Here is a 288358-nt window from a genome sequence, read left to right as displayed (position 1 = left end):
ACTAATGTTTCTCAAAAGTTGTTATCTTTGTCATACTAAAATAAAGAAATGAATAGTATGCAGAAGGTATGCCTCCTTCTGTAATCCTTATTCATATGTTAATGCTGATATTATTACCACGACTTACTCTAAACTCACTATGTTATCATATTATATGTGAAAATTGCAAAAATGTGTTAGTTCTTATATTAAAATTGAAAAGTGGGATACAATGTATAAGTAATAATTATAATTTACGTACTACAAATACGTATAATAATTTCACATTGCAATGTTTGATGCAACTAGCGCCATCTAGTTTTTAGCGTCAAAATTAAATTCTATGGAAGCTTTCATAGAAGCGCTTAAAAGTTTATTGCGTGCTGTCTGTAGGAAATGAAAATGTTTTATTTTATACTGTTGAATTTATGTTAACCAGTTTGTTTATGTTTTCTTTATTTCTACAATTTTTATTCTTTCTAAATAAATTGTTGTTGTACCTAAACATGTGTTAATTTTAGTTAAAAAAAATTTCACTTTTTGTTAATCAGACTCAGAATAAGAAGATTTGTGTGTTAGTTTATTTATTTTATCAGCCCTTAAAAGCCGAATGGGTATGAATGTTTACTTATTACATTGATAGAAACCTGTCTTGATTAATAGTTTGCGATTTCCAATAAAACAATATTTCTTAATTTCACATTATGGTTAGGGAGCCAGGTGCAAATTTGGTTAACTATTTCCTCTCAAGAGATAATTCGTCAGACGCATGAGAGTATAGTATTATAAAGCCTCGTGAACGTCAGCTGGCGCTCGGTTGGGGGGGTGAGCGGTTGTAGCCTCCCACGCACATAGGAAAAAAAAATACATTCATTCATTCATTTCCTCTCAGCTAAAAATTTGTCAAATTGTAGCTAACCCAATATCTCAACGAAAAAAAATAGTCAGCTGGTTACAACATGGTGTATTATACGTCAGCTGGTGTCTCGAACATGAAAGTTAAATTTAAAGAAAAATTTATTTTCCGTTATTTCCTCTCAAACAAAAATTTACCTGATGATAGCTTATATGTAACTGTGGATAAATATATATGTCAGCTGGCTGTATCTTGGTGGAAAAACCGTCAGCTGATACGGGAGGCTACAACCGCTCTTCCCCCCAACCGAGCTCCAGCTGACGTTCACGAGGCTTCATAATACTATACTTTGATGCATTTTACTAATTACCGCTTGAGAGGAACTTGGTCATAAAATCTGCTGCTGGCTCCCGGACCATTATTACAATTGAATATGTACCATAAATGTAATAATATCCGTACTATAAATATATTTATACACAAGTACTGAAGGTAATGGAGAAAAAGATAAGCCCAAATTAGCACTGCTTAAATTTTTCAGTGACTTTCCTCATCACTTACTCTACACAGAGCTACTACGCCAGTAGTTGGCTAGACTATAGAACAATCCATAAAGCTGAAATTCATCTAATTCCTCCAGGGAGCCGTTGAACAAGATTCGCGGCTAGTGAGTGAACTCGAGGTTATGCCTCGTTTAGTTAGTTTTGGTTTGTTTAGGTTACTAGCGCTAGTAACTGGCTTGTAGTTGGGATGGTGAAGGAATTATCTAAAGATTATTATAAATTACAAATAATGAAGAATCATTCAAATACTTATATCCAAAAAAGGTGTTATATTGTCGTAAAAAAATGACTGTCTTTTAATTGATTACCGGGATACATATTTTATCTCTATACATATATAAAAATGAATCCCTATTTCCCTTGGTCACGGCATCACGCGTGAACGGGTGGGCCGATTTCGATAATTCTTTTTTTATAATATTCCTAGAAGTACGAGGAGTTCTTATATGGAGAGAAAACGTAAACATATACCACGGGCGAGGCCGGGGCGGACCGCTAGTAAATAATAATTATGAAGTTGTGTGGAGATTAAATTACATTGATGTATCAAATAGGTACACTACTTATTATAATAATTAAACAGACAGGAAAGTAAATCTTGCAAACGCAGCACAGACATAATATTAAGTTATTATAATAACTTTACCAAATATAAGTGTGTCCAGCCTTTATTAATATAAGAAAGCGTAAGTTTTGTGATGGTTTTCTTTATTGAACTATCACAAATTAGAAGTTTCATTATTTACGTAGAGTCATAAACAGCGTTATTATTTTGTAGACCGTGTATATTTTGCTTTTAATAGATAATGCTTAATGGCATTTTTTTTTTCGTTGAGTTCTGCGTAGTAGGCCAGTACTCAAGTCAATCCAATTTAGAATCGGCATTGAAAATTATAAAGCAAGTAGAATAAAGTGTAGGAACTTAATACTTATATCATCTATGCCTTTCTGTCACTATATTATGTATCGAGCAATCAATCACCCTCAAACTATATACTGATAATTTCATTCTAATAAAATCCAATATATTCCAAATAGGTATATTATTAAGTTGTGTATGTCATCATTATCGTATAACACGCACACATCGATAATTTCCATGATTTTCAAGTAACTCTAATTAAAATGGGAGTTAATTATACAAAGTAACTGTTTTATAATAATGTATAATTAATTTATTACTTTAACACGAAAACCACAGCTTCGTAACTTAAGTATAAGTTTGATATTCAAAGGTAGGTCTCTGGATGCTTCGAATTTTGTATATCTAGGCGAAGCCCTTAAGTGATACCTTTGAAATTCATCTTTATGAAGATTTTAACTAGGGCTGTCACTCCGTACTTTATGAATATTTTAAAGATATAGTATTTATAGTTATAATTTTGTATTATATCCGCCTACCTTATTGATATGTTAAAAATGAAGTGAGCAATAACATAGTCACTTTACTTTTAACAATCTCAAAATAATTAAGACGTACCTACGAACTTTTTTCACAATCTTAAAAACTTGCATAGTTTTTTTTTGTTATCCTTTATTAGGTACTTCGCTTAAACAAATCAATTCCTCAATTAAATTATTTAACGTCATAATAATTCAAACACACAATTATTAGGATTTGGTTGCAGTTAAAGTCGCAAATGTATATTATATTTTGTGGCAACCCTATTATTCCTAAGTCCTAACTATACTTTAATAGTCTATTCAAAAACTTTGAAAGAGTTATTTGACGTAAATAAGATAATCTGTTTAAACCAAGTTTAAACTCATCTGAAATATGAAATAAGCCTTTTCAAACTAGTTTTCTGTCGAAAGTAAAAAGTTCCTTCAATAAAGTTAATAAATTCTTATACTGTCAAAAGTAATAAACATCAATTAATGAAATAAGATGAACAGTACCAAAAAAACGAAATGATCAAAACTATTTTTTTTTCATACATAAAATACGCATTTCAAATACGTACGTACGTGTCGTACATAAACGTACATCCCTGAACAAATACTTAAATTAAACATTATCTATCGATCGAGTCACAATATAATCTTGGTGGAATCTCTTGTATAATCGAGGTCTTACACGCGCACGTGTTCAGAATAGGGACCACCATTACCGATCCGCTGGAACAGGGCCTATCGTTCAATGACAAATCGCTTGAATCGCTTTAATTTGTTCGCTGATGTGAATGGTTAACTAGCGCGTTCTGATGGAATGTTCGAGAATTATTTCGAATGTGGACATGATGTTGTAACGTTTAGTCGTTTTCTAAAAGCGCTTTGGTATACATATAGAACTGTTGAGCTAATTATTTGCTGAAGATTTTTCCAACTTGCACCGCTGCTATACATGACATATTAAGTTCAATGATAAATCGCTTGATTCACTTTAATTTGTTAGCTCATTTGAATGGTGCAAGCTACGGGCTTCTGGAATACTATTTCGAATGTGGAATAGGAACTCGATTCGTGTCATTACATATCTTTGTGATAATTAGTTTCTCTTCTATACGCTTTGGGGGAAATGTGAGCTAATTATTTTCTGAAGATTTCTCCTACTTGCGTAGTTGTTATACATGACATAAGTTCAATGGTACATCATATAAATGTACTTATAAAGCAACGCGCGTCTTATGGAATATTCGAGAATTATTCCGAATGTTCCATGGAGATGCTACGCGTCGCTTCTCTCGTCACTTGTTGATAAAGTTCAGTTCATGCTATAAACTTGTTTGCTAACGGCGAGCTAGTTACTGGCTGGAGATTTCTTCTTACCCGTATACCTGTCGTGCATATAATTATAAGCATATTACAGTTCTACTGTTTTTACCATTACCTCATTATACTGGCGTGATTTAGGCAATTTTCTCACATATAATTAAGATCACACAGTAACTTATTTGCGATAATGTTTCGTACGATAACCGAAAATTAATATAATTTAGAATTTCGCTAGAACCTTGCTAGAACTAATTAGTGATAAGGCGGCGTCGGTAATCTTTAAATGAACCGTCTGATATTTGCAATACACCATAAATTTACCAAAATATGAGAACTTTAGTACAAGAAACAAAAACAACTCTATAACAATCCATTCTCCCATACTCAAAGGATGTCCTTTTCTTATTAAACGTTATATTGCCTAGGCTTTGCAGTCACCGGCAGTCACGTAGCCCGAAGGCTTTATAGGGTGCAGATATTATACCATTTTATGTCATCGCATTATGGTACGCACTCTTATTAATATTAATATAGAAGGTTTCCCGAAGATTCGATCGGATGATTGTATTGAACGCAATCACTATAATGGTTTCCAAGATTGTCATTGTGTGGAATTGTACTTAAAATACGTCGTTGTAATTTAATTGTTAAGTATGTGCCTTCCGTGAATTTTGTAATAATTATTATTGATGATGTTCCGAGATTTAATATTTTGGTGGTGTTGTTCATCCTGATTACTTATAACATTGAAGTAATTGGATACTACCCTCCTAAGAGGCCCGTATCCCAGCAGTGGGAACATATATGGGCTTATGACGATGATGATTATGAATTGGATACTACAAGGAATCTTATTTCTGCTTTTGATAATGATATCCTCATTATAAGCAATAATAATATATACATTGCGCTTGCTCACCTTTGAAACTGCAAAACCATCTTGCTTGCTACTTCTCTATAATTTTTATTATATTCTCTAACATTTCTGTAATAGACATTTACCCACTTTTCTTTCTTCCTGAATCTAGTGCCCCAGAATCGGTTTGAAAAGACATTCAAGGACGATTTATAGAAAACATACTTACTATTTGTCCACAAATAGGTCATGACCTAAATGAATGATTTTTCCTTTGAAACGGTTATGATTTTGTACGTTAGACGTCAACCTTTGATCCCGGCTGATCGCGTGACATAGATTAAGCTTAGATTACATTGTTGGGCCACACGCATTTCCTAATTTGAAAATAAAATGTAACGACACATTAAAAGGACCTGGGAACTAGGTAATTGTGGAGTAATGGTGCTGTTAATTTGAACGAATAATCGATACTCTTAAGGGTGTTTTTCGAGTGGTTTTTGCACGTTTTAAGCGTGAAGAATGTAATATTAAAGTGTCGATTTTGGCACTTTCTAAAATATTGCGATGTAAAGAAGACATTTTAGATCACTTTTATAATCAAATTCTTAACATGTTAACATGAGCAATAGTTGGTACCTTTAAAATGTACGGTTTTACAGTCGCAACAAAACACACAATATTTATAGAAAATATTTATCCTAAATGACGAGCATCAAGAAAATGATCATTTTCCCTCGAAATACCAATTATATCACTACGACACAGATACATTACTCATAGACTTAGGAATTAAAAAAGTTTTCTTGAATTAATTCGGCAATGGACACGACCTTTTGGGAAGTTTTCGCAATACCTTCATAGAGACTGTGCCAATCAGATTTGTTATTTCGTAAGTAGGTACCTACGTTTGGAATATAAAAACCTACTTCTTTTCATGAATTGAATGATTTGATAAAAAATGTTTGAATTCAATGGGAGTAGCTTCATAGGTACCAACCATTTTGTATTCATTGGTCTAATTTTCTTTCTTTTATGTATGTATGTTTTAGGTACATACCTAATCCCAAAGGGGTTTGAAACTTTTTGTATGGACGCTGGCATATCGACCCGCCGCCATTTTAATTTTTTTTCAAAATCGCGGCGCACGATTAAAGTGGTATGTATGGATAGAGGACACATAGACGAACAAAAAATGTCTCATAACATAGTACCCTAAAGCGTCACATTACCGAGATATTTGCAGGTAAATATTCACTTATGAGTACAACGACAAACACTAAAAATAGACTTATTACGTGTCTATATGCATAATATTATCTCCAAATAATCACTCCTAGGTAGATTATTATTATTACAGGAAGAAAGTAGGTATTCATTACATTACTTACATTTTTATGTAATGTATGTATGTTTTTATGTAATGAATCTACCTACTTTCTTCCAATAAACTGTTAATAATAATAATCTACCTGGGAGTGATTATTTGGAGATAATATTATGCATATAGACACGTAATAAGTCTATTTTTAGTGTTTGTCGTACTCATAAGTGAATATTTACCTCCAAATATCTCGGTAATGTGACGCTTTAGGGTACTATGTTATTAGACATTTTTTGTTTGTCTATGTATCCTCTATCCATACATACCACTTTAATCGTGCGCCGCGATTTTGAAAAAAAATCAAAATGGCGGCGGGTTTGATATGCCAGAAAGTTTCAATGCCCTTTCTATCCTAAACTTTTATTCCAATTTGTTTTATATTTAAGTGGATCGTCAGTCTTTGAAAAGTATTAAATGTGTCGCATAAAATCGTAACAATGAACACACACTTATTGGAAACGCGAATACAACGCTATTCACGAATGATATATTCAAGTGACCTCTCTCTGGTCTTTTGCAAAGAGAATACAAATACAAATACTACGTGTCTTTTGTTGTGGACCATTTATAAATACTGTCATATTATTACGACGCTCGTAATAGTTACACCAACGCCATCTATAGAATATGAAGATTGATAGACTTGTGTATATAACAGAAACTGTTTCTACTAGCGCCATCTACTAGCTGATTGTAGAAATAAAAAGCATTAAAAATTCAGTAATATAAATAATTCGAAGATACTTTTTCCCTTACCAAAATCAAACGGATTACTTAGGTTGTATTAATATTTGCAAATGTATGGTTAAAACTGAGTAATGTAAACATTTTTGGTCGTGTTTTAAGCATTCAAATCACAGTACGTTGATGGATTGCTACGTCTAAACAATTAGGGAGCGTGTACACTGGGCCTTTCAAAAGGGTTAAAAATATTAAGAAAAAATATTTTGAATATTTGACGATTATTTTTAAGGTACTAACAATATAGTATGCTATTTTTGCAGAACTTTTGTTTTATTGTGAGTTTTGCATAATGTTATTAGTTACTTATTTTTTTATTTTTACTGTATTCTTAGGTTTTACACTGCAGATATTATGATAGTCTTTCATTGCGTAAATTTTCATCAAACGGTTTTCGCTGAGTGCAAAATATAAAAGAATGAGTATAAGATTTGCCGACCACAAATTAATGGGAGTAAGGCAAGGAAGATGATGATGTTTTTCGATAAGTAATACGATAACATAACACTACAAAATTCCCTTCTATCACATTTTTTAAGTCTTCTCTAAGGTCAAATGTAATATCAATCAAATAACAGCCTGTTGTACCACCACCCTGCCTGTTTGGCGGTATGAATTAATCAAGGTGCGAGTACCGCTCGCAGGACGCGTGTTAACATAATTCCTAATGTTTTATTCACAACTACCCGACTTCGGCTGAAATGAAAAGTAAATAAAGAGCCCAGGATGCTGGTATGGGATAGTTTCTCCTTTTTCAGTTATCAATCCCGTGAATGTTATCTTAGAGATATTGTAATGTTCTTGTGACGGTCGTTACAAAGGTCCAATCCGTATAAAGTTTAAAATATTTCTTATAGCGATCAAATAAATAATCAAGTAAAATATGGATTGCAATTTTGTATTTAAATTTTAGGTGTGCAAGTCTAATAAAAGTCATTAATGGTTGGTCGAATACGAAGGATAATTGGTGCCAAATAAACTTTAGTAAATCAATTTGTGTATAACTGGGATGATTTTTATTACGAATTTAGTTTACAATAAGCACTATTATCATCTTTAATCTTTAATAATATTATAAAGCTGAAGAGTTTGTTTGTTTGAACGCGCTAATCTCAGGAACTACTGGTCCGATTTGAAAAATTCTTTCGGTGTTAGATAGCCCATTTATCGAGGAAGGCTATAGGATATATATATATATATATATCATCACGCTAAGACCAACAGGAGCGGAGCCAAGCGGGTGAAACCGCGAAGCGCAGCTAGTATTAGGTAAACAAATTTATCGGCCGAATTAACGGTTAATATCAGTCCTAGTAATTAATAACACCATAATAATGCAATCTACTAAAACAGATTCGCAGCGGATTTTCATAAACTTGACCCAGATTGAAGTCTAGTTGAGTTTAGCTCGATCGATTGAGAGAACTGACTGAATACTAAAATTATCGTATTCAACAAAGATCTAATTAATATCGCGTCTGTATAATCTATATAGTAACCTCCTGACTTGGCAATTTTATACAAACGCTTGAATTTTAATTTTTCTGCTCACCGCTTTGTTAATTGAGACGAGAAGAAAAAGATTACGTTTATAAAGTATGTATGTATTGCTTTCAACAAATTAATTAAAGATTTTTCTACTAAATTATTGTATTATTAATTAATGACTCTAATTATGAAAGACATTGAAGAACTATAGGGTTAATCGTACATTGATATTATTAATATTCCATTTATTCGTATCATAAATGTGACGATACAATTTGATACCGATCAAGACATTATCGGGTAGTGATATTATGTGTAGAAATAAAGTAGACATAACATTGGTATGTATTTGGTAATAACATATTTGTTGTAAATTGGTATTTTAATAAACAAGTTGGTAGATGCTGTTTGGCAGTCGTAATACAAATATAAATTTATAAATAATAGAAAAAATTCGACCATGAGGCGGGACTCGAACCCGCATCCTTTCGCGCCATTCAGGGGCGGATGCCTGACCAACTCAGCCACTCGTGACCCGCCAGAGCAATCGAATTTATGTCTGAAGGGACACACCGCGCGCCATCTATTGAGATGATTAACAACCATTTCAACCAATATGGGTTCGAGTCCCACCTCGTGATCGAATTTTTTCTATTCTTTATAAATTTATATTTATAAAGCATTTGAATGCCATAAAACAAAAAATATAAATTCAACAGTCGTAATACGTTAACTATGTCAGTGTAGTTTCAATTTACACATCTATACTGTAACATTATAAAGCTGAAAAGTTTGTTTGTTTGAACGCGCTAATCTCAGGAACTACTATTCTGATTTGAAAAATTCTTACGGTGTTAGATAGCCCATTTATCGAGGAAGGCTATAGGCTATGTATCATCACGCTAAGACCAACAGGAGCGGAGCAATGCGGGTAAAACCGCGGGGAACAGCTAGTTGAAAACGAAAATACTGATTCTTTTATTTTTTAATATAGTCGAATACACGAGTTCAATCAACAACGAGCCAAACTAAATCAAAACTTGGTCACTTCGTCACGTAATCACTGACACGGCTCAAAGAAAATTGGGAATCTTCGGCCACTTAATTCAAAATCTAATTCAGTGATTCGATAATGAAAGCCGTAAGCCAATTAGTTAGGCGAATTAATCTGTTTCCCAGAAAGTAATTTGTCCGGTTTGTTTAACATTGTAAAGATCTTTGACTTTGGAAATATGGTATTAAGATTTGTTCGAATTTATTAAATACATGCAGTTCGCCCCGGCTTCACCCGAGATATCTACGTATATTCCACTACACATACTACGTCTACATAATATAATAATTATAGCCTATAGCATCACGTAAAAATCCAACAGGGAAAGAATTTTTGATCCGCCTATTAGTTGCTGAGATTAGCGTGTTCAAGCAAACTCTTCTGCTTTATTTAATGAACATAAAATAAATATATCATAGTGTAGTATATAGTTTAAGTAAGTCAAGTTGTGGATAACCTATGTGGTTAAAGATTTTAGGTCCTTGGATTAATTACCTTAAATGTTAGAACGCTTGTAATTCATACAAGTTAGGTATATAACCAGGCTTTTCTATTAGGATCACTATAACACAGAGAACCTTTTGAATCCGGGTTAAGACCAACGTACGTAATATAATCCTACTAATATTATAAATGCGAAAGTTTGTGAGTATGTATGCTTGTTACTCTTTCACGAAAAAACGTGCACAGATTTTGATGAAACTTAATAATATAGGTTATACATCAGAATAACACGTGAGATATAGAAATACTTGATTTTGCCTGCGGCTTCGTCCGCGCCGCAGAGCTAGACCACAGATAAAATAATACTGTAACTATAATATAAATTCAATTTATAACTGTTTTTTTTTGTAATTGTTAAAGTAATGAAGCATTTAAAACACTTTCTAGAAATCAATTCCAAGATAATGTTACCAATTACCATTAAGCTTTAAGCTCTTTAAAGGAGCCTAGCCTAATGTAGTACGTGGTAGTACTTAGTAAAGTCTACGCATGACCCCAGAGATAACCTAGAGTCTAGACAGACAAACGTACGCTTATTTAACTTATCTTCCTTGAGTTTATTATTAGTCTGTACGTGATTTTAATAATTAAGTTTTTGAATTAAGACGTTTTAAGAGAAGGCTAATTTTTTATACAAATAATTTAATCACTAAATCGTAAATTTAAATTGGACCAATCGGCATAAACTAGCTTTCAGATAAATAAATAAGTAAATATTTCAGGACAATTTTCACACATGGTACGATGTGATCCCATACTAAGCTTTCGCTTGTGTTATGGAAACCAAAAGGCTGTTAAATATACATATATAATTTTAAATAAATACTTATATATAGATAATTAACACCCAGACCCAGAGCCACCACAGAGCAAACATCTGTGTTCATCACACAAATATTTGCCCCGGGTGGGAATTGAACTCACGACCTCTGGCTTGGAAGGCAGGGACACTACTAACCAAGCCAACCGGTCAGTCAATAAAAAGAGAATAATCAAAATCGGTTTACCCAGATGAAAGTTCTGGGGTAACAAACGCAAAATATTCGAATTGAGAGCATCCTTCTTTTTTTAACTCGGTTGAAAAGCGTATGCTATATTTGGTCGAATTCATGTGAAGGAATATTCCTGTAGGACTAAAAAACTAGTCTTTGGATATAGCCAGAAAAATCTTTTCTGTTATTGGAAAATTGATATCGAACGTTCGAAAACCTCACTTTGACGACGAGGTTTTGTTTTGTTATATTTCTATTTCCATCTCGCTCCAATAACAGGCTTTTTTATTCTTTTTAAATATTCCAAATACTTTTTTGATACGTAGGTAAATAATATGTAATAGAAAAATCAAACTGTTTCTTCTTCAAAAACATTTTGAATTTCTAAAAAAACGAATAAGTTTGTTATATTTATACATTGGCTATTTACTAAAATGCTTTTCAAATTTCAAATTTTCTGTATTAGAAAATAATTATCAATGCAAAATAACAGATGTAAAAAAATATTTATGTACAACCGGTTGACTGGAAGAGATCGCTTTTTAGCGATAAGGCTACCGTTTGTTACAATGAATGCTAGTCTCAATTTGTAATTTATTCAGAGCAATAAAGCATAAATAAATATGCCTTATTATTGTACAGTATATATTCCAGCAAATCAAATACCACGCAAACAAATTAATTTAATTTGAAACTTATCCAAAGTTAATAAAGTACATTTCGGAAAAACTCCAACACATAAAAACATTTTTCCGCTCACAATCTCCGAAACACAAAACTTCAAAACAAAGTTATCAATCATTCCATTATGACTTATAGCAAACATTAATACATTCGCATTTACATATAATAATATGTATACAGTATTTATGTTACTGTAAAAGTTTGAACTTCTGAAAATGTAAGATTTTCCGAGAAATACCTACATTTACTTATTCTGAATGTCAAAGTTTCTATGATCATTGTTCAATTCGATCTTTAAACACAATAAAATAATATACACGGAACAGTTTAACAAAATAAATTATGAAGAAAGATCATTGTTTTATTTCCCAAAATCAACATTTACCACTAACGTTGGTGAAATTAAAAAAAAAATGTTCTGACGATTCAAAAGTGCTTCTAGAAAAAGTCTAATTGAATAAATAAATGTTTGATTTTGTATATCGATAAAATCGTCTTCATAAGTCATTATAATTACCAACTCAATTCGATAAATCTTAGAATAACTGGTAAAACGTAAGATTGACCAATAAACTAGCTTTTACAGTAACATATACCTACATAACTTTTTGGAACCCCAACGTTTGTACGTCTAATGAAGAAGTGAAACTTTGGAACACGAAACCGTAGTTAGGCATTATGTAGAAAGTTTGGTTCACTATTTGTATAAACTAGCTTTTATCCGCTACTTCGTCCGTGGTAACAGAACTTTATTGATTCCGGCAGTTTGAGGGGATGTTTGTGTATTTACATAAAATGATTTATGAATGTTAATTTCAGTTTGTAAATTGGTCATAAATTTTGTAAGTAATATGCTTGGATCGTGCACTCGTGGGGTAATTCACTCGTTGAGGTAATTAAAACTAAATTTAAGTTTTTTTTTTTCAGGGTGGACTGCAGTATTAACTTTTTTCACTCTATCTATTGTATATTCTATTTTTTTTCGGATTCTTAATTTGGCGACGTTATCCAATTTGATTATAGATAGTAATCGTAGATTATAGAAATCCGTTTTTCTTGGTCACGGCATCACGCGTGAACGGGTGGACCGATTTCGATAATTCATTTTTTATTATATTCCTTGAAGTACGAGGATGATTGTTATGTAGAGAAAACGTAAATATATACCACGAAAGAAGCCGGGGCGGACCGCTAGTATTTTATAGAAATTAAAATGTCAAAGAGAATGAATCCAGGAAAAACAAGCAAATTATATAGAGCTAAACGGTTAATTAGAAAGAAAATACATATTATCAGTGCTTTGTTTTACCTTAACGTAAGTTGAGAGCTTCTTGTTATAAGGAGGCAATTTTCTTCGCTTCGCTCCGGTTCGCGTTCGCTAAAAGAATTTAATGCACATTAAGGTAACGAAGTATAATATTATGGCTCATTGTATGAATGTTAATAATAATTAGGTGTTAATAATTTCGTATAAATGGCATTGGTGATCTGCGGTTGTTAACTTTGAACCCATTGATTAATATAATAATTATATCGTACAGAGCGATATAGACTTACAACGAAATGGAGTTCACATGAACATTAACAATATCATTACTAAATTTAATAAAAATTAGCAAAAAAATTGTGTTTTTCTTTTAATAATTGTATTACAAAATTGAAAATTTCATTGACAATAATAAACGAAGTCTCTCAATTACCAAACATAACCATAAAAACAAACGTTAACACTCCATTCACTAAACGCCTAAACAATTAAAAAAGCTCACCCGATTCTAAACCTTAGCAAACGAGTAATAAAATCGAGTACCCGTTACACAAAATATAATCCGGCATGTTTATGTAACATAGAATTTTCGTCTGAATATCAGGTTTTCAGGAATGTAAATTGTGTGTACAGGTGCCTTTCTTCTCAGCCGTGTTATATCTACATCTAGTACATAGTAGGTACATATCATATCAACATCAGGCCGTCACCCGGATAAATATCTCAAGAGTGGAGCCTTACGTGCCTACATAGCTTTACTGCAGTAGGGTGACGTCCACAGGGACTATTTTAAAATTAGAATACGCGTTCCGTATAATTTGTTTTTTTTTTCAGAAAAAAAAAATGTGTTCCAATTTTGAAAAGCGCGCGTTCAGTTCAGAATGTTAAGAAAATTGTTTCTAATGTAATTACTGGACTGTTTGAAAACTTATGTGGGATATATTATTACAGATAATAAAATGAGATTAAATATTTTGAAAATATTGCGGGAAACGAAACAATCAAACTTTTATTACAGACTTCAGCTATAAAGTTCTCATGACAGATACGAAGAATGAAAAATATTTAGTACGCAAAATAGTGCAATATTAAACTGACGAAAACATAATATCCTGTGAATTCTCGTGCAAAACACCAAAATATTGCCTGACATTTAGTATCAAAGTGATAAAAACAATTCATCATTCCACAATTGTGTCAGGCCATAAAAACATCGCGTAAACGGTATCGCAGGAAGAGGATAACCGCGGCTTAACAATGTACGCATACGGCAGTGTTCAGTGCGCATGCCCGCGTTTCACTCATTCCGGACTATTTGTTTTGTCGTTACACTATCAAAAAGCTTTGGATTGCTCGCAAAGTAGCATCTTCTTTCCATATTTATCGTGTGTACGAACGCACCTCGAACCTTGCGTTGGGTTAAAAAAAAAAACTCGACGCAGGCACGCGGTTGGTCGGAATCAATCAGTGATCTGTCAAGTGTTCGCGCCAATTGTTGACATTTAGCCGCGTCTCGAAGTTCTATTCGGTGTTTGAATTTGGAATAACGTTCTCGCTTTGGAGGGAAATGTAAAAGGATAATACCATTGGGCGTAGATTTACAGGCGAGTTATCTGCAATACGGCAGAGCTACCGCAGAATCATTCGCGCGACAAATCTTAGTAGCGGAGGGTTCACGTACCTACGTAGGTGTATATAAAGAAATATAGTGAACTGTGGGAACTGGGTCTGAACTCTACGTGTGAACTTTTAATTACTGCGTGTGTGTCCGGCAAGATGAATATAACAACTACAGACGGTATGTACTATGTATGCAATATTTTATTATGTTTCCATTGATCAATACATAATGCAGATTGTGTGAAACGATGTCGAAGCTCAAGTTCTAAGAATCGATATTTTATCTCGCACGATAAAGTTTTTAATTACCGACTCTATTAATTAGCAGATAGAGCTCATATTTAAAGGGTGTAAGCGTTTTAGGTTACATGTTACATCTATTTTTGGTGATTTAAAAATAATATGAGGGGTTTTTCTCGAAAATACAAAATGTAATAATTTGTGTAACGCTCATATTTATTCTTTAAATTATAATATTTTCGTTAATTTTTGGATAATTAATTATTGAAGAACTCTAATACTCTAAATCAATTATAACGAGTTTAAATTTATTGTATTATTAAACGAAGTATCCTAAACATTGTAAATTAAACTATTTTAGAAAAAAGTAGAAAAATATATCGAAAAGATAAAAGACGTACTTCTGGTACATTCTCCCTAGTGCCCTCTTGGTCTCAATAACTATATTATTTAACGAAATTGTTTCAGGCAGTCTTATATTACTGAAGTGAGGTCAATAAATGTCAACAAATTTTCGGGACGCGTCACTTAAGAGCAAATTTATTTATTTTGCTTATAGGTGACGCAGTAAACGATGGCCTTTAAGTATTGACATCTCCAATAACTCAAACTCGAACTCAAACTCAAGCATTTATTCATTCAATTAGACTTCTACTAGAAGCACTTTTCAGTTTTCATAACGTAGTTTTAACAATTTCCACCGATTCCGAAAGCAGTCTCTACGAAGAACTTGATCTTGAGAACATTGGATCTTGGTACTTACCTATAAAAAATTTTCATACATTACTATTATAGGAACACAAAAATTGGTAAAGAAAAAGCTTAAATTTTAAAGAACTAAACCGCCTTCAAATTGTGAGACTGAAACAAAATTAAAAGCTTTTTCAGCATTCAAATAAAAAAGAATCATCAAAAACGGTTCACCCAGTCGAAAGTAGGTAACAAATCCAGAGAAAAATCAGATATTTCCTCAGAAAACTGCCGCTTGCAGAGAAGGAATTACTTTGGCATATAAAAAACATACCAATTTGCCTTCAGTACCTCGAAATATTCACAAATAAAGAATACGCCATTACCCTCTATCTCATGGGAAAGGGTTGAGAAATACGGCAACACAGGAAAACATAGACAACGGCGTTTATTACTTATTTATCTGTGTATTGTTTATATGTTGTAAAAGTACCCTCCAAATTTATAAAATTTCTTAAATAAAATATATGTTCTTAGAATTTGATATTAACAATATTAATATTGATAATCCATACTAATATTATAAATGCGAAAGTAACTCTGTCTGTCTGTCTGTTACTCAATCACGCCTTAACTACTGAACCAATTTGCATGAAATTTGGTATAGAAATATTTTGATACCCGAGAAAGGACATAGGATAGGTTTTATCCCGGAAATCTTACGGGAACGGGTTTTTCTTTGAAAACGCGGGCGAAGCCGCGGGCGGAAAGCTAGTAGTAAATAAGCTTATAATTTTGATCTCTTAGTTCTGACAATAAATTCTTATTCTTAGAATATTGAGGCATAATGTAATAGAAAGGTATAGGAAACTACGAAAATACTTCAGCACTTAGTGTGCCTTCCGCCCTTTGCAGGAGCCCTACTTTCCACCTTCTATATATTTTTCATGAACCCATTATCACACAATTCTTTTACTACATAGAACATACATAAGAACCAAAATAGGTTAAAAGCTACCTATTTTTCCATTTTGAAACCTATCCTTACAAGAAAATATAATTATTCACCCACCAATCACCGAAAGAGTTTTGTTTATAAACTAAACGGCCGCATCTAATTATACTAAAACATCTGGAAATTTCGATTAAATTAAAACACCACTTGGATTATAGAGACGAAATTGAATGCAATGCGTATTTCGTTCGCCGCATTTCATCTGCAGAGCGTACGGAATCAGCAATGTACTTCGCAAAATTAAATCGTCGCTGCTAACGTTATTATGTAAACGCTTGTAATTAGATTGTTTCGACCGGGTAATCGAGTTACCTGTGCGTTGATAATATAGCAATTATTTAGCTTTGTTCCTTTTTCCCGGTTGATTTTATTTGCATTTGGTAGTGTTGTAGTAATCTTGTTTTGTATTAATGCTATTTATTTAAGTATCGGACATGGCTAATGTTAAGTCATTTTTTAAATTTGTAATAGTTGTATCTCTTTATCAATCTATACTAATATTATAAAGCTGAAGAGTGTGTGTGTGAAGTTGTTTGCTGCAACGTGATAATATCAGGAACCGCGAGTCCGATTTGATAAAATATTTCAGTGTAAGCTATTCCTTTTAGGCTATATATCATCACACTAAAACCAATAGGAGAGGAGCAATGCGGATAAAACTAAGAGGCACAGCTAGTCATACATACAATGATACAGTTTTCTTTATTGAAGTGTTTTAAAACTATCCATAATGCAAAATACAGACCTTAATTAATTAATGTGGGTCAATATTCAAATATTTGTTAAAAAAACAATAAAGCCAATTCCCAATTAACAATAAGCTAGTGTTTGATTTTACGCGAGTATTATACATTTAGAAATTAAGTAATGGTCACGGTCACGGTCAGTCTCCCCGTGACCGTGACCACGCTCGCTGTAAAGTGTTCGAAACGTCGGGAAAATAATATTAAGGCGTTACCCGGCAATTCCCGGCAATTTCGACTATGTTCAACCTCTATAAAGTCTGGTACAACATAAAGCACAATACCGAAAAAAATATATAAAATAGGATGGTCTTTGATCTTTAATTGCTCGCGAGGACTTTTTTCCAAAGTTAATAGATTTCTAGAAAAAAAATGTGCCGTGGTCATCGATTTTTCCGCAAATACTCTATACCTAAACTTCGTAACCTGCTGACTTAGATCTCTGAAAATTTTATGTTTAATAAATTATCAGTTACACAACAGTCCCTGACGAGGATTTTTTGTTTCACTGATCGTATCTTTTTAAATACAAAATGCGAGGAAAAAAGAAGGTGCAGGGGGAGAGGTTTGAGATCCGTCCATATGCTCAAGGTTATTAGCGCATGTAAAAGCCTTAATATAATGAATAAATCGCGTTTAAAATCCATTATAAAGTCTTTAATTTCTAACAATAAGCTTTTAAAATATAGAGTTAATAGGTAGAGTGGTTGGTTTTATCATCATTTTGTTCTATACATTTTACCTAAAACTATAAAAGAAAACCAGACCAAATTAGCAATTTTCATAGTATTTTCTAGTGTTTCATTATACGCGAGTATTATATTATTACATTTTGAAATTTCAGCTCATTTTATCCCTTCAGAAAACAGGTCCAGGAATGTTAGTGACATTTTCAAAGGAAGCAATATCAGAATATAGTCTGCACGTAATCAAAAGGAGCCTCCGATGCGGTTTCCCTAAGATTTGATAGCCGTGGTCCCTTCGAAGGTTCTGGAACATAAAATGGTCGTAAAATAGAATTGGATTAACAAAGACGTGGGTGTTTTTTGGTTACGTTACGTGTGGTTGATGGGTATTGTTTAGCATATGCGATAACGATATAATAATATGTAGATATAATAAAATCCAATTATAGGTGAAGATAATAATCAATGTTAGAGGATCATAAGCAGCTAACGTCCTTCATGTGTCGTATGAATTCGTTTTCTTTAGAGATAGTTAAGTGTGAAATTGCTTCAAAATCAAAATAATTAAATCTAACCATCTCGGATGTAGTACAAGAGCCTACTTTTTTAATTTTTACTGGAAATGAACATGATCGTCAGATCTTGTCAGTGCTCAAGAAATGATACGAAGGTGATCATTTTATATTTATTGCAGTCAACAAAATGATGTATGATAAAAAAATTTATAAAAAGCAAGGAATTAGATCCCCACATAAGATAATTGATCCAATATATTAGTGTGAGGTCCTTTTATGATTTACTAACATAACTAAAATTACATTATAATGACCCATCTTCATTCGCTTTCGATCGAATTTCACTCGACACAAATTCACCCAGTTACGAAGCATTTAATTATTCTACTATTAAAACGCAATATCAAAAATTCAATGTACAAAAAACGACGTCGCTAAGCAAGAATTACCGTCATTTTTCAAGTGTCCCAACTCTGGTTATGACGTAACGTAAACAAGGGGCTAAGAATCAAATATTGATACTCACGAAATAGGTCAGCTATTCTTCCACCTCATACTGTTTGAGTCGTTTCCTTTCTTCAAGTACCCTCCATAATCACTTTATATTGTTCACAATTATTTTATACAGGTAGAAATTACATGTAAAATTTACCTTATCCCATAAACATACAATAATTTTCGTTTTAATTTTGAATATTGTAGGATGTGTATTTGATTTTTAATTTCGACTATTCTCATTAGATTTATTGAGTTTAATTATGAAAACTATGGTTAGGTAGCCAGGTGCAAATTTGGTTAACTATTTCCTCTCAAGAGATAATTCGTCAGACGCATGAGAGTATAGTATTATAAAGCCTCGTGAACGTCAGCTGGCGCTCGGTTGGGGGGGTGCCTCCCACGCACATAGGAAAAAAATACATTCATTCATTCATTTCCTCTCAGCTAAAAATTTGTCAAATTATAGCTAACCCAATATCTCAACGAAAAAAAATAGTCAGCTGGTTACAACATGGTGTATTATACGTCAGCTGGTGTCTCGAACATGAAAGTTAAATTTAAAGAAAAATTTATTTTCCGTTATTTCCTCTCAAACAAAAATTTACCTGATGATACCTTATATGTAACTGTGGATAAATATATATGTCAGCTGGCTGTATCTTGGTGGAAAAACCGTCAGCTGATACGGGAGGCTACAACCGCTCTTCCCCCCAACCGAGCTCCAGCTGACGTTCACGAGGCTTCATAATACTATACTTTGATGCATTTTACTAATTACCGCTTGAGAGGAACTTGGTCATAAAATCTGCTGCTGGCTCCCGGACCACTACTTCTAATATAACAAGGAATGTCAAAGTATTTACTGCTTCATTTGTCCATGCGACGTGTAGTCTATGTCTAATTACTATAGAAATAATACTTCTGCTAAAATTATAAACCTCTGTGTATCTTATTTTATATTTAGCTTCCAAATTGTCTTTATAAAGATATGGAGATAGTTTATTATTGTTTAAATCTAGTATTTTAGTATTAAATTATATTTGGTTTCAATTTAAAATCATTTAATTAATGTTAACTTCAGAAAATACATTTAATGATAAACCGTTATCTCAAAGCGCCTCAATCATTCTGGATCAATAAACATACATGTCTCTTTTGGGCATAAAGTAAAATAATTTGGAAAATCCAAAAGTGCACGCCTCATAATTTTTTTTTAATAAATATTTATTAATTATTATTTTTGTTTATTTTATAACAATTAAACCACATCGAATCAGACCCTGAAAAATGAAAGGGTTCTATTCCTGAGCATACTCAAGCGTAAGAGAAAAAAAAAGACTCGATTAGTAAAGTATTTCGGTCGCTATCGTGTTAACAAGAAAAAGGATCCGCACATACAGACACACGGACGTCCAAGACAGAACTTTTTTAAACTGTTTTTTAACTAGTTTAAATAACAAAAATGACATCAAAAATATCATGAACGTTAAAAATAGTGTTTTTTCTTAATATGTGTGTGTATGTATTATCTTACAAGTGCAATGTATGATACATAAAGACATTTTAAGTTTGAAAAATCAGATGTTTTGCGCGAAGTGACAGTAGTACCCACCTCAACGCTTCGCTTATGAGGCGTGCAAAACAAAAGTCTTCAAAGTAGACGCATTAGGGATAAACAATCCGACTCCTTAACATTATATATTTACCCACTCATTGATGGGTACGCATACAATATTCACGACAATAAATCCCCACGTTATATAATATTTAAGCTGACAACTTTGCAATTAGGAAGACGTAACAGGGCCCTTCGCAAACCACTCAAGTACCTTGAAACTTATCTAGTTTCGACAGCTGAAGGAAATATTTTGCACGAAAATAACTCGCAAACATTGACATACCTGCGCCATTTTTATTGGAGATTAATTTGTATTGTACATACTAAATGATCTGATGAATTTTGTTCGAATTATTTCATTGTATTGTGTCTATTAATAGTGTGCTTTTGTAAACCAAAATAGGAAAGAATGTTCAAATCATTGTCTTGCTTTTAGAAACTAACGAACATCGCGGTATTGAAATGCATACAAAAAACATATACGTATACAACTACGCATTTATATTGTGTATGAAAAATAGGATTAGTTAGTATAATATTAAGTTCATAGACATAGACATACTATTTTTATTTGACACCAAACAGTGTAAAAAAAAGTTAATATGAGTGCATCCATAAATGCTCAATAAATAAATAACCATCCTGTGTGTGACCTGAATCTGCATACATGTTAAATTGTAAAAAAATATTATACATTAGGTTCAATAGTTTTTACTTCACGCACTCAAGTAGGTACACAAGGATGAACATTTAATGGTCCTTCGAACCGGATTTACATGACCTAGCAAAATTACTAATAATTAACCCATATAATATTATGTTCCCATGGATTTTCTATGAGGGTTCGGGCCATAATCCACCACGATGGCCAAATGCAGGTTGGCACGTGTCGTCGAACTTTTGATTCTTCGACAGATCGTTTTCCTCGCGATGTCTGTCTTTTCCGCTTCGTTTACTAATTAGAATAATGAATTTCAATTCCATCTTAACAACTTATATCCAAGTACAGTATGAGTGACACTGGTATTTCGAGACATAGCATTTTGAACAAAAGCTTTGTAAGCTCTCACGCGTTAAATGTTACACTCTGAGATAATTTACCTTAATCACGTTAATACTTAAGGAAACTTCAAAATCTGATTAGCGGTTCCGAAGCTATGAATATATTTACTTAAGCCTTTATTAAGCATAAGTTATAAGAAACACGCAGTAAATTAAGATCTTAGTACAGTATTTTTTGCTAATATTTAATATCATAGTAATATTTTTACACATTCAAACTCTATTATGTAAAAATATAATTGTTTCTATCACTTCTACATAATATAATATACTTATCGCCTATTGTGCAATTTATTTGTATTTTATTTTATGTTATTTATTTCCTTTGGTGTGTGCAATAAAGCTTTTATTCATTCAACATATCAAATAACACAGAGGAATTATAGAAATTATTTTAAAAGTTAAAATATGAATGTTTTTACGATCATCAATGCTCTGTTTCCCCAAACGATCGTTATGATTCTCTTTTTAATTGTTCCCAATGGAGTTATGTTTGAAGTCGATATTTCTACCAACTAAATGTATTGAATAACAATTATCTATATTGAAATAATATGACAAAGGAAATGATTTGACTCCACGTTTTTTTAGAACTAATTCCCCTGGCTATAAAAAAGTAAACATGACATCATCAACATTGAATCGTAAACAATGGACTATTGTTAATTATTTAAAATAATAATTTAAAAAATATATTCATGAGTTTTCAATCTATAGTGGTTTAAAGCTAACTCAAAAATGGAGCATTTTCGTAAATTTTCTAAAAAATCTTAGAGAAAGTGTAAAAAATGTTATAGTATGCTATATATTCGTGATCTACTCAATAAGCTCTTTCATTTGATACCCCACACGGCATGTTTTGGAAATTTTTATTTTTTTCTTTGTATGCCATATTTAATTACCGGGGTGCGGGGAAGGGGACCACAAAACTGGTTGGCAACATCTGTCTATAGGATGTCTGGGATCTATACAATATATATCAGAAGTCAGATTTAGGTCCGCTATTTCTGCAAACGAACATCTCCTTGGAGCCTGCTCTAATACAGCAGGTAAATATTTACGATAGAAGAAAATTTAATTATCCTATTCATCAATATTTATTGTTTTAAATCCACACATTTTTCATTCAAGATGAATAAACATTATCCAAGTTAAAATTAAAAGAAAAGAACATTAAATGGAAGCACAATAAATACTAAATTCCTGTAATAGAATTTTTAAATTATGAAAAATTATAGACAGTTAAAGTCAACTAAGCAATGCTATAGCCAAATTGATACACTATAGCCACAGAATACATAATAGTAGCTAAACGCTACAGAACGGACACTCTCCTCCTCCCGCCAAAATTAAACTTACCTCACCCCCGCGCGATCAGACATAAATTGGGCCATATTTTTCTGCAAGGACGATACGCAACGAAGATTGACAACATTAATCAAATTGACTTAAAGTAATTTTATTATTTTGGATTTGTGATCATCGTTTTTCGTAGAAAATGGTTAGATATTGTGCTGTTTACGGATGTATTTCATCAGAAAAACGCGAATTTTTTTTTACGCTAGTCACAAATGTGCCAACCATAAAGCGTTATCACACACATTTGCAGTCTCTACAGTATGACTGTCAAAACGATCATTTTGTATGGAGTGTCCGGGGTGTGCTATAGCTACAATTATGTGCTATTATAAACTTTCTTAATGAATCTACATTAATTTTATTCGTTGATTGTTTGTTTATGAAAATTAGTGACGTCACACAAGCTATTTATTTACATATTACTCTTTAATTAGACAGAGTTACTTTCGCATTTATAACTAATATTATAAATGCGAAAGTAACTCTGTCTGTCTGTCTGTTACTCAATCACGCCTTAACTACTGAACCAATTTGGATGAAATTTGGTATAGAGATATTTTGATACCCGAGAAAGGACATAGGCCACTTTTTATTGCAAAATATATGTACAATAATATCAAGTAGTAGTTAATAATAATATCAAATCTTTTTTATTTCTTACTTTTCCGTTTTTGAAGTCGGTTGTTTTTAACGCAGTTATTTTTATTTATTACTTTTTAGTGTATTTTTCAACACGAATCAAACGAGCCCAAACTCGATAAAGTTGAGTCAATATATTACTGAGTTCCTATGGCCACCTTCCGATTCCATCATCAAATCAGCTTCATGTATGATAATGTTTCATCGCTATCAAATTTACATACGTATACAAAATTTCAGCTCAATCTGTTACCGGGAAGTGAATCAAAGTAACTTGCTACATATCAACTTAGTCATCGAGTACAGACAAAAATGCTCATAAAATAAAAACTACTAGGCCTATCCGAAAAAAAAATTATGGGACCAATTCGACACCATCCCGCATCGAACAAAAAAATAATCACGTAAATCGGTTCAGAAACCTCGGAGTAATCGGTGTACATACATAAAAAAAAATATACCGGCCGAATTGATAACCGCATAAAATCGCATGGAGAGCTTAATTTTCACAAAAAAACTCTAATCGCACGGAGAGCTTAATTTTCACAAAAAACTCTCATCGCACCGAGAGCTTAATTTTCACAAAAAGCTCTATTCGCACGGAGAACTTAATTTTCACAAAAAAGCTCTAATCGCACGGAGAGCTTAATTTTCACAAAAAGCTCTTATCGCACAGAAAGCTTAATTTTCACAAAAAGCTCTAATCGCACGGAGAGCTTAATTTTCATTAAAGGCTCTAATCGCTCGGAGCTTAATTTTCACAAAAAGCTCTAATCGCACGGAGAGCTTAATTTTCACAAAAAGCTTTAATCTCATGGAGAGCTTAATTTTCACAAAAAACTATCGCACGGAGAGCTTAATTTTCACAAAAAGCTCTCATAGCACGGAGAGCTTAATTTTCACAAAAAACTAATCGCACGGAAAGCTTAATTTTCACAAAAAACTAATCGCAAGGAAAGATTAATTTTCACAAAAAGCTCTAATCGTATGGAGAACTTAATTTTCACAAAAAGCTCTAATCGCACGGAGAGCTTCATTTTCACAAAAAGCTCTAATCGCATGGAGAGCTTAATTTTCACAAAAAGCTCTAATCGCACGGAGCCTTAATTTTCAAAAAAGCTATAATCGCACGGAGAGCTTAATTTTCATTAAAAGCTCTAATCGAACGGAAAGATTAATTTTCACAAAAAGCTCTAATCGCACGGAGAGCTTAATTTTCACAAAAATCTCTAATCGCACGGAGAGCTTAATTTTCACAAGAAGCTCTAATCACACGGAGAGCTTAATTTTCATAAAAAGCTCTAATCGCACGGAAAGCTTAATATTCACTAATAAAAATAACTACGTTAAAAACAACCGACTTCAAAAACGGAAAAGTAAGAAATAAAAAAGATTTGACATTATTATTTACTACATATTATTTATATGTGCTATTTATTAAAAAGGTTTGATGTCGGAGTACGGGCTTAATACTAAGTGCTTAATGTTCGGCACCAACTTCAAACCTATTTAATAAATAGCACATCCATACTAATATTATAAATGCGAAAGTAACTCTGTCTGTCTGTTACTCAATCACGCCTTAACTACTGAACCAATTTGCATGAAATTTGGTATAGAGATATTTTGATACCCGAGAAAGGACATAGGCCACTTTTTATTGCGAAATATGTACCACGGGCGAAGCCGGGGCGGACCGCTAGTAAAACTATATGTGAAACTTATTACTAATGATTACAAAGCAAAATACAGTATAGTTTATTAGGCGGCCTTATCACTTAGTAGTGATCTCTTCCAGGCAACTGGGGCAAAAGGCAAGCTTACTAAAAATTACATTACATTACAAGTTATTTTTTGAGACAAAGAATACAAAGAGGTACAGTTTAAAGCTTAAAATAAACATAAAGGTAAATAGGGTAAATTACATAAAGGTTTTATTTTTGAAATCCCACTCTTACATACCTCTACAGCAATGTCTACAGCGAACAATCTTCCGTAGAATGTCGTAACTTTTGATTGCTCCTATCTCTTAGCTGAGTGTAGCTGTTGATAGAATGTATTGTAGATGGTAATTCGTTTTGGAAGTATTTTTCTAAATTTCGCTTTGTACACGCTTTATAAATTGATATGTGAACGTGAAAATATATCTGTTTATGTCAGTTATATCACGTTATATTAAGTGATAAACATTAGTCAATATAATAACTACAGGTGAGCTTTTAAAGCGTCTTCCCTTGTTAGGTATAACTAACTAGCTGTAACACATAGGTACCTACATTTATTTACAACTAGCGGTCCGCCCCGGCTTCGCCCGTGGTACATATTTATGTTTTCTCTACATAAGAACCATCCTGGTACTTCAAGAAATATAATAAAAAAAAGAATTATCGAAATCGGTCCACCCGTTCTCGAGCTATGCGCTTACCAACACATTTTGCGATTCATTTTTATATATAAGAAGACTAGCTGTTCCTTTGTCTACATATAAGTTCTCTTTCCTTTCTAAAACCGCACAAAAATCGATTGCGTATAGTAAAAGACGTTCAATATGAAAAAATATGTAATATCACTTACATAATTTTAATATTCATTTATAAAATGTATTTTTTTCATTTCAGGTAAGGCCCGAAATTGGTCGAAAAGGACACCAGTTAATAATAACAATATACATTTAACTAAATATAATATCTCAAGTGGGTAAGTAATAATATACATGCGCAATATTATAAACTAAATCGAGCTTTTAATTCGTGGCAAAATATAGACCTATTTATATGCAACACACTTTGATTGTACAATAAAGAAACTCTATTGACCTTTCCCTTTCACCTTTGGCTTTTAAAGTGCATTTTGAATTATTGCGATTAAAAGTATAATGTTTCTGTGAAAGCTATTTTAACATCATCAACCTAGCAAATAAAAAGTTGGTCGATTCGCACGAAACAATCAAGAGTTCCTAGTCATTTTATGTTTATAGTGAAATTACATGGAAACTAAACATCCTACTAATATTAAAAACGCGAAAGTTTGTGAGGATGGATGTTTGTCACTCTTTCACGCAAATACAGGGTGTCCAGTGGCAGATTTCAATGTTTGAGGGCTTGTAAAAAAAGAAGTATTATTTCTAAACAAAATATTTTTATTAAAGTCAAAAGAAGACGAGTGCGGATTTTATCTCCTGAAAATTACATTTTCCAAATGCCGCCCTTCTACTCTCACACACTCCTCAATCTATTCCGCATGTTGAGAAAAACTTGTTTGCAAAGGGAACTGGGAATTCTGTTTATTTCAGCCCGGATATTTTCCTTCAGTTGTCTTATGGTTGTTGGATTTGATTGGTTAACCACAGTTTTTAGATAGCCCTACAAGAAAAAGTCACATGGACTTAGGTCTGGTGACCTGGGTGGCCACGGGATGGTGCCGTTTCGGGATATGTGCTTTTCAGGAAATAACTGCCGCACTGAATTCATTGACACATTAGCAGTATGAGCCGTAGCAAATCTTGAATAATCTGAATTTAGTATGGATGGAGCTTAACCTTTTTTCACATAATGACCTGAAAAACGATTTAGGAATTCCCAATATCGACGAACGTGTGCGAAGTGATAAACGAGGATTTTCAATTACAGAATTCATAACAAGTTTAATGTTTTCTATCGTGGATACTGATGGTACTGGTCCCGGCCTAGGGTTATTAATGACTGAACCTGTAGCCCTAAACCTTGCTGGCCACGACTGTATCAAATTTATCGAAGGTCCATCTCTTAAACGATGAATTTGATAATGGTTATTAAACCGACGGCGTGTTTTTGCCAGCGAAATCACCCGAAAAGTATGCCTCAATAGCATAAGCGCGATGCTCTCCGCTCCACTGCTCCATGGCGACTAAAAAATCCGCAGAACTCACGCGCTGAATGACACCCCCCGCGTCCCCCTCGCACGTCGCGTTTTAAAACTAGAAGCGTTCAAACATTGAAATCTGCTGCTGGACACCCTGTACTAGTGAACCGATTACAATGAAATTTGGTAGCTGAGACCCAGAATAAGACATAGGCTACTTTTTATCCCGGACCCACAGGAACGAGAACTATGAGAGTATTTCTTTGAAAACGCAGGCGAAGCCAGGGTGGTAATGAAGTTCTAGATAATTTTTCATGGAGTTTTGTTGATAAAAATATACCTTCCCTTATATGTATAACTATTGTCTTTATATAGCGTGTCGTGATTTGTGTTGTATTTCTTATTGAACTATGTGTTAAAAACTGAATATGTATTTGAAATATTATTACTATTTTTACAATTAAAGTTTTACATATTTTTGGTGAGCATAATATTAATTTTATTTCCTTCAGTTTAGATTGGCATTTCCATCGTATATTTTGATTTCAGAAAAATCAAGCCAGTATTACAATGTCAAGATACCATATATTTTATTCTACTTAACATTCCCAAACAAAAATTGCCAAACGGAGGGTATATTACGACATCGTGCGACAAATTTGAGCCATGTAGATCCCCATAGCTCGTTAGTATGCGTAGTGCAGCCGACGCGAGTAGACGTCCGACATCCACTTGATATTTTTCCCCGATATCCTGATTTATCGCCGGGAGTAACATTAATCAAACTATCCTTGAAGAAATATTGTCGACGTTCACTTAATAGCGCCATAAGTTCCAATTTAAACGTTCATTTCTTTCGCATTTGCGGTTGATCAGGATAGGGTGATGCGTATTTTCTTTGGAAATAATAACGTACACCGATATTTAAGAACATTTTCTGAATGTGCATTGCATGAATGTGTTCTTAAACATTTTTTTATTATGATTTTAAAAGTATTATCTACGGCTTGACATTTCTCAATAAACATATCATTGTATGAAGACCTTTTAAAACGTTCTTTATAAATAAAGGTTTTCTCATTTACTTCTTGACGAAATACTAGAATACTGTAAGCTATTATTATATAGTACATTCTGTACATTCTAACATTTATATGTACTACTACATTAAGAAACAAAACACACCCACAAAATTAGACTAGTTGCGTGCTGTGGCCAGAACATAATCATATTAAATTTCGGTCTCCACGCCTTGTAATCCTCTTAAACTATAAATCTACAGAGCTTATACCGCATAATATGATATCCAAATTATTAGGCAAACCCAGGAATTTGACTGGATAATCTGCTTTGAAAACAACTTTAACACGAATACATTAAAATAATTTATATAAAAACGTTATTTTGTTTATTAGATTAACGATACATATGTACTTATTTAACGTTATACTTACCTTGTTTACAATATATGGAATATATGGAATTATTCAACACCAATTATTTCTCGTTCTGATTATTATCTACTAGAGGTATAACAGGCCCAAATATAATAAGTTATTTATTATAATAATGTGACGAACAAAACAATGTTATTTTGATGTAATTATTATTATTACTTAGTATTCTTTATTGGTCTTACCACAAAACAATTTAAACACAGTATTACCTGTGGTATTACTTTAAACCAGGGATGTGTCACTTTAATAGTTGTCTATGTGAAATACGACAAAACGTGTGTAATTTAAATCATAGTCTGTCCGTTTTTTATGGCTGAATCATGAATTGGAATGTATTTTTATACATATTATGCGTTCGATAATATGCTGGACTGTTGATTGATTCTCCCATACACAAGGTATGCAATTGCGGAAAAGAACACATATAAATGAGAGATCATTGAAATGCCTGACTATAATTTTCATAATAAGTACTCTACATAACTAAATCATAATATAATGAAAAATTTACACATAGGTACATAATTATTAATAACCACATGAGTAGATGAACTAATGCTACATGTACAATTACTAACATGCTAATACTTATTTTACTCAAAGATAATGTGTTAATTCCTTGATTGCGTTAGCGCTAGCGTGATTGTGTGTGTGTGTGTGTGTATAATATGTGTAATATCTATTTATTAACTAGCGGTCCGCCCCGGCTTCGCCCGTGGTACATATTTACGTTTTCTCTACATAAAAACCATCCTCGTACTTCAAGGAATATAATAAAAAAAGAATTATCGAAATCGGTTCAGCCGTTCTCGAGTTATGCGCTTACCAACACATTTTGCGATTCATTTTTATATATAAGAAGAAGATAAGTATGGATTTCTTATCCTTCATATATTTTACAAAGAATCTAGCATCTTGAACAAGAAAACAGCTTCATGAAAGCGTGTTGAACTAATTTACCTCTAATTAGCGTACATTAATTATACGTTTCTTGGAAGTATGTGATACCTTCAATAATGTTAGTTCAACAAACAATGCTTTGCATTGAATATGCATACAGTATTGATGTAACTTTTACATAGATGTAAGCATAATATTATATTGGCTGAATATATCAATGAATATCTTATTGAAAATTAGTTGGATATAAGTTTGACTAGATTTCAGCCTTTATTACTATGTGTTATACGATCCTTGTTTTCAAACAAAGTATGGAAACTTTCTACACTCTATCTTAAAGCGTATGAATTTTAACGTTAAAACTTACGTACTAATTTATAAAATACAAGCACAAAGAAACAAAAAATATAGCAATATTTTGTCTACTTATGTTTATTCAAAACACGAAAGTAACTACTTAACAAAACGCTATTGTAAAATCTTAAGTAGGGATCGAAAATAAGCTGAACATTATACAATTTTACATATCTAACATTTTCAAACCCTTTCCCCTACCATGATCTTGACATATTTCACTCGATCGAGAAAGGTATGCTTTGCATGTTAAACGAATTCACAACAGAATAGATATTCTCAACTCGAAGCATTCATTCATCATATTATTTACTTCTTTATTATATTTTTTAATTATGTGCTTTGTATATTTTTATGTCCTATCATTGAGATCTAATTTTGTTTTGGGTATTTTGTTTAGGATGATGCACATTTTGATATACCAAATAAAGAATCAGTCACCAAATAGTAGTCGCCTTATGCGAGTAAATGCTAGAAAATAAAAGTATTTACCTAATTAATAAATAAGGGTGTACTCTCCACAGGTACTCAATAATTTAAAAATCTTTTTTTTTTATACTAAAACCTATCAGCTGACAATAGCATCCAGATTTATTTCACTAAAATACAGCGCATTTCTTATCGTCATTTTTATTAAGTCTGAACAAAAACATTTGACGTTTATAAAAACGACCCGTAAATAACTTTTCCTTACCTAAGACCTCAAACAAAATAAAACGCACACTCAACTCGAACGTATTTCGCTCGAGAACCCCTAGTAGTAGCTTCAGTTTCTCCTGCGCAGAACAGAAACTGTTATTTATTGAAAGTCATGAATACAAAGCAGAGTCGACTCGTACTTTTTACTTTCCTTTTTGTTTTATTGTTTGTTTGTTTACGCTTTGCAAGGGGAAAAGAATTTCTTTATTGAATACGAAAGTTACAAAGCCGCGAACATAATTTTGAGAAGAAAATGTACGTTTATGTATAAATTGATTGTTGCCTGTATTTTTACGTTGTTATTCTAATGTATTGGTTTATTATAAAATACCTGAATAACAAGTTTCGGAATCTACAATATTTGACTATGTATAAAAGTACGAGATATTTTTTAAAAAGAAATGAGTGTTTGTTCGTATTGCATTACGGTATGGATAAATTCATATTTTTGTTTGTTTTGCTATTGATTAGTTTGATGGTTGGTATTATTTTATTATAGCAATATAAAATAGCTTATTCGATAGCTTTTCCTTATGTTGAATGTACTAAACGGTAATATTTTTTTCTAGCTTTGTCTCCTCACTGAAATCTTCAAAAACGCAAACTTTTTACATTTTCCCACCGAAAAGGCGTTAGTTTCTTATAATTTTCGTTACGACCGAGAGAATTGGCAACTGCAAACTGGCTCCACATCTCACGGCTCTAACTGATTTATCTCCTTTCTTATTGCCTCCAATATACGCAATCTAGTTATTTCAGAACATCGCTATATATTTGATCTTCATTTGTAGTTTAATCGAATTTTGTTAAGGTGGTGTTACCGTTATTAAACCGGAGAGGATATTTTATGATAGATAATGATTATGGAATTGTTCAGGAATCTCTATCTAAAATCTATATTACTTTTAAATATAAATTATTATGGACTGTAAGGTATAAAAATTTAGTAATTAAATTATTTTTCACAATGCAGTCTTATCTAGTAAATTTGTGAGAATAGGTTGATGGATGTTTGTTACCCTATCACGCCATAAAAAACTGAATCGAATACTTGGCAGCAGTTATTTAGGTACCTAATAGAATAACTACAGCTATAAAAAAATCTTTTAGCGCTTTTAATCGTAGTTTAATTCGCACAACCGCGCGGTTTCAATTAAAAATCAAATAAATCCCCTCTAATGACGTTAAAATCTTCATTAAACAGATTATTATCATCGTAATTCAGTAAATAACATTTTCCAATATTTTATTCAGATCCGGACCTTGACCCTTGCCGAGTTACTGATAAATTATGTAAAGCGATGAACGGTCGGAAGCAAAAATTGTAATAGATTTTCACTCAAATGTTTTATGCCGAAATTCGTAAATTTTTTGTACAATTTAGCGAAAACAAAATGTTCAAATTATTTTACGAATTAAAAGGTTAATAACGAAGGAATAACGATGCGACAATGTTTAGATTATCTTTAATAGATTTCACAGAAATGAAGAAATTACTATATGTACCTATAGGTGTGTATGAGGCATTTTCAGTTCCCTTTTTCAAGAAATCATAATAGATACTTAGATTACAAAATAAAAGGCAGATGGAGCGTTGCCGAACTAAACCGAATGATTTATCGTCATTTCCATAAAGATATGTGTGCTGGTACACGGTGCTTCTGTGTGCATGTTATGTTACCAGATATTGAAAATTTTCCCAAAATTTTGCACTTGCATGGCACTTGCATGGCATGTGTGGATGCGCCATTAGGTGTGCCAGGGATTTCATCCAAGCCAGCGCCGTCCATGAGGAAATCACGTTGAATAGATTCAATATTTTATTTGCTGAATGTATGCATAGCGCATTGAAGGCACTGAGGTAGATACACGGTTACAAGCCATCTTCTTGAATTTATGTACGTGAACAATATAAGAGAGTAACAATATAGTGAACACTTTTATCAACCAGATCCACTTTTAGTGCGATTATAGGGAGATATTATTTCCGGTATTAAATCTTTATCTCCGGTATTTATCTCCAGTATAGGCATCTACTGCTGCTTCTCTGCATCTTCTTCTTTACTATCTGAACTTGACTAGTCGCCATTAAGATCATCACGAAAATGGTCTTCAGCCAACCAAGCCTCGATCAGTCTCTTTCGTCTGTTGTCCATAATTATCAAGATAACTTTGTTTTTACCTGCAAATATAAATAAATACATTATAAAATTAACAATTTATAAGTCTGTAACATAATTTTTAAAATCATAATAATTTGTAAAAAATAAATGAAACACTCACAACAAAAAACATACGTAGTTGGTCGCGTGGCATACGTACTTAGGCCGCGAATTTTGCGGAGCTCCTGTTGCACAACCACGCGCACCCAACTCTCCGCGCCGCACAGAGTACATGCGGAAATTATTCAAATTAGAGTACACGAAGGATGAAATAACTGGAGCTATTAGATTTTTAGAAATTTGCAATTTTGTATCACTGGATTACACGTGTAGACCACGCGACTACTGTAGGGTTAATAACAATATTATAACAGTTTGAATCGAGATTTTCCCACTATATTCGAGGAGCTTCGATAAAATGGGACTTAACAAGATCAAACGAACTGAGGCACTTCCATCGAACGGTCACCGTGAATTTGAAGATTCTTTGTGTATTTTATATCATCTCTATGTGAGATAATGTTATTTACTTGGCTACGATTTCGTAGAACGCTTTGGCGCATTTTTCACAATTTCGAAGAGTTGGACTCCATAAGTACCTCATATATGTCAACAATATGCGTTCTTTTTTACAAAAAATTACAATTAAAAAAAACTTAATAGGTGCTTAAAGTAAAAACTATATCGACTTAATGTAACGCTGAAAAGTGTGTTCGCTTGAACGCGCTAATCTCGAGAACTACTGTTTCGATTTGAAAAACTCTTTTCGTATTAGATAGCCCATATTTTATCGAATAAGGCTATTAGCTATGTATGTATCATTAAACTAATGCAAATGAGCAATGCGTGTAAAACCGTGTGGCACAGCTAGTGATGTCACAAAACTAAAAATATTGCCAATCCACATTTTATAATCCTTAGCATAATTAGTTAGTTCTGCCATTTCTGTAAAGATAAAGAATTAAACAGTTTTTCTCGACGCAACTTAAATAATACTTAGCTAGATAATTTGCTTTAAAATATCTCCTTTCTGCCTTATTATTTTCCGAGCGTACATTTTCCAAGATTTATCTCGAGTATAGTTAAAGGATATAAAAGAAATTTTCTTTGCTTAGTTTCAACCCTTTGTCTTATTTGTTTGAAATTATCTTCTTTATTTATTATCCTTTTACTGCAGTCTGAAACACTATGTTTTCTTTTGAATCTGTAGATTTTACTGTCACTGGTTTTACCATGATATATTGAAATTATCTGTGGAAATTATTATAATATATTGAAATTATTGTAATTTAGCCGTCCGTTACAATTAAATATCTGTTTAACACTGTTCATAAGACCACATCTATCATACGAGTTCAAGTAAAAAATAACTGAATTTTAATTTAAAGAAAAATATATTTGTTAAGTCAAAATTATTCGATTTTACTTTTCCTTTAATACTCAAATCTAATATTAAAAAAAAAAATATATAGCCATATATTTTATATGTATAATTTAAAAACATCTTTATATTAGGTATAATACCATTTAGGTATTACATTTGACCTAAATCCAACCCGTGACTATAACCGACCCTAAATTATGATAACCTAATAAGTCGTTGTCTCTGCTACTGCAGAAGTCGGCTACTGCCTGAAAGCCTAACTCCCAAAGCTATGGACAAGTTAGTTTAACTTGGATGGGTAATTAAGACAGGAATACTGTAATAATGAAGATCGGCGTAGCGATTTATATCTGAGGAAATAAAATTAATTGCGTGCAGAATTGCAGTTTTTCGATTGATAAAATTATGTACTATTATTAAGGTCTCTTGTTCGACATAAATTATAGTATGTAAATTATTTTGAATCTGTCACGACTTTGGAAAGCAAATAACCACAGCAAATAACTAAAATATGACTTATATATTTTAATTTTTTCATTATCTCTATTGAAACTGATTGAAATCTTGACCAAATATCAAGCCCTATTACGAAAAAAACGTATTTATATTTTATACATCCCTTTGAAACTCATTAAACTTAAAAAGCGAAACGACTTAAAATTTTGGAAGAGCCTTTTAAAGACTTCCTACGTGACTAGAGATAAGGGCGTCTACAAACGTTTGTAGAATAAATAACGAACGTGGTTATTTTATAAAAGAATACAGAGCTGGATCGATCCAGTTAGTATTTGTTAGCTTTTATTCTATTATTTATACATTTTTATATAATTATATAGCTTCTATATTATTGTACTCTAATCTCGGTGTCAAACTGTAACGAACATCATATTTTTATCAAAGAAAGATCTTTTGTTAGGAATGTAAGTATAACACGTAGGTATGTTTTAAAATATGTGGTGTATTTTTTTACATTATAATGAAAAACACGATATAAACGACGTAAAATACGAAGTTCCAATTAAATTTGCCCTCTAGCAAAATAACAAAAACAAACGTAATATAGCTTTCGTTACCAGGAGAGCAGAAAGTTAAAGAGCCAAGATAAATGATGTTCGTACGTATCGCTATCAGTGAATGAATCTCCAGAACTTGTCCGATACTCGTAAATCTAAAACTTCCAATCGCACAGTACCGTAACAGAAGTTTACAGGTTACTTACGTTCTTACATTTTTATATCTTCCAAGTTAACCCGCTTCATAGTGTTACCCTTTTTCCTTAACTGGTTGTAAAAGAGAATATTTGGTGCACTTTTACAGATGTGAATATGGGTCACAGCTCATATAGTGTTACTTGTCACATCTGGATAAAATATTATAAAAATCACTGTTAGAACCGGAATAAGGTATGCATTTGTTATAATTAAGCAGGAATTCTTAATAAATATATGTATAAAACAATCAAAGCAAAGGGAATATTAAATAATTATTTATTTTCACACAAGACTCATTACTGTATTTAAAAGAAAACTGTACCAAATTCAAGATATAAGATGGTTTCAAACACCTCTCGAAAAATAAAACTTTTAAATACTATTCAAACGAAATAATTGAATCAAATAATAGCATAGAATCAAAAACACAAATTCGCTTGCAAACACAAGTTTAGCACTACAAAAGTTATCGAGTATAAAGGGGAACTTATTTGAGCAAAAAGTAAGAAAATTCGGAAATCCAGTCGGTTTCAAACGCGAAAAACATAAATCGTCTCAAGTCCGCTAATAGGGTTTCGCGCTTATCCATATAAATCCGGAATTTATGCGGACTTGGGGGCAGGGGGGTGAAGTAAGAGGGGAGGGGGAGTTCCGAGATTTGTCTTCAAATGAAAAGATGTTAATGCGAATAGTTCTACGAAAAGCACGAAGTTTTATCGCAGCCAGTAAACATGATTCCTATGTTTGCAGTTTATGCAAATTTGAGCTTTGTGTTCATACGTGTGTGGTTCTTATTAATGGTTGACAATAAACTTGGTACTACAGTACGTATTTGGTATATGATCTCCATCCTGAAAGTTTAAATATTTCGTTGAAACTACAACCAGAATAAAGACAATACAATTTTAAATTGGTAAGCTCAACATAGAATATAAAGTTGAATAATCCTTCTGAAAGAAAATTCACATAAAATTTTTATAACATTATAGGTAAGTACAGCTTTTCAAAAATGATTTAACGAATATTATTCAAGCGTAATCTTGATAAGCCTCAGCAGTACATGGTTATGCTCACTGCTCCAACTAAAGCTCTTTACCAACTTCGCCAATATATAAACATGTATTGGAAACAGGGCATGCACTGTGGTTATGACGTCACAGTGACCCAGTTCAGAACACGGCCACAATCGTGTATGCGCGATCGGTTACAAGCCTGTATTAATTATATTTTTGTATCAAGATACTTAACTTTATTTACATGTGTATATAATTTTGAGGATGAAAATATAGCACTAATTTGCTTTTTTTATAAAGTATTGATTTGTTTATTTAACTCATCAATATGCACTGGTGCAACTAAGGGTGCTTTTACACCAATAATGTGCGAGGATGTGCAGCGACTAGCGAGGAATATGTTTGTAAAACCAATCATATCGCTTCACTAGCTGCTCCGCGCGGTTTCGCTCCCTCGGCTCCACTCCTGTTGGTCGTAGAGTGATGATATATACCCTATAGCCTTCCTCGATAAATGAGCTATCTAACACCGAAAGAATTTTTTAAATCGGACCAGTAGTTCCAAGGATTAGCGCGTTGAAACAAACAAACTCTTCAGCTTTATAATATTAGCATAGATTTAGTTTGAATTGCGTTTAGCGTTTGAATCGATAATATTCTAATTTAATAACGTTATCTAAAAAAAATGATTTATTTATGTTGTATGACTATATAATATGAATCTCTAGAATTTCTTCACTTTCTTAAAATAAGAAAACAGAAATTTTTATATACAAACTGGAATGAACTCACTCTCATCAATTTTTCCTCACATTTCATCTTATTTACATCCGTTTGATGCTACGAAAATATCCCTATAAATTATAATATCAAGAAAATTATGATAAAAATCTTAATAAAAATATTTAACATAAATATAAATTATCTTTGTATGAAATGCAGTCGTTATATATCAAATTTATCATAATTCGAATCAAGATAATTCGAGCGTATATATCTGAACTGTAATTTCAGAAGGCCCTTATTACTTCTTACAATGTACGAATAATATAAAACTCATGAAAGAACAATTAACGAAATAGAAGTTCACAAGAAATCTATCTATTATTTATCCTCCTTTTGTAGGAGTTTTCCTTAATAAATCAGACATATTAGTCTCTCCTACAAACACTAATACTGTTGTACCTTTAACGAAATATTTAGAGCATTGTTTTACTTACAATCACTACTCATTTTAATACTAATTTTTACAAAAAAAGGAAGCGCAACTCTAAACTAACCGAGTTACGTCTTTCGTTAAGCCGGTCGAAAAGTATGAAGTAACAAAGCCAAAAAAATACATCCAAATCAATAACCTCCTTTTTTGAGCAAGAGAAACAAGAAAACTATACAAACATCTATATATGCTTATCTTTAAAACTACGCAACGCATTTTGATGCGGTTTTTTAATAGGTAGAGTGATTCTCAAGGAAGGTTTTATATTAGTATAATTTATTAGGTGTTAGAAAAAGCGGGTGAAGCTGCGGGTGGAAAGCTACTGTGAAATAAAACGAACTTATAAGTTATACAGAAAGCAGTAAATGTCATATGTTTGCAAATAGCTCAACTGCCACTTTAGCACGTAGCCAGTACTTGGTCTAATGCAGTAATTCGTGCGGACAGACCGCAAGACACGCATATGTATTGAACTTCGTTATTATGTAAGATTTGGACTGGCTTTTGTTTGCGGATCTGTCTGTATTTGAATAGTAGGTACATTTAATTTTTGGAGAATCCGTTATGTAAGAAGTCAAATCTAACAAAAAGATAGTTATGGAGTTATATCTATACTAATATTATAAAGAGGAAAGTGTAGTGTATGTCCTTCCCTATTATCGGCTCTTAGACGCACACGACCTCTCACTCCGACCGCCTGCAGCCAACTGAGCTGTGTGAGCGGTGTCACCGTTGCACGTGCGCAAGAGATGACATAATACTTCCCTCTCTTTCACTCACATACACTACATCCCTCCTTTATTTTAGAAATTTTTAATTTTTTCAATTAATTTTATTAAATAAAATATTATGTTCTAGTATGTATAGTATTCGAGTATGTTATATGTATGCTTCTATTCTAGTCTATACCTAAGCACCAGTATCAGTCAATGACCTATTATACTAGTAGACGCGGCATACGCCAACATCATTGCACTAAAAAAACAGCGTAATTAATACATACCTACTTACTAACGCATTATCACCAATACAGTTGTTCTCTTTTTCACTCTCACGCACGAGACATAATACATGTCTCACTCCTGTACTTCGTAATAACAACTGCCGATTAAAATATAAAAGAACGTCCAGCCACGACGCTGAATGGTGCGTGATTAAGTGAAACTCGGGCACTTAGCTGAGTTTTTTCTTGCCAAAATAGAGAGCGGGTAACGTATCTAGCTGTTTTATATATCATAGGTATCAGTTAGTAAACACAGCTCGGGGACACGTCCGCTCCATACCAGCGATAGAGTAGAATGTGTCACCTGGCCTAGTAATATAATTCTATCTATATGCAACATCTCTCCTTTTCATTTTTTTTTCTTTTTTTTTCCATTAAGTATATGTATATTCAAAATTATAATAATTTTTACAATATATGTATTCAAATCGATATTAATTAATAATTTTTTCAAACTCAAACCTTCATTCATCAACCATACCTCGTCCAGAAACGTTAAAACGTTTCGTCAGTATAAGGACAAAATATGAATTTACCACTGGTTCGGAAAGCCGCCTCAACAGAGAAGAGCCGGCAAGAATATATAGGCATGTAGTCGCTCCTTCAAAATCATAGAAATGTAACATCTTACATAGGTATTTATAATAACAATAATGACAATTTATTTAAGTATACGACAATCTATCATGAATAAGTTGTATACTTATATTTAAGTTTATTAAGTCATTATTTATTTATTAACCAATGGGACGAAATCGTTTTCAGTAACTTAATGTTCCTTCTGTAACTTAACTATACTTTTGACTAACTGTACCTGTACTGTACCTGTACTGTACCTGCACTGTACTGTACCTGTTCTGTACCTGTACTGTACTTAACCTGTTTTATTTTTTCCTTACATGATTATTGCACTACCTTGTTGATATGTTTCACTCACTATTTATCATGACCTGCACTCCAGGTCATTTAGAAGAGGTGAATGCTGCTTCTTCTGTCTAATTTAATTCACTTTACCTGCACCGGCATCTGCACCATCTAAGTAACCACCGTTTTCCCACATATTAAAATTATTAATAAACGATAGCTGCAAACCGAATTATTACCACGTGAAATGCCTATAGACTGGGTACATACTTAAATGCTCGGTTATTATTTAATATCTATATTCTGTATATGTACTTCGTTACTAAAACAATATATGTTCCGATTTTAATTCAATATACCTAATAAAATCGGAATGTAATATAATATGTATATATCTGTACCCTAAATAATATAATACATATTATACGGCAAAATTGTAACCAAACATTAATTGGTTCATTATTTATTCTTATTTAAGCAACAACAACTTATCATATGATCCTTAGGCACAAGGAAGATTTGTTTATTTATTCGTTTGTCCGTCTCTCTTTCATATCGCAATAAAGCGATTTATGATATATTTTTGGGTGATAGTTTAGAGGCTAGAAAGTGGCAGCCTTTTTTATAGCGCATTAAATATATTTAATTCATACAGATACATAGTTACAACGTTAAGGTTCATAATTATCAATTATTTAAATACCAACTTTTGGGTATAAACCACTCTGACAGAATTATAGTCTTAGTGGAGCTTGCTCTGCAACAGTACAATATCATTACTATACTGTGCCATTGACTTCTATTGAACCGCTTTTAGCTTCACCTGTATGTTCGTATGACTGTATGCAACCGAATCTTTTCGATTCGCTTATGACCTACCCAAACCGTACAGATTTAACTTCAGTGACAATATTACAACAATTTATTGACAATACAATAATGAATATTTAGTAAAGCGTGATTAATAATGAATTACTTTTTTTTATACTTCTTATTGTAACCTCAACACACACGCGGTGTTGTTCATTGTATGATTACTACATTAATAACACATAGGTATTTAAAATTCAATTAATGTAACGAACCTAAAACGAATCAAAATGTATCATTTCGTTGATGACTTTTTTTATTTGTTACTTATGATAACATTTGTATTTGTATTGCTGACAACTTAATAGCCACTTGAAAAAGAAAAAGAATATAACTTAATGACAATAATAATGGCTAGACATTAATCACACATTAATGGTCTGAAAATAAGTAGTTGGATACATATTTTTTTAACTGTACAATGTTAACTGTTACAATCAGTAATACAAATTTAACTGTAACAATCAGTAATACAAATTTAACTGTAACAATCAGTAATACAAATTTAACTGTAACAATCAATAAAACTTGAATTTACAATATTCAATTTTGCATTTCGAAATCAATACCACTATACCACCTCAATATTGTAGAGATTAATACTTGGAATTTATATTCTGACTAAGGCACGAATGGTGGCCTTTTCGCGATAATACATTTTTTTTTTTTTTTTTGCTTTGACAAGAAATCTTTACCGTATTTCTTAATTGATAATCTTTTATTCAATCTAGTACGATATCCATTATTTTTTCGCAGCGGTGTTAATGCATTAGGTGCGATATTTAATGTTCAAAAGATGAGCTCTTAAAAGATGTATTACGTAAGTACCTACTTTATGAATATGAAATCAGACCAGTCTTACAAACCACCATTAAAACTTGGATTTTATATGAATTACTACGTTGTAAATCTTATTAAATTCTTAATAACTTTTTAAACTTGTAAATAAAATTATTAGTGTATTGACTTTTATAATACTATTCACGGTGATGTTTGTGTTGCTGATTTTCTCGTCTATTAGAAAATTGGTGTTTTTTAATTAAAAACAGTCGTTATTAATATAGTAATAACTAGATGCACATGGTGTATGATTTTACCATGGTTCTTACATATACCTTGCATATACCAATATTTGCGGTATGATGTGGTTATGATCCATTTTTTATTTTACATTAAATGTTCGTCTTGAAATTGACCTTTATTATCTATCTAAAAATTTTAAGTGTATATTTGACAGGTTGTTTGTCACTATACACTATCTATCAAAGTAATCTTCTACTATATAAAAATAAGTCTGGTTTTCCTTCCTGACGCTACAACTCCAGAAAGCTTCTACATACCCGCAACGTTCCCGCGCAGGGAATTGTCGCGTCCTTGCCACGTTCCGATAAGGAACCTCATACGCTCCTACATACCGCTTAAGACCCATCTTCAGTAGTACTACCACATTGCTACGATTGCCGCTGAGGAAATCCTTCTACGTCTTGCTTGCTTCGGCTCCTTAATTCCTGTTGAAGGAATTCAGCGACCAACCCTAAAGACACCCTACCGCCTAGCCTTCGCAACGAGACGCGCACTCCATCTTACGTCCACCTATATCAGTAAGAGCCCTACCAGAGGGTTTGGACCTAGGCACACCACGAACCTTATTGTTACTGATATTTGTATTTTATTTTATTAAATAACTAAATTAATTGCCAACTGTATGGTGAGTATCTAGTTCTTATTATTTTTTTTTTTTGTTTCCACCTCACCTACAACGCCACATAGTATATACATACAATAAAAATGAATAGCCAAATATGTTACTAAGTGTAAAACTCAAACCTCGGCACGCAGCGTTATCGGCACGACCAATTCGGATAATATTCATGTTCCAATTCGTTTAACGAACCGATAAAAGGCGAAAGAGCATTACAACGTCTGCCAGGTGGGTAGTTTGAAATAATGAATATTGAGACTACTCTGTATGTCTCTCATTCCATTTATTTTTGTTTTCGAATATTCATTGTTTTATTACCTTACCCTGTTTATCATTATTATATTATCACTTAACCTGTCTAACTTTATAGTTGTCGGTTAAATGTGCAATACCTATCGCAGATATTTTAGGTATTGTTATCATTATGATTATTATTTCGTTGTTTAACAAAATCTGCTATGTAATTATGAAAATATTAAGTCACTTTTAGATAAGAATAATAAAATCTACTGTAAATATTTTAGTATTTACTGTATGCTCTTAAAAATTGTATTATTCCATTTTTTATTGGGATATCAATACTAACCGTAAGTAATTTCGAAGATACAATCTATCTTACGAACAATACTTCACTGTGAAATGGTGACGAACTATCACTTTTTTTTTTAAGATCGCGTATTTAAGTGCATGAATTCGCAATATGGGCATCACCCAAAATATAAACATTTTATACGAGCATCACCCGAATCACATCACTACAGGCATCACCTGTATTGTAATTATATTACGACTACCAGGCATCATTTGGTATAAAATTACAAAGTACACACGGGCGTCACCCGATTTTTGTTTTTGCACTACCAGGCATCATCATCATCTGGTATAACATTACAAAATACACACGGGCGTCACCCGATTTTTGTTTTTGTACCACCAGGCATCATCTGGTACAACATTATAAAATACACACGGGCGTCACCCGATTTTTCTTGACCACCAGGCATTATCTGGTAACACAGTACAAATTACGTACACGGGCGTTACCCTTTTTAAAGTGAAACTTTTATTACATCGTCTCAAACTTTTTGGTCTGTGTAGCGCATGTCGCGTGACGGTCAGCTGCCGAGTAGGTATAAAGCAGTGTTTGGAACCGTTCGAACAGTTTCACTTTTACCGTGGTTTCATAAAACCACACAACATTTTTTTTGTCATCAACTTACATGAACTTCCATAATGTTACTACATAATATATTAGCCTGTCCAGGAAAATTACGTTCCTTGCATGATAACCATTAATTAATTCTTTATGCAATAATGAATAATCTTAAATAATACTCATGCAACTTCACATCGAGTAATTAAATAAGATATAAGTGGGTATTTGGTATAATTATATTTTTGTAACCAGACAAATCTATTCTGAGCTGATAGGGAATCGAACCTTCTTAGCTCATTTAATCATGTTTAACCAATCCTTTAAGCAGGTTTTTACATATCAGTATCAATAAATTTATATGTAAACAAATGTCCCAAAATAATAATCTACAGCCTCGACTAAACAAAATATCACATTTAGTCTCGCATAACGCAGTTACAGTCCTATGCATGACTACGTGAGTACATATACTGGACGACGCTAGCTGTATACCCGTACACTGTACAGTGTATTTATCAAACAGGCACCATACACTCGAGCAATAAAGACAGCCCGCGTATGCATTGGTATAAGTGTAGTTATGTATACGAGAAACAATTGACAACACCTACTTTATCCTTCTGGCTACATTTATTTAAGAGGTTTTGCTAAATCTTTATGTAAACGAAACCTTCGTTTTCTACGGCGCGGAGGCCGGAGGCCTCTCGAAAGGCACGCACATGTTATTTATCTACTTTGTGCGGATATTTTTTTTTTATGTAAGCGGCACAAAATATCATAATGAAAATAGGTATGTGTGTATATTATTATTAACTTTAATATTCCCTTCGATGTAACTCGACTGTGGATATAATTAGTTCAATAGTTATCACAGCACACCTATTTCCTCCCTTTTTTTGTTTTGTAATTTTTTTTTATTATCAAAAAAAATTACTTACATTTATTCCCGATTTACCTCGTCGCCAAAAATGTAGTGTATGTCCTTCCCTATTATCGGCTCTTAGACGCACACGACCTCTCACTCCGACCGCCTGCAGCCAACTGAGCTGTGTGAGCGGTGTCACCGTTGCACGTGCGCAAGAGATGACATAATACTTCCCTCTCTTTCACTCACATACACTACAGAAAGGTTTGTATGTATGTATGTATGGTTTTTACGCATAAACTACTGGACCGATTTTGATGAAATTTGGCACAGATAATCTTTAGACCCTGAAAAAGAACATAGGCTACCTTTTATTGCGAAATATGTACCACGGGCGAAGCCCGGGCGGACCGCTAGTAATATATATTAGGGGAAAAACTCAAATTCAATTTACCATTTCATATACATTAATATTTGCGTACATATTTTTAGAATCAAGCTCTGTTTTCCTTTTTTAACGTCCCGAATATTTTTAATATAAAATTTTCGGCATTGGAGTGGATAATGCCGAAAAAATTTTTAGTGTTATTTACTTTCTAAAGGAAATATCAAAATATTTCTGTGTCTAGTGTGTTAAAATAAAAAAAAAAGTGTGCGTGTACTAGTGTACCTACACACGTAAGAAGTGAAACTTCTTTATGACCTTATTTTACAAAAAATAATTTACTATATGCAACTTTACAGAAATACGTCGAATTACGCGTGGTAGGGATAAGAAAAAGATGGCGCGTAACGGAAAAATGTCACCTTTAACGAAAAAATGTTACACAAAATTTTTTTCCAACCCCGATAAAGAAGTTTCACTTCAAAAAACACATTCCCATATAAATTTTGCAAAAACATAACAGAGGTTAACATAACTAACCTTTCGTTGCCAAGCGGAATTCATCTAATGAAATATAAACTTTTAGGCGCTGACTATTCACTATTAGGATATTATTGTTAGGTAAAGAACCCTGTACTAACATTTGTTAGGTTAATTACAACTGGCATATTGATCCTGTTTTTTGTGTACATAGAAACAGTAATATTCTTATTGAAATAGAAATTTTAATCAATAAATATTTTGCATGTCACATAGCTTTCTTTGAAGATACATAAAATTAAAATAAACTTGCTGATTAAGATATTGCTCATGAGAAAAAAACATTAGATACTTATTAAAATGAAAATACATTATTATCAAAAATTTCCATTACCCGTTTATTTTTTCACATATCTTAGTATATTTGATCATTATGTCCATCCAGATTTTCAATGCATTTTAACATCAAAACGTTAAACGTACAAATAGTTGTGCCATAAAGAATTCTCCAAAATCGAGATGTCCTCAGAAAACAGGGGCGCAGGTGTTACCCTGACATATCGTCGCATTTTCAACTTTTATTCGAACCTGAATATATTACTATTCCCCGATTTTAAAGCTGGAATACTCTTAGAATATATCTAGAATTGTTTGCAAACATACTATGTGTATAGAAATAAAATATATCGTCTTTAGCTTTGAATTTAAATATCGTATTGTACACGATTTATCGAAAGCACGGTTGTAGATTTGGGCTGATTTTTCAATCCTTGGTTAAAACTTATTCGTCGAATAATGTATAAAACTACCATTTTAAAAACGTATTTTAATTGCCCGTATTTGACAGTTTACGTGACATTTTAATATTATCGTGTAATATTTTATTGGACGGATAAATTTTATCCAAGCATTGAAAAATCGGCCCTTAGCCACATGCTGCCGAATTTAAGAAGCAGTGGTGGCTCAGAGACCTCGGACATCAAATCGATAAGTCAGGAAACCGACATAACGAAGAATCAAAAAGTTCGACGACATGTGACATCTGCCAACCTGCACTTGGCCAGCGTGATGGATTATGACCTGTGCCCTCATAGGAGACCCGAGCCCCAGCAGTGGGAACATTGGGCTGAAGATGATGATGCCGAATTATTATGCATGATATAAGAGCTAGGAGAATTATGTTTAAAGGTCTTTTTTAACACTTAACGTCATCTATGTGCCATACGCAACGCCTGGAAAGGATAATTCATCATATTATTGATAAAGCCGGCCTCTGCTTTCATTATATTTGTTTATATCCGCACAATAAGATATTAAACGCAAATAAATATACAAAGCATCTTACTTCTCGCTATGGATTCTTGTGGTTATTGCACGGTTATTGCATCTTTGCATCAGGAAACTTTCAATAACCTATCAAAGTTTGAAGTTTGACAATTATCTCGTCCCTATCAGACCTTATATGAGAAATATAACTATACTAATATTATGTGGTGCTCTTTGGCCATCATGGTTATAGCAGTATTTAATATCTATATCACAACTCTTCTGAAGTATGGTGTTATGAAATGTTAGTAGTTAGTATAGTTATGTTAGTTACTCCACTTATAACTCAAGAACAGCTGAATCGATTTAGCTGATAATTGGCAGGGAGGTAGTTTAGAGCCAGGAGAAGGACATAGGATACTAAATATGTACCACGGGCGAAGCCGGGGCGGACCACTAGTATTGAAATAAATACTTTACACGCACATTTAGTCATCAATTAAATAACTATGAGTAACGATAGAATCGGACTGCTTTTCATAACGTTCACATGATATTATTGTGTTGATATTTTGATATTTTCGTCAGTAATGACTAGTCTAACTTTGATTTATTACCTGATATGAATCATGGTTCAATACACGCTTGATGGTTCGAAATTATGCTTTAATTATTTGATTTTTTAAATGTATGTTAACACTTAGAACGGGAACATGACGGGAATTTAATTTAGAAGTGAAACTTTAGGCGCGTTGAGAATAAAATTTAAAGGTCGCGTCTTGGCAATACCGTCGCGTCATGGAGTAAGGCAACGATTTTGGTATCGTTGAATCTTGTCAAAGAAGTTTCAGTTCTGACACACGCTCTTTTTTATATTATTTTGTGTTTGGATCTTCATTTAATTTCTCCTTCTTCATTTAATCTTAAAACATTATAAATTTTGGAATCTTAAAACTTATCATGCAAGATGATCGTCAAAGCTCCCAGTTTATATGCATCGAAATACAATTAAAATATTATCAGCAACGCGTGCACAATTCTAGCCATAATTCACATGACCATTACGATTATAATCGCTTAATCAAATCCCATCGTGTGCAAACACCCTAACGTCCCAACCACGTCACGGAATCGTGCGTGACCTGACCTTTTTGTTTTTTGAGGACTTAGAGAATAATGTATTTATTTACTTCGTATTAAGAAGGGCTTAAGGGTTATTATCGCTTAAATAAAGTTAACCGCAATGCGGGGCTATTACGAACTATGAGTGAGTGAGAAGCCAAAAATCAAGTCGACTAATAATCCTGAAACGATTAGAAAAAAGGTATTAGTGTATAATTTGAATCGAATATACCTGCGGCAGTTTGTTGTGACGTAAGACTTATTTTTATACATAACGTTACTCGTGTTACGAATAAAGTTTAAGACATCAATTATTCAAATTGCTATTTTCATATAGGTACATATAGGGAATAAATTAATTCATAACTACAACGCAAGTAACTATAACTAACTATGTACCTACTGTTCTATTAAGCTTGTTACTTTTTGCCCCGCTTGTCTGGAATCTATACAATATTATTATTTGTATAGGTATATATACTATAATATATAAAGACATAATATATATCGTGTTCGAATCAGTTTACAGACACTTGCACCAAACCCAACTCTTATTTACTACTATGTAACTATTTTTGAGTCGTGCCGATTGAACCATAATATACCTACCTATATGGTGTCAACCTGATAATATAGTTAAAAAAATTTTTACAGAAATATATTGATACTCATGCTCATTATAGTACATATGAATTTTCTAGGTTAAAGTCAATTATTGAAAAAAATTTATACGTCTTGAATTTTCGCGATTTTCCTACAATATCATAAACAATTTGTGCTTCCAATAAAAACACTGAAGAAATATTTATTCCTCATATTTATTTAAGTTAAACAGCAATATATTTTCTATGCATTTTAATATCTCCGCACGCGAAAATTTGGTTAAAAAAATATGTGCCAATATTTAAACGAAGTTATTTTTATGGTTTGCGTGGTAGTGTCAAATTTAAAACAAGGGCTGAAATAAATGGGTAGATATTTACGGTTATAGTTAGAAAGATCTAAGAATTCCCGTTATTTAAAAAATTAAATCAATTAATTAAAATGTGTCGAAAGTGCTGTATTAGAACAGTTTCACTTAATAATGTTTTAGCCATATTAAAATGGCTACCTATAAGTTTCTTCTTTCAAAATCTACAAAATGTAGGAATGCTTTGTTAATAGTGAGTCTATTTACATTTTCTTTCTTAAATACATTTGATGTTTTGTTTATTTAATGTTAAAGTTACATCATTTCTTTGTATACTTTCAATCTTCAGTGAAAACATTTAAGATTTCAAGACACGTTTAATCTTATATATAAAAATGAATCGCAAAATATGTTAGTAAGCGCATAACTCGAGAACGGCTGAACCGATTTCGATACTTCTTTTTTTATTATATTCCTTGAAGTACGAGGATGGTTCTTATGTAGAGAAAACGTAATCATGTACCACGGGCGAAGCCGGGGTGGACCGCTAGTTTTTAATATTTTAGTGATTGATTGCCTTTGGTGTAACGAACGATTTTAAAATATATTTAACAAAACTACTGAGATGTGGTGAATTATATTATCTTATGGTTAATTTGGAAAGTTTGAACTTTTTTTTAGCACTATGTTACGTCCATTCTTTTATAAGTATTTATAATTTTGTAGCTGTATCCGTAAAACCTAAATAGAATGTATTTATTATAACAAAGTTAAACAAAATTCCGGCAAACATTAATCTGATTCGGACCCTTACACCAAATACTTGTAAATGGTTGGATTAAAAATTAATCATCACTGTTTATTAACACAGTATCAGCTTTCGCGGTGTATTTGGGATATTTTCTATTATAAAATTGTATTAAAGGATACGTGGTATAAAATCCCGATTTTTTATAGCTTTGTGTATTACGGAAATTTAAAAAGAGTAGGTACTTACGATATCGTGTGTGAATCGTATCATTCATAATTTGTAAAAGATATTACGTAAATATTCTACTGTTTAATTTGAATTAATGATCATAGATTGTATTATCCTTAGTATAAAGTTTTAATGCTTTGTGTATGATACGTTTAAAATATATTGAGATTTTATGTGTAAAACGATTTGCTACAATTACTAAAATGTCTGTTTATGGAAATAATTTAGGGAAATAATATGTAGAGTTCTTATAAGTATTCATTTAAATTACAAAAGGACCAAATAACAGTTAATTCTACTGGTTTATATTCTCAAAATTAAAACCATATAATAAAGAAACTAAAGATGCACGTATATTTAGTTAAATCGTGTCGTCGTTCCATAGAATAATAATTTATATAGGAAGCTCCAGACAACCGGTGTAAGCTTTGCTTTGTAAGATTATCATACTCGTGTTTAAACTATTCTTTATAAGTCAAAAACATGAAATATAATTAAATAAAATATTTGTTTTAATTATCTATATATTTAATTATTATAAAAAATATAGATAATATAGTACTAAAACACTTTTTCATAAATTACTAGCTGCGTTGCTCGTTTTCAGCTGCGGACGAACCCGCGGGAATTTCAAGTATATAAATATATATATATATATATATATATATCATGAGTTATTCTTGTACATAAGCTAGGTCACTGCTACGTATTATCAAAATCCGTTCAGTGGCTTTCCCGTGAAAATGTAACAAACATCCACAAACTTTCGCATTTATAATATTAGTCGAATTTTTGCCTACAACAGTATTAAAGCATATTTTGTTATTATTATCTTCACAAATTTCCTTCAATAAGAAATATATAATCGATTCGCATATTGATTAAAATAACAACCTGAAAAACTCGCTCTCAAAGTAAACAGAAATCAATTTCTCGACCTGTAACTTTATCGAAACATGTTTGTAAACAATCGTTAACTCGAACACACAATAGTTATGTAAATACACGTTATTTGAATAAATAAATGTATTCCTCTCTATGTTTTGGAATATTTTCAAGGATAATAATGTTGGAAGAATTTTGTTTTTAAACATATTCACAAAAATTTGGAAAATCCAAAAGTGCACGCCTCATAATTTTTTTTTAATAAATATTTATTAATTACTAGCGGTCCGCCCCGGCTTCGCCCGTGGTACATGTTTACGTTTTCTCTACATAAGAACCATCCTCGTACTTCAAGGAATATAATAAAAAAAGAATTATCGAAATCGGTTCAGCCGTTCTCGAGTTATGCGCTTACCAACACATTTTGCGATTCATTTTTATATATAAGATTATTTTTGTTTATTTAATAACAATTAAACCACATCGAATCAGACCCTGAAAAATGAAAGGGTTCTATTCCTGAGCATACTCAAGCGTAAGAGAAAAAAAAAGACTCGATTAGTAAAGTATTTCGGTCGCTATCGTGTTAACAAGAAAAAGGATCCGCACATACAGACACACGGACGTCCAAGACAGAACTTTTTTAAACTGTTTTTTAACTAGTTTAAATAACAAAAATGACATCAAAAATATCATGAACGTTAAAAATAGTGTTTTTTCTTAATATGTGTGTGTATGTATTATCTTACAAGTGCAATGTATGATACATAAAGACATTTTAAGTTTGAAAAATCAGATGTTTTGCGCGAAGTGACAGTAGTACCCACCTCAACGCTTCGCTTATGAGGCGTGCAATAAAGGCTATTTATTTATTGTTTTGAGGATGAGTTAGAGAAATAACTTCGTAACTAAGCGAAAGCATTTAAATAAATAAAATAAATATTTATTCGTATAATATGCATATTTGGATGATATTTTATTTTTGACGTGAAACTTCTTAAGGAGTGTTCAGAGGAAAATTTCAAGGTCGCGTCACGGCAATACCGTAACGACATGGAGTAAGGCGACGATTTTGGTATCTTTGATACTTGCCAAAGAATTTTCTCTTCTGACACGTCTGCTGGGCACCCACGCTTTTTTTATTAAACTGTTTTTTTTATTTTTTATTTACATACAATCTCAACGACTCACATAACTTTTGCTATAGCGTTCTATTTTCTATCCTTTATATTTAAAAAAATTATTCTATGACGTCGATACAAATGATCAAGACATCGATTGAATTAATAATGCAAGCCTTAATTACGTCGCCTGTTGGTTAATTTCGGTTAGGTAATAACACAAAACGTCTAAACGTCGTTCTAATCAATTATTCAAGTAGTATCATTAAGGGCTTTTACGTTAGAGTCAATTAAAATAATCAGTCATTTTAAACAATAACTTTAATGTCTCAAATGGTAAATGTATTTACAATTCAAAGTGGATAGAAAATTAAATTAAAAGAATGCGTAAACGATTCTATATTTTTAATTTAATATAAAATATAATATATTTTTAAAAACTAAACTTTAGAGTGTGCCTAGTTTTAAGTCTCTGTGAGAAATGTTTACTTAGTTTTATTGAAGGTTTTATTACCGTTCCAATACTACAGATTATTAACGATTACTTAAACAAAAATAAATGATGTCTCATTAAGAAATAAATAAAAAGCGCTTTTCACCAGTTTACTGAAGAATCTTAGAAATTTCAGGTAATAAACTAGGTACTAAGATACGATTACCAGTTCAAAGCGAAACTTTAATAAAACCGAGATTTGTTTTTATTTCACGGCATCATTTCACAGAGTATTTCTTGGAAAAACGATTTATTTACGCAAGCCAATAAAATACAATTTGACGAGATGAGCTTACTACTTCTTAGTTTACAAAACGATCATGTTTTTACCAATTTCTTTTAAAGCTGGTTTAATCTTATAATAAAATATATATGTATAAAACTCAAAGGTGACTGATATAGTGATCTATCAACGCACAGCCCAAACCACTGGACGTATCGGGCTGAAATTTGGTATGCAAGTAGATGTTAGGACGTAGGCATCCGCTAAGAAAGGATTTCCCGCAATTCTTGCGGGAACGGGGAAAAACGGGGATGCACGTACAAAGTCGTGGGTGGAAGCTAGTCTTATAATAAAATAAAAGGAGAGTCTATCCGAGATTTTTGCTAATGGGAATAAACTCTACCTTTTGTATACTTGAAGTACATTTTAAGCCATTTGTAAATAAGTTATACTATGTGTTATCTGTTTTTACAGAAACTGCTGTTTTCAATTTTACAATAAGTAATAAGAAGAATAAACCCTATTCAGTAGAGAATAAAAACCATCCTTTGATTTCAATGTTCCTAATGAAACGTACCTAATTTCCCTAAGTATCAAAACAATACAATAAAAAATTAAAACCCCTCACGTAATCAAAAAGCATTTATAAAAACATTATCCATCAAAACGTTCAAATTAATGCGATCGTATCTCAATAATGGTGGAATCCATACTGTATTCCAACTCGATACCAACGATACAGGTTTTGGCAGCAGTGCGAATGCATTAGATTAATTAATTCGATAAGAGGCTCGTTCGTTATTCCTCTCCCATGTGACTCGTATTGGAATATCCTTTCTAATATGTGTAAAAGTGAAAAAAATGAATGAATCTAAACCAAATTGTTGATTTGTTTGACAGTATCGTGTGTTATATTATAACTAGCTTTCCGCCCGCGGCTTCGCCCGCTATGTCTAAAACATAATAAATTATATATTAAAACCTTCCTCTTGAATCACTCTATCTATTTAAAAAACCGCATCAAAATCCGTTGCGTAGTTTTAAAGATTTAAGCATACATAGGGACAGAGAAAGCGACTTTGTTTTATACAATGTAGTGATAGTAATTAAAAGCATCAGGATAGATGTGAAATCAAACTGTTTAGTATAAAAGTAAAATACTGAATACATAATATTATATTCGAAAGTATGAAATTAAGTGGACATAATATGAATAACAGTTCAATCCAATCGCTATGAACAGACCACAACCTTTATTCACTTATATAATATACCAAAATCAATTAGAATTGACAGTTGAGCTCTTCATACGTAACTGCGTTGTCATGCTCTACATAATTGAAGTCCCCTGTCTCATTCGGAGGCTTGAGGATGTCGTATTTCCTGTTCAACTTATTGATTTGTCGTTACAAGAATGTAATCCAGTTAATGTGGATTGGGAGTACGTTTTTGCTAATAGATATTAACTTTTTGTTACGTTTTATTTGTAGTAATCAAGTGTGCAGTAGCAGTTGTGCTACCAAAATAATGAGAATTTGTGAAGCTTTGTAGTTGTCTGAAGAGATTTTTATTTAATACTAGCGGTCCGCCCCGGCTTCGCCCGTGGTACATATTTACGTTTTCTCTACATAAAAACCATCCTCGTACTTCAAGGAATATAATAAAAAAAGAATTATCGAAATCGGTTCAGCCGTTCTCGAGTTATGCGCTTACCAACACATTTTGCGATTCATTTTTATATATAAGACTAGCGGTCCGCCCCGGCTTCGCCCGTGGTACATGTTTACGTTTTCTCTACATAAGAACCATCCTCGTACTTCAAGGAATAAAATAAAAAAAGAATTATCGAAATCGGTTCAGCCGTTCTCGAGTTATGCGCTTACCAACACATTTTGCGATTCATTTTTATATATAAGAAGATATTTTTCGTATAGAGGCAGATAGTTAGATTTTCATATACGAAGGATAGAGTTAGCCATACATACATTTTATATTTTCTTCATATCTAAATGCCTATACTATGTCCTTAATAGCTACATAAGATTACTATCCGTTATTAGGCTTATCTTCTAACTAATGCACCAATATAGCAGTAATAATAGAACTTAAATACTCGACAATCCTGAATATCCGATATAAAACCTCTACAAAACACTAAATAAATACAAAAACTTTAAAACGAGTATTTGTTCAAATCACTAGAAGTTATAAAAAAGTTTTACTGCAGGGTCCTAACGTAGTATAAATGTCAGAGTGAATGAGATAAACATACGGCTTTATAATAAGTTGGTAAGGAAAAGAGATCATTTACACATCAGACGCTTTGCGAGATCCGTCTACTTTAAACTTGCCCTCTCAGCTAATTGCAGATTTATTAAGAGTTGTTACGTTTTTAGAATGGCTTTTTTTAAATAAAAAAAATAGTGTTTTATTTCTATAAAGCTTTCAGTTTTACTTCATGCTACTAAGTTATGTGAACTGAAATTAAAAATATACATCTAGATATTTTCTCTCTTTTGCTGTAACATATATAATATTCAAATACATACACTAATTACATTTTAAAACAATTTCACAACAATATGAAATTGATTTCCTCATATAAAATTGAGTTTATTCACAATATCCAAAATTAAACATTAATTTACATATACAAAAAAGTAGCACACAAGAGTAATAACAGCTCTATATAATTAGCCAAAAACTTTTTCCTCTTATCTCTTGGACACTCATACAATATTCAAAGCCAGCTCCATTACCCATTAAGTAATTAGGGAAACAGTTCACACGTACTGAAAAGGGTTGATTTATTATTAAAAAGAAATGGAAGAAAGATATTAAAATCATCTTAACACAAGGGACAGGAATATTTTGTATTTGTTAACTTTCTCGTACAACAAAATATATAATTGGTTTCTGCCACAACAAGTATACAATTATGTATCTATCTCTTAATCCTTTTATATTCTACTATTTAGTTCATGTACTTATTGGTCTTAGCTAGATGATAATTAGCCTATAGCTTTCCTCGATAAATGGGCTATCTAACACAGAAATAATTTTTCAAATCGGACGAGTAGTTCCTGAGATTAGCGCGTTCAAACAAACAAACTCTTCAGCTTTATAATATAAGTATAGATGAGCTTGTGTCATAATTTGATTTGTTTATATTCAGCTATTAATAATTATATACCCTGAATTTGACTGCAGGTATACTTGTAGCTATTGCCTTAATAGTAAATCGATTCAAATTATAATTATGAATAGGTTTGTTTTGTCCTAACAAGGCGCAAAGGTTTTATCCTGTGGTTTTATCAATCATCATATCTTCGGATCGGTTCAAAAACAATCAATCAAGAAATATATAATCAACTTAAAAGGGACATCAAATATCACTTTTAATTAAATTCAAATATTTGTAATATAGCTAATCCTTCACTCTATTATCACATAAAAAACCGGCCAAGTGCGAGTACTATGGGGACCCCCCTTAATATATACTTTTTTAATTTTTAGTATTTCTTGTTATAGCGGCAACAGAAATTCATCATTTGTGAAAATTTCTAGCTATCACGGCTTATGAGATACAGCCTGGAGGCTTAGTAATAGGGTCCCGTTTTATACTTTGGGCACGGAACCTTAAAATAGTGATCGAAACAATTCATTTGCGCAAACATAAAGTAACGATACGTATGAATAATAACTAACCAGTTAAAATTGTTACATCCATACGTTTGCAAATTGCCAATCACTAGTCGATATTAACAAATCAGTCCAAATTTGGTTCGCCAAAATACTGATTGGAGCTCACCGTTTATCGCCAGAATGCACATGCAAACGATAGAAATGTGCTACGAATTTCAGGTGGTCAATTTTCTTTAGGCCTTAAAAAGTAAAAACTTACGCTGATAAATAACTACAAATATAAGATATTAATTTGTAAAACATTTTGCACGCTATTTATTTTATTTATTTAATTTATTTTATTTATTTATTGGTTTACCAACGTTTGTTTACATTTTTACATTTTTACAAAAGTTTAGATACACAAAATAAACAAACATGATTAATGTAACAAACACTTACTGGCAAACACAGCATGCAAAAACGTTAAACCAGTTTATTTTTTAAGTACATAAAAAAAAGAAAATTAATAAAAACAGAAAAAAAAAATATGCATATACAGTTAAACATCATCCATTAAAAGAAAAATCTTGAAAAATTTTACGGAGTTTGCTGGGGGAGTCCGAAAAAATGTCGAAAAGCTCACAGTGTTTATTAATAGTATTACAAAATCTTGGAACTGGAGAATTACGGCCCGAGACAGTTCTGCGAAGAGGAGGACAGAGTGGTAGCAAAACCTTACGTGGGTACCTAGAAGGCACTCTTATGTTGAGTCTTTGCAGTATTTGAGGACAATCGATTTTATTATTAAACAATTTTGATACAAAAAGGACGTCTAGCATAACTCTACGATTATCCAAAGAAGTCATTTTAAAAAAAGAAAGTTGTTTTTTATAAGACGGTAGCTGTTTCTTTGATTTACCACTTATAAAGACTAGGTGCAATAAAAATCTTCTTTGGATCCTTTCCACACGTAAGGAATGACACGCATAGTGTGGTCTCCAGACCACGGAGCCATATTCCAAAATGCTACGGACTAGGCTGTTAAATAAAGATATCTTTGATGTAGCGTTTTGTAGACCTTTCATGTTGCGAATCAAAAAGCCCAAAATTTTGGCCGCACGTGTAACAATATGGTGTATATGTGGGACGAAAGTTAATTTATTATCGAAAATGATACCTAAGTCTCTTATTTGCTCTTGCTCTTGGACAATCTCAGATTTTATAAGATAATTGTGGCGTATCAGATTTATCTTGCGTGAAAATCTTACTAAGAAGCATTTTTTTAGGATTAAGGTCCATTTTATTACAGTTGCACCAATCAACAAGCTTGTCTATGTCACTTTGTAGTTTGTAACAATCATCGATTGAGTTGATTGTTCTGCAAAACTTAAGATCGTCAGCGTACATAAAACTTACTGAGAAAGATAACAGGTCAGGTATATCGTTAACGAAGGTGTTAAATAATATTGGGCCTAAATTCGATCCTTGAGGAACCCCAGAATTAATATTGTGTATTGTAGAGCGAAAGCCATTGACAACTACATAAAAACTCCGCTTGGACAAGTAAGAATTAAACCATTGTAAGAACTGACCTGAGATTCCATATATGTGTAACTTTTTCAATAATAGTATGTGTGAAACCTTGTCAAAAGCTTTACTAAAATCGGTATAAATAACATCGACTTGCCCATTGTGATCTAGGGAACTAGACAGACTTTCACAAAAATCCACTAAGTTAGTCGTAGTGGACCGAGATGGCAAGAATCCGTGTTGACTAAAACTAAAGAATTGCTTGAGATGGTTCTGCAATAATGGGCAAATTAAGCATTCCAATATTTTACCGAAGTATGACAATATGGATATGGGTCTGTAGTTCTTGATTAATTCGGAAGAACCAGTTTTATGTATTGGAACGACTTTAGCAAACTTCCATTTAGTTGGAAATACACCTGAAGACAGTGATTTGTTGTATATTTTTAAGACGGGCCATGCCAACTGCTCCGCACACTCCACAATGAACACTGGAGGTATTCCGTCGGGACCTGCTCCCTTCCGTTTATCTAGACTCTTCAATTTTCTTAGAACCGTCCGATAATTCAGAGTGGGGATATTTAGATGTAAATTATTACAATGCAATATGTAAAAATATTGTACCTAACACCCTACTAACTATACACGAGCAAATAAATATATTTGATAACACTATATACTGCAAGAATTTTATATTATTAATATTATAACAGAAGTTTACTGATTATTATATTTAAATAGGCAATTCATAAATAGATGATAATTCTATACGAAAACTCAAGAAGCGAAAACTTCACCAATTACTAAACACATAAAGTAAAAACTTATTTCGTACACAAAAAGTTTTCATACTCAAATTGGCAGGTTGCTCCGAAAAGGAATATGTTTTAAATTTTAAATTGCTTCGAATTCGATATGAAAAGTTTCGAATAGAGGCATTTGTTTTGTCTATCTGTCTAGTTGGTCTTGAAGTTTGATTTCAGTCGGGTTTTTCAAAGAAAGATTATTTAAGTTTTAATAATAAATTACATAAGATGAGGGAAATCGTACATATACAAGCAGGACAATGTGGAAATCAGATTGGTGCAAAGGTAAATATAAAAACCTAATTTACGTAACGAATTTTACACGTAAATAAAATAACATAACAGTTAGCAGTAAATCAACCATGTACAACTCGTAATTGGCATAAACGTAATAATTAGAAGTCAATTATATCCTAAGCTGTGAATTTTCCATAAATAAATCTGTCGAAACATACCGCCCTGTTGTTTATTACTTGTAAAGCAAAAATAGATCGCACCATATTTATGAACTATATCTAGTTCTTGTATTACCGTGCAGTAACATAAATCGTTCGCTTGCAGTTCTGGGAGGTTATATCAGACGAGCATGGCATCGATCCAACTGGCACATACCACGGCGATTCCGACCTTCAACTGGAGCGTATTAATGTGTACTATAACGAGGCGACCGGAGGTAAATATGTGCCGCGGGCGATTCTGGTCGATCTCGAACCGGGTACGATGGACTCTGTCCGGTCAGGACCTTTCGGACAGATTTTCCGCCCAGATAACTTCGTCTTTGGTCAGTCAGGAGCTGGTAACAACTGGGCGAAAGGACACTATACAGAAGGTGCAGAATTAGTTGATTCAGTACTAGATGTCGTAAGGAAAGAAGCTGAAGGTTGCGACTGCCTACAGGGATTCCAATTGACGCACTCGCTTGGAGGTGGTACCGGCGCTGGTTTAGGAACATTGCTTATATCAAAAATACGAGAAGAATACCCAGATCGTATAATGAACACATTTAGCGTAGTGCCTTCGCCCAAAGTGTCAGACACAGTCGTCGAACCGTACAATGCCACGCTATCTGTGCACCAGCTGGTAGAAAACACTGATGAATCGTACTGCATTGATAATGAAGCTCTGTACGACATTTGCTTCAGAACCTTGAAGTTGACTACACCAACATACGGTGACTTGAACCATTTAGTATCTGCGACTATGTCTGGTGTTACAACTTGTCTCAGATTTCCAGGTCAATTGAACGCAGACTTAAGGAAATTGGCTGTTAACATGGTACCTTTCCCTCGTCTTCATTTCTTTATACCAGGTTTTGCTCCTCTAACATCTCGAGGCAGTCAGCAGTATAGAGCATTAACAGTACCAGAGCTGACGCAGCAAATGTTTGATGCTAAGAATATGATGGCTGCGTGTGATCCTCGTCATGGCCGTTATTTGACAGTTGCTGCTGTTTTCCGAGGACGCATGTCAATGAAGGAAGTGGACGAGCAAATGATGAATATTCAGAACAAGAATTCGTCGTACTTCGTAGAGTGGATTCCGAATAATGTGAAAACAGCTGTGTGTGATATTCCACCGCGTGGTTTGAAAATGTCTGCTACGTTTATTGGAAATTCGACGGCTATTCAGGAGTTGTTTAAGCGGATTTCGGAGCAGTTTACGGCCATGTTCAGACGCAAGGCATTCTTGCATTGGTACACGGGTGAGGGTATGGATGAGATGGAGTTCACTGAAGCGGAGAGCAATATGAACGACCTGGTGTCTGAATACCAGCAGTATCAAGATGCAACTGCCGAAGAGGAAGGCGAGTTTGATGAGGAGGAAGAAGGTGGCGATGAAGGAGACTAGACGAGTTTTAAGAATTGTTGTATTATTCATTATTTTATTTTATTAAATTTTAATTTTAATTTTGTCGTTTTATTTAATGATCATGTTGTAATAGGCAGTATTTCGTATACAAATGAATCTATTCATGAAATTCTGCCACGTTCATGATAACTTTACAAATATTTTTTTAAATTATAGAATCTTACCTTTACTTATGTATAACTTTCCTTCCATTAAAAGTGAATTCGAGCATCCTTTTTTAAATTAATATTATAGGCCAGTATAGCACCAAAATTACCAGACTAATATAGATTCAAAAGAAAATGAGAGGTTTTTAAGAAAATCGTGGTATGCAGCACAAGTCTACACGATTTCTTTTTTAGGGCTTCCGTCCCCACGGGGTCTTTTGTTCGGGCCCCTTTGGGTGAGTGCAAATCGCGCTCAAGGCTCATTTTAAACGTTTGCAATTGTTAACATATTCATGCTTTGACCAAGTTTCTTGACCGTACGATTTTTTCTTTAACTAATTTTATATACCTTTAAGGGCCGATTTTTCAATGCCCAGATAAACAGCTAGATAGACTTTATTCTTCAGTTAACAAAATATTCAATTTTTCAATAGACGAATAGGACTTATCTATCGAATAACTACGATATTTGAGGAATAAATCTATTTGCCGCTCCAACGGCCAGATAGCGCGCTATTCGACGGTTAGGCGTTTGAGTTGACAACTGACGCGTCAAATTTGGGATATTTTCGTATGTCATAACATAGAGCGTAGAATTATTAACAATTAAACCTCTTTCTATATAATTATTATCAATTAAAATCATATTGAAATTGATGTTTTTGATAGTACTGATGACCATGCCATTGAAAATTTGCCGAACGCTGCCTTTAAATGTATCTACAGACGCTCCGATTTGGTTGGTGCCAACCATCCGACCACGACCAAATCGGAAAGTGTAGAGAGCGGTCGGTCCGACATAATTATTATTAATATTGGTTTGACGTGGTCGGATGCGCCGGCGGTACCGACCAAACCAACTTCCTATCCGATCCAACCAAATTGGAACGTCTGGAAGCTTTGTTCCGACCAAATCGGCTCATTCCATAGAGTAATATAGGTAATTGGCTCATTCACATTCGCAACGCCGCCGGTGTAGGACGTCAACATGAACGCCGAGGGAGTTACGGTCACCGAACGTGACATATTAATAAAATTGCTGGAACTATATAAAGACTTTCCCTGTTTGTGGGACTTAAGTAACAAAGATTACGCAAATAGAGATGCCAGAAATCAAGCGTATTTTATTATGTTAGAAGTATTAAAAAAAATTGACAGTGCGGCTACATTAAAAACCTTAAAAAATAAGTTGTAAGAGCCGCATATGACTGTAATTTTCTCTATTTCTATAGTAGAATTTAGCCCATTCTCTTCATACTATGGTCAACTGACATATTACTCTATGGTCAACTGACAGCTGGAAGGCCAACCGTCGGACAATCTGTAGCAATGTTGGAATGGTTGCCTTGTCGGTTCCGATATGGTTGGCACCAACCAAATCGGAGCGTCTGTAGATGCTTTAAGTATGTCGTTTCCATCGTAAAATATATAAATTGAAACACAAATTTAACCAAACTCTTTACTCGAATCAAAACAACAATAAACAATCATAGAAGACAAGTGCACTCCTGACGTGAGTCATAATGACGGTTGTTGGCAAATTGCAAGAGTTGACTCTATCCCGCTCTAACCTGACTAATTTAATATGTTTGTTTCGCCACTCCGAGAGCAGAGCTGCCAATATGGAAATATTTGGTCAGATAGTTATTCATCAAATAAATCACGATTGAAAAATAGGCGAGCCGTTATGAGTTAGATAAATAATTGAATAAATCTATTCGAGGGGTACTTATTAGACTGTTTATCTCGGGATTGAAAAATCGGCCCTAAATATAATTTCAAAATGTCCTAATTATCTATTTCTTTTTATATATAAGAAAATATTTATCTTACTTATAATATTATGTCATAGCAAATAATAACTGAGCAAATGTTTGTACCTTCACTACTAACCTTTCTATTGCTGAAATTGCTATTTATTTCTATGTATTCTATGTTAAAAAGTGTTGTCTCACGACTAATCTTAATCTATACACATAATTAGTGGATCTTAAAATACCTAAGCTAGGCAATCTATCAGATTATTAATGGTTCAGTCAACGCAGACTGGCCCAATTTTCAATAACAGCATCATCACGGCTGAGTAGGATTTAAAATTACATCGTGATGTAGCGTCATTAAAATTTTAGTTTTATTTTCACTTCTTGCCTATATTTAGCTGGTTTAATACAAAGATTAGAAATAATTATATTTCGACTAGCGGTCCGCCCCGGCTTTGCCCGTGGTACATGTTTACGTTTTCTCTTCATAAAAACCATCCTCGTACTTCAAGGGATATTATAAAAAAAGAATTAACAAATTTGGTTCAGCCGTTCTCGAGTTTTGCGCTTACATTTGGCGATTCATTTAAATAATATGTATAGGATTTTGTTTTTGAAAGTACAGTAGAGGAGGAAGCTCCTTTTTTTTAAAGTCGATTGAAAATAACAGAGTGTAGGCACATGAGTAAATGTAGTGTAGGACGTAGGTGTGTCCTTACCCTTTGTTGACTATATTATTATAACTACTTAATGTAATATCAAATTTAGTTCGTATAATTGGTTACATTACTTGGTTCTATTGTGAATACTTACACAATATTGTTGTGCCTCATAAATTTATAATTTTGTATAACAAGCATTTTCTTTATTTATCTGTTAATGTTATAATAGTTTTCGCCTACAAGGAACATATTACAAGTTTCATGTCCTCTTTATATCATTACTTAAAACATGTGAATTTTAGAATTATTAATAACTAGCGGTCCGCCCCGGCTTCGCCCGTGGTACATGTTTACGTTTTCTCTACATAAGAACCATCCTCGTACTTCAAGGAATATAATAAAAAAAGAATTATCGAAATCGGTTCAGCCGTTCTCGAGTTATGCGCTTACCAACACATTTTGCGATTCATTTTTATATATAAGAAGAATTATCTGGTTTCTACTACAGATAATAATAAAATACTATTGGTTTCTACAATAACGTACCTCTGTTCATTAATTCAATATCAGAACCAACTAGCTTAAGTAGGTTAACGAATCTATGAAAATAGTATTCCGAAAATACATTGAAAGGTACTCTTAAATGCAATTCTTATTTAAAGTACATTGCTTTATGTCAAGCGAATGTAACTACAGACTACATTCAAAAGCGTGCTCCAGCCAGCGATCGATAACGAATCTGGAAATTCTATTTTGATAACAGATATTTCAAGTGACCTGAATTACTTTATTGGAAACACTAATTTACTTACTGTGATTTGACTTGGAGTTTATTTTGGGAAGTGCATTAGGACATGGGTCTGGATTATCATTTGGTGATAAGATTAGTTAAAGATTTTGAGATCTTGTTTGAGGAATTAGTGGAAATTATTCCTTTTGTTAAACATAGGTATATGAAATAGACAATAAGATCCATTGATTATAATAAATACGGTCATTACTTGATGATTTACAATCTTGCACGTTTAAGAAAGATAAGTGAAAATTTAGTTGTGTTTATATGCATGTTAACTGCAAGACAACAACAAAATCAATGTGCCCTTAACGCACAATCTTCACTATTACTACAAATAGGAAAGGATTCAACCTCCTAATAACTTAAGTACAGAAATAAAGATCATGAAAAACATACCTAGATTAGCAAGTTAAACATTACATAAAAATATCTACGTTAAAAACAACCGACTTCAAAAACGGAAAAGTAAAAAAATAGATTTGATATAATTAATTACTGCATATTATTTAGATTTATTTATTTATTTATTAATGATGTGTCTTAAATAGGTTTGATGTCGGTGCACGGGCTTAATACTAAGTGCTTAGTGCTTGCTTGTAAATCGGATCAGAAACCTCGGAGTAATCCGTGTACATACATAAAAAAAATATACCGGCCGAATTGATAACCTCCTCCTTTTTTTGAAGTCGGTTAAAAAGTACATCTTATACAACTTAAAACGTTTACATTACATTCAGCAAACCTTAAATAGAGCCTTTATTTCAGTGGATTGGAAAACTGCCCATGCTCCTGGCAGTTAAACACGGGTAAACGATACCGCTTTTGACATTTGAAATTTGAGATAGGGCTTAAAGGCCCCTAAACGGACTTCGTGTGCGTTTTATTTATTGTGAGCGTTTTTGTATGTATTTTTTTGAGATAAGATGGTAAATTAATAACCACGGTAAATGGTAAATCTATGTAATGATGAGTTAAAAGTGCTTCCAAAATAAGTGGTATTTATAAATACATGTTTGAGTTTGAGTTAAAGTTTTTTATAGTAGTTGTGTGTTCGAAGTGTTACAATTAGTTTTAGAGAGAGTTTATTTATCTAATATCTAATATATATTATAAAGGCGAAAGTTTGTAAGGATGTATGGATGTATGGATGTTTGTTACTCTTTTACGTAAAAACTACTGAACCGATTACAATGAAATTTAGCACACATATAGAGGGTAACTTGGATTAACACATAGGATAGTTTTTATCCCGGAAATCCCACGGGAACGGGAACTATGCGGCTTTTCCTTTGCAAACGCGGGCGAAGCTGCGGGCGGAAATCTAGTAGAGAATAAAGAAATATCTAGGGTATTATTTGGAAAATGTTTAATGTAGAGCGCTTAAAAGTTGTATTAATCATTTTAATTAGTTGTGGAAATAACATATTTAAAAAATACCACACGTCATTATATCAATTAAGAAAACTAGCTATATAACAGCTATATTTAAACTTTTTTAATAATCCATACTAATATTATAAATGCGAAAGTAACTCTGTCTGTCTGTCTGTTACTCAATCACGCCTTAACTACTGAACCAATTTGCATGAAATTTGGTGTAGAGATATTTTGATACCCGAGAAAGGACATAGGATAGGTTTTATCCCGGAAATCCTACGGGAACAGGTTTTTCTTTGAAAACGCGGGCAAAGCCGCGGGCGGAAAGCTAGTATCCAATAACGCTAACCCTAAAATATTATAATTAACTCAATAATTAACATTCTCAGACCAAATGCAATTACCCATAATGCAATAAGGTGAATATGAAAACTGTTTACAGGTCAATGGTAATTTCATAATAATGATTCAATTACGCGGCAGGTAATTAGATTTTATGGACCATTGTCCATGTGGAATTCAAACGCTGTATCAACCGGTTAATACCGGTTTTGTTTTTTAAAATTACGGTTTATATTGGACAATGGGAAAGTTATTAATAAGTCGAGCTTGGAGACTTATTTTATTATAGTTGTTGATTATATATTTTTACTGAATTCTCATAAAATACTTACGTAATGTTTGGAAAACAAATTTTTTCACGTGAACATAATATTAACCTTCAATTTATTATAATCTATAGGTAAATGCAGTAGACATTGGTGTCATAAGCTATGAGTATACATGATTTTTGCTTTCCCTGCATTCAATACTTCGACACTGGTTAATACACAAATAATAAGCAATAATCAAGTCATAACAACTACACAGAACACCACCTGCATATAAAATTTGTAAAAATCCTCTTAATAAAATTTGAATATAATTTCTATAATATTTATACCTGTCTTTCACACTCATAATGTTGCGTTCAAATCTCATCAGTCAGGACACAGCCTAAGCCCTGACCGCTGTGTGGGATTACGGCCTTAACATGGCTCAAGTTGGAATACGATTACATACCTATAGTACCTATTTATTGTGCCTATAGCTATCACATATATGTGACCACCATTGATTTGCGTTGAAAATTGGGTCCTTACCTCATTTTAATTAAATCTTTGACGTGGAGAATTGTCTTTCTCTAGTCTGATAGAAAATATAAAAATGAACTTTACTCAAGTAATTTTTATGGGACAATTGAGGTTTTAATTGCTTCTTAATAAATAAAAGTTATTTTCAAATTAAAACATGTTGGTGTCATTATAGTCAGGAACTCATTATGATACCAGAAAATAACATATTTACTTGCAACTGAAAGATTTATTATTTGCTTAATAAATCAAGATCTCACAGTCATAGTCATACTCATTGAATTTGAAATTACATAACAAAATACATAGGTATAAGTTAATAAAAATTAACAATATAAAAATTAAATAAAAAGCATTCCCATAAAGAAAGTTAAGCTAAAAAGTTAAGCTTCAGCTTGTAATTACAAACAATTCGTTATTCCAAACATAAACAATCTTTTTGAAAGTTAAATATTAAATCGAATTACAGACGATTGAGAATATTAAACGTAATTTCTTAGAACCGTTTAGCCGGAAATGTTAATTTGGTTTCGCTTTCCAATATTAGATGTTTAGGGAATCATGTGTGACGTTTGATTTCTCGGAATCATGTTATAAGTAATTGATTAGATAACCCACGCAACTTCGTTTGCTCTTAAAAAGGAATATCATAAGCTATTTTTGCAAAAAAAATCATTAATATATTGCTCGTATAGATGCAATAGAGATCGATAAAAAATCCAACACAAAAATTATGTTTAAATTCGAATCAATAGTTCCTGAGATTGGCGAGTTCAACAAAATGTAGGATCATCAAGGTGTTCATTTAATTATTTGTGAGATACCTATATCTTATTTAATCAACGATTGCATAATTTAAAAAGGTACACTAACCTAATGACTGACCGGCTTGGTTGGTAGTGACCTTGCCTTCCAAGTTCCAAGCCAGAGGTCGTGGGTTCGATTCCCACCCCGGGCAAATATTTGTGTAATGAAATTCGTGTGTGAAAATTGTCCTGAAACATTTATTATTAATTATAAAATATGTACTTATACACCAGTCATTAAAATATCTTCGTAGAACGATTTTTCAAATCCATACTTGTATTTCAAACACGTAACTTCAATGTGATTTATATGCAGCTATAAGAATAGTAATACTCATAATACTTTCAAGCCCTCGTATGTCATATTGTACTGCAATCGATTCATAATGGCCATGTTCGATTGTTCACGGGAAATTCCTATATTGTTCACGTATCTTCAAAGGCTTTGCTTCTCGTATTCTTCAACAAGACTCGTTAGGGATACTTAAGCAGAGACTAGATTTGCGACGAGTAATCTTTTAAAGTGGTCTTTGTATTGAATGTATTCATTGCTCTCTGTCGTTAGTATTATAATTTATCTGTTTTTTGGATCAATTCATCATTATAATTTATAAATATGATATTTTTTTACATAATAATGACATAATATATGTAAGTATATTATTTATTTATATATTAAGATAAGCTATTTTTACAACACTACATTTTCGAACTGCAAGTAAGATTTTATACATTATTATTCAAGTCCTGTTAAATACCAGTGATAACTTATTTTTATATGGTAGGACTATAAATTATAGGCGACAAGTATGTATAGTCACTACATAGTATAAAACAAAGTCGCTTCCTCTGTCCCTATGTTCCTTTGTCCCTTTGTATGCTAAAAACTTTAAAACTACGCAACGGATTTTGATGCGGTTTATTTTAATAGATAGAGTGATTCAAGAGGAAGGTTTTAGTATATAATTTATTAGGTTTTAGACAAAGCGGGCGAAGCCGCGGGCGGTAATCTAGTATTATATTAAAACAGGAATAAAGAAATGCCAATTTACTGCTCTTGACTGCTGATTTAAAGAGAATGAACATGCATTATTTATGTTTCTTATAGACTTTTTGCAAAATAATCAATTGGCACTAGTGCAGTTGTAACATGACTACCGTATCTCAAAATCGTATTTCATCAATACCGATGTTTCTAATACTGTACACACTGGGTCAGCGGAGGCCGATGGACGACACTCGATATCTTAGTTATATCATTTATGTCTTATGTTGCTCATAAAGTTAATAGTTATTTTTCCAATTACTAATAAATAATAATCTATGCTGTAACATATAATAAACGTAACTCATAATCCGGTCAATTTAAACAATTAAATTAACATAAACCAAATCTTTGTAGAGACCAACTTTTTTAATCACTGTTTATACTTATGTCTAATTTGACTAGAATAATTTATAATAATTTATTTTTTTAATAATTTATATTTCTAATAGTATTTTGTTTCATTTCTACAATTACAAAATTAAAATTTAAAATTAAGTTGACTTTAGAATCTCACTGAATTACAACGTTATTCTCATTTAGTTTTATAATGAAATTGCAGGAAAAAGATTTCAGATACGTTTCATATCGTAAGCTTTCATTTGTATTGAATAAAACTGTTATGACATTACGAATACTGTAACGTGTACGGTGTAAATAGGATACATACACAAAGAAAAAACCTTTGATAAGAAATCTATACCTTTAGACTATACTTAATTGCTTAAAATAATTAAATCGTATATAAACTTTAAGCTCTAACAATCTTAATACATATATATATATAAATCTCGTGTCACAATGTTTGTCCTCAATGGACTCCTAAACCACTTAACCGATTATAATAAAATTCGCACACCATGTGCAGTTCGATCTAACTTGAGAGATAGGATAGTTTAAACATGTAGGTAGGTACCACGGGCGAAGCCGGGGCGGACCGCTAGTACTAATATAAATACTTTTTAAATAGCTTTCATTGCTATCCTTTACACCTATGTATAACTGTACCTATGTATACTAGTGTGTAATCTACATTAACAGCATTAGGTCATGTGGCAGACCATAGAGATGCATTGTAAATGAACCGATTGCTATAAGATACATGAGTTAATTGTTTATGGATTGCCTTTGGATCGTTATGTTCATTCTATGTTTCTACAATTGGCTATTGTTGGATTGCATTTGACTAAAGACAGTTAACAGAGTGTACCGAGTATCTCTTTCAAAATTAAGTTTTTCCAAATCTGATTGGACTGGAGATAGAAAAAAGCATGATGTCATTTTTGTGTTTTAAAAGTTATCTAGTGTAAAATCATGAAGAAAAATAGCAATAATAATTTTGTACGATTCTATTACATTGTAACTTCCATATGGGAACACAATATTATTACGTCCTGAAATAATTTTATTTATTATTAATGAAATAATAAAATGAAATAATATTATTTATTATTTAATCAACAATTATTTGGCTAATTTACTGCTTTATTCATCCAAAGTTCATCATTTTGTCCAATCTAAATAGGGAAGCATCCGTATAACAATATGTTTTATAGTTGAGTTTCTTGATTCAAATATTGTGACACGCTGTAGGTACTTATTAAACAGATCTAACCCCTAAAATAACCCTTCAAAATTAACTACTGAGCACAATGATACTTCTATTATAATTCTACGATAACTATCTACTATATTTATATTATTTAAACATGTATTCATTGCTTTTGTTCCAGGGCCTGGTATAAAAGGCACCATGGCCATCCTGAACTGCCTGCTGGCTCGACAACTTTGCTTCGAAGACGCCTCCTGTTCCGCCATCTTGGAAATTATACCGCGTGTCTGTGGATCTGAACTTGGTTAGTAAATTTGAAGTATTTAATATTTTACATATTTATATTATAAATTAGCTTATCGCCCCGACTTCGCATGGCTAAACGTTTCCTTGTAAGCTGTTAAATTTTTCAAAGTATTTATCATGAAAATACAACGTTACGTTAAGTCGTTCTTATGTTATAGGTAAGGAATGGTACATAAGACATTGAACAGGAAATTCGATCGTAATAGATACATTGAGATAATATTACTACGTATGGAGGAGACACCACGAACAAAATCTGTGTGCCATTTTTTTGCTCTAATTAAGTTTTAAAAATTATTATCTAGTTAGGTACTTACCGATAAAAGTTATTCCTTTGCACTTTTCCGTATTATTTGTTTGTGTTATTGTTCGTAACACACACGAAGGCATATTTGATGCGTTTCACTTTAAAACAAATAAAAAATGAGCGCGCAGTTACGCCATATGGCATATGTTGAGCGGAACATAAGTGATGTAGGAAGTGTCGTCTCCATATGTATATCTCAATGAATAGATATGAGCTTTTTTAGGTATATAGAGTTATATGAAAGAGCTGTAAATAAAATGAATTAACAAATAGAATGTGTTCATATACCCTTGTATGTAATTTTAAACATATAGCAACAGCTTTTAAAATAGGTCAATCCGGGCGAAGCCAGGGCCAGCGGCTAGTATTTTCAATACGAAATATTCCACCTTCAACATTCAGGGACAATAAAGCAACTAAATCTGTGAGATATATCCGTTATAGATTCCATATAACAATTATATTGTTTGATCTCGGAGATATTCACAATACAGGGATTTCTAGCACTGTCCTTTGTATGAACGCTTTTCATACTATCACCATATCTGTATAGATTTTGAGTTTAAAATATATTTATTGTTACAATGTTATGAAAGTTATCCTATCCTGATAATAAAATAAGCGTGAAAATTTAGACAGAAGAAAGAAAAGATAATTTAATTGATGAATTTGTTACTGTTTAACGCGAAAACCACAGAACGGAATATGATGCGACTTAAAAGTGATGTAGCTTATGTTACACATAGCCATTGATATGCTTACTTTTGCCGCGAGTTCGTCCACGAATAAAACCGCGCAACACAGCTAGTATTTTTATGAAACGATTAAACTAGCAGCAATCCAACCTTATTTTATTATCTACTCATACTTTTTCTAGTTAACCATATATCTTTTTTCTATTCTTTATAAATTTACAACCATATATCAACCATTTTATGCATGTTTATAATGTAACGCAAACAATCACATCACCGTTCTGCATAAAGATTTCTCGACGGACATAGTACGGAGATTCTGGAATCTTCCAAGGGCTTAGTTCTAATCCCTTTATCCTGTTGACTTGTTATATCCGTCAGATGTCACTTGGCTGATGGCCCAATTGTTCTAGCGAATTGTGATCTATCGCTGTTACATTGTAATGTCCTAAATTATTGTAACGATTAGCTTGTGATAAATCTTTGGAGTAGACGCGTTTTGAAGTTTTAAAGTTATCAAAGAATAATTATGCGTTCAATACGTATAAAGTTGAAATAGATTTTAATGGTGTAGAGCAATTCATATCAAAAATTATAAAGTTCTTACAATATTATATTGTATAACAACACAATAATCTGGTGCAAAAATATGTTTTGTGTTCATTTTCTTTACAAAAACCTGACAGCAATAATCTAAACTAAAACCAAATGAAAACCGCCAAAACTCTGCACCGCAAAATATTTTAAAAATCTTGTATCGTGTTTGCGAGATGAAGCCTTTGTGAAGCCGAAACTATTATGCATGAACCGACATTCAGGATTCCCTTACAAATAGTTTGGTACACTGTCACGTAACTTCCACGATAATACTGTGTTTGGAATGTTTTAGCCGACTTCGAGAATTGAGGATTTCAACAAGCGTATGTTTAGTGTTGGAACTGTAGATTAATTACATATGGCAATGGAATATAGTAATAACTAACTGTATGTTACTAACTAATCTATATTAATATTAAAATAAGCTGAAGAGTTTGTTTGTTTGAACACACTAATCTCAGGAACTTCCGGTCCAATTTGAAAAATTCTTTCGGTGTTAGATAGCTCATTTATCGAGAAAGGATAGGCTATATATCATAACGCTAAAACTAACAGGAGCGAAGCAATGCAGGTGAAACCGTGGGGCACAGCTAGTTATTTATATGTTCACGCAGTTCTCAGAATTAAAAGGTTTAAAAGCTATAACTTATTATTTATATAGTTTAAAAAATGTTATCTACATACAGATGAAGCTATAAAAGCGTGTTAAAAATGGTGGAAAACGGTAAAACTATGTTATGAAGATTCAAAGGGCTTCCATAAGAATTCTAATTGAATAAATAAATATTTGAATTTGCGTTTGACTCCATTTCTTCTCTAGCCATTAAACAAAACTGGGAAACAGTGTCAACTATATAAAAATCGGTTTAATAATAATAATAACACAAAGATTTTTATCTGGTTCAAGGTTTATGTTTTGCGGATACAACGATGAAAGTTTTAAATAATTGTTTCGTGCAATTTACCTCTCGGTTAATTGTATTGTTTTAATGACGTCATAACCGCTTACCGCAGATTGTGTAGCTGTATTAAATAGAGTTTAATGTAATAATAAATATCATTAACTTTATTGACTATTTAGACTTAAATAGAAATAGATTTACAGAAATTACAATCCTTTAAATTAATATCCTTTAAATTTTGAAATATGCAAAGGTCTACATGGGTACATTTTTATTTAGTTGTATAGAATTCACACTCACACATATCTTATCTTATAGGTATATAAAAATGAATCGCAAAATGTGTTGGTAAGCGCATAACTCGAGAACGGCTGAACCGATTTCGATAATTTTTTTTTTATTATATTCTAGTACTTTAAGGTACGAGGATGGTTCTTATGTAGAGAAAACGTAAACATGTACCACGGGCGAAGCCGGGGCGGACCGCTAGTGAAAAATAAAAATTTCATGGGTATATGAGTGTGAATTTTCATACAAGTAAATATAAATGCATCTTTGTATGTTTGTCTCATGAAATAGTCAAACGTGAATTCACGGAACAAAAAAGACGTAAGATTCAATTTTGAACCACATCGAAATTAAATATACAATGATAAGTTTGTCTGTTTATACATCTGTCAAACACAACATTGTTACAAATTGGTAAAGAACCAGTTCGTAAAACCGACTCACACTTGGTAGGTTTTATCTAATTTAAATTTCAAAATCCTTATTAACTTTTCTTTCCATCAACGAGGCTATAAACTGATATCTGTATCAATTAGCTTGAAGGTTTAATTAATATACTTTATCGCTAAAATTCACGTCATAAAAAACCGGTGTTATTGATTCGTTTGGTTTTGAATTTGGGTGACTAAGCTTGCCCTCATGACCTCCTTAGAGCCTATTGTTATCTGCGCTTTCTTATACCTTATTCCATCGTAATAAGGTCGAAAAAAAAAACTCTACCGCCATTGTTAAATTGCTTTTGTTATACGTAGCTGTGTTAATATTTTCACACCTGTATTGTTCTCCGGAAAATGGTGGAAAATATGAAAACTCATTCAGTGTTTTCTGGTTTGCTTGAATACTAGTTATACGTATGGGAACAATGTTATGTTTTAAACGAAGTTATCTCGGTTTATTATGTTAAAAATCTTTGTATTTCACAAACTAACAATATTTTTTTAGTATGGAGATTTGTGACATTAATAATAATTTTAAATAAATATATATTATATTTCTATCGACACACGATTGAATCCGTAATTACATACATACAGTAAATGAAAAGCTATTCTTTGCATACATTCAAAATACAAAGAAACGAACAAAAGTTACCACCAACAGCAATATATCTTTCAATATCATACAAAGAAACAAATAAAACCTACAATCAACAATAAAATGTCTTTCAAATGCGAACTAATTGCCACATATTATTTGAAGCTCAAAGCTTGGAAATCATGAGAAAAAAATATAAATCCTACATTCTAATATATATCCAGATCACAACCTCTAAATATCTTGTCCCTTTCAATACATTTAGACAATGCGTAGGCCGAAAACATTTCTATCCTTTAGTACCTATCCTGTTTAGGTTATAAAAATGCCGAAAACGTAAAGCTAGAGACATCAGACGATTTTATTAAGACTACACAAGGCTTTATTGTACAGACAAATCGTTAAGAGCTTATGCGTTGTTTTATTTATTTTTTATGTTCCTGTTTTCAACTGAATAAGGATTTTAATTTATGTCTATAAAATTGATAGGTTTAAGAAAATTTTCCTAAATTTCTAAATTGAATGTTATGACTGATTATTTAAATAATTCATATTAATAATTCATGTATTAATCTGGAATTTTAGAGTATTAAAAAAACAACCTTTTTATTGAGCAACTCATGGAGAATAAATTAAAAAAAACATGATTCTATACAATATTATCAATCTAAAAAGTCTCTTTTGCAGCCATACATCAAGCTTATCATTCGTCACAATTATATTGTTGTATTAATGAAAATGTATTGCGAGTTGAAAGAAAACAATATTGTTTGAATATTCGAATAAATACAAATAATTTGGAAAATCCAAAAGTGCACGCCTCATAATTTTTTTTTTAATAAATATTTATTAATTATTATTTTTGTTTATTTAATAACAATAAAACCACATCGAATCAGACCCTGAAAAATGAAAGGGTTCTATTCCTGAGCATACTCAAGCGTAAGAGAAAAAAAAAGACTCGATTAGTAAAGTATTTCGGTCGCTATCGTGTTAACAAGAAAAAGGATCCGCACATACAGACACACGGACGTCCAAGACAGAACTTTTTTAAACTGTTTTTTAACTAGTTTAAATAACAAAAATGACATCAAAAATATCATGAACGTTAAAAATAGTGTTTTTTCTTAATATGTGTGTGTATGTATTATCTTACAAGTGCAATGTATGATACATAAAGACATTTTAAGTTTGAAAAATCAGATGTTTTGCGCGAAGTGACAGTAGTACCCACCTCAACGCTTCGCTTATGAGGCGTGCAATAAGATAAATTCATGAAATTATTCTATTGACACCGAATCTTGTTAAGTGCGTATAATTTTGAATTAAATCTCTACGTTAGAAATGTATCAAAATCGTGTGTAAAGACAAACATACACATATTCAGGTGAAGCTAATAAAAGCGTATTAAAAAGAAAATCAATGTTGCACTGACTGCATTCTAAAAAAAATGAAGAAGGTTAGGGCAAAGGAAGGGATGTTGAAATAACCTTATTTTCGCGTCTTCAAAAATACTATACACTCTGGCATGTACCTATAAAATTGCAATAACTTTGAATACCTATGAATATTATTAGAAGGAAGAAATAAGTAAACACGTGTAAGTCGTATTTACAGAATTTAATAGACGGTCTAGAAACCGAAACATCGTAATTATACATACTTTGTGGCAATTACAAAGTTTCACCTATTGCGAGTATTAAGATACAGTTCCTTTAACAAATACAACATATTTTTTATTACAGTTAATGTTTTTATCCTATTAAGTATTTTATTAATCACTGCGTAGTATAAAACACGGTCACTTTCGGATATTTAAAACTGCGCAATTTATTTGATGCGGTTCTTTAAATAAACAGACTGGTTGAAGAGGAAGATTATAATAAATTATTTATTAAGTTACTTATTAATATTGTACAGAAAAGACATGATATAAAAGTTAAAATACAATTTTAAACCCTAACATTGCCGTAAATTTATCTTTTTTAAAACATTTACAAAATCATTCAGCAGCTTATAATTCAGTTAGAAAAAGAAAAAATACCCTCATTTAATCATCAAAAGCTAAACGCTAATAGCTTCATTAGTTCAATCTACGTCGTAGCCAGTCGTAGCAGCTATCGTAGGTACGCCGAAGCGATTTCGTAGCGCCTAATGTGTTTAGTTTTAGTATTAAAGGTGTTCACATGTTTACAAGATTTGTTGGTTTTTATTTGTTTTTAGTTTTCAGTTACTCATACAACAAATTAAATTCTAAAAAAAATGATTTACTTCTATTTTAAAACGTCAAAATGCAGTTTTAAAAATAAAAGCTTCTTGTATAATAACGCTACCGTTATATGAAGTAGTAAGATCTATGTCCCCCAATATTCTCGTAAATAAATGAGTAAATGTTAATTAAAAACTATCACCTCCTTAGCACATAAAGAAGTAACAGAAACCCCAACAATGAAAATACAAATAAGACCTAACACCGTGCAAATTGTCACTGAATAATTATTTAATATAAAAAGTAGATCCTCAATTGATAACTAAAAGGATATTTGAGAAAAGTCGCGATGGAAATCTTTCCCCTTGTTATATTTCGCTACAATTAAGAAAAAAGAAAAATTCCCCCGAGAAATAAGATTAATTAACGCTGTACAGGCACTTTGTTCCAAATCCCTGATTTTGGAACTTAATGATGCCTTCGTTTGATTTTATTATAAATATTTTATTATTTCTATATAAAATTAACTAACTATGCCTCGCGGTTTCACCCACATGACTCAGTATATATAGCCTATGTGCCTTCCTCGATAAATAGGCTATCTAACACTGAAATAATTTTTCAAATTGGACCAATAGTTCCTGAGATTAGCTCGTTCAAACAAACAAACTCTTCAGCTTTATAATATTAAGTATAGATTATTATTATTGATGATTAATTATAAAGGAAAGATAACAGAAAATACCACTATCTATTTTTTGATTATCTTCATTTATAATTGAAATTTTTTTATCGGGGTTGGAAAAAAATTTAGTGTAACATTTTTTCGTTACGCGTGACATTTTTCCGTTACGCGTCATCTTCTTTTTATCCCTACCACACGTGATTCGACGTATTTCTGTAAAGTTGCATATAGTAAATTTTTTTTTTTTTTAAATAAGGTCATAAAGAAGTTTCACTTCTTACGTTGTACGTGTACACAACACTAGTACACGGACACATTTTTTTTACTTATTTATAAAATATCAGTAATTATTTACAAGTTGAGATTTTGATGTAAAAGTTTTATTGTTGCTAACTCAATAAGGCTTAATATTTAATGGAATGTAAAATGCCTTTTTGCTATAAGTTCATATGTAAATAATTACATATAGAATGTGTTATTAATTTTAAATTAATTATTACAATCCTGTGTTCGTATTTGACAGGTCCAAAATATATTTCATAACATGTAATAAAAGAGTAATTGTTTTATATGAAGGATGGGTATTTTTATGATTTTTGTTCTTCTAATTGTATTTATATGCAAATATAAACCATTTTATTAGCGAAAAGCTCCCGTTCGTATTCGCGTTTGATATTTTTCTTTGTTTAGAAATTATAAGCTTTAAATTGAATTTACCGTTATTTATTATTTTTTGAACATTTTATGAGCATGGACAAGACAAAAATAGTTAATTTAATTAGTTAGGTTTCTTCTCATGGCTTCTCTCGCCTTCATTTTACGATATTACGTGGATGTCTCTTTAAATACAATATACCATTCCGTACTACATATTTTTGGGGCTAGTTTTTAGAAATTAATGCATAAACCTTTATCTTTCCTATTCCAAATAATTTCGTAAATATATAACTGTTTTTCAGTTAAATCTGAGCACTAAACAAACACTATTGTTTGTAAAATGTCACCCTACGAACCTATACCAGACCCTAAACTGTTTACTCGCTTAAAGTAAATCTAAAAAGCGTAAGTTCTAGTTTCCCTACAATATAAACTCGTACAATACAAGCATAATAAGTTGGAATTCAAATAGTTTCGAGAGTCAGACCTCAGTCCTCACAATGGGCTTTTGTTCCCACATTGTTAGTAAGTTCATGGCCGCTGTTATACATTTGTGGGAATATCTGAAAAATTACCTACAAATCCATTATTCGCCTAATTGGAGCTCTTGTGGAATTAATGTTGATTTCTAGAATACTGAGAGATGTTTTTCTGTTAGGTTATAATGTGGTCGAAAATGAATATGATTAATTGTAGTTATGAATTTGTAAATTGGATGATTAACATATATACGATAATTATACGATGTGGCTAGGAGATATAAGTACTTTTAGTTTTAAGCTATTGCATAGCTTTTATCTCAGACTTTGAGCGCGGCGACCGAATGTAAAAATTCCGTAACGAAAAACCTAACACCCCCACTCCAACCGGCATAGCGATGCGATGCTATGCAATAGCTTTACCGCGGCAGTCCTCGAGTGCCACACTTTTTTTTTATAAACACAAGCAAAATTGGTAAGCTTACAGCTTTGTTGGTGCTTTGACAATTACATGAACTTATATTTTTCTGCTTCCGCTATTTATAAATATGAATCTATTATAGAAATAAAACATTTTTTATTATTAAATTCCATATCAAAAGGTATTAAATACTTAATTGAGTTGTGGATCAGTTCCATTTACAAGAATAGCTGTACAAATTCAAGGAAAAAATATAAAATTGCTTCCACCGTTTTCATTTAATTCCTTTGTATACTAAACATATAAACTCATTCATTAAAAACATTTATGATAACCACAAAAATTCCTCCGCACGAATATAGGCCAATTACATGACAAAAAGTAATTAATATAATGTTATGAATTAAAATAACAAAGCTCCCTTGAGAATGGTGTATTGCATAAAATAGTACACCAATGAAAGGTTTTTATTATTACATATGTATTTAATATAAGTGCCTTTTATTATTTAATAATTAGACTTTATAATGAAATGGACATAAAAAAACATATAACATTAACATTGAAATCAGTATTTATTAAGCTATTGCATAGCTTCTATCGCGGGCCTTGAGTATGGAGACCAAATCCAGAAATTCCATAACGAAAATAACCCCCCATTCCGACCAGCACAGCGGTGATAATTGTTATGCTATGCAATAGCTTTACCGCGCAGCCTTCGAGTGCCACGTCTTTTTTTAACAAACACAAACACAAACACAGACACAGACACAGACACACAGACATCAAGCTTTGTTACTATAAGCACAGACTAATAATAATATACTACGTAACTATAAGGGTATCAAGTCGTATGAATATTCAATTCTAATTCATGATGAAATACGAATTACAGTAGGTACCACCACGCCATGTTATTAGTATTCCATCAAAATTCCTTTTTTTCTTGTAATTGTGTTTTTTTATTAAAATCGGTATTTAAAAGCAATACCTATGTCGCTTTTTATGACACGTCGACTCACATCTTACTATATCATAAGAACAAGACATGTAAATGCCCTCACATTCAAGTGAAAATGTAATATCGTGATATTATGTTTACAAAGTGATTTCATAACACAATAACCCATTAAGGGCCGGCGCCCACTGCCGGCACGGCACGGCATGGCACGGCAGAGCATCCCGCGGCGTGCAATGGCATCCCGCGGCATGCCGTGGCATCCTGCTAAAAGCCCCACTAATGCTGCATAAGTTTCAACCTTATTTCAACTAGCTAGCAATCATAATTCCTCGACCCCAAAGCAAGACACGTCATGCCGCCGCATCCTGCGGCGTGCCGCGTCATGCTGCAGCATCCTGCGATACGTCGCGGCATCGTGGCATCGAAATAAAGTAACTTGAATTCTAAACTGATTGAAATAAGATTCAAAATAACTTCATTAGTAATAAAATCCTCTGCCCTGCCATGCCACGCCGTGCCGGCAGTGGGCGCCGGCCCTAAGGACAATATTCATACCACAGGCGACAGTGATCCACGTATATTTTAATAAATTTATGATTACGAATCCATGTCATATAAAAATAGAAGACGTTGACAAAATTATATTGTTTCGGCTGATTTTCATTTGATTAAATAAAATCCTGATGAATAAAAAAAGTAATTTGCAATTTGAAAACAATATTGGCAATTCAGTTAAAAGATATAATTATTTAATAAAAATACGTTTAGCATAAATACTATAATAATAACGTCTCCATCATGGTCATGGTTACCTGTGCAAAAGTTAGCCTGGTACAAATGGTTGATTTGTTTTTTTTTTTAATCAACACATTCGCGTCGGTATGGCGGGCTGTAAGTCACACCGGAAAAGTGTGGCATGACACTACCACCTACTTCTTTTTTATGGGCTATCGGTAAATTCTAAAATTTGTGTGTTACAAATCGTTTGACTTTCGCTATATTTCCGACGAGTTCGACTAACGCCCACGCGACTAAGCTGCCGGTACCAGCGTTCACACCATCATTTTTCTTTTTGTCATTGCGTACCAAGACCCCTGTAGAACCGCCATCCTGTTACAAATGACTCGAAATTTTGTGTCAATATCTCCCGGTCTATGAGGATTTTTATTGTTACAATCTTTCGTTGTTTGTTTTCGTTCTACTTAATATTAAAGCTGAAGAGTTTGTTTGTTTGTTAGTTTGAACGCGCTAATCTCAGGAACTACTGGACCGGTTTGAAAAATTCTTTACGTGTTAGATAGCCCATTCATCGAGGAAAGCTATAGGTTATATATCATCACGCTAAGACCAACAGGAGCGGAGCCACGCGGGTCAAACCGCGGAGCGCAGCTAGTATAATACAAATAATATTCATACACTTTGTGATGATTAAATTAATATATTATTCATGACCAATTTATTTCTTATATTTTCATTCAAATAACATTGATGAAAATTACTGAAATATTTGCGAACCCGATTTCCCTAACAACCCTTTTTTTCGCGGCAAAATCAACAAAAATTACTCTAAATACATTACCGTCACGTCACCCGTTATCGAATTAAATTGTACGGTTCGTAATCGAATAAAAATACCTCCCGATATTTAGCAAGCAAAGCGGGGAATTAGGGTTGTTCAGGGAACGTTTTTGAGAATTAACGTCGATAATGCAAGACCCTTGTCAGAATGACAAGAGGACACCACTATATAAGTCATTGGAGGCTTACGAAGAATAGGCTGTACTTGCCTATTTTTAAAGCACTTTGACTCTATTTAAATTATGTAATAGGTAAAAGGTTATTCGGAATTCTAGACTCTGAAAGTGGCCTTCTCTAATAATAGCTACTGTAAGGGTTTTATCAAAGCGTTTTTCGACAAAAATTATTAATAGAATGTAAAGACATCATGTATAAAGGAATTTATTGTACAAACGAATAAAAGTAACAAAAGGTACAATTTTGTTTTGTCATTTTTCAAAAGGGAAAACAATTCATATTTTATAAACGTGGGTAGAATAAATAAAACATGACATTAGGTAATTGTAAGATAAAATAAAATGTATTAAATTAAAATTAAATGAACAAATCAGTATCTATCTAAGAAGCGATTATTTTCCCTGAGGTGGGACGAATATAAATAAACAATAATTTTCTGATTATACTGATACTAATTTACTGAATGGAGTGGAAAAAGATAAAATCACCAGACCAAGCAAGTAAAATAGGCTACCTTAAATCTGGATTATTTTTGGCAGAAAATAAATTTTTTGATCTTCTTGATTTGAAATCAACCAAAAAATATAACATACTAGCTTTCCGCCCGCGGCTTCGCCCGCGTTTTCTAAGAAAAACCCGTTCCCGTAGGATTTCCGGGATAAAACCTATCCTATGTCCTTTCTCGGGTATCAAAATATCTCTATACCAAATTTCATGCAAATTGGTTCAGTAGTTAAGGCGTGATTGAGTAACAGACAGACAGACAGACAGAGTTACTTTCGCATTTATAATATTAGTATGGATAATTTCCCTTGTACACTGTACAGGACAGATGCATTTTCCATCATTTCCTCTATAGATATTGAGCTTTTTAAAGCTTCACAGGCAATAAAAATACTCTCAGTTAAAACGCTGTCCAATGTAGGTCCGCTTTTTACATATGAGCCTTTTAGTTTTATATTATTTGTGTTATATAATAAAGGAGAAATAAATTTAACTCTATCGTATCTATCATAATGGGGTGGAGCTGCAAAAACGCGTCTAATATGTCTCGAAAGAGCTCAGCGTATGCTCTTAAAAATTATTACTTTCAAACCTTTTCTGTTCCCTACCTTCGACCTATATCAAGATTTTAAAGTTCTCACAGTGCGACAACTATTCTTTCATAGCCTTATTTTAAAACAGCATAGTTTCCCTAGAGATAATAGTGACTTAACCCTGGCTTCAAAGCGTAAAAAGAATAAAGTTTTTATTATTCCTAGAACTAATCTTAAAAAAAGCAGAAATCATATAAATTTCTTGGGCCCCGCCTTATATAATTTTGCTAATAAGGAGTTTAAAATATCTAATCTATCTAATTACAAACTTCGAACAGTAGCACACGACTGGTTTCAAGGATTAAGCTATGATGACACTGAAAAAGTTTTGTATGATATCCTCTAAAAATCACACAAACACACACATACATACGCACACACACGTACACCCAAGCGCATACACACTCACTCACACACACAGACACACATACTCACATAATTAGATAACTTGTAAGAAACCATTTTATAATGAATATCTTTATATATATTATATGTATATTAATCTTATTTATTTATATATTTTTTTTAAAGCTAAGTTTGAAGATTGTACCTACACAAAAATTTCTGTCTCTAAATATGTACTGTTAAAATCATATTGTTAAAAATATTATGCTAAGCCGACGGAGGTCACTGGTTGACCCCGCACAGGTTTTACCTAGTGGGTTAACCAGGGATTTACTACAATTTATATGAGTTGTAAAAATTGTGAAACAAATAAATAAATTTGAAATTTGAATTTATTTTATTTGTTACTGTGACCTTAAAAAGTTACGCTTATTGTACTATATACGTTTCTACAAGGTTTCTACACACGTGTATCCGTTTTCGCGTTTTCGAAACTCGACGTAAAATAACGCCAAGATAACTGTCATTCACAATAAAGGAATGATCACATAAACGTAAATAAGAAGCGACAAGAAAGGTCTAACATGGGTTTTTACGTAATTTGAGTAAAAAGAAATTGTAAGAGATAACAATAAATAAACGTGAGTCGTAGATTTTTGGGGTTTTTTTTTCAGGATTCCTTGTATCGACCCTTTTGAGATCGAAAATGGCTGTGCTGTTTATTTTGTAGTACTTACTTACTTACTTACTTACTAGAGTGGCGCAGGTACCCAAAGTGAGTCTTGGCCTCCGACAATAAGAGCCTCCATTTGACTCTATCCTGCGCCATCTCTTGCCAGTTTTCAATCTGGAGGCTGCGCAGGTCTTTGGCAATTTCGTCTTTCCAGCGGTACCTGGGACGTCCAACCGGACGGCGTCCAGATGGCTGTCCCAGGTACGCTCGTTTCGCTGCTCGATCTTCCCCCATTCTTTCCACATGGCCGAGCCATCGGAGTCTTTGGGCTTTAATCTCACCTATGACGTTTGGCTCGGCCATTAGATCTTGAAGTTCTAGGTTTTTCCTCCTCCTCCAAACCCCTTCTTCTGTCAACACTGGCCCAAACATCTTTCTTAGGATCTTTCTTTCAGTAACTAGGAGCTTGTCTTCTTCTTTTTGTGTCAGTGTCCAAGTCTCGCAGCCATACATTAAGATAGGTCTTATTATAGTTTTATAGATAAGGATTTTTGTGCGCCTGCTGAGGATCTTCGACACCAGTACTTTGTGTAAGGCTGCACTGCAACGGAGGGTATTTTGTATCCTTATTTCGATTTCTTCTTCCCTAGTGTACGTATCGGTCACAGTGCATCCCAAGTATTTAAATTTGTCCACACCTTTATAGGTAGTGGCTCCTGCTACAAGATCGATCCTGGGTATTCTGCTGTTTTTGTATCGGCGCATGTGCATATATTCGCTTTTGCCGTGATTGATACGTAAGCCTACTTTATTTGATTCCCTCTCCAGAGTCAATGCGGCACACACAATCTCTTCTTTTCTACCTCCTAGTAACGCAAGATCGTCGGCGTACCCTATCACCTTATGCTGTCCATTCAATTGCACTCCACCATCGAGTGTGATAATGTGTCTGATAACGTGTTCAAGTGCTAAATTGAACAGCATGGGCGACAGCGCATCTCCTTGCTTAAGACCAGTGAGCACCTCAAATGAGTTGGTGACTTCCGAGCCTACTTTTACCACAGCCCTGCTCTCATTGGTGGCGACTTGTATCATCCTGATCATTTTCGCAGGTATTTTGAAATTATTGAGGATTGTGAAAACAGAGCTGCGGTCCACGCTATCATACGCTTTAGCGAAGTCGACAAACAGCATATGAATGTCTTGTGCATATTCCCACCTTTTCTCCATGAGTTGTTTGAGGAGGAAGAGTTGATCGACTGTACTACGGTTGCGTCTGAACCCACACTGGTAATCGCCTATTATGGCCTCAGCGTAAGGTTCCAACCTCTTGAGCAACACGTAGGATAGGATCTTAAAGGCAGTGGGGAGTAGCGCTATTCCTCGGTAGTTTGTGCACCTCTTTCTAGAGCCTTTTTTGTGGATCGGACATATAACTGCTACATTCCATTCTTTTGGTATTTTTTCTTTGTTCCATATGGTCTGCAGTAGGTCAAAGTATTTTGATTGGATTACACTTCCTCCGTATTTCCACAACTCGCCAGGTAGGTTGTCAATTCCTGGTGCTTTATTGTTTCTCTCTTCTTGTCGGTTTCGTAACGTGATAGTTTTTTACGCAGGAGGGGTGTTAACCCTCCGCACAACCCCCGAAAAGCTGGAGGACCACATCCTACTTTGGTCGGCGAGTCCATCGGACTTAGCCGGTAGCGTAGCTAGGCTGTACTACCGACCGCTCCCCCATCCGCCACCCGGGGGACGCCCCCCTACGCCGTGAGGCCCAGCGCGGGGTTTATTTTGTAGTACATTGACTTATTTTATTAAAAGTTACTTTATCAAATCGGAATTTAAAAGTGCTGGTTAAAGTTATTTGTTCATATAAGTTACTCGACTCTACCACTAGATTAATATTGTTCGATAAATGTTACATTTTTGTTATTACTTCAATATAAAAAAAATATATTCCCAGTGACCTTTTACAATTCTTTTCTATAATATTCACTATCCGGTCTGAAATAACCACCACCAATGCCAAACTAATACCTAGTTTAAGTTCTCTCTACTACATTTACTTATAACTTAGAACTTTCTCTGTACAATCGACGGACATTTTATTCACATTACATAAGACTTCCAATAAACGAGTCCCATTCAGTACACGTAAGAAAACCAACAAGAATATCCAACGGAATTCAGCCAATCAAAGGATACGATGAATTGCTGGAAAAAATCGTCATCAGACATTCACTAATGACATACAAAAACCATGTAATTTTGTAGTTAATCTCGTTACATGGGTAATTCGGGAAATACTCAGTTATGTAGACTTTCTAGTATTAAATGTGTGGTTGTATACTTGTATAGAGTAGAATATGGTTGATTGTAGTTTTGTACTACTAATTGATGGTAATAATAAAGTACTTTATGGTATTAATTTATCTATACTAATATTATTTTATTATAATATTATAAAGCTGAAGAGTTTGTTTGAACGCGTTAATCTCAGGAAACTGGTCCAATTTGAAAAATTGTTTCGGTGTTGGATAGCCCATTAATCGAAGAAAGCTATATTATATCATCACGCTAAGACCAACAGAAGCTGAGCACTGCGGGTAAAACCGCGGAGAACAGCTAGTCCAAAACCAAAGTCAAAGTTCTTATAGTAAAGAAATTAAAGATACAAATACAAAATAAAATAGATCAAAATATACAATAGAATAATAACACTTGAACTCGTTATTACTATACGAGAAATATCGAAAAGTTGTACACAAAACCCTTGCCATATTCAAAAGAATAGCGATAACAAACAAATAGTTGGACAAACTAAGGGAAACTCAATAAAATGAACAAAATCCTACGAGTCCTTCAGGTTGGCGATCTCGTTAGGGCGGGGTAGGCCCTTTCGACATGTATGATATGTATAGCCTTTGTTAGCCCTTACAGTGCATTTACATTAAACGAGCGAATCCTCATTCTAACCCCACTATAGGCCGATATTTCAATGCTTGGATAAAACTTATCCGTCCAATAAAGTACCTATTACACGATAATATTAAAATGTCACGTAAACTGTCAAATACGGGCAATTAGAATACGTTTTTAAAATGGTAGTTTTATACATTATTCGACGAATAAGTTTTATCCAAGGATTGAAAAATCAGCCCTATGTCAAATTCTTTTAGTGTAGGCGTAGAGCATTAAAATTCTTAGTGTAAACAGGCATTTCGTTGTTCTTAGTTCGTTCGAAAAGATTCTATGCAATTTTCTAATACTGAACAACACTGAATAGGAGTTTTCGTTTACACTAAAAGATCACGAAAGAATGGTCTTGCTCTAGCTCTAGCTCTATGTTCGTTTGATGTAAAAGCACCGTTACTGGAAGGACATACACATTCGGCTACCAATAAATAAGAACGATTGTTGGATTGGTCAAAGGGAATACGTTTTTTTAGAAAGACACGGAAAAAGAATAAGAGAAAATATAAGTTCGTATGACTCTAGATAAAGTGTCAATGTATAAAAATGTTGTGTGGTTTTATGAAACCACGGTAAAATTGAAACTGTTAGAACGGTTCCGAACACTGCTCTGACGGTCGGCTGCCGAGTAGGTATACCTACTCGGCAGCCGCGATACACGCGACATGCGCTACACAGACCAAAAAGTTTGAGACGATGTAATAAAAGTTTCACTTTAAAATGTGTAATTGTTAAAGAAACTGGTTTAATTTACTCTATATAATTATAATGCGTAATAATATTCGATTTAACGTATTATAAATTCCTTATATTAAGGTAATTCGCTAACAAAATGAAGCAGTAATATTTATTATTATTACTTTTCCAAAAGAAATGTTATTAAACAGATAATGTTAAACAACAAAGTTTTTTTCTAATTGTTAATAATTGGTCCATATGTAGCAAAAACATATTTATCTCATAGAAATAATCACAAAAATATACCAATAGAATCCCAAGGAAGAAGGAAGGAAAACAAAATTTCCACGCAGTTACCTAGATCTTAGATACACACTTGACACAAGGGGATTGAATTCCATCCATTAGTGTTATTATATTTACTATCCTACTCGATAGCCCTTATCAGATTGCAGATATTACCTTTAGAATATATATATTATATAGCTAATATTTACTTAATATTCTAGAAATTGCTATCTAATAGTAATTATGTAATATTGCTGAAATATATTTGAATAGAAATTAATCTACAATCTAGATATGATTTTAAGATTTTGCATTCCCTATATTGTATTATTACTTCTATATTATCACGATTTGTTTATTCACTTATGGAAATAATTTTTTATTTTGAATCACATTGAAGACATACTACTTATGTACTTATTTATGTCTTTGACCACGCTCATAATAGGCTGGTCGAAATTTCTCGAAAGCTCTAGTTTTTTAAAATTAATAATTATTAACAAATTATTCGTTGTCTTTATAAATCGCGTCATCAAATAAAATCAAGCTCTTCAGCGTTACCACCGATCATTTGTAAACGTACTTTAATTTTATATAAAATACTTTCAAAACGATTTTCTACCAAAGTTTTTATTGATTTCTGTTATTACGGGTTATATTATTATAATTACGGGTAACCGAGAGGGTAGGCGTTGCAACGGTATGGCGAAAAACGCAGGTTCGAATCCTGCCACTTATTCAATTTTTTTCTATCCTTTAAAAATTTATCTTCAATTATTTATCCAGTTGCCTGCTCAACGGTGACTGTGACGAAATGCCAAGCTGCCCTGCGGACCCTGCAAGCGTTCCCGTTCTTCAAGCCGACCTGCCTCTGTCGAGAACCGAACGTCGATCCTGAGTGTAACTCGTTCCGCGACTTTCTGTTCGACCATCCGTGCGTGTTTGTTATGAAGAAGGGTATGTTTTTTTTGTAATTTTTTGATTATTTAGTAGTATACTTTGAATAGAGTTTAATATCTGTACATATTATGAGTAATAATTATTTGGCTGGTACTAACAATAATAAACTGATTATTATTATATTAGATAGAAATTTATTTCTAGAAAATGTTTTACGTAGCTTTGGATTGGAATATTATCAATTTAATCATTTCTTCTTAACTGGAGTGTGAGCTTTCGAAGATTTTACAGTGATATAAAGCCACAACATTATCTCTAGTATTTATATTATTTTATGTCAATAGGTATGTGTTTTATATATTTTTTTCTGTTTGAACAGAAAAAGACCCGTACCCAGTGGAGACTCTACCAACCTGTACCTACGCTCTAAGTGTCTGTCACAACGAAAAAGCCTGCTCCGTACTTTTCGACCGCTTCAAGAACGCATGCAAAGCCAGGGACGGAGAATGTCGTATGGAGGATAGGTAACCACATATTTATAAGCTAACTAGCTTTCCGTCGGCGCCTTGGCCCGCTTTTATGTAAAACCTAATAAATTTAAACTAAAAACTTCCTGGGGAACTACTTACCTATTAAAATTAACCCCATTGAAATGAGATGCGTAATTTTACAGATCTAAGCACACAGACGCACGGTGGAAAGCGACTTTGTACTTTTATATGGTGGGTTCAGACGCTTGCGTTCAAAGTGGCATTCTACGAGCACAAGCACGGGCACAAGCATGTAAACATGTGGTTTGTGCATGCGCCCGTGTTTGTTTGTTTGTACCGTAAGCGCACGAGCTGCTTGCCAGACTGCTTGCCACGCATCTGAACGTAGCAATATATGTATTGATCGACACAATCTTTTGATTATAATCAATATAATAACGGTTACATTTGTCGACTAATTAAGCATTTGTCATAAAGCATTTGAATAGTATGAAACTAAAAATCAAACAAAACATTAGTTTTCTTTAAAAATGAAAAACATTTTTTTTAAATTTCCGGAATAAATTCTGAATTTATTGTGTAAATTAAATGAAACGCATTTTACCTATTTGTAAATTGTCAAAAGTCCTCCCACATTATTCGTCTTAAACCACGCAATAATACTGAAATTTTGTAGGCCGATATCTATCAATCAAATTAAAGAAACAATTTAATAACATTTTGGCAAGCATAACAGAATTATGGACGCTCTACGAAACTTTGAGAGGTTACTTCGAGTTTCACAAAATTTATGAGACTGTTATTTTTTGGCTTAATTTTTTTTTTTTAATTTTATTATTTCTATAAGTATTTTTAATGTTTCTCGAATTATAGTTTTTTTTGCATATATACATTCTACATAATATCTATTATTTTTGTTTGTTCAAAATAATGTAATCAAGTTTTGAACAGTGGTTTATCCAGTTCCTATGGAACACTAACGTATTTTTATTGTACATCTATCATAGGCAAAGGAGAATGCGAGTAACTTTTAAAACTGTTAAAAACTAACTCCAACTGTATTCATTCAATTATTCATAATCTTCAAAATAAATACCTGTAGTAGTAGCTTAGCAATAACAAACATTAAGTATTTAGCATATTTTCATTCATAATATTTGAGTATGCAATAAAACAGATAATTTCGTGAAAGATCTTTTTATAATCAAACCTAATAACGTATTCTGGGGCAGTTTTAAAATATCCTAATCGGCCACTGACCTCTATTGGAGTCAGCTTCTCACTGAATTATTTTTAATTTTACTTTATAAATCGGGAAACAGTTAAATTAAGAAATAAACGTACTTAAACTGGTATCTTTAATGCATAGAATTTTACATGATATACCATTACATAGGAGCGGTAGATCGTTATTTTACATCATTACCTTAGAATAGTACGTGTATGCAGTTTTACTTTTTTATGTACGAAACTTCTCAATAGATAATAACGAATAACATTTAGAAATAATTTTAAAAGAGCTCTAATATTTGAAACTTAAAGGAATAGACAAGAAATCCTAAATAATTAGAACACTGTAATAAAGACTAAAATTATCTCTATAATTTTGCGAGAGAATTAAAGGAAAGATATTATACATTTTTATTTTTAAGCTAATACTGGCAAGCTTTTTAAAAAACTGTATTCAACAAAGCCGTGCTATATATTTTTATAGTATCCACAATTACGTTTAGTATTTTTACTATTAATTAAAGCCTGCAGCAACACTTACGGTCTTACTTATAAAATGTTACCCATTCGCTATACAATGGATTAGTTATTGCAATAACCTGTCTTGTTTTTATGATTGACGTTTCATGTGAGCAAGAGCAGGACAAAGCTATAGTAGAAAATGGTAGACATTTATCCATTGTTTAACTTTTTATAAGTAAGGCCGTAAATGCGTAGACAAAAATTTACAAATTTTAAAACGTATTTCATCAAAAGACCTTGTACCTGTTATAACGTCAAGTATGCATATTTTTTGTACACTTGAAACGTGTTGAGACGAAGTCAACGAATTTTCAGTCTGACCTCTACTTTTTCAGTGAAAGATATTTGTCTGCGACATCACAGTTTAAAATTCTCAAAACTAGTTTATTTATTTGTATTAATTTATTCGTCTCAATTTCTTCTAATCTTTCTTGTTAATGAATTCGATATCAAGTTATCAAATTAAAGTATAAATGTCTTAAATTATAGCAATATAGATACTAACAAGGACAGCTACAATGTCAAGTAAATTTATAAAATGAAATGTATTCAAGTATTACCAATTTCTTTTCAAAATTATTCTTAAAGTTTTGCTTTATGTATCTAAATATTTTGAACGCTGTAATTTCCTATAATTAAAGGTGCAGAAGACCATGTACTTAAATAATTAGATGTAACAAATGTAATCTGTATCCTCTGTTGGAAATTCTAAATAAATAAATAAATAAATTTAATGTAAAAATAGCGCAGATGATCTTTATAAGGTTTGTTTTAAGTCATTACTAATTCATAAAACGTGGTCTTTAAATAACGTAATCAAACTTATTCGTAGCCTTAACATTTGAAACTAAACTCCCTACATTATAACGTAAAGTATATGAATTAATATTGGCCTATATTTTCTAACACATCAATTTTCAGTAATAAAACTATTACACCATAAAGTTGCCGTCGCGTTTAGACTCTCCATAAATTGTTATTACGCATTTTTATTGCTCCAAGTGCTGGCCACTATTATGGCAAGGTTCTTTAATCTTTTAATAAATTTATAAGTTTCAGCTGGATTCTGGTATCAAATGTCGTTTATAAATTTGTAAGGGTTTTTAAATTGTTAGGGATATAAGTAAATAATGTGTAACGTTTTGGAATTTTCAAATAGATTATTGACTGCTGTGTATAAATATTTTAATTAGTTTGAAAGTTCTTATTTTTGGCGTAGTAAATGTTTAAAACAATAAAATATAACTCTTGACCCGATAAATTTTTAATAACGCATATATTTTAACACAAAACTCATAATTCTTCGTTATGACTAAGTAAATTATAACTCAACGATTTTGCTAAACACAGTTTCAATTGTTTTAATTTCCTTTTATATTTTATAACTACTTTTCATATCATAAAAGGGAAAGGGCTAGGTCATCTATATATAAATATAAATCTTTTACCTTGCCTAGCGTTTGTCTTTGTCTGGCTTTTCAAAAACGGGGGAAATTCAGGAAAACACTGGGAATAATGAAGAAAATGATACGGAAAAAATCTGGGAAGGGAGATAAAAACCTTCGGCTGTATAAACACAGTAACACACGCATACACAATCACAAATATCTATCAAATAAATTATTGTATTGTCACCTTTCCTTGATAAGTGTACAAAGTTTTAATTAAATAGTTGGTAAAAATTGTGTCTACAGGAGTCGGTTATACGGTTGAAGCTAATGAAAACATGTTAAAAAGGTCAGTTATAAAGCTATGTCCACACTGCAGGGAGGCATGTCGCGAAGCCTGGGCCGGTCTGCGTCTCTCTCCGCTCTTCGGATGCATTTGCCCCAACACCCACATGAAGAAACGATGCGACAGAATCTTTGCGGTTGTTAACCATAACCCCTGCGTTGGTGAGTACGCACCCTTAGCTTGCTTTATGTCTGTGTTTTGAGTGAGATAATATGTTTAAATAAATATAATAACACACTACTTTTGCAACATAATATAGAGAAATATGTAGGTAGAAACTATTGTAATTTACGATACTCTATGTGGTTTTTAAAGATAACAATTGCCTGTATGAGAAAATAAGTATTCTTAGATATAATGTCAAGTGTTTGTTGTTTACACGTTGCATTTTTTACGCAATGTCAAAGTGAATTAACAATTCAATAATATCCCATGTTAAAATCTAAAATTATTAATTTTCCCAATTATAGGTAATACAGGTTCATAATTTAACTTTAAAATGACATCATATAATTTGAACCTTTGCAACTTGTGTGTAACAGATTTATTAATATTAATATTATACATATTGAATAGTGTTCCCTCGCTCTGAATATGTATATAATTAACGATGGAGAAATTCATAGAGCGATCAATTGATTACCTTGTTCATAACGTGTTGTTTTGGATTTGAATTAATATTTATTTCATAAAGTACTATTACTTAAATAACGTGAACAACATTGAACTAATAAATAATTTTATAAGTATACATAACAGGCTCAATAACAAAAACTTCCAACAGTAAACAGAATCACAACGATCGCAAAAAGATTATAGAGAGTAAATATATTTTGTATTTCCGAACGAAACTTTCAATATTGTTATTCGGAAAGTTTCTCAATCTAAGCAGAGAATTACAACTTAAATAGAAGTGGTATCGTAATCATATCGCATCCAATAAAGTTAGCTTCGATATACTTGTGTTTATAACCTTTGATCCGCATCGCAACTCTTATGTGATATTTGCTAGGGCTGTCACTAATGAACAATTATAATTTGTATTAATACAAACATATTTAACAACTTTGCTAACCCTGAAATTTTATCCTAAGTTTTATGTATAAGGAAATCGAATATTTATGCATGATTGGACTCTGTTTTACCATGTAATCAATCAAAAATACGAATACATGAATTTAAAATTTTATTTCAGAGCAAAAATATAGTTCCTAAATATAGCAATATACGTCAGGCCATAATAATAAAAAAAACTTTTTAACAACTCAAATTTTCAATATCCCGATACGACGCTATCATAAACATAATAAGGCAATACATTTACATTTAACGTAAATTCTGTTTCAAAAGCCTTTAAAAATCAATCTACAAAATTATACTGCATGCTCCCCTCTGCCGTGAAGAATATAGGGCCAATTAAAATGGTTTTTGTTGCGTGACAACGAGACATTTCCAAGTTAGCATGTAAGCTAGCATGCTACATTGGTCAGTACTAAATGCCTTAAGAATTATTAAAACTATGTTTTTCGATCATTGCGCGACGCCCAAGGAATTGATAAAAAATTTCGTTCGAATTTTAATTACGCGTTGACATGGAAATCTGACGTCAAACTGACGTAAGCAAGAAATTAAAAGATTTGAACTTATTAGTACGTAACATATAAAATTATAAGGTAGATAAAAATCTATTTTTCAAATTAATTAAATGCAAAGCCCTTAGTTTTATTACTCGTAGATAATAAAAACATTTAAATACCTTATTGTGTGCGCAAATCGTTACTTAATGTATGATTTCTTGTATATTAATGCAGGATTTAGAAACAACTCTACTTACATATATTTAAATACAAATCAGCCATAAAGAAACCTTTAAAATTGCATAATTAATGAATCCATTTACCAAAATCACCAGAAATAGAGTCCAGCCTAAGACCTTGATAAATTTAAACCTACACATTACTCACATACGAACAATGTTTATATTTAGGATTACGTTAAATAATTTATCAGTTATATCGGTTTTAGTTCCATAGTTTAGTAATTATAATATGGCTCTACCTGTTGTTATTTTTAACTACAAACTGTTGTAGGTACAAAATGAAAAGCAATTTCTAAAGGTAAATTTAATCCATGCTTATTTTACATGCTGTTTAAACTACCAAATTATTACTTTTTGTATACTAGATATTCCAAATGAACGGGCATATATTAGGTAAATTATGACATCTTCAAGTATGGCAACAGTTGTGACAACTTTCTACAAATTGTATGCAACGAAATAGAATTTAGGTATTTATTTAAATGTACATTATTTTCCGTGTATCTTGTGTATCATGTTAAATTGTATATTAAAATAGTTACACATTACAATAAACCTATAAACTTATTTAAGAGTTTGATAGAATTATATTTTTAGGTATAAATTAACACGAACATTTTTTGTAAAACCGCTGGAATTGACCAACACATATCATTACAATTTCTCATCCCTTGTTCCTAATATCTCTATAGTCCTAAAACAGAAAATGTAACTAAAAACTGCCAACCCTATCTCAGCCCTAGGGTAGTATTAATCCTCTAGCGGTCGATTTCTTGCCGCCAGCTTCAACTTTCAATCTAGACTGAGCCATTTAATTCCATAAATCGATGGCTTTCCTTTGTTTGTGCTATTGGAAATTAAATTGAATTCCTTTGGAATGAGACCTCACTTTCCTTTAATGTAACCGCAAAATGTATGGAAGCGTAGTTGTTAACATTAAAGGAGTGTTATCCGTTTTTAGTTAAGGTATTAGATTCAAATGAGACCTTGAATGTTTTAAATCTAACTCTTAATTATAATAATGTGCCCTAGACTTAATATACTTAAGTTACCTATTAGAAAGTCGTATTAAAAACTAAAGTGCATTCATTTTGTTTCCAATTATAATATCAATGTCTCATATAGAGTTTGCTTCATAAATCACAGTTCAATAATTTAATCTATCAAAGCTCTAACATAAACAGTCACGTCTTAATATCTCTTCTTTACTATACCAAATAAGGAGCGAGACGAAACGTAGTTCTTTAATAAAATCCTTCACAAACATCTCTGTTTTCAATTTTAAAGATTACAGCGAGGATTTAAATGACGGTTCCTATTTATATTTGTTGAAACCAGCTAATCTCTGGCTTGAAATCCAAAGTTGCTCAAGTAACGGTTGGATTTTGCCTGCTTGAGTAAAATTACTTCGCGCAGAACATTTATTTTGAAGATTGAAATTATGTAATTTGGGATTACTCGTGTCTTATGAGATGTGGATACAAACATTGCCTTCTAGTGAGTTATATACATATATTGTAATGATAAAAGAATGGATTCTCGCTCCGGTTTTTATAGGTATCTAGCAGGCCGCCCCGGCTTCACACGTGGTACATGTTTACATTCTTTCTCCATAAGAATCATCACCAACCATCAACTTCAAGAAATATTATAAAAAATAATTAACGAAATCGGTTCAGCCGTTCTCGAGATTTGCGCTAAGCAACAAATTTAGCGTTTCATTTTTATATTATAGAAATAAATCAAAGTACTGAATAACAAAGGTCATTTAAAACCGACCAAACAAAAAATTCACAATGTTATTTTCACAAAATCTCACAATAATTCGTAAATGTTTTGTTTGTTCTTTCAGCTCCTGACACTTTAAATCTGTAAACTACCCCGTCTGCTTATTTAGGATGTGTTTAAACAAAATTTCTACAACTTTTGTTTTTCGTAACAGAGGTCGACACAAACAATACCACTAAAACAAAGCATTATTGTGCGGTTTGAATTACATTTAAGCAGTAAATTAAGATATCAAGTACATAGATTTAGTTTTATTAGACTTAAATTGATAGATTATGAAGTAAGCCTATAAACCATATAAAAATTTAGTAGGTACAACACATATTTAAAGTGTTGTGTAAAATATTTTGTGCTAAACTCCTTTCAATTCAGATTTCCATGGGTCGTCTTAATTCAAAATAATTTTAGTTTTAAATACTTCATCATGTGTGTAGCTAAAATGATTAAAATATTCTTCTAAAAGTACCTACCACTTAGTCGAAAGAATAATATTAAACTGTAATATTTGTACTATATTCTCAATCATCTCAATTCTAAGTTTTGAACGATTCTAATGAACATAATATTATTTGCACAGTCATCTTTCACCGCACGATAAAGTAGCATTCACACCTAAACAAAATATACGAAACTCCAGTCACCCTTCGCGCCAATAACATCAATTGAATAATAATCTAAAAATCAAGAAGGCATACAAAAGAAACAATGGGAAGGAAATCCATTCACTTTGCCGCCTTTGTGCGAAGGGTACTTTGAGGTCGGTCTACAGAAGTAAACCTTTTGAACAATTCTTTGACACCGATTTTCCGTCCTATTTTGTGATTGAGGTGTTCGGGATTGCGTAGAAAAGTAAAATCGGTTTAAACAATGTTTTGGGGCTAATTGAAGTGTGTTATTACTGTCATGATTAATGGATGTACTAAGCATGAATTGGTATAATTCTTTCGTAGCGTAAATTTTACGCAGCATAAAAATTAATTATAAAACAATATTATGTTCGTAAGATTTTGATTAGGATAATTTTTAAAGTTAACAGAATATTATAACGAATAGGAGAACCTTGGTTGTTACAAAATATCTACGAATAAATTGCATAATATATCTACGAATACTCTATTTACAATGTACAAATGACAACACAACAGTTAAAAACAATTTCCAGGTTCCAAGAACCAAAACAATTATTTAGATTTCTATGAAAAAAGTATACCATTTAAAAGAATAGTTCTGTTAAAATACCTACTGTTATTTATGTTTCAATATTAAACGCATAAGTAAATTAATTATTAAATAAATATACAGTTATAATTCGAAATGTTATGCTTAAAAAGACTATTTACATTCTGCAGGATAAAAACTTAATTAAAAAGAGCAACTATGGAGTTTCTTGCCGATTCTTCTCCGTAGATACTGCTTTCCGAATCGGTGGTAAATGTTAAAAATATGTACTTAATGACGTTTCAAAAGTGCTTCTAGAAGAAGTCTAATTGAATAAATAAATGTTTGAGTTTGAGTTTGAAAAAATTATGTAAACTTACCTTTCCGTAATGAGTTACGTATGTTGATAACATGGAAGCGTGTATACGGCAAAATATTCTTAAATGAAACGATTACTTCATACAGAACCGTATATAGGTATATCATTCATCTAATATATAAAATTATCGTGTCGTGGAGTTGGAAGCTAAACTCCTACGGAACGGCTTTACCGATTCTGATGAAATTTTGTGTGCATATCGGGTTGTTCTGAGAATCGAACATTTATTTTTCACACCCTTAAATAATGAGAGTAAGGCAGAAAAACATTTGCCGGAACGGCTAAGTTTATATTAGTTAGAGTCTCTAAAATCAATATGAAAACGGGTCAGAATGATAAATGACATGAAAATTTCTGAACTGAATCAAGATTTGAGATCTAATGGCACTTTTACAAATTCCTAAAATCATAGCGAGAATATATTTTATCAATTGAAATTCGTTTCTGAGCTGCTAAAATTTATGTTAGTTCATACTTGGCAAGGACTGCATTGTGTCAAGCTTTTCTTAGTGAACATGGACATTTTAAATTCATTTTTGCACTCTTCATTAGCGACTCTACAAGCTTACATATTTCTTATTTCTATTAAGTTCCATAGTTCGGCCTGGATTAAAGAATCCCCTTTCGATAGAATAAAAATGTTATGTTTTATGTTCTCTGTGCCAAATTTAATACAGTAAGGGCCGATTTTTCAATGCTTGGATAAAACTTATCCGTGCAATAAAGTATTACACAATAATATTAAAATGTCACGCAAACTGTCAAATACTGGCAATTAGAATACGTTTTAAAAATGATAGTTTTATACATTATTCGACGAATAAGTTTTAACCAAGGATTGAAAAATCAGCCCTAAAATTGTTAAGCATAGTTGTTTTACTTTTCTCATTTTTATTTCAAGTTCCAATGCAATAAATTTATAGATATGAAAACCCATTTTTCGTCGCATTATGACAAAATTCTCACACTTTAATTACAATTTCTTATTACAAGAACCACTATCATTTTATTATCGAACGTTTTGTTAACTTAATTTGGGACAGAGAACAGTCAGTTTTACTGTAACGGGTTACTTTGACCTGTGCCTATAAAACATCGACGACAATAAGTTTGCCCCGGACCGTTTTATACGTGGGAACATATACAACTGTTGGAAATTACTTCTGTTACTTGCCCGGGGAAATATCCGAGGCTCAGTGAAAAATATTTATTTATTTATTTATGCTTTATTGTACATACATACCAGGGCAAACAAACTTAGACTATAATTTTATACAATAATAACACACGGGCACATATGCACGAAAAGGCGGCCTTATTGCTCAAGAGCAATCTCTTCCAGGCAACCCTGATTGTAAGGAATGTTGAACGAGTACGCGTTGGCGCAAATTCAATGTCTAAATTGATACATTCTACAAATAACTAATTTGTATACAATACAAAAACTATAAAATATAATAGAAAAAAATAAATAAAAATAATATATATATATATATATATATATATATATATATATATATAAAGTATTATATTTAAAAATAAATATATACAGATAACATAAGACATATAATAAATATATATAAATACATATACTAAATATACCAAATAACACACAAAATATTATAATATAAGTAATAAATGATGTCTCATACAAAATATGATATCAAGAGATAAAATTAAATATAGCAACACAATATTATAATGATAAGAAATGGTTTTTAACCAGAGCTTTAAAACTACTAATATTTTTCGCCCGCCTGATGGATTCAGGCAGAGCGTTCCAAAGATGTATAGCACGAACAGTAAATGAGGAGCCGTAGAAATTTGAGCGATGAACCGGTGTAGAGAGAGTTAGAAGATAAAAATAGTGGTGGACTGGAAAATTGTGAAGTGACATTCTAATAAATGTGTGATATTTTAATAGTTTTGTTTAATAATTATGATTTATTTCAATTTGATACCTACATAAGCCTACATTTATCTTACCTAATATAATATGATGTATAACATATTTATGTATTTCTTTTTTTACTTGTATTTACATGGTGCTGAATAAAGTGTATTTATTATTATTTATTATTATGTAATACATCAATATTGGGTGCAATACACAAATATGTTATTATTTTATAATCTACCATCTAATATAAAAATTGTATTACAATACTTTGTGTGCTTGACGGCTGTGTTGGCTGTGACATTCCTTTATTTTACATATAACATATTTTTATTAATGTTATACAGCCTCTATGAAATATATTCAATCACGATAGTAAACAGCAAACCTAGTAATATTTACACTTCATAAAAATGATAAAGCTAAAAAATATTTTTGTCGAACAAATATTTGTTGAAAATCTGTGAATTGCATGTCATCGCGCTGAATTCGTGTTATGATAGGTTCTTTTCAATAACAGGGTTTACGAAGCTTTGCTCGATTTCTCTCTGAAAATATTATCTCACTCAATACAAATGTATAAGATACTTATAGCTTTAAGTGTTAAATATAATGGCAATGCTTAGGAACACCAGTGACTTAATGTGACACTACCCGTCATTTCAATAACTAATAATTAACAATTGCATATCTTATGAATAATATGTGTATAAGTACAGCGCCTTGTGGGACCCCCGAAGTTACTCCTACACATTGTAAACAACACGTCATATTATTTTACCGATGTGCATTATTGTGTGCCTTCATTTCATGTATTGAAAACAAAACACCAAAAAGATAAATAACTAATTTTATATTTTATAACAAATATGAACCACAAACATAAACACTTCACCTAAAAGCTTCAAGAGTTCTAGACTCAAACAAAATAGTTGTCAACGTGTTATATTAGTTTTGTTTCGTACCTTTTTATTTTCGTTCATCTTTTCGTTTCGTTACCTGCCTATTAATTTCTACACTGTTAGATGCCTAGGCCTTAGGAGAAAGTTAGATCACTAATTTACTACACAAGGCTGTATACCTTTATGTTTCACGGACACTGAGCTTCTTTTTAGTGTACTCCTGACCTCACACACCGTACATGCCCGCAGTTACCTCAACTCTTGGCTTCACACCTTCGGCCTTCGGTGATGGTCTGCGCCTGCTACTGATAGCGCATTGTCGGGGCGGCGTACAATATCCTTACTCTTATGTCTACCTTTCACGGGAGTACTCTTAAGGGAGGCGTCGATTTGCCAGCGGAGCAAAGTCGATGGTCCGTTAAGTGTATTCCGAGTGCGGTTCGGCTCGGGGGCGGTCAGTGGTTGTTGGTAACGTGGTTATGGGGCAGCGGCGGCCTGGGGCGAATGTCCGCCGGCGGTGCGAGCGCTGTTCGAGCCGAGGAAACCGGCCGCGCGCGCGCCGCCGCTCACCAGATACGCGGCCCCGGACGGTACCATCCTGCTGCTCACGGAGAACGGGACCCGCCTGATGACCCGCGCCGCCGCCGCAAGCCTGCTTCGCGCCGCCCTCCTCTCCCCGCGCCCCTCTCGGCCCCGTCACGGTAACCGCCGCCGCACCTCTCTCTCTCTCTATGTGTCTATCGGATTCCGTCGCCTCTTGCACTGCACGCTTCGCTATCGCTTCGTAAGGTAGGAGCGCGTGAGTGACCGGCCCGTTTGGCTGAATTATGAATGAATTCACTTTGCAATACGCTTTCATTGGGTATATGTTGGTGATCTTGCAAATTTTGTTCAGGAGAAATAGTATTTAATGGAGGATTGAAAGTATTCTAAAGTTGTGAACGTTTCGTCTTATAACATTTTAAAACACGACATTGTCTCATCCTTCATTATCATTAGATGTTATGAGCACTTGAAAAGGTTAAAGGTGGGAATAAAACGGACTTCGAATGTGATACTAGAATCTGAATCTTAGTATCAATAGAAACAATAACTCGTTTCCGCTGCAACCGACTCTTAACTGTAGTTTGGCTTTGAAAGAAATGAAACCATTAATTCGCTCCTACTTTATGCCCGCATGCTTTCAGTACTGCTACTTTCCTTTATTCCTTAAATTTAAAACCACTTTAGACTTTCAACGGAAGGGAATGAGCCAATTAATCCAATTAACGCGTTCGCTTTGAAGGTCTAAATTGTGTTCAATGTCTATAATATAAGCATGCTGCATGCTGCATCTCCTATTTCTACGATTTCTATGGTTACTGCGCGGCATAGATTTTGCTTAACGACAGTTCTATAACGTCGTAAAGAGCTTTGCTAAGAATAAATAATCAGTATCCAAAATTAACGTACGTGGTTTTTAATTTTTGTCCTTTGTATCATACGTTTTTGGATATCGTTGTTTGTTTGTCGTTTTTTATTTAGTAGGGTTATGTATGTATGTGAGACCGGCCCTGCGCGATCGCCTTAGTAATTAGAGTCCGTTCGCGCTACGGCCCGGTCGTCGCTTGCCTCAGCTAAGCGATACGGATTCAATTCCAGTAAAGCTGATGTCGGACGGACGAAATGCAAATCGGAACACGACAGGCGTGACGTCATGGATTGGCGGTATGTCGATAACGCAGGACGGCAACCTAATCGCCCCGGACAAAATAATGAGTCACGTCCATCGCTATGCGAGCCCGCACTACAAACCCCACGGCCATCATTACCACCGCTGGAACCATGAGCCCGGGGGGAGCGAAGACCCGCTTTACGCGACCAAGACCGTCTACGGACCGGGATATATCGATGAAAACCGTATGTATTATTACGTTCACTAATCTCTAGAAACTAGACTAGTCTTAAAGAGATTAGTCGACGATTAAGATTAAAGTGTTACGATAAATATCAGGTACACTAACCAAATATTTAACCATAGATATCGTAATGACACGTTTAGCTTCGGATCTGTACAGGTAGAAGAACACCGTCATCAAACACGGATTTGTTTCAGGCACTACCAGGACTCATGTCATTACCATCCACTTTAGCCCCTAACCAAGAGATAGAGAGTTTAGTCCCGTAGATTTAAGGAGGGTTTTTACCGGTAGATAAAAAAGTAAAGCTTTGCGTAGTGAAAGTAATGAATAAGCATCTAGAGCTTACATTAACCTTGCTTTCTTAATTCATACAAGCAAGAGGAGATTTAAAAGCGGTTTAGACAGCTTTGACACATCTTCGCGAAGCTTTGCGATTCAGATTTATGCGAGACCAATTTTGTGTGTCGATTTAACTACTTTTTTACTTGACTTTAAAGTTTATATTTAGGTGGTAAGTTACGGAATAAGATTCGGATAAAATTATATTTTTACAGTTATACACAATATTAGCATGGTATATCGAGTTTTGCTTGCAATCAAAAAGTTTTTCTCACGTAATATAAATTTATCATGATCAACTCATACTGTACACGAGTTCCATGATTTCACAAATTATTTAATTATTTTATAAGTATTTCCTATTTACGCATGTAGTAATGTATTATTACCACTTTAACACTATTTTATTATATTACATTATTTATCCATTTTTAAGTTATATTTTTGGTTTAATATTTACATATTATTTTCATGACACGTTTTATGTGATATTTATTTTACCAGTATATTTATTTATTCCTATAATATCAACATGTATATGGCACAGCACACAGACGAGATATTTTATTATTCACACTGACAAATTCAACTTAGTTTAAATTCGGTTAGCAATAGGTCGAACGTTCGAGGCGTCAAAGCGATAGAAACGTATATACTAATATTAGACGACCTGCACGTTTCGCACAAGAGGGGCGCATGCTAACATAATATAACATACACCTACAGAGAGGATTGGGAAGGAAAACGGTAAAGCAGGTGACGACAAGGCGGCGCTGCAGTCGACGTGCCACGTGGCGCTGGACACTTGCATCAAGGACAGTGAATGTGTGGGGTCCCTGACGCCGGTGCTGCAAAAGTGCCATGCGACGGACTGCGACCGTGAGGGGTGCATGGCGGCTCTGCGGAACTTTTATAGGAAGCCTGGCGTTCATTGGAACACGGAAATCGCGTTTTGTTTGTGCAAGTAAGTATACTAAGTATGAATTATGCGGAAATGGTATAGATTTGATGTTAATTTGTTGATAATTTTAAATTAAATTCTCACGTATAGAGAAAAATAAGTCTAAGCTACACTTGATATGATTTGTAGCTCTTCGAAAAAATGAAGTTGGATAAAAGATATTATTAAATTAACTATTTTAAATGTAAAAAATTAAAACTAACGACTTATAAGAAAGCTCTACATGATTAATCAAGTTTAAAATCCACATATACATAAAAAAACATTCTTCTTTCGTACAGTCGGATAAAATCTCTCCCCTACTGGACATCAAACATTAAAACTGTACACTGTGTACTAAGCCCGTGATTTACTTAACAACTTCGGAACCAATTAAAACAAAACTTCTTACCTTCTGTTACTAAGAACTTATATTGGGATTCTGGGAAAGCTCGTGCAGTGGAAGCGAGATTCTTAATTTGAGATCCATTAAACTAATGTATTAGGGCAAAGAAAACAATTTATATACCCTTAAAGCGAAGTACTGTACTGAGCAACCCCTCTTTTCATGTAGTATGTATATAACACATTTCATATTAATATCTATACTTTTAGGGCGAAGCATCCAAGACACAGTATTTAATTAGTTCAGGAGGTTCAGGTTATATCTATACATACTAATATTATAAAGCTGAAGAGTTTGTTTGTTTGATTGATTGTTTGTTTGTTTGTTTGTTTGTTTGTTTGAACGCGCTAATCTCGGGAACTACTGGTCCGATTTAAAAAATTCTTTCGGTGTTAGAAAGCTCATTTATCGAGGAAGGTTATAGGCTACATATCATCACGCTACGACCAACAGGAGCGGAGCCACGGGGGTGAAACCGCGGGGAGCAGCTAGTATACCTATAATATTACTATGCCAATAAAGATTTTTATTAAATATCATATTTTGAGAAATTATTTTCGCACAGTAATTTCTTGAACTAATATATTATGCGATTTGCAAAAGCTCAGCTCTTAGAATTTATCGAACAAGTTTCAAGAAGCTGTTACATGAATAAATAGTATAAATAATTCTCAATATATTATACAGTTTAAATAGTAATAAAACTTATTATATTTCTTTGCAAGTACGAAAACTTGATACTTTCAGGAATACCATTATGCTAGTACCAAATTCTCGATACTCATAAATAGTTTCTGTTATACAAATCTCGATAATGGTTTGTAATAAAAATCTCCATTATTAAATAATAATTAATACCGTATTATAATAGTCACTCACTTTGTAGATTATTTGTTTGTACATCTTAACCCCTCTTATGTGTAATGACATTTTCCGGATTTTCCCTTTCGGCGCAACCGGGAGCCGGTTGGTCAACAGACAGCGAAATTTTGAGATAGACTTTTACTGTAACTCGATTTTCTCCGTATCTAGTACGAATCAAGTTAATTCAAGTTATAAATCTTATTGTCAATTGAATAATCTTTATTCACTTTCAACCATTTCTATATAAATACTCAATCAAAGCTAACATAGAACTTTCAACATAGGGTACTGTGATATTTAGATAAGTTTCGGTTATAATTTGAATTAAAACAACATTTGGAAGTAATTAAGACATTTTATTTACAACTTATCACATTAGGTTTAAAATAAAACACAAAATTCAAGTGCCACCATACAAATTTTTTACACAACACACGATCTTAATATCGTCACAAAAAACCGCCACTTGAACGAGTCATCAAAAGTGGGTATCGTATTTCAACCTTATTTTAAATGACGCATGCCGATATGGACACGATGTTTTGTTTATTAGAAACTTAAGCTTATAAACTATGTATTACGAAAGCATCGCAGCACTATATTATATATATCTTGAGTAGGAGTTAAACAAAAATGGCTCAAAAATTTGGGTCAAAAATTACGTACATTTAAAAACATAGTTTTTGGAAAAAATATTGCAACTAACGGAACTTTAAGACATTTTCTAAGATTTAGATAGATTCAAGCATCAAAACAAATCAACAAAACAGTATAGTTCTAGGAAATATTTCAAGATATAAGTTGTTAAAAGTAGCAAAAAATTTTTCATTTTGGTACCTGGAGGCTATAAAAGTATGGATACGACTTTTCGTAAAACATAATATTTTCAAGGTATGACTCTTATTAGATGTGTTTGTTTTTTACTATCATACATTCAAAACATCTATTCTGGTCATATTTCGGTAATGTCGCAGTCAGCAATAAATTAAAATTTTAATGCATACAAAAATATTCCTGAGGCATATCCATACTTAGGTAGCATCCTAAAAATACGCAATCTGTTGACGCACCGGCTCCCGGTGGATACAACGTAGTATCGTATTTCACTACATATTTTCATGTTTTTGAAACAAATATAATGCTACCCTATGAAATATATCAAAACTAAGTAGTTTTACGTTTTAGATTTAACATCAACTTGCCTTTTTATCCATTTCTGGCTGAAATATAACGATAATAAAATCGCTATCACGCGTTCGACCTTGCACATGCTGATAGTTACAGACCGATTTTTAGTGAAAATTAACAGAACTATTATATAATTAGTATAAATAATCAATATTTAATAACCCATCCATCGTTGCTTTTAATATTCAGCGAATCACTTTAAGATTAGTACAAGTTTTCACCAAAACAAAAATACGTAGTCACCACGTGCGATGACGGAGTTTTGAATGACGCTAGTTTAAATTTTTTTCACTAGCGCTGCGCAAGTTTTGGCGTCACTAGCCGGCCTGTTTCTTCTTTAAGCATTTGTAATGTGTTAGAAAGGATAGGTTGATATACAATGACGTTGTTTATAGTAAAAACAAAACACTCGAACCCTCACCGGCCCCCGGTTGTTCAACATACACGGCTAAAATGTGACACCGCCGGGAGCCGGTGGTTCAACATACGAGGGGTTAATGGACATCTTATCTATTATATACTGATAATATTAAAAATGCGAAAGTTTGTGGGGACGGATTTGGATAAACTTTACATTAATATACGATAATTCAGAATAACACATAACGTATAGAAACAGCTTTTGGTCCGCGACATCACGCAGCACAACTAGTTACCAATAAATATTTCTTACTTTAACCAGGAAAACGGATAACAAGGAGGATTCATGTATGAACGCACAAGAGAGACTCCACCCGTCGTGTGCCCAGCGTCCTCCCGTCGGTTCACCGCTACCAGCTTGTCATACTTTGGCGCATACCTGCCGAGAGGATCCGGAGTGCAGGTAAATATAACAATGTATAAAAAGAAAAGATGATTGACTGTTCTATCAACGCATAGCTCGAACTACTGGACAAAATCCGATGATAAAGGTTATGAAAGTGTGTACAATGAAAATTTAGTTGACCATGCTGGCAAAGGGCATAAGCTAGTTACCATATATAAAACTAACATATTGAACAATATATAAGTAACATTAATATTTATAGTGCTACAGAAGATAGATTTGTTTGCTGTCTATCAACTTAAAAACTATACAACCAATTTTATAAATTGTTTTAATACTAAAAATCTGATTATCACAATTGATATTAATATCCACAAGTGCACAAGGGCGGATCCAGCAATTGGGCAATTTTCAAAAGCTATATTTTGGTAATTTAATTGATACGTAGATTTAAAAAAAAATTGGTCAAGTGCGAGTCGGATTCGCGAACCAAGAGTTCCGAACAAACATTTTTATATGTTTTAATATTAAATTTATGCTTTTTGCAATTTTTCCTTTATCTGTGCTATAAGACGTAAGTTTCTATTAAATAAAGATTAAATATCAAGATTCTGTGTTCACGGGAAGTACCCTGTAGGTTTTGATTCCTGGCAACACTTGCGAATGTTGATAAGCATGAAATGTATGTTTTAGCAATTTTTCCTCCATCTGTGCTGACACAAGTAGCACAATACCTATAGATTTTGATTCCCTTGCGATAATGTCGAAATTTGCGATAATTTACAACATAAACGGCTGTATCTTTTGATTGCGTTGGCTTATAAGTTTGATTTTTTCACAGCTTTAAGGAACCCAGGGGCGTAGCTACCGCCGTATCTGCCGTATCAATTATACGGGGCCCCCGCGCCAAGGGGGCCCCCAACGTGCGCTTTTGTGAGAAATCTTTACCCTTCCTAAGGGCCCCCAAACAAATTTTTATACAGGGCCCCGCCAAGGCAAGCTACGCTTCTGAAGGAACCATAGATTTGAGTATTCGCTATGAATTTCAGATTGATACCTCCACGCGTTCCTGAGAAAAAGGGTCTTGACAGGCAGACAAACTTGAAAAATATATATTTTTTGCAATTATTCCTGTAAATGTACTATAAGATTTTGCTTTGTACCGAATTTCACGATTCTGAGTTTACGGAAAGTACCCTGTAGGTTTTGAGTTTTGATTCCCTTGCGAATGTCGAAATTTGCGAAATTTTTCGGCATTTACGGCTGTATCTTCTGATTCGTTGACATAGAAGTTTGATTTTATTATAGCGTAAAGGTATTATAGACTTGAGTTTTTGGTATGAATATCAAGTTAATACATGTCAGTTAATACAGCGTTCATGAGTAACAGGGTTGTACCTAAGTTAAAAAAATTTAAAAATATTTTTTTATATTATAATCTAAGGAAAAATTCATGCTTTTCGCAATTAGTAAACAAAGTCGTTGTCTCTGTGCCTATGTCCCTATGTATGATTAAATCTTTAAAACTACGCAACGAATTTCGATGCAGTTTTTTTTATCCCTTTACTCATGAACGTCTACATGTATTTAATTGATATTCACATCAGAACTCAGGTCTATAATAACTTAAATCTGTTATTTAATTCAAATTCTATGTCAACGCAATCTGAAGAAAAAGCAATTAGAGCCGCATATTCTGTAATTCGCAACTACTTGCAAGGGAATCATCAATCAAAACCTACAAGGTACTTCCCGTGAACACAGTCTTGAAATTTGGTTACAAGCAACGACTTAAGCACTTACAAGCACAGATAAAGAAAAAATCCTTTAAACAAAATTGTAAGATACAATATAATGAAAAAATATGTTTGCTCGGAGTCCTCGGTGCGCGAATCCGACGCGCATTTGGCCGATTTTTGGTTATAATAATTAGACTGTATTTTCTATTGTTCATTTAAAAAAAATTTTGCTATTTTATGTCTTATTCATGAACTGGGATATTTCGATATTTGAGGTTTTGTGTGAAAAGTGTAACAGCAAAAGTTGTAGAAAAAAATTTTAATTACATACTTTACCATTACACTTTATTCCGCAGTTATAGATTTTTTCAAAAATCGAAATACCTGTTTTTTGTCCTTAAATTACGACCACAGGTCGACCCTAATAAACTTTTTCTATAATTTTTGTTATATTCTCTTCCGTTACCGTTGTAATTGATTTCATTGTTCTATATTACTTTTATGTCTCAAAATTCAATAAAAACATCATGTTGAACAGTATTAATTTGTTAATTTAAAAAAGTTAATATTAATTTAGTGGTCCGCTTAAGTCGTGGACCTAGCCCAGGGGGGGGTCATGACCCCGTGACCCCCCCCCTGGATCCGCGCTTGCAAGTGCAGTTTTCTACAGGAAGATTTTATTTCTTTACACACGTAGCATTTACTCAGAACGAGTCGTTCTATTCAATAAACGATGTAGCGTAGCCAATTACAAGAAATATCAATACGCCTTAGAAACTTTTATACCGATACTATTCGTTAATCAAAAACTACAAATCCTCCGATAAAATAATTCCTGAACCCGGCTAATTACCGTTTGTATGCCGGCAAAGCGTCCAATATTGGCACATTTCATTTGCTAGAAAACAGCGTGACAGCAATGCAATCACCACGGTAATAGGATATATTCTGAAAGCTATATCCAATAGACATGTTAACCCATTCGATTGATGCGAGAACGCCCCCAAATTGAATAGAAAGGACATGGAACGGCATCACTGTAGAGTTGGAACGTCACTGTGATATATCACAAGTTGTTACGAGTAACTGTTATTTCTTGGTAACGGAGTGCCTGATAGCGCTATTTTTACTTCAAATTCTATTGATATTTATACTCTTTTGTCAAGAATTCATCGTTGTGGTTCAATTTTCTATAATTTTCTAAAAAAGAATACCTATTCTTATAATAGGAATAGGAAAATAAAGGAATAGGTGACTAATATATATAATTATTTATTGATGTATTAATTAGTATATAATTAAATAATGCAGCGAAAATGGATTCAACGCCCTAGTAGCTTTAAAATGCAAATAGACATGACAGATATAAGCAGGAATGTTTTACATAGTGCGTATAGACACGAATGTAATTAAAGTTGTATACTAAATAACGATATGTTTCAATGTATGGTGTTAGATATCCTGTTTCAACAAAGTCAGAATAATACTGTGATTTAAAATAAAGATATTGGGGTACTTTTTCAAGTCTATACCTACCGTTCAAACAATTGTGAAGAATTTTGATCAGGAGATAGAGCCAACATAAAACTTGAACCAACATGTAGGTATTACAAAATATAACGAAGTGTGGAAGGCATTGGAGATTGGATTATAACACACGTCATTTAATATTATTTATTTCAACGTTCTTATAATATACTAGTGGTCCGCCCCGGCTTCGCCCGTGGTACCTACATGTTTAAACTATCCTATCTCTCAAGTTGGATCGAACTGCACATGGTGTGCGAATTTTATTATAATCGGTTAAGTGGTTTAGGAGTCCATTGAGGACAAACATTGTGACACGAGATTTATATACATATATTAAGATAAAAAAGATATTAAAACAAATTTCGTACATACTTGAAGTATATAATTTTCACAGTGATTTTCTGATACCGAAACGTTTTCCCATCCCTAACTCATCGATACAGCAAACTAAAAATAGTCAACTTTGCAGATGCTGAATTTGTGAATACGTTTTTAAGGCAATTCGATATTGCATTAGGGTCGCTTTTCACAATTTGCTTATGAATAAATCTAATAGTCCTTTAGCGGATTACGAGAACCGTTTAGGAATTTTAATGGCTGGACTTTTATAAATGCGCTATATTCACCAGACATATTTTACTTCTTTTTCGAATGAGAAATATCGTCTCTTTTTAAATTGATGTTTCGAAGTAAGTACGAACTTATTTAAGTAACCACTTGGATCATGATTTAAAACAATTAACACGTGAAAATAAATCTATACTGCACACATTTTAAAACAGTCTCAGTCTTTCGCTTATGTACGAAATAAAGTGAACGTCGGGAATTATCGATCCAAATATTCCACAGAGAAATATTATAAAATATATTTTTCCTCTAAATTTAAACAGTACAATGATATTCGAATAATTGGCAAAGTTCAAATGAATTATAAATCAGTTATTGTAAGTATAGAGCTGCCTACACAGTACGTAGGTTGAGGAAATATTATTTCAAATGCCTACTCAATTTCTACACAGTTTAACATTTTGTTGTAAAATTTGTATGAATATAATTTGATATTATAGCAAGCGTGGGCGAGGAATCAAATGTCAGTTGGTTTAGCTTGAATTTATTTGTCTTATTATTCTGTACTAGCTTTCCGCCCGCGGCTTCGCCCGCGTTTTTAAAGAAAAACCCGTTCCCGTAGGATTTCCGGGATAAAACCTATCCTTTGTCCTTTCTCGGGTATCAAAATATGTCTATACCAAATTTCATGCAAATTGGTTCAGTAGTTCAGGCGTGATTGAGTAACAGACAGACAGACAGAGTTACTTTCGCATTTATAATATTAGTATGGATTATTCCCTATATAAAACATTTGTTGAACTTGATATTGCAGTAGTTATTTTTTATTCAAAGAAAAGACCTTTGGATAATAAATTAACTTTTTATTAGAATGAATTTTATGTATGATAGCTAACTGTTATAAGTCATAGTATATTTTTCGAAAAATAAAGTTACGTTGCAGACCTATGAATACTATATAATATGTTTAATAATAATACGTTTTTATAATACATAAAAATAATTATATTTTACATATTTAGTCTATTCATGACTTAAACCTATTACGGAAAAATACCCAACCACACTTTCTTATAACAATGAAGTCTGTTCACAAACTACATAAAAGGGCTTAAATTCTTTGCGATGAGATTGCAAAAGTTCTCAAACAAAAAACTACAGTCTTTAAATAAACAAAAGTTGTAAACATAAGTAGAAAAGACGTGAAAAGCCTGTTCAGACTTAAGTGAGGATAAAAGGTTGGCGATAAGGCATTATTTCGACATTTGTCTGGATTTTCTCAGCTACACCCAAATTGCCGATTCATAACTAAGAGATCTTAAGGGAATCGCTTCAAACTCCTTTTAATACTGAGGTCTATAATTATATATATAGATATTTCTTTAAACCATAAGAACTAGTTTAAAGGAAACGATGATATTTTTAGAAATACATATTATAGTGTTTTATACATGTACGCTTATTGATTTAGTTAGACTGGCTTGTGTTTTCATGTTCCTGAACCCTAACATAACTTGTTTTGTGTGTACTTTAATTTTTATAAACACAATAATAAACACAATTTTTGTAATTACGTATATTTTCAAACCTTTCATAAACATTCGTGCTTATTTCGTATTATATTTAGAAACGTTAACATGAAAATTGTGAGCACCTGAAATACCAAAAACAGGAAAAAGGTCAAGCCCGCTTTACGAATACACTTTCTTTTATTATTTCCTTCTAAAATTCGTACTTCTTTTACTTCAAATACACGGTGCATAATTTTGGTTTCAATTGTACTTAAAATTGTATTATTTCGATTAATTTAATTTTGATGTTGATATCATTAAACATGCTTCGTAATGAACATGAATCTGGAAATTATTTATGTTCAATATACAATCTGTGTCATTTATAACAAGTTGCTTGTATAGTAAAATTCGTGTTTGAAATTTCATTTGATAATGCTCTCTGTTTAAATGGAAACAATAGGTGTATTTTACTCTATGATGATCTTGAAAGTCAAAGAAAATTTTTGAGTTTAATATGGCTCATTGATGCAGTATGATTTTGAGAACGAAATCTATGAAATAGGCTATATTTTTCCCAGCCAAATATAATAATTATATAATTTACGAATGTAGTTCTATGCTTCTGTTGCATCATTTGAACTAGTCTGATTTACTAATTGCCAAACTTCTAGAAATTAAATTTATTTTGTAGAAAGTTCTAGAAATCGTATAAACCAAAAATTTTCGTCCCTAGAATCCGCCTAGAGAACTACGAGCAATGGTGCGCGGTGGACGCAGTGACGCAAGGCTGCGCGGGCTCGCCGGCTGCGTGCCGTGCAGCTGTGGTGGCCGTGCTGGGGACGCAGCTACGGGCTGCGTGTGCGTGCCGGGGAACGGACTTTGCACAACTGTATGACTGTCTCGGCTGGCAGAGGCTGTTGTGGCTGAATCCTTGTGTTGGTGAGTTAGCTAATGTTAGTTCATTTGGTGTTAGTATTATTTTTTGTAGGGAGAGGAAAAGTGATGTAGCAGATGATTCAAGTGGAATGTAATATCGATTTTCTTTTGATAAGAGATAGAGTAGTAAGCTGTTTAGTAAAAGATGTTTAGTCTTAATATATATAAATCTCGTGTCACAATGTTTGTCCTCAATGGACTCCGAAACAACTTAACCGATTATAATAAAATTCACACACCATGTGCAGTTCGATCCAACTTGAGAGATAGGATAGTTTAAACATGTAGGTACCGCGGGCGAAGCCGGGGCGGACCGCTAGTAAAAGATAAATTTGATGGATATTCATAGGATACAGTTGCAGGGATACTGGTAATTAAAAGGCGAGCTTTTAGATGGAGTTATAAGATATATCCTCGAGTGTCCTAAAGCAATCGTAAATCCAATTACTACCGATGATTAGGTGTTAATGAGCCCAGTTAATCATACCGTAGCTACTTTAATTTCAAGTAATCACTATAATAAGATTCAAGGACAAGCAAATAGCTTAATAAGTTTCCTCAAGTTTCATTTAGGGAAATCCATATTAACTAACCATAAATATATTGAATTACACACCTTCTCAAGTCGTTCGTTTTCTGTAGTTAGGTTTAGACAATCTATCTATACATTCATACATTTCAAGTTTATTTTATCACAATATCAAAATTTTCAGTGGAATCCCAAAGCGACTACCACGTGAAGACCTACGGGCCGCTGCTCACCACCACTCCCTTCGACAACGGCATTCGTTACATCACCGTGGCGCCCGAACCCGCGACCCATCACCGCACCACCACCCACCATAGACACACCACACAGCATGTGACGTTGGACTTGCCGAAGGCGGAGGTTCGACAGGTGAGAGAATATACCATTTTAGATAATCTACTAAACACAATACACTGTTTTTGACCCCAGGTTTGACTAAGAAGGTGGTTCGCCAGTTAATATATAAAAATATTCTAGGTAAGTCAGGTAAGATAAGCGAAAATATATCATTAAAGTAGGCAGTCTTGAAACTTCCATTTAATGATAGAAGATTTCAATGGAAATTATTAGAATTGTGGCCTAAAATCTAAATGGAAAAATGGGAGGTTCGGAGATAATAAATATTTAATGCTGAGTTATTATTACGTTAATAATTAATTATCACATTAATCTGCGTTATCCGAATATTATAGTAATTTAAACATAAATTGATTAATAAGTTAAGGTAATATTTTGTTGTATAAATATTACTGCAATTAAAGTATTTATTGCGTGTGTTCAATCACGTCTTATTAAATGTATCTCCAATAATTATAATTTTACAAAATTAATTTAAACGGGCATGTTCTAAAAACCAGGAAAAGACAGGACCTTTTTTATTTTGTGCAGTATTCACCGAGCTGCCTTGATAAAAACAAAGGGGACGAAATTGATTGATTAAATTGAGACAAAAGAGCCACGAAGACAAAGAACGGAACCTCTTGACTAAAAACAAAGGGCGATACGCGTCTTCACTGACTTGACAGCTTAAAAACCCAACCCATATTCAGGATATATACGAATATATATTGATTTTTAAGCCGTTAAAACCATTTCATTGATAATTATTGTTATTTTCCAGGAAACTCGCGAAGAGCTAAGCCCCATAACTACTATGTCCGAGCAAACAGTGGGTCCCAATGAGATTGCACAAATCTCTGAGCCAGTGATAGTCACGACCACGGAGACGACGTCCACGTCCACGAGCACTACAACGACGACCACGACCACGACAACGACCACGCCGAAACCAACCACTTTGGAGCCTGCGAAGTACTGCGTTGTGAAGAAACCGGAGAGCGATGATAAGGAACAGATTATCAGGATGGGAGAAACTAGACGGGTAAGTTTTTTCAAATAATAAATTTTAACAAGCACTTGATTACCTGTAAATTTGCATTTTGTGAATTATATTTTTGAAAGAAAAGTAAAAATTGTATCTAAGTATTCTCTAGCGTCTAGGGCATGGGTAACTTATTTCTAAATAAATAAATAAATAAAATTATATACTTTGCTATCAATGATTACAGAACTAGAAAATGTCACTCAATTTCGTTCATTAAACAAATATAATTATCTAGGCACTTTCCATTAAGTTGTTTTTGGTGACATATCTGATATCACATACCTAAAAAATACACATTCTCTGTTACAACATTTTCTGTTAAATCAGTTACTATAGAATTAAAGGTCTAGTTCAGAAACTCATTGTTCCATACCTCCAGAATGGAAAGCAAACCATTGTTTTTAATAAATAATGATTTTACGGTGCACATTCTAGCATTGGTGTTCCACAGGGATCAGTTTTAGGTCCATTCTTATTTCTGCTATATACTCATACTAGCTTTCCGCCCGCGGCTTCGCCCGATTTGTCTAAAACATAATAAATTATATACCTACCTTCCTCTTGAATCACTCTATCTATTAAAAAAACTGCATCAAAATACGTTGCGTAGTTTTAAAGATTAAAGCATACATAGGGACATAGGGACAGAGAAAGCGACTTTGTTTTATACTATGTAGTGATCATTCGATCCTCAGCTATACCGCTCAGCGGAGCTCGCGGAGTGCACGGACCTGTGCGTGTGCGAGGCGTCGCTGCAGGTGTCGTGCAAGGTGGCGTGCGTGCCGCGCGCGCCGTGCTCCAGCCGCCTGGCGCACTACTCGCACGCCGCGCCCGCCTACCAGGCGTACCGCGGCCGCTGCTACTGCTACTCCGGGTCTTTTATCTGCATGCGGCCTAACCCGGGTGAGTGCACTATACGTTTATGTAGTGAAATATAAGAAGCCCTGCAAATAAACACTGAAGAGTTTATAAATTTATAAAGAATAGAAAAAATTCGATCACGAGGCGGGACTCGAACCCGCATCCTTCGCGCCATTCCGGGGCGGATGCCTAACCAACTCAGCCACTCGTGACCCGCCAGAGCAATCGAATTTATTCTATTCTTTCAGTTTTATGTGTCTGAAAGAATAGAATAAATTCGATTGCTCTGGCGGGTCACGAGTGGTTGAGTTGGTTAGGCATCCGCGCCCCGGAATGGCGCGAAGGATGCGGGTTCGAGTCCCGCCTCGTGATCGAATTTTTTCTATTCTTTATAAATTTATATTTATAAAGCATTTAAATGCCATAAAACCAAAAATATAATTTCAACACTGAAGAGTTGTTTTTATTAACACGTTCACTGCGGCACCTAAAATGCCAAACTTACCGTTGTTGCGGCATGTCTTCCATACTTCACATCGGCAAGTTCACCACTGTGCGTCATGAGCCATTTTTATCACATCCCACCTTCTGACTTTGAAGGTTAATAATTTCATGAAATTTCAAGATATTTCAAAAAATTTTTTTTCAGATAATAGTATATATAGTCTAGCATATACCGCATGAATAGCTTTTAGTTTGACCGAATAGTTTAAAAGATATGAGGGAAAATGTAAACCCCTGATTTTGTGAAAAATTATTTGCCATCCCGCACTGCGTTGATACGGCATGTTTACAGTAATAGCGATGGGAAACACTGTAAAATAAAACATCGATATCGATATAAATCAATTTTGTATATTTCAGTCTGTTTGTTAACAGATAACGAGATCGTCGATACAAAAAAAAAAACATATAAAACAAGGTACTTGATAGAGTACTATCAGGAAATTGTTCAGTAACTTTTGTTTTAATTTGTTCAGTAACTTTTGTTTTAATGTTTTATATTATTTTCACAACTGTCATCACATTTTTGCATTTATGATACGAAATAAAAGAAAGTAAAAAAACTAAAGCCTTTAAGGTATCATTGTCATTTAAAAAAACTCAAAAGAAAAGTGCTTCGGTCCTGGTGCATCACTATGCGAGACTGACACGCGGCGCGCTCGCAGTACAGTGCGGCATGAGGTGCTTGTCCATGGCAAAATATTTGACATGCCGCACACAAAAGAAACGGTTTCTTTTCTATGCGTTGGTCCAATATTTTGCCATACGATTTTTAAACGAAATTGAGTCCTACTTCAAACTGTGATCACAAAAATATATTTGTCTCTTTTCTAGTCATTGATTAACATCTAAAAAACCTCGCCGCACCACGCTGAAAACTGCGATTTTGGGCGCCGCACTGTGGTGTAGTCGCTGATGGCCCGATACTGGACATGCCGCAGTGAACGTGTTAATAGAGAGATACAATTTTTTTATTGTTGAAATGCAAGTAGTCAATTAATTACAAAAACGATTTTAGACTTTTCATATTGTATAAGTTTCAATATAATTGCTGTATTGAATGTAATTAACATAAAACAAAAACCGAGGCAATATAAACGATTTAGGAATGAATAAAAATTCTTAAAATATTGGAACCATCAAAATAGATGCTGTGGTCATATCGTAGATTTGCTTCGATGACGTCCGGCTGGACTCTGGCGGCACTGACGTGGTGCGCGCGAGTCGCATTTTACGTATTATATTTTATATAGAAAAAAATAAGGGCTAAATTATAAATCTATCCAAAAATTTCCCTGTAAAACCTGATTAGTAAATGAAATGTAAAATTTTCATAAACATAGCGTTCCCCTAATTCTCATAAAACTGATTATGCTTTCAAAATCGATGTTACTTCTGATTTTTTTTTGATCGAGTTAAATGTTTAATATTGTGTTTTTATCCAAAAAAGTCACTAGATCAAACGTTTATCTGTGCTATATATTTTTTTAGGATTTTAAATATGATGATTTCTATCCAAAAACCATGATTTAGAAACATACATTTTGAACAAGGGCGCCTTAATGAAATGCTCGAGCAAATCTACGCATAGACATACTTTCATAATGTCAACCACTTATTGGATTAGGTAAGTAGCTAGAGCTACTTTCAATAAGTCCTTACACACACTTGCAGGCGAGTACCGCCTCCCGGAGGGCGTGTACCTGCTGCTGGGGTTCAGCGCGGTGGACGAGGCGCTGCTGCGGCCGCACACCGGGCTCGGCGCGGAGGACGCCGTGCGCCTGCTGCAGCACTACATGCACCATCTTACACGCGATCAGGTATTGGATAGTTTAGTTTAGTAGCAATTTAGATGACTTAAGTTATTTTTATGAATGATTGGAAACTTTATTTTGCATTTGTTTTGTTAGAAATACTTATAATCTGTACCAGAGAACGTTACATTTTTGGATTGTTGGACAATTTAATACTGTAAGAATAACAAATTTAAAATAAATGGATTAGATATATGAAATTTTAACTAAGAAGTACTTTTGATCCCGATTGAGTGCACAGATCTGGCAATGTAATCAAATATAATCAAAAGATTGGAAATAACATATAAATCACACATACCTCTCAAAAGGGCTCGATATTCCATCTTAAATTTTCTTAATTTACAAATAACGTTTTCGAGAACTATGTTAATTTATTTCATCAATTTAATAACCCTGCTTCATATCAATTTTCAGACAAACTGCACGTTAACCCTGTTCAACATTAGCAATGAAAATGTGATCATATCAGCCAGCATCCCTCCCAAAGAGCAAGAAATACTTAAAGAAGCTGGGGACGATCTCTTGGACAAGGAAAAGGTAACAAAACTGAATCTGTATTTTATTTGTCAGTCTATTAATCTTTATGAATGTCGTGATCGAATTGGTATTTTAATTAAATTCCCTTTTTAAAATTTCTACATTCTACAAAGTACGTAAATTTGCTAGTTGGTTTAGCATTAAAAATAATCAAAATAGAACCAATCTTAGAAAAATATTTTCAATGTTCTCAGGAGGCATGCATCGATGTACTGAAGATCGTGAAATCGCGTATCAACTCCCAGCACGAGGACATCTCCTCCCACTTGCTCCTCTCCATTTTCAAAATCGCCGAAGTTGACGTCGTTTACCCCACACCCCCCAGCTCCAATGTCTCTCACATCACCCCAAATAAAATATTATATATCTTTATTATCTTCATCACTATCATCTATCATTTTAATTTTACCCTCACTAACCTTTTCAAAAATATCGTCAATTGTTTCTCGAATTTACACGACTCTAGGATTAGTAAATCGGAACGAAACTCTTCACAAGTCGTTCCTTTCTCAAAGAGTTATATTATAAAAGATTTTTTATCTATTTTGAAATGTTACGATGAATTTATTGATATTAGTGACGTAGTCGTTGTGAATTATGGAGATATCTCGCACGATGCACTCGCTTTAGATAAAGCACGAACACATATCACAAATTATATAGACGTAAGAGATATAGATGTATATAACGTTAAGGAAACGAAACATATCGTAAAAGCTGTGAGTATTACAATATATACTTTTAATGAACTCGTTGCTGATGCAATTATACCTAAATATTTTTCTAGAGATTATATTGGATGTACTATTGTTTCGGAGATGCTTTTCGGTGAGTTCTTTTTTGAAAAAATCGCGTCCTTTTCTTATGGGATTGTGAAATCCGTTAGCTTAGGACTAACTCTAGTAGTAGTATGAAGACTGAGATGAACTAAACATATCATTAGTTAAGTGTATTTCGTTTATTTTCGACTTAGAACTGGTGCTTGTAGGAGGATCTTAAGGCTGGGTTTTGTAAATAAATATACTACGCCTTTTACACTATTAGAATTCTGTTCCAGCTCTGATAGTACTCGATGATTTTTTATGCAAACGAGTGTTTTTTATCTGTGAAATTTGAATACTAATTTAGACTCTAACGTACTGCTCTGAGGAAAAAAATACGCTGAAAATTAAACTTAGTCAATACAACCCATGTTTTCCTTTCCATGGAACGTCCATTATATTTCATTACAGAAATCTCCAAACTATCAATGATTGGATCAAAATTGTATGATTTCCTTCCAAAACTAATCTAAGTATACATTTTCAGGTCGATTTAAGATACTTAAAAGGTTACGACGAAAAAATAAATACTTCTGAAGTTCTAAAAACCAAAGAGAAATTAAATAAAATCTGACCGGATTTAATAATTAACACTCGTTTGTATTAAATTCGTCGATCTCGTTAGATAGGGGTAGAACGTGTTATAGTGTTACATGCGCCTTTCTGTTAGGGTAGGGGTTATCGGTGTATGCACAATAGACGCGCACTCTGCAACTTTCAAACCTCGCCGTTACTTCTCAAGCACCGAAAATAATATAATCTATATGTAAAACTTATCAAATACTAGTCTATCAAATGTGATTCTTATTATAAATGAAATAATTATTAAATTCTGGTAACAAAAACAGAAAAGATTCTTGGCTAGATTGTCAAAACGGTTAATATGAGGTAGGAAATTTAAAAGATGGATGTCTATGTAAAAACGTTGCAAGAAATATTTGCTAAGAACAAATTGGAAGGGTAACATTTTTCTTCATGACTTATTCTCTTGGTTGAATCTTGTTTTGTTCTATGACTCCTAGTCCTAAGCTTGTAAAAATATGATGAGTTTGAAAATTGCCTTCTTTATCTTAAAAAAAGAAAGTTGCCGAGTTGCGCACTAGAATAAAATAGATATCACTTAGATAAATGTACTTCGGGGCATTGTAAAATGTAAAATGGTAAAGAAGGAAGCTTTAATTTGAAGTAGACATAGATTCTTGTGTTCTGGAGATTTTTAACGGACGGTTTGGTAGACAAATGTGAATCTATTCTATGTGATGTACCATTAAGGAAATCGCTTGAACTGTCTGCGTTTTTCTTTCTTGCGTAGGTAGTTGGGGTCTTGAACTAAAAAAATATTCTGCTCTTTTGTTATTGTGTTACCGTTCTTGAAACTTTACCGCCCTTTCTTTTCTATGGAAAACTTGCATATCAATTTATTTTATTTATTTGGCAAGTAAAGGGTGTGTAAATTGCTTAGTATGAGTGTAATAAATATTATTACCAGATTTATAATGCAATGTTAAACTGTTTTGAGAATGTCTTGAAAATTCTAACATCTTAACGCTTTGTCTTTTTTCAAGCACAAATGTTATATAAGTATACATCATACTTATGGTTAGATACTGTTATTTATAGTTATTTTATATACTTATGTTTTGTTTAATGAATTTTAAGAAATGATCGAAGTATGTATTTCTCTTGTATTTTCTTTATTGTTGTAAATGGTGTAGCTCATCTAAAACAAACTTTACAAATGCTGTTAAAACGTTAATATTGATAAGTCGAAGTTATGTTACATAGATAAAATTTATACAATCTGAAAGTTTAAATCTTTATAAAGAACTACAGGTAACAGCTACGCCACTGATAATTTATAAAAACAGTATTTCGTATTATTTATAATATTTACATATCTACAATAAAACACGTTTTGTAACATATATATACATCAAGGGTACTTATTGGAGAACGAAATTATAAATTAACCGCCAAAACGGCGGGATCGAAACATATCAACAAAGCTCAATTTTATAGTTATTATTCTAGCATAGTTTATGAAACTGAGGCATATCATGTAGTTTAGATTATAGGTAAATTAGATATAAATATATAAGTATTTAAATGTGAAAATTATTTTCCGCTTTTTCATAAGCGACCGCGAGATTTGACCATTTTCATTGAAAATTTGTTTGTATTGACATTTTTCATGATTTATACTTTTTGTATTGTATTGAATCATTAGTTTTAGTTATTGTGTTTTAGTCTGAAAAAGAAAATTTTATTTTATTTTAATAATATGTTATTGAATTATCTGAACACAACGGCATTTAAAATTGTAAGTAAATAGAGTTATTGTTATGCACCTTATTACGTACATGAATGAATATTTATTTATTAACAGTGGTCATTCCTCGCGGAAACTATCAAAATATATTTTAAATTAAGCATAATATTGATACATTTGTTTGTATTTAAAATTTAAATGGTTATGGTTATAATTTATTATATTAACTAGCGACCCGCCCCAGCTTCGCACGGGTGCAATGCTGATACTAAATATACACTACAGAAAAACTGTGAACGTTGTACATCTTATATATAAAATTCTCGTGTCACAATGTTAGTCTGCATACTCCTCCGAAACGGGTAGACCGATTCTCATGAAATTTTCTGTGCATATCGGGTAAGTCTGAGAATCGGCCAACATCTATTTTTCATATGTACCACGGGCGAAGCCGGGGAAGACCGCTAGTCTTATTATATAGGTATAAATCTCGTGTCACAATGTTTGTCCTCAATGAACTCCTAAACCACTTAACCGATTATAATAAAATTCGCACACCATGTGCAGTTCGATCCAACTTGAGAGATAGGATAGTTTAAACATGTAGGTACCACGGGCGAAGCCGGGGCGGACCGCTAGTAATATATAAAAACAGCCCGCTCCGGCTTCGCACGGGTATAAAATATATAGCCGGCCGGCCGGTACCGCCGCAAACGCTACGTCCCGCAATTTTTAAATCTGTAATATCTTTGAAAATATTCACTTAAATCATACGGTGTAAAGGGCCATATAGATCTATATTAAATGAACAATGTATTCAAGGTATTTAATTGGTTAAGGATTAATGCTGTATTGGTTAAAATCGCTTCGAAAATTAGCCATTATTTGTCGTAAAAAGTAAATGACAAAAAAAAAGTTATTGTGGGTTATCCATAAGAGATAGACATATACCATCGCGAACTTTTCTGTAGACCTTTTCAATGTGTATAAATACTTAGTACATTATTTTGATAAAACTCGTAGGGTTCAGCCTGCGTTTGCAATGTAAGCGGAATAAATGTAATTTTTTACGACATCACATTAGAAAACTCAAAAATAACAGTACTTTTCCACTATTTAATGGATGTTATTATACATATAAACCTTCCTCTTGAATCACTCTATCTATTAAAAAAAACCGCATCAAAATCCGTTGCGTAGTTTCAAAAATTTAAGCGTACAAAGGGACATAGGGACATAGGGACAGGGAAAGCGACTTTGTTTTATACTATGTAGTGATGTTGTAATAAATATAATTGAAGCACGCATCATGCCTTCCATATGTAAAGAATATACAAATAGCAATATTTTACACTTAAATATTTCCTAAAATGTTAATTTTCATGAGATACTTATTTACAAAGCACTGCACCGTCGCATAATAAATAAGATTAAAAAGTATTAAAAATGATTTATATAAATACACATTAAATTTAATATAATCGATTTAACAATTTATCGATTTTTACAAGAAAATTTTAATTCCTTTGTAGATAAGTAAATGTTTTTATAATCATTGATCATTATTATTGTTATATACATACATATTTTAAAATATAATACATTAAACATTTTTATTCAAAGTAAAAATCACACAAATATATGCCGCGAAATATGGTCACCGCATACACAAACGTTGTTTAAAAATTCAGTACATAAACTCAAATACTTATTAAAACTATGTAAGTATTATTGAAAAATCCCATATATTATACTTTCATACTTTCATATGATATAAAGTTAATTGCTTACAACTACAGTGAACATTGATTAATCTAAAGTAGGTACACAAAATCAAATCCATTGAAATTTTAATTCAAATAATGTATATGTACAACAACATTTGATATTATAATGAATTTGATATCTAAAATTAAACTGCTAACAATTACGTACCTATATTGTCAATTATAGTATGACAGAATAAATACGTACAAACTCAGCGTACAAACGCACTACATTACAAAAAAGTATTTGCGCATTACGCCTCTAAAAACAAAAATATATTTCATTGAATAGGGCTTTTCATCAGGTATTCATTACTTTTAATCGATGTATGAAATATGAATGTATGATGATACAATGTTTCCTTTTGAATTACTTATATACTTTCTTTTATATTCGATTGGTATATAAATTTCTCTAGTGTGTATTAAAAGGGTTAACTTTTATTTTATTTATATAATACTTTTTTAATGGAATGAAGATGTCTTTGGCCCAATTTGTTTCCTTATCTTTAAACTTGTTGTGTGTTAGACATAAATGTTAACTGCGACTAGTTGTTCAATGTATAGTTCAATATATTTTTAATGTATTGTAGACAATTTAATATCGGTTTGGGATAGTTAACTCTTCCTCTATCAACGTGCTTTTAAAATTCTTCCTCTATCAACGTCCTTTTAAAATTTAATTTTGTAATAAAAAAAATACGTACGTCAATGTCTTTTGTCAAATCATTTGGCGGGAATTTTTTTTTTTAAGTTAAAAATGGTTAAGGATAAGAATGGCCACTTTTGTGTTGATTTATTTTGTACATATGTATTTGAACTCTATATTTTATTCCAAACCGATATTATTAATTCATTGTGGATACAGAGCACTGTAGTGATATGCGTAACTGAGCTTCTAATAAATAAATTGTTTTGTATGTACACTATTACATATATTATTTACCCACTCAGCCCCATGGGGATTCTGTCGTTTTGTTGTAGCTAAATAAAGTGATTCGTATAAGAGCGTGTTTTATTTACTCACCCTTCTCTGAAATCTGCATTTTGTAATATTGTACGATAGGTATAAAAAGTGGATTGTTTATTTCATATCCAGTTAAAAGGAACTAAATGCACATATTTAGGTCCTTTTATTAACCCACCAGCCATCGCCCATCTACATATATAGTGAAATCCTAAGGTGAAATCATAACAATAGGTATATCATTTCAAACGAAGTACCTATTAAGAATTGTTTTGTTATATTTATCGTTATCATTAATTATTATACACATATCAATAAAATATTTAAATATAAGATGATTATTGGACTCTTGAATGTAGATAGGAAAACAAAAAATAAAGCTTCTAGAAAATACCATACCTATGTACCTATAACATATTTTTCAGTTATTTTTAAAGCCAATTAAGTAGCAAAGGGGTATTAAATGAAACCAAACATTAGGAACTTAAAATTATATTTAATTCAGTCTTAAACAATACTTTAAAAACGAATCTTATGAACTAAATTCACTGTGGTTTTTCATTGGTGCCTTCGCTTTGGTCTTTTATTTCCTTCCGTACCGGTCCAGTTTGGGCTATTGGTACTTTCCTCTCTCCTTTAATGGCTTCTGGAACATTCCTTGGAGCTGTGATCGTTAACACGCCGTCTGAAGACAACCTCGATTCCACGGTCTCGGGCTGCGTGCCTTCAGGTAACGCGTACCTCCTCACAAATTGACGAGAAATGAAACCATGCTCATCTTTCTTCTCCTCATGTTTGCCTTCAATAATGATGTAGCCATCAGCAGTTTTCACGGATATTTCCTCTGGCGCGAAGTGCTGAACGTCCAGGTTGATTTGGAACTTGTCGGAGTCCGCTTTGATGGTAGAACCGACGTCTCTCGCAGCGGCTGCCAGGTGACGCCATGGGCGGTAATACTCTCTGCTGATGAGCGGTCCAGCAGCAACAGACAGAAGGTCGTTAGGAGTCAAACCCAAGCCGAAGTGCTGGTCCATCAACCGACGAGGACGGCTATAACCCCAGTCGTCGAAAAGGTATGGTAGAAGAGACATTTTGAATGTCGCAAATCTCTGTGATCGCACTGAACAATTAGCAGTTCGAAATTCAAACTTAAACTGAACAGTTGCCGCGCGATTGCCAATATTTATATCGAAAAGCGACATCTAGCGTCGAGTAGAAGATTCTAGTATGATTCAACATTTACACATGACAGAGATTGTACACCTTTTCTACATTTTTCTTACACTTTTTATTCATATTTTTGCAATTCGAATTTAAACATTTTCTAAACATATTTAATTTTTATTAATTGTCTAATTAATTCATTTGTTGCTTAAATGTATAGCACTTTAACTAAAGGACAATATGTAACTTTTCTTTGAAATAGTCGGATCTAAAAAACGATGAAAATTAAATTCTTAACGCATATTCCTGTAATCTTTTACAATATTATATAGGAATAGATTATTATAGCTAATAGGATAACAAATAAAATAATGGGCTTTAATTTATCCTTATTTTATAGCTGGTTTGAAGAAATATAATCTACTGCACAAAATCATAACACTTTCTGAAACATTATTCTATTTAATATTAGAGAAATTATTATATTAATATAAGAAAATATTAAAAACGTATAAATGATGTAAACGAAATGCTCCAGCAACTCTAGGGAACAAAATTTCTTATTTAGTTTAGTATAAAATAACACTCACTTTTGCTATTGGGAATAATATTATATTTCGTCTATGTTATTCAACTTTTTCTCTCAACTTGAATTCAACAAGAATTCAACTATTAAAAAAAATATTTTACAATTTCGGACCGAGTGTTGCGCAGCCCTGCGTCTATTCAAGGATACGTCACTGACCGAAAGTCTGGAACGCTATAGATGCGTCTGGGTCGAACGTCGAATGATTTTATCGCGATCCTTCGAGTACTTTCTAGATTCTACATTGTTATATTGGGAAAGGTCAGCGTTAACGCTATTGTAAACTAATGTAAACATCTGTAAACATGTTAATAAGGAATTACGCATGCACATTTTTATTTTCAAGTACCTATTTTGTTTGTGAAATGCTATCAAGCACTTTTAGATAATCGGAATACGTTTTTCCAGAAAGGCAAGTAAAGTGACAGGGGATTTATAAAAAAATACCTAGTGTTATTGTTATTTTGATTTTTAAATCCATAATTTATATTTTAATAATTTTAAAATAAACTACAATATGTGTATTTTGTTTTTTATTTTATTTTTATAAGTATCTATGATACCTATACCTTGTGACCTATCTACATAATGAGATACTAATTAGTTAAGAAGTAAACCTATTCAGAAAATGACACAAATTTTCTTAAATTTTAATTTTAACTAGGTAACTAGGTACCTAACTACTGAACCGATGTTGATAAAATTTAATTATAACAATGTTATAACTGGTTATAACATTGATTCTGTGACTTTATACGAAAAACGCCAAAGAAATTAGAGTTAGAGGCCCAAAGTCTCCCGTACCCTTATCAATCACTCCTTATCAATTTAACATTAGGTACATACCTACTTAATTAATAAATATTTTGCATAGCATTTTAGATTTCACAAGCAATATTCTTGGTTTAGTATAAATGAGATTGACAGTTAAAATGTAAGTAATTGTATCTCGATTGATACTATTAACTAATTATTAACTTTAATTAACAACAGTAACGACATTCTGGAAAAATCGAGACTATAGCATAGTACATTCTATCTCGATGGACTATAGGGCTAAAGGCGCATATTAAACATTATTCTTTACAAAGAAATGAAAATGTATCTCTAATGCTTCTATACTTACCGTTTTTTTATAACGAATAAATCATGGACGTATAAAAAAAGACGGACGGTATATCGCCTAAACATTGAGTGAAGCCTAGTAATGGCGGCGAAACATCCATGTGTGTGTGCCATGTTGCCATGGCAACAGCTGTCCTGTTGACAATGGCGGCTGTATTTTTTTCTATAAATTTTGCCGTAATAATTTTGTCATTAAAACATAAAAGAAATAACTTGCTTCCCTGTGGAATGTAATCCCTTGTGTTTTGTTATTTAAAATTGTACTGTTGCGACACCATTTAACCACGCAAGACGGCATTTTAAATATTTTTTGTGAAACAGTGACGCAGTTAATCAGTCGGTAGTTCACGACGTAATGGCGGCCGACTAGCTTACTATGGTGAGAGTGTGTGCGTGTTTATTGTCTTTACACGATCGCTAGCTTACTATGGTGGCTTCACGTTGTTTGTTCGTAATATGGCGTCCGTCTTTTTTTATACGTCCATGGAATAAATTTTATACAGATTATTCTTGTCGAATCACGAATGGTACAGACTATACAAAAATATTAGTTACAAAAACTGGCGACTACAAACTTTTTCTATTACATATTTTGTTGGAGAAAAAAATATAACGATACTAGATTTCCGCCCGCGGCTTCGCCCGTGTTTTCAAAGGAAAACCCGCATAGTTCCCGTTCCCGTGGGATTTCCGGGATAAAACCTATCCTATGTGTTAATCCAATATGTGTGCTAAATTTCATTGTAATCGGTTCAGTAGTTTTTACGTGTCCCTTCGTCCAGCATACTCACCACAACTCACCATGGAATCCTGATATTTCATGAATGTCAAAAAACTGTTCTGAAATAGTGCTAAATAGTGCCCAAAGGAAAAAAATAGTGCTCTTGTACTTGCGAAGTTATAGCCATAGTTCGATGAGTATGCTGGACGAAGGTTTCGCCCAGCATACTCACCTCCGTCCGGAGAATCTGTATACGCTTCAAACATAATTCATACTTCAAAAAATAGTTCCCAAATAGTGCCAAACGGTGCCCAAAAAGAAAAAACAGTGCTCGAATAACTTCGGAGTTATAGGCTTCGTTCAGTGAGTATGCTGGGCGTAGGTTCTACGCCCAGCATACTCACCTCAGTGCGCGAATATCGAACGAGCTATAGGTATAATTTACGTCTCAAAAAATTGTGCTTGAAATAGTGCCCAATATCAGTCCAATTTTTGCTTGACTTTTGACTTAGAAAACCATTAAATTTGATTGTAAACTTCTACATACTAACGTAAAATGGGGTACAGTCGTCGACACATGTTTTTGGACAAAAATATTAAACTTTCTAATTGTAGACTTCATGTTATTGGAAATAATTATGGTATTTTCTCACATGTCAAAAACTTTCGATTAAATGCATTATTATATATTTTATAAATAATAATAAATGAATGAAACTTTAAGCGTAAATGAAGTCTATTACTTCATTGCATTGTGTGTTTTGTAAAAAACAACTCGCTTGCTACCTAGTTTTACAGTGCAATTAATGAATGAGTGTAAAATCAATTTAGTTAAATGCCACTACATATTATAAATTGAAATATACTTACTGATTTGGGTGCAGCTCCTATATTGATTACGTACTAGATACACAATTTTATATAAGTAAATAATGACATCACCAACACATTGTTTGGTTTTGCAACCCACTATGTAGTCAAACTCAAAAGCCGGCGTTATTATAATGATGTGCGACGAAGTAAACAAACAAAGAAACTGAGAAGCGCTTGTTCGTTTCGATTGCTTTGTGACACAAAATGGACCCTTATCACCTTCAAAATACAGATCAGTCTTGTCTAATAATCGTAAGATGTTAGGGCAGCGCCATCTAGTATTTAAACATAAACATATTCATTTGCGTCGCGGGCGCCGCGCGTCGTAAGCCCCATACCTATTGACCGTACGTGCATCCATTACTGCCACACTATATTGAACTTTATCACATGAGGAATACAGGTCAATTCCGTAAACGTTGTGGTACCGTCCTTGATCCGGAAAATGATTATTTTGAATAATTTTGTCAGTTGTAATGTAAGCATTAATAACAGCAACTTTATTTTTCATGCATGATTTACTTCATTTGATATCTTAATCCTTCAAGCGCCGTGATCTAGACAAAATATATAAAATCATTGTTCCTAGCTACCGGGGTCCCATGCGACGCGCGAAGGCTTAATCATATTATTATAAAGTATTATTAAAATAATGTGTAATTAATAATATTGCGATACTAAAGTAAATACTCCCTTACATAGACAATTAATAATTTACACAAGACAAAAATTGTTAGAAAGAAAGTTAATAATATTGTATTCGACTGTACTCAATGTAATGTATGTAGAAGTTTACAATCAAATTTAATGGTTTTCTAGGTCAAAAGTCAAGCAAAAATTGGACTGATATTGGGCACTATTTCAAGCACAATTTTTTGAGACGTAAATTGTACCTATAGCTCGTTCGATATTCGCGCACTGAGGTGAGTATGCTGGGCGTAGAACCTACGCCCAGCATACTCACTGAACGAAGCCTGTAACTCCGAAGTTATTCGAGCACTGTTTTTTCTTTTTGGGCACCGTTTGGCACTATTTGGGAACTATTTTTTGAAGTATGAATTATGTTTGAAGCGTATACAGATTCTCCGGACGGAGGTGAGTATGCTGGGCGAAACCTTCGTCCAGCATACTCATCGAACTATGGCTATAACTTCGCAAGTACAAGAGCACTATTTTTTTCCTTTGGGCACTATTTAGCACTATTTCAGAACAGTTTTTTGACATTCATGAAATATCAGGATTCCATGGTGAGTTGTGGTGAGTATGCTGGACGAAGGGACACGTTTTTACGTGAAAGAGAAACAAACATCCATACATCCATACATCCATATGATCCATACTTACAAACTTTCGCCTGTATAATAGTATTAAGATAGAGCAATTTATTCATAATAAATGAGACCTTTTCTTTTCTTCCACAAAAATTTCTAAGTGTCCTACATTAATTTATGAAAATCGTTGAGCCGTTTTCAAATAACTGTACAGAATAGCACTAACAATGTTTAATATTTCCATTGGTTAAGACATACTAACAATATAAGAAAACACTAGATATAGACAAAAACAAGCTATACTTAATAAAATTATTATAAGTGTATAAACCTGCAACTATCATCTAGTAACTAGTTTATACCTAATAAAACTTACATCAATTCCTTTCTCATGAAATTTTATACTCTCACCTTACCGCAAAGCGATCGTATGAAAGATATATCCATACTAATATTATAAATGTGAAAGTAACTCTGTCTGTCTGTCTGTTACTCAATCACGCCTAAACTACTGAACCAATTTGCATGAAATTTGGTATGGATATATTTTGATACCCGAGGCTACCTTTTATTGCGAAATATGTACACGGGCGAAGCCGGGGCGGACCACTAGTAGTTTATATTACAAATACCAATCATATTTTAGGAAGATATCTATGCTAATAATATCTACATATTATTGTAAATAAATAATTTAATATCCTTTTTCTTAGATTAAAACTTCAATATTCATAAAAATAACACCTTATTTCATTACTAAATTTAATGGCAGAGAATATTATTAGTATTTTTTCAATAAATTATTAGTACTTATTACTTGATACTGATAATTAATAAATAATTAAAACTAGCGTGGTGGTTAAATATAAAATGACCTGATAAAAAATATCTACCTAAGTTTTATCAGAATCAGTAATTTTGACCTTTGACTTGCTTGAGTTTAATATTCAACTTTTACATGTAATAATTATAAATTTTTAACCAAATTAAGCTTAGTACATCCTATTAATCCTATTAATTATTAATTATTAATTATTAATTATTAATCTAATCTAATACATATTATAAAGGCGAAAGTTTGTAAGGATGTATGGATGTATGGATGTATGGATGTATGGATGTATGGATGTTTGTTACTCTTTCACGTAAAAACTACTGAACCGATTACAATGAAATTTAGCACACATATAGAGGGTAACTTGGATTAACACATAGGATAGGTTTTATCCCGGAAATCCCACGGGAACGGGAACTATGCGGGTTTTCCTTTGAAAATGCGGGCGAAGCCGCGGGCGGAAATCTAGTCTAGTCTAGTCTAGTCTAGTCTAGTCTAGTCTAGTCTAGTCTTCTAGTATATTATAAATGTGAAAGTTTGTATGGATGTATGGATGTATGGATGTGTGGATGTATGGATGTATGGATGTTTGTTACTCTTTCACGTAAAAACTACTGAACCGATTACAATGAAATTTAGCACACATATAGAGGGTAAATTGGATTAACACATAGGATAGGTTTTATCCCGGAAATCCCACGGGAACGGGAACTATGCGGGTTTATCTTTGAAAATGCGGGCGAAGCCGCGGGCGGAAAGCTAGTTGCTTCATATGTTTGTCTGTCATAACACATAAATTTAATATTTGCATTTCAAGTTTAAAAATGGTAGGGTTGGTGTTTCTTTAAAATATTATATGCAATAATAAAATTAATAAGCAATCTTGCCATACGACTCTTAAAAGGATTTTGGAGATAAAATAAGTTATTACAATCGCCTCTACGTGCATGTAGCCTGTAGGTACTTATTATATAACTAGCGGTCCGCCCCGGCTTCGCCCGTGGTACATAATATTTACGTTTTCTCTACATAAGAACCATCCTCGTACTTCAAGGAATATATTAAAAAAAGAATTATCGAAATCGGTTCAGCCGTTCTCGAGTTATGCGCTTACCAACACATTTTGCGATTCATTTTTATATATAAGATTTTGCATGCACTTGGTAATAAGCAAACCATAAAAGATAGTAATAAAAATTTACTAAACAAATGTACTTTTGTCCGATGTAACAGGAGGGTGAACGATCTGGAAGTCCTTGATAACTTTGCAGACTGATACAGGAATTTAAAATAAATTTATATAATTCACATAGACATAAGAAGGACATAAGTCAAAGCAATTAAGTGGGTTGAATACTTAATTCATACCTACCTATATAATATTGTAGTACTGTGCTTTAATTAATAGTTAATTTTTTTACGATTAAGAGTGTGTTTTACAAAATATTCCCTAAATTATTTTCTTAAAATAAACAGTACGTATTTAAAAAAAAAAGGCATAAACACAAACATACATTGTTTACAAATAAAACGCCGCCGCCCATCGTCTCGAATTCAAGAATTTTCGCGTTGTTGCTACGCGTCACAGTGTCATCGACCAGCCGGCTTCCCTGACCTACTGTGTGCGAAAGAGACAAACATATTCCGCCGGAAGAAATTTCTCGAATTTTCTACTCAACGCTAGATGGCGTTGAATAGTATTTAAGCGGCAGGCGAGCGCGGCAAATCAAGTAAATTCAAACAAGCGATCGAAGTGCGAAGTTCACTGCGCTCGGAGTTTTAACTCTGCGATTTTCAGTGTTTTTATTCAATTGTATTTGTAAAGTCGATTTTTAAACTATGTCTCTAATTCCATACGTATTCGCTGACTGGCCCTACCGTCCAAGCCGTCTTCTGGATCAGGACTTTGGTTTGGCGCTGACTCCTGACGATATGTTAACCGCTGTCGCCGCTCCATTGGTTTCGAGAGACTACTTCCGTCCTTGGAGACAGCTGGCCGCAGCAGCAAGGGACATTGGATCTAGCATTAAAGCGGACAAAGACAAATTCCAAGTGAACTTAGACGTTCAGCATTTCTCCCCCGAAGAAATTTCCGTGAAGACCACCGACGGCTACATCATAGTTGAAGGCAAACATGAGGAGAAGAAAGATGAACATGGCTACATTTCCAGGCAGTTTGTACGGAGATACGCTTTGCCTGATGGCTGCAAGGCGGATGCTGTTGAATCTCGTTTATCTTCTGACGGTGTTCTGACTGTGACTGCTCCTCGTCAGCCGACTATCTCCAAGAATGAAAGATCTGTCCCCATCCAACACACTGGACCTGTGAAAAAGGAAATCAAGGATGCGAATCAACAAGAAATCAAGGAAAAGTAAACTCAATTAGTTTTTAATTCGATTATGTGAGACTGATAGCTTTATTTTATTTGTACGTTTTATTTAATAAATATTAATTTTTAATTATTTGTTTGTTTTTTTTATGACTTGACCTACCTCACTAAGAAATAAAACTTAGATACTTACCTATTTCAATTTTATTTCAATTATAAACAGCCACACAATTTCTAACTAGTTTAACATGCTATCCATGTTATCCTTTACAATAAATAACTACAATGTTTGTTTGTGATCTATTTCTGCTAAAATAGTTTCTAAAATTACAATCAAAAGATTATATCTGAAATAATAACACAAACATTTTAAAAAGTCACACCAATAAAAAATCGATAGAAAAAAAGTTTTAATATTATTATATATGTTTAAAGCTTCGGTCATAATCTGAATCATAAGTTTATTATGAATCCAAAATAACATAGTTATTTTTCTCTAAGTCCTAAGACATCTAGGCGTAAAAATAAAGTAAGTATATTTATTTATAAGACTACTTCTAGGCACTAATATGTTCAATTAAAAAAAGAATAGTTGAAGTTACGATATAATTCCATACAGGAAAGATTTGATTTGTTTTTGTGTATTTAACAAACAATAACTAAACGTATTTGAAAATTAATCAGTATATCAAAAACATAGAATTCTAAATAACAAGACACCAAAAGCTACCTATTTTAAATTTTCATTGTACAGGAAAATTGGTTCTTATTTTATTTTCTTAATAATTAATATAAAACTTTATGAGGCTGATAAAAAGGCTTTATAGTAAAACTAGCTTCTCCCCGCGGTTTCACCCGCATTGCTCCGCTCCTGTTGGTCTTAGCGTGATGATATACAGGGTGTAATCGTTAAGTGTGCACAGGCGATTATTCCGTAACTAATATCGAAAAACTTTAAACTGATATCGAAAGTACTTAACCTAATGAGTAAAATGGCCATAATAAATTTTTAAAAATAATACGAGAAATATCTAAAAAATTAACTTTAAACCCTCCCATACATTTAGTATGAGATATGAATATCCCTTGTACATGGGTTGATCCAAAAGTAATGATAATCAATATTAAACAAGGTCATTACAGTTAAAATAATTATGTATTTCTCTAGATAGTCTTCTAACTAGATAATATACTTCGATATTTTTTTTCCTTAACTTAGAAAAAAAAAACTTTGACTTCATCTACAAAAACCCCTCAAAATCGGCCATCACTTCGCTGTCGTCTTAAAATTTCTTGTATCGACGGTGTTTCTTGTGCCGAGTATGGGAGCGTTTAATGTAACATTTTTGGTTATTTCTCGTTTTATTTTTAAAAATTTATTATGGCCATTTTACTCATTAGGTTAAGTACTTTCGATATCAGTTTAAAGTTTTTTGATATCTGCAATAGTTACGGAATAATCGCTTGTGCACACTTAACGATTACACCCTGTATATTATATAACCTACTAGCTTTCCACCCGCGGCTTCGCAAGCGCAGTCAAAAAAAAAATTTTAAAATTATTTAATAAAAAATTTTTCAAATCGGACCTGCAGTAGTCCCTGAGATTAGCGCGTTCAAACAAACAAACAAACTTTTCAGCTTTATAATATTAGTAAAGATAACAAGCGACTAGAGCACTAGCTGCCCCGGCAGACGTTGTTCTGTCATATTGCAACTTTTTCGTGTTTTCTCTTCAAGAATTCTCCTTGAGCCTTATCAAAAACGAAGAAATAGCCGTGTTGGAAGAGCCGTTCTCGAGTTTTACTTGGGGATTAATCTATTAAAATTTTATATTTTCATTGCTGTATGTTTAATTGCATCATACGAGTCTAGCATTTTATTAAGGACATATAATAAGGCGTGTGAAAATTAGCAAATCAACTTATATATTATCTTAATCTTAGAACTCGTTTGAATACAGAGTGAAATTTACGTTAAATTTATAAAGTATTAAAAATGATTCATCTCTTTGCCAAGAATACTAGAAAACCGAAACTGAAAAATCTTATAGCGACAGATTCAATTCAAAACTGTCCTGACTAACATTAGAAGGAATAACAAAATTACGAGGTTTTAGAATCTAAACTAGATTATATTCGTGATTTGTGATTTTTTTACTCATACTCAACTTTATTCATTCAGTCGAATGGGAACATGTCAATGACCTATAAGTATGTACTTCAAATAATCTCATTATCAGCCTGGTAATGTTTATACTGTAAGTACTCAGACGTATTTATATAAAAACTAGCTGTCCGCCCCGGCTTCGCCCGTGGTACATATGAAAAATAGATGTTGGCCGATTCTCAGACTTACCCGATATGCACAGAAAATTTCATGAGAATCGGTCCACCCGTTTCGGATTAGTATGCAGACTAACATTGTGACACGAGAATTTTATATATAAGATGTAAACTCTCTAGAGACAAGACAATCCACCTAGCGGGTTAATAGATGTCGTTCGACCTCACATATTGTGACTGTTATGTTTTTGGACCTATATATATTTTTACGTAGGTAGTTCATATTATTATACTATCAATTTAGGATAAATGTAATCCAGAATAGTAATTTAGATTCGTTTTAGTTGTGCGTTTGTCATAGGATGGTCGCTGGTGTGGTCACAGTTATAGGTCTACCCACAGGTCTACCAGAATCTGATGGCATATTTATATGTATTTATAAAATACAAGATTTTCATGTGGCAACTTTATTTGACAACAGCTATCAAATTGGTTGTCAAATTATTTGTCTTTTTCGCAGTTGATGAATAATTTTTAGGATTTTGTCTAAAAAATCTTCGAATATATCGAAAAAGCGGCTGCGATCACAATTCACAAGCAAGAGGTGTTGTTTACAATGTGTATACAAAAATATTCGATGAAGAAGGGTCAGAAACATAACAATTTTCAATTTTGAAGATTTGATTGGTAAATTTGACTTACCCGTTTTGATACTTTTAATTAAAAATATTATAATATAATTTTATGAAAACTTATTACAGGAGTTTCCAATACGGCTATTCGTCAAGTCTAGGCTGTCCAAGTCAACTTTATAATGTGTGTATCTGATAATACTTACGAAAATAAACATATTATATAGTTTTATTTTATTTTTGTTTTATTTTATAAAAAATTATAAGCAATCAAGTTTTGATCTGCATTATCATTATATCCATATTTTGACATGACATGATAATGATTTAAACAAATATAGGTATGTGTAGGTAAATAATAATATTTCTAATATACATATAAAACTAATATGTATATATTATACATGTAAGTATGTACCTACATAATATTAGTGGATATCTCATTATTAAGTACAGTATTGTCCACTTATGTAATGTGACTAATGATATTGAGGACAAAATAAAAAATAAGAAGTATCAAGATCGTTCAGTCCATTTTTTCTAGGGTTGCACACTCAAAATTTTGATTTCCCTAATTGCCATCAGATTCTGGTTTACCTATAGTTTGAAATTGCTTTTTTTGGTGACAAACTTTCAATTAAAATTTCATTTTATATCCGCCTTTAAAAAAAAATGAAATGTAATTACCTACATAAAACGATACTTTTCCTTTTCTTTAACCTGTTGTCTACTGAAATGTTTTGCTCACGCAGTTAAAAGACATCCTCATTTATTATTAAACAAACTTTGTTTCGAAGTTGTTCTCTATGGTTACCATGGATGGTCTGTCTATCTTGCTGTCTATAATAAAAAAAGTAAAAAAGACACACATGCATCATCCTGAAACCAATGTCCTGTCAAATTGAATAGTTATATAACAAACAATCATGACCAAATAGATACCTTTTCATAAAAAATACAATCTCAACTATGGAAATATTAGATAATTCCTAACTTACGAGTTACGATATGATTTTAAGACCACTGCGGTTATTTAACTCCCGACCACAACTTTATTCATGGATGAACCAATCTAGAAACGTTAGACCAACCATAAAAATAGGTAAAGATAAATTTCAACTATTCCTGGATGTACACCAATTCAACAAAGATGAAATTCGTGTGAAAGTACGACCAGAGTATGTAATTATTGAAGGAAAACAGGAGAGACAAACCAGAGATGGTTTCGTTATTAGAAAGTTTTTTAGGAAGTTTAAACTGCCGGATGGTTGTGATCCTCAACGTGTAAGATCTGAACTGTCTCATGATGGCTGTCTCACAATCACAGCACCGAGACAAACTTGTGAAACGACATACCCTTGTGAAACTGTCATACCAATAACCCAAACAACAGAAGAGAAGCAATGTTCAGAACCATTCTTACAGGACGTTACAATCGAAAAAAAACCCAAAGATAAAAAATAACAAAACAAAAATAGCTGTTTAAAAATAAATAATGACTGTTAAGTGGGCGAAGGACCAAAATAACCGTGATAATTGTTGCATGTTAGTAATTCTTATACGTTCGCTAATGAATCGGTTATATAATTATAGTAACGTGTGTCGTAAACTAAAAATACATGTCACTGAGACATATTTATGTTTGTTTACCGTTCTATTATCAGTCAGATGTGTAACGATACAAATGAATCATTGACATGGAACTTTGGTTTGCAAGTCTATTTGCAGCGAGAACTTTCGAGTCTCCGCGGCTACGTAGTGCAAACGTACCTAGATATACGTCACAAGGAATATATAAAGAGGATCGCGGCTCATTCCTTCATACTGAAATCGAACGCGCTAAGAGTCAAAGCTAATACAAAATGTCGCTCTCTCCTTACTTCTTCGACTACGACGTGCCAAGATGGCCTCGCCGTCTTCTGGAACAAAACTTCGGCCTCACACTGTCGCCAGACGATCTCTTCACCGCTACGAGCCCAATTATTCCACGGTACAACAAATTCTGGTGGCCACGCGACTCTAGTTCATCCATCAAGGTCGATAAAGACAAATGGTCTATCAACATAGATGTCCAGCACTTCGCACCAGATGAAATTACAGTTAAAACTGCAGATGGATTCATCGTTGTTGAGGGCAAACATGAAGAAAAGCAAGATGAACATGGCTTCGTGTCAAGGCAATTTGTGAGACGATTTAAACTGCCCCAGGAAATCAACGCAGACGCGATAGAATCCCGCCTTTCTTCAGATGGAGTTTTATCAGTTTTGGCGCCAAAGAAATCGGAAACACAGAAGGGTGAGAGGAATGTACCAATCACACAAACGGGACCAGTGAGGAAGGAAATCAAAGATGACGCAGGTCAGGTCCAGGAACAGGAGAAGAAAGAAAGTGAAAAGTGAATTTGATCTGTAATGTTGTGCCATGGAGTTCAAAATTGACTGATTATTTAAGAGACTGTCGATTTAATAATTTTTTTCTAATAAATTATTTTTTATTTTGTACGTCTGTATTTACATTATAAACACCCATTCACGTATTTTTGTTTCCTTTTTCATTAAATTTTTGTTCTGATTTGCGCCATATACGTAAAATCTAACATTAGATAATATTTTTTGTTGTAAGTTAGTGAAAATTGATTTAAGCTAAAGAATTACTATAGTAAAATAATGTGCGTTAAAAATACGCTAATATTAAAGTTACAAATAAGAGTTTTAACCAAAGGTTTTAACAATTAATTTATTTTATATCCAAAAAAATAGGCTTGTGGTTACGTTTCTGTAACCCAATGTAAAGTTTCGCAGGTATTTTTGATATTTTAAATATTATGTATTTATAAGAATCTAAAATGTGAATGAAATATATTATGTTAATGCAATAGGTACTAGTCAAAATTGTTTTTAGTGTGCTTAGTACACACATCCCTAGCACATTATAAAAATACAACTATTTTTATCACGACTTCAAAAATATTAGGCTGGTGGTTATCGAATCTACTGGTATTTTATAGCGCGTATATGTATTGCACAGTGTAAATAATTATTTGTTGCGTATTATTTATAAAATAACTAGCGGTCCGCCCCGGCTTCGCCCGTGGTACATGTTTACGTTTTCTCTACATAAGAACCATCCTCGTACTTCAAGAAATATAATAAAAAAAGAATTATCGAAATCGGTTCAGCCGTTCTCCAGTTATGCGCTTACCAACACATTTTGCGATTCATTTTTATATATAAGATATAGACTAGCGGTCCGCCCCGACTTCGCCCGTGGTACATATGAAAAATAGATGTTGGCCGATTCTCAGACTTACCCGATATGCACAGAAAATTTCATGAGAATCGGTCCACCCGTTTCGGAGGAGTATGCAGACTAACATTGTGACACGAGAATTTTATATACCTATAAGAAGACTAGCGGTCCGCCCCGGCTTCGCCCGTGGTACATATAAAAAATAGATGTTGGCCGATTCTCAGACTTACCCGATATGCACAGAAAATTTCATGAGAATCGGTCCACCCGTTTCGGAGGAGTATGCAGACTAACATTGTGACACGAGAATTTTATATATAAGATTTTCATGTTTATTTTTATTTCATAAGATATTAGTACAAGTACGCATACCAAACTGTAACAGTTGTGTCGTGCGGTTTCAACCGCCTACCTAAAATATATTATAGTACCTAATGAAATTCTAAATCTAAATAACTACGCACGGTATAAGACGGTATCATCAAAATCGGAGTAACAAACATAATTTTTACAGTATAAATATTCGCATTTACAACATTAGATACTTATCTTTATCTGCACGATTTATCAATCCTTGGTTTAAACAAAGGTTTAAACTTATTCTTCAAGTCTGTTTCAGTAATGACCCGTCTATTCATTTTACGGGTGTTATTTTCATAATGATTATTGTGTAATAGGTACATACCTACTTTATGTACTTTTTTACTATTACAATTTACAACTGAACGAATTTCTGGTTTTCTGTACCTATATTCCTTATACCTACACTTTGTTTGTTCTTATTAGCTATGTAAAAGACAATCTGAAAAGCAGCAAAATAAAATGTAATGCAGCCTAGGTCCTAGTAGCTATAGTTTATTAGATACTAGATAGGTAACGTCCGATGCGATCAATAACATTAGTGAGTCTTTTAGAGTCTAGACGGCGTGCTAGACGCCCTCTGTATCTACAAAAACAGCTCAGAGTGCAACATCAATACTAGCCGTGCACTCGACCTCGTTCGCGCGTGCGTAGATTTAAAATCAAGGGTAACTAGGACTATGCTATAGAACAAAAAAGTTTGATCAAACTCCGTCCAGCAGTTTTTGCGTGAAACCCGGACAACCACATAAGTCTGTACCTAGTTCGAACGAGAAAATATGTATGCAATAAGCATCTCACAGCCAGCGCTAAGCATGATAATTACGTGAAAGGATCATTGAATTAATAATTTAATATTTTCTACGTACATAACCTTAGTACCTCAATAGAAAGGATATTAAATTTTTGGTAAACCTAAAATTATACTAAAGGACGGACCGTAATGCTGTGATCAGTTATACGTATTAACGTATACCCTAGTTGAGGTTGAAATTTATTATAGTCCTTTCCACCTAAGATGATTTCTGTGACACATCGATTTTTGACACGTGTAGAGATGTCGGTTACTGAAATCGTATCAATTGTTTCCGATAATCGATAATATTCTATATGGAAATGAAATCGATTTGAATAAAGTACCAAAATTAGTTTTTTCGGCATTTCGCCAACAATTAACTAAGGAAACTTAGCAAACAACAGCAACAAAAAGTCAACAATAACAATTAGTAACAATAACAGAATACCACGTAAAGTATCAATATAAAAATGCAATTTGTATACAAGGCTGACGCACTCGTACAGACGATTGACTCGATTGACAAATGATCACAAGATGGGCGCCGCGGCCGATTATATGATTTTCCAACCCTATGATTTTTCAACGATCCATTTCATGTACACGAATTGCGTAGGTATTATATTTTTGTGTTATTTTATTTTATTTTTCATTATATTAAACTAAACAATACTGTTTTTGATTTATAAGCTTAAGATGTTTCATTTTTATATTTTTGGTAATAATGCCGCCATAATATAAAAATAATTTGGAAAATCCAAAAGTGCACGCCTCATAATTTTTTTTTAATAAATATTTATTAATTATTATTTTTGTTTATTTAATAACAATTAAACCACATCGAATCAGACCCTGAAAAATGAAAGGGTTCTATTCCTGAGCATACTCAAGCGTAAGAGAAAAAAAAAGACTCGATTAGTAAAGTATTTCGGTCGCTATCGTGTTAACAAGAAAAAGGATCCGCACATACAGACACACGGACGTCCAAGACAGAACTTTTTTAAACTGTTTTTTAACTAGTTTAAATAACAAAAATGACATCAAAAAGATCATGAACGTTAAAAATAGTGTTTTTTCTTAATATGTGTGTGTATGTATTATCTTACAAGTGCAATGTATGGTACATAAAGACATTTTAAGTTTGAAAAATCAGATGTTTTGCGCGAAGTGACAGTAGTACCCACCTCAACGCTTCGCTTATGAGGCGTGCAATATTATGCACATTATTTTGACTTTTTAAACATAAAATTCGTAATTCGGAACACGATGAAGTGTCACAGGAATCATCATAGGTGAAAAGGACTATAAATGTTTGCCTCTACCGTCTTTTTAGATTTTGGTTTACAAGTTTTTCCATCTTTTTTAAAGGATAATTTAATAAATGAATACGTAAAATTGAGCAAATAATCAAATTAGCTTCATTCGATTGAAAAATTGTTTTAAAAATTTATAGAAGACGTACAAATGGGTATTTACTATTTACAAATTATACTATCTAGAATAACAGTTTCAGTTTATGGGACCAATAAAACAATTAAGTACTTAGATAATTGAAAAAATTTATTAACGAAATTAAAAACTAAATCAGTCTTACAACAAAAGAGAAAAGTGGAATGACTTAAATAACTTATTCAGCCTTGTCTCCGTTCGACTGGTCCTTTACTTCCTTCCGAACTGGGCCGGTTTGTGCGATGGGCACACTGCGTTCCCCTTGCACTGCAGGGGGCACTTTCCTTGGGGCAATCACAGTCAGCACACCGTCTGAAGACAGCCTCGACTCCACCGTCTCAGGGGTACAACCCTCCGGCAGCGCATACCGCCTGGTAAACTGCCGCGAAATGAAACCGTGCTGGTCTTTCTTCTCCTCGTGCTTGCCTTCCACCACGATGTAGCCGTCAGCGGTCTTGACGCTTATTTCTTCCGGTGCGAAGTGCTGAACGTCGAGGTTCACTTGGAATTTGTCTTTGTCACTCTTGATGCTGGAGCCCAAATCGCGAGTAGCGGCGGCCAAGTGGCGCCAGGGTCTGTAGTACTCCCGGCTTACCATGGGACCGGCAACCACGCTCAGCAGATCGTCCGGCGTCAGCCCCAACCCGAAATGCTGGTCCACCAACCGGCGGGGGCGCTCAAGCTCATAATCCAACAAGAATGGTAGGAGAGCCATTTCTTCTTCTTTTAGATAAATTACTAGTTATAAAACTTGTGAGATAGCAATGCAAATTGTGTGAATCGCAGAGAAACTCGCTAGTCGCTAGTGACTATCGCAATCGTTTGTTTTCAACTGACGCTTGCCGGCTCTGACGCGCCGTATTTAAACGGCCGGTGTTCCAGACAGAGGTAGAAAATTCGCGAAGTAAGCGCTTTGCAACCTTTGGTGTAAATTTTATTTTATACTTAATCTGATTTATATTTTTGTACAATTCAATTGAAGAAAATAAATTAAATCGTTGCAGATATTAAGTAAATGCCCGAATTTGCAAGAAAAATAAAATTTTAGTAAATGTAGGTACTCAATTGTTTCTCACAAAGTAAGTATGTACTTACCTTCTGCAGTAATTGTTTTATGATAGAAGTTTAATAATGAAAAAATCAAATGTGATTTTCTTTTTTTTGTATTATTGGTGGAAACATTCACTTTCAACTTATTGTTAATAAATACATTGAATGTTATTTCTAATAAATTACGAACCTACAATAAATTAAGAAAATATGTACATATTTAATGTACACTGTAGTATTTTTTTTAATACCTTGTTTTTTTTTTTCGTCTTACCTTCATAAATTGTAATATTAAATAATTAAAACCTAAAACATATTATTTTTATTTTTATATATGTATAACACAGTAACTATACTTACAATATTTCGATGTTTACTATTTAATTCTAATTATTACTTTAATGTTTTCACTCAATTATACAACACGTCTACAATTTGTTTACCTTTGTTGTGTACTATATAATGTAATAAATTTTGATAATCCAATAGGTTTAAAAGCCCAGATTATATCTTCCCGAAGTAAAATATGTTCATTCTCGAATTTTCTAGATAGAAATAATAGTACATACTGACATCTAGTGTCGAGTAGCTGAACTTTTTAATAATTGTACAAAGCGTGATAATAGATGGCGTTTTTTTTGTTGTATTACAGCGCCATCTATATTTCTTAAGTTTTTGGCACATATATCTAAAAATAATTAACGATTACAATTAATATTTAGGTAACAATAAATTAAATAGGTAAACATACTATTAAAATAAAATAAATACTTGCGTTTACTATACGTTTACTACACATGATAAATTATTTTAGTCTGGCAAGTTCTTTTAAAATAAAATTAGAAATTCCAGAGCAATTTTTTTTATAATTTTATAATTAAGTAATAAAATATAATATTACTTTAGTACGATAGATTGTGGCCAAATCTCGTTCATATAATTTATAATATCCATAGAACGGTATGTTAATTAATTTCAATTTTGCATCCTGCGAAGTGGCAACACCGACGTATTGTCCTCGATGACTCGTTCCGTCGTTGAACTCGCCCTCAAACTCGCTGAGTTGATTTGCTTTCGTAGGACGTAGTATTCGCGTATTGCGTTTATTACTTACGTGTATTGTGGTATTTCATTAGTGGTAATTTTTGTGCCTATCCTTCAATTAACTCGGTGAACGGAGCTGTGATTTTAGTTTCATTTTGAATTTTTTACATTAGTGATAAGTGTAAAGTGATTCGCAAATATATTTAATTGCACTTTAACATCGTTCGCGTTGTCGTCGATGTGCTGATTTTTATTGTGATAAAACTTGATTGACAATGGCAGATAATTCGAAATTGACCGACGAAGAGAGGGCAGAAATTAGGGAGCAATTCGCCCAGGTAAGTTTGCAATAATTTCTTATAGGTACCGGCTTTAAAACATTGACATAGTTTTACTATGCCGGATTATTATCGTATTTAAAGACGGTAATTTTATTGAATTATAACACGCTGTTTTTGTAGCAATACGGTTTTTGTATGCCGTTTAAGGATTTGTGTACCAAAGTTTTTTGTACTTGAAAGTATTCGATTCTTGAATAGCGTTGCGTGTGGTCGTATAGTTAAATATACATATACGTAACAATACTTATTTTTAAAACTAGGTAGCTTTAGTTTCATACATTATCCATTATCAATAAGACTGCATTAAAATTGATATCATTATGAATGATAATATCAATGACGTCAATAAGTAGCCTGATATATTTTTAAGAGGTTTTATAAAAAACATGGCCATTACCAAATTTAAAATAATAGTAATTAAAAAACAAACAACAAGCCAGAACTAACTAAGAAGTCATGAATATTTTTATAAATTAATTTTGTTTGTATTATAATATATACTAGCGGTCCGCCCCTGCTTCGCCCGTGGTACATATTTGCGTTTTCTGTACCTAAGAACCATCCTCGTACTTCAAGGAATATAATAAAAAAAGAATTATCGAAGTCGGTTCAGCCATTCACACGTGACGCGAAATGGGTTTAAGTATATAATATATAGATCAAAATTATCTCAAAATCGCTTCAGCTCAGTTCGTTGAACAAGTAACAAAGTAGACTTTACAAAATTAAGTTCATTAGAACTTAACAGTATAATTTTCTGTAATACAAAAACATTTCTCCTAACGTTTATTGATTATTTATCCAAAAATTAGAATTCAATACAAAAATATCTTGCGTAACTTTACTTATAGAAATACATTACTCAATTACCACATAGGGGTTTTTAAAACATGTGTATTGAAAAGTATGGTAACACAATAGCATGTCAAGGCAACAGATGTGGTCTGAATACTAAACGTTAAGGCAATTCCAAATCGCCTCTTGTGTAACCGATGACACATTCTTGGAGAATTCACGGTTAAATAAAATGACTAAGTCTCAAATGTATAGGGATATAGTGGGTAAATTTCTCTTTGGTAGGTATTTATAAGGTATAAATTTTGTCTGACGCAGGCTCGAAAATATATGTTTATATATATGTTTATTTATATATGTTAAACGCTTAAATTTAACTAAGTAACTAGGTATTAAAGTTTTGCATTGTAAATTATATAATTTGTAGTATAAAAACAGGATGTTATTTGCTGATAAATAATCAATACAAAGAACATAGAATTATCTTACACAACTGAGATTATTGTTGTTTTATTTTTGAGAGTTTTTTTTAAGACAAAATTTATTAAATTCTTTAAATTACTACTTAAAACCTATTTGCATAAAAATTGTCTAAATAAATAATATTAACTACCTAGGTAGTTATATCTTTTTCTGAAATCTGAAAGTTTGTATTCAAAAATAATCAAGTTTAATCCATTGAAAGGTCTTCCAACTTTCGAATTTCATTTTCCAATAAAAATAATTCCATTAAAAGTCTCATTATTTTTACATACACATTATTAGGGAATCCAATCCCGCAAACGCGGGATCCCGCTAATGCGGGATCCCGCACCTTTTTTGCGGGATCAAAAATGCGGGATTACTCATGCGGGATCCCGCACGTTCGCGGGATTGAAAAAAAGTAAGAAAAATAGGCTCAGACGATGATCGTAACTATTATCGGACGGAACGGAACGTAATCAATGTCAGTTCCAGTACTCTATGACTGGGGATTCCCCTACGGCGCACGGGGATTTAACTTTGCGCGTACTGAATGGGTGGCAGAGTCTAGAGCTGCTGTGCGTGTACCCACTCGAGATAATTCAACTGATTTGATATTGACACTTTTTGAATGTGGAGGGAATAGGGGGAAGTATTTGGAAGCTGTTTATACTTATGTAAAGTCAATTCCGCCTACAAGTGTGGAAGCCGCGCGTGCTTTTTCCGCCGCTGGCTATTTATGCAACAAGATAAGATCAAATCTAAAAGATGAAACGTTAGATACTTTATCATTTCTTCGAAAGTATTTTCAACAAAAAAAAATAAGCTGACTTTAAATGCCTCTAAAACCAATGAATAGGTATGTTCTATTTCAAATAAAAATCTAAATATGAAACGTGAAATATTGTGAATATTGTATTGTCTTAAACATCATTATATTTAATTTATAATATAAGTGATAACTTTGCTTCATGTTGATAAGAATAATTAAAAATATTTGTGTGTATTTTCTTTCTTTAAATTACATGAAACAAAAATAATAATAATTAAAATCAATCCCGCAAATCCCGCGGGATCCGCGGGATTGATGATCTTAATCCCGCAGACTTGCGGGATCGCGATTTTGATGCGGGATTGGATTCTCTACACATTATATTATATAGGTATTTATCCCATTAGGTAAAAATGTTTCTTTCTTATTATTTATCACAACACAACAACTCAACATACAATATTAAATAGGAAGGTACATATATTATTATAGCCATGAATTTCGAGCATTACCATGACCCAGAAACACTTCCTTATACATTTTCAAGATTTAGTATAAAATGTAAATGACTTGGCGCTCTAGTGAGTCAGCGGAAGAGGCTTGACCTCGAAAAATATTGAACCTTTCGATAAATATATTTAAATCTTTGCCTTCAAGTGAAATTAATACGGCACATTCGACCATTATACCTTATAAGGGTTTACGTTTTATATTTACTAGTTTTAACGCGTGGTTTCGTTCGCCGAAACTTATATGTATATCTTTTTAAACTTAGATTCGATTTGTTTTAGATTATTTCGGTAAATTAATTTTATTTAAATAATGTTACTAATGCCACTGGATATTTTTAAGAAATTCCATGTGATATCATTTAATTATGATTAGATTAAATTTAATCGATTTATTTTAGCATTATCTAAACGCTATAGATTAATTTATTTTGTTTTTATTACGTGTGATATTATCAAATTGAAACATACTTAGGAAATTGTGTTAATTAATAAAAATTATTACTTACCTACCTACCTATTTTGTTGATAATGAAGAATGTTACTAGGTATGCCAAATCCCTTGAAATTGTGTCTCAGTAAAGCCTGTATGTATACAAATACACTAGTTTTTGTCGTAGTCAAAAATACCAAGTAGTTTTGATTTTATACGCATTCAAAGTTTCGAAAAATATCGAGTCCCGCTAATAGTCACGTGACCGCTTGTGACGTCACGTCACAACGCACCGCGCGGCCGCGTCCCCGCGCGGTGTGTATAAAGCAAAATTACCAATCTTCTATTGGATGATACGTGTAATATTCAAGACCAAATCTAAAAAATAAAATATATATCAAACTAGATGATATGTTCAACGATTCTGTTTAATCAAAAACATAAAATATTAAAATTTACTCGATAAAAAAAAATTACCAAGTTAGCTCTAATTTCCACACTTTTACGTTTTCTACTTGACATGGTAATACTAATTATGATTTTTTTTTCATAAACAATTATATTAAAACATTTGCAAGATATTTGTCAGATCATTTTGTGTAATTACTTTTAGTTTTGGTTTTATTTTTGGCGCTCTTTTTTTCTCGAGATAAACGTTTGGTTTTGTCACGATAAAAGTGGTTTATCGCAGATAAAACCAAAACTAAAAGTAATTACTCAAAATGCTCTGACAAATATCTTGCAAATTTTTTAATATAATTGTTTATGAAAAAAAAATCATAATAAGTATTACCATGTCAAGTAGAAAACGTAAAAGTGTGAAAATTAAAGCTAACTTGGTGATTTTTTTTTATCGAGTCAATTTTAATATTTTATGTTTTTGATTGAACAGAATCGTTGAACATATCATCTAGTTTGTTATATATTTTATTTTTTAGATTTGGTCTTGAATATTACACGTATCATCTAATAGAAGATTGGTAATTTTGCTTTATACGCACCCTAGTATCAAGTCGGCAGCGCTGTAGTAGGTGTTATAGCTTGCGCAGTATTTTGATGGGTTTTCGTCCGCGAATTTCGTTAATAGTCCAATAATAGTAATTATTATTCGTTTAATAAAATAACAGTTATGCCAAAGTTTCATCTTTATTTAATAGTTTCTCAAAATATTCTATACGATTGCGTTTTTGCACTGCTGATCTCTGAGGTTTATCTTCATTTTCCTGTTGACATTTGAATTTGTGTGGAACTATACCCTGTTTTTGTTTAATTCTTCCCCCGACCAACTTATATTTTAGTATAGTTCTCCATATCATTCTCAACTTAAAACAAGAAAAAATCTTACTAGCCATCTACCTATACTTAGCCCATACGAGCAGAGCAGAAGCACAGTCTAGTATAGATTAAAACTTGTATAGAAAACAAAGGATAACGCAAAACAGCTGCAATGTTCTCAAAATATTATAATATGTAGCTTACTTCCTTTGCAACTATAAAAAACAACTTATCCGGCGAATTGGTAGTTGTATTTTTACATTTAGGAACAACACATGATTTTCTGGTATTTGGATTGGACATTTTTAAAAGTATTTAATTATAATTTCGACGGCGCGGGCGCGCGATCGCTAGCGGACTGAGTGAGCCAGATTGAGCGTGTTGTGGTGTGACGTCACACCATCACCGGGCGTTTACAACTTGTTTTACTTCTAAATCGGAAAATAATTGACGTATCGAAGTAATTTTTTCACTAGTATTATTTATTTTTGACAGAGAATATGGAGTGCTAATAATCAAAATTAGTGAACATTCTCCATTATTAATTATAACTAATAATGATGAATTTTATGTATTTATTTAATAATAAGTAATTATTTAATTTGTTCATGAAAGCGTGAAGATTAATTAAACGTTTTTGAGAATTGATTACTTACTTAGGTACCTACGACCGTACGAGTCGGTAGAAGTGACCCTTCATTCGGCCATGAATACACTCACTGTTGTTTTCGAAACGGAAAAATAATAAATTTTACCCGTAGTGTCGCTATATTTTTTTATGGATAAGCTAACTTCAAGATTATTGTATCTGTACAAGAGAAAAATAAATAATTTAATAGCCAGTAAAATCAATGACGCTTACCGTAATTTTTCGACCAAAACCTTTGTCAAAATACTTTTAATCCCACTTCAAGTAACAAAAGAAACAAACAACAATAAATATTGTTATTACAAAGTTATTCCATAGAAATTCTCAATATAAATAATAAAATCTCACTCCGTTACGCTTTACGCGGTATCTAATAAACTGTGAAAGTGGACGCACAATTCAATACAATGTTTTTGCTTTCCATTATGGAATGAATATTAAAACAACTTGTTGTACGGGTTTTTTGTTGTCTATGTCCTATCGGTATCGTAATTTCTTCTCATGTCTGGATATTGTTTTATGGTGGGTATTATAAGCGGAGTTTCTTGCATAAAATAATTGCATAGCAGATATAGGTGTGTTAAGGTTAAGTGTCTTATAGAGATCGACAATCTTAAGTCTAAAAATCTATTAGGTACTATTTACTACTAATACTACTGCTACCTACTAAATGACATTAACAAAGTTTAAATTACCAAAGAAGTAAAAGAAACAGTTTTGCAATTTCTCAACATTCGAAACGTTTCATATAAAACTAGCTTCCGCCCGCGGCTTCGCCCGCGTGGTGTTTTGATAAAAGGTAGCCTACCTATGTTCTTTCTCAGGATCTAAAGATTGTATGTGCCAAATTTCATCAAAATCGGTTGATAGGTTTAAGGTTGATGTTCCGACCGTCCCTCCATACATTTTTGATTACCTCTAAACACTTAACACAGACACTATTTCTTTAAAACTAATCATTTTATCACTTCTCTATAATGAAATGTGTGCGCGTTCGACCTTTTTAATCAATAATTTACAATATTTACTTAGAAAAACAACAGTAAAATACCGGAAAAATTTGACACTTCTACAGTAGTGTGCGTGACTTTTGCCAAGCGAAACACGACATAAAGCACGACATCTAGCGCATAGACTATATACTTATTACAGATCTAGCGCGTCAATGTCTAAACGAAAGGCGATGTTTAGACATTGACGCGCTAGATGTCGTGCATTCGCGTTCGTTATCTTATGCATAATGAGCATAATTCTAATAAATCAAAGTTCTGTGTAAAAATTGATAATTTCATTTCCAATCGTTCAAAGAAAATAACAATAAAATAAAATAAAACTAATGACCTTAGAAACTATGTTTTTTTTTATTTATTACTCATTATTGTTCGTCCGTCGTAGGTCTGTAAACTGTATTGTACACTGAAGGTAAATGGTACTGTAGGTACTTTAGTTCGGCGTCGTCGCTCGATATAAAATTACATTCTTGATTTCATTGACACGCGCTATGATTTGCGCGCGGAATTTCTTGTGTTGTGAATTTATTTTTGTATGCTATGCATTTTAATTGATTCAAATTGCAATGTTTCTCTAGTATGCATTTGAGACTATATTGTAAATTGTAATAATTGATCGTGGGTATAGTAATTAATTATTCTAATAACGCAATTAGTAATATATGTATTTTCGGTGGGATTCAAAACAAAAAATTGGCCCGTGATTTTTATGAAATTTCACCACATTGCAAATCACATCAATCATAGTTCATACACATGTATGACGAAAGTGATTAGTATTGTGGCTAACATTGACTCATCAGTTCATCACTGAACCCAGTGATAAATCAGTACCTATATCATATTGTGTTTGAATATTTTTAAACAATGATATAAGTATACAATTATTATAAATCGGTAAACTATCAAAGTAATCACAAACTTGCAAACATTGGTAAAATGTCCAGTAGTTTATGAGCCTATTCATTACAATCAAACAAACAAACAAAGTTTTCCTCTTTATAATATTAGTGTAGACAAACACTATGAATACGATCACGAATGCAAATTCGGGGATTTTCTAATTATTGCTAAATAATAATTGAATTCGTTTTGAAATACTCTATAATTTTTAGTGTATAAATAGACATTTATAATGTGGTGCTCATTTTTTTTGTACTGCTAACGCTATTGTAGGTACCTATTTTCGTTGTTTTATTTCAAGTGAACACGGCCATACAATTTTGTCACGAGCCGCCTATGATTGTAGGTACTTTTGTTAGGCTCCTTCGTCGTCCGCGTCGGCTCGAAAGTTCTTGATTTCATTGTCACGCGCTATGATTTGCGCGCGGATTTTCTTGTGTTGTGAATTTATTTTTGTATTATTATTATTTTTTATTTATTTTTTTATTTTATTGATTCAAATAAAATATTTCACTAGTATGCATTTGAGACTATATTGTATTATGTATAATTTATCGTAGGTATAGTTATTCTTATAACGCAGTTATATTTTCGGTGGGACAATTTGACCCGTGATTTTTCTGAAATATCACCACGTTGCAAATCACATCAATCATACACACGTATGACGAAAGTATAGTGGCTATAATTGACTCATCAGTTCATCACTGAAACCAGTGATAAATCAGTACATATATCATATTTTATTGTGTTTGAATATTTTTTAAACAACGATATATACAATATTATTATAAATCGGTAAACTACCAAAGTACTTCCGAATTTTCAGACAGACAAACAAGTAGTTTGAACACGCAGTTTTCTTATACTAGTAGCAAAAATCAAAACCATAATATTATGTTTCCCTACTATATTTTACTAAAAGTCGAGTGCGTCGAAATCGTAAATAATAATATGTTTTTCACCTTCCTGGTTATTTTCCCATAGTAAATAGTGTTTTAGGTTTGTTGTTGTAGGTAGGAATAATAATAATTATTCTTACATGTTGGTTATGAAATGTATATTGAAATAATTTACTTTTACAAATCATTAGTGATATAAGTTTTGAGTGAAAATGCTTGGATCAGCATAATATTATATGGTACTTCAAATACATGTTTTGATAAAAAAAACAATAGTGTAATAAAATAAAACTGCGTTTTATTGTAATCAATGTTGACAATTTTAAATTCCAAAATTATTGATCAATAAAATAGTTTACACCAACAAATATAACTTTTATTTTTATAACAATCGTTCATAATATAAACCGTAGCAGGTGGCGTTTTGAAGTTCTGTCTACTCATACAGAAAAATGGAAACTTGTTTTTTTTGTAAACAATTTATTACTCATGTTGTTTGGCAACTCGAAGCGTGGTCGTCCGTCGTAGGTACTTTTGTTCGGCGTCGCGTCGTCGTCCGCGTCGGCTTGATATAAAACATTCTTGATTTCATTGACACGCGCTATGATTTGCGCGCGGAATTTCTTGTGTTGTGAATTTATTTTTGTATGCTATGCATTTTAATTGAATCAAATTGCAATATTTCTCTAGTATGCATTTGAGACTATATTGTAATAATTGATCGTGGGTAGGTATAGTAATTAATTATTCTAATAACGCAATTATATTTTCGGTGGGATTCAAAACAAAAAATTGGCCCGTGATTTTTATGAAATTTCACCACATTGCAAATTATATATTATACAATTACAATTACAATTATTATAAATCGGTAAACTATCAAAGTAATTACAAACTTGCAAAATATGCTTTTCCGAATTTTCAGACAGACACACAATTTTATTAGTTTGTTTTAGCAAAGTAGGTACCTATACCTATACGCTTACGTCGCGCGTCGCGTCGTCGAAAACGGTGCGCCCAGAAACAAACATACCTAATTCAGTTACAATCCTTTTTTTGTTCCGTAATTTATTGTATTTATTCTAATACGATTTTTTTTATTCGTCGGCCAGTTCTACTAGGTATAAAAAGATAAAATTGAAATATAATTATTGTAGCGACAGCCATATTATGTTACTATGTTTTCGTAAATATGTTTTTCACCTTCCTGGTTATTTTCACATAATCTTATCTTATATATAAAAATGAATCGCAAAATGTGTTGGTAAGCGCATAACTCGAGAACGGCTGAACCGATTTCGATCATTCTTTTTTTATTATATTCCTTGAAGTACGAGGATGGTTTTTATGTAGAGAAAACGTAAATATTATGTACCACGGGCGAAGCCGGGGCGGACCGCTAGTATATATATATAAATGAATCGCAAAATGTGTTGGTAAGCGCATAACTCGAGAACGGCTGAACCGATTTCGATAATTCTTTTTTTATTATATTCCTTGAAGTACGAGGATGGTTCTTATGTAGAGAAAACGTAAACATGTACCACGGGCGAAGCCGGGGCGGACCGCTAGTCTTATATATAAAAATGAATCGCAAAATGTGTTGGTAAGCGCATAACTCGAGAACGGCTGAACCGATTTCGATAATTCTTTTTTTATTATATCCCTTGAAGTACGAGGATGGTTCTTATAGCTAGAGAGCTAGTTAGTTTAGTTTTAGTGCAGTGGCAGTGTAAATGTTGTTGTTGAGGTTATGTAAATTTAACACTTTAGTTAACTACCAAGATATAAAGAAATGAGGATAGGACACAATAACTATTGGTTGAGGTATTTATAAACTCATAATATACTTTTAAAAAAATCACGTTTTAATAAATTTCTAGAATTAAATTAGAACAGCTGATTCAAAATAGCCTAAAAAATCTTAATAATAATAATTACGCTTCACAGCAAGAAGAAATGTACCATATGTACCCGCACAAAGTCGATATTGTGTTGCCTACCGTTCGACTCAATGGCTAGGGTTGTAACTACCTTTAATAATTATTACCAAACTAATAAACCGAGTGATGCGAAATAACCATAATTCTTTTAGAGTTTGATAAAATGATCAGGCAGGTATTTTCTTTAATCCTCTGAATTCTCGGTTACTAAATTGTATCGTTGAAATTATTCTTAATCGCGTAAATTTAATAAATAATCATATGGAAAACACTTTTCATTTGTTTTTTTACTTTCACGCCCAACTACTATACAATAATTACGTTGTTTCGGTATTTTGACGAGAAAACGCAGGAAACATCCGTTGTATCATTTTAGATAGATTGTATATTTTGTATCTGTAGAATTGAAATCAAAGCTATGTATATGTTGTCTCCATTCTTTTCTTATCGGATTGTTGATCCCAATGCGAATGCGTCACTTAAATTTTATAAAAGACAATTAAGAACATCAAAAATAAAGTGATACGTAAATATTTCACAGTGCAATATATTATGTAATTAATAATAATTATATATTTATGAAAAAATAATTACATCAGATTTAATAATAGCAATTGTTTTGAATGCACATAATATGAATAAATGATTACATCATAATAGTAATAATCACAATTGTTTTATTTCCCATTTGTTGCAACCCTAGCATATTTTCATGTAGCAGCAGAAGTACCTACACTGGCGGCGCGGCGGCATCGTGCGACATCAAAGGCATTGCCTTACTAGGTAAGTTTATAATGACTCATTTCTTTTATTATATAATTTACGTTTTACTTTTACAGAATCCGATTCAATGGATTATGCAGACGAGTCACACAACGCCATACGATAGTGATGATGAATGAACATTTCAATAAATGCATGCGTGTTTTTTTATGTTGTTTTGTAATTGTTAATTGTTTCTTAAATAAAGAAATAAACTAAATATTTAAATGATGATTTGTTATTTGCAACACAACTTTATATTTGAGATTCTTTACAAATGTATATTTAGTTTTGTATCATCAAATTTATAAATTTTATTCCATAGTTTTCAAAATTAAATGTAAATGACCATAAAAACATTAATAAAGTAAATCATTGATGTAAGGTCAGGGAACGTAATACATACATATATACATCTGACCATGTAGAAGCTAAGTCTTGTTGACTGCTGAAGTCTGTAAAGTTTTGTTGTCTGCTGAAGTCTGTACGCAATGAAAATGTCTGCCGTTTCGAAAATAAGTTTTTAAGACCCTAATAAATAAAATATATGAATGGCAGATCTGGTCAAATACTTTCAAAATTGTATTTTTTTCAGCACTTTCATAAGTGTCTGCCAGAATGTTATCCGCGTGATAATGGTCTGCCATTGTTATTTTCCGATAGTAATAATAATCTATTTTCAAATATCAAAATGGCAGACGTGGTCAAATGGTTTCAAAGTTCGCCAAAAATTTCCACCTGTCTTACCTAAGCGCGCGCCCCGTCCACCACTCTGGGCTTAGTGACTCCTCATCTCATGTATAGTAGGTATAGGGGAATCAACACACAAAAATCCAGGTCTGGTCAAATACATACAGGTAGCTTTGCGCTAGCTCTCTAGCTATTACTTCTTATGGAGAGAAAACGTAAACATGTACCACGGGCGAAGCCGGGGCGGACCGCTAGTAAATAATAAAATAATAAATAGTGTATTAGATTTGTTATTGTATCTTGTATACCTACGAATAATTATTCTTACGTCTTGTTGGGAAATGTTCAAATACCTACCTATTGTGTGTTATTAGTTTTGAGTGAATAGGCATGGATCAGAAATTCAGAATATAATATGCTACTAACTACTCAAATACATACATGTTTACACAACAAACACCACTGACCTCTATAACTATAAGTTATAGAGGTCAGTGACCGTCAGTGACAAACACTATGGATACCTACGCTCGCGAATGCAAATTCGGTGATTTACTAATTATTGATACCTAGTCATTGAATTCGTTTTGAAATAGCCTGTACTTTGTAATTTTTAGTGTTATAGACATTTATAAAATGTGGTGCTCATTTTTTTGTAATAAATCATCCCGAACGCTATTGTATTTTCGTTGTTTTATTTCAAGTGAACACCTATACAATTTTGTCACGAGCCGCCTCTGGCCTCTGGGTGAAATAAACAAGTCAAATGATTTTTGTTCTAATTGTATTTTGGTAGTAGTTTGTTTAGAATTTACATTACCATTGTTTAATTTTTATTTTGTATTTGCAGTAAAATAAAAAGATGAAAAACTTCATTAGGTATATTGTACGACACCTCACTCTGAATCGCGCTAGCGAAATTTTTTCGTTACAGAGCACATATACAACTTTCGGACAATCTTCATTGAGGCCGGCCGGCAAATCGAGTATGTCGAGAAACTTCACTTATTCGATGGAGGTATTCTACCTTCCTTCCTCCACAGTTGTGGGACCCCGACGTGCATTGAACACGCAGCTTTCTGATACTAGTAGCTAAAATCAAAACCACAGATATGTCTGTAATCAAAACCATAATAATATTTTTACCTATTATTTTACTAAAAGTCGAGTGCATCGAAATCGTAAATATGTTTTTCACCTTCCTGGTTTTTTTTCCATAGTAAATAGTGTTTTTGATTTGTTGTTGTATGAATAATTATTCTTACTTGTTGGTTATGAAATGTATTTTGAAATAATTTACTTTTACAAATCATTAGTGATATTAGTTTTGAGTGAAAATGCTTGGATCAGCATAATATCATATTTGCTACTTCAAATACATGTTTTGATAAAAAAAAAACAATAGTGTAATGTAGGTAATAAAATAAAACTGCGTTTTATTGTAGGTAATCAATTTCGACATTATTTATTTCCCAAAATTACAATAAAATAGTTTACGCCAACAAATATAACTTTTATTTTTATAACAATCCTATTTCCTACTAATGCGAAAGTTCATACATGTTTCAAAAGAAAAACTTTTACTTTTACTATTATTTCAATTTATCCGGTTTAATTAAGACTTAATATTGATACATATGATCATTATAAATACAAATAGGAATTAACAATATAACGAATACGTGGCACAACTAAAATTTTACCGATACCACCCGTGGTCATTCTCCTTTGTGGGTCATTTGTAACAGGATGGCGGTTCTACAGCGAAAAAAGAAAAATGATGGTCAGAACGCTGATACCGGATACCTTAAGATACTGTAATATAAAATATTACTAGATTAGATAAAATATTATAGGTAGTATCTTCACCGTGTGTGACGCGCTTTACATTCACGCCATCTAGAGTTAAATCTTTATCATTTTTGTATACGTCTGTGTGTGTAAACGACCCTGTATGCAATGACAGATGTTAAAACGCATAATTTTACCGAATTGGGTGGATTTCAAGGCAATGATATAACATATTTCAATAAAATATAATATTCAGTAACCGCCATGACTATTCCTAGGTTTGATGACTATTCCAATTACGCAAAAACTCAAATAAACTAGAAATGTAGAATTCAGCGCCATCTAGCGGGATATTGGCTGGGAACAGATCGTTGCAATCACCTTAAGCGGGAAAGCGTATCAGACAGACAGACAGAGTTAACTTTAGCATTTATAATATTAGTAGGGATAAGAGAAAAGCAAAAGCTACAAACTTTTAAGAAGTCATAAAGCTTAGACTGCAAAGTTTCAATTGTAACGATAGAAACTATAAAAGGCGTTCTCTACAAACATTGTTCAACACGATTATAGTACTTCAAAGAGTGAAAAGTAAACAAGTTGTGCACTCGTTGACAAGTAAAGGGCCCCGGTTTTGTTTACGATAAATGCCTGCATACTTTCACGTTTCGTTAAAGCAAGTCTACCGACCGCTGTTATAATTAATATGAGGTACATTTGTATTGTCTGCTGCGAAATACATTAAACGGTTGTAAAATTGAGCGATTGTTACGGAAATTACATGAAAATAGTATTTAAATAAAGTTAGGTATGCAGTTTAAAACACAGTGAGCTTTTTAAAAAGTTTTATGTGTAAATGTTCAGAAATGTTTTATCTGGGACAACAATACGGGCACACCTTACAACTCGAAACCATGCGCCTGTTTTGCGTGAATGTTGATTGCAATATTTCAACTACCTACTATACCTGTTGTCCAAAATCAATAAACTACTAAGATTCAGCTACTAATAAAACATACGATATCATTATATCATACGTAAATCCATGCAGTACTTTTGGAGATTAGCCCGGACATACATACAGACAAACAGACAAAAATTGTAAAAAATGTATTTTTGGCTTCGGTATCTATTGCAGATCACGCCCCAAGTATTATTTAAAAAAATATTCAATGTACAATTTTCATTTTCCTACGATTTTATTACATACTAGCAGTCCGCCCCGGCTGCGCCCGTGGTACATATTGACGTTTTCTCTACGTAAGAACCATCCTCGTACTTCAAGGAATATAATAAAAAAAGAATTATCGAAATCGGTTCAGCCGTTCTCGAGTTATGCGCTTACCAACACATTTTGCGATTCATTTTTATATATAAGAAGATATGTATAGATTAGAGTATTTTAGAGTCATTTATATGTATGGTTCAACATTTGACCTTACCTTTGATACAGTAAATCAATAATACTGGAAAGTTTTAATTGACAGATTATACGATGTTCGCTAGCTGGATGCATCGACCTTGGCGAGGAATGTGGTCGTGTCTTTGTCCCGCCTCATGACGTAAGGCATTATGTACTTACCTACTTGGTCTTATATAGAAGCTTGCTCTATGTACTATAGTCTATAATCTATATCAGGGAAAGAGATAATAGATAATATGTTATTGGAAACAAAGAGATGGCGAGATCTTTGTCCATCCAAGTTTGTGATGTTTTGAGAAAATTTTAATTGATAATTCGAATGTTTTTATTCTAGGATAGTTACTTATATGTAGTAGTATTAGTTACTCTACCTCCCTCTTTAATTCTACGAAAAAAATCATGTGCTTTAATTCAAATTCATACCTAATACCTATATCTATACCTATGGACATAAATCATAAGATTTAGTTACTGCATACTTGTGAAATACAAATTATAATTAACTTATTAAAAACAATTCGATTCGTAGTAAGCACAAAGGAGTAAGGACACGCATAATAGTCCGTAGTAATTTTATGCATATTTGGGAACGTACTAAGAATAACAATAGTGCGTACCCTGAGGACCAATAATACAAATTTATTAATTATTATTACTCTTAGAAGTTATAAATCAATCTTATATTTTTAATACATATAAACGTTGGTATAGCGTGTTGCGTGATATTGTATAAATAAATCTTATTTTCACTTTTGTATAAAAATGATGGACAGCGGCCAAGTGTAAGCAGAATGAATATCTATTAATGTTTTAATTGTAGTTGTAGTGTAATCCATTACATTTGTTTTTAAACAACTTAAAACACGACTCATTTAGATTTTACATAACTACATAATGTCACAGTACAAACAAAGGCTGGGAAGTGTGAAAAGCTGTAAAGATTAGAATTTAACTCGCGATCGACAAAGTCAACAACTTCTTCACTAAATATGTACATATTTTAAGATGACAATATCTTAAATATTATAAAAATGAATCGCTAAATGTATTGGTAAGCGCAAAGCTCGAGAACGGCTGAACCGATTTCGTTAATTCTTTTTTATAATATTCTTTGAAGTAAGAGGATACTTATGGAGAGAAAACGTTAACATGTATCACAAGTGAAGCCGGGGCGGACCGCTAGTAAATAAATAAGTAGTAAACGTGTACCGTTATAAGTCACATTAATCATCATACATTATATGAGTACATACTTCCCTCTTTGGCCTCGATACACAGTTATTTGTAATTATCACTGGAAACCTCATTATCGTCATGTTTGGTTATGATGTTTATTACGTTGTTCAAGAAAATGTCATATGAAGAAACCCTGGAAAACATTAGATGATACCTGGATAGCAGTATACCTAACTGTTGCTTGCAACTTGCTTAAAAATTGTCTCTGATTAAAAGTTGTTAAGAATAATATTTATGGAGAATACAAGGTGGAATAAGGCAGTTATGAAACTACGTATATTCAAGGTACAGATAAGAAAGTGATGAGTCAATAATGCACTATATTAGGATTTATTACGTATCAATGTAGGTCATTTGCGTCAATAGCCAATGCGGTAAATTGATGCTATTAGTAGAATTACTAATATGCATATAGTAGGCATTCCTAGAAATCAGATGATGCTGATGCATAGAACATTTTAGATGGAAATTTTTATATTTGGTTCCGCAGATAACTGCAGAAATACCTACCTTTCTGCAGTTGGTACAATTTCTTATTGCTTTGTTTGTTTCGAATAATTTATCACATAACAACCAGCTGGTAGTAAATAATGACCACCTTTTGGTTGTTAATAAGACAGCCTCGTAGATAATTATTTAGGATGTTATGGTTTTTCATATTGACATATTTATGGAAAAGCATAACAATAGTGAATACATAATTCAAGTATTGCTTTCACATTCGTATTTATACTTTTACTAGATTTCCGCCCGCGGCTTCGCCCGCGTTTGCAAAGGAAAACCCGCATAGTTCCCGTTCCCGTGGGATTTCCGGGATAAAAACTATCCTATGTGTTAATCCAAGTTACCCTCTATATGTGTGCTAAATTACATTGTAATCGGTTCAGTAGTTTTTACGTGAAAGAGTAACAAACATCCATACATCCATACATCCATACAAACTTTCGCATTTATAATATTAGTAGGATTATAGTTATGTAGCCAATCGATCGAAACGAAACTATAACTAAAGAATAAAGAGCAATTAACTATCCGACTTTGACCTGAACAAGAACCACTGATATTAAGATCAAAGGTTTGTCTCGCGTCTAATAAATACTTCGCGTATACTAGAACTATTACTACTAAGTAGTGATTTATCGAGAATATAATTCCTAAGTTATGGCTGCATTGTAGCTAGGTTAGTACAGTACAAAATTAGCATAAATAGGATATTTAACAGCCAGTGTTCGAGTGAGTCAGCCAAGTTATGATTTCGCTAACATATTCAATTGGTGACGAAGTGATTAGGTTCATGTGTATTCTTGGAACAATTGGCTGATAAAATTATTTGTTCCAGTGTATGGAGATGAGGAGGTTTATGGATATAGGATGTTCGTAAATAAAAAATGCAGTTGGTGCATGTGGTGATCAATGATGTAATGAAAAAGCTCTTTCTTTGAAATACAATTAAAATAGTAGAGCAAATTAGCACTTATAGGATTTTAATGCGCTTCAATTTTTACATTGTGTAGATTTTAATGTACACACATTTTCTGCTTCAATAATCTTCAATCAGGCAGCCTTTTACATAGTTAAGATAAATTAAACTGCCCAACACCGGTTTGTCAATAAAGAGAAATTACAATCAAGCAAAATGCAGCCCAACAAAGAGCTAAATTACGTAGGGACTAGGGTCCGTTCAAATTATACTTTTTGCAAAATGCAAATGCCCACTGTCCATTTGTAGTTAATTCAGTTACATTGCTCATAGAAAAGGGGTAAGAAATCAATATTCAATGCGAAAGGGTTGTCCCCTTTTAAACTGACGTGTATGCAAACTATGTTTCAAATGAAGTATTGATCTCACCCAGATTCCAGATAGCTTATGAATGTACAATTTTTTGGTTCTTTTATTTCAATGTGAAATGTTAAATATAGCCCATAACACGGTTGCTTAACATAACGAAGGTATTTACGTTTTTGAGTTTATGCTTTCATCTTTTTTCATCATTTTTACTAGTTTGTGAATAATATTACAAAATATTAATGTAGGTATGTATTATGTATGTAGTATGCATGTCCTTTCCATATTTACTACTTCTGCATAGCTTTTCTTTAAAGAGATTTCCTCCTATAAATACAGCCAAAGTACCAGGGTCGCATAGAGCTAGACGAGTAGACAGTATTCCAAACACAAACACACAAGTCACCCTGTCTGCACGCAGCACGCACACAAACAGCGTTTTGTTCGTTTTACGTTCACGTGGGTCAACAGTCGGTGACTCAGTATTGGTGGAAAGGTGAGCTCGAGAGGATACATAATACGTCTTTCATAAATGATAGTAATTGGTTTGTCAGGCCTCTTTGTTCTCGAGTGTTTCTAGAAATAGATTTAATGGCAAGGGGACAGATTTGTTAATTAGAATGTGTCTGTTTATATGTATTAAGTATGTCTCGGGTTGCACGAAGCAGAGAGGAAAGCAAGTGAAATTAAGACGAAGCAATAGACAAAGGCACCCAAGGCACTAGTTACTAGCCAATACATCATATTAATTAAGTAAGATTTTCCGAAGTGTAGCTATACACTTCGGAAAATCTGTTCCAAAAGAAAATGACTAAAATCATCATCGATGGTTGACCGATAATAGCCTAAATCCTTGGGATATTTTAAATTAATTGTAGGAATATATCCACAAATTTTAAAGCGTTAATTGTTCAACAGTAATTACAATTTATCCGTAGGATATCTTCGTTCAGATTGACAAACCGTATCTATTTAAGGACCTAAGGTTTCTTTCCGCAAGTTAAACTTATAATTATGTATAAATACTTTGCGGATGGACTGTCGGAATGGGTAATTAATTTGGCAATAATTAATCATGTAAAAAACCATATACATAATACAATTTAACAATGTATAATGAGTTTACAAAATAATACTTTGAAATTTTTGTAAATATGTAGAGAACTAGAGACGATATTAGTAGGTACTTCAATAAAATCTATTTGAGAATACTATGTACATAAAAATGTTAAGTGTTTTAATTATTTTTACAGTTAGGTTATGAATAGTGGGAACTGTGAGTCACCAGCACCCGCTGGGGCCTCATATGTAAACATGTTAAGTAAATACTTTATCTTGTCTTCTTCTTCTTTCTTATATATAAAAATGAATCGCAAAATGTGTTGGTAAGCGCATAACTCGAGAACGGCTGAACCGATTTCGATAATTCTTTTTTTATTATATTCCTTGAAGTACGAGGATGGTTTTTATGTAGAGAAAACGTAAACATGTACCACGGGCGAAGCCGGGGCGGACCGCTAGTACTTTAATATTACTAACATTCCCATCACTTAAAACAAACCTCAATAAAAATTTAATGGTTCGTAAGTTTAGCGGATTGTAGCCTGAAATAATTGCAGAGCATACATTTTTGAAACTTTAACTTGTGTGAATTTACTTAAATCCCCGCACTATCTGCATCGTGCTTCGTATACTCTATAAAAATCATTTGAAATAAATTTCGTTAAATTTTCGCTAACCTGAATATTAAATTATACTCTCAGACGTACAATAAATTAAATATAAACTTTCTGAAACCGAGAATGCGGTTGGTCCCACTTAATCAAGCATCAGCTACGTGACGTGGCTTCCGTATAAAAAGGCCTGGAAGATATGGAGAATAGGTAGCTAGATACAAACCACAATAGATTGCCTCCCGGCCAGACTCGTTTTGTAATCTGACCATAAATCTCACCCACACAGCGTCATTTACATCTACTATGTACTAATACTATGTACTAATATTATAAAGCTGAATAGTTTGTTTGCTGATCTCAGGAACTCCTAAAAATTATTTCGGTGTTAGATAGCCCATTTATCGAGGAAGGCTATAAGCCTTATATCATCACGCTAAGACTAACAGGAACGGAACAATGCGGGTGAAACCGCGGAGCACAGCTAGTATAAGATAAAGTGGTGGAATCGTATGCAATTGTGTGCGGAAGCAGCGCACGTGCGCCCGCGCAGCTCTTGCTCCGCAAATAGCCTGCGGTAATACTAAAGCCATACTAGTTTGTTTATTGCGTTTGCGCTTTGGTATGTAACGGATTGGCTTTCCAGGCAGTTTATAGGATATTGATCGATTGTTTGAACCTTTGTGATGTGGTGATTTCACTATTAATATTGTGTGTAGTTACTTGGCTCGTATAGTTTTTCATTGTTGGAAAATAACTTGTTATTTATTATTTATTTACTTATTTAAACTAGTTTCATTAATGGTTCAACAAACTTCTTCATTCGTTCATACTTTTTTTACTATATTTCTTCTTTTGTAGTGGATGAATAGCCCCAGCATAAAACGGGTTACGTTTATTGTACTTTTTTCGTAGGTTGCGATTAAAAAGCGTCCCATTGTAAACAAACATTTACACTGATAAAGTAGGTACATAATTTATTTCAATGAGAATCTATATTGTTGTCCCCTATTAATTCATATTAAGTACCTACTGCTCTCGTTTTTATAGGATCATAAATGCTCAAATATCATAAGATGTATTCCAATTAGTAAATCAATGGATAAAGGATTATCAGCATCTGGTTATCATTGGAAGGATCAATCCGTCTGGAAAGTTCTCGACGGATTGCACGGATTAGTTCACGTGGATGCAATTTGTTAAACGAGCTTTAATTGCATCTCTTATAAAATTAATAGGTGTTCCGTTTTTATGAGTATAATATTCGATGATCCGAGTCGAGAATTCGTCATATTTTTGTAAATAAATTGATCGATTTAATTGTAAATTTAAGACGAAATCAGTAAAGTTAGTTTAGGTATAGCATTACATTTCTTGATTGGTCATCGGGATGAATTATGTATTCCTTCTTATATTTTTCTCATTTATAAAAATGTGTGTGACTACTCTTTTTAAAACTACACTTTATAAAATAAAACTATGAGTTTGTATCTACGTATTATGCATTTACTGCAACTTTACAGATGGTAAGGCGCTCTACATTTCTATTTTAGGTCTAAACTATACAAATTACTGTATTCAGTATCTATTCTGGGTAAAATAGTCCAGGAGGAATCGGCGCATGAGTACCGAAAACTATTCCACCTCAATTTTTTTACGTGATCCTCTTCAAATTGCCCTACTGATGATATAAATGCATGTTGCCATGGGGCAACCCGGTGCCATATTGTTTAAACCGAAATTGTTTAAACAATTGCAAGGAATTGTTATTTTTCAACCGGACAAATTTTTTTTATATTTTTTATCGAAATACCAATAAAAAAGGTCCAATTACTTTTCACGATAAAGTTAATATTTTCAAAGATATGAATTTTTTAAGGTTTGAAAAATCTCAAATTTGGGTACTTTCGACCCATGAAAAATATATTTAAAAAAAAAATAATATATAAGTAATATTTTTTTTTCAATTCTCTATACAATAGTTAATAATATTGTTAATAGAGATTTAAGAAAATTTCATTGTTTATATCTGTTTTTTAATTGTTAACTTCGCGCGCTCACAAGTACGCGCCGCTTACCTTTAAGTATCGCCGTCTCTCTCTTACTCATGCGCTGCATCGGCCTCTGTGTCTTGAATCATTATTTATCATTTATCTTAAAAACTATCAACTTTATCAAGATTTCTAAAGAGAGCAATCTTATTAATAATTAAATTGTCTACAATTTGTTTCTTATATATTTTTTTCTGAAATCAATTTTTTTAAAGTTATTTAAGCATAAATTGAAACATGTAATTAAAATTACTTTTTTGTCAGTTTATATTACTTTTTTGTTATTGAAACAGAAAGTAAGGTAAAAGACCCAGTTATTGACACTGGCCTAGTTGTTTGACACTCGCAATTTGATTTTAATTAAAAGAATGAAATGTTCTCAAAAAACCAAAGATCTTAAAATTTTTAATTCAAAAATTATATTTATTAATTTATTAGAATTGATTTGTTTTTTTTTTAACTAAAATAAAATTTAAAGTGTCAATAACTAGGTCTTTTACCTTATTAATTACATTGAATAACTTCTTCAAACGAAAGTTATAGATGGAGAAGTATGAAATAATAAAACAAGATTTAAAAATAAGTATTTATTTATTATCAATATTATTTTTATATATTATATTCTTACAGTCTTCTGAATCACAACCACATAGAAGTATGCAACTTATATTATTTTTTTTACAATAACAAGCTTTGGTTTTACAGGCTTTCTTACAATTACACGGTTTTTTAAGATTAGTTGGGAATGGGCTTTTATTCATAAATAAAGGTAGCAAAGTACCATTCTCTAATTTGTAGCCGAAATTCGTAAAATCTAATGTTTTATATAGGGGATAATTAAAGTTAAGCGCGCGAAGTTAACAATTAAAAAACAGATATAAACAATGAAATTTTCTTAAATCTCTATTAACAATATTATTAACTATTGTATAGAGAATTGAAAAAAAAATATTACTTATATATTATTTTTTTTTTAAATATATTTTTCATGGGTCGAAAGTACCCAAATTTGAGATTTTTCAAACCTTAAAAAATTCATATCTTTGAAAATATTAACTTTATCGTGAAAAGTAATTGGACCTTTTTTATTGGTATTTCGATAAAAAATATAAAAAAAATTTGTCCGGTTGAAAAATAACAATTCCTTGCAATTGTTTAAACAATTTCGGTTTAAACAATATGGCACCGGGTTGCCCCATGGCAACATGCATTTATATCATCAGTAGGGCAATTTGAAGAGGATCACGTAAAAAAATTGAGGTGGAATAGTTTTCGGTACTCATGCGCCGATTCCTCCTGGACTAAAATGACTTATCATTATTTCACACACAGCTTCCGTTGTAAGCGTGAAATAATTGTTTAGTACAATAAAATATTATTGGCGTTCAATAAGTAAAGGGAAATACCCTATAAAATGAAATCATTTTAGGTTTCTAGTTGTTCTGAGAAAGTAGACTGAGTACCTAGGTTGGTAATGCAAGAAATAGGCGTAGCAGTACCTGTTTTTATTTAAGTCCCTCATAATAAAGACTTGACTATTATAGTCTGGATACAAACTAAATTTAGCATCAATATTAAGAACTTCCTGCAAACAAAAGGAGCCAATGACAAAAATCGACCCAAGATAAAATCCTGAAAACCTAGCCCTATAATAATTTTTCCTAAGTCTACAGCTCTACAACATTTAATATCTCAATCGTACCTAAAATGCTACAAAAAGCTTCATAGCGTTAAAAAAGGAGCAATTCATTTCGATATAATTAAATCTCGACAGTGGTTTCGCAACGCCTCCATGCCGGGCGCGGCGCATTGTTTTGCTCTGCGACTTCCCTGTGCAGTATACATGGTATACCGTTGGACAGTTATGCTATTGATTTTGTTTTTAACGAGCTGTGGATTTGATGTAGTGTTCTTTTAAAGGATTTTCAGGTCGAAAAATATTTTTTTTGAGAGATTTATAGGTTGAAGGTTTAATAATGTGTTGGTGAGAGATTTATGGATTAATACGGTTTGTTTCAAATAAATCCCGTTCTGATAAAACAAGGGCATACGTAGCTTTCAATCCTGTATATAGTTTAGGTTTATCTTAATACTCCAATGGAATAAAATCAGCATGTAATTTGTCATCAATGTCCATTGTCCATATAAAAATATTTGTAAAAAACCATAAGTTAATACTCCAATGGAATAAAATCAGCATTCAGCATGCTATTTGACATTAATGTCCATATAAAAATATTTGTAAAAAAACCATAAGTTAACATAACAATTTATAAACGTCGATGATATAACTCGGCCATAACAAGGTTTACCATTTTGGTGCTCTCGGAAACAAACAGACAGTTATCAGTCATCTCTCACGCTGGGAATTCTGCGCATACGTTGACCTTATATGGTAACACCAACTATAGCTTATATATAGTGGAATATACGTGGAATGTTCAATATTGCCTTTGTCGCATATTATAGTATATCTAGAGGCGAGTACTCATTTCTTTGTCTTGAACTTTATGTGTATCTTTGTATATTTTTATTCTTCCATGTCTTTGTTAACCAATATCTATCTATCCAATTATCTGCATAGATTAATCGAATGCCATTACTAAAACTCCACTGATACTGCGACTAAAATATAAAATCAATAACATCGCAGTCAGCACATAGCCATGACTTTTCGCACTTCCACGGGACTCGCATAATATCATCTATAGTATTTCTATACTAATATTATAAAGCTGAAGAGTTTGTTTGTTTGAACGCGATAATCTCGGGAACTACTGGTCCGATTTGAAAAATTCTTTCGGTGTTAGATAGCCCATTTATCGAGAAAGGCTATAGGCTATACATCATCTCGAAGACTAACAGGAGCGGAGCACTGCGGGTAAAACCGCGGAGCACAGCTAGCACGTATATAAAATAAATAAATAATTTTCACTCGTTCACTTGGGATCAGAGTGCAATCACACCGTATGGGAAACGGAGCATGGGAACCGAGCGGTACTCTAACGTGTTATAGCTTGGAGTACAGCCGTTCGCACGCTATTTACATCTCTGATTGAAGATGCGCTTTTGCCCTTTGATGTTCACTTGCTAATGAAATTGGCATGAAGCAGACGTGCTTAAGGGCCGAGTGGCCGTAATCCTTTCATGTTAAATCCACATAGACGAACACGTACAGACCTGGCATGCGTGCGGTTTTTTGCTTTTAGTAACTGTTAGAGTTTGATCCAATTTGTTTTTACTGGGGTTGTTGATGATTTTCATACGTCTTCTTGTTCCAAGGTTCACTGTAGTAGGTATACCATTTAACTTCAAGAGCCTTTAAATATAATTTTAATACTAATAAATTGCCACACGTAGTTAGCGGCAAGTGAAAATGTCACACAAATTATTTTAAATGCGCTTTATTTTTTTATCTAGGTCATTCCGTACATGGAAATGTCAATTAATTATCCTATTAATACTGGTTTATTCGAGATATTCGATGTATTGGAAACTTTTTAATTGGCATAAAATATATTTTATTATTATTGTATAGGTGCGAAGTGCTTACATAAATATGTAACAGTGTGTTATATTTTCTTGTGTAATTCAATATGCCAATTGGGTAAACAGAAATTTGTGCTATGTAAACGATTTTAGCAAAAAGCAGTGACTGTCTCATTTTGTTCCTACATACGATATATTATTACTACAAGCATTGCGCCTCGCGGTTTTGCTCTCTTTATGAATTTGAAGATGTTGACAGAATCGTAAAATGGGGCTCTTTGCAAATAGGACATGTACGAGTATATTAATTATATTACCTTATTACCGCTTTATAACCTTCACTGCTCCATTTATATAAAAAATTACGATCCTACATAACGTTACACACGTTGTCTTTATAACAACAACATGTTTTACCACGCCGTAAATAATAAGTGTATAAACATAATGAGATGGAGTAGCTGGTAATACAGTTTACTTATCGAGTATACAAACATGAAGTAAATAATTCATCACCAAAGCTGGCACCACTGTATCATCATTAGGTATGGCAGGGGTTCAGATCTCCCAATGATAGTTTAGGCCTTAGGCTAAAATTCATTTAATGTAACTTGTAAGTATGTCATATTATTCTCTCGAAAGTTCAGGCTTAGGATTTTCCTGCTATTATACCTATTTCCTTTGACAATTCGAGTAGGTAGGTAGTAGTGATTCGCAGAATATAATTTTAAGACCGAAACCAGAACAAATCAATTGCGATTCCTGTCGAGCTATGAAGTTATACAAACCATTGTATTTAAACTTCATACTCAAACTGTCGGAGGAAATATAATAGCAGGAAAATCCTAAGCCTGAGCCTCAGTGCATTACTAGAGGCAAGTGTATTTTATAATTACGGTAAAGGATATGAATAATAGTCACGAATGTGGATCCAGCACTTAGGGACGTCCGGTTGTAACTGTGTCACGCTAACCTTTGACCGGCGTGAATTTATCAATAATACTCAATTGAATGTCTTATTTTGTACTAGACCAGTATCTTAAAGGATCATACAATCCTTGAGATTGGACATTTGTATTTTAGAAGGTTACATACCCTTAGTTTAAGAGTTGGCTAGTTTGATTGGGCAATGATTCGCTCTCTATTAGGAGTACTTCAAATTTTAACATAATAAGCAATATAACATTAGTGTACATATATGTATATTAAATGCATTGAATATGTAAGGCAATATTATTATGTTTCATAGGCATTATCATTTATCATTCATCGACGTAAAATCTTATCGTATTTGATATTTGGTCACTATTGAAAACGTATCTTATCTCCTTTACCCTATATCATATAATAGCCCATTTACACGTATTCGTGCTAAATAATTTGTTTGTCTTGTATAATTACGTAATTACGCCTTGAATAGGAAAAATGTAGAAGGATCTTATTTCAGGAAAATGATAAGGTCGTATATCAATAAGATTAAGTAATAAGACCATTCGGAAACTTTAAATCATTCAAAATGATACAGTTTTGAAGTACAATCATTCATATCTATATTCAAATATTATTTTATTGAACGTTTACCTTCATAAAAGAAACAATATTTTCCATTAAAGTCTATCAGAACTATAAATAACCTACATACTTTACAAACGATCGTATTAAGCGTAAAATAATGAGTTATGTAAATTCCTAATGCGCTGATTACACCTAACGAGTACAGTGGCGAGTCAGTAAATACGCTCTCGGCCGAGACAGTTGCCGAACCGAGTGGGTGTTTACACGTATTTCACTAGTGGCGAGTCAGTTCAGTTTTGATCACGACGCGGACGTCTGCAATGGATCGAAAAAAAAAAAAGAATTTAAACGGGTTTTAAATCGGCTGTTACCAGATATTATTAACGAATTGTGGGATTTATTAGAAATAATAAATAAAAATAATAATTCTTTGAAAAAATACAATGACGAAACGAACGAGTGGCGAGTGGCCGAGTGACGCGACGAGTGCGTGTTTATACCTGCCGAGCGGGATAGCGAGTGGGTACTCGGCCGAGTAAACAAATTGGGATTCTAGTGACTGTCTCGCCACTCTTCTCGGCCGAGTACTCGGCCGAACACTCGTTGAAGTGTTTATACCAACCGAGCACTCGGCCGAGGACACTGACTCGCCACTGTACTCGTTAGGTGTAATCGCCGCATAAGCCTATGGAAAGAAGCGAATAGGCATTTTATCGCTGCACGGTTGGCGGATATTGTGGCATTTCATTAATATTACTTATTCAATAATTCTGTACGTGTTTGATTATGAATGAGTATGAGTTTCTATATTGTTTGTACGGTGCATTTGTGGCATTAGGTATGTGTATTGTGTCGCATCAGCGAGATATGTAGGGCAAGATGTTGATATGTTAGTTATTATATTTTTTAGTAAGCAATATATTCGTTTCGATAGGAGAGTATTCAAATTGTTGTAAGGTGTATGAAACTGTATTTTTATTATTGTAACATGAACAATGCAAAATCGGTAGAAACACCTAATGCCCTCATAAAAATTAATAATGTTCAATCTTGTTCAATCGTCTTCAATGTTCAAGCTAACTTCTATACTTTAAATATCACTACTGACCAGTTCACAAAAATATCAATGTTTCAATTTCAGATCGATAGCTTTGAGTGCTGCATTTTCAGTTTTCATAGCTTCCGACTGATTGAGCATGTATCACTGATTACTAAATACCTAGTTACTAAGTAAATTGTACGCTCAACGTAAGAAATTTAAGTTTATCCAAAGCTTGTTAATCACATAGAAGACAATACACGCCTGGCACACGCGGACGTTGAATATCTATATTCTATACTAATGCTAATATTATAAAGAGGAACGGAATGTATGTACCTATGTATGTAATTGGTTTTCACGCATAAACTACTGGACTGATTTTGATGAAATTTGGCACAGATAATCTTTAGACCCTAAGAAAGAACATAGGCTACCTATTATTGCGAAATATGTACCACGGGCGAAGCCGGGGCGGACCGCTAGTCATCTTATAATGAGAGTAACAATTGAATCACCTCGCGGTCACGACTCACGACCAAGGTTAAAGGAAAAATTCTATAATTCTCTACAATTCCCAAAATCACACGTCAATACAGTACCATCTCCAGTGATTTGTTTTCAATATAACATTATTCATACATACGGTGCGTAAATAATACCGCAAGCTCGTTAATATTCAGCCATTGTATGGTTTCCTAGTATTCCCCTAGACAACACGATACGGACGCAAAGGGGGTGTGACTCACGGGATTTGCGTATAATAGAGGGTAGTGTTAATATTGTATAATGTAGTGTCTAGGTGCTCTTTTAATGTTTTAGTTTTTGTATAATGTAGTGTCTGGGTTGATGCTCTTTTTAATTTGATCGTTTTGTGGGTGTTGATAGAGTCGTTTTAAGACTGGTGAAGTAAGGTAAAATGAAGCATTGTTTGTTTCTCATCATTATAAAATATTGTAGGTAACGTTTTATTTTAAAAACAGGATGTTTGATATATCGAGGTTTTTTAACAAGCGTAAAGTTATAAGTTTACGTTTCAAAGTAGAAAAAGTGTGTGGGTTAAACATGTATGAACATAATATATGTACCTAGTAGAGTATTGAAAGAACAATTCCAACTGGTATTATATTTTATATAAGAACAAAACTATTGATGTATATTTATTTATTACGTGGTATTTGCACAATTGGTACAAGTAGTGTATAACTAAATGTAAATTATAATAACAGGTTATGTCATATTTACAAAACTTCTTATTTCATTCCTTAAAATATAATATTTCAAGAGAGAATGTAATATTTCAGTCACAGATTTCAGTGCTTTTATCCCAACCTTCAACCGTAATTCCGTATCCATACTAATATTATAAATGCGAAAGTAACTCTGTCTGTCTGTCTGTCTGTTACTCAATCACGCCTTAACTACTGAACCAATTTGCATGAAATTTGGTATAGAGATATTTTTATACCCGAGAAAGGACATAGGATAGGTTTTATCCCGGAAATCCTACGGGAACGGGTTTTTCTATGAAAACGCGGGCGAAGCCGCGGGCGGAAAGCTAGTATCTAATAAATAAATATAATATCATAATTCACAATAATAGGTATATAGTATATATGACCTGACTCATATCGGTAGGTACACCTCATAAATTAAGTTTACGATAATTATTCAATTACATCTAATCGCTCACATATTTCAAGACACATTAGCATTAAAATATATCACATGAGTCATCAAATTAATTTAAAATAACATTGTAAATTTGCTAACAATACATATCACACAAGCTCTAAATCAAATCGACCAATGTTCTGGGTCAATGGTCCCCTAATCGCATCATCAGAGGTCCTTGACCCCTCTGTACAGTTAAGGCAAGTAATACTCGAGAAGAATAATAAAAAATTGCAACTCTGTACGCTTATTTGGCAAGTTTGATGTCCAAATTGTACCATCTGGTGGATATCGATTGTGTGATTGCTTTGGATTAGGTAGTCCAAGTGTCGTAAAAGTCTGTTCGATATAATTTAATTCAGTACCATATTAAGAATAATAGAAGAATAAGATGTTTCATACCGAGTGTCGTAAAAAGTTGGTCTATTCTTGGTTCGGTATAATTTAATTCAGTACTATAGTATAAATATAAATTCTCCTTGAAATTGATCGTAAAAATTAAGTAAGATAATATTCTTTTCACTTTTGAATTAAGAGGCTAATGTTTAACATTTTTGAATCCACCTACTTATCGTATATTTGCAGAAAATTAAATAATTGTTTTATATAAGTGTTGGAAATACACTACTGTCCGTGTTTTAAAACTATTTCTACGCACTTATAACTAACAAGATACAATAACTAACAGCTTAAATAAAGTGGATTACAAGACAAATTATTGTATTACTTCGTGTTAATATTTTCATTTCGTGTTCAAATTAATAAACAACACTCAATGAAAACGGAGAGAGATCATGTATTTATTTTTATGTAACGCTTTTATTAGCTTCATCTGTATGTTTGTATGTGATCGATTTGTATGTCATTGTATTTGTATGTCGGAAATACTACTTAAGAACTCGATAATTTCACCAACTCTAAACGGACAGCTTTCATCCAACTTTTCTACACTTATCAAGAATCGGTGACAATACAATTATTTCATCAGTTTAGCGTGTTTTTTTTAACTATTTTAATTATTATTAGTCTATTATAGTTTTAAATAATTACATACTGATACTTCGCATCACTATTTTTCAGAATACAGTCTTAATTAATTTCGTTGAAATTGGAGCAAGGGCTTTGCGGTCGGAGTGGCGAGTTATCAATCTTTCGAGTGTAAAAACGCTTCAAGATAGTTGTATTAAATTTTAATTAATGTGATTTATCTTCTTGTTGTATGACCGCCTCCTTGGCTCAGTGGAAATCGAGTCATCAATCAATACATCGACTTTGTGTTCGAAAATAAAATCGATTGTGAAAATTGTAGTTAAATATCGCGTGAATCGTAGTTAAATAGACGATTAATAATTCGATTGATTTTGTTTCACGTGGGAAATCGTATTATCTTTCTTCCTTGATTATAAGATTAGTTATTAATTGAAATGAGGAGGAAGAAGCCTCCTACAAACAATAAACTGTCTAGTTTTTTAGGACTTCAAAACAAAAAAAAATCCAGCTCAAACTTTTACTGATCCAACTAAGTATAATGTTTTTAAAAGCACTTCATATGTGGCACTCGGGTACCATATTTTAGTGTAAATAGGTGATTAAATATGACACTTTCACTGGGTGTACCCATTCTCATAGGGGTTCGCATTCATAATATAAACTAGGGTAATAGGATTGATATAGCTTTATGAAATTAAGGCTGATTACCTCCAACCCATAACATTCTGATATAGGTACTTTGTTATTAGGTCGCTTCATAATAACATCGATATATTATAAGTAGGTATTGTGTAATACTTACTACCTTAATGGGATTCGTAAAGGGTAAGGCCCTTCGCTCATGGAGCTACTCAAAAATGACTGAACTAATCAGTAATTACGATTACAAACCAGTTACAAATTGTATCTCGCATACAACGCTACTCAAGTTATAAGGTTTCAGTCACTTGTCAATGTTTGCTCGTTCATTTTTATAATAAAAAACAAAGAAACTCGGGAAACCAGTAGCGTGGAGACCGACACGACGCGTCGCGCGTGATTTGTTGCTAACGCGTTACTCACCAGTTAGTAACTAGTCGCGTCGTGTGCGAATCTCCATAGAACATGTATGGGCTGTGACACTCAGGCAACTCGTTAGTAATTTGAGTTTGTGACTAGTTCTTTTTGAGTAGCTCCATGAGAGAAGGGCCTTAGCTAACAGGCATCTACGTGTCATGTTATGTGGATGATAAATTATAATGAATATCTTTGTTGTTAAAAAAAGATAATTTTATCAATACAAGTTGCAGGTCGAAATAACATTATACGAAATAACATGTAAATGATTTGCAGATATTCTACTTTCACAGTCAATAGAGACATTAACTCTACAACGTCACGGTCACAGGTCACCCTGTATGCAATGAATAAAATCCAATCAATCTCGTGGGAAATGCCTGTTTAAAAGCAATAGACACATAACACGGTAGATGTATCAATTGACAGATGATGTATCGAGTCCCACGAGAAACTGGCCGATAAATCCAAAGTTACGGTGGTTGAACTTGTTCTGTCTAGAGATAGAAAAGCTATCGATCGTTAATTAGATGGGACGTTGACGGTTTTAATTTAAAAAGACTAATTAATGATATAAGAATTAAGATGAACACATTAGTACGGTGCGGTGCGAAGGAACTATGAATGTGAACGGTATAATATTATGATTGATGCGTAATACGATATACGGTATACATGGAGTTCATTCATGGAGTTTCTTGCCGGTTCTTCTCCATAGATTCTGCTTTCCGAATCGGTGGTAAATGTTAAAATATGTTATGACGTTTCAAAAGTGCTACTAGAAATAGTCTAATTGAATAGATAAATGTTTGAGTGTGATGTATGTTGTTGTATATCTATTTGACTATCGTTTGATTTAAAATATAATGCGTTGAATGTGTAGTTCATATTGTATTAAAGTTTTACAACATTTTTTTGGTCACTTAATTCATCTTCGTCATTGAAATATAATTATCATTTTTGATAAACCATTACCGAATTACAGTAATTAATTGACAGTAATTATCAATTATGACTAATTACTCGTTAACAAGTTAAATTTGTTATGTTAAATATTGAATAGATACCTAGGCGTAGTATTATATAATATTCTATTATTTTTTTCCAATTTAATATGATGGCAACAAATATTACGCTTATTTTAATGCAATAAAAATAATAACCATTAAATTAGCGTTAACTATTTAATAAATAGTGAAGTTATGTATACAAGCGTGTAGGTGTTTCGCGCTATGCTAACTTATTGTTAAAGAAAAAATATTCATAATACGTAAAGTACATAACACTGTGTTATGTAAACACGACAATAAGATAATGACTCATACGTGAGTCACTAAGAACCTTAACGAAATATAGGAAAAACAGAGAGGAATTGTAAATAACTAATGATCCCAGTAGTCAAATTAAATCTATGACGTATTTTGTTTGTGTTATTTTTTGTTTTCATTCATATGTATATAAGTTGGAAATATACAAATTGTTGTGCCCTATTTGTGTTAATATTTTTAAAGTAAATCATTCGTTTCGTTGCGGTTTTTTGCTGCGGCATGTGTCGTTAGTGCATGTAAAAAAATACTTGCACAGCAATAAGTAAATCCTCTTATTCCCTCATATTTTATAACCGACTTTTTCCGATTTTTATTTATAGTAAAAATTATGAGAGATAAATACCATGCACTAGGGATGTATAAACTATGAATGCACTACAATCATTTGCCAATACAATCAATAAACATAAAAATACATGCATATCCGAAAGTGAAATATGTAGTGAAATGAATAAATGAATTTTTAAATAATTGATGTAACAAGTTCCGTTAATGGAGGCAAGGTCAATTGTAACGATTAATTAATACGAATGTTCTACATAGCACTGTAGCGTGAAGAAATGGGCAGTATTATTCTTTAGCAGTATTATTTCCAGTGTGGGAAAGTGATGGCGCTATACGACCTATATAGCGCTGTCACTTTTCCACACTGGACGCAATACTGCTTTTAGACTTACTAAGTACAGTTCTAAATATCAAGTGGTGTACGCTTGCTTGGCTATGGGACTGTTATTGAGGGAATTTAATAGAGGTAAAGTTTGTTGCGGCAAAGTGGGGAGAAAGCTTGGTATTTGAGCTTCTAGGACGTAGTATATCGTCTTGGATGAATTTGATATGAGCCTTATAATTATTATGGAAATCGTTCTGGTAATTTGATTCTTAATAGTATTATCGATTTGTGAATATGAATTTAATAACAATAATCAATTTGAATGAATTAATGAATTAAATTACAATTAAGAAATTAAATTGATGTTAAAAGCAATTACACGTTGTCGTCTGCCTTTATAGCAATGTAATTGAAAGAAAATTTTCGAATGCGTAATAAATTATAACCTACTATTGTCTATTACAAAATATAATATGTATTAACTTACCGTGTAGGTATGTGTACTGTTAATAATGAAAATCTAAGATGCCAGACGTCTTTAGGGATGTAGGCTGCTGCATCTTGTTTAAAAATCAATAAATAAAATATACAACGTCTGCGCCAGCCCGGGAAAAAAACGTTCGGTTTACGACATTCTATCCATCTCTGACCCTAAACGTAATAAATTTCACTTTATTTTGGTGACCTTTATGATTCTTTAAGCATGGACCTCTAGTTATATATATAACTAGCTGCTCCGCGCGGTTTCACCCCCGTGGCTCCACTCCTGTTGCCCGTAGCGTGATGAAATATAGCCGATAACCTTCCTCAATAAATGGGCTATCTAACACCGAAAGAATTTTTCAAATCGGACCAGTAGTTCCCGAGATTAGTGCGTTCAAACAAACAAACAAACTCTTCAGCTTTATAATATTAGTATAGATGTAGAGAGCACGTAAAGAGCTTTATTAATAAAAAAAAAATGATATTGAAAAGTTGTTATTGCAAGTTAGCAGCTGGTGGCTATAGTCAGTTATTCAAAAAATGCTTTTCTTGAGTTACAGTTACTTAAAATCAATTTTGCTTGTAGTTTGTACTACCTACCTACTATTATTTTTTTTTAGAATTGATTCTATACAATTTGTTGATTGCTTGGTGATAAGTACATGATACTAAGTAGTCTAAAATATAATCGACTTTTAATCGTAATAATTGAATAAGCTTTATTACGAAAGATTACGAGTTATCAGATTAATTTTTGTTTAGTGGAAATTATCCAAATTATTTTCTCATACAAGACTGTTATTAAATGGTTTTTTGTTGTGAATATTGAATGAGATAGACTCTTTCATTGATCCAAAAAGAATCAAAACTACTTTGCAATTGGCTAGCTTTACGCACGCGACTTCGCTCTGTACCAAAGTTCTTGAAAATAATTTCAGTGGTTGAGGCGTGAAGAAGTTATGATGTAACAAAACTTATACAGTGGGTCCGGAGTCCGGACATGACATACCGATATTTGAAGGGGCTAATCTCCAGGTATTTTTATCGACAATTCAACCCCTCTACAGTCCCCTACCTCACCCCCCTCAAAATGGCCAACCTATCAATTCGGATAGTGAATTTATGAAAATTGTAATAACTTCGAAAGTGAGTGTCACAAAATACTAAATTTGGTTTTATTTGAACAATAACAAGTTATTCTAGGGACCACTAAACAAATTTAATTGATAAGAGTGATGAAACATACTTTAAAAAATTCGAAAACCATTTTGAGGGGGGTGAGGTAGGGGACTGTAGAGGGGTTGAGTTGTCGATAAAAATACCTGGAGAGTAGCCCCTTCAAATATCGGTATGTCATGTCCGGACACACTGTATAATCCACAAATTGTACATTCCAATCAATAAAATCGATATTAAATTACGCATAATAATGACTTAATATTACATTATTGTTTTACAACTTGCGATAACAACGCGGACGTTTCGGTATTAGGTAAATACTAAATATGTATTGTTCATGCGGTATTGTTGTTTGAACATTCAAACATACACTTTATTGTTTGATCAAACGATTTGGATTGTACGGTTTGTAGTGCTTGTGTTTTAATTTTAAGGATAATAATTGTAAGAAAGGGTGGAAAATGTCTTGGAATTCACTGAACAATTTTATTTATTAGTATAGGTATTATTTAGTAGAAATATCAAATAATGATATATCATAGATTGTTTCTACTATTTAAGTTATAGCCTACCTATATAAATATATCGCATTGCATAAATATTAAATTTCTATACTGCTGCCTGTTGTATAATAAACCGGTGTAATGCATTTTACAACACACTGTCTAAATTTAAATATTGAGTTTCCGTATAACTTAAATTAGAAATATATTATTTCGGAACAAGCGAACGAAATTCATCACATTATTTCAGCTAGTAAATATGTGACTATACACTAAATACTGTCTCGACGATACAAGTTGTACCACTTTCAATTTTATCCAATTAGTTCTGTGATTTATGATACTGTATACGTCACTATTGCTGTCATGTCCCAGATATGTCTATTGTTCATTTGAGTTACATAATGGTCATAAATATATGATTAGTTATTACGTATATTTTAACAGTAAAACAATGTAAACAAAAACTTACACATGTACCAACAACTTTTATATAGATATTTTCTACCAAGCCCTACTATGTATATACTATATATATATATATATATATAGATATCTCCATGGGCACTATGTTGATCAAACGTGCCATATAGTTAGTAATTATTTGATCCGTTTTCACTTGTTGATCCGGTTGGTATTTGTTGATCCATTGCCACACCACCGTCCGTATGTGGATCCGAACGGAGCCACAAGTGTCACCATCAGTAATAATAATAATTACGTGCTTTTTATACAAATCCACCTTTTTTGCGTTTTAGCTCTTGTTGATCCGATTCAAATGAGCCAATCAGAGCCCACCGAGCTCAGCCATTGGTCTAATTGTTTTTTGAATACAATGAATGAGTTTACAATTTTCAATTTGCTTGGCAATCCGTTAAAGAAACGTGCTCCCTCGTATGTTGCCGTTCGCCTTCCATAATTTGTTCAGATCTTCGGGAGGGCAAGATAGCTAGCTCGTCTATTAGGATAGTGGCGATTTGATGTTGAGAATATAATATTAATTGTATTTATGTTTTTATGTAGCGCTTTGCGGATGAACATACACGTTTTATAAAAGTATAATTGTTTTAAATTCATTATTTTAGTGTCGTCGTAGATTTTATTTGTAGAAGTTAAAAAAGGATAGTAATTAAAGATAGTTTTAATGATTTTATTTTGTAAAATTTGGAGTGGCGCTAATTTATTTTTGTAAGCACTCCCCCATACTTCTATTAAATACATTAGGTGCGGCTTTACTAACGTGTTGTAGATGGTGTGTCGTAATTTATGAGAAATGCAAAAGTGATATTACGCAGATATCTAAGAAGTGCTGATAATTTATTTTTTAGGTGGTCGATGTGATAATTCCATTTTAGAGAGCTGTCGATTCGCAAACCTAGGTATCTCGTGGGTTTTCTGTTCTAATACAACACCGTTAATTTTAAGTGGAGCGTGTGGTGGAATAATTTTGTTATGAGCTTTGAATTTTTTGAGTTTGAGTTGTATTTAGATATCCTCTCCTCTGAGTTATAAGATGTCGATTCTGGGAAACCAGCAAAAATTACATTTTTTTCGCGGCTCTTTCTGTCCCGTAGTTCCTTGATTAAGTGTTCATTTATATGAAGTTGATTTTTAGACGTAAAACCCGATGGATTGGCTGACTGATTTATTGATTGAAGATTTAATTCCATTGATTTTATTTTACTCTCACCCTGGTTGATCTGGGATTCTAATTGAGAAATAGTACTCTTCAATATGTTTTGTTCAGTAATTATCATACATGCTGATGACTTAATTTCATTGATTTGATTCGTATTTTGGCGAATTAAATTCAAGGATTGTTCGTTGGACGATTTAATTTCGGTAATTTGTGTTTTTACCTCAGAAATGTTTTCATGAATTTTGTTTACTATTTGTTCATTTGAGCATACAAATTTTTCAAGTAATGTACTAATACGGCTCAACTCTGACCGAATATCCTTCATATTATCACTTCATCTGCAATCTTGTTCTAGCGGTTGTTTCCGTTTTCTGTAAGTAATTTGAGTATCAGTTGGCGTAGAACTCGTAGAAAACGAACTTAGCTTCGATAGATAGCGATGCGATCCACCAGCAGTACCCACTGCACCACTGCTGGTTAGACGTGTTGGCGATCTGCGTACACTCATATTTACTCCGCAATGGATAATTTGTGCAGGAATATGAGTCGTCATTTGTTTGACCTAAATCTAACATTTTAATTATTTTATCAGATTGATATCATTCAAGAGGTAGGTTGTTATTTGTTAGACTAGAGTAGATAATTTTTGAAACAAAAAAAAATCGCAGTCGGATGAAACCCATTAGAAAAGGAGGGGAATATGATGAAAATAAAAAAAAAAAATTACGGTCAATCTGAGTTCGGGAAGTGGGAGGGGGGAGCTTTAAAGAGAAAAAAATGGTTTCTCTCGATATCCGACAAAACTACAAGTCCTACGGAAAAACGTTCAATTGCAAAGTTGTAGGTAATAAAAAGATCTACAACTTTTGTATTCACAATTTTTTCACATAACCTCAAAATTTAGGTGAAAAAATTAAAAAACCATGTTTATGGTTTTTTATTTTTATCAACTTCAAAATTTATTTATTTTCTACGAAATTTGGTGGAAACTTACTTTATTATGTCTCAAATACACTGTATTTTTTTTTAATGAAAATATTCATTATTGCGCCTTATTTTAAATTAATACCAAAAATACAACCTAATTTTCAATCGAAAAGTCACCCGTCAAAATATCAGCTTTTTTCAAAAACTTGGGGAGTCTTTTGTTCATTGAAATCTCTACTTAAATATTGTGTAAAAAAAATAAACATTACTATAGTAAATGTTCTCAGGAAATGCATACAAACAGTGTGATAATGAGCTTTTACTAAATCAGGCACACTTCTCAAACTACCTGAAATGTTTTTATCGACATCATTTTGCTTTTGAATATGCTGTAAAATATTATACTTAGAACAGATTATTTTTTTTCTTTTGAAATATTACCGAAAAGCCGATACAAGAGAAGATATAGAGTTCGAGAAGTGTGCCTGATTTAGTAAAAGCTCATTATCACACTGTTTGTATGCATTTCCTGAGAACATTTACTATGGTAATGTTTATTTTTTTTTACAAAATATGAAAGTAGAGATTTCAATGAACAAAAGGCTCCCCAAGTTTTGAAAAAAGCTGATATTTTGACTGGTGACTTTTCGATTGAAAATTAGGTTGTTTTTTTTGGTATTAATTCAAAATAATTTTCAATCAAAAAATTACAGTGTATTTGAGACATAATAAAGTAAGTTTCCACCAAATTTCGTAGAAAATAAATAAATTTTGAAGTTGATAAAAATAAAAAACAAAAAACATGGTTTTTTGAATTTTTCACCTAAATTTTGAGGTTATGTGAAAAAATTGTTTTTACAAAAGTTGTAGATCTTTTTATTACCTACAACTTTGCCATTGAACGTTTTTCCGTAGGACTAGTAGTTTTGTTGGAAATCGAGAGAAACCATTTTTTTCTCTTAAAAGCTCCCCCCTCCCACTTCCCGAACTCGGATTGACCGTAATTTATTTTTCCTTTTATTTTCATCATATTGCCCTCCTTTTCTAATGGGTTTCTTTTTCTCTTTTTATTATTTTTAAAGGCTTCTACCCCAGTCTATGTAGGATGCATACTACTTGAGAATTATCACCGTCACTGTATGACGAAAGGTTCGTCCAAATATCTATCTTTTTAGGGTTCCGTATTTTTAGTTTCACAACGTTTTCTATAAGTTTCAATTGAATTACGGTCGACTTCTTCAACTTCCATAAAACTCAGGAGATTTTTTGCTAGCCCTAATTTCATATCCCCATGTCAATGTCATGCAAGTGCATATAAATGGAACAGATCAACATACGACTTATGATTTGGTATATAAAACGGAGTCAAGAAGTGTTTGAGCATTTCAAAATTTGAACCGTTACGGAGTCGAGTTCGTCTAGTCTAGGTGGATTTAGCAATGTATGGAACATTACCTAACTATAATATGTTTGTGTACGGAGCCAACAAATACTGTAGTGTTTACGAAAAATTAATCTACGTTACTTAATATACAGTTTCGTTTTGTCGGATCAAATAAAGCTGTAATTTTGATAATATATATGGATCTGATCAACATACGTCTTTGGATTTGGTATATAAAACGGAGCCAACAAGTGTTTATGGGTTTCTGAATTTCGGCCGTTACGGAGTCGATTTAGTTCGAGATCTTAGCAATAAAAATGTTGAGTACATCAATTTCTCCATGAATACGTTTGGCAACATCGCTCAAATATTTGCGCCGTTGCCACTCCGGGCAAGATCTATGCAACCGGAGTCGAGTAATATGGGGGAAAAGGTGGAGTCAGGAATGCACGGCAGTCGGGCTGGATCAACTTAGTGCCCAGGTTGGTATTTATATATATATATATATATATATATATATATATATATATATATATATATATATATTTATTTATTATAATATATAAAGCTACACTACCACTGACTCACTCACTGACATCGCTTTTCTCGGAAACTACGCGGAAAGTGGGGGGGATAACGACGTGATCGTGTAGAGGTGCGCCGAGTGACCACCGGAAAAATATTGACATCTCCAACACCCTGGACAAGAGAGTGGACCCCTGGAGGTGCGCAAAAACGGTGACACCTGGAGGGGGGGTGTCGGAACAAAAAATGCTCAGAACTGGTGGCGATTACCAGGGGGGGTGGAAAAATGGGGATTTTCGCGAAAACAAGATGGCCGCCGTACTTTGCCAAAATCGCCGTTTATGAATCCTTACGTCTCAAATTTGGCACACGTGCTCTGTTCGAGCCGGCGAATCGATCGGTACCCCGTTCGAGTGGCTCCGGGCCCCCGTTTCCGACTTCCATACAACGTAAAATCCAACGGCCCGCGGAAACGGTGCGAGTTGGGGGGGGGGTCCGGGAACTAAAAATGATCACCACCCTGGGACGCTACCAGGGAGCCATAGTGGGTCGCTCGATTTTGGAATTTTTACATTTTTGGCGCAAACATAAAAAGGTGCCTATAGCCGAGGTGGTGCAATGGAGAAACACACCAATGACGCATTCATACTCGCCCAACTCCCAGGATATCCAGAAAAATATGAAACCCTGAACTTTCTCACAGCCCGCGAAGACGGTCAACGGCCCGCGCAAACGGTAGCAGCTACATCTGGTGTGCTCGAACTAAACTTGGAGTAGACCTCGAGCAATTACCACAGATAGTGAAAAAAATTCAAAATGGCGGAAAAAATGGCCGCCGCCATACAATTTCTAAAACGGCCATTTCTGGGCCGATCGCGCTGAAACTTGGCACAGGGGCTTTAATCGAGCCGCACATTAAGGTGTTATACTCATAATCGAGTTTCCACCGCTGGTTTCCGAGTTTCATACAACGCAAAATTCGACGGCTCTCCAAAACGGCGCCAGATAGCCGGGGGGTGTAGAACTAAAAAATGATCAGGAAGATGGGGCGCTACCAGGGCAATGGAGAAATTTTGTAATTGAACGCAATTTTTTTTTTTCAAAAATGGCCGATTTTTCAAAGCAAGATGGTGGCGCCGGTTATTTCACGATCGGTCTGAAAATTGACTTTTGTGCTCTTATCGGCCATATTTACAAAACTGCATACTCAGAATTTCTCTCCGACCCCTGGTTTCCATTTTCCATACATCACGAAATTCAACGGCTCTCTGAACCGGTGGCAGGTAGGTCGGGGTCGCCGAAGTAAAAAATGCTTCAAAACCTGGTCCGCTTCCAGGGATGTAAAAAGTTTTGGTAAAATGCGAAATTTTTTTTTTCGAAAATTTTGTATGGAAATTTCCATAGTAGGAAGGATGATTGAATAGCAACGGCAAAAGATGGCGCAAGGCGCAACCGCGAAGGTCGACAGCCTCCCGGAGTAGAAAATATTTGAATAAGTAATTTATAAGCAGTTTCAACTGACTGGAGAATCGCTGTTAGCAGAAACTTAATAACAAATGGATAGGGAATTGTAATGCATTTTCAAATGACTGAAGATTACTGCCCTGGGACGCGCCGCGGGCTGCTTGCTGCCCGCGCACCACGCAACTTCGGTGGAAGATGGCCTCCCGGAGTAGAACAAAAAACTTGAATAGGGAATTTATAAGCATTTCGGACTGACTGTGGAATCGCTTTTAGCAGATAGTAACAAAATATGAACAGGAAATTCTAATGCATTTTCAAATGACTGAAGATTTGTAGATAGGCATTTAAGCCAATAAGTAGTTAGATATCTACAAAGGCTATTCAAATTCAATACGATACAGACACAATTCCAAATTTTGAACCAATTCGACCTTGGGAAATTATAATCCGACTTCCTAAAAAAAAATTTGCCAATTAGGAAATTTCTTAGTTAATTTTTGATGATGATGATATCAATATAGACCTGCCTACCTACATATATTGCTACTTACATCAAAAGTTTTAATGAAACTTGAAAAAACTATATATTTTTGTACCTATATATTTTTCTACTAGCTCTCCGCGCGCCAGCGTAGTTGAAGAATCCGCATAGTTGTGAATAATAATATAATAATATAGGTAACGAACCGAGATGAGTAATTTCTATTGATGTTATTAAAACAAATTGTAAAAAATCGAGGTTAACACGTTGACTGCGGCACAGATATATCTGTACTTTCCATTACTGCGTTACGGGTCGTTTTAAACCTTGTCCTATACCAGACATTGTGGCGGCACGAGGCATATTAAACCCCACCGCCCGTAGGAGATCAAAATCCTTCTTTTGGCGCCAAATATGACAAAGTGTGCGGCTTTTGTCGTGATTATTATTAACAATGAGTTGATTAACCTAAATCTACCGTCGCCCGTGGTTAGATTAGTTAGTTTAGATTCTATGGGTAAAATAAAATGTGGGGTCTGATGTACCCCATACCGCACTGAACGATAGCAGTTTTTCATATAATTTAGTGATGGGAAAAGAAATATCGACTTTATTTAATTGTATTTATTTATCAAACTTATGGATGTTTTTCATTAAAACAGGCCAAGCAATAATATTTTTTCAGATTTCAGATTTTAGAGTTTCACCACCCGGTTTTTCTTCATCTTCCTCCTTGATTAACTTTTTTCGGCAACGTTTCGACATAATCGGCAGCAGTCGTAATTCGTCGCGTGCTCAGTCTCGAATGTGTTGCACAACACTAACCGCGTGAAGCTAGCTTAGGGTGCGGTACGAGGTTCGCGGGGTACGAGGTTTTCGCAACCTCGTTCCGCACTGTGTTAGAATTTTTATTAGTTCAGTGCGGCACGAGGTCTAAGAAACCCGGTATTAAGGTCGGTATACCATTGAACTAGGAATCAATAGCACATCTCAGATATATAGATATCACTTTCCTACACTGAACCAGATGGAAGTTATGCCTCCCGCACGACAGAGAAGTTTAAGTTTTTTCCTACCGCTATAACGACGAGACACGGACAGGGTGTTTCAAGCCCTGTTTCGCAGCGAACGTGTTAAACAACCATATTTTTATACAGATTCTCTACGGACGGTTCTCACACAACACTAAGGTTTCCGTATAAGTATGAAACTTCAATATAAGACCTTGCCAAGATTGCTAATTTAAGGTTTTTATTATTTTTGTTGTTGAAGCGACATCGACATCATGATCTCTGAAATTTTCAAATGTAGGTATCAAGGTTCATGAGATACAGCTGCCTGGTGGCAGATGGACAAACAGTCAGCCAGTCAGTAATAGGGTCCCCTTTTTACCTTTTGGGTACAGATTCTTAAGAATAGAACAATTTTAATTTTAATTATAAATTTTTAAATCATTAATATTCAAGATCTGTAGAATAAGTGTGGAACCTATACTATCACATTAAACATTAGGGTGGAGTGATATTGTATGAAATATTTTTTTTTTGTTTTTTTCAAATGGCATAGCGACAGAAAGGTGCCTTTTAATGAGTGAATTCAGCATACAAAATATTGTTTACGTGTCTTGATGTTTTGAGGTGCCCCAACCCAATTGAAAATTAGAAAAATATGATTTTTTAGCAAACTTTGATTTATTTTTTAATCACAGTATTTTTATGGCCTTCAAGTCTATTATATAACAAACTTATTTGAGATACATTAAATAATAGCCTGATAAGTTGTTTTAACGTTTTTCATCAATGAAAATTATATTATAGAGGAATGAAAATATCAGAAATAATTAATTATTTAGTTTCACCCGCGTGGCTCAGCTCCTGTTAATCTTAGCATAATGATATATAGCCTTTAGCCTTCCTCGATAAATGGGCTATCTAACACCGAAAGAACTTTTGAAATCGGACCAGTAGTTTTTGACATTAGCGCGTTCAAACAAACAAACTCTTCAGCTTTATAATATTAGTATAAATTATAATATTAGCATAGATAAGGATGGTTTTTTTTCAAAACTAGGCATTGGCAGTCGTGATACTGATACTCTTGCCATTATAAAACCATTTTGTTTACTTTCTCAACAAACTGCACTTGAAGCTTCTGTCACCAATTTGATAATATGCATTACGGCCTGGGTAAGGCAAAGAAAATCTTTGATATACTGAAACATGTAGTCAAACCGCTATTCACGTTGTCTTTTAAGATTTATTCATATAAATTAGAAGTCAGAGGCTCAGTGTTCTTACATTCTTGCCACATAGTTAAGTCGGTATAATCTTTTGAGCAAGTACAAGAGAGTTAAAAAAAATGCATTTGCAACTTCAAATATCAAAATATAACCTTTGGTACCGAGTGACAAAATACTTCAGTTATCTTTTCTTGTTCTTTTTTGTTCGTTTGTCGGTCTTGATAAGGTTTTAATAAGCGTCTATATTAATTTGTCATGGTGTGTCGAATAAGTTGTAGTACTCTGTTAAAGCTAATAGTGGGAAGCGATGCTTTTCGCCACACATCAAACATTTCCGTAGCTAATCTTTCGGATAAATCATGAATTTTGTTATTTTATCAGGTTTAATTCATATCTAACAAATAAGTAATAAATTCTTAGCATCAGTATAAGTTGGTAATTGAGACACTGGGTACTTCTCTGGCAAACAAAATGCAGGACAACATGTCGTTTGTCTTATTTTGACTTGCAACATTTTACTGTAACAAAGCGAAATTATAGATAGAACTCACATCAAAAATATTAAATTATGATCTTAATTGTATTTACGTGTAAAATTTAATTTAGAAATATTACTAACATTAGTGTTATTTCCTTAACGGCACTGTTTAAAATCAATGTTTCCTACAATAAGAGTAAGCGCAAACGGGCCACCGACCAGAGCCTCTGGTAGCCAGCGATAGCCACTTTTTTATATAATGAAATATTGTGTATTCTGTGTCTTCTCGTTGGCAACCAATGAGATAACACAGAATCTGATTTAGCGTCAATTTGTCAAAATTAAACTTTAATGATTTTCGAAACGAAACGAAATTTTTTGAATTTCATAAAGTTCATGATGTTGGGGGAACCTCTAATGTATCATCTGCAAAGTATAATTTTGCATGCGTATGTATGAGCAATAATGACATCTTTTTACAGGTATGCCGAAACGAAAATGAAAAAAAATATTATTCACTCCACCCTATTAAACATGTATAGTAAGTAGTTAATAAGTATTTATATATTAATAATTATTTATACTGATTTTTTATTTCATTTAGCTTTCACCAATGTTGTGATAAAAATTCAGTGTGAATAAAATGTACCTACCCACCCTCTTCAAATATTTAAGTATAGGTATGATTTCAAATCAAATTGGAATAATAAAAATTCATAATCAACAAGCATTCAATGAGAATTTTATAAATCAATACAGTTTACTTTAACATACTTACATGCTATATGCAAAATTATCTAACATTAAAATAAAGGTATTTTAAAAAATTATATGAAAGCAATTTAAATTATTTTTTTCTACTTTATGAATATTATTACTAAGAGACACTAGATTAATAAGAAAATGAAACACATTAAAAAGTTTTCATTATAATATATTTACACTGAAAACATAATATCCAAACCATATGATAACTATTTATTTAATTTTAATGATAAACATGACTTGGTGTAGGTATAGGTACTATGTTTAAATTAATATTTTAATGATACAGTAACTTTTATTTCATATTTTTGTCAAGACTTCTGCAGGGATCCCGAGTTACATTGTTCTTGAAAGATATTTTTTGGTTAAATAATATATTAAATTTATGATGTTTGGTGAATTAAAATTGATAAAGAGTATGGCCAAATTAATATACTCGGTTCCTTTTTTCTTATAGCAAACAATGTTGTTTAAAATGTAGACGGCTTTCACTTATTAGGTATATTCTGTACATATTATAGTAAGAAGTATAAAATGTACAGTAGCAATAGCTATCAAGTTTTCAGAGATATCATGGATAATCAAATTGAAATTTATACACTTTATTACTATTTTTCATCTATAATATAATACCATCAATGGGTCAATCAGTCTGAGTTATTCAATATTAATAATACTAATAACTTTCTGGAATCTTAGACAGACACCTCAAATAAATGAAATTCGGGATCACGTTTCAAAAATTTAACCAATATTTGAATAACTAAGTAATTTATAAGCATTTTCGACTGACTGTAGAATCGCTGTTATACGTAGGTTAAAAACTATTAAAACTACGTTAAAAAAACCGACTTTAAAAACGGAAAAGTAGGTTCTTATTTTTAGTGCCGAAAGCATAATGAATTTGATTTTAAACGAAGCTACTAAAAAGACTGAAGTTTTCAATACGTAATAATATACACATCTTCACACATTTGTTGAGTGAATGAGCCAATCGTTCACGCTTTATAAGCGTAGGACTTACACCAAGAGTGTAGTTTTTGTATCAAAAATAGCCAATTTTTTGTATTGCGAATAATTTAATTGAATTGCAAGTACATAGGTAGTTCTTGTATCAAAAAATAGCGTAGTTTAATAAGTGCTTAGTGCTTGGCACCGACTTCAAACCTATGTAGTGAATAACACTAACAATAATATGTAGTAATTAATTATTTTTTACTTTTCCGTTTTTGAAGTCGGTTTTTTTAAAGTAGTTATTTTGATAGTGTAACGATATCTTAATCGATACACCCTTTGACAGTAGTCCTATGGTTTTCACTTAGATATTTTTAGTGACGAAAGCATAATGAATTTGATTTTAAACGACGCTACTAAAAAGACTTGAAGTTTTCAATATGTTTTATACATCTTCACACATTTATTGACTTGAACAGTTTATTATGAAAAGTCACCGCTATTGATTAGACACCTCAAATAAATGAAATTCGGGATCACGTTTCAAAAATTTAACCAATATTTGAATAATGTAATTTATAAGCAGTTTCGACTGACTGTAGAATCGCTGTTAGCAGATGTAACAAATGGACAGGAAATTCGAATGCATTTTCAAATGACTGAAGATTTCTGCCCTGGGATGAGCTGCGAGCTGCTTGCAGCTCGCGCACCACGCACCCTCGAAGGTGGACAGCCCTCCGGAATAGAAAATATTTGAATGGGAAATTTATAAGCACTTCCGATTGACTGCGGAATCGCTGTTAGCAGATAATAACAAATTGACGGGGAATTTTAATGCATTTTCAAATGACTGAAGATATCTGCCCTGGGATGCTTCCGCACCACGCTCCCTCGAAGGTGGACGGCCTCCCGAAGTGGAAAATACTTGAATGGGGAATTTATAAGCATTACCGACTGACTGTAGAATCGCTGTTAGCAGATGTAAGAAATGGACAGAAAATTCGAATGCATTTTCAAATGACTGCCCTATTGCTTCAACCCAGGGGCAAAAGGGGCTCGCGGGCTGCTTGCAGCCCGCGCACAACGCTCCCTCGAAGGTCGACAGCAATCCAGAATAGAAAATTTATGAATTGGGAATTTATAAGCACTTCCGATTGACTGTGGAATCGCAGTTAGCAGAAAATTATAAATGGACTTGGAATTCTGACACATTTTCTAATGACTGCCCTATTGCTTCAACCCAGGGGCAAAAGGGGCTCGCGGGCTGCTTGCAGCCCGCGCACAACGCACCAGCTAGTTATTTATTATATATATATTATTGTAGTTTGTGTAGTGTATAATACAAGTATATTTATATAACTATGTGGTATCTATGTACAGTATATGTAGTTTATGTAGTATGTAGGCATTTTTTTAATATATTCTTTCTTTTATTTCTTTTTTGCGCTATCCTTATTCTTCTTACATTTCCTTTCCTACCAGGTTGCCTGGCAGAGATTGCTGTGTAGCAATAAGGCCGCCTATTGTGCAAAATTTTTGTACCTCATTAATTTGTATCTACCACATTTCCTATATTGTTTTGTACAATGAAGTGTTATAAATAAATAAAAATAAAAAAAATAAATATGTAAACGTAAAACAATGTGAAAAATGTAAAAACCCATGAAAAACTTTTAAAACCATATTTTTCCTTACAAGTTTTATTGTACATTTATTATAATATGAACTAAATCAGTTCCGCGTATGGTTTATTCATTTATTACAGTAATAAATTTAATTAATTATTCGGCTAAAACAATTTACGTTATCGTAATGGGCATAAAATTAGTTACCGATAAAATTTTAATTATAGCGAACTATGTGATTCATACTTCTCATTGATAATGAGTATTTGATGAATCATAATTTTATATTTAAAATACATTATTTTATAGATAGTATTTATTTTAAATAGTAGGTACATTCTAATATATTTTTTTATATCATATTAGTCTTCAATATGATAATACTAGATTTCCGCCCGCGGCTTCGCCTGCGTTTTCATAGGAAAACCCGCATAGTTCCCGTTCCCGTGGGGTTTTTGGGATAAAACCTATCCTATGTGTTAATCCAACTTACCCTCTATATGTATGGTAAAATTCATTGTAATCGGTTCAGTTATCAGTAGTATTTGCGTGAAAGAGTAACAAACAAACACACACACACATCCTCAAAACTTTCGCATTTATAATATTAGTAGGATAATGGTCTTCTTTCTGACTCGTAAAATAGTTGGTCATAATATTATTATCGAAGTAGTTAGAAGCGATAAAGTTTATCAATTCCGATAAGGCAATTAGACGTTATAGTTCTCTTGATTCACAGCACCAATTAACCCAAGGGCAAAGGTTGTTACAGTTTAAATCAATTACATAATTATTATAAGTTACCTATAAATATTAGTTGCTACATGTTCTGTTTTGATGCAGCATTTAAGTAAACAAATGAAATCAACTCACGCTCATATGTGTTAGAAAAAGAGGACGAATGTAAAGTTATTTTTAACGAACGAATGTAAAGTTATTTTTAATATTATTTTATTTAGTTTATCAGATGTACTTTTGCAACAAATTTGTATTTGATAGATAATAGATTAGGGAGTAGTCCTATCAAATTCGTTAAAAAGTAAACGAAAGAAATGTGTCGATTAAGGTGCGATGCATTTGCTTAACACGATAATAGATTTAACAGTGTAGGGATTATAAAGTTACTTTGAGTCAACTAATGTTTATCGATAATTATTCTTTATAAAGAGCCATTGTTTAAATTGATTATTTCTTGTTGCAGTTGGACACAAGTGGAAATGGATTACTCGACTTAAAGGAACTGAAGGAAGCTTTGGACTCAGTTGGATACAAAATACCACAATGGAAGGTTCGTAACGAAAACTTACTTAAAATATTCTTAATAGTTTCATCTTTCAAGCAACAACATAGCTATCTTGCTACATCACGAGCGAAGCCGGGGCAAGCAGTTAGTTACTTGGAATTAGTTTATTTATGCGACAACACGCCCGACAAACATCACAACATGAAATATGTTAACTCTCCTTTGGTATACTTAGATAAAATAAATATTAAAATACACTTCTAGAAAATTTCCACCCTGTGTATTTTGCGTTCAATGAAAAACACTAGAGAATATTAAAATACCCGCATATTCTACATAATGTATGTTATCTGTGGAATGTACTAGATCTTGATAATATCTGCAGCTATTTATATTCGCTTGTAAGCCTTAAATCGATTCGATGCATGTAGGGCGTACATTGTACACGGAAAGTAGCGTAATATAAGAAGGGTAAAGCCTATGATCGGATTAATATGTATGTGCCTCGCTTGCGGGATTAACTTCATTTTTGTAACAACCACGTACTTTGTTTTGAAATGGATAGTGAATTTTGAAAGCTTTGGGTGGGTTTAATTTTAGTTTAATAAGAGATAGAGCCCGTAGTGGCACAGATTAGATACTAGGTAGTGGTTTGTCTTCATTAAGACATTTGGTAGACCTCTCATTTTCATATTTTCAATGCGATCCTATTACATATAAGATGGTATAATATACTATGGACCTAATTTCATTCGCCTGACGATCCATGTATCTATATTTTTCACCTGTATCATAGAGCGATTGATTGTTTGTATTTAAACTTTAAAGACTCGGGAGATCGGCTTTTTTGTGGGAAAATAAAAGACATGTTACGGGCGACGTGATTAACTGGGCTTTATGAATATGGACCGGCCATTATTAATAAGGCCCAAGATAGAAGGGCAAAAAGATTAATTTATCACTTTGACCAGCCATTGCTGCAATTGTGATCAAAATAGCATGTGCTATTTTGATCACATAGCGCAATAGTGTAGGGTATTATGAATACAGACCGGCCATTATTAATAGTGCCCGGACTTATCAAATTTCCCGCAACATATACATAACAGCCATGTACCATTGCGCGGGTTTGGTTGGAATTCGTCCGTGACATAAGAAGCTCTATACCTACGCAAATTGGCGTGCCTAAAAACTGTCTAGACACAATACAATCAATAAAAACTTAAATTCCAGGTGCGCTGCATGATAGAAGAATACTACGACAGCGGCTCGAAGCACGGCCGGGGCGTCAACGGGAACGTGAACGGAGACGCAAGGAAAAATGGCATGACACTCACGGAGTTTGAGGAGCTTTGCGCTAATCTTAAGGCACAACAGGTATGAATATAGTTACATTGAATTTTTAGCTAAAGGGCTGTTCAATCCGCTGGAGGATAGTTAGTAGATTGAAGTAAATTTTCATAGATTTTTTAACATTTTAACTGACAGATAAGCTTAACACAACATCCGTAGGGGACATTTGGCACTAATTGATGAAGAAACTGCCTACGGTGTCCGTTTCTCCATTAACTTTGTGTTTTTCATTTTATCGAGATTCTAAACAAAACAAATACATAGTCACATGTACGATTTTTTTGGAAATGGCATTGCAAATGAATTGAGTGTTATTGTTCGTTTATGAAAACTTCAATTTTCTCCAAGTATTTCACACTCTTTCTCATTAAGGCTTATACATGCGCTAATAACCTTGACCATACTTGACGGATCTCAAACCTCTCCCGCTGCACCTTCTTTTTTCCTCGCATTTTGTATTTAAAAAGATACCAATCAGTGAAACAAAAAATCCTCGTCAGGGACTGTTGTGTAACTGATAATTTATTAAACACTAGCATTCCGCCTGCGGCTTCGCCCGCGTTTTAAAAAAAAAACCCGCATAGTTCCCGTTCCCGTGGGATTTCCGGGATAAAACCTAGCCTATGTCACTCAGAAATGATGTAGCTTTCCAACAGTGAAAGAATTTTTCAAATCTGCCAAGTAGTTTCGGAGCCTATTCAATTCATACAAACAAACAAACAAAAAATCAAACCTTTCCTCTTTATAATATTTGTATAGATAAAATTTTCAGAGCTCTAAGTCAGCAGGTTACGAATTTTATAGAGTATTTGCGGAAAAATCGATGACCACGGCACATTTTTTTTCTAGAAATCTATTAACTTTGGAAAAAATTCCTCGCGAGCAATTAAAGATCAAAGACCATCCTATTTTATATATTTTTTTCGGTATTGTGCTTTATGTTGTACCAGACTTTATAGAGGTTGAACATAGTCGAAATTGCCGGGTAACGCCTTAAGTGCACTCACGAGCGCAGGAAAACATAACAACGCATTTGACCTTGCCGCATCGTGTCTAAGGGTCCTTGGCGGGCTTATTTTTATGGCAAGCACGATAAAGACTACGAATTATCTTATACATCTTGTAATATACTATGGGTATATGTATAGAGAAGTAGATAATCCTTTATAATTGTATTCTATTCTAAAAAAAAGTTCTGGGAAGGGAGGATACCACTCCCGATTTTAAAACTGGACCATATTAAAACAATTTCCTATCAAAAACAAAAAGAATCACGTGTCAGAAGTGAACTTCTTTGGTAAGATTCAAAGATACCAAAATCGTCGCCTTACTACATGACGTGATGGTATTGCCGAGACGCGACCTTGAAATTTTACTCTCAACGCGCTTAAAATAGTTTCTCTTCCAAAGAAAATGTGATTCGATATATTTTTATGACCTTAATAGATGGTTCGTTCAATAATTCCATCGTGTTAACATAAGTAATTGATGATATTTAAGCCGCTAACTCTTGTTAAGTAGTCTAATGCATTTTATTGATGCTGTGTCAATAAGAAGCCTGTAAAGTCAATATTATTGTATTATGTAAAGTTCATTATAGGTCAAAGTAATGAATTGATGGAAAATTTTAATTATCAAAGTGTTTCAATATTTTTCATATCGTGCAAAAAATTATCTAGAGTAGGTCATTGGTTTGAATACAGTATTATGCTTATAATGTGGGTAATATAAATAAATATAGTTATTCAGAGTTATTTTTAAAGATGGATTTTAACTTTTTATATTTTCAAAACTAGGGTTGTAACACCCAAATCTAGTGTTACTTAAATAGCTATTATAAAAGTATTTTTTTTTTAAATATTATTTTAGTTGTTTAGAAAGAATTAATCTCTAAAAGCTCTATTAAAGTCAGTAATCACTTTTATCTACATCCGTTCATTTCAATACATGACGATAAAAATAAAGCTAAAACCGTCCCCGTGGATCGCAATAACGTATCATTATTATATACAAGTTTTTTAAAAGGTACTTTCATAAAATTAACTACTCAAGATGCAGATTAGAGCGTACAACGTGTGTACAAGCAGTTAAAATGATTACTGCACGCAAGCTCATTGTAAACTGTTGAAGATTACTGTTAATTCTACTTTACATGGCTTTTAGTGAGTCTAATCCGATTTATACAAAGTAGCCTATAAATAATAAATATGTAGTTAAAAAACTTAAAAACAACCTTAAACTCATGAAATTATTGTATTGTCACCGATCCTTGATAAGTTTGAATTAAATCTGTTCCTATAAAGCTGGTCAAAATCAGTAAGTCTGTTACATACAAATATACCGAAGCTAATAGAAGCGTTTTATGAGAATTCAGACAGTATTTTCGTAAAAGAGAAATGGACAAAACAGCTTGTGTTCAAAGGTGTTTTAATGTTGCACGTATAGCGTGGGACGCAATTTTGTATCTTTTAAACGCCAAACAGCCGTAAGCTAAATTTTGAACAAAAGCTCACTATAGTTACCTTGGTCCAACACTCGTTGGGATTTTGATGGTCTCTACGCTTTAAAATGAAATGTTTTGTCGTTTAAAAATGATGGAACGGTTAAATTTTAGTACCTACTTATACAATGAATAGTTTTATTTATAGAGGATGAATTTTAAATATCCAGTAGGTTTATACAAGAAATATATTGTTCTCAGGTCTCGAGCACATTCAAACAGGCAGTCAGCAAAAAGGAGAATTTGGAGCATTTGGGCGGCATGAGCGAAGCGTCTAGTGATGGTATGTTAATATTTAGTATTTTAGTGTAAACTTGGATTAAATTAATATACCCTTAAAGTAGAATTCAAGCACTGGTTAATTACATTGAAAAGAAAGTATGGAATATGTACAATATTTAAATTAATGAATTACATACATATGCTAACTGCTATTTTTTATAAGTATAAATATTTTTTATGACTTAGTAGTATTATATTCAAGGAATATGAGAAATACCTAATGCACAAGTAGATTGGAAGATAGCTACTGAATTTTTTTTTAAATAAATTATGCCTTTTTAAACTTCCCATTTTTTCTCGATCAACGGAAAGTTAGTGGTCGATATCAAATCATATTATATTAAAAATTGCCATATTAAATGATAACTTGACAAAATTCCAGGCACAACCCACTCAGTGCGACTCGAGGAACAAATGGCCTTCTCTGGCTGGATTAACAGTAATCTCGAACACGATCCGGACCTCAAGCATCTGCTGCCGATCGACCCTGAGGGCAAGCAACTGTATGAAAAGCTTAAGGATGGATTAATTTTATGGTTAGTAGATTTAATGAAATAAAATTGAAATGCCAGTTTGCCGGTTAGCTAAAGTTAAAAATTCATTTATGGGTCAAGGTATACTCTTTACAACAGAATTCCTCATAGTATTAAAGAGTTTAGTAGTGCTAAATTTAAAAATTATGTAAAAAAAGTATTAGTTCAGAGAGCCTATTACAGCATTAAGGAATTATATGGAAGATAAATTAAAAATAATTTGGAAAATCCAAAAGTGCACGCCTCATAATTTTTTTTTAATAAATATTTATTAATTATTATTTTTGTTTATTTAATAACAATTAAACCACATCGAATCAGACCCTGAAAAATGAAAGGGTTCTATTCCTGAGCATACTCAAGCGTAAGAGAAAAAAAAAGACTCGATTAGTAAAGTATTTCGGTCGCTATCGTGTTAACAAGAAAAAGGATCCGCACATACAGACACACGGACGTCCAAGACAGAACTTTTTTAAACTGTTTTTTAACTAGTTTAAATAACAAAAATGACATCAAAAATATCATGAACGTTAAAAATAGTGTTTTTTCTTAATATGTGTGTGTATGTATTATGTTACAAGTGCAATGTATGATAGATACATAAAGACATTTTAAGTTTGAAAAATCAGATGTTTTGCGCGAAGTGACAGTAGTACCCACCTCAACGCTTCGCTTATGAGGCGTGCAAAAAAATGATTTAAAAGAGCAATTATGGAGTTTCTTGCCGGTTCTTCTCCATAGATACTGCTTTCCGAATCGGTGGTAAATGTTAAAAATATGTATTGACGTTTCAAAAGTGCTTCTCGCAGAAGTCTAATTGAATAAATAAATGTTTGAGTTTGAGTTTAATCAGTAAGCAGTACTAAAGTTGTAAAGTAATAGTAGCCCGTAACTGCAGTTCGTTGTTAAAATAAATTCCCAAGGGAATGAAATGTTTCAATGCTATAAAATATGGAGCATATAATATACTAGCTGCTCCGCGCGGTTTCACCCCCGTGGCTCCTCTCCTGTTGATCGTAGCGTGATGATATATAGCCTATAGCCATCCTCGATAAATGAGCTATCTAACACCGAAATAATTTTTCAAATCGGATCAGTAGTTCCCGATATAAGCGCGTTCAAACAAACAAACAAACAAAATCTTCAGCTTTATAATATTAGTATAGATTATGTTACTCCATCTAAAGACGCAAATATCATGCCATAAATGAGTTTTGTTGCGACTTGAAAGACAGACGAACAAACAAACACAAGCATTTATAATATTAGTAGGGTAGTAAGAATATAAGGATAATGTAGAATGCGTATGTAAAATCATGACACTCTTGTATTCTATACAAATATGCAACTTAGTAACCATTGATTATTTTATAATAACGAATGAATAAGCAATAACAATAAATATTGGAATAATAATCTTAAGGAAAATACTCTGTCTTGTACCATTTAGTGTGTCAGGGATACATAATAACATACCAAATTATTGTCACTTTATTTATCTATACTAATATTATAAATCTGAAATATCTGTTTAATTGTTCATGCAAAGTAGAAAATCTCAGGAACTAATAGCTAGAATCATTGTTATCGTTAGTTTTGAGAAGCTTAGCATGACAAATGTTTGCATTTACAACTTTTTGTTTCACACTAACTGAACATACAAAAGACACATGTCATTTTAAGAATTGTTTACATTAATCGAGCTAATAATTTAATTGTATTTTCTCTAACTTATTATTCCATTCAATTTCTAGCAAAGTAATAAACCACTCGTGCCCAGACACGATCGACGAGCGTGCTATAAACAAGAAGAATCTGACGCTATACACCAAGCACGAGAACCTCACGCTGGCGTTAGTGTCCTCGCAGGCTATTGGCTGCAATATCGTTAATATCGACGCACACGATCTGGCCAAAGGTAAGTAACTATCTATGTGGAACTAAGTGATCCATAGCATATTATTTAGAGCGATAAACAGAAGAATCTGACGCTTTACACCAAGCACGAGAACCTCACGCTGGCGCTAGTGTCCTCGCAGGCTATTGGCTGCAATATCGAAATCGAAATTATATAAAGATTTTAATTATATTGGGGTATGTTTTTAGATAAATCATAAAAAGGTGTTTTAAAATAAAAATCATGTCATTTTCAAAAGAATTGTACGCATAGTAAATTCGCATAAAAAGTATCAAACTTCAGATTTTATAATGTAGTCCAATTTACTATTAATTGTATTTTTCAGGCAAACCCCACTTGGTGCTTGGTCTCTTGTGGCAGATCATCCGCATCGGTCTGTTCAACCAGATCACGCTTGAACACTGTCCCGGTCTCACGGAACTGCTCAATGATCAGGTGAGATAACGTCAATATTTTTATTATTATTTATAATATGGGTAGTTATGAGGAAACTTTAGTTAAATGTAACATGTAACAGCTTTTTAGTATGTCATATTATATATAAAGTATGATATAATTTAGGCAGTGGAAAATATTTTTATACTGCACTACTACAATAACACAATAATATGCTCAGTAATATGAAGTTATAACCTAGTTTTTTCTATTAATTTTGCAACATGCTTTCAATTTCTACAATCAAGTTAAATATAAATCAGATATATATAATGTCAAATCCAAATTCTAAAACATGAACAATTCCAGGAACGCATCGAAGACCTGCTGGCCCTATCTCCAGAAGCGATCCTGCTCCGCTGGGTGAACCACCAGCTGCAGTGTGCCGGCATCACTCGCCGCTGCACCAACTTCCAGCAGGACGTGGCTGACTCCGAGATCTACTCGTACCTGCTGAAGCAGATCGCGCCTGATGATGCGGGAGTCACTTTGGACGCTCTACGGGTAAGGTTTGAGCAGTTTTAGTGAAATGGTCACTTCGATCTTACTCCCTGGCTGATCTACCATCTGCCGTGTGCTGTTGTTCGCCGCTGCAAAAATTACCAGTAGGATGTATGTAGGTCGTCAGCTGCAATTCACTGGTATCATAATTTGAAAACTTCGTCGTAATAGTAATAAGTAATCTATATAATCATTAAAAGTTGATAAGTTCCGTATTTGATTAAAGTTTTGTGAATAAGAATGTCACTCTAGAAGGGAAACTTGTTTTGGGATTTGATTCTTATGTTTAACCAACATTATGAAACGATAATAATAATCTGACATACGCAGCGGAAGACTTTTTATATAATTCTTTCAGTTTACTATGTCTAAGGGACACACCGCGCGCCATCTATTGAGATAATTAACAACCATCTTAACCAATACGAAACATTTTTCAATGAATACGATATTGTAACGACCTTTTTGTTGAATATTCTACTTTTTATATAATATTATGTATAGTGATAGAGATTAAGCATGTATTAAATCGTTCCACAAATATATTTTTTTGCTATATTAACAGGAAACTGACCTCCTCCGTCGTGCAGAAGTGATGCTCCAACAAGCGGCCAAGCTCCGTTGCCGCGCGTTCGTAGCACCCGCGGACGTTGTTAACGGAGTGTACAAGCTTAACTTGGCGTTTGTGGCCAATCTGTTCAATCAGCACCCTGGCCTGCAGAGGAATGACACGGATTCTGACGCGTATCACCAGCTAGATGAGACCAGGGAAGAGAAAAGTGAGTATATATTATGCTTTTTAAAGTGAAACTTTTATTACATCGTCTCAAACTTTTTGGTCTGTGTAGCGCATGTCGCGTGACGGTCGAAACGTACGATAATTATCGTACAAATACGATAATTTTGTGCCTAAGTTTCACTTTTACCGTGGTTTCATAAAACCACACAACATTTATTTATTTATTTATTAAGCCAAACCAACAGTAAATACATACAAATCTTGCGAGCTTAAATCTAGAAATATATAAATGTTAAGGATGTATCCACCAATTATAGGTAAGGACAAATTAATTTTTATATCTTAAACTTACTTAAATAGTACCAACTAAATCAACACAACGCTTACGTTAATTTGCGCTATGTCACTCATATCATATCTTTGTAAATTTATACTAATATTATAAAGCGTTTGTTTGTTTGATCGCGCTAATCACAGAAACTACTTGTTCGATTTAGAAAATCGTCTTTTTTTTTTTTTTTTTTTTTTTTTTTTTTTCGCGGGTAGATGTGTAAAACACAACACGTTGTTATTTCGCTCCTTATAAATATTTTGATTTTAATTTATTTTCTTGCTTTTTCAACAAATTACAATGTTCTAAATCTTACCTGTGTCTACCAGCACAAAGTCCTTTATAATTTTATTCTATATTAACTCTCTAACAACAAGTATACATAACAAGTGTGAAGTGAACATGGACTCACTCAAACAATCTATAGAGAAGATGACAAGTGATTTTAACAACAGGATGGCTGAATTCCAAAAGGATTTACACAACACTGCCTCCTCACATCCAGCTTCTGTAAGTCCTACTTCTAGATTGGCAAGTGAATTTGATGCTTTCCGCACGCTGGTTTTATCATCATTAGAAAGCTTACAATGTCAGGTCCAAGTGCTCACTAAACTATATGAACATCAAGAGTTGCGTAGTAGAAGGAAAATCCTATTAATTCATGGTGTGCCGAAAACCCAAAAAGAAAATGTAACTACAACTATGGTCGATGTTATATCCAAAAAGCTAGATGTTCCTGGTTTGGACGCTGATGCCTTATCCCGCTGTCACAGACTCGGTAAAGTAATAAATGATAAACCAAGACCAATTGTTGCTAAGTTCCGGAATATGTCACTCAGAGATAATATTTGGTTCTCCAAGAGTGGCCTAAAGGGCTCTGGTGTGACCATCTCAGAATTTTTAACACCAAGCAGACATGAAACATTCCAAGCAGCCCGCTCTAAGTTTGGAGTCTCAAACTGCTGGACGAGGAACGGCTATGTTTTTGTTCTTGCTCTGGATGGTAAACGTCATCGTGTGGAGTCTCTTTCTGAATTGAATGCCATATCTTCTGCGACTGAATCTGCTTCTACTATTACTAATGTTCAAAGCAACAAGGATCCCAAGTTAACATGTAGAACTAAAAGGATTCCTAAAGCCAAGTAACATATTTTTGTTGTTTTTTAGCACTAGTTTATAAATATAATATTGTGTATCCTTTGCTAGTATATAGTGAATATAACATCTTTCACACTTTATGATTGCTTTTGGTGTTTTTAGATCTTCAATGTTATATTTACATGTTTTTAAATCAGTTAAGTAACTACTTATTTTTATTGTTTAACGGTTACTTTTACCTATAATAAACGTGATATCTTTAGTAGTATATAGTGAATATAACATCTTTCACACTTATATGATAGTTTTTAGTTCTTAAGTCTTATATTTACATGTTTTTAAATCTGAGTTAAGTAACTACTTTTATTGTACAACGGTTACTTTACCTATAATAAATGTAATATTGTAGTAGTATACAAATAGTGAATATAACATCTTTCACATTCATATATTTATTGTGGTGTTTTTAGATCTTAAATCTTATTTTTACTTGTTTTTAAATCAATTAACTACTTATTTTTATTGTAAATTGGTTACTTTACCTATTATAAATGTGATATTTTTAGTAATTTACCCTTTTTTTCGTCTATAATTTGAAACTTTTATTTCGTTTCACGAAGTTTATCTAAATATCAATTTTACATTGTTCATATTTTGATTGTTTGCTTATCCATAGATCCGTTGTGTAGACTGTAGTTATTATAGCTTAAAATATTATCAATATTATGTACTTGTTGATACTTTGTTTACTTGACATCTGTCACTTGTCGTACATACTTGACAGCTTATTAATATTTTTTTTTCTTTAAACATGAGTAAGTTTAGTATGTAATAGATGCCATTCTTTTGGGTACAGTTCTTTGTAAGTTGGAGTAATATAGTTTTAATTTTGTATTTTTCTCTCTCCACAGCTGGTGGTCCAGGTATTATGGAATTACATTTTATTTTGATAATAGTTTTTATTATTTATCTTTTTTATTTTTTATTTTTTTGGTTTTAAAGTACTAGTTTATATATACATATATAAAAATATTTATTTATTTATTACCCCTACTATCGTCATAATTATATACAAACTTATAGCTATTTATTTATTGGTTCATTTCTATAATCTCTTCATATAACGCTCAAAGTTGCTTCTCAATCTATCGACTTAATTTTAACTCTGATAATGTCCGACTCTAATGACTCATTAACTGATAACAGCTTTTTATCATGCAATTCCAGTAATAACAGTTTCGTTAGCACGGATTACACTCCTCTCCCCGTTTCCTTATCCTCTCATTTCTCTGATTCCTCCAATAAGTTCAACGTGGTCCATATAAATGCCCAGAGCATTCCGGCTCACTATCCCGACCTCCTTGCATCCTTTGATTCGAAAACCGTCCATGCCATCCTTATATCTGAGTCCTGGCTAAAACCCTGCCTCCCCTCATCTTCCTTCTCGCTTCCCGGATTCCACCTGCTTCGTAACGATCGAACTGGTAAAGGGGGTGGTGGTGTGGCTATTTATCTACGCGCTCATATTCCTTTCTCCATTGTAAGTTCCTCTTCCCAGCCCCCACCATGTAATGAAGCAGAGCATCTCCTTCTTGAAGTCACTCTCTCCCATACCAAAATCCTGTTAGGTGTTTTTTATAGTCTAGCGTCGACTTCTTTCCCTCCTTTGATGAAATCCTTGACCGTGTCTCGCCACTATATGACCATGTCATCATAATGGGGGATTTCAATACATGTTTGTTAAAAAATGATCATAGAGCTAATAAGTTAACTTCAATTATTGACTCCTACAATCTATCCTTACTTCCTCTTGGTCCTACGCACTTCTTTCCTGATTGCACTCCTTCGCTCCTTGATCTGATCCTAGTTTCCTCTCTAAATCATGTACATAAACACGGCCAATGCTCGGCAGACGCCTTTTCGTATCATGATTTAATTTTCCTCTCCTATAAAATCCGTCCTCCTAAAATTAAACCTAAAGTCATCATGCAACGCAATTTTAGTGGAATAGATACAGATCGTCTACTACACGATGCAGCTAATATAGATTGGTCTTCACTCTCAACTGCTGAATCGATTGAAGATAAGGTAAATTTATTCAATTCATTCATTATACAATATGACAAACACGCACCTTTGCGTCCCATTAAGCTGAAGCATCTTCCAGCGCCTTGGCTAACTGATAGCCTTAGGGAAATTATGAACTGCAAGGCGAAAGCTAAAAGCAAACTAAAACAAAAAAATTGTGATCAGCATCGTGAAGAATTCAAGAAAATACGTAATCGCTGCAACACTATGTGCAGAGACGCTCAAAAACGGTACATACACGAATCTGTACAGAACGGAGATTCGGCCAGAGTCTGGAAATTTCTGAAGTCCCTTGGAGTTGGTAAATCTTCCTGTAAAACCGAAATTCCCAATGGCATTTCTATTAATGACCTTAATAAACACTTCTCCTCACCTTCCCTTGTATTTGATCCTGTCTGTAAACGTAACACACTTGATTCTTTGTCATCTAAATCAACTCCCTCCTTTTCCCCTTTCACTTTTAGCCAATTCTCTGTCGCCGATGTTAAGAAGAACATTTTGTCCATCTCTTCTAAGGCTGTAGGTGTTGATTGCATTGGTCGTAATATGATCATTCCCATCCTCGACCTGATTACTCCTGTTATAACTGATATCCTCAATTTTTCCATATCTTCATGTACTTTTCCACACTCGTGGAAAAGTGCAAATATTATCCCTCTCCCTAAGTCCAAGTGCCCTTCTACTCTCTCCGATTTTCGTCCTATATCCATATTACCTTTCCTTTCAAAAGTCTTTGAGCGATTAGTGCAGCAGCAACTCTCAAGATTCCTCAATAAAAACAACCTTCTCAACCCCTTCCAGTCCGGTTTCCGTCCAGGTCATAGTACGGCCACTGCGTTAGTCAAGATCACAGACGATATTAGATTGAGTATGGACAAACGGCAGCTCACAATACTTACACTACTTGATTTTAGTAACGCATTTAACACAGTTGATCACGATGTGTTGTTGAGCTTGCTACGCGTTTCTTTCAACATGTCTCCGGCAGTGATTAATTGGTTTAGCAGCTATCTCGAGGGCCGCCGGCAGCGCATTCTACTGGACGAGTGTTACTCATCCTGGTCTGATGTTACTTCTGGCGTTCCTCAGGGTAGTGTGCTCTCTCCTCTCCTGTTCTCCTTATTTATCAACTCCATCACTTCGGGTATATCCAGTCTCTACCATATGTACGCGGACGATTTGCAAATTTATTGCCATTCATCACTTGAGGACCTAAGTAGGAAAGTTGCACTCACGAATGATGATTTACGGACTATTAGTAATTGGAGCCGCGACCATGGTCTATGTATTAATCCGAAGAAATCGCAGGTAATTATTATTGGAAGTCAGTCGCTTATTTCTAAAATTGATAGGTCCTCTTTACCTAATGTTTGCATAAATAACACCGACATTCCTTACAGTTCCACTGTTAAGAGTCTTGGTGTTTTTATCGATGAAACATTATCGTGGACAAATCAGCTTAAAGAACTTAGGAAAAAAGTGTTTGCAGCAGCTGGTTCTCTCAGACGACTTAGGAACTTTCTGCCTATTCCCACTAAAATTGTTCTTGCTCAGTCCCTTCTCCTATCCCTCTTTGATTATGCAGATGTTTCCTATCCTGACCTCCTTGAATTCCAACTTGATAGTCTTGAGCGTCTCCAGAACTTCTGTGTGAGATTTGTTTTTGGTCTGCGCAAATATGATCACATTAGTGAATACCGCACAAGGCTCAAGTGGCTCCCTATCAGACTCCGCCGGAATGCTCATATCCTAAACCTATTGTACTGCATCCTTTTCTGTCCAAATACGCCTTCCTACCTTAAAAGTAATTTCCAGTTCCTGAACTCCACCACCCGTTCCCCGCGATCCTGTAATAAACTCCTACTACATGTTCCTATTCATAGATCTAATTTCTATGACTGTTCCTTTACGGTCCGTGCTATCAGGCTGTGGAACAGTTTGCCCGATAAGATCAGAAGGGCAGGGTCATTGAATGAGTTTAAAAAGCAACTAAATATTTACTTTTTATCTTTATAATATCCGTATGTATGTATATGTATACTATGTTTATTTATTTATTTATTTAATGTTTTTTGTGTTCTGCACCATCAACCTCATCATAAAACGTAATTCTCATGATCCTCGACTAAAGGTTGCCTGGAAGAGATCGCTGCTTTAGCGATAAGGCCGCCTTTTTGTACGTGTTTGTTTGTATGTGTTTTTTCGTATTGTTTTCCTTGCTTTTGGTGCAAATAAAGTATTTTCATTCATTCATTCATTCATTTATTCATTCATTCATTCAAATCTTTCGGTGTTAGAAAGCCCATATCGAGGAAGGCTAAATATAATTACGCTAAGACCAACAGGAGCGGAGCCACGCGGGTGAAATCGCGAAGCGCAGCTAGTTCAAAAAATATATGAAAATACACCATGTGTGATGTGACGTTAAGATATTTATTTTTGTTTAACTTTAAGATGAGATAACTCAATATTATGAAACTATAGTATTCTGATATATATAAACAGAATACTAAAGATGGCCTTTTTATGGTATACACCTCTAACATGTGCATACTGTATAGGCGCAACTGCGTGGGGAGAGGAGTGTCGCTGCTTGTCGATATTTGAAATATTATTACACACAATTTGACTTAAAACCAAAATATATTTAAATACATTTACACAATTATCTTCTTTTTCCAGCATACCGTAACTGGATGAACTCAATGGGCGTGGCACCGCACGTGAACTGGCTGTACTCAGACCTTACAGATGGACTTGTTATCTTCCAACTATATGATATTATTAAACCCGGCATTGTTAATTGGAAGAAGGTACGAATATATTCATGATATATGGTAAAATAAGCTTGCTTGCGACATTTTTTAAAACTATACGACAGAATTCTATTTATTTATATTTTATCGAAGTGAAAACTTCTTAGCGGCGTTGAGCACTTTTTCTGTAATGGGTATAAAATCTTAAACTCGCGTCAGGACACGTGACCTGATCGAAAAAGCGTAAGACGGATACCATTCCAAAATATCAAACATGCTCAACGTTAATAATCAAGTTTTCACTTCTGCCGGCACTCCCGGAGTGCAACCCGTCTTTTTTCTGTGTAAATAACCCAAATATGCCCTATTGCAGGTACACCGTCAGTTCTCGAAGCTGCGCAAGTTCATGGAGCGGCTGGAGAACTGCAACTACGCGGTGGAGCTCGGGCGGGCGCTCGGCTTCTCGCTCGTCGGCATCGCCGGCGCTGACATCAACGAGGGGAACGCTACGCTCACACTCGGTAAGCGGGAGTCATGTGTCCGGGATGCTCCGTGGGGGAACATGTATACGGGATGTTCCGTTGGGGAACATGTATACGGGATGTTCCGTTGGGGAACATGTATACGGGATGTTCCGTTGGGGAACATGTATACGGGATGTTCCGTTGGGGAACATGTATACGGGATGTTCCGTTGGGGAACATGTATACGGGATGTTCCGTTGGGGAACATGTATACGGGATGTTCCGTTGGGGAACATGTATACGGGATGTTCCGTTGGGGAACATGTATACAGGCTGTTCCCTTGGGGAACATGTATACTGGATGTTCCGTTGGGGAACATGTATACGGGATGTTCCGTTGGGGAACATGTATACGGGATGTTCCGTTGGGGAACATGTATACGGGATGTTCCGTTGGGGAACATGTATACGGGATGTTCCGTTGGGGAACATGTATACGGGATGTTCCGTTGGGGAACATGTATACAGGCTGTTCCCTTGGGGAACATGTATACTGGATGTTCCGTTGGGGAATATGTATACAAGCTGTTAGATATATTATGCTATACATTTGGCAGCCGCAAACACGCTTACGTTACATTTAGCGGACTGGTATATGCCGACCCCGCTAGAGATGTAAAAATACAATTTTTACGTCATTTTATTACCGATTTGATTTATACTGATTGTATTGTTTTTCTAATAAAAACTATAAGTTCCATTGAACATGTATACCGATGGTGAGACACCTTGTACAGGCGTTTCATAAACTGATACACATTTAGTTTCAAACTGAAGTATATTGGAGACGTGATTCGTTAGCGCCTTCAAATACCTCATTTATACCACCAAAACCCTAGTTTCGATTAACTGAAAAAGTTTAACCAATCATAAACCAAAGTTTTACCATTATTTTACAACTTTTCAGCTTTAATCTGGCAACTAATGCGAGCATACACGCTCTCCGTGCTAACGCGACTCGCAAACACTGGCAACCCCATCATTGAGAAGGAGATTGTACAATGGGTCAATAATAAACTGCAATCTGCTGGCAAGACGTCGAGTATAAAGAGCTTCCAAGTATGTAATTATAATAAATATATTTTATTTAACGTCTAATTTAATATAAATTCATTGGTAAATCAAAAGGATTTCAACAAATCAAAGCTTTAGTAGAGAAATTTAGTTATAATTAATTGGGTTTAAATCTCGGATAAAGTCGCTCGTTTCTAAATGTACATGTTTATTTTGTAAACTCAATATTTCACTGATCAATTTGCTTTAAGATCTGGTAAACTTTCTGTTTCCTTCTAGAGTCTAGAACCCGATTTTTTTATTAGAAAAAAATATATAATGAACTTCTCCTTGTTGTTGTAGTATAAAAACACATAAGATTTCAAGAAAACATTTAATATGCATTTGCAATGATTTCAGGACGAAGTATTAGCGGACGGCAAAGTGGTTATCGACTTGATCGACGCGATAAAGCCCGGCTCAATCAACTACGACCTGGTTCTGCCGGGAGGCAATGAAGAGGTATGGTATATTTGTGTAATCGTCACTACATAGTATAAAACAAAGTCGCTTTCTCTGTCCCTATGTCCCTTTGTATGCTTAAATCTTTGAAACTACGCAACGGATTTTGATGCGGTTTTTTTTAATAGATAGAGTGATTCAAGAGGAAGGTTTTAGTATATAATTTATTAGGTTTTAGACAAAGCGGGCGAAGCCGCGGGCGTAAAGCTTACATTTATAAGATATATTACGTTCATGTGTCAACATTGTATGCACGGACGCATTTGTCGTGATATCATTTGTCTAGAATGAAGACAGTTAATACTTACGTATTTTGTATTGAAAACTAATTACTGTTAATAGTTTCAAAATTATTAATAAGTATGTATTTGGTGAAAACTTTCCCCCAAACAAAATAACGGCAATCGCCCGACTATAATTAATTAGTATAGAAAACCAAACATATTTACTCTGATTAATGGGAATCGATTGCCGAGAAATCTATTTCAGTTATTAATTTACATTATGAATTTTATTAAAAACATTATTATTGGTTACTGGTCAAAATTGGGGTAAAAAATCAACCGCTTGCCTCAGTGACTTGCGATACTAATGCCCTATAACAATTATAGATTTTTATTCTGTTATTGGCGTGACAACGTCTTATAATTCGATAGAGCCGCCTGCAAGCAGGAAAAAACATGACTCATGCGGCGTTACCTCGCTCTGAGGCGTTCCGTGTAAGGCTTGAAGTGCGAGCGAGAGTGCGGAACGAACGACAAAGAAGCACAATCGGACGTTCATCGTCAGTAAACCGACTTTACAGACAACCAATTTTTTATATTTAACTTTTCTCTTCACAGGAGAAGCTAGCAAACGCAAAATACGCAATATCAATGGCCCGTCGTTGCGGCGCACGTGTTTACGCATTACCAGAAGACATCACCGAACGCAAGCCCAAGATGATAATGACCGTATTCGCCTGTCTCATGGCGCTCGACTACATACCCAGCGCACAGCCCGCGCAGTGAGTGACATACATACATACAAACATACAGTAATACGTGATACACGCAAGCATACAAAGATACGAAACAAAACACTAAATACACACAAAAATACATGATACACGCAAAGACACATGCTTAAAAATATAGGAAATTAATTGACGCAATACACACAGTAATAAATTATACACATTATATATAAACACACACATAAGCACACGTAGAAACATACGCAACTAAACACATGCACTCGCAAACTCACAATACATGATACATACAATAGTAAACACGCAAACACTCGCGAGTGCACACAATTATACACTTAGGTGTATGTGCTTATAGTTTACACACATAAAGACACTTCATTCACAAATACACACATACACGCACACCCAACATACACATACAAACACACATGCCAATACATTTAACACATATATACATAATACACGAGGATACACCTTGGTCCTGGGCGCACGCTCGTGCAGGTTGAGGTCATTAATTTGTAATATATTTTATAACACTAATAATTCTGGCCCAAGGCATCAAAAACCATGTTTGATAGTGAGTCTGTGTGGTTTTATTTCATTTTAAATATCTAGATGTCAGTTTTTTACTTAAAAATCAAACTTTATTTTTTACACATACATTGAAAAAATATTTTTAGATGTTTTAACAGATTAGTTTTAGATTTTAACATGAAAAGGTGAAAAATACAAAGTACAAAATATTTTGCATCATATCATACAGACTTACTACAATAAACAATATTAAAATACATATAAAAAACATGTTTCGTCCTTAGTTTTGTGTTTAAATGGGAAATATTGCAGTAGTGAAAATGGCCATATTAGGAATGTAACTGTAAATCGCTTATTCCAATGTTTTTGGGGTTTTTGGTTTGAGCTTCATGTCTTAGTGTAAATCACTATTTTATATTTAAGTGATGAAAATGTATACAGCTCGATTGTTTTTACAAGATTTCTTATATAACTCATATTGTTTTTATTTTTATTTTACACTATAACTACTTATGTATTTTTTATTTTTGTAATCAAAATCTTGATAAACATTCGGACTCAAAAGCGAGATTTGCTTGCATTTGATTTTTACATAAATCAATACATTTTTCTCGAAACTCAAACGCAAGCATTTTGAGTTGTATTTAATTGTGTTTGTACAGAGGGATTGTTTTGGATAAAATCGATTTTTATCGATATACACCCACCTACAGGTACAAGGAATATAATATAAGCAAAAAAATCAATATTGTAGGCACACTATTTTTTTTAATAAAATATAGTGCGTCTATACACATTCCGCAAAATTTCTGTATATTGTAATATAAGGTGATGGTCACAGTATAAATAGCACAGTTTCATTTTTCAAATCTTCTAAAAATCTATCGTTTCTGCCTAAACCTTTTTAATTTAAGATTGTAAATTTGGGTTTTTATGAAATGCGAAATTATTGTGAAATTAAATTATTAGGTATTTTTAAACAGGCAGCGTTTGTATGATAATTATTTTTGATCTCTTTTTTGTATTTATACATTATGGTTTTTCCTCTGTTGCTGTTAATACTGTCGACAGGTGATGGAATTGTACTGTCCTGTGTTGAGTGTCGCCGGGTGGGATAACTAGTTAAGTTTGTAATATTCGTGACGTAATAAACATATAACTTATTTTAGGGCCTAAATCTAGGTAACATAGGCTTTTAGATTAAGGGAATCAATTACCTATTATTATTACATTAGTAATGGCTTACGATTTTCGTACTTATTATAATAAGATGATGTTTTTTATACATTTTTACAACGAAATTGGTGTCGTATTTTGATATGAATATCGCTTATTATATTGTTTTATCATGACATTAATTAGATTTCTTATAATTTTCATTTCGGGTCCAACATGACTATTCATTCTTGATTTGATTTTAAAGGTTGTGGGAATTGTCAATATCGTGCGTCATACTCGGTGTGTATATTAAATATCGTTTGTCTGTTTTGTAATTATATACATTCCCCGCAAAATTGATTCTGCATTCCCTTTGCATTTCTTTTGATATAAAACTTTATCATATAAAGTGTGTATTCTATAAGTTTTACGTGAGAGTATTTTTTAGAGATTTTTTAAAATAATTACATTCCTATGGGATACAACGATTTATTTTGATTATAATTTTAATAATTATTGTAACTATATTATTTTTTATTTTGTTAGACGTTTTATTGAATATTTTTATTAAGTTTATTTTAACGATTATCTGATGATTAATTTTATCGTGGTATTTTATAAATGTACCCGTACATTGTATTTAGCTATTCGCTAGCAATTATTAACATAATACATGTAAGCCTTTCAATAAAAACATCGGAATTGAATTGTTTCTTTTATTTTACTCACCTTGCTAAACATAATGTATTCCATACTTGGAATCATACTAGGAACATAATTGGGTACAATTTTGGGAATGTAAATAACTGTCGGGTGTTTGTGTTGGATGTACTAAGTTGTGCTTTTATTAATCAATGGGAACAATTGGGACAATGGAGGTAAGATATATTAATAAAAAGCTTAGTATTTGTTTTGGGAAAATTTATTTTGTAAAATATTCAAACACATTAATTAAGTCACTGTGCACAGCTGGGTTACATTCAAAAAAAAATATAGGTATTATAGATGCATTTTGATGGGTATAAACTCTATGGCATGTGTGCAATGTACAAAGATTTTCTACACCAGACGAATGGTCCTTACACCTGCTGCACAACACGCATGTTAAGGGCGCTTTCAATTTATGCGTTTCGTTTTGTATGAAAAAAGAGGATCGTCCGTGCGCCGCTTCGGCACCGCAGCCGTCAACTACTACACTAAACGCACAAATTGAAAGCGCCCTAAACTGGCATATAAAACAACCTAATAAAGTAAATGCTAATTTAGTGCCAGAATAAAAAAAATATAATTAAAACAATGCTCGCATTGATCACGAAAATCGATATTTTGCGTAATGTAAGGAAAGGATAAAGATACATACTAAACTTATTATTGTTGTCCGTATGGCAATGGTGTACACTGCTAATAGTCCGGGATACATCGCCCATTTTTGCAAGTGATTACTATCAAGTTAATTTTTCGTGAGTAGCTTTATTTTGATGAGATGCCCAATAATTTCATGTACGAAACTCTCGATTCTGGTAGCTTACAGAGGTAACAAGGATAAAAAATTTTGATTTGACGGTTCTCAAATATTTATTACGCAATTTGTAGGACAATATGTCTGTTGAATTATATAAGTATTAAATAAGTGAAAATAAAAAAATCAGCTGGTTAGTAATCATTTATGATGACTTCGTTATCGATACACATTGGAAAGGGGGACTCTTTGATCAAACCATAGATTTTGTAGGACAAATATTTTTTCGAATAATTTAGATAATAATCTTGAGATTGAACAAAAAAAAACATTCAGTTAGTAATTAATATTTGAGAACCATCAAATCAAAATATTTTATCCTTGTTTCGAGAGTTTCGTACATGAAATTATTGGGCATCTCATCAAAATAAAGCTACTCACGAAAAATTAGCTTGATAGTAATCACTTGCAAAAATGGGCGATGTATCCCGGACTATAACTTTGAATGTACAAATTTCGCAAGCCAATGTTCGCCCAGATTTGACGTTCATTGACTCGCGACACAATTTCGTGCACCTTCACGCTAGCAATATTTTAAAATTTGGCACTAAATTTACCTTTCGTTCACATTTTATACTGAATAGAATATAAGCTTTAAAAGAACCTGGAGTTTTCAAGAGGCTAATAGTGCCATAGAAATGTCTTGTGTGTCCAATTAAATGAAAGCATGCATTCACTTACTAGTAATCAGAATGGGAATGGTAATTAGTTAATGGTCAATACTTTTAGCATTTATGATAATATTATACATACTTGCATTGGTCGCATGATGGGTTCTAACTTCTATGTAAAAATGGGTATGAATTTTAATTGATCTTATTTACTTATTTGTCTTTGATGATCATTTTTTTTAACTTATTTTTGAAATTCCAAACACAGGCCCGAACCAACATTAGCTGTGCCTCTATCAGAAGAAGCCGAAGGTTTGAACGACTCTGTGGATAGTACGGTAGAAATAATAGATCAAGCTGAGGAATTTAACGACTCTGGTCTCGGGCCACAAACACCGGAAAAACCAGAGCTACCTCCGAAACCTGATAACCTAATACCTCGTTCACTTTCCGTGAATTCAGAGAAAGAAGAATAATTGAGATTCTTATGTGTGATAGATTATTGTAATAAGTCATTTGGATGTTATCAGGGTGACTACGGTATTATGTAAGGGCAATTTTACAGCAACACATTGTGTTAGTCAACCAAATGTTTGAGTTAATTTTAAGCGAAAAGTGTTAACACAGCGATGTTAGATTTTACGAATTATCTTTCTTATTATATTCTTTTTCTATTCACTAATCATATAAAATCGTGTTCTAGTATGAAGATGTAATTACTTGTGGATATTTGAGTAATAATTTATTGCATTTTATTGATTTCAACTCTTGTTAAACATATTATGTGGCCATTTTATAGATTCTTCTTAATATTTTAAAATTCAATAAAATATCAGAGTTTTTCTGAAGTAAATATTATGCAGACTGTATTGTTACTTTTAAGTGTTTTTATATTTTAATAAAATATTTTTTACGACTAACACTGGTGTTTTAATTATCTTTACCCATAAATATTGTCAAATTAAATAAAAGGGATACGAAATAAAACGAAAGAAATAAAATTGTGATGATTTTATTCAATCCATAGTTGGAAACAAAACATGTCATCAGTTTACAATTTACATACATTCCAAATAAAATAATAATTAATGAATTTACATTTCAGATACTACATAAATATTGCATTCAACATTTTAATTTACATTTTGCGTATTTAACGTTACTGCATTAAACTTTTTCGTAAGCATGTTGAATGCAATATTTTTCCAATATATTTTTTGACAATGCGTATTCCACCCAATAAATATAAGAATAATACACCAAAATACGCATAATATGAAATATTACAATGAAACAATACAACCATCCATATCGTGCTGAGTAAAAAAAATATTTACATAATGTACACAATAAACCGACTTTAAAAAAAATAATAATTTCAAGAAAAGCCCGGGCGTTTATACTGGGTTAATTTTCAATTCATCTAGAAGATCAGTAAGAAAAAATTTGGAATGTTTCCCTTATTACAAATTATATTATTATCAATATTATAAATGTGTTTAAATACAGGAGTGGGAAGTCTATAGTTTAATTAAAACTAATTATTGCTCATGATACTCTTTAAAAATAATCTGTTGTTCAATCTCGGTTTAAATCATGCTAGCAAAACTTTCTAAGTAAAATATATTCGAAACTGGTTTATATTTGTATACAAAATAATGTTTAATTTCAATGTCACTTGGTTTTACAATAATTTAACTACACAAGAGTGACAACATCGCTAGGATGGCAACATTTTAACATTCATATAATTCCGTGGATCGGCCTTGTGTTGTGAGGGAACGTTACAGGACAATATATACACATTTTTAACCACAAGACCGATTATAATTGTTCTAATATAACGCAAATTATATAAAAATTTAATAAATAATTTAATGAAATGAAATGAAATGAAATGAAATGAAATGAAATGAAATGAAATGAAATGAAATGAAATAATTTATTTGCAGGAATTGTGGTTAATTACAAGGTTTACAATATATTATAATAAAGTCCGCACAATTCGCCATCAACTGGCATACAAATATTTTATGTGTATTTAACTAACTAAAATACAATATATATTTAGATTAATTTTAACATTTTACATTACAGTTATTATTATTATCTACCTTTCCTATCTTTAATGTTTACAAGCAAAGAACTCATTTATATTATAAAAGCAATGAGATTGCAGCCACTTTTTTAATTTAAGTTTAAATAATTGCATGGGCAATTCCTTAAATGCCATCGGGATTTTATTATATATCTTCGCACTCATAAAATGACTGTTTTTGCTACATAAAGCAGTGCGACAAATTGGAAGTTGCAATCTGTGAGGATCCCTGGTTGGGTACTGACTATTTTGACAACTTCTAATGTACATATAGGGATGCTGTTTCACAAATATTCCAACCTCCAAGATGTATAAGGAAGTAAGTGTTAAAAGTCCGAGTCGCTTAAATAAATCTCGACAACTTTCCAAGGGCCCTACTCCACATATTGCTCTGATACACCTTTTCTGAGCTATAAAAACTTTTTTTACGTTTGTAGAGTTGCCCCATAAAATAAGACCATACCGAAGCAACGATGAAACATAACCATGATATGCAATGATTGCCGCTCTCTCATCAATAATCTGTTTAATTCTTCTGAGGGCAAATACAAACTTATTTACACGGGTACAAACAGAATCCGTGTGAGCTTTCCAATTTAAGTGGTTGTCTAATGTGATACCTAAAAATACCGTTTCAGTAACTTCGTCAATACGTTGTCCATTATAAGTTATGTCAAGGTTATGTCTAATGTTATGATAATTACAGAATTGCATTAGTTTTGTCTTTGTAATGTTAGGAGTTAAATTATTATATTTTAGCCATTCTGTTACATTTTTGATAGTCAAATAAATGTCTTCTTTGTAGGTGGTCAATTTGTTACGAGGTATGGTGATGGATACATCATCCGCGAATAGAGTACATTTATGTTCTGTAACGTTAGGAAGATCATTTATGTACAATAAGAACAGGAGAGGCCCGAGGATACTGCCTTGTGGCACTCCGTATTTATTATGTACGTATTGTGATCTTACCGACTTTTTTAACGAATTGTTGTCTATATACGATATCTCTACACATTGCATACGGTTTGTCAAGTATGAGGTCAACCACTTGTGCGCTGGACCTCTTATTCCGTACAGAAAACATTTGCTGAGTAAAAGTTCATGGTCCACACAGTCAAATGCACAGCTCATATCAAAGAAGACTACAGATACCTCATTACGCCTATCAATGTTGTCAATTATATTTTTAGTCAATGTGTGAGTTGCGAGTGTGGTCGATTTACCTTGTTGAAATCCATTCTGTTCTTGTTTAATGATATTAAATTTACTTATAAATCGATTTAACCTGCTATACATAATTTTTTCATAAATCTTTGCAATTATTGGTATAAGGGTAATTGGTCTATAATTGACTAATTCCTGACGTTTGCCTTTTTTATATATAGGTCTAATGACTGAATATTTGAGTCTATCAGGGAATATACCTTGTGTAAGAGATAGATTAAGCAGATGGACTAATACAGGACATATTACTTTAATACACATTTTAATAGTACATGTTGGTATATTGTCATATCCTACTGCTGCAGTATTATTCAAGGATTGTACAGCTTTATAAACATCGGATTCTATGCACGGAGATAAGAAAATAGAGGATTCGTTAGACACAATACTATACTTAGCAGAACCAGAACCATTAGCGGAGTTATGTCTATTGAAAAACGTATTGAATGCTTCTGCAATTTTAGCTGGATCATTTATTACAATATCGTTTTGTGATATATATTCGATATTTTATATTAACATTAATTTTCGTTCGATTATGATAGTAAAGCTTTTGTAATAAAATGTGTTACCAATATAATTCGTAAACAAAACAAAGAACTGCAGACCATTCGATCTAAGTTTTGATTAGCTACGAATCATTTCATCGTTTCGACATTAACGAACATCCATTTAGTAAAAAAAGGCCCAGCCTGATTAAACGATTTATTTATTAAAATATCAATTAATATCACAAATATATTCCACTTAATATTGACATTAATTGAAACATGAATAATAATAATGAAAAATTACCGTAACATAAAATTATATTTACACACGCGTACAAACACAATATACGCCTGAATAGATATAATAAAAAATTATAAAGACTAAAAAATAATGTCGTTACTAATGAATAAAATAATATAATGTAATCGATAAATAAATTCAACTTAAAATGTCGCTTTACACCACAATATTAAAATACTAAAGCGTTTGTATTTCAAATAATGTACCACCACAACATCGAAATAATTGAAAATCATAAAAAACAAGAGTTTCTGTCTCGAGCAGAGCGTTGGGAGCTCCACAAACATTTGCAGACAATCCAAGGACAAAATTGCAATATCACGATTCGCCGAAATTATCAACCACACAACGATTTGCACTCATACCTGAAGTAAAAACAAACAAAACCAATATAAATAACTGAAAATAAAATAAATCATAAATAAACAAATAAAATTAAAATAATAATAAGCGGAATTTTATAAAATAAATAAATTAATTATTGCAATTGCGTCCGTATACGATACAATATAATGTAAATATTTCTATGCATTTATGATATTATGTATACATACGATAATTATTCATAAAGATTCTGCGAAACTATATGTTGATATGACTTAAGCATTTAACAATATGATACAGTATAATACAAGCATATTTGTACAAAAGTGATGAGGAACGCTACAGCTCCGTCACGCTGGAACCCGCTTTAAAAAAACCTTACTTTTTTTCAGCCTATTTTACCTACAAACGATGCTAATAAATGTAGTATAGGTCAATTTTTTGTAGTCTTATTAGTTACTTAGAAAACATCATTGATATCGTTCGAAGTAAAAAATATAAATAATAGCGTGTTGATTAGTTTTGGAATGGGTTCCAAATTGATTGTAGTTTATTGTAGTGGCAAGAAAATTCTTTATTTGCGTTGTTTTATCTCAAATTATTGCAAGAAGGTCACAATAACAAGATTTTAAAAAATAAATAACACTTGTTCAAAAACTACAAACGATGCCAATAAATGTAGTATAGGTCAATTTTTTGTAGTCTTATTAGTTACTTAGAAAACATCATTGATATCGTTCGAAGTAAAAAATATAAATAATAGCGTGTTGATTAGTTTTGGAATGGGTTCCAAATTGATTGTAGTTTATTGTAGTGGCAAGAAAATTCTTTATTTGCGTTGTTTTATCTCAAATTATTGCAAGAAGGTCACAATAACAAGATTTTAAAAAATAAATAACACTTGTTCAAAAACTACAAACGATGCCAATAAATGTAGTATAGGTCAATTTTTTGTAGTCTTATTAGTTACTTAGAAAACATCATTGATATCGTTCGAAGTAAAAAATATAAATAATAGCGTGTTGATTAGTTTTGGAATGGGTTCCAAATTGATTGTAGTTTATTGTAGTGGCAAGAAAATTCTTTATTTGCGTTGTTTCATCTCAAATTATTGCAAGAAGGTCACAATAACGAGATTTTAAAAAATAAATAACACTTGTTCAAAAACTACAAACAATGTAGTTGATTGTAGCTAAACTCATATGTATGCCAATAAATGTAGTATAGGTCAATTTTTTGTAGTCTTATTAGTTACTTAGAAAACATCATTGATATCGTTCGAAGTAAAAAATATAAATAATAGCGTGTTGATTAGTTTTGGAATGGGTTCCAAATTGATTGTAGTTTATTGTAGTGGCAAGAAAATTTTTTATTTGCGTTGTTTCATCTCAAATTATTGCAAGAAGGTCACAATAACGAGATTTTAAAAAATAAATAACACTTGTTCAAAAACTACAAACAATGTAGTTGATTGTAGCTAAACTCATATGTATGCCAATAAATTTAGTATAGGTCAATTTTTTGTAGTCTTATTAGTTACTTAGAAAACATCATTGATATCGTTCGAAGTAAAAAATATAAATAATAGCGTGTTGATTAGTTTTGGAATGGGTTCCAAATTGATTGTAGTTTATTGTAGTGGCAAGAAAATTCTTTATTTGCGTTGTTTTATCTCAAATTATTGCAAGAAGGTCACAATAACAAGATTTTAAAAAATAAATAACACTTGTTCAAAAACTACAAACGATGTAGTTGATTGTAGCTAAACTCATATGTTTGTAGTGGCTGCTGAACCCCTGTAAGCAATAAAAAACAAAAAATTTAGTGTTCAATAAGTTAATATATTCAAAACAATTATGAGCCTTGGATTTCGTGTCGTTTGTAGTTTTAGAAAAAAAAAAATTCATGCTCATACATACATCTTCGCACACGTGCGTGTTTGTGTATGCGTGTGGGAGTTTCGTAATTTAGTGTTCATTAAATTGCACATGATATATGTTAAAAAAAAAGAGTTGGATATCTTTCATGTTCAGTAGTTTGCTGTTCAATGTTACAAAGTCACTTAATAATCCGAAACTGCTGAGACGACAAAAGTAATTAAAATGAAATAATGGATAAATTCCATCCGAAACGAAAAAAAACTCAAAATAGTGCAATATAAAAAATTGGAATTAATATTGTCATTTATCGTTTATTGTAGTACTGGTAAAATAATTTATCCTCTAAAATAACTTCAAGAAAAATCAGATAAAACTAGCCAAATTGTAGTGGTATAATAAAATGACACTGGCATAAAAACTACAAACGATATGAAAAAATGAAAAATAAATAAATATGTAAAAAACAATACATATGCTATTTTATGTAATAAAATAATCATAAATATTTATATGCAATTACAAGAGTGATATGTGATATAACTTAGTACTACTATTTGTTATTTTTTTATAATTTCAACTAATAATAAAATCGTTTGTAGTTTTTGAACAAGTGTTATTTATTTTTTAAAATCTCGTTATTGTGACCTTCTTGCAATAATTTGAGATAAAACAACGCAAATAAAGAATTTTCTTGCCACTACAATAAACTACAATCAATTTGGAACCCATTCCAAAACTAATCAACACGCTATTATTTATATTTTTTACTTCGAACGATATCAATGATGTTTTCTAAGTAACTAATAAGACTACAAAAAATTGACCTATACTACATTTATTGGCATCGTTTGTAGTTTTTGAACAAGTGTTATTTATTTTTTAAAATCTTGTTATTGTGACCTTCTTGCAATAATTTGAGATAAAACAACGCAAATAAAGAATTTTCTTGCCACTACAATAAACTACAATCAATTTGGAACCCATTCCAAAACTAATCAACACGCTATTATTTATATTTTTTACTTCGAACGATATCAATGATGTTTTCTAAGTAACTAATAAGACTACAAAAAATTGACCTATACTACATTTATTGGCATCGTTTGTAGTTTTTGAACAAGTGTTATTTATTTTTTAAAATCTTGTTATTGTGACCTTCTTGCAATAATTTGAGATAAAACAACGCAAATAAAGAATTTTCTTGCCACTACAATAAACTACAATCAATTTGGAACCCATTCCAAAACTAATCAACACGCTATTATTTATATTTTTTACTTCGAACGATAGCAATGATGTTTTCTAAGTAACTAATAAGACTACAAAAAATTGACCTATACTACATTTATTGGCATACATATGAGTTTAGCTACAATCAACTACATTGTTTGTAGTTTTTGAACAAGTGTTATTTATTTTTTAAAATCTCGTTATTGTGATTTCTTGCAATAATTTGAGATGAAACAACGCAAATAAAAAATTTTCTTGCCACTACAATAAACTACAATCAATTTGGAACCCATTCCAAAACTAATCAACACGCTATTATTTATATTTTTTACTTCGAACGATATTAATGATGTTTTCTAAGTAACTAATAAGACTACAAAAAATTGACCTATACTACATTTATTGGCATCGTTTGTAGTTTTTGAACATGTGTTATTTATTTTTTTAAATCTTGTAATTGTGACCTTCTTGCAATAATTTGAGATAAAACAACGCAAATAAAGAATTTTCTTGCCACTACAATAAACTACAATCAATTTGGAACCCATTCCAAAACTAATCAACACGCTATTATTTATATTTTTTACTTCGAACGATATCAATGATGTTTTCTAAGTAACTAATAAGACTACAAAAAATTGACCTATACTACATTTATTGGCATACATATGAGTTTAGCTACAATCAACTACATTGTTTGTAGTTTTTGAACAAGTGTTATTTATTTTTTAAAATCTCGTTATTGTGACCTTCTTGCAATAATTTGAGATAAAACAACGCAAATAAAGAATTTTCTTGCCACTACAATAAACTACAATCAATTTGGAACCCATTCCAAAACTAATCAACACGCTATTATTTATATTTTTTACTTCGAACGATATCAATAATGTTTTCTAAGTAACTAATAAGACTACAAAAAATTGACCTATACTACATTTATTGGCATCGTTTGTAGTTTTTGAACAAGTGTTATTTATTCTTTTGAATCTTGTTATTGTGACCTTCTTGCAATAATTTGAGATAAAACAACGCAAATAAAGAATTTTCTTGCCACTACAATAAACTACAATCAATTTGGAACCCATTCCAAAACTAATCAACACGCTATTATTTATATTTTTTACTTCGAACGATATCAATGATGTTTTCTAAGTAACTAATAAGACTACAAAAAATTGACCTATACTACATTTATTGGCATCGTTTGTAGTTTTTGAACAAGTGTTATTTATTTTTTAAAATCTTGTTATTGTGACCTTCTTGCAATAATTTGAGATAAAACAACGCAAATAAAGAATTTTCTTGCCACTACAATAAACTACAATCAATTTGGAACCCATTCCAAAACTAATCAACACGCTATTATTTATATTTTTTACTTCGAACGATAGCAATGATGTTTTCTAAGTAACTAATAGTTAAGACTACAAAAAATTGACCTATACTACATTTATTGGCATACATATGAGTTTAGCTACAATCAACTACATTGTTTGTAGTTTTTGAACAAGTGTTATTTATTTTTTAAAATCTCGTTATTGTGACCTTCTTGCAATAATTTGAGATGAAACAACGCAAATAAAAAATTTTCTTGCCACTACAATAAACTACAATCAATTTGGAACCCATTCCAAAACTAATCAACACGCTATTATTTATATTTTTTACTTCGAACGATATCAATGATGTTTTCTAAGTAACTAATAAGACTACAAAAAATTGACCTATACTACATTTATTGGCATCGTTTGTAGTTTTTGAACAAGTGTTATTTATTTTTTAAAATCTTGTTATTGTGACCTTCTTGCAATAATTTGAGATAAAACAACGCAAATAAAGAATTTTCTTGCCACTACAATAAACTACAATCAATTTGGAACCCATTCCAAAACTAATCAACACGCTATTATTTATATTTTTTACTTCGAACGATATCAATGATGTTTTCTAAGTAACTAATAAGACTACAAAAAATTGACCTATACTACATTTATTAGCATCGTTTGTAGGTAAAATAGGCTGAAAAAAAGTAAGGTTTTTTTTAAAGCGGGTTCCAGCGTGACGGAGCTGAACGCTACTCATTTATAGTTATCGACCTGGTATTCAAACACGTCAGTTACAAAATTTAATTTTCCATTTGAATTTTTTATAAAAATATAAAATTATACATTCACGTACAAAAGCTATTTCTTTGTGATAAATACTGAGTTATGCCATGCATTTCCACTACCAAAGTGTCACTGATTTCAAAGTTTGAATACCAGATATTTGCAAACTATAATAATTATACATTAAAATATATTTCCTTACACAAAAGGTACTAATATAGTAGTTCGTCTATTTGATTACGGAGGCATTATACTCACAGATCTCCATAAATAAAATACACAATAAATAAAAAATATACAAATATAATAAAAAGTTCACTAAAGAGAAATACTTAATTGGTCTTTGGCTGACGCTACGAGTCACTTGCTACGTTTCAAAAATCATTGCGATACATAATAAATTATATAAAACGATTATAAACTTGTCAATATATAAGAACATCTCATAAAAACAACTAACGTCCCTATAAAAATCCATCAAAGTCACAATCATACGATTTGTATGTAATAAATAATTTCAATGTTCTCTAATACATATAGACATCAGACTAGATAGACTACATATTATCTTCGAATCAACTGCAGATAACATAGGTACTATAGTTACAGAACATAAATAATAACAACTCGAAAACGTAAAAAAAAATTCTTTACATTGATACCTAAAATTGTGGGTTCTAGTTCAATGTAACTTCCATAAAAAAATAAAGGCTGTACAATATTTTTTTTTATTTTGACTGCATTGACTTGATTATAACCCATTGAGCCCCGAACGGCCCGATCGGTCCACGACACAATAGATTTTCTATTGTGTCTGTGATTCCGGGGCCTGAGTTATTATACGAAGTAAATGATAAATTGAAAGGTTCGATTTTAGTAATACAAAATTAACTAAATATACAAATAGTTTAAGAGCACAAATTAAGGGCCACCGCCACCCATAGGCCATTTCCGAAAATTTAAGAAAAATATTACGACCTTCAATCCTTATCACATACATACAGCTTAGCCCCCGTACCCTGTCCCCCTTATTACTTTCAATCCATGATGAGATATTATATACAGATACCTCCCCCCCCTATCCCTATTTCCAAACAAATATCCGCGAACCCGAATTTTAAAGTAATGATTTGACAGACATTTTTATACACAGTCATTTTTGTGTTCTAAGGAGAATTTGATTTAACACAGATTAATATAAACTAGAACCCACATTACCTCATATCCCCCCTACCTATCCCCCACTTAACACTAAACTGGAACCCACATCGCCTATCTCATATCCCCCCTACCCCCACACTTAACACTAAACTCCCACGTCCCCCCCACACCCACCCCCCCCCCGCGCCGGGTGTCCCACACCCATTACCTGTCGCTGTGCTTGTCGAGCAGGTACTCCTTGAGGCGCCGCGCGAGGTGCTCCGACAGCTGCGCCACCTCGGGCCACTGCTTCAGCACCAGCACGCCGAACATCACCGCCAGGCTCGTGGTCAGCACGCGCACCCTGCACACACGTCATGTTACTGTTAGTTATTTCTTTGACACATTTGTAAGGAGAGAAAGCTGATATCCAATACACTGTATAGAGGGTTACTTGTAAAACACCAGCAAACTCGCAGGACAAGATAGCTAACATCATAAGTAACAACATTTGTTCCACGACTATTGGTATAACGTAATAAATTATTTTTAAATGATTTTTTAAGCTTTATATGTATGATTTTTCATGATATTAGCTATATCGTCCTGCGAGGTTGCTGGTGTTTTACAAGTAACCCTGTATACTTAGCAAGCTTGTGACTAGTTATTTTATCTATTGTTTTATATGTAAAAAGTTAATTTAATCTATTCACTCCATTTCACATTATGGAACTTTAAAACTATCGAGAAGTGATCTTTTATCGTGAGCACCGAGGTACGGTGCTTGAGAAAGATGTTTTTTAAAGAGCGAATATTAATAATCTATTTATTATTAGTATAATTATTGTGTAGTAGAGCTGATCAGAGTAAATTATTATATGTGTAATATGTTAAGAAGACGGTGTGTATGTGGAGTTTTATTGGCAATATGTATATTGTGTGATGTTGAAGTATGTGCAGTGCTCGGAAAAGTTAGCGACCATGTATGTAGTGTCTAATACGAGCGTGCGTTCGTGCGTGCGAGCGAGCTACGTGCGGGTGCGCTCGGTACGTATAGTGTGTGGTGTGCGGTGTGCCATGCGGTAGCGTGCAGCATGCGGTGCTGCACTGTATATGTTCCAGTTAAAACACTGAACCAGTCAATATCCTTATTGACGGTTATTAAGGTTATTGATTAAGGGCATCGGTTAATATCCTTATTGACTGATTTTATGTTAAAATCAGTCAATAAGGATATTAACCGATGCCCTTAGTCAAAAACCCTAAACCAGTCAATAAGGATATTGACTGGTTCAGGGTTTTGACTGTAGCACATACACTGCACCCTGTGCCGTGTACCTGGTGCGCAGGAAGGGCATGGCGACGCCGGCGACGGTGGCGACGAGCAGCAGCGCGAGCTGCAGCAGCGTGAGCGCCACGTTGAGCAGCTTGACGAGCACGACGCGCGGCGGCAGTATGCGGTACTGCACTGTACACCCTGTGCCGTGTACCTGGTGCGCAGGAAGGGCATGGCGACGCCGGCGACGGTGGCGACGAGCAGCAGCGCGAGCTGCAGCAGCGTGAGCGCCACGTTGAGCAGCTTGACGAGCACGACGCGCGGCGGCAGTATGCGGTACTGCACTGTACACCCTGTGCCGTGTACCTGGTGCGCAGGAAGGGCATGGCGACGCCGGCGACGGTGGCGACGAGCAGCAGCGCGAGCTGCAGCAGCGTGAGCGCCACGTTGAGCAGCTTGACGAGCACGACGCGCGGCGGCAGTATGCGGTACTGCACTGTACACCCTGTGCCGTGTACCTGGTGCGCAGGAAGGGCATGGCGACGCCGGCGACGGTGGCGACGAGCAGCAGCGCGAGCTGCAGCAGCGTGAGCGCCACGTTGAGCAGCTTGACGAGCACGACGCGCGGCGGCAGTATGCGGTACTGCACTGTACACCCTGTGCCGTGTACCTGGTGCGCAGGAAGGGCATGGCGACGCCGGCGACGGTGGCGACGAGCAGCAGCGCGAGCTGCAGCAGCGTGAGCGCCACGTTGAGCAGCTTGACGAGCACGACGCGCGGCGGCAGTATGCGGTACTGCACTGTACACCCTGTGCCGTGTACCTGGTGCGCAGGAAGGGCATGGCGACGCCGGCGACGGTGGCGACGAGCAGCAGCGCGAGCTGCAGCAGCGTGAGCGCCACGTTGAGCAGCTTGACGAGCACGACGCGCGGCGGCAGTATGCGGTACTGCACTGTACACCCTGTGCCGTGTACCTGGTGCGCAGGAAGGGCATGGCGACGCCGGCGACGGTGGCGACGAGCAGCAGCGCGAGCTGCAGCAGCGTGAGCGCCACGTTGAGCAGCTTGACGAGCACGACGCGCGGCGGCAGTATGCGGTACTGCACTGTACACCCTGTGCCGTGTACCTGGTGCGCAGGAAGGGCATGGCGACGCCGGCGACGGTGGCGACGAGCAGCAGCGCGAGCTGCAGCAGCGTGAGCGCCACGTTGAGCAGCTTGACGAGCACGACGCGCGGCGGCAGCGCGGCGCCCGCCTCGCCCGCGCCGCCCGCCCCGCCGCCCGACCCGCCGCCCGCCATCCACTGCTCCAGCTTGCTTATCTGCGACGCACACAAACGTTACATTCACATCTAAATATTTACACATAATATACAGATTGACTGGTGAAACACACAAAAAAACTGAAAAGAAAAAAATGTATGCGTGTACTAGTGTACACACGTAAGAAGTGAAACTTCTTTATGACCTTATTTTTCAAAAAATAATTTACTATATGCAACTTTACAGAAATACGTCAATCACGCGTGGTAGGGATAAAAACAAGATGGCGCGTAACGGAAAAATGTTACACAAAATTTTTTTCCAACCCCGATAAAGAAGTTTCACTTCAAAAAATACTCGTCATTCTATTTACATAGTAATTTTGTAATAGAGGTATATGTAATTTGTGTCCAAATTTCCTCATTCCCAACAAATATAGTGTAGTGAGCACGCAGCTGTACACGTGTGCATATCCCCCGCACGCCCGCAGACACTCCAAATCGCGAGTCATTAGCGTATGAGCACGCAACGACAGATGTTTATCCGCGCCCGCAATACTTAGTGGTATTTCGTCGTATGTATTTTGTGAGTAATTTATTTTATACAGAAGTGTGTTAATCATAGTTTAATGGATACAGGTATTTGACAAAGTTTCCTCACTGTCAAACTCAAAAATAAAATTATATATGCTTTTGAGACCTTTAAAGATGCCGATTTATCGTCACGCACCGTGGTTTGTGCCATTTTGAACGGTTTTGAAACTTAAAGGCTAGTATACATTTTGAGGGTAGTTCGATACTCACTTTAGTCTGACACAAATCTAACGCCTCGTGTATGTCTCGTATCCGCTCTTCGCTCTGATACTGTACTTTCTCTTCCACATCCGTTAGTGCTTGCTTTAAATTCTCTACCTGTGGAAACAATTAAACGATATAAACTTTTTTTACTTTTCCGTTAAAAATGACTGCATAAAATCAAGAAAAAAAATTGAATTATCACATTATTATTTAAAGTACCTCGTTTTGATGTAACTCAGTGAGATCGTTGATTTGCTCCTCGAGTCGTTCTGTCTTGAAGCGCTCCTCTTGTAAGGCGGCTGATAGAAACGACACCTCTTGCGTTAAATTCTGAAAACAAATACATTTTTACCAGTGACCCATTCATTCATACACAATTTATAATCAAAAGTATTTTTTTTTTCATTTTCAAAACGCATTTTTTTTTTTTTGCATTCGGAAAAATACATTTATTAAAGAATTACAAAAACATTTTATTAAACTTTAATACAATAACATTACAAAGGATCGCATTAAATAATTAACACACACACCTACGTGCCACCCAAAAAATTACAAAAAAAAAAAAACATTTTTTGTGCCAAATCACCTTAAGCGCATCGATCTTCTCAGCGAGCCGCTCATAGTCCTCCCGCCGCTCGCGCAGCTCGTTGAGTATCGGCTTGAGGCTGAATGTCGCTTCTGACATGTTGTTGGTGCCCGCTTGTGTGGGGTAACTGTGTATAAACGTCACTTTAAATATTTTTAGTGTGCCTCGTAAAACTATACTGATAGGATATAGGTATATTTTAAATCATAAAAGTGACAAACAGTTATTTAGAAAGTATAGACGAGCCAATTTAATAGGCAACATTTGACGTCTATCAATTTTATCTTCGAAGAGAGGTAACGAGGAGGCCTTCCTCAATATATTATATCATCTTATATCATCTCGCTAAGACCATTTTGCTAATTATGCCGTGTGTGAAAATTGTCCTGAATATTTATTTATTTATATGTATGTATGTGCGTGTATACTCACGGCACTCCCTCGCTGGTGACGGAGGAGGAGGGCGAGGCGTCGGGCGAGTACTTGGGCGCGGGCGAGGTGGCGGCCCGCGGGAGCGTGGAGCCGCGCGGCGCGGTCTCCCCCGCCTCGCTGGCGCGGGACCCTTCCGACGACGCGTTCGCTGCGCGTTGTACACACACTCAACATCCACATGGCGGGCGTTACGCTTATATAGCGTGAAGCGTCATAGTAACGCATTCAGGCACAGAACACACGTGTATAATAGTTATGAATGCAGCGTATGATAGTCCAGTCAAATTAGCCCAAAAAATAAGAGGGAAGTTATATAAATTCCCATCCAGGTATAAATTTGTTGAAAACATCGTTTAAACAAAATTTAAACTTCCCATCATTGCGGTACTTGGAAAATAATTACTAGAGGTCACGAATGTTTCTCCCAATTTTACCAATATCAACAAGACGGGAAATGTTGTATTTTTTATCTAGATTGACCGGACTATATAAGGTCATTCATAAATATATATACGCTGCTTCATTAATAGCCTAGGCACTTGATTGGACGGTGTCATTCAGTTCTCTCAAACGATACAACAGCGTATCATTTGAAACAACATAACTAAGCTGCACCTTTTAATATATGTATGGTCTAGGCTACCAATAAAACTATTAATTTAACCAATTGAGCATCAATATACAATAGAACATTATAGAAAATGCATAATAGATACATGGAGTATAATAGACCATTGTACTCTTCGCCGATGACATTGAAAAAGTTTCAAATGGCAAGGTAAGTTTAAAAACATAACTTAGTTGTACGTAATACGTATGTGTGTTCTAGGCCTGAAGGTATTTATTTTTTAGACTTATCAATAAATATTAATGGAAAAAAGAATTATCTTAAAGTAATAAAAATGATTTTTATCCATGTCTATTTATTGCATGCGGCTAATTTCCTTATTTATTATATTGTTTTTATTGTAACTAGGATTTTTTATTCTTAACCATGTATCTCTCAATATATTTTTTGTGAAATGTTTATTTATATTAAATTTATAAACAAAAAAAAAACATGCAACCCAATATTAAAATGTGTACTATGTTATGTAAGTATATGTATATTCAGTTACAAAGATTATATTTCTAGGCTATATTGTTTATTTTATTTATTCAATAAGCTTTTAAAGCTAGCTAATTATAGGATGGTCTTACTAAAAAATAAATATAAGCAATCACATAGAGGCATAAAATGTACGCGTTAGTGCAAAAAATTATAAATATTTGCCAGAAAATCTAATAGATATGATAACATTACGAAATATATATTTACCTCTCAGTTCCGTATGTTGGGGGGCTAGTGTGCAAGAACGAGACAAGAATATAAGCAAATAAATTTGAAATGCTAACTAAGAAGTGATGAACGATGACTCACAGTATATAAACTATATTTATATGAATATAGTGATTATTATTAGAGACCAGTTAGATAAGTTTTACTATTGTTTGTGCGTATATAAACATATAAACTGAAAAAGCAGTTAGAATACGATACTCTATGAAGACCAGTTAATAATTGCGTTTAGTGCATTACGCTAAACAATAAAACTAAAACGGTGCAAATAATCTTCATACACTTATCTGAACATATCAATCACATCACTTAAACGAGTACCACAAAACCTTGTACATACTAATTAAATAATAAATAGGTAAATACGAGAACAAAACTATAATTACATTATGTACTATTCAATATTATTACATTTCCTGCGACATTTTTTGCAATTCTTTAAAAACATCGCACGTCCGTCGTCACGTGAGTTCCATTTGCAACTGAGTACTGACATAAAATGCTATCTAATATGAAATATCTATGACGTTTGTTGACAAGTGCTTATCTACCATTACTGAACGATTTAGCCTTGTGAACAGATAATAACCTAATGTTGCAATGTACATTAACACATTTATGTTAATAAAATATTCTTATATATTGTGCATATGTGAGAAATTTTAATAGTTTCTGTTTAGGTAAATATTAAGTGCTAATTTCTACTTGTGACATGTAAATATATTTTATGGAACTGATTTTTTATAGAAATACATGACGCATATTTTTTGTGTGTTTTATTTGCATGCAGAAACGAATTATTGTTACATGTTAGTAACTATTTTTTATATATTTTATGTATATGTGCAAGGTGTAACGGGTGTATTAAATATAAACAGCTACAAAACTCAAAACGCTATATGTATAATTATTTTTTAATAACAATCTACAAAATCTATGCATGTGAGAATAGTGCATTGATGATCGCTTAAATACGATATTTTTGTTAAAATGTTAATAGTTTGTGAAATATGTCATATTTTTATGATTTTTATTATCAACATAATGCTACTATATGAATGTTTTCAATAGCACTATGATTTATACTTACAGGGACCCGTGTTTTCTGTGAGACAAAATGGAAGTTTTAGCATACATAATATATATGATATATAATATATTATTACACAAAAAACATAGCTGATATCAATGACTACCAACATGTGTCATGTATCATATATTTTTTGTTTGAAAAAACGTTTTAGATACGATTACTCAGTAAAAATAATAAATATCCTATATTTTAATATATAAAAGCTGAGCGTGAAAGGCAAGCAAATTTTCTGCTTTTTGTATGTTTGTCTAGCAAGCTTACGAGAGCGTTTAAAAGTTAATTTTTAAATGGTAGGTACAAATAGACAATTAATAGAAAGAGTAAAATTATAATATCATGTTTCGAAGCGGGTCAAGAATATTTTGAAAAATATCTATATATTTGTATTTGCAATTAGAGCGTTCCTTACTCATATAACTATGAAAATTTTATATTTTGGAATATTTAGAATATAAACTGTGTTTAACTAGCTGTTACTAAGCTGTGATGTTTTGAATCATAACTTAGGGCGTGTATGCGATGAATTTAGATCGTTCAGCATAATATTACACTAGTTGGACCGCGCGGTTTTATCCGACTAACCGGCGGACAAAATCAAGTATTTTTATAGCTTAAATTTGTTATTTTGATAGATAAACCACATCACTGCCAATGTCATCAAAATCCGTTCACTTGTTGCGCGTAAGAAACAAAATCCTACATCCATGCATTCTTATAAATTTCGCATCTATAATGAGTTGGATGTGTGTATGTATCTCTCTCTCTCTCTCTTTACGTGCACGCGTAAAGAGGTAAGAGTACGCGCTTGAGTGTGTTTTTCTTCTATTTGTTTCATCTCACTTTATATACATCAAAGTTTATTTATTGAAATAAATTTATAAATAAATATATAAGTGTATATGGAGTACATGGATGCGTCCATGTGTTTGTATACACGCGCTTGTGTTTATGTTCTTCTCTCATGTATTTGTTTGTTCCTACCTGCGTATACCATAACGGAACACTAGGCGTATAATTCCTTAGTGCGACGTTATTTTAATTGTTTCAATCACTATTATTAATTATTAGCACGTCTATCGAGCAAGACCTATTGTAATTTTTAGAATTAAACATTTTTATATTAGTAAATTCGTGTTTTTTTTTTTCATATTTTGTGGATTCACGAGGGATGAACGATAGATAGAAAAAAACACGATTTACTTATTCATATAAATAAGAGTGATGTGTGCCGAGCTCACATATCAGAAGTGAAACTTCTTTGACAAGCTACAATGAAGCGTCCTTCTTTAGGCGCGTTGAAAGTTAAATTTCACCTTTCTATACTAATATTATAAAGCTGAAGAGTTTGTTTGAACGCGCTATTCTCAGGAACTATTAGTCCGATTTGAAAAATTAATTCGGTGTTAGATAGCCCGTTTGTCGAGGAAGGCTATAGGCTATATATAATTACGCTAAGACTAACAGGAGCGGAGCCACGCGGGTGAAACCGCGGGGAACAGCTAGTATAGCGCCCGGCAAACTTCTTGGCCAAAAAGTAGCGTGGTGGGCGAAGCTTGCGCATATAAAATGTACTAAAACGTGATGCGCAAGCTTCACCCACCACGCTACTTTTCGGCCAAGAAGTTTGCCAGGCGCTATAACTATACAGGGTGTAATCGTTAAGTGTGCACAGGCGATTATTCCGTAAATATTACAGATATCAAAAAACTTTAAACTGATATCGAAAGTACTTTAACTAATAAGTAAAATGGCCATAATAAATTTTTAAAAATAAAACGACAAATATCTAAAAAAATAATTTTCAACCCTCCCATACATTTGGTATGAAATATGAACATCCCATGTACATTTAATATGAGAGATTAAAGCTTTTTCTTTCTTTTTTTGGTTTTCTGCTTTAATTACTACGCAAATTTGAAGGGAAGTTCATTTAGAAACTGTAAATACAGCTCCTCATGTATTGCACAATGAGGACATCACTTCGAAAATCTGTTATGAATACAAAATGTATGGGAAATAAAATGTATGGGTGCGTTTAATATCACATTTTTGGATATTCCTCGTTTTATTTTTAAAAATTTATCATGGCCATTTTACTCATTAGGTTCAGTACTTTCGATATCAGTTTAAAGTTTTTTGATAGTTTAATAGTTACGGAATAATCGCTTGTGCACACTTAACGATTACACCCTGTATAAAGTGCGTATAATGTATATGCGTCACCCCGTCCGATTAGGGCCCTTCTGGCCTCCTCCACTCAAGCGACAGCTCAAGCCGAGGTTCGAGATCCCCGTGGCGGGGGGACGCCCTTGTGCATGTCGCTACCACCGTGAACCTTCAGTTCACCCCCGCGTCCGCGTTAATGTAGAAGCCCTTCTGGCTAACATTGAGAAACATCACACATAAAAAAAAATACACGTCACGCACCGGCGAGATGCGCGATATTGTCCGCGGATCCGAAGCGGTTGGAGCGCGAGAACAGGTGCGCGAACTCGCGCGGCGCCGCCATCACGCTGCCGCCGAGACCCGTGATGCCGTCGCGGATGTTGCCGCCCACGTTCCTGTACCGATAGATACACATTGTTATTTAGAAATTAAAGACTTTTTAACGGATTTTAAACGCGATTTATTCATTATATTATTTTCTCGAACACTTTACAGAGAGCGTGGTCACAGGGAGACGTTAAAAAGTCTTTAATTTCTAAATGTATAATACTCGCGTAAAATCAAACATTAGAAAATACTATATAGACATAATTGTTATTGCTATTTATTTGTCTATTTTTTTCAAATGTTAGTTCACTATTCATCTATTGAATGTTCACTTTTTAACTGTATTTTAAAAATTACTAGCAAACCGGGCAAAGTCCGTTTCGCCACCAGAGACACCTTTTCTTTGCTATTTAAACCTCACGGAGCCCGAGACCTTCCCAACGAATGCAAAACCGTGGAAATCGGTTCGTGCGTTCTAGAGTTATAGCGTCAGGAAGGAAATCCCGATTTATTTTTATATAGTAGACTATTACTACAACTCCAATTTATTTCCTTAAATGGTGAGTTTCTTCCCTATATTAGAAGTACTGTAAGAAAAAAAAATTCATAGAGAAATAGCAAAGATTTAATATTATAAAATTAATATGATTAAATTTAATATTGTCCTAAATTATGTAAAGCAAACTAGCCAATCCCTAATTTAAAATACCGTATAGCTGCGCAATATAGAAGAATACACATTAACGTTGATTAGAATGATTATACATAAATTATATAGCATTCAATACCTACTTTAGACCTTGTCCCATATCCCGTAACACCTCCCGCGGCTGTCTGTGCGTCTGTCCGCTTGTGCCATGTTGCTATAAAACAAATATGTATTTATACTTGAATATTAACTTTAAAATTTAACCGATAAAACTAAAACAACACAGAAAATACCACGTTTATATATGACGAAGTTATCCAGCTCTTTCATATACATATAGAATTAAAACTTAAACTTTTTCGTATCATTTTAACTAAATTATTGTTAACACCAAGTTAATTACTTCATAGATTAAAATTACTTAACACGTTAAAATATTATGTTTATCTCTTTTTCTTGCATTAATTACTTAAAACTATGCGGATATATTACCTCCCAATTCTTAATTCTCTTATTGTATCCCTCCAGTTTCTTCTGCAGCTGTACTATACATAGTGCGCTTTTCTGGTTTTTCTTCTCGAAGACCGCTTTAATTCGTTGTAGCTGTTGTTTGTCGGCGTTTGCAGCTAGCTTGAGGTATTCGTTCACGTTGTCTGAAATTGGTTTAAAATTAATAAGAAGGTTTCGCGATATTTGCAGAAAAATGTTAATTACTTTTTCTTCTTCATTTTCTTCTTGTTCTATTTTGATCTAGTGCTGGTCATTACAAGAAACTATTCAAAAGATTGGAAAGATATAACAAACGAGACACGTTTGTAACTAACCAGCGGACCCATACAACTTCTTCTGCACAAGAAGGTGTATATTTTCTCACTTTTCAATTCACTTTTGCAATTTACATTACTACTCCTAATGCACATATATTTTTGTATGATGCTATATTGCCTCATACCGCATACCTCGATAACGGATATGTCAATTCAAACAGTAGCTTCGACTAGCGCGTTCAACCAACCTACCAAACAAACAAACAAACCTCCATATAATTAATATATTATATACATGTATAACCCCTCACCATCCCGTATAGTCTGTTCGAGCCGTATCAAGTCCTTGGTCCGTTCGATCTTGCTGTTGAGATGCGCAATCGCTGCGAGCGCTTTCGCTGACGTCACGTTTCCGCTGCCTTCACTGTCTTCCGCTGAAAATTATAATTTTATTGTTATTTATAGGGTGATTTTTTAACTGTTCTTATACAAAATAGTTGTTAGGATATTTTTCAATACTAAAAAAGAGTTGTGTGTGCGCGAGCACACGTGTGAAAAGTTAAACTTCTTTGGCATGATTAAAAAATACCAAAATCGTCGCCTGTCTATGACGTGACGGCATTGCCATGACGCGACCTTGAGATCCAAGAGGTAATTTTGTATATTTATTACGAGCAGAGAAATACTCTACTTTTATGCAAAATAACATAAATTTTATAATAAAAGAGAAGATAAATTCAAATCATAATTGTTCTAAGAATAAATATTACTCACATCCTTGATTTAAGTAGTCTCCATCTTGACCTGGAATGACATAAAACTTAGTTAATAAAATTTTTTAAACAAAATCATCTCATGTTTTCAATTATCTATATGGAAAAAATACGCTACACAGTTGCTCAGTTGCATTCAAATGTAAAAAAAAAACACACATTTCAAAGTAACATAAACATTTATTCAAACCATATAATTGAATCAATATTCCGAATCGGCATACACATTAAAATAATTATTAAAAAGTATACCAAGTATGGACCAAATACGGTACGTATCATGTTTTTAAATGAATAATTTATATGACCGTCAAATATAACACGTTATCATTAAAATTGTATAAGTCATAAATATTAATATGCTCTTATACGGTGGAATTTATTTATTAGAAGTAATGATATCGCATTACTTATACATTGATGGTCGTTTTATTTCTATAGATCGGAACTCTGATAGTCCTATTATGATAATATGGTTTGAAAGAAATGTTATAGCCAAAGAATCAAAATAATAACATTTTCATTTAAGTTAAGGTCATGTAAAAAAGTAAACTTTTTATTTAATAACCGAATATCTTGCATATTCGGTTATTAAATAAAAAGTTTGTCTATCTTTCTATAGTAAGAAGGATATGATATTAATTTTTATGCTTAAAAACAGCAGTAAACCTCTGAAACATGTAATTATTTTACTTTAAACTTGACTCAGTCCGATGTTAATTACTTGGAACACTCGGAATTTCCCGTGGGAACGTGTAAACGCAGAGAAAATGTACTTCATTTTTAAAAACATTGGAATATTGGATGAATGATTTTTAAAAGCCTTGAAATTAAAGTTGATATGTAGGAATAAATTAAGGTTGCTTTTTTATAAAATAAAAGTTGTTTCCTGAAAATTATTTATTGTGCCTACCATACCATTTAACGTATTATATGTACACAGTAAGAGAGAAGAGATAAAGTACTAAGGGCGACCTTATCGCTTTTCGACAATAATTATATTGCAAGCTAAATAAATCGCCGATAAAATTCGTTAAAAAAAGTCTATAATCTCTGTCTCTCTGTCTCTGTGTATATGTATGTTTGTATGTATGTGTGTGTGACATCAATTTAAAAATAAACCTAAATATATAATATCTCACCTCTATAAGCCGGAGACCCGTATTCGTCCGCAGACAGCCCATAGGACACGTTAGGACTGTATACGGCTGTGACGTAGTCGCCGCCTAGAACGTTCGCAATGGCCTTCTTTTGCGGCGAGTCTTCTAAACTGAAATGTTTCATGAGCATTTATTAGTATATTAAAGTATTTAGAAATAAATTTTGTCGAATAAACGCTTCCTTCAAAGATGTCTTCGCAATGAAGCAATTTATATTAAAATGAACAAAAAAGCTCGCTAATTAAATCGCACAAAAACTTCTATCTTTAATGAAGCTTTTATTCGGCATACTTTAATTTGACTTTTTTAATTACATTATATAATTCAAGAAAAAAATCTGTAGAATGCGAATAAAAATCGTTAGAAATACTTCCTACTATATTGTCACCAAATGGGCGATAGCAAAGATCTTGCACCATTTCATCTTTACAGGCCGTTATCAACCTTATATTACTTACAAATCCTTACAAGTTACACACTACCTAAAATCAAACTCAACCACCTAAAACAAATACAATTCCAAGCAACAAACAAAACTTAAGGACTAAACTCACAAATCTGCATTTGGCATTCACATACCAAAGGTTATATTAGTTAGGATTCAATTTCCTGAAGTTTTCGAGTCTCCAATTAAAACTATACGAGGCTAAAGTGCTCCGAAATAGCAGTAAAAGTCAAGGGGTCATGTATCCGCTTGATATTTAACTCATGGAAACAAACTAATGCAATTTACTTTGTGCTGTTTCAAATATGACAACAACTATTTCAAATTTAGTAGCCGTGGGTTGTCGGTAAAGCACGAGCTAGTATCGTGTACTAAATATGGTTTTAGTTTTGAATTAAAGATTTATTTGGGTCAATCAATTTTTAAAGGTCCCGATCATAATTTTCTCGTATTTTTTTTTTTAACTTAATTTTCAGCATTTTACTATTTCATTTAGAAGATAATTCTTCGTAGATTAAGATTATATAGGCAGCAGTGATGTTGATTACATACATTTGTGGATTTAACTTCACGAACCGATCTATTCACGGGAAATAATGTCCTTTGGACAACTTACACAATAGTACTTTTTTAAATGTTAAATTCCCTTCAGAATTAAAATAAATTCTTCTAATATTAAATAATAAATAATATTTTGATATTTGTTCTATTTACACCCAAAATACGAAATATTTTTATTAAAATTGAAACGAATGATGTCTTTTGAACAACCAAACAATGTTTCATATATAAAAAAGTTTCAGTAAAGCGGAAATAGTGATATTTTTTACAAAAAAACTATTAAGGCGAGCTTGTTACGTATCGTATTATTGATTTTACTTAATTAAAATGAACTGATTCTCGATATAACTGAATGAATGAAGTATAATGTGATTTTCATATGGGGACATCTTAGTCGTCTTGATTTTTGAAATGTTAAAATTACAATTAAACTAGACATAAAATTGCGTAATAAAAATGTGTTCCCGAAACAGCCGAGTAATAAACAAATCATGAACTATTTAACTGTTAAAGTATAAGTTTTATATAATTATTGTCTTAGGGACAACCAAATTGTCCATGGTACAACCACTTTGGTTGGCCAAGTGACTGGTTGTCCGCGGGACATTTTTAAAATTTTGACCCGCCAAGCAAATACTATTGTTATTTTATATATTAATCTCAGCTCACACTAAATTATAGACGAAAGCGCATCTCGTGTAGTATAATTGATAACAATGCATCAAGTACTTATGTTTTAATCACAGTTGTCTGACGGACTGACAATAAAGCCACCCCACACTCACCAACGTTGCTCGGACGACTGTTGCCGTGATTTTATACAAATCAAAATGGCGTTTGAGCCCGACAGTTAATTATTGTGTTTAGCTTGTTGTTTAGGAATCTACCGCGCCATCTGTGTTTTGTTTTCATAACTAAATTACGGTTGTCTGTGAGACCTGTGCCATGTAGATGATTTATGGGGACAAAAGTAAAATGCCTGAAAATCGTATTATATCCAATAAAAAAAAAATTATTTGTATGTTTTTATGTCAATAATCATTAACTGAAACAAGAAGTGTATTTGGTATTTATGGTCGTGATAGTATGTGTTCGTGATGCGAAGTTTGTTAATGCATTGTAGCTTGGGGACAAATGTGATAGTACTGGAAAATTGCATTTAGTCTCTGGACAACCATGAAACTACGCACAAATTAATAAAACAATTAAAATTTTGTTTACAATAATGTTAGAAAATATTAAAAAGAATATAATTAAAACCAATTTAACTCTTTATGATTTCATGTTTATTAATTATCGTTCAGGGACATGATGCGTGTACCGTCGGACCATTAAAAGTTGATCGACCCATTTATAGTTATATTTTAGTGTAGTTACATTTTATATTAATATTCGTATTCCATATACGAATATTAATATAAAATATCACTACACTACACTAGGTACATTTATACATATTTTATAATATTGCTTTTAAAGCATAGTACACAATATAAAATAGTAACATACATTGATACATAATAAGACAAGAGTTAAATCAATAGTTTTAATATAAAACAATTGATACTTTTTATTTAAATTTGACTGGTTAAAAGTGAGACCTTAGAGCAATAAGTTTTTTACTGAATGGACTTCTTACGATTACATATGCATGTAGTTGGAGGTACATTGGCTGATAATTGTAGTGATCCGATGCCGAATGCTTGTCGATACAAAGCTTTTTATTACTATCGCATAAATACAACACTATACACAACACCTATATTCTACACAACATGACTTACTCTCTAGACGAATTGCCCGTAGTATTCGCGGACAGAGGACTATTGCCAAGATCCCTGGAGTGCGACTTGACGTGGTGCGACCGAGGCTCGCCGTGCCGTGACGTATCCTGCAACGAACACACACCATCGTTACACTTAATTAGCAAAATGTACCACATAACCAAAGATTCCGACACTATACATTCCGATGTATTTGAGAAACGATACATTTAAAAAAAGGAACTAAAACAAAAAGCTATATTTTTTTTAAAATGAAGAGGTCGGTTCATGTTGATCTAATGATTGTTCAGACACAAAACATTGAGAACAGTTTTTCGGTTGCGTGTGATAAGATAATACATTTAGTTGAATGGCAGATAAAATTTCGTAAATAAACCATTGTACTACTAAACTATTGATTTGACATGCGTTTTTGGGTCGCCTCTCGCTTTTTCACAGTGGACTTTGAACCTGTTTATTTATATAAAAAAACTTAAAATATACAATGTATTTTATATGATGCGTATAAAGTACTGACTGGCTCGTTATCTCAATTTATCATGAACGTGCAACTTGTCCATTCTTACGAGTACCAACATAATTGTTATTACTCATACTGACATTGCTACCTTGCGCTTGACTTCTTACTATGCTAATAGCTGACGTTTGTAACCATAAACGATTGAATTACCGTCATCAATTCTTACAGGATTTTAGGCGACTATTTTTTCTTTCCTCTTTTAATATGATCACACCTGACTTGTAGTATATCCGCGGTCTACGGTCAATTTTTAATATCAATAGTAGTTTCTACAATGCAACTGTCCAATATTATAAATGCAAAAGTTTGTGAGGATGGATGTATGGGTATGTTTGTTACTCTTTCCCGATTTCAATGAAATTAAGCACACATATAGAGAGTAACTTGGATTAACATATGGGATAGGTTTTATCCCGGAATTTCCATGGGAACGGGAACTATGCGGGATTTCTTTGAAAACGCGGGCGAAGCCGCGCGTGGAAAGCTTATATGTATAAGCTATTAGTAAAGAAGATTAGGATACATTAGAACGTTTGAATGTTTCTTGACTTGCAATCCAAATTGTTTCTATAGTTTGACTTGCAACATAACCGTGCATGTTATCCGCTGCTATGGATCACGGATACTCACGCTAACATGGTGCACGGTGGGCGACTGCACCCGCGAACGTATCACGGCGTCGTCCGTGACCGCCGGGTCCCTGGACAGCTCCGCGGTGGACGGCGACTGGCTCCTACTCGACCCCTTGCTGTGACCATGGCTCACGTGCAACGTATCCATGCCTATTGGTGCCTTGCCACTGACATACTTGTCACTTGAATTCCATGGGTTCCATTCTTTGTTACCTGCAAAAAAATATATATAATAGAGATGCTATGTTACGTATAAACTGAAAAATAAACACAAAACAATAATGTCAAGGTTGTTAGGTTTTTGTACTCTTATTACGTCTACATGATATCTTTAAAAACGTGTTTGTAGTATTTTTAAAAAATGTCGCGTCTCAATTTATTTGAGCATGTCTTATAATGAGAAATTACAAACGACACGAACACTAAGAGCGAACTCTTAAATGTCGAGAGCAGAAAATCATATTATTTCACAGAGATTCACAAATTGTGCGAAACTTGAATAACTGCCAGAAGAGAGATATTTTTATTAGTACAATATATGTATGTAATAAATAATAATAATCCATACTAATATTATAAAAGCGAAAGTAACTCTGTCTGTCTGTCTGTTACTCAATCGCGCCTAAACTACTGAACCAATTTGCATGAAATTTGGTATGGAGATACATATTTTGATATCCGAGAAAGGACATAGGCTACTTTATATTGCGAAATATGTACCACGGGCGAAGCGGGGGCGGACCTCTAGATTCAAATAAAACAAAAAAAAACATGTGTATCTATTGACTGATATAGCAGTAACATTTATTGAGTTAGAACAGATTGTTTCATTTTTTGGTCTGCTTATGTCTAGATGGGCATACAATTTACGCAGGCATTATCTCGTCTGTTTTTTTTTATAAGCACTCGATTTTCTTACAAATGTAAAGAGACTCAAGTGCCATATATTTAGTCTTCTTCTTCTTCTTATATATAAAAATGAATCGCAAAATGTGTTAGTAAGCGCATAACTCGAAAACGGCTGAACCGATTTCGATAATTCTTTTTTTATTATATTCCTTGAATTACGAGGCTGGTTCTTATGTAGCGAAAACGTAAATATGTACCACGGGCGAAGCCGGGGCGGCCCGCTAGTTGTTGATAAACCTAAATATTCATACATGATACAACATAACAAAATATTACGACCTCTATGCGTGTACACCACTTGAATACTAAAAGACTTTCCATTGCCGACCGCCATAATTGGTCTCTAGCCGAAAATACATTGCTTTGTTCATACTGAACGTATTTTTCGAGAAACATGAATATTTTCTCCCGTTTTATTGTTATGTACTCATTAAGGGGATTTGTTACGTTGTTATGAATACGTGTAAAAAATAGAGAAATAGAATAATTTAGAAAAATGTAATAAGTGGTAAGTAAGTACGATGAAATAAAAAAAAGCGTGTGTTAGAAGTGAAACTTCTCTGGCATGATTCAAAGATACCAATATCGTCGCCTTACTCCATGATGTGACGGTCGCGGTATTGCCATGACGCGAACTTGAAATTTTACACTCAACACGCCGAAAGAAGTTTCATTTCAATAAGACAATTTCGAGAAAATCATCACTATAAGAGTAACCTTATAATTTCTACAATCATCCTTTCACTTTCTAGTTCTGAATGCACAAGTAACAAATTTCACAAATAACGACTCTTCATCTAGAAAATTCTTGCTATTATAGTCTCTCAAAGAACTAAAAGTAATTAAATTTTAATAATACCCTGAGGCCTAACTTTACAGTACCTAGTTGCCGAGTTCATTAATTGAGATTAAAATCGTAATGGAAAACATTTTACAACGGTTTTATAACTTTTTATAACAGCTTTCAAGAATCGTACTTAATTATCGTATTATATTTTGAATAGGTACTTGTTGGTACTTGGTACCTATATCTTGCAATAATTAACTCAAATATTTTTTTTTTAAATGAGTTGTTTAACAAAATATAATGTATCTACATAGAGACAAGATACAATTCTATAGTTACTCATTTCTTAAACACGACAACAATGAACATTTGTATGCATAATGCATATCTTAAATAGAAATCAATTTATTCCAACTTTGAACAAACAAAATGTTTAAAAAAAATACAGTCAAATTGAGCATCTCTTACTTTGAAATCGGTTGAAAGAACTACAAAATGAAACTAATAAATAAATTGTGTCTGGACATGCCTAATACTTTGTAACATTGAATACGTCGATATTAAACAAACCCTATTTACAAACGTGCTCACTAAAAAGTGAAGAGAAAGATTATGACGTAGTGCACTTGAATTATTACATAAACTGTTTCACGGTGCGTCCGTAACGCAGAACTCAACAGAACTAGATAAGGCCACCGTGTCAACTGTCAAGTGTAGGCGCAAAGCACTTAGTTATGATTCAGGGAGATTTTAATAAAATGGCTAAATGTATAAGAAGATAATCACAGTTTGGAATCATATATGTATATTATTGTAAATGCAATACAAAATCTTACATGATGTAATAGCGCACCGAGTTCTCAATGGTGGAGATACAACCCATTCTTTAGCACAATAATTATTGTAATGAAACAATATTTTCATGGTATTGTACACTGTTAGTAAAATCACGTTTAGAATCAATGCTATTAAACCAATACAAACATATGCATAGGTACTTATTTACACAAATCTAGTCTAATGCCTTCAATTGATCCATCTAGTATTTATTATCTGTGGTCGCATGTACAAAGCAATATCTACTATGTTGCCGACAAACGCGACGGGGAGTATAAGCACTGCCAAGATTAGAACTATTACTATAAATAATGTTACACTTACATCCAAATATATATTGTTTACGAGCTATATATTTGCAGTGATATATTGATTGCTAACAGCTTACGACATCTTGGATGCATTGATTATAACAACATAAACACAATACTAATAATAACGATAAAAAGCATCATGTTAGAAATCAAAACCCTTTTCTTGTGTGAGTTAGAATTATCTTTAAAGTTTAAATAGACTCGAGTAGGTACTAGGTAAGAAAATAAATTGCGTTTATTTCTTTGATAAATTTCCCACCCCACGCAGTCTTTTTATAGATAGGAAAGTCAGATCAAATATGAATCGAAAATAGCTCAAAAGATATCCAGACCGTTAGTACTAAAGAGATCATATATAAAGCATTAATATCTTTCTCATTCAGTGTATCAATAAAATTTGCGAGGACCAATATATTTATATGAAAAGCCATTAATTCCAATGCTATTAAAATTCACATCGAGTAAGGTCCATTGAACTGTATTATTCATAAAAGTAATTAATTAACGAGTGACATGCTCAGTAATTTATAGCCCCATAGTTGATCCAATTCGCTAATCAAGTAGGTTAACGACAATCGATTTTATGGGCACGTGTGTTTATGGATTTTATAAATATTTACTTAATAAATCGGGCGTTTTACAAGAAAAAATGCACGAAGATTTAATACTATAATACTTGTTCAATGTCACAGCCATAGAAATCTAAATAACAAGACACATAGAAGTGCTATAATGTCATAATTCGTATGAAAACCGCTGTCGCCAAAATCAACACATTTAAACCGATAGCTAAACAGTACACACAAGTAAACTATGCCTTTTATTGGACAGCTTGATTTTAGTGAAAACTAACTTAAATATTAAATTAAACTTTTTAATATGTATCCTAACACACGAATTTACGGTTTATTTTAGAATATGATATTCAAGAACTTATTACATTGCGGAATCTGTGACAAGGAAGAATTAGTGACGTTTAACAATAGTGATTAGTGACGCGAAGAATTTGTGTAGTGTTGGTGTAGTGTAATTTAACTTATTTCCATTTAAATATTTGCACACCCAGAAAGTGGGTAGAATGTATTAGCGCGTTAACATTGTAATAACACCTTTTTTGTAACTACATTCTTGTAAATAAATGAAATTTGAATTTGAATTTGAATTTGAATAACATCCCTAAGACCTCATTCACACGAGAGCTTTTTTAACGTCCGTTAAAAAAGCGTCCAAATAGAACAAATGCATTCCCAAGTATATGTTCACACGTCAGCGCTTTTAAAGCGCGACGCTTTTTTATCGCGCAGTGTTCTATTTTCAACGCTCGGCGTTGGGCGTTAAATAAAATAGACCATAGGAAACTTCTTACTATTATTCAGACGAGCGCTAAAAAAGCGCCGGCGCTGCGTTCAGTATGCCGCACGCTCGCTCAGCGGTAGCACGTGTTTGTTGTGCTTATAATCATCAGAAAATCGATACGATGTCGTGGATTGTTGATCCCGAACTATTAATTATAGATGTGGAGTCTCGTCCGTTCCTGTATTCAAAATCGTTATAGACATTTGAAAATAATTAAAAAAATTCCGGGGTATTGCCTTAACTCTTCGTACAGTGTCACAAACTGCCCTTTTAAGTACAAGTTCATTCAGAGGATGTACCCAGAATGCCTTTTGTTTTCTTTTTCGTCTTTTAATAACACAAATCGCTAGTGCCAATCTTTCTTTCTTTCTTTCTTTCAAATATACCTAACATATAAAAATTAAAACAGTAGGTATTTTTATCATATTCCTTTAAGTAACATGTTTATCGATGACGAGTTTGAACAAATACCTAAGTAGGTACCTACAAGTGGTTTATTAAGAACAAACTTTCCGAGGAATTCTAAGCAAATATAATAATATAAATATCATAAAGATATTACGCAACTGACATTACGTAATTATTTTAGCAGAAACCATTTCCACGTCTTACTGAAGCCAGAGACGAGACATGAGTGATTTTAAAGCGTTAGTATGAACAACCACAGAGAGAACGTTTAAAAAGCGCCAACGCCGGGTTTTAACGCAACGCTTTTTTAACTCTCGTGCGAATGAGGTCTTATAACGCTTTAAAATCACTCATGTCTCGTCTCTGGCTTCAGTAAGACGTGGAAATGGTTTCTGCTAAAATAATTACGTAATGTCAGTTGCGTATCTTTATGATATTTATATTATTATATTTGCTTAGAATTCCTCGGAAAGTTTGTTCTTAATAAACCACTTGTAGGTACCTACTTAGGTATTTGTTCAAACTCGTCATCGATAAACATGAAGGAATATGATAAAAATACCTACTGTTTTAATTTTTATATGTTAGGTATATTTGAAAGAAAGAAAGAAAGAAAGATTGGCACTAGCGATTTGTGTTATTAAAAGACGAAAAAGAAAACAAAAGGCATTCTGGGTACATCCTCTGAATGAACAGAGATACTTAAAAGAGCAGTTTGTGACACTGTACGAAGAGTTAAGGCAATACCCCGGAATTTTTTTAATTATTTTCAAATGTCTATAACGATTTTGAATACAGGAACGGACGAGACTCCACATCTATAATTAATAGTTCGGGATCAACAATCCACGACATCGTATCGATTTTCTGATGATTATAAGCACAACAAACACGTGCTACCGCTGAGCGAGCGTGCGGCATACTGAACGCAGCGCCGGCGCTTTTTTAGCGCTCGTCTGAATAATAGTAAGAAGTTTCCTATGGTCTATTTTATTTAACGCCCAACGCCGAGCGTTGAAAATAGAACACTGCGCGATAAAAAAGCGTCGCGCTTTAAAAGCGCTGACGTGTGAACATATACTTGGGAATGCATTTGTTCTATTTGGACGCTTTTTTAACGGACGTTAAAAAAGCTCTCGTGTGAATGAGGTCTTAGTATATGAGACGTTTTGTTTCTTTTTGCTCCAATAAGGTTGAAATTTGTGTTAAACGTGATAATAAGAATGCTCGACTGTGTCATTCATTGTTATTTCGATTACTATGGTGACACTCGTAATACTTGTAAATATTCTATAATTTTAAGGAAAAACGGCATTATTTCTAAAAAAAAATATTTACCGATGAAATATTATTCCTTTATTAGTATAATTACAACTTGTGGAAGAATTTCCGCAATGGGAAATGCTGAAACACACCATGTTTACACACATACGTCTCCAGATCAACTGAACTGTGACGAACACACTGGTGGCACAGCTGGTGATGTGAAAGTCACCTGAGTGGCGACAAGGTCACGCGCGCTTACGACTTCTTGTGTCTTGTTATTTAGATTTCTATGGTCACAGCATAGCACTTTGATATTTTGCCGCATGGAAGCTGTTATTAAATGAAGTTTCAATCTCGCGCTTTCTTGTAAAATAATTTCGCTATATTTTCTACAAAAGAGTCAAACTGAGTTTAATAAACCGATAATTGTGAGCACCATACTGTGAATCCTTCCACTACGACATTAAATTTACTTTTTGCTATCTATAATATTACTCTATACGAAATGAAAGTGCACCTTTCCACTTTTAGGAATACGATTATAAAGATAAATGATTAACTAATTGGATAGTCGGGTTGTGTCCAAATATTATTTCAGATATTTATAACGTTAATGTTATCTTTACTAATATTTCTATACTATCTAATATTATAAAGAGGAAAGGTTTGTATGTATGTATGTATGGTTTTCACGCATAAACTACTGGACCGATTTTGATGAAATTTGGCACAGATAATCTTTAGACCCTGAGAAAGAACATAGGCTACCTTTTATTGCGAAATATGTACCACGGGCGAAGCCGGGGCGGACCGCTAGATGAGATAAAATGTTACCTATGCAGTTTTTTTATGTTTCAGCGAAGATGCTATTTAAATAAGGTGTAGCTAAGATGAGCTTGCTTGAACAATTGGTAAGGGACAAAAAAAGAGGTTGTTTCTGAGGTGCTATATGCGTAAAATTATCGTAGGTAGATGTTTTATTTACATACGTACAGACCGAATATTAATTGCAAACACTAATTAATAAGATAAAGTTTAATAACACAAATAGAGCTCATGATCTCGAATAAAAGTTGAAACCTGAATCGTTCAATTAAACCAAAAATAATTGGCGTTAAACAAACTTGTATGATTGAAGTTAAACTGTCGATATCGATAAAACCGTTTTGATTTAATAAATCATAGCTTTTACGTATTTTACTGACGTATTTCAATTTCCACCTGACCTGCTAAAGTAGTCACTAAGTATAGTCCTGAGTTGTTTCCCGACTCAGCTATATAAAACTCAACTATAATAATTTTGTCAAATTTATATGTCGGAGAATTTAAATAACTCTCCATAATTAATTATAATTAGGTAGATATGTGAAATAATATTAAATAATGACTCAGTGCGCACACCTTGCGCGGTCGATGGTAGTACCGAGACTATATCATCGAGCTACTGACTCAAGGAATATAAACCATAGCATGGCCCGTAAGCCCATGCATTTCATATCAATTCAATATCGACATTATGTTGTACACAATAGAGTACATTATAATAGGAAGGTATAGCCACATAACAACTAATCTGTTATGATTCTCTCACACGGCCATTCTGACAACGAGCGCGTTCTCGCGCGAACAATTCGACAAGCAATCTTGCGAGATTACTTCTGCGTCACTATGCCATTTGTTGTATTCAAACTCTTTTCCCTTCACGGTTTGTAACTTTTCACACCGACTTACAAATTATCACTCATCATCGTCATCATCGGCGATATCAACAACTGCTACTGTCGCCTAAAGGCGAAGCTTTGAATGTATTGTGTGTGTATTACATTGTAAGTGTAGAGCTCTGAACAAATACTGGAACTACATGCAGCGCGGAGCCTGACATGTACTGTAGTCACATGAAGCGCAATGCTTCGCACAAAATCTGGAACTACATACAGCGCGGAGCCTCATATGTACTGTGACTACAAGGAGCTTAAAGCTACCCACAACAACTGGAACTACATGCAGCGCGGAGCCTGCCATGTACTGTGATCACAAGGAGCGCAATGCTACCCATAACATCTGGAACTACATGCAGCGCGGAGCCTGCCATGTACTGTGATCACAAGGAGCGCAATGCTACCCATAACATTTGGAACTACATGCAGCGCGGAGCTTGCCATGTATTGGTGTGTGTGTGTGTATTATATTGTAAGTGTAGAGCTCTGAACAAATACTGGAACTACATGCAGCGCGGAGCCTGACATGTACTGTAGTCACATGAAGCGCAATGCTTCGCACAAAATCTGGAACTACATACAGCGCGGAGCCTCATATGTACTGTGACTACAAGGAGCATAATGCTACCCATAACATCTGGAACTACACGAAGCGCGAAGCTTCCAATGTACTGTGATCACAAGGAGCGCAATGCTACCCATAACATCTGGAACTACATGCAGCGCGGAGCCTGCCATGTACTGTGATCACAAGGAGCGCAAGCGCTACCCACAACTACACGAAGCGCGGAGCTTCCAATGTACAATATGACATAAACGCCTTGCTATGTCAAACACAGAGCTATTATTGAGCTATTAAATTGTGGTGTGTATGTGTGTTATGAAACTTTTGTGTAATACTTAGATTAACTATACTTAGATTAACTATATATCTATGTAACAACCAAAGGAATAAATAGGTAAAAATAATAAAATAAAACAAAAATAAAATTATACGGAGTATGTATTTATTTATTAATAATACTTTATTGTACAAAACAATGTAAGGAAATCTAGTACAGACTTATAAGGTAAAAATATTTTACACAATATGCGGCCTTATTGCTCACACACAGCAATCTCTGCCAGGCTGGAAGTTACTGGAAGTAAGGAGTAGCTTGTGGACTACATTTTTTTTTTCATTCATTGACTCACTTTCCAACTGCGGCCTCCAGTTTGAGACTCGATTCGATACCTCTCGTTATCGCAAATTTTAAATTATTTTGCATGGACTGGAGAACTTCTCTCCTAAGTCAGTAATAAACATCGTAGAACACGCCATCAATTCGTCATCCAGTGACACTATTTACAGGAATACACAAAACCACCTTGCACCTATAACTTGATGTAATAACTATAATTAACTAGGTATAATAACAACACTTTACAATTGGGGCAGAGTAACAACTAATAATTAATTTACGAAGACTGAACCCGGGTCTAAAGTCGCACTGACTTCCATATCATTTGCCACTACCGACGATATCACATTGTCACAGTCTACCTTCAGACGATTCAATAATCATAAATGACTATCAAAACAAGTAAAATAACATTGATGTTACAATCGGCTTTTCTTTCTTACTAACACAAAATCATCAACATTAAACATAATGCTGTTTTTTTTTTTTTTTTCAATACGAGCCTTATAGACGTACAATTGCTCGTCCATCCTGACTTTTGTGTTATTTCTAATTTCAAATAGGTTAACTACTAAAGTGTTGACACTCGTACTAAAACATTATTACGCGGTGGACTTGCAGCCTATAGAGTATAGACAATTGCAATGGGCTGTCGCCTGTGCTGTGCGTTTCTTTCATACAATACAATTCAAAGTAAGTTGAATTTTGCCAATAATTGTAGAATACCAATATCTACGTTCATGATTTTCAGCGATAATGAAACAATGAACTTAAGAACAGACATAAACCTTTTAAAATAACCCGTTAGCGCAACTCATCCCGCTTGTAATTTTGTAAAACTCAAAAGAACACTGTCAACACAAGTCTATGAGTTCGCTACCTGCAAATGACGTAGCTTGATCGGCTACTATTACTTTCAGCGCCTTAAATAAGGCAACAAAAACACAGCGCTTAACATGCTCTTTTTTTGTGAAGACACATTTTTAACAGGAGCTAGGTGACAATATTTACCAGTAAATGCGTCAACAATTACCAATGCGCATTTCTTAAACTCGTAAGTGCCATTCGTATCGATTGTAATGTATGAAGTGGCTCTGACACATTTTCTATCGGATGTTAAGTCGACTGTCCAGCTCTAGAGGGCCTTTTATTAACTTTGCGATGTTAAAACGATCAATGTACTTTCTAACGAAATTACACTAAATTTTTGCAGGATTTCCAAACTTAAATGTTTCAAATAATCATGAAATGATTGTATCAATAAACGAATGATAACACTTCATTTGCACCTAACAAAACAAGAAGTTTATATAGCAGGCATTTTTTTTATCGTATGTGACAACCTTAAACTTAAATCAATAATGTCATTTCATCGCACATGTCGCGAATCTTTACTATTTTTGCCCGAATTGAACATTATGTGGAGACAACTAGTTTCTGCTAATCAAATCTACATGCGGTATTCTTGCACCCTTGCGTAGGTACCAACATCGAAATCAAAAGCTTGTATGTAAGCCCATCATCTATGAACACGAGGAGAAAATCTTTTTCTTATGACATGATGCTTTGAGACTATTTTAATCTGTTAAAATGTTAACGCTTAATAATTGATTATGCTTGAGGTCTTCTTAAACCTTTTAACTCTATTCAATAACTATGATAACAACTTTCTGTGTCAGTGATTTTTTTGATTATAATATTGGATTTTTAAGTTGATCATTACTTTCTTGTAGGAAAACTGAACCATAATAATCTATTGAACAGGAATCTGTGTGTACTTCAACAACGATGAACGAACGTCATTATATTTTGTTTTTACTTTAATTTCTCCGCGGGTGGGTGTCCGTATGCGAAGTGCACCAATCCTACTTTACGTCTTTTTTATTTATTTCACACAAAGGGGCTAAGACTTAAGAAAAGCTAGGAGTAATCTCTCTACAATACCTCACGAATAAATATCTCTTATTTATCTGACGAAGCTACCGTTCGATGTTATGAAACCTTGCGGTGAATACCTATTCAATGTTGCAACAGCAACTTGCATTTATTCCAATTAAATGAAAACTCTGAGCAAGTGAGACTTTCAATACTCTTCTTAAACAAAAGAATGTAACCTCTTATGATTTTGAAAACTCGAGAACATCGTTGAATATAAAAAGTAGCTATGAAGTCACATAATTTATCTAGTCCTTGGTCAACAACATGGGCATTACAAAACCTTATCAACGATGAAAGAACTATAGATTGTGCTAGTGTTGTATTCACAAGTCTTATTTCCATTTCACAAAATTCGTGCTTTACTTTCAATAATGGGTCACACAGGATGAACATAATTAAAATCATTGGAATCCGCGTCTATAAATTCAATATTATTGTCCGCAAAAACAAATATTTTTTATTTTAAATTCACGAATAATTTGACTCCCATTGTTATTCATAATCAAACTACGTCCGGCTCTAGTAAAAACATCTCAACCTGTTACTTCATCCCCGAAAGTACTCGAAAGTCTACAACAACCAAAGCTCATAATATTTACATCATTAACAGTTATAGGTAATGGGTAATGTGAACGGGCGAATGAATAGGTTGATACATGCCAATTCTTGTTACGCGAGTGTATACAAACTCTAGAGGCCTGGTCATGTTATCCGCGGCTATCCTTTTACAAAGGAAAAAAAAAAAAACAATCGGACCCGCTGTCAATAAGGCACTTGAACTTAACGCCGGCAACATCTGTGACTGTAAGCAGGGTATCGTGCTGTAAACACACATTAACAGGGTATTGTTTCTTAAAGAGCGTGCCGCCCGTTGTTTAGAAAAACAAACCTCTTCTATGTGACCAAATTTATGACTATAATTGCGTTGTTGTACTATTTCTTAAATATTCAACGGACCTTTGTTATTCTTAATGATTAAACTAACTGATTTTGTTTCATAGGCGAGATTTACCGTCACGTTTGTAATGACATGTGAACACACAGTTATAGCAAACAATTTGCAACATGCGACGCTTTAATTGGTTTGTGCCAAAATGTCTATCAAGATTCAAGACCCACAAAATCAATCGGCGTGTATCATAATAAATCAGATCATACCTGGTCATCTGCAATACCTTCTACCACGAATTTACTATATTCGCGTAGTTCCAGCCCCTTCGCAGCCGGTCGGTTAGCACCAACTTTGTAGTGGAACACTCGATGTATGTTGAAACTCGATCACTTTTTAACCATACCATATCTCAAAAAGGTATTTTCGTTACACCATTATGCTGCCGTAAACTCGCTATCATTCGGGTCGTACATCGGTATGTAAACATCATTATAGTTTACCTTCCTTAATTATGCGTTAGACCCGGAAACAAAATGTTTCGTTTCGGGAAAGTGTATCTGCCATTTCTTTTAACAGGGATGCGCACGACATGATGATTGCGAAACCCACACACAACATTGTCGTTGTCGTGCTAACATTCTCATGATTTATTGATGGAAACTGTGGTTCTTCTCGAACCTCATTACACTAGCTATATCTTCTTGAATCTCACTAACACTATCACTCGTTTCACTCACTTGCAGATTTGCACCGTTTAACAAAGTCTTATTCGTATTGGAATCGGGGGTAATAAGTGCCGATCCCACCGCTGCTGTCGGAGAATTTAAATAACTCTCCATAATTAATTATAATTAGGTAGATATGTGAAATAATATTAAATAATGACTCAGTGCGCACACCTTGCGCGGTCGATGGTAGTACCGAGACTATATCATCGAGCTACTGACTCAAGGAATATAAACCATAGCATGGCCCGTAAGCCCATGCATTTCATATCAATTCAATATCGACATTATGTTGTACACAATAGAGTACATTATAATAGGAAGGTATAGCCACATAACAACTAATCTGTTATGATTCTCTCACATATATATTACAATTGTTTTCATAGAAATAATATTAACGGCATGGATACCTTTTTTCAAGCGAAGAATACATCAATATTCAATACAATATTCAAAATTACTGTAAAATATAAACTAGTTTTAACTGAACTGTCTTAATCTTTAAGAACTTTAAAAATAATAATTAATATGTAGGTACCTATCTTTTATTTCAAAGATTACATACATATTGCACGCCTCATAAGCGAAGCGTTGAGGTGGGTACTACTGTCACTTCGCGCAAAACATCTGATTTTTCAAACTTAAAATGTCTTTATGTATCATACATTGCACTTGTAAGATAATACATACACACACATATTAAGAAAAAACACTATTTTTAACGTTCATGATATTTTTGATGTCATTTTTGTTATTTAAACTAGTTAAAAAACAGTTTAAAAAAGTTCTGTCTTGGACGTCCGTGTGTCTGTATGTGCGGATCCTTTTTCTTGTTAACACGATAACGACCGAAATACTTTACTAATCGAGTCTTTTTTTTTCTCTTACGCTTGAGTATGCTCAGGAATAGAACCCTTTCATTTTTCAGGGTCTGATTCGATGTGGTTTAATTGTTATAAAATAAACAAAAATAATAATTAATAAATATTTATTAAAAAAAAATTATGAGGCGTGCACTTTTGGATTTTCCAAATTATTTTTAAATATGAATATGAAAAGAACTATCGTTATCATCAATGGCACTTACTCGAGATTTAACTCTCTCATGCTTATCAAAAGAGACGAGTCATTTGATATTGGATACTTATAGAGAAATACCCGCACTTGTCTGATTAACGGATTCATACGGTTTCACGCAAATTCTGAAGACGCATAGAAAAAAAAATGTAACGTTATATTTGATGCTTTATTGAATCGTTATATTTAATTTACTTTCACCTTTGTTTAAGGGCGACCGACTTAATAGAAATAATTTACTTAAATGAAACGAAATGAATTCCTAGAACACTGTGGGTGTTCTATATTCTAGGAATTAATTATAACTGGAATATCATTTGAATATAATCTTGATAAATGTTCGATTTACCAATTAATTCTAAAACTATTGTGTCGAAAGGACGTTTGAATTTATGGCCAGCTACATCACTGGCAGGCAACAAATCGAGCTTCTAAAGATTGATTGGAAATTGAAAGCGGTCAGCACTACACATATTTTCTTTCTGTATGAGAATAGAATTAAAAAAGAGCGTGTGTGCCGAGCACACGTGTCAGAAGTAAAACTTCTTCTTTTTTTCAAAGATACCAAAATCGTCGCTTTACTGCATGACGTGACGGTATTGCCATGCGACCTTGAAATTTTACTCTCAACGCGCCAGAAGTTTCACTTCAACAAATATTTATTTATACAAACACTTTCTTGTCGTTTACATTTGTATGTAAAACGTATTAAAAGATTAGTGACGCGAATACCGTCAACATGTAATTCGACGCGTCATAAACGAACCTACACCTCGTCATAAACAGATTATGAAACATGTTTTTATAAAGGTGTTCCTGGAAAACCCTTGTGACAGTAACATTGCTTTATCTGATGACATCTCTTATATAAACTAGTAGTAGTAGAGATTTAAGTCCTTCGCTATTCTAAATATACAGTTTGAAAGGAGAGTAAACCCTATATTGTAAGATTTGTAAGCCATTAGATAGTAGTTTATAGTGCATTCGTATAACATATTACATACTAGCTTCCGCCCGCGACTCCGTCCGCGCGGAAAAATTAAGATTTATTTATTTCTACGTATTTTTCCGGGATAAAAAGTATCCTATTTTATGCCCAGGATAATAAGGTATAATTATACCAAGTTTCATTGAAATCGAACCGTTAGTTTTTACGTGATGCCTTCACATACAGACAGACAGACAAAAATGTTTTTAATCACATATTTGGGTTTGGTATCGATCCAGTAACATGCTATTTATTTTTTCAATATTTTCAATGTACAGAATTGACCCTTCTACAGATTTATTATATGTATATAGATAGATGAGATTTCTTAGAAGTCCATAACATAACAAATCATCCTTCACATCTACATTCTCCATCATGTATCAAAACAATCAAATTATTCCTATAGCTTCACAGTCGTGTGACGTCATCGCTTTTGGCTGAATATTTAGCAAACCCCAAGCAAAGGGTTATTGGCTGTATGTCAACAAACGTGACCATCAACCACGGTACATAAGAACGATAAACAACCGTCGAATCGATATAAGACTGAGAGTACGAGCGGAATACAGTTTGATTAGCGGTTTTACGGGTATTGCTTACTCGTCGAGTCTATTTATAAAGGATTTATTATAAAATACATGAATATGACAGCAGTTTTGCAGATTTGCGCCCTTGAAGTTCTTTAAATGAATATGAAAACGTTAAAATCTTTATGCGTTTTACGCAAATGATTACCTTGTCTAAGGACTGATTAGGTATGTTATTTATTTATTTATTTATTTATTAGAAAACAAAAATTCACATTTATTTAAAACAGTTTTGCGATGCGAAACCTTACGAGGTTTGTAGCAACGCTCACAGTCGCATAAACACCGTTTGTTCATGACAGATCATTAGATTGTATAAAGTTACATTAGTTCGTTAAGTTAATCATAGGTGGCGGTAATTTATTTTAAGCGTTTTTAAATCTCGCTATAGTTATTTTTTTGTAAGAACATAATATTAATTTCAGTTCAACATTTTTTAGTGGTAATAAAGATCAATCAGAGTACAAGGCTGGTTTCATTTAGACGAACCCCTACAGTACCATTTTAAGACCGCGAATCGGGAGTGTAGTGAAGGTGTCCCACAGGGGTGCCTTCTCGAACATTGGTCCAATCGAACCGGATCATACGGTCAATCGTACTAGAAAGGGGCAGTGGATCGCTGTCGAAAGTACGCGCGAGTGCAAAAGAAGACAGCAAGAACACCAGGCGGAGAAGACCAGTCAAGGGCAGCCGGGGCAGCGTGGAGCAGCCAGGGCGGCGTGGAGCAGCCAGGCGGCGTGAAGCAGCAAGAACAACTTGGAGCAGCCAGGGCGGCGTGGAGCAGCCAGGCGGCGTGAAGCAGCAAGAACAACTTGGAGCAGCCAGGGCAGCGTGGAGCAGCCAGGCGGCGTGGAGCAGCAAGGATAACTTGGAGCAGCCAGGGCGGCGTGGAGCAGCAAGGACAACTTGAAGCAGCCAGGCGGCGTGGAGCAGCAAGGACAAATTGAAGCATCAGTGGTAAGCATAAGGTGGCGTAAAGCAGCCATGGAAGGTTCCATAAATACCTTAAAAAGTTTGCAAAATGTAATAGGGAAAAGCTTAGTCAATTTTAAAAAAAGTCCCAAGGAGAGAGTAACTCGAGAATACGTCGAAGCGAGATTGGAGCTCTTGGAAAAGGATTGGGGGAAGTTTTCCGACATTAACACGAAATTATTCGAAAATTTTGATTTTGACACCATCGAACAAAAAATAAGAGATATTTACGATAACACCGAAGACGTTTATATTACATATAAAACTTTATTGAGGGCAGCATTGGGTGGCTTTAGGGAAAACTATCAGGATAATCATAGACCGAACTCCTCCGATCCACCAGTCAAGTTGCCCAAAATTAGTATACCAGTCTTCTCGGGTAAGTATTCGGAGTGGACAACCTTTTCAGACTTATTCCAATCGTTAGTTCACAAAAATAAATCATTGGACAATGTCCAAAAACTCCACTACTTAAAGGGTCACTTGACTGGTGAAGCGGAGCAATTGATTAGGCAAACGCCCATCACCGATGCAAATTATGAGCCATGTTGGCAGCTGTTGCTGCAAAGATATAGTAACAGGAAGTATCTGTGCAATTGCATCCTGCAGAGACTGTTTAGTCAAAAACGTATGAATGTGGAATCGGCTGCATTATTAAAAGAATTACTAGACACTACTTGTGATTGTTTAAATGCTCTCAAAAATTTAGACATAGATGTAAGCACCTGGGATGTTATTATTATACATATTGTTACATTTAAATTAGATACAGAAACGCGAAAGCAATGGGAATTAAATATATCTAGTAATAATTCTAAAAATGAATTGCCATCTTTTGAACAATTTAAGTCGTTTATTGAGAACCGTTTTCGTGCGTTAGAGTGTGTAGAACCAAAAAGGTCACCTGGGTATCAGTCGAATAGTACAGCGGCGCATAAACCACGAGCGTTGATCGCGTCGACTCCAAATTTAAGTTGTGAGTTTTGCACAGAATCGCATAAGCTCTGTTTTTGTAAAAAGTTTGCTAAACAAACTTTGGAAAACAGACGCGATTTTGTAGCTAAAAATAAAATCTGTTTTAATTGTCTGGGTAGTAATCACATAGTCTATGAATGTAAGAAGCCTACTTCATGTAGACTCTGTCAAAAGCGGCATCATTCTTTGCTTCATCCTTCAGGAGAGGCTGAGCATAAAGGTCAACCCACCTTGAAGAAGCATGATCATGGAAGCACTAATGCGCCTATTAGTACTGATCCAATAGTTTCATGTTTTTCTTCAGGCGAGGTTTCTAAACCAAGACAGGTTTTATTAGCCACAGCGCTAATAAAAGCCGAGTCCAAAATGGGTCACTACCTAACGGTACGTGCGTTACTTGACCAAGGGTCACAGGCTTGTTTCATTACAGAGGCCACAGTTCAACTTTTGAGACTGAAGAAGATCCCAATTAAGGGCTCTGTTTCAGGTCTAGGTCATAGTTCAACCATGATAAAATACATGGTACATTTAACGATTCAATCCCGGTTAAATTCTGAATTTAGCCTAAGGTTGAATGCATATGTATTAAAAAATATTACTGCCTACTTACCAGAGAAGGATCTTAGTACAAGTTCCTTCGACTGGTTAAGTTTAAGCGATAGTAAACTGGCAGATCCTGAGTTCAACACTCCCAATAAAATAGATGTTCTATTGGGTGCTGACGTATACGGTAGTATCATCCTGGAAGGTATACTGAAAAATTCTTCGGGGGCTCTAGTGGCCCAGAACACTACCTTCGGCTGGGTACTATCGGGAGCTATCGAATCTGAAAATAATAGATCAAACAATATTAGAGCAATGCATTTACATATTCAAAATGAAGATGATGAAATTTTGAAAAAGTTTTGGGAAATAGAAGAACAAAATAGTACAAAAAAGTTATACTCACCGGAAGAAACAAAGTGTGAAGAGTTCTATACAAAAACCACTACAAGAGATGCTAGTGGTAGATATATAGTTAAGTTACCGTTTCGTGACGAGGATCCTCCTTGTACAGCTGGTAACTCACGTGCAATAGCTGAAAAAAGATTTAAAGCATTAGAAAGAAGATTAGAAAAGGACAAGGATTTGAAAGAAAAATACACAGAAGTTATTAATGAATACTTACGGTTAGGACACATGAGGCAGGTTAAGGACAACGATAATAAAAAGAATGAAGCAGTATACTTACCTCACCACGCGGTCGTAAGAAACGACAAAAGTACAACCAAGGTACGTGTGGTTTTCAACGCATCTGAAAAAAATAGCAATGGAATATCTTTGAATGATACGTTAATGATCGGACCCACGTTACAAGCAGACCTCAGACACACAATTTTAAGATGGAGATTACATCCTATTGGATTAGTCGCGGACATTATTAAGATGTACCGTCAAGTCCTCATATCAGAAGATGATGCGATGTTTCAGCGGATCCTTTGGCGCGAGAGTCCTGATAAGAATATTAAAGATTATGAACTTATAACGGTTACCTTTGGAACAGCATCTGCACCATATCAAGCAGTTAGAACGCTACATCAAGTTGCTTATGACGAGGGAGAAAACTACCCCGTCGCCTCAGATAAAATTCTAAATTGTTTTTATATGGATGATTTAATGACAGGGTCAGAAAGTGTTGAAGAAGGAATTAGAATTTACAAGGAAATGAAAGAATTATTAGGAAAGGGTGGATTCGTGTTACAAAAATGGAATAGTAATAATAAGGAAATATTGGAAAGGATCAGGTCAATTGAAGGGAATGAAAATATAGGACAAACACTACATACGGGAATCATAAATAATGAAGAAAAGGAAAATTTTAATATTAAGCTTGATAGTACAATAAAAATCTTAGGACTTACCTGGAACCGCAGCGAAGATAACTTCCAGTACTCGGTGAATATCTCGATGTCGACGACTGCACCTGAAACTAAAAGGTCAATTATTTCGGAAATAGCTCGTTTGTTCGATCCACTAGGCTGGTTAGCTCCTAGTGTGGTCATTGCCAAGGTTTTTATACAAAAGTTGTGGGTAGCAGGAGTAGGATGGGACGATAAGGTGAATGCAGAAATGATGGAAGAATGGAATGCTTACCGTAGTCAGTTGTCCCAACTTACCAGAATTCGGATTCCTCGATGGCTGGGAACAAGGTTGAACGATCAACTGGAGCTTCATGGTTTCAGCGATGCATCTAAAAGTGCTTATGCGGCGGTAATCTACCTTCGCATAATCGATGCCGAAGGTGGAGTAACGGTTTCGTTGCTGGTTGCCAGAACGCGAGTAGCACCCGTCAAACAGATTAGCATTCCTCGTTTGGAATTGTGCGGTGCGCTTCTGGTATCTAGGTTGCTTGCAGAAGCAGCAGATGTACTTAACATTTCTAAGAACAATATAACGGCTTGGACTGATTCCACAGTTGTATTGGCATGGTTGAATAGCCATCCAAGCAGATGGAAACCGTTCATAGCAAATAGGACATCAGAGATTTTAACCATCATGAAACCCACTCAATGGTATCATGTTTTATCTAAGGACAATCCAGCAGATTGTGCCTCAAGAGGCGTATTACCAAATTTGCTTATGGATAATCAGATATGGTTTTCAGGACCGTCGTTTCTTAAGCAGAAATGTATTGAGTACAATAGGCCAAAGGAAATGAGCACAGATTTAGAACAGAGTGTCAAGACATTTACTGTTGCTGTAAAAGAAGAAAGAGAGATTACAATGTTAGAACGATTTTCATCTTTACAAAGATTAATACGGGTTATTGCCTATTGTCGAAGATTTTTAAGGGGATATCGCAGAAGAACAAATAAAGAGAAATATTTACAAAGTTTTGAATTGGAGGAGGCATTAGAATGTTGCATAAAGATTACTCAAAGGGATATATTTAAAGAAGAATATTTACAGTTAAGGAACAAGGGTGATATACTAAATAAGAATACATTAAAGGCACTATGTCCTTACCTTGACGATAAGGGTATAATCAGAATACGTGGCAGAATTGAAATGTCACAACTAAGTAATGAAACCAAACATCCAATTATTTTACCTAAAAGTAGTCATTTAACTCACCTATTTATAGCAAACGCTCACATAAAGACGTTGCACGGAGGGCCTCAATTGATGATTAATTATTTGAGAACAGCCTATTGGATTATAGGGGTTAGAACTTTAGTTAAACAACACGTTAGGAGTTGCGTTAAGTGTATTCGATTAAGAGCTAGCACTCAGTCTCCATTAATGGGTTCACTTCCAACAGTTCGTTGTACACCAGCTAGACCATTTTTGCATAGCGGTGTGGATTATGCTGGTCCGATAAACATAAGGACAACCAAAGGCCGAGGACACCACTCATACAAGGGCTACATATGTTTATTCGTATGTATGGCAACTCGTGCCGTTCACTTAGAGGTCGTAAGTGACATGAGTACACCAGCATTTCTAGCTGCTTTTCGACGTTTCGTTTCCAGACGAGGTCACTGTGCCAAGATTTGGAGCGACAACGGTACTACCTTTGTAGGAGCATCCCGTGAGCTCCAGTCAGCTCTTTCATCGGTGGGTGAACAGTTGGAAGCGAATGGTACCGAGTGGCAATTCATTCCTCCGCACAGCCCTAACTTTGGCGGACTTTGGGAAGCGGGAGTGAAATCCACGAAGTTTCACCTCAAGCGAGTCATAAGAGAAACCACCCTCACTTACGAGGAGATGAGTACTCTTCTTGCTCAGGTAGAAGCTTGCTTAAATTCTAGGCCAATCACAGTCGATACATCAGACCCTAATGAGCCTGCACCTTTAACGCCGGGTCATTTTTTAATCGGTGGTCCTTTGTTAGGTATACCCGATGTATATAATTACTTAGATTCTAACGTGAGTTCGTTGAGTAGATGGCAACTTATTCAAAGAATGTTTCAGTCATTTTGGGATCGCTGGTCAAAGGAATATCTGTCGAATGTAATGATAAGGTATAAATGGAAGTCCAAAACCAGCGAGCCTAATATAGGAGATATTGTCCTCATAAAGGAAGATGATCTTCCGCCGATGCGGTGGATCATGGGTAAAATCATAGACAAACATCCAGGTCACGATAAAGTTACTAGAGTTGTCAGTATCTTAGTTAAAAAAAGTATTATTAAAAGACCTGTTAACAAATTGTGTATTTTATTAAGGAAAGAATAGTTGTTATATTATATTGTATTTTTGAAGATGTTTAAAGTGTATTTGTATAAGTTAAGTTATGTTATAGAAAGTGATATTGTTGCGTAGATAAAATGTTTGCGAGTAAAATGTAAGAAGATAAATTTAAGTTCATATACAATGTAAGTTTCAGTTTGTATAATTATATTTAAAGATGTTCCCTCAAGGTGGGCGGATTTTGTTTGTAAGGACATTTCCTCAATAAATGTCCTTGGTGGGCGGTATGTTCATGACAGATCATTAGATTGTATAAAGTTACATTAGTTCGTTAAGTTAATCATAGGTGGCGGTAATTTATTTTAAGCGTTTTTAAATCTCGCTATAGTTATTTTTTTGTAAGAACATAATATTAATTTCAGTTCAACATTTTTTAGTGGTAATAAAGATCAATCAGAGTACAAGGCTGGTTTCATTTAGACGAACCCCTACAGTACCATTTTAAGACCGCGAATCGGGAGTGTAGTGAAGGTGTCCCACAGGGGTGCCTTCTCGAACACCGTTTGTTATTCGCAAGGAAGACAAAAGATGTGACTACAAAATGTGGAAAAGAGATGAAAAACAACTCATATCTATACTAATATTATAAAGCTGAAGAGTTTGTTTGTTTGTTTGTTTGTTTGAACGCGCTAATCTCGGGAACTACTGGTCCGATTTGAAAAATTCTTTCGGTGTTAGATAGCTCATTTATCGAGGAAGGCTTTTAGGCTATATATCATCACGCTACGACCAACAGGAGTGGAGCTACGGGGGTGAAACCGCGCGGAGCAGCTAGTGTTTTTATACATTAAATACAGAAACAATGTTATAGACATTTGAAACGTAATCAAAACAAAGTTGCTTAATCTAGTAAAAAAAATCTTGAAACCTTAAGTAAAATGAGCCCTAAGCGTTTATGGTATTGGATAGGGGTAATCGAGATTTCCAGAAGGTTCCACAATTCGAGGTCAATGTTATTCCATAAATGTACGCGCACTTTTCAAACAAAAATGCTTTTTATTTTTAGAAGCTGTAGGTCGAATATACAAATGGATACTCAACAAAAGTCTGGATCGTGGATATCACATGATCTGAGATCAAATTGTTTAACAATACATTGCAAAATCTGAAGAAATTCAAGGTTTCTTTTACGTCCTCACTTATCGATCTTTTATTTACGAGAAAACTCGAGTACAACGAATAAAGAGAATAATACTTTGTCTTCATCGAGAACCAAACTGAAGACTCTTTAATTTTCTGACACAACTAAGTGAATAAATACAAGTGCCTATGGCATTACGTTTTGTTAGATTTATATCAAAAAGAATTGATTTCTTTACAGGAAAGCTATAGTTATTATTTATAAGAACATCGAAGAAAAGACCGAAGAAGTTATAATAGAACTGTGAATAGCTCTATATTTGTACCTTTAATCATTCCCAAATTTAGAGTCAGTGCAGATTTTAGGATAACGTGTTTTTGAGAACCGTATTTCACCCCAATATGTACACCATTACTGTGTTCTGTAGAAACAATTGGAATTGAAGTACCACTCATTTGAAAAGCATTTCTTTTATAATTTATATTTGAAGGTAAGTTCTTAATAATTCTTACCAGTCCCTTTGTATTCCATCTCCGATTGGAGCTACACATAACTATACAAAAACTAAAAATGAAGATTTTAGATACCTATTTACAAACCTATTTCAGATACGCATCTACATTTCCAATCAATTGAAAACCAACCGTGTTATAATCCAATACGGTGCATAATTAAACGTTAGATACGGTGGTTTGGCAAACCGCAGTCGATTGCGTGCTTGCCTGTAAACCATCCATTGGTATAACATGCTTCTGCTATTAAATACCTATTGGGAAGTAAAATTTGACGTTACTAGGCAATGAGACTAAATTTTAAGCTATTGAATTAGAGATATATGTTGAAGAAATTTAATAAGAAAATTGCAGCAGACGACACTGTGGCTTAAAAATGATTTCATGTAGATAAGTTTTGAAAAATGTGGAACAAAGGCTTAATTTTTTTATATATATAATATTTATACCGCGTTAATTTATCAATGTATAAATCTATCTGTAAACTGGGTATATACTTATCATTTAATGTCAAAAACCATCCCCTTTAATATGCATCTTCTTGATTTATTTTTCGCATATTATTCATGTCATATAACCATGAAGAAAACCCCACGTGTACTTAAGGAGCCCGTTTAATTCACGTCTCAGCCTTTATAATTCACAGTAATAATCTAATTAGCTCTTATAGATAGTCATCTAATTGTACCAGCTTATGTAATTATCGGAAGCGTTATAACATTTGTACAAGGTGCGTACACCTATACCTACGCGTTTATCACGCAGATTTAGATAGATAGATAGATAGATAGATAACACGTTTATTCATAGAACACAAGAAAATATACATAATACAAACACAAAACATAAAATCAATTAAAAGACACAAAAAACACAGTATAAAAAAGAAACGGATACATTTAATGTGCACAGTGTTCTACGAACAGGCCTTGGCTCAGCATATATGTCAGGGTTGAAAAACCCCGACGCTGATATTCTGCCAATGCCTCTAGAGGGCAGAAAAATAAAAAAACTTAAATAAATAAACAAGTATAAATAATGTTAAATATATGGAGAGATAAAGGAAAAATAACGAAAACAATTTTAGTATATATAAAATATCAATAAATAGCAATAGGCAATATTAAAAATATAATCAGTCAGATGGTACACGATACTAATGGATCACGGCAGTAACAGAACTATGCAAAAGAGGAAAATAAATAAATAAAATAAAAACTATTGAAAATTATTATTAAATAGATTTTTGGATACCTAAAAGGTACTCCCGATAAACAGTTTTAAATCTTAATTTGCTACTAATGTTGCGCATGGGTGGAGGAATGTCGTTCCAACATTTTGTTGCAAAGTATTTGAAACTGCCGCGGAAAGCCATAGTTCTATGTTTTGGTATAGAGAAAATATTGGATCCGAGTCTTACTGGGTTAGAGATTCTTATTTTTATATATATATTCTATTAGATTTCTGCCTTAAATATTACACAGTTATGTATTTGTGTATATGTACATGTTTTCATGTTTTCATGTTTACATGTTTTCATTCATTTACGACGACCGACGGACCAACCCGCAAAGCGGGGGCAATCAACGAAAGTTCACAAATATACTATACTTGGGTATAATATATTTTTGAACTTTCGTCTTATTGTGGATAAGGTTAAATATATTTCACATCTGTTTACCGATCGACCTTTGGCAACATTTTGTCTATCGGTTATCGAACCCGAAATTAGATGGAGAAATATTGCAACGGATATTGAATTCATGATTTATGGCATTTCTTACATCACATATACTTTATAAGAAAAGATTATTTTAAACGAGCCGAATACTAGCTTTGTTAGCAGAATAAATAACTTGATCAATGGATTTTCTTAACCATAATTTCGCAAACGTTTTCTTTCTATAGATTTTTCTATTTGCTTTGAATTATTTTTATGGAGGAGGAGGTTCTATAAAGTAAAAACATTAACCTGCAAATACCGTTGCGATTAAAACGTAAAATTTTAACAACTATATATTTTATTCATGTACATTTTATTAATGGCCCACAGCTATTAACAATTTTCTAATAATTAACACTGTGATAATAACGATTATAGCCCATATATCATTGAAATAAGAACTAAATCTCTTTACACAATAAATCTCAACGGTTATCAATACAAGTTTTTGTGTGCCGTTGTACGATACATTACTATTTGCTATTGAACTTTGACTTTTGACTTTGTTACTATGCTGTATTGTGTTAGATGTATTTATTCGTTTAATGTGATTATAAAACATTTAATAATAACAATAAATCAATACATAAAGAGGCCGTTTGTACAAATAGGAAGACATACATATCTACTCTATTCGTAAAAATATTGTTGTGTATCATTATCAACAAATTTAACCTATGAACGTGTTACAAAATGGAGTTCATTTAAAAGTACAATACCTATTATTGTTGGTTTGATACAGTCTTTAGTTTACGGACATTCACATTTCACGACATAAGACACGGTATCTCTTCATCCATAGGTAATTTGAACATCTTGACGTAAAACATTATCTGATCACATCCGAAAATAAAAAATAATAAGCTAATTTGAATAACATAACAAAACATCCAACTAATTTAAAAGAAAAATCGCGGTTCAAATTATTTCGCTGAATGAATATAATGAATTAACCTTTGATATAAATCTCAAATTGCCCTTTTTCAAGTTATAAACAGGTATGCATTTGACCTCAATCCGAGGCACTAAGCACTAGGCAGGTATGAGGTCATCCGAGACGCCCTTCCTTTTATCTCGCATGAATCTAACGATATAGCCACTTGATTAACATATTCCCAAAGACATCTTGAAATATCGCATGGAAACTCTCATAAAACGTCGTAGAAGGAATAATGTAAAACTTTCAGCACTTTATCTTATAAATTTATTGGTGCCTTGCATGTGCACGGAATCTAAAACGAAACGTGAAAGATGAAAGCTCGTCTCGAGTTTTTAATTCACGTGAGCTCGAAAGAGATTTTATTTTTTGAGAAAGTCTTTAAACAAAACTTTCTTGGAAAGTTTAAAATTAATCTATATGTTGCTAAAGAATCTACCACTTCAGTATTTACTATTTACCTTTACGATCGCAATCTTAACGAACACTGTGTACTTAGCTGAAAGCCTTTCAACTTTAACTCTAATTCTTTCCTTGAAACGAGCGTCTCAACCCTGTATCTAAATTCGACTTTTTCAACACTGGACGTTCTACAAAAAATCAAAACGGTTTTTTAAATGATTTCTCCATTATACCCAATGTTCGTAAAGATGTACCAGAGAGGTCTGCTTACGTCGGTTCTGGCCACTTAATAATAGGCAGACAGCTTTTCACAGTCGTTTACGCTTTTAGGAATAAATGCACGAGCAAATGAGGGTCGTATAAGAGGGACTAACAGGCACTTCTGCTAGGATTTAGGTGGCATAATTTGATGTTTTATAAGAGAGACATCTGACGTGAGGCTTGAAGATTGTTTACAAACATACACATGAATACTTTCTCGTCTTGAAATATTTGCATTAAAAGCAGAGTGTTGTACAACTGTTTCTAATGTAAGAGTGCTTTTTGCTTACAATTTTCTGTGCATAAACGCGTTTCACGCAACTTCTTTGTTTGAATAATAAATCCAACACTAATCACATACGCATTGCAAATTCAACCCTATTACCTTGTGAAACACCTAGCCCGCTATATTATCCATAATCTAGCGAAACTTCGCAAACTACGGTCCATTCTAACAAAAGCATTAACTAGGTATATTCTCACACGACAGTTACCATAACGAGCACTAAATTGTATAACAACATAGTGTTGGACTTTGGCACACGTAGGTAACTGACTTCTCACAACTTATGTAGGTGGGTAGCTACTTATGCTGCATTTATAGATGGTGATTCATCTGATTTCAATGGACAAAAACGAGTCCGAAGCACGTGCGAGCGCCTAAAGGTAGACAAAGAAATTTTCACTCACTTCGAACTGATTTGAAAATGTTATTGTACCTAAATTCTAGATCTTTGCATATAATTTTTATATAGAGTTGGAATTCGTATTCTGAAAACACGACAGTCGTTTAGCTACGAAAAACTGCATCAATGTTTTAGTCATTTTGACGAAATTAGCGCATAATTTTTCTAACAAATGAAGAAATGCCAACCCTATACTTTTGTCTTTGATCAGTGCTGAAGATTAATTATACGACCTGATCTCTTTACTTTCCAGATGCTAGAAGTACAAGTTAACATGGTGTGAACAGCCCTGTCACCTTGTACCAAACAAATATTGGAGTGCCGCTAATCTATCAGCAAGAATTCAGAACTAAAAAGTAGCTTTGAAGTACCACTAATTACAACCACTGTTTGGCTCAAAGCCAGCAACTACACAATGAGAATTACCATTAAATACGAATCATGTACTTGCAAGCAAAAAAATATGTTCATAAAATTCATTTGCCCTTTTATTATGCGACCATATAGTTTAAAACTTCCATAAAATATGATCTAAATATAATAACAAATAAAACACGTGATTTTATTTTTAGAATTCTATTAATGATACTACCTATAAGCGGATAAACATATAGCTATTAGCTATTAAGCTTAATCGCACGTGGCAGACATACTTTGTAGCGAGATTCTTGACCATTATCGATTGCAATAATACAAAATACCGATAAAAGTATCAACAACGTAATTGTTGAATTTCTATTGCGATACTTACTTACTTACGTAAATTGAACAAAAAATTAAGAAAATGAGCAAGTGCAAAGATGCTACACTATTATTGTCTCCTGTCTGTATAAAAATTAAAAATACATTTTTTTGCGTATCAAGACAATATTTGTTACTAAAGTTATATATAGATTAACAACAACAAGCTTCAATAAAAATGTATGGTTTTCCACCAGTACTTATATCAAAAGAACAAAAATAAAATGCATAAAATAGTATCTATACATAGTGACGTCATATAATAAAGAAGTGGGTCGAATTGAACTCATAAGATTTAATGACGAACATACATCGTGACAGGTGGAGTTAATTAATAAAAACCTATCGACAGAATGCGAACGATGGCATGTTCAATTTTATGAGTGTTGAAATTCGGGCGAAATGAAAATATATTTCAGAATATTCAAAGTCAAAATTAAACCAGATTAGAAAGATGGAACCAAGTTCTGGGATAAGTTCTTGAAAGACTGAGGGAAATCTGCGGTTGTGTATTCCGAAAATTAAAAAAGAGTAAGTACATATTATTATATACATAGTTTTAAAATATACATTTAAAACAACTTTACGCCTTTGTTGCAACCTTGGAAAAAAAACAAAACGTCCATATCCTATTACAAGGGGAAGGGATTGATTAAAAACCTTGCTGACCCTGAGCAATCAACTATCTTCAAATCAAATTACATTATAACCAGTGTAAGGGTTTATCTTTGAAAGCGTAACAGGCACACGACTTCCGCATATAATATTCCTATGGATAATCAAAGATAGAAACAATATATGATATGATAACGTATCATAGCACAGCAGAACCGATGATCGCACTTACTGAGAATTTTAAGTCACGATTTTGCTTGATAACAAATGAACGATTTATACCCATTTTGTTTACAATACTAATTATTGTTATTGTAATTGTTTGTGCACTTTTCTTATTTACTTATACGGATGAAGGTGTAAGCTGATTAAGATATTTATCTAAGCTGGCATAGGTACCTATTACGATGCTTAGATCAAACGAGCAATGCTTATTCTAACCCCACTATGTCAAATTATTCTTAGCTTTCGTTGTTCATAGTGTGTTCGAAAAGATTCTTTTCAATGATCTAATACTGAACAACACTGAACACGAGTTTTTGTTTACACTAAAAGATCACGAAAGAATGCTCTTGCTCTAACTCTAGCTTTATTTTCGTTTGGTCTAAATGCACCGTTAAACACTGACATGAAACATTGCATTTATTGCATTTATTTCAAGAATAGACATATCAAAACTGTATAAAATGAAAATTAAATTAAAGCAATTTCACATGAACAAAGGCCGTAACTATTTATTATGTAATTTGCATTCAAAATTTCGTTCGTTGTAGTTGGGCTCAGTTTAATTAATGCTACTAATATTATACATACATTGGTATTTGAATAATGGTCTAGCAAAACCGTAAGAGCTTTATAAAAAGCGTAAGAGGGGAAGACCAATCACACGATGGAGTGATGATATCAAAAATCATGCAGGTGCCCTTGGGACTAGATTAGCTAAGAACAGGGATGAGTGGAAGAAATTGGAGGAGGCTTTTACCGCAAAAAGCGGTCCTTATTATATTTAATTATACTATTACAATTAGAAAGACTAATTAACTAACACTTAATTTAATATTTAAAAAATAGAATTGTTATAGAGAAATAAGAATAATGTTAATACTAACCACACTAACAACAAATAAAATTTGTAATTAGATATAAGTAAAGGAATTAATAAAAGCTTTATTTTATATTTTTTTTATTTATTTTCTAGCAAAACCGGCTGTGCGTATTTGGATGAAATTTGCTAAATTTAAATGTTCCTGTAAATGTTCTACATAAAAAAGCTGAAGCTTGCGGTAGTAAATCATATTGTTGTTCAAAAGAAATTGATTTCGTTTTGCTTTTAGGATAGACTTGTACTTGAATGCCCTGTAACGTAAGGTTTTGGAGCACAATTTTGCTCCCTTTTTCAATAGTTAGATCTTGTATTACATTACATTACGATACGTTATTTTGTCAACTACACCACGGTCAACCGTCAAATACACCAAAAATGTTTAATACAAACACAGATTAGATGTACGTTGACCAATCCATACACATTACACAATTACCAACACATGTATTGCTATCGTTATCAGTCGAGTAAAACACATTATTTTTTAATCAGCGAGTCTATCGTAACAGTTTAATTACAAACAAATATTAAAACTATTGGAAATTTAAGTTATTTAAACTTGGATCCGAACAGCTATATTTTACTTAACGTTGCGTTTTCCTGTCTGTAATCTTCTATTTATAAAATAGTGTAGCGTAGGTATGTATAACAACAATGATTTTATATAATAAAAGACAAATAGAAGATGAAAAAAATAGCAATTTGTAACACACTTTAACAATAAATTAACAGTTAAAGTTAAAGTTATTGCCAACAACAATGATACAAAATGAAACAACGAAATAAGTCGTCTTGAGACGCTAAAATGTTCGAATACGACATACAATCTATGTCACTGATTCTTTTAAACGGCAAATAGGTCAGTGGCCTTCATTGCCCTGACAGACGGAGACAAATTAAGTCCCTGATGGGACAGAACCCTTTTCTCGTGGAACTATTGTATTCCAGATCCCACTTAACATTATGAATGCGAAGGTCTGGCGATACGTCGATGTTTTGTGACTTCTTTTGTATGATATTTCCAAAATACTTAATGAATACCACCTACGTACGTACACCTACAGCATATAATACGGACCGTTCTCAAAAATTTTCCAAGATATATTTAGTCATAATTTAAATTTACCTAGGTACTCTTATAATTAAAAACTCACACAACCTTATTTTATATTAATGCTACTATTCTTATTGCAACAACGCCAAACAAAAAGATTATATGAGATTTGTTATTGGATAAGTAGGTAATTCGAAGAGAAGGGTAATATATGTTGATAGTTTTGTTGCGAATAACAACATTTTCCCTAATAACAACAAATAACTTAAAACTATAAGCAATTAATTGTATTGTATCTAATATAAGCTATCAGAATCATAGCAAAATGTAACAATGCAATCTTACTCAATATGAAATCGATGTCTTGTTTATTCTCATCTACTTCCCTTGGCATATTTATTACTCCACTCCTTTTCATAAGTTCACTTGTTTTCATTTATTTCATTGTTCCTTAACACAGAGTCCTTTTAACTATAACAAATCTGCCAATTTGGTTATATCACGCCAAGTCACGACGCTAACCTACCACCTCCCACAATACAATACAAAAAGCGCTCTATTGCCACTCATGACATATACCTAGTCCGTGTGAACCCAATGCACCTTATAAAACTGCGGATCGATTGTGCCAAGTGTCGTGAATGGCCTTTGTATCATATCGATTACCGTTACCGATATAATGTATAATGTTCTCAGGTTGCTGCTAACGTATACCTACTTCTATCATCTTTCGACCTTTGAACTGTCCTTGCGCACTTGTGAAACGCACTTTTTACAATCTATTCCGGACGAATCTTAATTCTGAAGAGACATAACAATGTATGGATGCAGTAAGAAAAAGTTACAAGAGATTTTATTGCTAACTTTTTAATGATTGCAAAAACTATAGTTGATAGTACAGGATAAAATGTTTTATCAAAATTAATGCTTATTAGGCGATAACGTTTCAAATAACAATGTGGATTTAATGAATGTACATATTAGCAAATACATATAGATAATAAGAACAGCATAACTTATTGGAATTAAATAGCAAAAAACCGAATAACCTCAAAATTAATTTCCATAAATTAAATAACCAATAGATTAAAATTTACTTTAAGTGTCAACGCAAAAACCTTGGAAGTGCCAAAGCCATTAAAAATAGGCATAGTAAGTCGAAATGTGAATAGATTTGGCAAACAAATGGGATCACTCCGGGGCTAAAGTGGCTTATCCTTTACATTAGTTTTTGGCAAGCCTAGAATTTAAAAACAGGCCGTTATTTTTGCTGATAAAATGTGGGCATAAAACGCTCCTAAAATGCGCAGCAGATTGAGATAAAAAGTTTATGGCTGTGAAATAAACCAGTATTTCCATACTTCCAATTATTCCTAAAGCTAGTAGTCTCCACTATTATGTAATTATTTTATTCTATAATAAATATATACATATTTTTAAATCTTATCATCACATCAAAAACAAGGTAGGTTATTGAAAATTAAACATTTTTGAGCATTCCAAAAACTTCATGAAAACCTATCAGCACCAGCTTGCATTCACATTGTATGTACGCCACAGGTTTAATTAGTGACGTCATACTGCAGCTTTGTAACTTTCGAGTCTCGGGTTTCACGGAAACGTCTATTAAGAGGGGTCAAGCCCAATCTAATTAGTCTGGGGCATGGTGAAACTAAATTAATCCTGATCGGAAAGCTCAATCCTGAATACGAAACAGTAGTTGAATTTATATCCGTGAATGCTTCAAAAAGGTATACTCGTTTAAATACAATATAACTATAATTTAAATTTTATATTAGGAAAGAAATCTATAAACAGGTACTATAAATTGAATAAATTTAAACAAAAAAAAAGTGCGGAAGATGCGAACACTAGAATCATTTTGATTCTGAGCCAAGTGAAATTATTCTGCGCACGCGACCGTGACTTTGATACTATCGCTTGACATTTTTTTGAAGTTTAATTTATACATTTTTTGCCAGTTCAAACTGACTCTCACATACTGGCCACTTCCTACACAGACAGACAAAACTTTTAGGTACTTCACAAAAGTATTTCTCGTCAAGTTATCACCATGCATCACTTACAACTAATTCATCTATCTACGAGTGATATGTTGCATTGTAATACAAATTCAAAGCACGTACCACTTTCATGCACTTGACAAAAAAGCGTCGTGCGTCACACGTACGTAAGTCGTAACACGTTTTGACGTCTGCCGATCGCATTCTTCTACTTATTATTAAATCTAGTTCCCAAGACCTATTTCTGTTTAGATCACCTAGCAATGATCGGAATGTAGTTTAGATTATGGCTACAATTGAAATACACGATATATTTTTTTTAATTATTCCTTTAATTTTCCCTGCCCAGAATAATGGAAAACCCTCAAAAAGACATCTTATAATTCTTACTAAGATGCTTTGATAAGACTTCCAATTTTCTTAAAATCTTTAAACGGCCGCCAGAACCATATTTTTATCTAAATTCTAAACCTATCCATAAAACTAGGCCTAGGTTAAATTTACTAGTGTTAATTGCATGGTTAGAATTAACTGACTAACGACTAGATACAGGGATATTATTCAATGTCAGATCACGTGAAGCACATCATGTCTAGTGACCATAAAATTTGCTTTGTCAACATTTAATTGTAAGGTAATTACATAGATACTACTACTATTACTGAATGATTATAGTAGTGTTTATGTTTGCAACTAGTTACTAGCTGTTGCCCGCAGCTTTACCCGCATGGTCATGAAGATAAATTGTCATGGTACATTATCTATACAGTATAAGTTATAACTTTCATCCATTTGGAGGTCCGAGTACAATATGGGGATCTTCAAGCGTAGAGTGATCAGGTACCTTCTAGGGAAGCGCGTTCCATCTTAGACCACATCTCAGCTTAACATCAGGCGAGATTGTGGTCAAGCGCTTCCCTATTACCAATAAAAAAAAGGTCGTATTTTAACAAAATCCTTACTTAGCTGATGACTACATCATAATGGCTATCAACATGCCAAATTTCAGCCCAATAGGATAGAGGATAAGTTTTGGACAAGTCACTTTTACGTTTTATAATTAAAAAGAGGACGTTTAATTAAATAGATACTGGGAAAATAATGCAGTCTTACTGTCCTGGTTACGAAGTAATTCTACAGAATTCACATGTTCTTGAAAGCTGACAAGAATAGCAATAGGCAATAGACCTTATCAGATCGAAGGACGTGAAAATGTCAAAGGACAAAGGGTTCAAATAACTTTTACGTGCACCTACAATCACGCTAGTTAGGTATAATTATTCTAATGCCTATAAATTAACTCCTTTTTGGCATAATGTGACAAAACTAGTAGTAGAATAAGTAACGATATCCATTGGACAAATCGTATTCGTTAGATACATTAAAGAACTTTCATTTTCGCGTAATTTAAAAACTACTAATCGCCCTCCATCTTAGGCCACATCTTCGCTTACCAATTACCACCAGGAGAGATAGTGGTCAAGCGTTTCCCTATAGTCCTTAAAAAACTACTAATAGATCTTCTACACCTTATATCTTCGAAGGAAATCGCGTAAAACAATATGTTAAAATGGCCATTAAACTTTGAACGCGACTCGCGGGTCAATCAGTACTGAAATAGGCTAAAGAATTCTTGATGACTCAACGAACAGTCTGAGAAAGGTTTGGTTATTTATTATTTACAACGGAGATAAAGCTTTGAGCAAACAAATCCATTTTGTAGAACACTTTGCTATAGGTATTTTTTGCATACATTTATTATGCATCGAGTTTTTATTGAGTTTCATCGAGTTTTGTCGTATTATTAGAAATATTATGTTGTGTACACTCACACTTCTGTTAGTTTGGTAAAACACAGATTAAATGAGCATGATTTTGGAAAGAAAGAAACAAATTACAAAGTCTGATGAAAGTAATCTACTTATTTGTATTTAAACAGAAGCACATATACAAAGGATAGACACGGAAGTATAATCCCATTTGAGCCAAACCACACCCAATAACCGGTACTAGAGAAACGACTTACGACGCCCTGCCTTTTATCTAGATCAGTATTTCGTGATTATCGACTCTCTGATTAGTCTACGGACTACACGATAAAGCGAATTTATTGAAAGTGTTTCTGTGTGTTTGGGAATTGCTGTAATTTCCAGGATTAATTCCTTAATTTAAAGAGCAAATAGTGATAATATAGTTAATGGAATGGTATTTGAAACAGAACCATTTATAAGGTCCGAACGTCTGAGCAAACATTTGCAATAGGTAATAATATCAACATAATGAACTACTTTATTAATTTGTTATCTTTACCTCACGTGTGATTTTGCACGTTTTAAAGAAAGCAGCGATAAGACTCTTTTTTTTTGAGAATAATATAGAAGTAATAGCACAGTGTGCAGTTAAAAATGTCTTTGATTATGTTTAACTGCTATCAGGATATACATATAGCTTCTTTTATACGAGCGTTCATGCTTGGGAGCTCTCCTTAATCAAATCCTATTATGTTAAATATTATACGCGAAAGTTTATAAGAATATTTTGAATATGGATGAAGGTTAGACTCTTTAAAAAAGCACTGAACAGATTTGGCAATGATGAAGCTTATGAACCAGAATAAAACAATAGCTATAGAAATGCTTTTGCGGGTTCGTCCGTAGCTTTGGTGAGAACTCGCACACATAACCTATAGGATTGCTTGGTTTTGCTGGTATAGTGAAACCGCGAGACACAGCTAGTTGTTCAATATCTTTGTCATAACCAATAAATAAAATGGAACGTATACCTACCTTATCACGGGCACTCAGTTATTGTTTACACAGTAAACAGCTTAAAAGCCGAATACGCAATGTTTACTCGGAAACTCGATTCATCTATCTATCAAAGGAAGTAATGGCTGTCCATTACAATCGTATTTTATCTATATTATTATATTACGAACGCAATATGTATGTAGTTTATTGACGACTGACGCTGACAGTATTTTCTCTAATGTGCAAGCATAATTAATATTAAAAAAAACTATATTGTGCTGTCAGATTACGATCGAATAAACTGTTAACTATTCCATCTTTCTATTCAATTTTGTTTCCAAGTAATATTAAACATATGGGTCAGAAATTTCACAGCCGAATATTTCTAGTATGATATTACACTTAGATGGAAACATTCGTGACCATGTTGTGTAGAAGACGTCAGTAACAGCTGGTTATATAATTAATAATAGTTTCAACACTAAGACAGTAATATCCTTTAAATCCAAAACTTCCTGAATCGCTGCATACTCTCTTTTTTTCATTTCATTCTTTTATACACTGGTAAATTGCACTGAAAAGTGAAGAGTTTAATATACTTCATTTACAGGAACCTTTATTTCATTTCACTAGTCCAGTATTTAACTTGTAACACAGTGGAGTGAGACAAATAAAGGACAATTAATTTCCTGTGCTCGACTCAACTGCAAAGTGCAAGTACACAGCACAGAAACTTTACAAGAACGCTTTAAACTTACACAATTTATATGTACGTTATATTTTAACGATATTATATTACAATGAAATAAATTGGTTATGTTCAACATCAAATTTCCGTAAATTGTTGTATTGTTAACCGTAGCTAAACTGTGAAAGTCAGTTTGCATCTACGACAGAAAATCTACGACGAACTAAAACTCCGAATACAGATTATGTGTTTATTACTAACAAGGCATATAAATACAAACTTGAACAACAATATTCCAAAACGCACTAACCCTTTTTGGAGTCACGTTTCACTATCTCGGTTATATGGTTTATTATGGAAGTTAGCACGTTAACCGTAACCACAAAGGCCAAACAAATTTAATGAGAACCTCTCATACATTAACATTATTAACGTAATTAAATAAAACGGCCATTATAACACTCGGCTCAAGGCTGCCATCATAGACTGGGGTAGAAGCCTTTAAAAATAATGAAAAGATAAAAAAAATCGCAGTCGGATGAAACCCATTAGAAAAGGAGGAGAATATGATGAAAATAAAAGGAAAAATAAATTACGGTCAATCCGAGTTCGGGAAGTGGGAGGGGGGAGCTTTTAAGAGAAAAAAATGGTTTCTCCTGATTTCCGACAAAACTACAAGTCCTATAGAAAAAAGTTCAATGGCAAAGTTGTAGGTAATTAAAAGTTCTACAACTTTTGTATTCACAATTTTTTCACATAACCTCAAAATTTAGGTGAAAAATTCAAAAAACCAAGTTTTTGGTCTTTTATTTTTATCTACTTCAAAATTTATTTTTTTTCTACGAAATTTGGTGGAAACTTACTTTATTATGTCCCAAATATACTGTGATTTTTTTGTTTGAAAATATTAATTTTTTCGCCTTATTTTGAATTAATACCAAAAAAACAACCTAATTTTCAATCGAAAAGTCACCCGTCAAAATATCAGCTTTTTTCAAAAACTTGGGATGCCTTTTATTCATTGAAATCTCTACTTTCATATGGTGTAAAAAAAAATAAACACCACTATAGTAAATGTTCTCAGGAAATGCATACAAACAGTGTAATAATGAGCTTTTACTAAATCAGGCACACTTCTTGAACTCTATATCTTCTCTTGTATCGGCTTTTCGGTAATATTTCAAAAGAAAAATAATTATCTGTTCTAAGTTTAATATTTTACAGCATATTCAAAAGCAAAATGATGTCGATAAAAACATTTCAGGTAGTTCGAGAAGTGTGCCTGATTTAGTAAAAGCTAATTTTCACACTGTTTGTATGCATTTCCTGAGAACATTTACTATGGTGGTGTTTATTTTTTTTACACCATATGAAAGTAGAGATTTCAATAAATAAAAGGCACCCCAAGTTTTTGAAAAAAGCTGATATTTTGACGGGTGACTTTTCGATTGAAAATTAGGTTGTTTTTTTGGTATTAATTAAAAATAAGGCGAAAAAATAAATATTTTCAAACAAAAAAATCACAGTGTATTTAGGACATAATAAAGTAAGTTTCCACCAAATTTCGTAGAAAAAAAATAAATTTTGAAGTAGATAAAAATAAAAGACCAAAAACTTGGTTTTTTGAATTTTTCACCTAAATTTTGAGGTTATGTGAAAAAATTGTAAATACAAAAGTTTTAGAACTTTTAATTACCTACAACTTTGCGATTGAACTTTTTTCTATAGGACTTGTAGTTTTGTCGGAAATCGAGAGAAACCATTTTTTTCTCTTAAAAGCTCCCCCCTCCCGCTTCCCGAACTCGGATTGACCGTAATTTATTTTTCCTTACATTTTTATCATATTCCCCTCCTTCTCTAATGGGTTTCATCCGACTGCGATTTTTTTTTGTTTCAAAAATTATCTACTCTAGTCTATCAATGCGCTATCACATTATATTTATTTTTATTTATTTATTTATTATACTTTATTGCATTGAAAATACAAAAATACATATAACAAAGACAATACTACAGAAACAGCAAAGGGCGGCCTTATCGCTAGGTAGCGATATCTACCAGGCAACCCAACAATCAGAGGAAATTTAACAATATGATGTGGGTGAGCAAAAATAAGGCAATACTAACAGTAACACATTGAAAAATGTATAAAATAAACATATACAAAGCTAACTACTTACTAATAGTAATATAAAATACATAAAAAATAAAAATAATGAAATAAATAAATACATAAATACGATAATACTTATAATAAATAGTTATACATACACTAACATATTGTAATATGTATATTGTATACATACAATAAATACATAAATACATAAACAAATATAAATCCATAGCACACATATATACATGATAAATATTAGTAACTATGCAGAAAATAAGGAATCAGAAAAATAGAATAAAAATAAACGTAAATACGACAGCTATACAAAATTACACAAGAGATAGATAATAATTTTTTAATAAAAATTTAAAAGCATTCAAATTTTGAGCACATCTGACCTTTGTGGGGAGAGAGTTCCATAATTGAACCGCACGAACTGCAAACGAATTGTGAAAGAATTTTGTTTTGTGAGCCGGAATCAGAAGTAAAAGGTTAGTAGAGGAGCGTAGATTACTCGAGCTCAAGTATTTGAATTTCTCTCGAAGATAGCTTGGAGCTTTTGGATCAAACAACACACAGTACAGAAGATGAAGGATATGGGAGTTTCGCCTCAGTCGGATAGGGAGCCATTTCAGTCTCTTACGGAAGTCGGAGACGTGATCAAATTTTCTCAAACCAAAGATAAATCGGATGCAGAAGTTTTGGAGTCTTTCAAGCCTATCCAACTGGGCTTCAGAAAGGTCAAGGTAAGATGAATCAGCATAGTCAAGGTGGGACAGGAGAAGGGAATGAGCAAGCGCTAACTTTGTCGGAATGGGTAGTAGATTACGCAGTCGTCGCAAAGCACCAGCGGAGGCAAACAGCTTCCTGCTCACTTCTTTCAGTTGAGGATCCCAAGACAATGTTTGGTCAATGTATATGCCGAGATCCTTGACGATTTTACTGTAGGGGAGTTGAGTGCCGCACAAATTAACTGAAGGAAGCGAAACCCAGTCAACCTTCGCGATTAGCGATGGGCTACCAACAATGATGACTTGCGTTTTTAGTGGATTGACTTTCAATCCGAACTGGTTGCTCCACTCAACAACAGAGTTCAAGTCATTATTCATTGTATTTTAAAATGTTTCCCTAATATTTGTTGAATAAATCGGTAATGTACAAGAAAAATGCATTTTCAATATATAATGAAATAAGACACTTTTAAGTTTTAACCCCAGTTTACAATTCGAAACCTAAGCGAAGTGAACGGTATTTTGTATTAATAATAAAACCCATACAAATTTCCAACAGGTGATTTGAGTGGCTCTACCAGCTACCTAACGATGTAAAAAGTAAAAGTAAATAAATATTTATTCATTAATCAATCATACAATCTCGTTGATACTTATGCCAATAAGGCTGTTAACACAGTAAATTATTTGAGCCAAGTTGCCCACACTAGGTGGCCTGTATTGTGACTTTGTGAGCATCAATACAAAATGCAAAGAAACAAATTTAGGTTTAAAAATTTTAATATTTATGCAAAAGGGAACATCACTTATCATCAGGACGCGTTCGTTCCTTTATATTTTGAAATTTGAACCAAAAGCAATTTTCGCATAAAAACCGAAAAGCAATTTGTAAATGCACTGCTTGTTTTATACGTGCATGCGAGTAAACTGCAAGTCTAGACATCGATTATATTAATTAACTTTATAAGTGGATTATTATATACTCTAAGAACACGATTATTAGTTGAAGGTCTTTTAATTTTTAATACTTTAACATACCTAATAAAATACTTATATAAAACTTTTTCCACATTAAATCTTAATGTTACGCAAGTCGATTTGATACGCATTTCAGCGAAATGGTATTGAGCCACTTTAATGGTATTTTAATGGCTTGAGAGGAAGCCACTATCCCATACTTTCTAAAAATAGATACACTCGCCCCCTTTTACGATTTACGATTGAATTTTACGCGTTCTTAAATGCCGAATACATCAGAAACGCGAGCGTTCGAATCTTATCGGAACAAAAAAATAAATATAATATTCAACATTATTGTTTTGTTAAATCCTGATTATATAATTATTCCGATAGTAAAAATTTAGCAATGGTTGTTTGATATACCTACTAATAAGTTTTATCCACGGCCTGAAAAATCGGCCTTGTAAAACGTTTTGATTCAGTCTTGAAACGATTCGACAATTCTCATTAAAAATATCGAACCTTACCATCCATATCAACAAACTAGTAAATATAACAATCCACAAATACTATAGTCACTAGGGCATAGGTCAGCTGTTGTCACCCCCACATTGCCACAAATAGACTACAAGCCCGCATAGGACAAAAATATGGGTCAAATGAACCACCAGGGGACATATCTAGAACGATAGCAGAGCAAAAAATAATAAGATTCATCACTATGCCGTCACTTGTAAGCTGTCCAACTGAGTGCAGATGAGAATTGAAAAGTACAGGTAGACTCGGTAAATTTTGGTCATTTGACCATGTACGGCATTCTTAACCATCGATAGATCCATTAAAAATAATAAGAAACCGCTCAGTGCCGTACAAAAATGGTGGTCCACCAAGTCGGAATTTTTATTTAATTTCCGAGAGTTACCGGGGGTAAATTTGGTCATTTGACCATGTACGGCATCTGTGTCATACTATTGCTATACTGCTTTTAATCCATTATTCCGCAACGCCATACAAAAATCATGGGGACAAGGGGAAAAAATCGAGAGTTGCAATCCCCTCTCTTTCCCCACTCCAGGGGGTCATTTGACTAAGTACGGCTTCGGTTCCAAAACATTATCTAGCACTCAAAAGTACTATTAAAAGCAATGCCGTCAAAAAATAATTGTTCTTTTAAATGTATACCAATAATCATCTTAATTTCATCGAATTCTTGATATAAAGAGCTGTAAGGTCATTTGACCCTGTACGGGAACTTTTTTTTTAACATGATATTGTAAAATTCAATTGTTCTATAGTATTGCCGTTCAAAAGAAACCGTTCTAAAAAAAGTTATAGAGAAATGCAAAACCAGAAATTTTGTTAAAGTTTAAACATCGTAGATTAATGAAATATAATAGTTTTCTACACTTTATCCGTTGTTTTAAATAGTATTAACATAGATAAATTAGGAAAAAACGATGCCGTACATTTTTGTGCAGACCACATCTTTTAGGCTGATGAAAGCGACGAAAGCTACAATTTTAAGGGTGCTTTATGGCCATTTGATACAGTACGGCATTAACATATTTTTACCCAACTACGGCAAAGCAAAAGGAGGGTTATGGTTGTTTACAGGTCATGTATGTATGTTCATCTATTCCCTCGTAACTTCTAAACAACTTATCAGAATTCGACAAATGACATATCATTAGAAGCGTCTGAATTGTTCACTGGATAACCAGCGACCAGCTAGCTAAAGGCTATATGGGGTTTCACAAAATCTAATGTGGCGCCCTCTAGCGGACAAAACATACAGAGTAAAAAAATAAAGTTAAGATAAATATGCAGTGTTTGGTATCATTTGAAAGCGCTTTACTTGTACATTTTGAATATGTATATATTACTAGCATTTGCTTGTGACTTTACCTGTATTCATGGACTGATTGCATATAATTCACATCTTTTCGTTCATAGCTTTTTTATTAGTTCATCAATTTAACGGAGTCCATTCCACCTGACTCCGACTTTCCAAGGTGATAATTAACCACCTCGAGCTTCTTAATATTAATGTATATTTATATTTTATTATAAAAATATAAAGCAAACATTTCGTTATATGGATTTTTTTCTTTTTCAGATTTTTCCCCTTTGAACCAACGAAAATGTACGGCACATGAAAAAATATTATCTATGCATAAAATACTTTAAAAATAAATTTATTTCGTGTTGTGTCAAATGACCCCCTGGAGTGGGGAAAGAGAGGGGATTACAACTCTCGATTTTTTCCCCTTGTCCCCATGATTTTTGTACGGCGTTGCGGAATAATGGATTAAAAGCAGTATAACAATAGTATGACACAGATGCCGTACATGGTCAAATGACCAAATTTACCCCCGGTAACTCTCGGAAATTAAATAAAAATTCCGACTTGGTGGACCACCATTTTTGTACGGCACTGAGCGGTTTCTTATTATTTTTAATGGATCTATCGATGGTTAAGAATGCCGTACATGGTCAAATGACCAAAATTTACCGAGTCTACCTGTACTTTTCAATTCTCATCTGCACTCAGTTGGACAGCTTACAAGTGACGGCATAGTGATGAATCTTATTATTTTTTGCTCTGCTATCGTTCTAGATATGTCCCCTGGTGGTTCATTTGACCCATATTTTTGTCCTATGCGGGCTTGTAGTCTAAAAGGGAATCGAAAAGATATAAGAACTCACATGTCTGTTTGATCAACGAACCCGCATACGCCCGCTTACGCTTTAATAGACATAGAATAAATACAAGCTCGTTTGATAGGGGAGATATTAATATATTATATAGCCCATCCTATAAAAATAATAATTGTTATTATCAATTGATAATATTTACTTAGGCTGGTTTGGTTCTCTGGCATTCAGCCTTAAGTTTGGATATTTAATTTAAAAAATGAATGGTATTTAAATAAGTTACTTAATTCTAATATGAAAATAATATTTAAAAAGGTTAGAAATTAAAAAGTACATTTCGTTTGTGAAATTTAACTTTTTTAGGCGCGTTGTGAGTAAAATTTCAGGGTCGCGACATGGACTAAGGCGACGATTTTGGTATTTTAGAATCTTGCTAAAGAAGTTTCACTTCTGACACTCACTGTGTGCTCAGCACACACGGTCTTTTTATTCTATAAAATGAATATGTATGGATCTACTCATAAACAAATACCATTATATTTTAATTCAACTAACTAAACAATAATTATACAATGCATTATTTATATTACAACAATATAGAAAACAAATTGTACCAAATAGGTGAAATAGGTGACTAGTTGTTTACGGTTAACAATTACTGTAAATGTATTGAGAAAACCAAAACAATGGTTCAAGTTTCCTTATTGGCAAAACTAGAAGGAAGTAAATTGTATGTTGTTTACAGAATTACAAAGCCTAGCTGGATAATAAGCTATTACGAGAATCACAGCTATTGCTTAGCTTACGAGGAATGTAATTCTATCCTTAGTCATGATCTGTGAACTAAATGTTGTATAGAACAATAGTTAATATAGTATACTAGCGGTCCGCCCCGGCTTCGCCCGTGGTACATATGAAAAATAGATGTTGGCCGATTCTCAGACTTACCCGATATGCACAGAAAATTTCATGAGAATCGGTCCACCCGTTTCGGAGGAGTATGCAGACTAACATTGTGACACGAGAATTTTATATATAAGAAAGATATAATACATAGTTAATGGAGTTATTTAACATGAAATCATAAAAATTAGCACATACTTTATTTTATTATAACAAGAGCAAATTTTGGGAAATTAAGTGTGGAGTATCCTACATTATTGTTTTTCCAACAAATATTGAATTATTTTAAGCGAACTATGCTACTATAGAAATTAAAACATGGGAAATTTGGTGCGCTTTCAATAACACTAATCCTAGAAATGCAATGATTGTACTTTGTTTCTACCTAATTCTACAAACACAATTAACAAGTTTCGTATTTTGTACAGAAATAAGTCTTGTTAAACTATAATTTAAAATATCATAACTAATTGACTTGTCCAGTTAGGCTGCTGAAATATGTTAAGATTTGTATTCATTTGTCCTAGTCTCTAAACAAATTGATGTATTACCACTCTGTCTAAAACTTTTGTTTAAACCTTCTTCAAGAACCATTCCTTCATTAAAAAAATCATCATCAAATCTGTTGCGAGATCTAAGTATAGGGGAGGACAGGCAGCTGGAAGCGGCTTTGTTTTATATTATGTAGTGAAGTGCAAAATTTAGCTTAAAGCAGCTATTGTTAGTTTTAAAATTTAACTAATTTTTAGAAAAGTTTGTTGTTTTAATATCTAGGATCAGGGACAAGCAACTTATTTTAATTGTTTGTCTGTGTTTATTTGGATGTGGTGTTTTAATTTTAATTCACTTGAACATATATTCAATGAATCATATTAAAATGCTTGCATGATTTTCTTTTTTTTTAGTTCAATGTTAGTTTTTATTTATAAGCTAAGCAAAGCAAAATTATAATTGTATGATAAATAATTGTAATTATACGGTGATTAAATAATAATTACTTACAATAATTTTTACAAGTAATAGAAATCTATTTTTACTTAGTAGGTACCTGTATGAAAAAAATGAATTAACACCTACTGAAATATTGATGTTCTTTTTGTGTAAATTTAATATATTATTATTCGCAATTAAATAAATTCATGTTCATATTGCATGTCAATGTTATGGAAAGCATTCCACATATAAACAGTGAATGGAGAAAGCAGAGATAATGGATTTAATCACTCCATAATACAGCTTGTTTGCATATGAAACCGTTTGGTTTTTAATGACTCACATAAACATAAATCGCTATTACATGGAGTAAATGAATCACCAGTATGGTTAATAACAAAGCAAGGCTTATCATTCAAGAGTGCATAATATTTATAATAAATATATGTATGTAAAAGTGCACTGGCGGCTCTCCAACTTTTAGACACACATATGACATGTCTTATAAATCTAATTCCAAACGATCCATAAGCAATTTTGTTTCCATATCGGCATCCTGTCATTACCTTGAAGACTACATATATGATATGATCTTCGATGATTAAATATACGCTGTAATTGTTATAATTAATGCAGCGATTGAATTATTATTCTAAAACATTCCGACACTAATATATTTTTAATCTCGACAACACTATTAGAAACTGTTTAACTGTAAGCTGCGACCTTAACGCACTCGGGGGTGTAGTTATTCATCACATTAACCGGAAAGAGTACAAAAAGGGGTAATTTATAAGATAAAAAAATCACTTTGTAAGATGGAACATGAAAGAAAAAGATTTACTTACATATAATTGACGATGCGTTCTAGTATTCAAACTTAACAACACAAATAAACTTAACACAATAATCTCTTTTCATGTTTCCCGAGATAATAAAAATAAAATTACCACATAATTACGATTGTATAAAATGTAAAGTGACAGAAAATAGCGAAGTGAAAAAGACGTCTGGATTGGATGGATGATGCACTATTCATTGGGTAAGTTTGTGCCGATAGATGGCGTAACGAACCAACACCAGAGACAACGGAGTCTTGAGGATGACCTAATCTATTATTTCAATGAATTCTAATTTTTATTTTATAACTTGGCAATATTTTTTTGTGTTAAATGTTAATATTAATTTATTAATTTTGTACGTGTATGTTGTACCGTGTTACTTATTATATTTGTTATTTACTATACAAGTTGTAAATAAATCACCGAACGAATTTTTTCCCTTCTTATAAAATATATCAATAAATAATTACTGGACTTACCGAATCGCGTTGAACTCGTTGTGTGTTTTATTTGAATTTCGTTTATCTTCTTTATTAGCTAAAAATGCTTAGGCAAGTATGTATAAAATGGTTTCTTCTGTGTTCGAATAAGACTTAATTAAAAAGTTTTGAGAATTGCATGATCTTAATAAATTTTCGACCCAAGATAAATAAAGTAGAAATTGCACTCCAGATAATAATTAAAATAAAAACCTCACCAAAGCATGATATAAATTCTTTCAATCAATCAATTTTTTTTAATCTTAAACAATCATTCTCATGATGAGCCTTACAGTGCGACACAAAAGAGATGAAAATAAATGAGGGCGCCACCGTCGCTCATATAGCAACACTGATACTGCGACGCAAGCGATCTTGATACTATAGAATAAAAATCCAAAAATGTATATAATATAATCTAAAATAAATACCGCGATTTAAACCGTTATAATTGTTTCAGTGTAGCAATAGTGTAATTTAAGACAAAAATACATTAGTATTTTAATTGACCTACCTAGGTCAAATTTTACTTAAATGTATTTGGAATTAGTTATTTTATAAAAATCGGTCAAGTGTTTAGACTGCAGAGGCGCACATAGAATCAAACATACAAACAAACAAGCATACATGCAGCTCAAACACATTACCCTCTTTCTGGGTCCGTCGGGTAGAAAAAAACAAGGCGATTTGAAAACCACATATTTTTATTTTTTTTGTAGATAAATTTTGTACATTAATATAATTCATCAAAATCTAAATATTCTACTCCTTCAAAGGACTGATCATCACTCTGTTTCGAAGTACTGGCAAGAGGGTACGGGGCATCTTCAGTATCTGTAAATATGATACAGTAAATATGATTTTTTTTCTTATGGTTTGATTGATTAATAGATAGATAGCTGTATGAAAACAGTTATCACTATACTATGTAGTAAAATCTAAACTAGGTACTTTATTTGAGGCTGGTTGGATTGGATATAACTTCTTGACTCAAATTGTGCTGGTCGCACTATAAAAACTAGTTTTTGTTTACATACAAATAACCTCAAATTAATTTGCGAAAACGTAATAATCGCCATACATACATACATTAAACACTCGTTACTAATGGAATATTCTATTTTACGTAGTACTGAGCAAAAATAAATGGAATCTCACCGGTATATTCTGCTGTACGTTTGTAAACGTTTTCCAAATCAGTCAATAAATTTCCAGCTTGAAATTCGGACAAACACCGAATAAAAACTTTATACACCACATCACGGACACCGCTACGTTTAACCTTTTTCATGATGTCTCCTTTTTTATTTAAATTTCTTGATCTAAATAACAATTTTATCTCAATAATTCTCCACTTCACGAAAAAAACAACAAATTTTTATTCAACTTGACAGCTACATTGCCAATTCAGGGTTGCCAGGTAATGAAAAACGAATTAGTTCCAAAATAATTAATTTCATCTCTTTTATGTCGTACTATAGACGTAATTGTTCAAAAACTATTAGTAAAAAAAATATTACTTTTACATTCCTCCAGTTTATATGTATATTAAACTAAATAGTTGATATAAATCGTATTAGGTACAAAAAAAATCTTAAATATTAAAGAAATAAATTATAAAAAATATAATCATGAGTGCTTGGAATATTGTAATATTGAAATGCACAAAATATATTGTGCGTACAATATGCACAATATGTTTTTCACTACTTTTAGAAATATTTCTTATCCTTT

At 33.2% G+C, this 288358-nt stretch overlaps 4 protein-coding genes and 6 pseudogenes across 6 annotated transcripts; 7 read left to right on the top strand and 3 right to left on the bottom strand.

Moving 5' to 3' along the window:
• Positions 1-58519: 58519 nt before the first annotated feature.
• LOC149897951 (tubulin beta chain) lies at positions 58520-60139 on the top strand. The gene is made up of 2 exons (XM_090115706.1): positions 58520-58576; positions 58853-60139. The coding sequence occupies exons 1-2, from the start codon at positions 58520-58522 to the stop codon at positions 60137-60139; spliced, it is 1344 nt and encodes a 447-aa protein (XP_089971832.1).
• An 8796-nt stretch (positions 60140-68935) lies between these two features.
• Positions 68936-91870, top strand: LOC149897950 (uncharacterized). The gene is made up of 5 exons (XM_090115683.1): positions 68936-68960; positions 69619-69741; positions 87578-87748; positions 88071-88215; positions 91702-91870. Exons 1-5 carry the CDS (start codon positions 68936-68938, stop codon positions 91868-91870), a joined length of 633 nt encoding a protein of 210 aa, XP_089971809.1.
• Positions 91871-101252: 9382 nt separating this feature from the next.
• On the top strand, positions 101253-119020 carry LOC149897949 (uncharacterized; annotated as a pseudogene). Its single transcript, XR_016458132.1, has 10 exons — positions 101253-101510; positions 102578-102815; positions 105932-106072; positions 112099-112304; positions 113015-113199; positions 113951-114211; positions 114910-115117; positions 117254-117399; positions 117811-117933; positions 118128-119020. The product of XR_016458132.1 is annotated as an uncharacterized LOC149897949 (transcript).
• Positions 119021-124232: 5212 nt separating this feature from the next.
• On the bottom strand, positions 124233-124893 carry LOC149897948 (protein lethal(2)essential for life pseudogene; annotated as a pseudogene).
• A 7249-nt stretch (positions 124894-132142) lies between these two features.
• On the top strand, positions 132143-132707 carry LOC149897947 (protein lethal(2)essential for life pseudogene; annotated as a pseudogene).
• A 4397-nt stretch (positions 132708-137104) lies between these two features.
• Positions 137105-138079, top strand: LOC149897946 (protein lethal(2)essential for life pseudogene; annotated as a pseudogene).
• A 3449-nt stretch (positions 138080-141528) lies between these two features.
• On the bottom strand, positions 141529-142273 carry LOC149897945 (protein lethal(2)essential for life pseudogene; annotated as a pseudogene).
• Positions 142274-143517: 1244 nt separating this feature from the next.
• Fim (plastin-2 fimbrin) lies at positions 143518-214486 on the top strand. The gene is made up of 15 exons (XM_090115727.1): positions 143518-143864; positions 192478-192564; positions 193753-193896; positions 196574-196655; positions 197037-197190; positions 198942-199105; positions 199431-199540; positions 199850-200044; positions 200607-200820; positions 206980-207110; positions 207427-207574; positions 208485-208636; positions 208991-209092; positions 209935-210098; positions 214156-214486. Exons 1-15 carry the CDS (start codon positions 143802-143804, stop codon positions 214361-214363), a joined length of 2118 nt encoding a protein of 705 aa, XP_089971853.1. The 5' UTR covers positions 143518-143801; the 3' UTR covers positions 214364-214486.
• On the top strand, positions 201514-202323 carry LOC149897944 (uncharacterized). Its single transcript, XM_090115700.1, has one exon. It carries the CDS (start codon positions 201514-201516, stop codon positions 202255-202257), a length of 744 nt encoding a protein of 247 aa, XP_089971826.1. The 3' UTR covers positions 202258-202323.
• A 3247-nt stretch (positions 214487-217733) lies between the features above and the next one.
• Positions 217734-272074, bottom strand: LOC149897942 (uncharacterized; annotated as a pseudogene). The gene is made up of 18 exons (XR_016458131.1): positions 271892-272074; positions 241259-241473; positions 240109-240215; positions 237301-237428; positions 236160-236189; positions 235697-235819; positions 235111-235271; positions 234762-234832; positions 233904-234037; positions 231474-231488; positions 230363-230386; positions 229045-229192; positions 228613-228739; positions 228243-228353; positions 228030-228137; positions 226028-227285; positions 224919-225053; positions 217734-218369 (listed from the first exon to the last, which is right to left on the bottom strand). The product of XR_016458131.1 is annotated as an uncharacterized LOC149897942 (transcript).
• Positions 272075-288358: the final 16284 nt, after the last annotated feature.

Source organism: Colias eurytheme, chromosome 24, assembly GCF_061535395.1.
Source record: "Colias eurytheme isolate Ceu_HAF_F1 chromosome 24, ilColEury1 Martin Lab GWU primary, whole genome shotgun sequence".
Lineage (NCBI taxonomy): Eukaryota > Metazoa > Arthropoda > Insecta > Lepidoptera > Pieridae > Colias > Colias eurytheme.
The sequence above is the reverse complement of the archived record's forward strand: the minus strand, read 5'-3'. Positions and strand labels throughout refer to the sequence as shown.

Bases quoted from the DNA above. Each gene is read 5' to 3' on its own strand.
- Fim (XM_090115727.1), top strand. From the start codon at position 143,802: ATGGCAGATAATTCGAAATTGACCGACGAAGAGAGGGCAGAAATTAGG. The intron at 196,656-197,036 runs GTATGTTAATAT...ACAAAATTCCAG, and splicing joins GAGCGAAGCGTCTAGTGATG to GCACAACCCACTCAGTGCGA. The intron at 207,111-207,426 runs GTACGAATATAT...GCCCTATTGCAG, and splicing joins GCATTGTTAATTGGAAGAAG to GTACACCGTCAGTTCTCGAA.
- LOC149897944 (XM_090115700.1), top strand. From the start codon at position 201,514: ATGGACTCACTCAAACAATCTATAGAGAAGATGACAAGTGATTTTAAC.
- LOC149897951 (XM_090115706.1), top strand. From the start codon at position 58,520: ATGAGGGAAATCGTACATATACAAGCAGGACAATGTGGAAATCAGATT. The intron at 58,577-58,852 runs GTAAATATAAAA...GTTCGCTTGCAG, and splicing joins GAAATCAGATTGGTGCAAAG to TTCTGGGAGGTTATATCAGA.
- LOC149897950 (XM_090115683.1), top strand. From the start codon at position 68,936: ATGTGGCAGACCATAGAGATGCATT. The intron at 68,961-69,618 runs GTAAATGAACCG...CTTTTGTTCCAG, and splicing joins GCAGACCATAGAGATGCATT to GGCCTGGTATAAAAGGCACC. The intron at 88,216-91,701 runs GTAACCACATAT...TCCACACTGCAG, and splicing joins GAATGTCGTATGGAGGATAG to GGAGGCATGTCGCGAAGCCT.